The following is a 288,358-nucleotide window of genomic DNA, read 5'->3' as shown; positions in this document are numbered from 1 at the left end:
AATACATTCAAATAAGCAAACATGCAACAATACACCAGAAAAATTAGCAGGAGAGCTGCCAATTGTTGCCACAACCTGTTTGTTGCCCTTATCTCCTGCAGGGAAGAGATGTGCTCAGCACTGCCCAGTCTTGTCACCCTTGACTTCTGGTCTGCACCGACTGACTCTACCAGCTGTGCTGGGTGAACAAGCCACTGATTTGTTACGCCGGCCAAGAATAGACTGACTCACTCTCTCTTCCTCAGTCAGTATTTCCCTGTTACCTGCTGCCAATATTCTGCACTGGGTGCTCCTTCTGGTGTTGAGATGGCCAAATTTTGATGAGTTCACTATCAGAAGCCCCTGCCCCTCCTCCATCCCTTCCTCTCATCGACCACTCTCCTGTCCAATTGGATTCATTTGTCAGCCATTTGCCTTTTCCACCTATTACCTCCCAGCTTCTAATTTCACCCCTCCCTAACCCACTTAGTTTCCCCTCACATGGCTTCTCCTTTCAGCTTCTAACCCCCTGTCTTCTTATTCTCGCTCTCTCCCCTTTCATTCTGGTCCTGGAGGGTTAGCCAAACTATCCGAAGGTGTTGGGGAACTATCAGCGAAACAGTGAGGTAAGAGGGTGCCCACTTGCTATCTCAAAAGATGCCTCCACTCACTTGGCCGCACCACAGAGTCTAGGAGCGCAAATAAGGGATATTAACATCTAGTCCTACATAACATACCATATTTGGGCAGTGGCCAACCAGCATTCATAATTGATTGACCCAGGAACAGATTAGAATAAGGCAGTGGCTAGTGGATTGGCCATCATTGGAGTGGTCAGAGTTAGAGTGGATTTTGCTCTTTAAGGCTTTAGCTCTTCAAGGATTCATTGAGGGCAGGCTTCAGACAAAGAAGGCAAAAAATCTGTAGGTAGAGTTTTCTTCTGCACCCACATTTCATTGTTTTTCCTTCTTTATGGTTGCTCAGTTAGGAACAGTAGAGATGCCAGGCAGGATAGTGGAATGCTCCTCTTGTGAGATGTGGGAAGTCAGGGAGACCTCCAGTGTCCCTGACAACTACACCTGTGAGAAATGCTTCCAGCTACAGCTTCTCACATTCTGTGTTAAATATTTGGAGCTGGAACTGGAAGAACTCCAGATCATTTGGGAGGCTGAGGGGTTGATAGATAGGACATATCAAGAAATAGTTACACCCAAGCTGCAGGATGCAGGCTATTAGGAGACAGTCAGGACGAGGAAATGGATTAAACAGCCAATGCAGAGAACCCCTGTGGCCATTCCCATCAACAACAGGTACACCACTTGAAATCTGTTGGGCAGCATGACCTAGCAGAGGAAAGTCACTGTAGTCAGGTCTCTGGCACTGAGTCTGGCCCAGTAACTCAGAAAGGAAGGGGGAAGAAGGGGTGAGCTGTGGTAATAAGGAATTCATTTGTTAGGGAATAGATAAAAATGAAATTCTCGGATGGTATGTTACCTCCTGGTTGCCAGGATCCAGGACATCTTGGACTAAGTTCTCAGCATTCTTAAGTGGGAGTGTGAACTACCAGAAGTTGTGGTCCACATAGGTAGGAAGAGTGACGAGGTTCTGCAAAGTGATTTCAGGAGTTAGGTGCTAAATTGAAGGACAGAACTTCCAGGGTTTTGATCTCAGGATTGCTACCCATGCCACGTGCGAGTGAGGCCAGAAATAGGTAGATTATACATTTTAACATATGGCTAAGGAATTGGTGTATGCAGGAGGGAATCAGATTTGTGGAACAGTGAGCACTCTTTCAGGGAAGATAGAATTTGTACAGAAGCCGCATTTTGCACCTGATCTAGAGGGGGACTAACATTCTGGTGGGAAGGTTTGTGAATGCATGACAGGGTTGGGGAGGGGTGCTTAAACTGGAGTTGCAGCTGGATGGGAACCAGAGGGTCAGAACAGATAGTGCAGAGGTTGTGGGGACAGATGGAAAACAAAAGGTTGAACATGGTGCGACTGATGTCCTGAGCTGGGTATATTTCAATGCAGGAAGTATCATAGGAAAGGCAGATGAGCTCACACTTGGAATTATGATATTGTAGTTATTAGTGAGACTTGGTTGCAGAAGGGGCAGGACTGGCAGCTCAATATTCTAAGGTGCCATTGTTTTAGGAGGAGGGGAGGCACTGCTAGTCAAGGAAAATATCATGGCATTCCTCAGGTAGCCTAGACTGGAGAACTTACCAAGTGAGGTGTTATGGTGAAGCTGAGGAATTAGAAATGGATGACCATGTTAATGGGACTATATTACAGGTCATTGCAGAGTTAGAAGAACAAATTTGCAGAGATCACAGACTGTTGTCACAGACACGTTTCTTATAGTAGCTGATGTTAACTTTCAATATATTGACTTGGACTCCCATAATGTCAAAGGATCCTACTGGATAGAGTTTGTTAAATGTTTTCAGGAATCGTTCTTAATCAGTACTAGAAGTCCCAATGAAAGGGTGTGCGATACTTGATCTGCTGTTTGGGAATGAGATAGGAAAGTTGTGTAGGAGAACACTTTACATATCATGATCACAATGTCATCAGTTTTGAACAAAAATATGCATAAAGATAGGTCTGGTTTGCATGTTGAGATTCTAAATTGGAGTGTTATGTGTGCTGAACAAACCTGATGGAAATGGGGTTCAGAGCTGAACCCCCCCCCCCCTCACCCTTGGGAACTATGCTGCTAATAAGCGAGAGAGAGATGAAGAACAGTGTTAAAGGCATCTGCTATAGATAAGAGAGAGAGAGAGAGAGAGAGAGAGACAGACAGACAGACAGATTATTTATGTATTATGGCTTCTTCACTGATGGAAAGGTAAACAATCTTTTGCTGCAAGGACACTTCTTTGCTCGTTAACATTCTTGCTGAGACAGCAGGGAGTGGCCAGTTTGATGGACATGGACATGTTGAGCTGGTGGATGGCTAAAACCCCATCAAGGGGGAGATAAAAGACGGATCTGTGGAGACACCCTCAGATACACCAGTGGACACTGAAAGAGTGTTGTGCACCCACAGAAAGGTGGGGGCCTGGAGGATCGGTCCAGAGCACAGTGGATGAAGGCAGACTGGTGGGGTCTTATGTGTGTGTCTGCCCTTGCCTGGGTGATGAGTCCATCACTGAAGAACGGTCTAGCCTGGAACAGAAGGGTCATAACCGATGACCCCAACGGTACAACGGAACAAGAAGACGACGGAAGGTTTGCCTGCTGCAGCTGCTCATCTCTCGCTCTCTCCCTCTCTCTCTCTCTCTCTCCAACAATTGCGACACAACAACTACCTCAGCGTGAACTGAACTGAACTTTATGTTCTTCTATGACAATTCATTTACCCCTAGACTTTGATAGAGCTTGGTTCTTATTGTTTATTCTTATTCCTACACTTCTGTATTTCCCATTGCTAACCTGTTTTATATGTATATTTGCATTTTTGATACTGTTTTGCTTAGTTTACTAATAAACACCTTTATTTATAGTACCACCAGACTCCAATGTATCCTTCCATTTCTGCTGGTCTGTTAACCCAGTTACGGGGTATGTAACAGGAGAAATGTCAATTTTGATGGTATCAGAGAAGATCTAGAAATTGTGGATTGGGACAGGCTGTTTCCTGGCAAAGGTGAACTTCTCAAGTGGCAGGCCTTCAAAGTAATATTCTTTTATTTTTTCAATCATATAATAATAAAAATAAAAATAATAATAACAACAATAATAATAATAATAATTATTATTATTATTAATAATAATAATAATAATAATAATATCAACATAATAAGATTAATACATAGATAATTGGATTACAAACATACAAATTTCAACTGAACATGAAAGGATACATAAGCAATAGTTACAATATAAATGAGTCTTCCCAAATCATGGACGATACAAGTAACATATAAACAAAGCAAACCTAGGTATATCATAATATATATATTAATAAAAACAGAAAAGAGAAAAAGAAAAAGAAATTATGCAAGAAAAACTAATCTAACAATCTAATAACTAATAAGGAAAAAAATGAAAAAAGAAAAAAGGGAAAAAAAAGGAAAAAAAAAGGCTGTTTATAATATCTCACAAAAGTACAAAATCATCAGTGTCATCAACTCCAATCCTGTCAACATATGTAAAATCAAAACTGGAGAAACAAATAGGCTTGGAACAGGGTCACATTACATCATATGAAAATAGTGAATAAATGGTCTCCATATCTTTTCAAATTTTTTTATTAGTTTTTTTATACATTTTCTACATAACTACAGATAAAAAAAACCCAGATCAAAATGAAGAACATTGATACAGTGCAAAAATAAGCATACAATGACAATATGATACAAAGAAAGATAATTGAAAAAGCACCCAAATTGAAGACAAGTAAAATTAATATCCTCCCCAAGACCCACAACACAAAAAAACTCCAGACCAACCACAACACAATATAGAGAATATAAATCAGAACAATCAAACCCCCAAACTGTGAATACACTTAGCAACAGAGGATAATAATGCCTACTACCAAAAGAAAAAGGGGCTGAAAGCAAGGGACCGAAAAAAAAACCTTAGTTAAGAGGAAGGTTATGAAAGTACTCAATAAAAGGTCCCCAAACCTTATGGAACTTTAAATCCGAATTAAGAACTGAGTAATGAATTTTTTCGAGGTCCAAGCAGGCCATAATATCGTTAAGCCATTGAGCATGCGTGGGCGGGGCAACATCTCTCCATCTAAGGAGGATTAAACGTCTAGCCAGGAGAGAGGCAAAAGATAATATTCGACACTTAGTCGAACTCAGACGTAAATCTGTCTCACCCCAGAAACCGAACAAAGCAATTAAAAGGCTTGGTTCTAGGTGGCAATTCAGAATATACGATAATGTTATGAAGACATCTTTCCAAAATTTCTCCAAGCTAGGACAAAACCAGTACATATGGATGAGAGATGCCTCGCCCCTTTTGCATTTATCACAAAGCGGACTAGTGTTAGGGTAAAATCGAGATAATTTAGATTTAGACATATGGGCTCAATGAACAATCTTAAACTGTAAAAGGCAATGGCGAGCACAAAGAGAGGTTGAATTGACCGATTTGAGAATCGAGTCCCAAATCTCATCAGATAAGGAGGTATTTAAATCCTGCTCCCATGCCCTTTTAATTTTATCCATAGGGGCCCGTCGTAAGGCTGCTAATTTATCTCGAATAATTGATATTAAACCTTTACCTAGTGGATTAATGGAAAGAAATAAGTCCATAGCATTTTTCTCAGGCACTTCAGGAAAGTTAGGAATTAAAGGAACAATAAAGTGTCTAATTTGGAGATATTTAAAAAAATGAGTATTGGGCAAACTGAACTTAGCAGAGAGCTGTTGAAAAGAAGCGAAGTGATTATCAATGAAAAGATCTTCAAAATGTCTAATGCCCTTCCTATACCAATCATGGAATGCTGAGTCATACGTAGTAGGTAAAAAAAGGTGATTATGTACGACAGGGCTGGAAACGGAAAAACCATGGAAACCATAGAATTTCCTAAACTGAACCCATATATGCAAAGTGTGCCTAACAAGAGGATTAGCTATTAATCTGAACAAACTACTAGGGAGTGCAGAGCCAAGAAGTGCAGAGATAGATAATTCTTTAGTGGGGCTCAACTCCATTGCCACCCAATTAGGGCACTCGGGTTGGCCATGTAAGAAAGACCAAAAGGTAGCTCAACGTATATTAGCTGCCCAATAATATAAACTAAAGTTAGGTAAAGCCATGCCACCCTCTTTTTTAGGTTTTTGGAGATAGATTTTATTAATTCTAGAGCGCTTATTCTTCCACAGATATGACAAAATAATAGAGTCTAAGGAATCAAAAAAAGATTTAGGAATAAAAATTGGGATTGACTGAAATAAGTATAAAAGTTTAGGGAGAACATACATTTTAACAACATTAATACGACCTGCCAAAGACATAGATAGAGGTGACCATTGTACCAGACTCTGTTTTATAGTATATGAAAGATTGGCAAAATTTTCATGAAAGAGATCTTTAAACTTCCTTGTGACTGTAATCCCAAGATAGGTAAATTGATTATGGACTGCTTTAAAAGGGAGATCACGAAATGTTAATTCTTGTGCTTCTTATTAATTGGGAAAAGTTCGCTCTTATGTAAATTAAGTTTATAGCCAGAGATCTGGCTAAACTTGTCAAGAAGTGAAAACATTGGAGGTAAGGATGTAGACGGATTTGAGAGAAAGAGTAATAAGTCATCAGCATAAAGAGAAACTTTATGCTTAACACCCCCTCTCCAAATCCCGGTCAATTCAGGACAATTTCAAAATGCTATCGCCAAAGGTTCTATAGCCAAATCAAAGAGAAAGGGACTTAAATGGCATCCCTGACGGGTGCCACGTTTAAGGTTAAATAACTGGGATTTCTGAAAATTAGTTAAAACAGAGGCAGTAGAAAACAAATACAGCAATTTGATCCAAGAGATAAAACTTTGACCGAAGTCAAAGTTTTCTAAGACTGCAAAAAGGTAGTTCTACTCTATACGATCAAATGCTTTCTCCGCATCGAGGGAGATAACACATTCAGGAATCCAAGTTGGAGGTGAATATAAAATATTAAATAAGCGCCAGATGTTAAAAAAGGAAGACGGTTTTAACATCAGAAATAATAGAGGGAATAATAGTTTCTAATCTATAAGCCAAAACTTTAGCCAAGATTTTAACATCAACATTAAGCAAAGAAATCAGCCTATATCAGGGGTCGGCAACCCGCAGCTCCGGAGCCGCATGCAGCTCTTTCATCTCTGTGCTGCGGCTCCCCATGGTTTGTTAGTTTTTAAAATGTAATTCGAAATTTGAAGATTATGGTGATCTCGTACAATCAAAATAAAACGTTGTGGCGACCCCACTTCCTGGCACATCCAAACCGGCTCACAATTAGCCACCGTTCCGGCTAAGGCAGATAGCCTACGGGGGTTTGTGAGTACGTGTCTTTTGGAGCATCCGCGCCCACAGGAGGGGGGGGGGGTTGAGGGAGGCTTTAAAGCAAGGCTGTTTAGTTCGAATAAAGTTATCTTTGACTGCAGTGTCATTATTTTAGCGCTGCGTGTAGCACACCGCTACAACGTGTTTTTTATCGCTATTAATATACATCACCACTGCCAATCCCTGACACCCGCCAGTGAGGGATTTCTTTTAATTTTTCGATAGACGGTAGGCTAACTATGGAGTAACCTTCAACCCAACGTCTTTTTTTCAGAGTTCAAAATGTTTTTGTTGCATGCAGAAATGTAATTTCGTTTTCTCTGCAGGAGTTCATCAATTTCATAAATGCAACACATTATAGTTTGTTTATACATAGCATAAAGGCAAAAAAAACATTGTATGCAGTGTTATTTCATTTTAAATGTCAAATGGGTTTTGTGGCTCCCAGTGTTTTCTTTTCTGTGGGAAATGGGTCCATATGGCTCTTTCAGTGGTAATGGTTGCCGACCCCTGGCCTATACGAAGAACACTCTGTTGGGTCTTTACCCTTTTTTAATAAAAGAATAATAGATGCCTCATTAAAAGAGGGTGGCAATTTGCCGTAATTAAATGAGTCAGATAATACTGAGAGTAACTGAGGAGAAAGAAGTGAAGAGAATGATTTATAAAATTCTACGGGGAACCCATCAGGTCCAGGAGATTTCCCTGAGGACAGTGCAGAAATTGAAAAGATATTTCTTCTGATGATATAGGCACATTAAGTTTGGCTTTAAAATCAGATGAAAGCAAAGGAATATTCAGATTATTTAAAAAATGATCAACAGAGATATTGTCATTCAAAGATTCAGAGGAATAAAGTCGAGAATAGAAATTTTTAAATGCGTCATTAATTTCTAAGTGATCCGGTGTAAAGTCTCTGTTCTCCTTCCGGATCTTTGTAATATGTTGTTTGGCTTTGGAACGCCTCAGCTGATTAGCTAGAAATTTACCAGATTTATCACCATGAATGTAAAAGCGACTCTTACTTTCGAGAAGTTGGCGTTCAACAGGTTGAGTAGACAGAAGATTAAATTTAGTTTGAAGTTCTACACACTTCTTGTATAGTTCAGGATTCTTAGTTTGAGCATACAGTTGATCCAATTCTTTAATCTGGTTAATGAGGTCTAATCAATCTGCACAGGACTTTCTATTAAGATTTGCTGTATAGGAGATTATTTGACCCCTCAGATATGCTTTCATGGCATCCCAGACAATCTGGGATGACACTTCATGGGATGTATTGGTGTTAAGATAAAAGGTTATCTGATCCTTAATAAATTTTAGAAAATCATCATCCAATAATAAAGTCGAATCAAACCGCCAGTGTTTATTCCTCTGAGGGAGACCAGGAAAGTTTAAAGAAAGAGTAATTGGGGCATGGTCAGAAATCAGTATACTCTGATAATCACAAGAATAGACAAATGGAATGAGTTGGTTATCAAGTAAGAAGTAGTCAATTCTAGTAAAGGTATGGTGAACATGTGAAAAAAAAGAATAATCTCTCTCAGTAGGATGAAGGAAACGCCATATATCAGAGATACCAAAATTAGAGAGAAACGATTGGATAGCTAAGGCAGATTTAGTAGGTGATCTGGTAACAGAGTACGATCGATCTAAATTAGGATCTAACCAACAATTGAAGTCACCACCCAGTATAAGAGAGTATGAGTTTAAGTCTGGTAGTGAGGAAAAAAAACGTTCAAAAAATTAACATCATCAAAGTTGGGGGCATACAGGTTTGCTAGTACAACTTTAGTATTATATAGTTTACCAGAAACAGTAATAAAACAGCCATTTATATCAAATATCTTATTATGGAGTTCAAAAGGAATACTTGAGTTAATAAGGATGGAGACCCCCCGAGCTTTAGCGGCAAGGGATGAATGAAAATGCTGACCCGCCCACTTTGACAAAAGTCGGGAGTTATCAAAACAACGAATATGAGTTTCTTGAAGGAAAGCAATGTCAGCTTTGAGTTGTTTAATATGTGAGAATACCTTCCTTCTTTTAACAGGATGATCAAATCCCTTTACATTCCAGCTCACAAATTTAAGTGCACTAGCCATTATCAATTATTAATGCATAGAAGGCAGCAGGCATATAAAAAGTCAAGCAGTACAATAACAGTCTGGGGGCAGAAATGTAAACATAGATTCGTAGAATCAAAACATGAACATGTCCTGAGTAACAAAGGAAAGCAATAAAAACATTGAGTGATGTTAGAACTGGAAAACCTACCCCACCCACGCAACCCAAAACTAGACGGCTACCAAAAAAAAGCAGCTAGCTCTACCAAAAGAATTAACCCAAATATGACTTCCAGATCTGTGTCATTAACAACAGTTCCGTATAAATACTATAGCAAATGGTAACTAGTTTATGCACTAGAAAACATAATTACAACTAGGAACAGCTTCTGCAGAAGTATAATACAAAGAAAACCAGAAGAAAACCAAAACTAACCTACCCCCGAAAAATTAAAGAAGATTAAAAGAAGAAAAAAAAAGGGAGGGAGAAAAGGGGAAAATTATAGATTCGAGGAGAGTACTTATCAACCATTTATAGAAAAAAAAAGCAGCAAAACTTAAAAAGTGAATCAACCAACAGGGAGACCTTCAATAAAAACTCCAAACCTCCAAAACAATTTAGAGTCAATTGTAGAACTCTATAGATAAAGTTATACAAGAATAAAATAGATTACACAAGTACAATTTAAACGTCCACAGGGAAACATTAAGCACAGATTATCTATTTAGAAAAAAATGCACCAAGTCCAGGGAGAGATTGTCTACAGTCCTTAGAGTTTCAATAGATAATGTCTCAGTTATTCAAGTAAAATCTGAGTCCGGAAAAAGTAATTTTACTACGAGAGGTACTTATCCACCATTTTAGGAGGTCCGACCGGGTTCCAAAGAAGACTGGATAGCCGGAAGACTTCCAACAAATGCCTCAGCCTCCTTCACTGACTTAAACCACTTATATTCTCCAGTAGCAAGCGTAATTCGGAGGTCTACTGGGTTACGAAGGGGGGGGTCTAAGTCCACGATCAAAAAGGACTTTCATTACATCTTTAAACTCAGCACACATCTTCAGAACCTGGGGGGCAAAATCCTCCACAAAACAAATGACTGAATTTTGAAAAGCAAAAGTACCTCTACGGCGTGCCTCCATAATCAAACGGTTTTTCACCTGGTATTGATGAAAGCACAAAATTACCAGTTGTGGTTGGGAGCCCAGAATTATGCAGGGAATGTGGACCCTGTGTGCCCTTTCAAGCTCAGGTGGATTCGAAAGAAATTTTTTCCCAAAAATCTCACAGAGAAAGTCGGAAAAAAACTTCACGAGGGAACCCTGTTCGGTGGCCTCTGGCTAACCAAGAATTCGTAAATTGCAACGCTTGCTCCGGTTTTCAAGATCCACCATTTTGGAAAAGAGTTTACTATTCTTCTCCTCTAGGCTGGAACAGAGGGTCTCGAGGTATTGGACACGGGGTTTTAGATCTTCTGAGGTTGAGTCGATGTGAGATAAATGCTCAGCATGTTCATCCACTCTAGCGTTGATCCGATCCAATTTGGCATCCAGCTGGTTGAACAAAGTTCTAAATTCCTTTAAAATATCTTCTCGATGTTGTTCCAGAACAGCGAGAATCTCAGTCGGCAGAGCCGTAGCTTCCTTTTTCCCGGATTTAGAACTTTTGGTAGACATTATAAGATAGATGTGTTCACAGGCAAGTAAAAGAGACCTAATAAAATTCCTAACTAAGTTTTAAAAATTGAGACATATAGTGCAATGATAGGGAAAATGACGGAGCAAAAGTTCAGAACAGCTAAGCAATCGCCATCTTACCGGAAGTCCCTTCAAATTTAGTAGAAGTATCAAATACAACACTTCTATTTTTTTCTAAATTTAGACATAACATAGTTTGAGAAAACCAATGAAACACGGTAGGAGGATTAATTTCTTTCCAATTCAACAAAATAGATCTTCGAGCCATTAATGTAAGAAATGCAATCATTCAACAAGCAGAAGAGGATAAATGTACTGAGTCCATCATTGGTAAACCAAAAATTGCAGTAATAGGATGAGGTTGTAAATCAATGTTCAATACCATGGAAATAATATCAAAAATGTCTTTCCAATATTTTCTCAAATGTGGACAAGACCAAAACATCTGAGTTAAAGACCCTATCTCAGAATGACATCTGTCACAAATAGGATTTATATAGGAATAAAAATGAGCCAATTTATCCTTGGACATATGAGCCCTATGCACAACTTTAAACTGTATTAATGAATGTTTAGCACAAATAGATGATGAACTAACTAATTGTAGAATTTTATCCCAATTCTCAATAGGGATAGTAAGGTTAAGTTCTCTCTCCCAATCATTTTTAATCTTATAGAAGGGCTCTGAATGTATCTTCATAATTATATTGTAGAGTTTTGATATTATCCCTTTCTGAGAAGGATTTAGTTCAAACAAATTCTCCAAAATACCTGAAAACACAAGATTTGGAAAAGTAGGAAGTACAGTATTTAAGAAATTCCTAATCTGTAAATATCTAAAAAAATGAAATCTAGGCAAATTATATTTATTAGATAATTGCTCAAAAGACATAAAACAATTATCCAAAAATAAATCGGAAAATCATTGTAATCCTTTAGTCTTCCAAGCAGAATAAGCTTGGTCTAAAATAGAAGGATAAAAAAAGCAATTGGATACAATAGGAATATTTAAAACAAACCGAGTCAACCCAAAAAATTTCCAAACATGAAACCATATACGTAAATTATGTTTAACTATCGGATTGTCAATTCGTTTCTGCAATTTAGAAAGAGCAAAGGGAAGAGAAGACCCTAAAATAGAACCCAATGAAAATCCTTGTACAGATTTAAGTTCTAGGTTCACCCAATGAGGGTTAAAAGATAAATCCCAATCCTTTAACCAACATATCAAATATAGGATATCGACTGCGCAATAATAAAATCTAAAATTAGGCAATGCCAATCCACCTTCCTTCCTTGCCTTCTGTAAATATTTTTTACCTAATCTAGGATTTTTATTTTGCCATATATATGAGGAAATTTTTGAATCAACATTAGCAAAAAAAGGTTTCGGAATAAAAATTGGTACCGCTTCAACTATGTATAAAAACCTGGGTAAAATAACCATCTTAATAGCATTAATCCGATCTGTCAGAGATAAAGATAATGGTGACCATTTAGTAAACAAACATTTAATCTGATCGATTAGGGGTAAAAAATTAACCTTAAATCAATCCTTATAATTTTTTGTGATTTTAATCCCTAAGTAAATAAAAGAGTCATTAACTAATTTAAAAGGTAAATTTCCATAAATTGGAACCTGTCTATTTAAAGGAAACAATTCACTCTTATTGAGATTTAATTTATACCCGGAAAAATTACTAAATTGAGACAACAATGATATAACTGCAGGAATGGATTTCTCAGGATCAGAAATAAATAATAATAAATCATCTGCATATAATGATAGCTTATGTATCTCCGTCCCACGAGTAATGCCAAAAATGTTCTGTGATTCTCTGATAGCAATTGCCAAGGGTCCTAAAGCAATATCAAATAATAATGGACTAAGAGGACAGCCTTGTCTAGTACCCCGAAATAAACGAAAAAAAGGAGATCTTTGATTGTTAATAAACACCGAGGCTACTGGAGTATGATATATCAGTTTAATCCAGGTAATGAATGTCGGACTAAAATTAAACTTCTCAAGCACAGTAAATAAGTATGGCCATTCAACTCTATCAAATGCTTTCTCCGCATCTAATGAAATGACACATTCTGAAGTGCTATGTGAAGGAGTATAAACAATATTCAATATACTCCTAACATTGAAAAAAGAATAGCAATTTTTAATAAAACCAGTTTGATCTTCCGAAATAATTTGAGGTAATACCTTCTCTAGCCTGGATGCCAGTAACTTGGAAAAGATCTTGGAATCTGCATTCAATAAGGATATTGGTCTATAGGATGCACAGTCAGTAGGGTCTTTATCTTTCTTCAATATTAAAGAAATGGAAGCTCTATAAGAAGATTGTGGCAGATTACCCAATCTAATTGCTTCTTCAAAAACCCTGCATAATGAAGGAGAAAGAGTAGAGGGAAAAAATTTAAAAAATTCTACTGTATACCCATCTGGACCTGGTGCTTTCCCAGAATTCATGAAGGAAATAACCCCTTTAATTTCTGCATCCATAATAGGAGTTTCTAATATTGAAGGATCATCTGATGATAATTTTGGAAAATTCGATTTCCCAAGAAAATCATACATGGTATTATAATCATGAAGGAATTCAGAATAATACAGGGAGGTATAAAAATCTTGAAAAGATTTGTTTATCACATCATGGTTAACTGCAAGATCCCCATTCTGCTGATGAATCTTAATAATTTGGCATTTAACCAAAGCATTCTTCAATTGACTAGCTAACAGTTTACCCGATTTATCACTATGTGTATATAAATCAGTTCTGGTTTTCATTAATTGATTTTCAATCGAAGATGTAGGTAATAAATTATGTTCCATTTGAAGTTCAACCCTTTGTTTGTAAAGCTCCTTACTAGGAGCAGTCGAATATTTCTTGTCAATCTCTTTAATTTTATCAACCAATAAAGGAGTCTCCTTCTTAATGCGTTTTCTCAAACCAATGGAATAGGAGATAATCTGTCCACGTATATATGCGTTAAAAGTGTCCCAAAGTGTTCCACAAGAAATATCATCCATGGAATTAGTTGAAAAGAAGAAATCAATCTGTTCCTTCATAAATTTAATAAAATCCGGATCTTGCGGTAAGGTAGAATCAAATCACAATTGTCTAGCACTAGAAGCTGTATCCGTAAATTTAATAGAAAGTTTTAATGGAGCTTGGTCAGAGATGGCTATAATATCATAATTACAACCAATTACAGATCGAATAAAACAAGAGTCAATAAAAATAATTAATTCTCGAGTAGGAATGATAAACATGTGAGAAAAATGAAAGCTCTTTGTCCTTAGAATGCCGAAATCTCCAAATATCAAAAATTCCATTATCAGTCAAAAAAGAGTTAATATAAGTGGCTGACTTATTAGATAAATTCTGAGTAGATATAGATCTGTCCAACAAAGGATTTAAACAACGTTTAAAGTCACCACCCATTATTAACCTATATTCATTTAGATTAGGTAGAGAAGTAAATAAGGACTTAAAAAATCGGGATAATCCACATTTGGAGCATAAGCTTTAACCATAGCCACCTTTTTGTTAAAAGTAAGCCAGTAATCAACAAAAATCTACCATTCAGATCCAAAAAAATCGTGTTGGACAAATGAAATAGAGGAGTCAATAAAAATTGAAACTCCCTTTACTTTAGCATTCAAATTCGAATGGTACTGTTTACCCCTCCAAAACCTAAAAAGAGATAATTCTCCTCTTTCTTCACCTGAGTTTCTTGTACAAAAATAATATGTGCACTCAGTCTTTGGAATACTTTCAATATCGTTTTCCGTTTAATTGGATGATTTAAGCCATTAGTATTCCAAGAAACAAAATTAATGGTCTGACCCATATTTCTGAAATCAACCCTTTGGTGTATAAAGGGTTAACCAAATTATGAACTCATGTACCTGGAAGAGGAACAAAGACCAGGGGCGGACCCGGAAGTGATGACATCACGGACATTTTAGTAGTTTAAAATCAGCCCAAATGAAAAAACTAAAAAAAACTGATAAAAAGAACATTAGATTTAGAAAAAAAAAACCACCCCCCACCCAACAGGAGAAAGCATCTCCCCTGCCAGGAGAAGGTTGGGAAGAAAGAGAAATGAAACTAAATCTACCCCCATACCAGCAGAAGGCAACTCCTTTTATAAAGGAAAAAAAAGATCCACCCAAACTCTAAAGAAGTTTACTATACTAAAACCAAACTTCTTAATATAATTGCTAGTAAAAAAAACAAAAAGAATATAATCGCTAGTAACTTATAAATCAGGTAAAAACCCAAACAAACCAAAAAAAATTTAAGCTGTGATAAGAAATGCATTATAGAAAAAAAATGGCAAAATCAAAAAAAACAAAATTATTTTAGAGAAGAAACCGCCATCTTAGTGAAAAAAAATTCACCTTTGAAGGATTAATAATAATGACCAAGGATAAGGTACAGTGGTTGAAGTAAGTAAAATAAAAAGCTTAGTACGTCGACAAAAAAATTTAATTAGAGTATAAAATATAGAGTAAACCTACACCAATAGCCAGAAACAAAATCCGGTTTTGGAAACAAAAACTATCTTGTAATGACCAAAATCACTCATTTATTAGAGACGAGAATCCGCAGCAGTAGGGTAGTTCTCATTCAGAAAGCTTCAAGCTTCAGATGTAGAAAGGACAACACGCCGTGATGCATTGGGAGGCGAGATTCTGAGCTTCGCAGGGTATAAGAGCGCAGGTTTTATATTTTTCTCATAACATTCAGATATCAGAGGTTTGAAAAGAAGCCTTGCCTTCATTAGCTCTGGACTAAAATCGTCCACTAATCGAAAATTGAATTCTTGGAAATTGACCATCCCTACACGCCGAGCCACACGAATAAGTTGCTCTTTAACATGCATATAGTGAAATTGGACAATTACAACCGGTGGTTTAACTGAAGCACTTGGTGATCGACGCATAATTCTGTGAGCGCGATCAAGTAACGGATGACTGTCTGGGAATACAGAAGGGAATGCAACCTTTAAAAGTTGAGCAAAATACTTCGAGGGGTCCCCTTGTTCAATACCTTCCGGGAGACCAAGTATGAGTAAGTTCTGTCTTCTGGACCGATTCTCAAAGTCGACACTCTTGGCTTTAAGTGTTTCCACCTGTTTAATCGTCGAAGATAATTTCTGCTCCAGTTTTTCGATTATCAAGTCTCGCTTCCAAGCGTCCTCTTGCAAAGTTGCGATTAGAGCTTGCTGCTGGTTAACTTCTGAATCAGTCTTATCCATATAATCCTGAAAAGCCTTTATACCTTGTTTGAAAATTTGTCGTTTTTCTTCAAATTTTTCATTTAAAAGCTCCAATAACATTTCATAAGTCAATTCAGTGTGCTTAGGATCAGTCTTTTTTTTCTTTCCATTCCCGTTAGAATCTTTCCCAGGGTCTCAACCTTTAGATCTCAAAGCTATTTCTGTACTCATTTCTTCAAAATTCACAATAGACTCTTAAAGATAAGTCCAAAAAAGTAGCAAGAATCTTTTGGTGTAGGTAAAAGTAAGTTAAATAGGCTTGATCATAGGTTAAAAAAAGTAAAGGTTATGGAGTGAATCTGAAACAGTGCTCACTCCACGAGCGTCTCCTGCTGACTCCCTCAAAGTGAAATTCTGACATTACAGTCCCTGTATATGCCCATCTGAATAAAAGGTAAATGTAGCAGGTGTGGGGAACCTTGATTTTCAAGAGATACTGAGGCCTTGTTTAAGAAAAAGAAAGAGGCACATTGCAGGTACAGGCGGGTAAGAACAAACGAGGTGCGCATGGAGAGTACAGTTAAGAAAGATCAAAAGGATTTCAAGGGAGAAAATTTGTTCCCTGGAAGATCAGAATAGTAATCCATCTGCGGTGCCAAAAGTGATAGATCTTAAATGCATTTTTTTTGCATCTGTATTTATTCAGGAGACAGACACAGAGGCTATAGAAGCAAGGCAAAATGGCATCAACTTCATTGACTCTGTACAGATGATAGAGGAGGAGGTGTTTGCTGTCTTCAGGCAAATTAAGATGGATAAATCCCCAGGGCATGACAAGGCTGTCCCTTGGTCCCAGTGGGAGGCAAGTGTAGAAATCACCAGAGCCCTAGCAGAGACATGCAATTCATCCTTGATAGGTGAGGTACGGGAGGACTGGGGAATAACCAGTGTTGTTCCACTGTTCAATGAAGGCTCTAAAAATAAAGGAGGAAATTATAGGCTGGTCAACTTGACATCAGTAGTGGGTAAGTTATTGGAAGGTATTGAAAGGGACCAAATATATAAATATTTGGATAGACATGGACTGATTCAGGATATCAGTATAGCTTTGTGTGGGATACATCAGGTCTGACCAATATTGAAGAGTTCTTTGAGGAAGTTACCAGAAAACTAATGAAGGCAAGTCAGTGGATGTTGTCTATGTGGACTTTATCAGAAAAGCATTTGACAAGGTTGCACATGGCAGGATGGTCAAGAAGGTTCAGTGGCTCACCATTGAAGATGAGGTAGTAAATTGGATTTGAGATTGGCTTTGAGGGAGAAGCCAGAGAATGGTTGTAGATACAAAGTACACTGCAGATGCTGTGGTCAAACCAACATGTACAACATGCTGGAGGAAGTCAGCAGGTCAGACTGCATCTGTGGAAACGAGCAGTCAACGTTTCGGGCCGAAACTGCTTCGGTCCTGGCGAAGGGTCTCGGCCCGAAACGTTGACTGCTCATTTCCACGGATGCTGTCTGACCTGCTGAGTTCCTCCAGCATGCCATACGTGTTGAATGGTTCTTGACGGTTGCGTGTCTGACGAGAAGCCTGTGACCAGTGGAGTGCCACTGGGCTTGGTACTGTGTCTGGTGTTGTTTGTCATTAATATCAATTATCTGGATGATAATGTGGCTAACTGAATTAGCAACTTTGTGGATGACAGCAATATTGGGAGTGCAGTGAACAGTGAGGAAGACCATCATGGCTTGCAGTGGGATTGGGACCAGCTGGGAAAATGGACCGAAAAATGGCAGATGCAATTTAATGCAGACAAGTGTGAGGTATTCCACTATGATAAGACCAACACAGTGAATCGTTGGACACTGAGGATGTTTGGTAGATGAAAGGGATCCAGGAATACAAGTCCATAATTCATTGAAAGTGGTGTCACTGATTGATAGGGTTACAAAGAAAGCTTTTGGCACATTGGCCTTCATAAATCGAAGTATTCAGTGCAGGAAATGGGATGATATGTTGAAGTTGTATAAGACGTTGGTGAGGACTAATTTGGAGTATTGTGTGTAGTTTTGGTCACCTACCTACAGGAAAGTTGTAAATAAGCTTGAGAGAGTACAGAAAAAATTTATAAGCATGTTGCTGAGATTAGAGAACCTGAGTTATATGGAAAGATTGCCAAAGTTTGGACTTTAGTCCTTGGAACCAAGAAGATTGAGAGGAGAGTGTGATTCACGTAAATGCAAACAGGCTTTTTCACGAGGTTAGATGGAATTTCAACTAGAGGTCTTGGGTTAATGGTGAAAAGTGAAAGGAGACTTCTTCTCTCAAAGGATCGCGAGAGTGTGGAATGATCTGCCAGAGCAATTGATGTAAGCAAGCTTGATTTCAGCCTTTAAGGGAAATTTGGAGAGGTACATGGATAGTAGGGGTATTGAGGTCTATGGACCCAGTGCAGGTGAATGGAGGTAGGCAGTTTAAATGGCTCAGTATGGACTAGATGGACCAAAAGGCCTGTTTCTGTGCTGTACTTTTCTATGTCTCTATGATTCTATAACAGAGAAGGTGCAGAAGGAATGGGTGGATCAAAGGGAATATCTCTGATACGCTGAGTTATTGCTACAATTAGAAGCACGTAAAGATTCTTTTTCAGTGTCTGCAGGACATGCCTTGTTAATAGAAAGAGAAAAACATGAGGCAATGTCAGATGGATGACTGGTAGAAATGGCTGGTTCTGACAAAGATAAACAGAGAAAGCAAGTAACCTAATGTTACTGAATTCAATACCGAGTCCAGAAAGGAATGACATGCCCTGAGATTATGTTCAGAAATACAATCTGACTTTGCAAAATTTGTCTATAATTGTCTGAAAATCTGTGTAGCCAGCTATTCTGAACAGAGATTGATAATAAAATGGACATTAAAATATTTTAAACCTCCAGCAGGTTTCCCAGTCCTCACCTGTGGGTCCAAGGACTGTATGTGTTTGTGGTCCAGATGAAGCAGCTCACAATGTTCTGACAGAGACACTTCATTCTATCCCTCTGCTCAGTACCAAGTACATCATTTCATGTAAATACAGAATTATGTTCGAGCACTTACCTGGAATTGAATTGCTGACAGAAATGCCAAGTAAGAAAACTAGGTTAAAGAAACCAGTTTGGAAGAACACCAAATCTAAAAAAAAGAAATTAAATCCATTTGAAATCCTCAGAATCAGAATTCAGACTCAGGGTTATTATCACTGACACATGTTGCGAAATTTGTTGTTTTGTGGCAACAGTAAAGCGCAAAAAATAAAATATATTATAAATCACAATAAGATACATAGTTGTGAAAGAGAGAGCAAAAATAGTGAGGTCGTTTTCATGGGTTCACGGACCATTCAGAAATCTGATGGCAGAGGGGATGAAGCTGTTCCTAAATCATTGAATGTGTGTCTTCAGGCTCCAGTGCCTCCTCCCTGATGGATATCCTGCTGAGTTACAATCTACACAACTTATTCAAAACTTGCATCAATGAAGTGCTGCAGTGAACAGAGATGAACCCGGGCTTGGTCAGGTTCATTGTGATATTCAGTGTCCTAACATGAGGCAATCAACCAGCTCAGAACGGTTCCCTTTTGCTGACTAACTGGGAACTGCCGTTGAATATAAAACTATTGCAAATATCCAGGAAAGATCGGTGTGTGGCCTCCCAACACTGAATTCTATCGAGGATCAGAGGGATACCTATCATGCAAACACCTCACCATCACTGGGATAAAGGGGATTCTGTCCCTCATTCCTCAGCTGATTTCATTTTGAAGTTGAACAACACCACGTGTCAAACACCAGACAGCTGAGATAGCCTCCTCTCAACCCGACGTCTTCTAGAGATCCCTCTGGAGTCAGGTAAGAGATGGTATCTCTGTGAAGCAACACTTCACAACTGGGTGAAAAATAATGCCAGTTTCATCCCACAGGTCACAGTGAGTCAGGGGGGGGGGGGGTGGTTCTGTGGGGGAAGGGGGATGACTTTTCAAGTTTTCATTTCATTAACGTCTTTGTTAAAACTGGTCACAAATTGCTTGGAGAGATGACAGGAGCCAAAACAGACACATAAATTACATGAAGTCACATACCTTTATTAAAAATCTTGCAGATCAAGTACAACACAAATATAATATTAATGAATGGCAACATCAGGCCAACGAACCACAAGGCAGCAATTAAAGCATCCTTGATGGAATCACCTGCATGTGAAAATAAATGTCAATAATGTCTCATCCAAAAGTGGAGATCTCTCAAAGTGCAACATTTCCTCAGCACTGATTCCGAGAATGTGGGTGATGTTGGTAAAGCCACAGATATTCCCTGTCCATTTACCCTGACAGCGGGATGGTGAGCCTCCCACGGGAACCTCTGTTTTTCTCATGGTGATGCTGGCTCAGGATTCCAAGATACTAACCCAATGACAATAAGCTGTTGGCATATCCATGAGCAGATACTGTGATGTCACAGATGTCACTGTTACAGAGGCTACAATTACCAGCTGTGCTTTGACCAACACCCAAGTATTCTTTTGATCCCCACTTATCACATTCTTTCCTCTTGTTCCCTTAGTTCCTCTCACCTTCTTCTGCTATGAAAACATTTTCTTATCTTTAAAATTTCAAGTCCAACTGAAGCTTATGAATTAGAAACACCGCCCTCCACAGATGCTGCCTGAACTGGAGAACATTCCCAGCTCAGTCAGTTTTTATTACAACGATGCAGAACGTTGGCATGGGAGTTGGCATTTAGCTCCTCAGGACATTCAATGGGACATGTCTAACCCATGTCCGATCTCCATATGCCCGATCGTACTGTTGGAAATTGGGACCAGAACATCCTGGGGTCCACGTACAGGTCTGGGAAATCTACACCACACTCACTTAAATGACAAAACTAAAACGGAGGATCAGTTGATTCAATGGAGGGTGTGAGGGGAGTGGGGAAAGAAAAATCAGCACCAGCAGAATCAATGGTTGCTGTTGGGGTAGTTGAGATCCCTGAGAGATGAGGGTCAGTAATTGTTTGTGATGCTATCCAAGTCCAGAGCTCTGACAGTAAAACTCAATGGTCCTGGGACTGACCCAACATCAGGAACTCCCTGAAAAACATGACCATATTACCTCTGCAGTTCTTCTATCAGAAGGTTAAACAGCCTTCCATTTGTTACCTCAGATCTGACCATTTAAATTCTCTCCTGGCCTGCCTTGTATTTAATGCCCTCACCTGCTCCTCCCAAACATTACCTACATTAACTCACTCCAGGTCTTGCTGATTCACACATATGAACTGACAGCAGGTTGAAGCCCATCGAGCCTGAAGCACAATTCAATAAGATCAAGCTAATTTGACTGTAACCTAAGCACAAAACCATCCTACGTCCAATAAACTTTCATCTCCTTGCTCATCATGAATCTGTCTACTTCAGCTTTAAATCTATTTAGGGAAGTGCCAGGGACTGACCAAATGCATCTTCGAACTTTGTGGGAGGCTAGAGAAGAAGGTCCTTATGGAGATAATTATTTCATCATTCACCAGCAGTGAAGTTCTTGAAGGCTGGAAGGAGGCTAACGTTGGTCTATTGTTTAAGAAGGGTGGCAAGGACAAGCCAGGGAACTACATCCTGGTCAGCCTGACATCAGTGGTGGGGAACTTACAGGAGGGAATTCTGAGGGATAGGATTTGATTAGGCAAAATCTGATTAGGAGACACCATAGCTTTATGTCATGTCATGTTTGATGAATTACTCAGATTTTTATTTTTGAAGAGATAACCAAAAGGGTAGATAGTACAATGAACATAATCAATTTTGACATGATTGTGACATGTATCCAAGGGCTTCTAGGGGGATTCAAAATTGGCTCCGAGGTAGAAGGTTGAAAAATGTTTCTCATAATGGAAGCTGGTGACTCGTAATGTGATGCAGGTATTGGAGTTATTTGATATTTTTATCAGTGATTTGGATGCAGTACATAAGGTTTGATCATTAAATTTGTGGATGACACAGAATTAGATGTTGTTGATAGTGAAGGTGGTTATCGTGGACTGCAGGTGAATTTTGACCAATTAGGGAAGAGGGCTGAGGAGTGGCAAACGGATTTCAAATCTAATGGAACCTTCTCCCAATCAAGAGAACTTGAGAAAATTAATACTGATCATAAAATATATCCCTAGCTCATTCTTTTAGACCCCAGGATGAAGTTCATCTTGACCTGGGACTCCGCAGATGGAAGCTCTGACAATGTGCTCAGTACCTCTTCCCTGGTGATGGTAATATACCCAGTTTACTGTCCCACATGGTTCTCCCTCAGACAATGGCTCAATATTAAAATGCTGATCTGTTCTTTCAGACCCCTCTGACTTTACATTTCACTCCCCGTCTCTCTCAGTCTACAAGTTTCTGTATTTCTGCATCCCTTTCCTCCCGTCCACCTGAGACAACCTGATCGTCATCACTTTGTGCTTTGAGCTGTCTTGTTCCTTATCTTGAATTTACCCCCAATAAAGCTCTCTATCCCTCCCTGATCCATTAAACTCTTCTTTAATACACAACTCCCTGAACAAACCTGGGGTCATCTGCCCTTTTCCGGAATCCTGTCTCTCGGTGACAGACTTCATTTGGTAATTAGTCTGTGAATCAGCAGAGAACATTTACACTACAAACACCAGTAGCTACTGGTACTGTTCTTGGAGAACTATAATCTGCGTGGTTCAGTTATTCTCAAAGTGAACTTAGCCAGGACTTGCAAAAGTTAGGCCATGAGGAAGGAATGTTAATATTTTGAACTTTGGATGGTTTATAACTTGAGGAGGAAGAGGGATACCCAACTGTATCAAGGATGAGAAAGGCCCCAAACACTCATTCACTCTCCTCACCATCGTTGGGATCCTTTACACCAACCTGATATGATGCTGAAATTTGACAACACCATCCATGAAACATCTGTGAGCTGAGATACATTCCACACCAGACTACTTTTTCTAAAGACCCTCTGAAGTCAGATCAGACGTGACTCTAGAATCATTCCAGCTGTGGTGACACTGTAACTAAGAATTTCCTAACTGGGAAAAATCTCAGACTATTTCATCTCATAGCTTACATGAATCCAGATGGGTTGGGGGAGGTGATGATTATTTAGTGTTTTTTTTCTATTTTGTTTTTGCTAAAATGAATCAAAAATTACTTGCAGATGTGACTGGAGTTGGTACAGAAGTGTAAAAATACAATGACAGATACCTTTGTTCAAATCCTCTTTTATGAACCGGCACGTCAGAATTAAAATGAACACAATTGGCAGTACGATTGACAAGGCAAGAATTACAGTTCCCATGGAGGAAATGCCTGTAGTTAAAAATAAATTCAATTCAGTAAACATGTAGTAATTCATCAGAGAAATGACCATTACAGCTGTCTATTGTTACAAACACCCAGGCTATTCCACTTATCGCCACAGGGCAGGAAATTTACCAACCTCTGCCCAGAATTGCTAACTTTGTCTACATGATTGAACCAACTGACTCTGCATGGCCGCCGATGTGGGATAACAACATGCTGACCTGTTATTCCAGACCTGAATTATTCCCTGCAGTCTAGTCTATCCTGGTCAATTGCTGTCAATATTCTGCACTGGCTGCATCTTCTGGTGTTCCAATGGCCACACCTTGAGGAGTGCACGACACTGCAGCCAGACATCCCACATGGTCCATGGCTTGACTCTCCTGACATCCACAACAATTGGTTATGGAGCTGTCCCAAAATTTCACTGGAATTTCACTGACTCACCCAGTTCAATCTCAAATCATTAATTTCTGATTCATCTACCACCAATAACCGCGGCCAGACATTAACCCTGTGAGGGGTGGGTGGGAGCAATTCCTTACTGGCTCCATTCCACACTTCGTCAACTAATTTTGCCCTTTACATTTGCAAGAGGAAGTTCTGGCTGAAATCACTGATGTAGTAGGGCTACTTTCAAGGAAACAATGCTATTTTTTTGGAGGGAACATTGACATTCATCTGACACATACATAATGCTCATTGTCACCAGCTGCTTTTTATCTGATATCAGTGACTAATGTTGCAAATTGCTGGGAATAGGATTGTGTTTTAGGCTGTTTCTCTTGTTCTCAATATCTGTTCAATGATGCCCCACAATTTTTTTTAAATCAGCCAGTTTCTGTGGGGGTGGGCATAGTGATTTTTTTCCCCCAACTAAAAAAAAACCTCCAATATCACTGCACCTTTCACCCCTCTCTGGTCCAGGGGCAAGTCTCAGCCAATGAAGTACTTTCAGTACAGTCCTTGCTACCAGGAGGTATCCAGTCTGAGAAACACTGAATAAATGGTGTGGGATAGAACCATGGATGATGAAACTGATGACTTTATTACAAAGTTTGCAGATGATACAAAGATAGGCGGAGGGGCAAGTAGGTTTGAGAAAATAGAGATGCTACTGAAGGAATTAGGAGAATGGGCAAAGAAGTTGCAGATGGATTATTATGTTGGGAAGTGTATGGTTATACACTTTGTCAGATGAAATGAAAGGGTTGGCTATCTTTTAAATGAAGGGAAAATACAAAAAACTGAGGTGAAAAGGGACTTGGGAGTCCTTGTGCAGGATTCCCTAAAAGTTAATTTGCAGGTTGAGCCTGGGGTGAGGAAGGAAAAAGCAATGTCAACACTCATTTCAAGAGGACTAGAATATAAAAGTAAGGATGTAACGTTGAGACTTGATAAATCACTGGTGAGGCCTCACTTGGAGTACTGTGAGCAGGTTTGGGCTCTTTATCTTTGAAAGAATGTGCTGAAACTGGAGAGTGTTCAAACGAGTTTCGTAAAATGATTCCAGGATTGAATAGCTTGTCATACGAAGAGCGTTTGATGGCTCTGGACCAGTATTCACTAGACTTCAGAAGAATGAGGGGTAACCTCATTGAAGCCTATTGAATGGTGAAAGGCCTTGATTGAGTGGATGTGGAGAAAATGTTTCCTATGGTGGGAGAGTCTAAGACTAGATGACACAGCCTCAGAGTAGAGGAGCGTCCTTTTAGAATGGAGATGAGAAGGATTATTTTTAGCCTGAGGGTGATGAATCTGCGGAATTCTTTGCCACAGGCAGCTGTGGAAACCAAATCTTCATGTATATTAAAGGCAGAGGTCAGGGCATGAAGGGATATGGGGAGAAGGCAAATGATCGGGGCTGCGAGGAACATTAGATCAACCATGATGAAATGGTGGAGTAGACTCGATGGGCCAAATGGCCTAATTCTGCTCCTATATCTTATGGCCTTATCAACAAGTGGAGGTCTCTGAGAGTGAGAATTCAGAGTTCCTCCACACAAGATTCTAATAAAGACACATTATTCCTCAACTGTCTGCCCTCTCACTGAAACCCCTCCTAATCTCATGATGATGCTGGGTTGGGACTTGAGGATGTGAACCCAGTAAAAATAAACTTCTGTCATGAGCTGACACTGTGTTGTCATTGTGATGTCAATGTATGTGAGTCATTATAACACAGTCATTAAATGATGGAACTGAGAGTCACAGAGATCACTGTGTTACTGGGGCTACAATTACCAAGCAGGTTTAGACCAACTTCCAAATGTTCCCTTGATCTCTCAACTATCACACACTTTCCTTTGCTCTACTCCTTTAAGCTTTCTCAACACTGAAGTGATTTTCGCATTAAAATTCTCCCAGTCTGATTAAAGCTCATCAATTTAAAACATTTACTCTCTTTCTCCCCAGATGCTGCCTGACCTGCTGAGCATTCTCAGCTTATTCAGCTTTTACTGAAGACACTCAGAGCACTGGAACTGGAGTTGACAATTCACCCCCTCAAGCTCTTCAGTGGAATCATGTCCCAACTCTACATCCAAACTTACTGGGGTTTCGTGGGTTAGATCCGAATCCACCCGGATCCAGACACACATCTGGAAACCTGCACCTCACTCACTCAAACAGTCAAACTGAAAGAGAAGGCATCCGCAGAGTCATTGAGGAGTCTGGGGTGTTGGAGGGGAGAGAAAACAGAAATCAGCACCAGTGATAAAGTATTAAGGGAATTGTGGGATTCTCAGATTCCTTTACCTCTCTGACGGTGATGTCTGAAAAGAGGATGTTGTCCAAGTTGCATGCACAGAGTACGTTCAGCCAGAGACTCATTCCACTGAGATGTAACATTGAGCGTCATAGGAAGTCATTCCTACCTGTGGCCATCAAACTTTACAACTCCTCCCTCGGAGTGTCAGACACCCTGAGTCAATAGGCTGGTCTTGGACTTATTTCCACTGGGCATGATTAACATATTATTATTTAATTATTTATGGTTTTATATTGCCATATTTCTTCACTATTCTTGGTTGGTGTGGCTGTAACGAAACCCAATTTCCCTCGGGATCAATAAAGTATGTCTGTCTGTCTGTCTGTCTATCAGAATGGGTTAAGGTTGAATACTGTCTGTGCCTGTGTATTCTGGTTTGAAAATGGCTGTAGTGTGTTTGAGCAGCTGCTTCTTTTGAGTGAAGATAATAACTAAAAAGCTCACACAGACCCCGGATGTCTCCCAACCTTTCACACCTTTTTGGTTTCAACAAAAGGTGGAGAAAAGGCAGGGCATTCCTTCCATTCTTTTCCTAATTTCGGTAGAATCTCTTATCTAAATTATTAAATTCTGCTCTATTTGAGCAGCTGGAATATCCATTGATTTGACTGTTCTTTTGTACTGAGATATTAAAAGATCAATCTGTCCTGTAACATGTAAATGTTGAGTGTCCAGACAAGGACATGCAGGATGTGAGAATTAATTATACTCTGCTCTCTGTTTACCTCTGCCTGATATGTACTTTGTCAAGTACGTTTACCTTTGTTTTAGGCTATTAAGTGGCCTTTGTCTCAGACTATCATTATTGCCCGGCTTTCGTGACATAGATGGCATAAAAATCTCTGTGTCTCTGGATTTCGAGAGAGAGGCTTCCGTATCTGATTCTCTGTGAATGCAAAAGGAAGATTCTCACTCGTAGCATGCTACTAATAAAGGTGGAAAAGAATCAACTGTGGTACTTGCTTCATTATGTCGGGTTGATCACTGTTAACAACAGCAGAATCTACAGTTGTTGTCAAGGTATTTGGGAGCCCTGAGGATGAAGATCTGTAATTAACAGCTGCAGGAACAGTGATGGTAAAACCCACTGGTTTGGGGACTGCCCAGTGTGGTACAATTACCATGCAGTTCCCCTGTAGGAGGATCTCACAAAGGGAACGATTTTGCCACACACCCCCAACATGGAAACTTGTCCAAGTACAAGGGTGATCAGTGCTCAACACATTGAGTCCTATTTCCTCAGTGAACATTACAGGTTTTGCAAGTTTAAGTTCAAGTTTATACAAAGGGACAGCATGGTCAGGTTGATGAACACAGTGGGGCTGAAGGACTGGAGCTTGTCTAATGAGTCCAGCAGTAGAACTTAGAGCCTGGATCAGTATATGGAATTATGGTGTTAAGTCTGTGACAGGATTTGATTATAAGAGAGACAGGACTGGTAGCTCAACATTCCTTAGTTTTGATGTTTGAGATGAAATAAAGAGGAATGTAAAAGTGGTGGAGGTTTTGCATTAATACTCTGGGAGAGGGTCACAGCTGCACTCAGAGAGGACATATTGGAGGGCATAACCACTGAGACAGTATGGGTGGAGCTCAGATGAGGTTCAAAGTACATCGATTATCAAAGTGTGTTTACTGTAGACAACTTTGAGATTTGTCTTCTTACAGGCAGCCACAAAACAAAAAACACAATGGAACCCATTAGGAAAAAACCCACACAACAAAGACCAACAGACATGAAATGTGTGATAAAAATGAACAAGTTGTTCAAACAATAAAAAGTGAACAAGTAACACAGAACATGAACTGCAGAGTCTTTGAAAGTGCGTGCACAGCCACCGAGCCAGTTCAGGGAAATTCCAGGCTGTTGATTGCAATGATTGTAGTTCAGAAAAAGTGTAATTAGTAGAATAGTTAGCAGCTTTGTTTGCTGCCTGTCTCCCAAGCACCATCTTTACTTATACTATGGGTCCTCCAATAGCTACTGACAGATAGAAGAACAAATACATAGACAGATTATCAAAAGATGTGAAAGCATCAGGGTTGTCTCAATGAGTGACTTTAACTTCTCTAACACTGATTAAATTTCCTTCATGCAAGAGGCTTGAATGTGGCAGAATTTCTTCAGTATGTTCAAAGGGTTTCTTGAAACATTACTTGTCCACGAGACAAGGAACGATACTGAACCTTGTCTTGGGAAATGTACAGACTGAGTTACCTGTTATTCCAGACCTGAATTATTCCCTGCAGTCTAATCTATCCTGGTCACTTGCTGTCAATATTCTGCACTGGCTGCATCTTCGGGTATTCCAATGGCCACACCTTGAGGAGTGCACGACACTGCAGCCAGACATCCCACATGGTCCATGGTTTGACTCTCCTGACATCCACAACAGATTATTAAGGAGCTGTCCCAAAATTTTACTGGAAACTCACTGAATCTCCTAAATTCAATCTCAACTCATCAGTTTCTGATAACCGGGCCCAGTCGTTAACCCTTTCAGGGGTGGGCGGGTGCAATTGCATACCGGTTCCATTCCACAATTTGTCAACTAATTTTGCCCATTACTTTTGCAAGAGGGAGTTCTTGCTGATATCAATGATGTGGTCGGGGTACATTCGAGGAGAGAATGCTGTTTTTTGGAGGGAACATTGACGTGCATGTGGTTATTTGACCCATGCAAAATGCTCATTGTCACCCAGTTGTGGGGCTGAGGACTGCAGATGCTGGTGGTCCTGATAAAGCATCTTACAATGTACTGACTGAGATACTCAATGCATTCCCACCACCCTGCAGAGAACTGAGTTCATCACTTTCATACAAGTTTATTTGACCACATACCAGAACTCGTAATGTTGTTGATCCAGGCAATGATGAAGCAATTGGTGAGAACAAGATTAAAAACGGCTTTGAACTTCCACCAAATTCTGATCATCTGAAAACCTTTTCAAAGTAAAGAGAAATTTACAACATTTGTTAAACAAACAATTAATTGATTTAACACATGCGTCAATGGACAAATGTCCCGGTAACAGAGCTTGACTCAGGTTGTTTCGATTGGTGATGATATTGCATGTCCTAAACATCAAGCAACCCAAACAACTCTGAAATGGATCAGATGTCAGAGCTTTGGATTGAAGGAGGTTCAGGAGTTCACTCACCACTGCAGCAAATGGGGAGCTCAGAGAGACACAAAACACAGTTTGTGGCTGCTACCAGGATTTGTTTTGCATTCGATAACTTAGATAAACCCTCAGCCAGTGACTGTGCATGTGGAAACAGATAGACTGCAGCTTCCCTCTGGACATGTCCAGCAGATAAGGCAACAGCCACTGTCGATATTCTCTGCTGTATTCCCTCATGATCTCAAGGGCTGAGACTGACATCAAGTTGCCAGTGTTAACAAAAACCAACCCCAGCTGTAACACTGAGGTTCCACTGTTTGACTGTGAATCCTGTTCTGATGCCGAGGACTGGAACAGCTGCTCACAGCATCAGGCAGTGGCTTATTCCAACATTGAAACTAAACAGCTCGAGGGTACAGGCTGAACTGTCCAAATGCTGGGATATTTCATACAGATAAGGGGAGAGGTTGTCCAGGACATCCAGTGGTGAGCAGTGCACACGATCCAAGGACACCTCTCTTGTAGTGGTTTCTGTTCATTTCCAATTGCTCTCAAGAAAGGGGGGGGGGGGAAGAGAGCTGGTTTCTTATTTTGCACCCACCACCTAAATTCCCACCCTCTTCAGACCCCACATTACTGAAAAAGAATTTCTCTCAATTTCCTCATAAATGCTCTTTCACATTCCCAACCCTATCGTCCACATCGCAGGAGTTACTGAGGAGTTGAATCAAACCCTCTTTATATCACCAAATCCCCTCTCCCCATTATAACTATAACTCAATCACATGAGACTCTGCCTGTTGGCACAACTTCCATCATTATGCACTCAAGATTAACAGGTCTGAACAGCTTGTCTGATAAACTGGTTTAACTAATCACAAAAAGATTCAGCTCTTGCCCACTGAACTGTTTGAAAATAAACTAGAATCCAAAGTTATCCCCAGGTCATCACCTTGATGTTTTTCAATGATGTGAACCAAACCGTGAATGCTTGTGTAAAAATAAAACAAGCTGCATCAGGTCTCAACCTGAAATGTTCACAACCCCTTTACCTCAGACAAGAGAAAATCTGCAGATGCTGGAAATCCGAGGAATACACACAAGATGCTGTAGGAACTCGGAGGCCAGGCAGGAAAAAGTAGAGTCGATGTTTCGGGCCGACACCCTTCGGCAGGACCATTTTGTGTGTGCAACCCCTTTACCTTCACATGCTGCTGACCCACCGAGATTCTCCAGCAACTTGTTTTCAGTTCCTGATCCCAGTGTCATCAGTCTCCTGTCTCCATGGAGACTTGTGGGTCAGAATATTCATCAGCCTCTCTCCGTTCTCTTTGTCCTTGTTGCCCATCATGGAATTTTATCCCACTACCTCCGCACATCAAACTTACCCATGAACCATACATTCCACTCATTACCAATTTCCCTTCACGCACTGAATGTTAACAAATTTGACAGGACTGATCTTCCACCTAGTAAACCTCCAACATTACCCCTCTCGTAGACCAACCACTAACCACCCCCCCACCCCACACCCAACTTCAAGATTCCCAATGTCATTGTAATTGAGTTTCTCCATCATCAGCCTACCTTTCCTTGTTACAAATCCTTGTTGGCATCTCCTAAATCAGTGGGAAATTTGATGTTTGCATGTCTGGGTTCCCAGTCCTGTTACAATAGTGAAGCAGTTTTGGTCACCCTCCTACAGGAGAGATGCCATCGGCTGGAAAGTGTGCACAGGAGACTTGTGTAAGGATGTTGCCAGGACCTATAGAGTCACAGGAAAGTACAGCACAGAAACAGGCCCTTTGGCCCATCTAGTCTATGCTGAACCATTTAAACTCCCTACTCCCACTGACTTGCACCCGGACCATAGCCCTCATACCCTCCCACGCATGTACCTATCCAAACTTCCCTCAAACATTGAAATTGACCTCTCATGCACCACTTGTGCTGGCACTTTGTTACACACTCTCACGACCCTCTAGACGACCAAGGTTCCTCTCAAACCTTCACCTTAAAGTTTCCACCTTTCACCTTTCCAGTTTACGATGGCACTACCTAAGGTATGTGACAGCTCACTGCTAGTTCAAAAGCAAAGGAATTTGATTAAAATCATTATTAATAACATTTTATTTTAAATGAATTGTGGTAAACTACCACCACAAGCAATGAAGAAGCGAGTGAAGGCAAAGTGAATTCACGGGATGTGCCCTGCTGGTCCGCTGCAAGATCAACTCACTTGGAGTTGGAGTCATGCTGGTTGGAGTGAACGATTCGGAGAGGAGAAGGTGAGACAGAGGATTTCCAATGCCCATCCGACTAACTGGGTATGAGCAAACACAAGGAAATCTGCAGACGCTGGAAATTCAAACAACACACACAAAATGCTTGTGGAACACAGCAGGCCAGGCAACATCTATCAGGAGAAACACTGTCGACGCTTCAGGCTGAGACCCTTCTTCAGGACTAACTGGTATGAGGATGGATTGCCCTGGGTGCCAAGCTGAATTGGAGAAGACAAAAACGGCTTCTTCTGCAGTGAAATTCAGGTCTAAAGTGAATCCCTGGGTGGTGTGTTCAAGGCCTGCAACAACACGCCACAGTGAGGTCCGGGTTTTAATATGAGATACAATCCGATATTTGGACCATCTAAAAGACTGACTGTCAACCCTATCTATTCCTCTCAAAATTTTATAAACTTCTGTCAGATATCCCCCCGCACCCCTCAGACTCTGACACTCCAGATAAAACAATCAGAATTTGCCCAACCTCTCTTTGTAGCTCATACCCTCTAATCCAGGCAGCATCTTGGTAAAGCTTTTCTGCACCCTCTCCAAAGCCTCCACATCCTTCCTACAACTGGGCAAACAGAACTGCACACAATATCTGTACAATGTCTGCAACTCTGCCAATATTCTTTTTTGTCATCAGGAAAGTTACCATCTAAATTTCCACCCAAGTCACTTCTGCATTACAGACAACAGAGGTCCCAGCACAGATACCTACAAAACACCACGAGTCAGAGACCCCCACCCAGAATAACAACCATGCTGAAGAGCGTGGCCTCACTCTTCCCGTGGTCGACCCTGGCCCCCGATGCCAACTCAGACTGGTTGCAGAAGCTCATCAATCTGTAATCTGATCGTGAGTCAGAGCAGAAGATGGCAACATCCTCCTTGTAGATAAATGTCTCCAATGCCTGGCAAAATCACCCCTGTTACACTCTTCTTCCTCACCATCCTAATGGGTTCATCAAAGCTTTTTTATGCAGCGCACAGACAGGAGAGTTGGTGACTCAGCTTGACTTCTGATGGGGAAGCTAATTGTTTCCCAATGTTGATTTGGACTGCATTACGATATCTGTGTGGAACAGACTGGATAACATTTCTGATTCCCTTCCCAAAACCCGCTTTGAAGCAGCACAAGACGTTTGTGCCAGGTTCAGCACAGGTTAGTCTGGGTGGATCACCTGTCCCAAGCTGACTTGACCCAGTTAGTGATGGCCTTGAAGAGGACCTTATATTCAATGGAGAAAGTGATCTCCAATTCCTGATGTCCTCCCTCTCCCCCTCCTAAGGGTAATGATGCTCTTCCTCATGTATTCTGACCTGCTGCCAGCCAGAACCATTGCATTATGCACTTCCAGGAGGTCCAGACCCATCCAGTCCCGCAGAGCCGAGTACAACTGAGATGGGAACCTGTCACTTCTGGGACTTTTATTTCAGCAAAGGAAGAGAAGGAGCCAGTCAGTTCCTCCAGGGACATCAGCTCATCCAGACTTTCCTGCCTGCTGTTGTCTAAAGAGTGATTTATACCTCTGCGTCAAAGGAACGCTGTAGGTACGGCATAGACACATAACCTACGCTGTATCCTATGCCCTACCCTACGCCATAGCCTGATGTGCACCTCTCCATAAATGAAACTGAGCATCGCGGTGATGCAGACCGCAACATCTGTGATTGGTCCACTTGGCAGCATTGCATTTCTTCCTGTCTATAGGCATAGGTACACTGATGTGAAATAAATGGTTGGAGAGGAACCAAATTGTCAAATCTACCTGCTGACATCCGAAAATATTTGAAATGCATTTTCTCATCCAATGTCTCTCAGTGGCCGGACAAGCACAGAAAATTCACCCTCCTTCTGCCTCAATCCGTTCGATGGTCATACACACCATCTCCTCCGACATCTTCTCTCTTTTCTGTGTTGCAGTAATTTCAATAAAAGTAACACTTGTTCAACACTTATTAGCTCCAACTCCAACATGATGCGCTCAGTCGCCATTGTTTGAAGTACACGAAGAAACTCTACACAGTGGCGTAGAAACCCCACTGCCAACTAGCATTTTGGCGGTGCAATGCAGAGCAACGCAGACACACCAACGCACAGGTATGAATACTCACAACGGCGCAGGCCACATACGAAGACTACAGCGTAGGCTACTATGTGGAAGTATAAATCAACCTTTAGACCACTGTTCTAAAGGACAAGGCAATCTGGGAGGCTATGCACTCTGTGCCCAGTCTGTCAGACAATTGAACCACTAATTATTATATTAAAGCATTAATGTATCAGGATGCATTAATATACCTCCTTAAATAAGGAGTCCATTGTAGATTGCAGTGATCCAGATGTGGCTTCACAGGCAATCCAGATGTGGTTTCTCATGACCCAGGGAAAGCTGCAGGGCCGGACAACAGAGCTTAGGGGGTGTCGACAGATTGTCTGGCACAGTTAACACAGGTCTTAACAGACATCTTTAACATCTCTCTGAAACAGTTCACTGACCCTGCAGGTTTCCAGGCAACCACCACCTTGTAAATTGGTGTATATTTGTATATATATAAATACAGTCTACAAGAGAGACAGTAATTGGCTGAATTGATTACCACTCAGTGGCATTGACCTCAACAATCATGAAGTGCTTTGAACAGCTGGTAATGGATCGTATGAAATCCCACCTTCCAGCTACATTGGACCCTTCCCAGATCACCCACCACTCAAACCTGTCCACTGATAATGCCCTGACCTCAGCCCTCCGCTCAATCCTGTCCCAACTAGAAAACGATGCCTCACACTGACTCATCTGCCAGATGTTGTTCATCGACTTCAGCTGGGTGTTTAACATGAGCATCGCTCAGAAACCAGTGGGTAAATTGTCCTCATTGGGGCTTATCACCCTTCTCTGTAATGGGAGCTTGGACTCCTCCATGGAAATAACCCAGTGGCTTCATCAGCAACAACAATGAGGCAGCAGAGAGGAGGTAGATAGGCTTGTCAAAAGGTGTGAAAACAACACCTGAGTCTCAACATCAACATAACAAATGAGATGATTGTAGACTTCAGAATGTTGCAGGTTGACCACTGTCCACTGCACATCAATGGCTCTGCCATGGAGAGAGTGAAGACACAAGGATCCTTGGTGTGCACATAACGGGCAATCTAACCTGGACCCACAACTACTCACTAGTCAAGAAGGCACAGCAGCAATTACACTTCCTGAGGAGACTGAGGCATGCAAGGCTCCCTGCCCCCATTCTAGCAACTTTCTACAGGAGCACCATCGAGACTGTGGCATTGTTGTGTTGCACAGAAGCTGCAAGGCATTGGATCGCAAGACCTACAGAGGATAATAAAAACCACCAAGAGGATCACTGGGGTCTGAATCCCCCTATTTGTGACATTTATCAACGGCCATTGAATACGAAGGGCCAGAAGCATTTTTGAGGTTTGCTACCACCCATCCCAGATTCTTGTTGACCCACTACCATCAGGAATGAAGTACAGGATCATCAGCATGAGGACTGTCAGACTGTGTAACAGCTTCTTCCCACAGACTGTGAGACTAATGAATAACCTGCCTCCACAGAGGTCTCATCACTAGCAATCAGAATCAGAATTGGGTTTAATATCACTGGCACACTGTTTGGCATGAAATTTGTTGTTTTGTGACAGCAGTACATGGTAGTAAAAATTGAAAATTACAATATATATAAAAATTAATTCATTATGTAGTGCAAAAAATGTACTGAGCAAGTGTTCATGGGTCCATTGTCCACTCAGATATCTCAGGGCAGAGGACAAGAAGCAGTTACTGAAACATTGAGTGTGTGTCTTCAGGTCCTCTACCTCATCTTTGATGGCAGAAATGAGAAGAGGGAATGTCCTGGGTGATGGGACTCCTTAATGATCAATGCTGCTTTTCTGAGGCATCACCTTTAAAAGATGTCCTAGATGCTGGGGAGGCTGGTGCCCATGATGGAGCTGACTGAGTTTACAACTTTCTGCAGCTTATTCCGATCCTGTGCAGTGACCCTCATACCAGACGGTGATGCAACCAGTTAGAAAGCTCTTCACAGTACATCTGTAGAAAGTTGTTAGTGTCTTTGGTGACATCCCAGTTGTCCTCAGATACCTCAGGGAATATAGCCACTGTCATGCCTTCTTTGTAATTGTATCAGTATGCTGGTCCAAGCATAGATCCCTGGAGATATTCACACCCAGAAGCTTGAAGCCTCTCACCCTCAGAAAGCTGTTTCCTGTTTACCCATGCTGCACACTGCATGCACTCTGAATTATATTTTTAGGTATTTGTGGCAATATTTTGTTTTCTGTGCTGTCAATGATACGTGTTTTGTGGGTGCACTGTGGTCAGGAGAAATGTTGTTTGGTTGTATTATGTACAAGTTAGATGACAATAAACTTGAACTTGGAGATGTGTCCTATTTAACTGAAGATATTTTTAATACTTGTATAGAATAAATGTGACAGTCATAGAAACCTAGAAAACCCACACACAATACAGGCCATTCTTTAGAAATTACTTTAGAAATTACAAGGGTTACCCATAGCCCTCTATTTTTCTAAGCTCCATGTACCTATCCAGGAGTCTCTTAAAAGACCCTATCATTTCCACCTCCAGCTCCATCACCGGCAGCCCATTCCACACATTCACCTTAAATCTGTGTCCTCTGCTTGCCTAGCCTAATTATTAATCCTCTTATTAGACATTCTCTGAGAATATGGGCTCAGTTTAGAAAATTTAATGGCCTTCATGGCTTCTCTCTCTCTAGTCCTATCTTGCATAATCACCTTTTCCTACCTTCTATGCCAGACTCAACACTTCACGATTGGTATAGAAAGTGCATTAGGCGCTTTGAAGATCTTTTCATAGATAATCGTTTTGCAACTTTTCAACAACTGTATGAAAAGTTTAATCTACCTAATACCCATTTCTTTAGGTACCTTCAAATTAGACATTTCATTAACCCTTTATTATCTGATTTTCCTGAGATGCCTGAAAAAAACATTGTGGACCTGTTTCTTTGTATTAATCCATTGGGTAAAGGCTTAATATCATTTATTCATGATAAGTTAGTGACCTTGAGGTGTGTCCACTTTGATAAAATTGGAAGTGCTTGGGAGCATGCTTTAAATATTTCTTTACCTGATGGGGTCTGGGATTCAATTCTTAAGTCAGTGAATTCATCCTCTTTATGTGCTCGCCACTGTCTTTTACAGTTTTGGGTTGTACACAGGGCTCACCTGTCTAAAACTAAATTGTCATGGTTTTATCCTGACATTAGTCCTGCTTGTGACAAGTGTAAAGGTGGCAAGGCTTCACTTATCCATATGTACTGGGCTTGTCATAGTCTAGAAAAATTCTGGAGAGAAACTTTTTTTATCTTTATCCCATATTCTTAATTGCCACTTGGAACCTCATCCTCTGATTGCCCTTTCTGGTACCTTGTGTGAGGCAGACATGCATTTGAGTCTGACACAACATTTGAGTCGATCATTATCTTTTGCCTTTCTTTTGGATAGACGCTTAGTTCTCCTTAGATGGAGAGATGTTGCCCCACCCACTCATGTTCAATGGTTTAATGATATTATGTCCTGTTTAGACCTTGAAAAAAATCATTACTCACTTCTCAATTCAGACATAAAATTTCAAACGGTGTGGGGAACTTTTCTTGAATATTTTCAGAACTCCCGTTTAGATTGTTTATTCTTTTTAATCCCTTACTTTCATTTTATTTTTCTCTCTGTAAGTTTTATGGTTTCTTTTTGATGGAAATTACATTATAGTTCTGGTAGTAGGCATTATTGTTCTTTATTTATATTTACAGTTTTATTGGGTCAAACGCTCCAATTAATATTTTTTTTACGTATTGTAATGGTTGGCCTGGAGTTTCATAGTGGGGGGAGGGTGGGGAGGATACTAACTTTATATGATTTTATTCTGGGTGCTGTTTCCTTATTGTTATGTTTTATATAATTGATATGCTTATTTTGCACTGTATTAATCTTCACTTGGGTATATTGTTTGTAGCTGATTTGTAGAAATGCATTAAAAAATTAATTAAAGAAAGCCTGCGTCCTCTTGTGACAACCATTTCAGCCCTGGGAAAAAGCCTCTGACTATCCATATATTCAATGCCTCTCATCATCTTATACACTTCTATCAGGTCACCTCTCATCTTCTGTGACTCCAAGGAGAAAAGACCGAGTTCACTCAACCTATTCTCATAAGGCACGCACCCCAATCCAGGCAACATCCTTGTAAATCTCCTCTGCCTTTCATATCCTTGTAGTGAGGTGACCAGAACTGAAGTGGGGTCTGAACAGGGTCCTACATAGCTGCAACATTACCTCTTGGCTCTTAAACTCAAACCCACGATTGATGAAGGCCAATGCACTCGATGCCTTTTTAACCAGAGTCAAACTGCTTTGAGTGTCCTATGGACTTGGATCCCAAGATCCCTCTGAACCTCCACACTGCCAAGAGTCTTGCCATTAATACTATATTCTGCCATTATATTTGACCTACCAAAATGAACCACTTCACACTTAACTGGGTTGAACTCCATCTGCCACTTCTCAGCCCAGTTTTGCATCCTATCAATGTCCTGCTGTAAACTCTGACAGCCCTCCACACATATACAACACTTCCAACCTTTGTGTCATCAGCAAACTTAATAATCCATCCCTCCCTTTCCTCAACCAGGTCATTTATAAAAATCACAAAGAGTAAGGTTCCTAGAACAGATCCTTGAGGCACATCACTGGTGACCGAACTCCATGCAGACTATGACCCATCTACAACCACTCTTTGCCTTCTGTGGGAAAGCCATTTCTGGATCCACAAAGCTATGTCCCCTTGGATCCCATGCCTCCTTACTTTCTCCTTACTTTACCCTTAGTTGCATGGGGTAACCTATAAAATGCCTTGCTGAAATCCATATACACTACATCTACTGCTGTTCATTCATCAATGTGTTTAGTCATATCCTCAAAAAATTTGATCAAGCTCCTCAGGCACGACCTGCCCTTAACAAAGCCATGCTGACACCTCCTAATCATATTATACCTCTCCAAATGTTCATAAATCCTGCCTCTCAGGATCTTCTCCATCAACCTACTAACCACTGAGGTAAGACTCACTTGTGTATAATTTCCTGTGCTATACCTACTCCCTTTCTTGAATAAAGGAACAACATCCGCAACCCTCCAATCCTCCAGAACATCTCCCGTCCCCATTGATGATGCAAAGATCATCGGCAAAGGCTCAGCAATCTCTTCCCTCACCTCACACAGTAGCCTGGTACATCTTATCTAATTTCTGTGACTTATCCAACTTGATGCTTTCCAAATCCTCCAGCACATCCTCTTTCTTAATATCTGAATGCTTGAGCTTTTCAGTCTACTGCAAGTCATCACTACAATCACCGAGATCCTTTTCTGCCATCATATTTGACCTACCAAAATGAACTACCTCGTGCTTTTCTGGATAGAGCTCCATTTGCCACTTTTCAGCCCAGCTTTGCATCCTATTGATGTCCCGTTGTAACTTCTGACAGCCCTCTACACTACCCACAACACCCCCAACCTTTCTTTTACCTTTTCTAATTACTTCCTGAACCTGAAATTGAGCCAGTTTCTAATGACACCCAGTGAAACTAACTCATTCTGCATCTATAGCCTCTCCCCATGTCAAAAATACATTCCTTTGTTTTCCTTGGAAAAATGAACAATTCCACATCCGGCCACCTTACAGTCCATTTGTCAGATGATTTGCCCATTTTCGTAACTCTGTCCATTTGGAACCTCAATATGCCTTATCAGAATTTACTTTCCTTCTCATGCTGGTGTCAAATTTAATCACCATATCATTGGTATCTTCATCTCCCACAGCAAGAGCATTGCAGAAAATTATAAAAATCTGCTTTCCCAGAACCAAACACAGGGGCATCCACTCTTATGTCCTGACAACCAGAAAAGACCCATTTATGTCAACTGTCTTCTTCCTGTTTGACAGACAACCTTCTTCACCATAATTTTACATTTTCCACAATAACCTTTCATATGACATCATAGTAAATGTTGACTGGAAATCTAAACACAGTCGATCCGCCTTTATCCGCAGCACGTTATCACTGCAACAAAAGACCGATAAATAGATCAAACATGATATCTCTCTCACAAAACCATGCTGATCTTCGCTGACTCAGGGATGTTTGTTTCAGATGTCCTGTTATAATGCCTAATGAGTAAAATCTCATCTGTGCTGTCAGGACCTGCTAAATCTTTATACTTCACATTCCCTGACCCAGTTCTACAATGGGTTAGTCCAGATGCATTCAAAATGTTTGCATTTCTCCAATTCTCTTTTCCTGTGAACTCTTGATCTTCATCGCTCTACCACTGATGTTTGTGCTTTGATTTACCACAAAGACCAAACTCTGAATTTCTGTCTGAAAAACTGCAATTGTGCTCCTTCTTTCAAACCAAACTCTATGTTCAGTCCAGGGTAACCTGTATCATTAGGGGCCCTGCAGCAATTTTGCAATTTGCCTCTGAAGCGTCACAGTACTTTTTATTATATTACTGCCAGGAGCTGGAGGTTTTGCTACTAATCTTGAACTATAAGCTGTGTTGCACATTTATTTCTGAAGTAGACTTGCCTAGGAAGTTCCTGAATGAGGATATAAGGAAGGAATAACAATATTTTGACTTCGATGTTTTATAAGCTGGTAAGGATCTTGGGTGTAAAAGCCACAGAGCTGAAAGCTGCTGTTGAATGAAAATGTTGTTGTTAAGTATCCAAGTGAGACACAAGAGAGACAGTCCTACTCCTTCCTAAACTTGCCACTATCAGAATCAGGGGGCAAACCTTTCCCTCAGTCCTCGGCTCCAAACTGATTTGGTATTACATTGAAGTTCAACACAATGTGAAACACAAATGGAGTGAGTCAGCTCCTCTCAGGGCCCCTTCTATTGAAGACCCTTCAATAGAAGACCCTTCTGCCAGGTCAGAGACAATTCCCAAATATTTCCAGAATTCCATGGACCTCGAGAGAGAATTTGTAGAATGTCTAAGGGTTGGTTTTCTTTTTAACAGCTTGTTGCTGAGCACACTAGTGGATCATCTGGGCTGGATTGGGTGTTGTGCAATGATCTGGAGGTCATAAGAGAGCTTAAGGTTAAGGAACCATGAGGGAACAGTGTTCACAATATGATCGAGTTCACTTTGAAATTTGAGGAGAAACTAACTTCCAATGTGTCAGTATTTCAGTGGAATGAAGGAAATTACAATGGCATGAGAGAAGAACTCACCAAGGTTGACTGGAAAGAGACACTGACAGGAAGGATAGCAGAGCAGCAATGGCTGGAGTTTCTGCAAAATATGAGGGAAGTGCAAGAGAGATATATTCCAAATAAGAAGAAAGTTTCAAATGGAAGAGGGAAACTACCGTTGCTGACAAGTGAAGTCAGAGACAAAATAAAAGCAAAAGAGAGGACATACAGAGAAACTAAAGCCAGTGGGAGGATGGAGGATTGGAAAGATTTTACAAACTTGCAGAAGGAAACTAAGAACGTCATTAGGAAGAAAAAGCTGAATTATGAAAGGAATCTGGTGACTAATACCAAAGAAGGTACTAAAAACTTTTTTAAGTATATAAAGGGTAAAAGAGTGTTGAGGGTAGGTATAGGACCAATATAAATTGACACTGGAGATATTGTAATGAGAGACACAGAGATGGCCATGGAACTGAATGCGTATTTTGCATCAGTCTTTACAGTGGAAGATGTTTGCAGTATACTGGACATTCAAGAGTGTCAGGGAAGTGAAGTATGTGCAGAGAAAATTATGACTGAGGAGGTGCTGAGAAAGCTTAATGGTCTGAGGGTGGATAAATCTTCTGGATCTGATGGAATGCACCCTCGGGTTCTGAGGGAAGTAGCTGGAGAGATTGTAAAGGCATTAACAATGATCTTTCAAGAATCGATAGACTCTGGCATTGTACCAGATGACTGGAAAATTGCAAATATTACTCCGCTATTTAAACAGGGTGGGAGGCAGCAGAAAAGAAACGATAGACCTATTAGCCTGACATCAGTGGTTGGGAAGTTGTTGGAATCAATTGTTATGGATGAGATTACAGAGTATCTGGAGACAAGCCGAAGCCAGCATGGTTTCCTGAAAGGAAAATCCTGCCTGACCAACCAAATGCAAACTTTTCAGGAAATTACCAGCAGGTTAGACAAAGGAGATGCAGTAGATGTGGTGTACTTGGATTTTCAGAAGGCCTTTGACAAGGTGCTGCATATGAGGCTGCTTAGCAAGTTAAGATCCCCTGGAATTACAGGGGAGTTACTAGCATGGGTTTTGGGTAGATGGAGCTCATCATCCTGGGAAGACAGTCCATCGAAGAGAAGGAAAACTCTGATTTCAAACTCCACTGCCTTGCTGCCATACCAGCTCATGGGAAAAGCTTCACAAGTAAACCGTGAGGACAAATCCGGAGCTGGAGTCCCTAAGGCAGTCCAACGTTGCCTTCAACCTCGTTCTGGCAACTCCTGCGATGACACTGGTGCCAAGCTGTATCGGCCCCCGTCTTTCCTTTGGATTACATTAATGTTGTAGAGGGGGAGGACTCACCGCATGGCAACTGCCGGTCTTCCATACAACCTTGCCCTGGCCTGCACCCTGGAGAGGACACTCCGACTGAAGCAAGACTTTCCAGGCCCAAGGTCTTGCAAAACTAACAAATGTCACACACGCACTAGCATGGGTGGAGCATTGGCTGATCAGCATAAAACAGAGTAGAAATAAAGGGATCCTATTCTGGCTGGCTGCCAGTTACCAGTGGAGTGCCACAGGGGTCAGTGCTGGGATCACTGCTTTTTATCATGTATGTCAATGCTTTAGACTATGGGATTATTGGACTTGTGGCAAAATTTGCTGATGATACAAAGATAGGTGGAGGAGCGGGTAGTGTTGAGGAAACAGAGAGCCCTCAGAAAGACTTAGATAGTTTCAGGGAATGGGCAAAGAAGTGGCAAATGAAATACAATGTTGGAATGTGCATGGTCATGCACTTTGGTGGAAGAAATAAATGGGCAGACTATTATTTAGATGGGGAGAGAATTCAATATGGGAGTTCTTGTGCAGGATACCCTAAAGATTTACCTCCAGGTTGAGTGTTGGTGAAGAAGACAAGTGTAATGTTGGCATTCATTTCTGGAGGTATAGAATATAAGAGCAGGGATGTGATTGTGAGGCTCTATGAGGCATTAGTGAGACCACACAGAGTATTGTGTGCAGTTTCGGTTTCCTTATTTTAGAAAGGATATACTGACATTGGAGAGGGTTCAGAGAAGATTCACTAGAATGATTCCAGGAATGAAAGGTTTACCATATGAGGAATTACTGGCAGCTCTTGGGCTGTATTCCCTGGAGTTCAGGAGAATGAGGGGGTATCTCATAGAAACATTCCGAATGTTAAAAAGGCCTGAACAGATTAGATATGGCAAAGTTATTTCCCATGGTAGGGGATTCTTGGACAAGAGGGCACAACTTCAGGACTGAAGGACGTCTGTTTAGAATGCAGATGTGCAGTAATTACTTTAGTCAGAGGGTGGTAAATCTGTGGAACTTGGTGCCATGAGTGGCTGTGGAGACCAAGCCACTTGGTGCATTTAAGGCAGAGATAGAGAGGTTCTTGGTTAACAAGGGCATCAAATGGTATGGGGAGAAGTCAGGAGAGTGGGGATGAATGGAAGAATTGTATCAGCCCATGACTGAATGGTGGAGCAGACTCAATGGGCTGAATGGCCTACTTCTGCTCCTACATCTTATGGTCTTATGGTGTTCTGGTGTTAACTCACTGTAAAGCATCTGCTCATAACTGTAATGAACAGGACAACTTCACCCAAATGTAAAGGACTGGACAGGACAGGAGTTGGCACAGGATGTTGGTAATTCAGACAAGATTTCATTTGATATCTTTTTCTTTTTGAAAATATGTCACATTTCAGTTGCTTGCAAATTTATATCCAAGTGTGTGTTAAATAATGCAGATACCTTGAAGTAATTCCTGGATCTGTGTCACAAACTTAAGTGCTGTGATATAAAATGAAGAAAGCTGCAGTTCTACGATCATCACAGCAATCACAACAAAGTCCAACGGTGAAAGGCCTGCAATTAAAATTAAATCAAATAAGCAAACATGTAACAAAGCTCCAGAGAAATGTCAATGAAAACTTCCAGTGGCTGCAACAACCAAACTCTTACACTGATGTCCCAGTGAAGGGAAGATGCCAATTCCCACCCAGTGTGCCAACCTGTGACCCAGACCTGCACCAGCAGACCCTGTAGTAGATTAACAAGACAATGAACTGCAATGCCAGGCAAGAAAGAATAATTCATGGTACCCACTCTATTTTCCATGTGGGTCTCCAGCCCAGTCTTTACATGTCACCTGCTGCCAATTTCTACACTGTTTGTTCCTTCTAGTTCCAATGGCCAGACCTTGAGAAGTTTGTTAATGTCCATAGTTTCTTTCTCCCAACTTCCACAACTTTTGATTATGGAGAATCCCATAAGTTTCATGGTAAGTTGCTGAAATTTGCAATCCAATTTTATTGTTTCTGTAGCATTTGTTGCTCATGTCTGGAGTTCGATGCCAAGTCTTCACTGATGTAAATTCCTCAATGGCTGAATTCAATGTGATTGCAACCTAATTTCTCTCATTTCATGATGTGGTCACCAGTCCATCAGAGAAGAGAAAGCCATACATGGCATTCATCGAACACTCAGACATGTCAGTCACTGTCACTGGTGATGTCATTTCCTGTGCAACATCCTCCTGTCGGGAAACTGCAGTGTCATTAGACTGGAACTTGGAGATGCTCCTGACTACCTGCCATGGTCTCCTCTCAGTGAGTAAATGTAGCCTCAGTAACACCGTCTGAGGTCCCCATCAATTGTTTAAATGGCCAAGACCAGACTTCTGAAAATGCAACACTTCCCTCGCACTGGTTTGGGGGATGTGGGTCCTGTAGTTACTCCCCTCAGCTTGTCCTGAGAGGCTGATATTGAGCATCCCACTGGAATCTCTCATGATGGGAACTGGGTAGAGACTCCAGGAAACTAACCCAGAGACAATAAACTACTGGTCTCTGTGTGCTGACACTGTGATATCATTGTATGAACACAATGAAACCTCAGTCAAATCCGGCACATCAGCAGCCCCTCAGGATTAGGGTTGATCTGTTTCCACCTCAGTACCATGGGTTCAAAAGTGAATATTATTTTGTTCTCCTTTACATTTGTGTACAAGGAAAGATTCAGCATGATGTTAGTTGGATAGCTTTCCCTGGAGCACAGGAGGCTGAGCAGTAACCTTACAGAGGTTTATAAAATATTGATGGGCAAAGCAACAGGTTTTCAGTCCTTTTCTCAGATTAAGGGAGTCTAAAACAAGAGGTTATGGCTTCAAAGGGTTAAGGGAGAGATTTAAATGAGGTCCTAAGGGGCTAGTTTCTCCCATACAAGATAGTGGGAATGTAGATTGAACTCAGAGGAAGCGGTAGCTATTTGCTTATTATTATAATTATTATTGTTAATGTTATAAATATTGTTATTACAATATTATTATTTAGCTGCTTCAGATCAAGAATAATTACTTTCTTAATATTGGTGAACAAGGAAACTACATTAAACAATTGTGAATGATAAGAGTATTGGTCACGTACCTTCAATCACAAACCAATAAATTAACACAATGTACGCAGCTGTAAGTGACAAAGTATTACAGATCCACAGGATTAGAAAATAAAATCTGTATGCTGGTCGTCCTGTGGAGAAATTTAAAAAAAAGCATATGAAAGCCGTTAACAATCTATGCAGGCTGATTATGACTCTGGAGGCCATTCTGGACATCAATCAATTCTAGCTCCTCAGGGAGCAATCATAATCCCACCCTGTTACTCTCTCACCCCTGTTTTTACCAAAGGCAAACCCTCCATTTCATCTCCCCCCAAATGTAAAAGACGTAACAGCAACTGTCCTTGAGAACTGTTTTAAACCATCAGATCCAGCTGCACCTGACTCAGCATCATTGGTCTTCCTCCCCATCACTAGATTATTTGTTGAAAGATTAACCTGAAGTGCAAGAATAATCCCTGATTTGTTCTTGTCTCTGTAATTTTGCTCCAACAACATGTTCAATGCCCATCGATGGGTGTGACTGAGACTGTCCACTTGTCTCTGTGGTTCCCTCCCATCCCTTTGCCCCCTGGATCAATGTTCCCAAATGTTTCTGTTGCCCTGGTGTTGAAATTGCATCCCTCTCTCACTGGACCTGGTTTACATAAACAATCCTCGACGCGTACCAGGCAGAGCCCTGCCCCCACCTCAGTTACTCAGACCACATCTCTGTTATGCTAATCCCAGCATACAGACCGCTCGTCAGGCGCTCCAGACCAGTTCAGAAGCAGGTGAAAACCTGGCCAGCAGGAGCCACCTCTGCTCTTCAAGACTGCTTTGAGCACACTGACTGGCACATGTTCAGGGAGGCTGCAACTGATGGCGACTCTACCACCTTAGCGGAGTACATGGTATCAGTGACTAGCTACTTCAGCAAGTGCATCGATGACATCACTGTGTCCAAGACCATCACTACACTCGCTCACCTAAAGCCATAGATAACCGCGGAGCTGCGTGCGCTGTTGAGGACCGGTGACTCCGCCTTCAGAGCAGGCGACAAGGCAGCTCTAACAACAGCGAGGGCCAAACTGTCCTGAGCCATCAGAGAGGCAAAACTTGCACACGCCCAGCGAATCCACAGCCACTTCCAGGATAGTGGCTACACGCGGCATGTGTCCCTGACGACTATGTGTGCAGGAAGTGTGTCCAACTGCAGCTTCTGGCAGACCGCATTGAGTGTCTGGAGCTGCCATTGGATTCATACTGGAGCATCTGCAATGCTGAGAAAGTTGTGAATAGCAAGTTCAGTGAGTTGGCCACACCGCAGGTAAAGGCTACACAGGCAGAAAGGGAAGGGTTGGCCACTAGACAGCGTAGCAGTAGACAGGTAGTGCAGGAGTCCCCTGAGGTCATCTCCCTCCTAAACAGATATACTGTTTTGGATACTGTTGGGGGAGATGTCTCATCGGGGAAGGCAACAACAGCTGAGTTCATTGAACCATGGGTGGCTCTGCGGCATAGGAGGGAAGGAAAAGGAGTCGGAGAGCTTTAGTGATAAGGGATTTGATTGTAAGGGGAATAGATAGGTGTTTCTGTGGCCGCCAACGAGACTTCAGGATGGTATGTTGCCTCCCTGGTGCAAGGGAAAAGGATGTCTCTGAGGGGCTGCAGGACATTCTGGAGTGGGAGGGTGAACAGCCAGTGGTCGGGGTGCACATAGGTACCAGCGAAATAGGTAAAAAACAGGATGGGGTCCTACAATGTGAATTTAGGGAGTTAGGAGATAAACTAAAAAGTAGGACCACAAAGGTAATAATCTCTGGATAACTACCAGTGCCATGCGCTAGTCAGAGTAGAAATAGAAGGATATTTCAGATGAATACGTGGCTTGAAAAATGGTGCAAAAGGGAGGGATTCAAATTTCTGGGGCATTGGAACCAGTCCTGGGGGAGGTGGGACCGGTACAAACAGGACGTTCTGCACCTGGGCTGGACTGGAACCAATGTTCTAGGGGGAGCATTTGCTACGGCTGTTCAGGAGGATTTAAACTAATGTGGCGGGGGATGGGAACAAGTGCAGAGAGACAGAGGGGTGTAAGATGAGGGTAGAAGCAAAAAGTAGTAAGGTGAAAAGTAAAAGTGGCAGGCAGGCAAATCCAGGGTAAAAATCAAAAAGGGCCACTTTTCAACATAATTGAATAAGTGCTAAGAGTGTTGTAAAAACAAGCCTGAAGGCTTTGTGTGTCAATGCGAGGAGCATTCGTAACAAGGTGGATGAATTGAATGTGCAGATAGTTATAACTGAATATGATATAGTTAGGATCACAGAGACATGGCTCCAGGGTGACCAAGAATGGGAGCTCAACATCCAGGGATATTCAATATTCAGGAGGGATAGACAGGAAAGAAAAGGAGGTGGGGTAGCATTGCTGGTTAGAGAGGAGATTAACACAATAGAAAGGAAAGACATTAGCCTGGAGGATGTGGAATTGATATGGGTAGAGCTGCATAACACTAAGGGGCAAAAAACGCTGATGGGAGTTGTATACAGGCCAACTAACAGTAGTGGTGAGGTTGGGAGTGGCATTAAACAGGAAATTAGAAATGCGTGCAATAAAGGAACAGTAGTCATAATGGGTGACTTCAATCTAAGTATAGATTGGGTGAACCAAATTGGTAAGGGTGCTGAGGAAAAGGATTTCTTGGAATGTATGCGGGATGGTTTTCTGAATCAACATGTCGAGAAAACAACTGGAGAGCAGGCCATCCTAGATTGGGTATTGAGCAAAGAGGAAGGGTTAGTTAGCAATCTTGACATGCGAGGCCCCTTGGTAAGAGTGACCATAATATGGTGGGATTCTTCATTAAGATGGAGAGTGACATAATTAATTCAGAAACAAAGGTTCTGAACTTAACAAAGGGTAACTTTGAAGGTATGAGATGTGAATTAGCTAAGATAGGCTGGCAAATTATACTTAAAGGGTTGACGGTGGATATGCAATGGCAAGCATTTAAAGATCGCATGGATGAACTACAACAAGTGTTCATCCCAGTTTGGCAAAATAATAAACCAGGGAGGGTAGTGCACCTGTGGCTGACAGTGAAATTAGGGATATCATCAATTCCAAGGAAGCAACATACAAATTAGCCAGAAAAAGCGGCACACCTGAGGACTGGGAGAAATTCAGAGACCAGCAGAGGAGGACAAAGGGCTTAATTAGGAAAGGGAAAAAAGATTATGAGAGAAAGCTGGCAAAGAACATAAAAACTGACTAAACTCTTTTATGGATATGTGAAAAGAAAAAGATTGGTTAAGACCAATGTAGGTCTCTTACAGTCAGAAACAGGTGAATTGATCATAGGGAACAAGGACATGGCAGACCAATTGAATAACTATTTTGATTCTGTCTTCACTAAGGAGGACATAAATAATCTTCTGGAAATAGTAAGGGACCGAGGGTCTCATGAGATGGAGGAACTGAGGGAAATACATGTTAGTAGGGAAGTGGTGTTAGGAAAATTGAAGGGATTAAAGGCAGATAAATCCCCAGAGCCAGATGGTTTGCATCTCAGAGAGTTTAAGGAAGTAGCCCAAGAAATAATGGATGCATTAGTGATAATTTTTCAAAACTCCTTAGATTCTGGATTAGTTCCTGAGGATTGGAGGGTGGCTAATGTAACCCCACTTTTTAAAGAAGGAGGGAGAGAGAAACCAGGGAATTATAGACCAGTTAGCCTGACATCAGTGGTGGGGAAAATGCTAGAGTCGGTTATCAAAGATGTGATAACAGCACATTTGGAAAGAGGTGAAATCATTGGACAAAGTCAGCATGGATTTGTGAAAGGAGAATCACGACTGATGAATCTTATAGAATTTTTTGAGGATATAACTAGTAGAGTGGATAGGGGAGAACCAGTGGATGTGGTATATTTGGATTTTCAAAAGGCTTTTGACAAGGTCCCACACAGGAGATTAGTGTGTAAACTTAAAGCACACGGTATTGGGGGTATGGTATTGATGTGGATAGAGAATTGGTTGGCAAACCGGAAGCAGAGAGTGGGAATAAACAGGACTTTTTCGGATTGGCAGGCAGTAAATAGTGGGGTACCGCAAGGCTCAGTGCTGGGACCCCAGTTGTTTACAATATTTATTAATGATTTAGACGAGGGAATTAAATGCAGCGTCTCCAAGTTTGCAGATCACATGAAGCTGGGCGGCGGTGTTAGCTATGAGGAGGATGCTAAGAGGATGCAGGATGACTTGGATAGGTTAGGTGAGTGGGCAAATTCATGCCAGATGCAATTTAATGTGGATAAATGTGAGGTTATCCACTTTGGTTTCTAGAATAGGAAAACAGATTATTATCTGAATGGGAGCCGACTAGGAAAAGGAGAGGTGCAATGAGACCTGGGTGTCATTGTACACCAGTCATTGAAAGTGGGCATGCAGGTACAGCAGGCGGTGAAAAAGGCAAATGGTATGTTGGCATTCATAGCAAGAGGATTCGAGTACAGTAGCAGGGAGGTTCTACTGCAGTTGTACAAGGCCTTGGTGAGACCACACCTAGAGTGTTGTGTGCAGTTTTGGTCCCCTAATCTGAGGAAAGACATTCTTGCCATAGAGGGGGTACAAAGAAGGTTCACCAGATTGATTCCTGGGATGGCAGGACTTTCATATGAAGAAAGACTGGATCGACTAGGCTTATACTCCCTGGTATTTAGAGGATTGAGGGGGGGATCTTATTGAAACATATAAAATTCTAAAGGGGTTGGACAGGCTAAATGCAGGAAGATTATTTCTGATGTTGGGGGAGTCCAAAATGAGGGGTCACAATTTAAGAATAAAGGGGAAGCATTTTAGGACCAAGATGAGGAAAAACTTCTTCACACAGAGATTGGTGAATCCGTGGAATTCTCTGCCACAGGAAACAGTTGAGGCCGGTTCATTGGCTATATTTAAGAGGGAGTTAGATATGGCCCTTGTGGCTAAAGGGATCAGGGGGTATGGGGAGAAAGCAGGTACAGGGTTCTGAGTTGGATGATCAGCCATGAGCATACTGAATGGCGGTGCAGGCTCGAAGGGCCGAATAGCCTACTCCTGCACCTGTTTTCTATGTTTCTATGTGGAAGGGCATTCAGGACATCACCAACTATAGGACAACATCATCTACTGTGCAGAGGTGACTCGTTCCCAGATGTGCTGAACAACTTCTCCACCTGTTTTGAGGCAGAAAATGATGTGGAGGCGAGAAAGTCCACCCCTCCTCCAAAATACCAGGTGCCCTGTCTCACCATGGCCGATGTGAGAAGAACCCTGTGCAGGGTCAACCCATGGAAGGCTGCTGGACCAGATTCCTGGTAGAGTGCTTAGACGATGTGCAGACCAGCTAGCAGATGTTCTCACTGACATCTTCAACATCTCCCTGAGTAACACCACCATTCCAACGTGCTTCAAGGCCGCCACCATCGTCCCCATGCCGAAGAATTCTTCAGTGTCCTGCCTCAATGACTACCATCCCATTGCAGTCACATCCATCATCATGAAGTGTTTTGAGAGGCTCATCATGAGGCATATCAAGATCCTGCTGCCCCCTCCACTGGACCCCCTGCAGTTTGCATACCGTCCCAATCGCTCAACAGGCAACACCACCCTCCACCTGGCCCTAACCCACCTGGACAAAAAAGACACATACGTTCAAATGCTGTTCATAGACTTCAGTTCAGCATTCCACACAATCATCCCTCAGAAACTGATCGGAAAGCTGAGCCTATTGGGCCTGTACACCTCCCTCTGCAACTGGATCCTAGACTTCCTGACTGGGAGACCTCAGTCAGTCCGGATCGGGAGCAGCATCTCCAACACCATCACACTGAGCACGGGGGCCCCCCAGGGATGCATACTCAGTCCACTGCTGTTCACTCTGCTGACCCACGACTGCGCTGCAACACACAGCTCGAACCACATCATCAAGTTCACTGATGACACGACCGTGGTGGGTCTCATCAGCGAGAACAATGAGTCAGCATACAGAGAGAAGGTGCAGCGGCTAACAGACTGGTGCAAAACCAACAACCTGTCTCTTAATGTGAACAAAACAAAAGAGATGGTTGTTGACTTCAGGAGGGCATGGAGCAACCACTCCCCGCTGAACATCGATGGCTCCTCAGTTAAGATCGTTAAGAGCACCAAATTTCATGGTGTTCACCTGGCAGAGAACCTCACCTGGTCCATCAACACCAGCTTCATAGCAAAGAAAGCCCAGCAGCATCTCTACTTTCTGTGAAGGCTGAGGAAAGTCCATCTCCCACCCCCCCATCCTCATCACATTCTACAGGGGTTGTATTGAGAACTGCTGAGCAGCTGCATCACTGCCTGGTTTTGAAATTGCACCATCTCGGATCGCAAGTCCCTGTATCAGATAGTAAGGTCAGCTGAGAAGATCATCGGGGTCTCTCTTCCTGCCATTACGGGCATTTACACTACAAGCTGCATCTGCAAAGGAAACAGCATTATGAAGGACCCCACGCACCCCTCATACAATCTCTTCTCCCTCCTGCTGTCTGGGAAAAGGCACCAAAGCATTTGGGCTCTCACCACCAGACTATGTAACAGTTTCTTTTCCCCATGCTATCAGACTCACCAGTACCCAGAGACTGGACTGACACCTTGCCCTATTGTCCTGTTTATTATTTATTGTAACAGCTGCACTGCATTTGTGTACTTTACGCAGTCCTGGGTAGGTCTGTAGTCTAGTGCAGTTTTTTTCTGTGTTGTTTTTTACATAGTTCAGTCTAGTTTTTGTACTGTGTCATGTAACACCATGGTCCTGAAAGACGTTGTCTCATTTTTACTATGTACTGTACCAGCAGTTATGGTCGAAATGTCAATAAAAAGTGACCTGACCTGACTTGACTTGACGACTTGACTTGAAATTGTATCTCTCTCTCTCTCACTGGATTCTATCCAATCTCAGTTCTAATTTCAGTTTATCTATTCACTGCCAACTTCTCTTCCAGGGCAAATGTTAACTGACATTGTTAATGGTTCCTTCTCCTCAGATATTGATCCTCCTACTTTGAAATCTCCCATCGTCACCTCTCTGTATTTAAATAAAAGCAAAATCCTGCAGCTCAGCCATGGCAACATCACTGTCTGGTCATTCAAATCCATCCGGTTGCCTGGTGACTGGAGCTGAACACAATGTGTCCAAAACAATACAGTGACTAGAAAACCCCACGTGTTGAGAATCTGAAATACACTCAGTGGCCACTTTATTAGGTACACCTGTACACCTGCTCGTTAATGTGACTATCCAATCAGCCAATCATGTGGCAGCAACTCAATGCATAATAATATTCAGACATTGTCATGAGGTTCAATTGTAGTTCAGACCAAACACTAGAATGGGGCTGAAATGTGATCTCAGTGACTTTGACTGTGGAATGATTGTTGGTGCCAGATGTGGTGGTTTGAGGATCTCAGAAACTGCTGATCTACTGAGATTGTCATGCACAACAGTCTCTAGAGTTCACAGAGAATGGTCCAAAAAGCAAAATAAAACATCCAGTGAGTGACAGTTCTGTGGCTGAAAATGTTTTGTCAGAGAATGGCCAGACTGTATCAAGCTGACAGGAAGGTGACAGTAATTCAAATAACCACGTGTTACAACAGTGGTGTGCAGCAGAACATCTTTGACAGACAACATATTGAACCTTGAAGTGGATGGACTACAGCAGCAGAAGACCGTGAACACACACTCAGTGGCCACTTTATTAGGTACAGGAGGCAGCTGATAAAGTGGTCACTGAGTGTATCAGAGAAAATGCTGGAGATACACTGCAGTAGAAGCAGCATTTGACCAGAGATTTGATGTTTTTAGTCACAGAGAAGAGTGAGAGAAATCCTGAGAAATAAAAGAGAGAAAGAAAAACAACGGAGTACGATACACTTCCGTTGCTGGAAATCTGGAATAAGAAATAATTCTAGATTTCCATTTCTGCATCTGTGGAGAGTGAAAACAGAGTTTTGGTCACACACTCTGATCTTGTATCAGAAGTGGTCAGTTCGAACATAAACTGTAATGTGGAATAAGGGATGCTGCTCCTCAATGGGCTTTGCTGGAACTGGAGAAGACGTTAAAGACAAGAAACAGGGAGAAAACTAAAGTGATAGCAAATGGAAGCTCACTGTTACACTCGGTGTTCTGCAAAGTGGTCACACAACCTGTAATGGTTTCTCCAATGTGCAGGAAACTGCTGTGAGGACACAGAATTGGAAGTACAAGTCACTCACTGCTTTCCCTGGAGGGGTTATATGTGTGCCAGGAATGGGGAAAGGGAAGAGGTAATAAAGCAGGTGTTGCATCTTCTTTCGTTCTGGGAGACAGAGGTGTCCCATGTGGAAAACTGCATTGGAAAGAGAGGTTCTTTCAAGATTAACTTTTGCAAACACCCAAGAGAAATTGCCACCAAGTCTGAAAGAAAGACGTTCGTGTACTGTACACTCACCAGCAGGTCTGAGAGACAACTGCTCAATCCCCTGACACTAGATGGGGAGTAGAACTCCCTTCACAACTCTGCCCTCTATGTGAATGAGGCCCCTGTTTCCAAAGGCACAGCCACCATCAGGATGAAAGGGCATCTTTCCCTCAGTCCCACCTCTAAACAGACTTGGTGACACAGTGAGATGAGACAACACAACGCAGCAAACACGAGTGAATGAAGACGGCTCCTCTCATGGCCACTTCTCCCAAATATCTTCTGCAGTTTGGTCAGAGGTGACTCCAGGACTGTTTCAGGTATTCCGTGTCACTGCAAAGTACATCAAAACCGGGAAAAAATGGGCAATTGCATCCCACAGGTCACAGGGTCAGAGGGGAAGTGAGGGGAAGGGTCAGTGGTGAATTGATTTCCCACATTTTCTCTTGTTTATGTTAAAGTTCATTCAGGTTTACTGGATGGTGTCTGAAAGTTCATGCAAGAGCAAATTAATCAATGACAGATACCTCCGAGGGTTTTCCACCTCCACTGGTCCGGTAACACGGCTGAATGAAGAGATACTGCAGAAATCACCTGTCCTGCAGTCAATACAGCAATCAGTATAAAATCATTGAGGGAAAACCCTGAAATTAAAATTAAATTCAAATCATTAAACATCTCACGGGCAGTGGATGACAAATGATGCAACAACCATAATGTTCCATAATTTCCTGCCGAGAAGGGAATGTTCCAACCCCCGTCTAATCTCACCAATCTGTGACCCAGGCCGACACCAACTGACTCTACTCTGAGGATCATTAATCACAACGTACCGTTATACGAGTCAAGAATGGTTTATTCAGATTCATTTATTTATCAGATATACATCACAACATCCAATGAAATGTATTGTTTGCATTAACAACCAACACAACCTGAGGATGTGCTGAGGGCAGGGCAGCCTGCAAGTGTCACCACACACTCTGGCGCTACTTTCCACCTGATGTCAGGGGCTGCTACACAAATGCACATGTGGGCAGTTTGTTCTCATTGATCGGTGAAGTGCATTATCTGCCGATTGATCCATCCCAAGAGCAGGAAGAATGAGAAGAGCATACAAACTCAAGGAACCAATTCTAAAAGGGTTACACCAACAAGACATTTGTGGAAAGGGTTCAGAAAGTAGCTTAACAAAAATTGGATCTTTCCCTTCATGAATAGAGGCATAAAGTGGAAGAAAATCAGAGTGAAACTTTCTAAAACCAGTCATGAGTGGGAATGAAGGTGATTGGGAGAGGAACAGAAAATATCTTGGGGATTTTCTTTATGCACAGTAGTGGACAGGGTCTAGAATTCATAGTCAGGAATATTGAAGGGATATTAAACTGTAATTTCATATGAGGGCTGGATAATTATCTGAAAGAAAGAATTTACAGAGCTGTGGGGAGAGGACAGAACAATAGGATTCTGTTGTTTGCTCAGTGATAGAACCAATCCATTCTTAAAGGGCTGAATGGCTTCCTTCTCTGCGATAACTGTTCTGGGATTCTGTGAACCCAATTAATTCAGCTTTTGCCTCTCTCTGCTGTAGCACTGATTTGCATCGACTGCATTCAATAGCCCACCAATATGGTCTAAATGTTAACTGCAATATGTCATTCATAAATGAAGCTCACCTCGCAACATTAAGGTGTAGTTTGTCTGGATGGAGCTGACAGGATTGGTTGTGATGCAGGTGTACACTCCACAGTCTTCAAATGAAGCACTTGGGATAACAAGTGTTCTGTTTTCATCTGTTAGTTGGTGACGCTGGGAGATTTCCCCTCCATCCTTTTGCCACTGATACACATTCGGATCTCCAAAGACATCACAGGTGAGCTGGACCGTGAAACCCAGTGATTCGATGTTGGTAAATATGGAAGCTTCTGACAGCTCATCTAAAGGAGAGAATATGAAACCATGATCTTCCTATCTTGATGTAGAAAGTAATCTTACCATGTGACATTGCACCAGATATGCACGAAGGTATGAAAGTGCAGTCAGTTCTACACATCAAATGGAAATAAAAGTCTTTTAAACTTCAACACTGCTCTGTCATTGCACAAGATCACAGCTAATACAACGGTAGATATCCCCATCTCCCACGATAACAGTTCACCTCTCTGCTTATCCAGAATCTATCTACCTCTGCCTCAAAAATATTCAAAAATTCCAAACAATCTTCTTCAGAGCTGTGGAAGCAAAAACTCAGAACTGTTTCATCTCTGTTTTGGACGTTCATTTGCAAGTTCATAGACGTGCCAGTCAGAGCAGGAATAGGATGATGGTACAGATGAATGAGTGGCTCAGGAAGTGATGTTTGAAACTTTTCCCCGTTCACATAATAGTCCGCACTATTGTTCCTTTTACCAAAATGCATTATCATACATTTCACAACACTGTATTCCATCTGCCACTTTTTTGCCTGTTCTTCCAATCTGTCAAAGTCTTGCTGCAATCACATTGCTTCGTCAGCACTACGTCCCTTCTAACTCTCTTTGTATCATCTGCAAGCTTTGTCACAAAGCCATCAATTCCATTATTTAAATCACTGACAAACAATGTGAAAAGTAGCTGTCTTAATACCAACAACCCTGCCCCCCCCCCCCCAGGAACACCACTCATCACTGGCAGCCAACCAGAAAAGGCCCCTTTTTCCCCACTCACTGCCTCCTGCCTGCCAGCCATTCTGCTATCCGTTGCTGAATCTTTCCTGTAACACCATGGGATTTAATCTTATTATACAGCCTCATTTGTGGTACCCTCTCAAATGACTTCTGAAAATTCAAGCAAGTGACATTCACTGTCTCTCCTTTGTCCACATTGCATGATACTTCCTTGAAGAACTCCAACAAAATTGTCAGGGAAGGTTTCAATTCACAGAAACAATGCTGACTTTGACCTATTTTGCCATTAGTCTCCAAATACCTTGAAACCTCTTCCTTAATAATACACTCCCACACGTTCCCGACCACTGAGGTTAGGCAAACTGCACTCTAATATCCTTTCTTTTGCTTTCCTCCCTTCTTAAGGGGAACTGGCCAAAGTTGACGGAAAAGAGACACTAACAGGAAGGACAGCAGAGCAGCAACAGCTGGAGTTTCTGTGAAAAAAGAGTGAAGTGTTAGATAGATATATTCCAAATAAGAAGAAAGTTTTGAATGGAAGAAGGATACTACCACTACTACAGTAGCTACACCACTGTAGCTGACAGGGGAAGTCAGATCCAAAGTAAAAGTAAAAGAGAAGGCATATGAGGAAGGCAATGCTTGTGGGAAGATAGAGGATTGGGAAGTTTTTAGAAACTTGCAGAAGGAAACTAAGAAGGTCATTAGGAAGGAAAAGATGAATTATGAAAGGAAACTGGTGACTAATATCAAAGAAGATACTAAAAGCTTTTTGAAATATATAAAGAGTATAAGGGAGTTGAGGGTAGATATTGGACCAATACAAAATGATGCTGGAGCCATTTCAATAAGATTCTGGTCTTGCTTCAGAGAACACCCTCAGGTTTGTTGCCTTTTTATCAGTCAGGCTCAAAATATTTCTCATTGATCACCTTCTCCTTGGGCTGAAAATTTATGTGAGAAGCAGGGTTTAAACAAGAAAATTAATTGCATGGATTTCAAAACCATAAACAGAGATACCTATCTTAATTCTTTTTATATCCTCCATCTTCCTCCCTGATCAGTGTCCCAAAATTATAGTCCATATCTCAGTATCTGGAAATACCGAACACAATGGGGAAGTTTATTTCAATACATTGCTGAATTGTCAGCGCAGAGAAAGGTTATATCACACATAAACATACGAACAAGAATTTGGTGGGCTGGAATTTGGCAGCTCTAGGAGCTTACTGTATATTTTAAAATTAATATTAATCTTGCCTTCCCCTTTTTTTAAACTCTTAATGGTTTCTGACCGGAATACATCACAGAATCACTTTCCTTTCATAATCCTGCTCAGGCTCTCAGGTTTTCTTCCACTGGTCTCTTAAAATGAAATAAAAAACCTCCCTCAGAGAAAAATAACAAGGTCAGCTGAGGAACTCGATACCTAAAACTATAAGTGAATCAGACTTAGCTGACACATTTAAATGACAGCTTAAAATCTATTTACTTAACCTTGCTTTAAACAAATGTCATTTTCTCTTTTATTTCCATGTTTATTTTTTTAATTTTATTTTTCATATTTGTATTTTATACCATTGCAAAGCACTTTGAACTACATTATCTGTGTGAAAAGTGCTCAATAAATAAAGTTCTTATTATAATTAATATCATTGTTATTGAAATTTCTTCTATCATCATGTCACACCACTTTCCCCATTTCCCACACTAATCTAATGCATTTTGTACCTCCCTCCCCTCCCATCCCTTCTCTTGCTACTTTTTCCATTTCTCCACCTTTTCCATCCATCCACGCTTTCACTTCACAACCATTTCCTTCTGTTCTCTCCAACAGAAAACCCAAGCCTCAGGTTTGACAAACAGTTCTTCTTCTCTCATCCCACCAGTGCAGCAATGAGTGTTGGCTCAAATCCCGAACGGACTCCTCCTCGGGATGGCAGGTACATCACAGAGATGGGGGGTGAATGACGGCTACATTCAATATCTGCTAATTCAGAGTTTATTCTATCAGGTGAGGTGCACAACTTGGCCTCAACTGGAAAGTACAACCTCAAAAACTATGGTGAATTCTGCAACCAATCACATCCTGAATCATGCAATGGGTGAAGGAAAACTGAATGTCTATGCGAGAGGGAAGGTTTAGAAATAGGATAAAAGGTTGGCATAGCACTGTGGGCCAAATGACCTGAACTGTGTTGTACTGTTCTATGTTCTATGAAACATAAAGCTACCTACCAAGGAGACGTAGTTGTATTATTCTCAGCTCTTGTCCATCCACAATGAAGGTGTAATCTCCTTGGTCACCATGTTCTGCTCCATTCACAGTCAGAGCACCATTAGAAGTATTAAAGTGCAGACGAAACTCGAACTGGTCACTCAGTTCTACTGAGCTGTGACCTGGGACATGATGCAAAATGCTCCTGTTGATGAAGGTCCAAATTATTTCACTCTTGCTGGGATCAACTTTGAGTTCAGGATCCAGTAAAACTGATGAGCCTAGGAGACCAAATTCTTCTTTAACTTTATCTGTTAATAAAAATATTTGTACTCATTTAAAATGTGGTGGCTGTGAAACACTTAAACAGAGAACTTTGTGAAACTACAGCAAATGAGAACATACTACTGAATAGATATTGAGCCACTCTTTACTGGGGTTACAGGAACTTGTCTTTCAGACAAGAATGTTGTGGCAATTCTTTCTGGCCCAGCCTCCCACCTCAAACCCCTCATCAACTTTGGCTGATCCGACACTCTCACACTATACCTGTTCAAGCCAGACCCCAGTGCTTCTGATCTACACTGGCTCCAAAACTGGCAATTCACTGGCTTCAAATTTCTCTATTCTCCATCTCTCAGAAAGTTGAATTGCCTCAACTTCAGATTCCTCTGGGGTTCATTCATCCCCTTTTCAGAAACATTCCTCAGTTTCAACACCTTGGCAACACAGGGGACAGGTAGAACCTCAGCATGTAGTGCTACCTGGTGCCCATGTATTTAGGTTCCACACACAGCCTGAGGCAGCAGCACATGAAATTGGTCATAAGGGTGATGGTTATATTGGGTACATTTTTGCACGTGTTATACAGGGACTTGTACTTTGTGATCACCAAACCCAGAACAGACTTGCCCTCATTGGTGATGGCCTTGGACAGGATCTTATAGTTTACATTCAATAGTAAAATGGGTCTCCCATTTCTGATGTCACCACTTTTCCCGTTTTGCTTGTATGAGGGGAATGATGCCCTTCTTCATGGAGTCTGACATGCTGCCGGCTGGAAGTATTGCATTGTACACTCCCAGCAGGTTTGGGCCCATCAGTCCCACGTAGCCGAGTACAACTCAGTCAGTAAACCATCACCATCCTTCTGAAGGGGTGCTGAAGACATTGTGCAGCTTGTCTGTTTTAACTGTTTCCATCAGGAATCTGGAGGTGCTGTCCAGCCTGTTGTCGGCACTACCAGCTGCATCGATGATGTCACCAACCAGAATGACCAGCTGTGACGTCACTGGCAGTGGTGGGAGCGGTAACATCTAAGGCAAGATGTCTAAGTGTCTTGTCGTGCTCTTAGCGCTCCACAAATGCCTACTGGCCTGCCTTCTTGACCGTTGGACTATTAATCGATCTCCTCCACTCAATCCACCAGGGCCAGACTTCACACGCTGAGACAGACAAATCCCCTACCTCACCGAAGGTTGAAGACCCATCGGCTACCCTCACCTGGATTAGCCCATCTACCGAAATGGTGTGGCCGCTGCGTGTGCTACAGCTACTTGGAGCCACAAGTGAGAACTGAGCACACGGTGGGGACCAAAGGTGGACAAGCTGCTCTGAAAAATGGCACGGCAGGCCCCCCACCAGAGGTGCTACCCGTCCCTGGACTCCTCATACTTACTCACTTAGAACCTCCCAACATGATTGCGCAAGACTGTTGAGCTAAATCTGGACCATTAACGCTGGTCCACTCCGACAATGGCCACTGTGCTTACACCTCCTTTCTTTTTATTGATCCAGAGCTGACTTCAGCCAGCAGAAAGAAAACTGACTCTCCTGAGCCCTTTTGAAACTTTGTGTTGCATCACAAACAGATGCAACGGAGGCGAAGAAACAGAGAAAAGGGAATAACATTTTTACAAGAGATAGGGAAGAAGTTAATCGGCATAATCATAGAAATCAGAGTTTTATAAAAGATGCTGCTTGACAGTTTATCTCCAGAGATGGAGACAGGGAGATCAAGAAAGGGGAGGGAGATGCCAGATATGGAACAACTGAATTTAAGGGAAGGGTGGAAGTTAGAGCAAAGTTGATAAAATTGAGGAGCTCAGCATGGGTGCATGAAGTAGCACCAATGCAGTTGTCATTGTAGCAGAGGAAGAGTTGGGGAGTATAACTGGGGAAGGCTAAACTTGGACTGTTCTACATAGTCAATGAAGTGGCAGGTGTAGCTAGGGCCATTTGAGTTCCTATGGCTACACCCTGAGTTTGGAGAAAGAGGGAGGAGCCGAATTTTGAAAAATTTTGAATGTGAGGACCAGTTCTGCAAGACAGAGGAGGATGGTGGTGGAGGAGGATTGGTTGGTTCTTAGTCAAGAAAGAAGTAAAGAGCTCTGAGGCCTCATTGATGGGGGAATAGGAGAAAGAAGAATGGATTATCAGCACAAGGTGTGAAATCCTGGGCAAAGACATGGGCTTGGAGATAAAGGGGATGGAAGAAGAGAATGCTGTGGCGGGCATGGAACCCATGGAGGTGCGCGTGAAGGGGTACAAAGGTGAGGCCCACACTGAGGACTGAACATTCAGCCTTAGAGAGGGGAAGCTCAGAAGAAATTGAGAAGACATGGCAAGGATCAGAGGTGGGATCAGAGAGGGGAAGAGAGCAGATGGTGTCACAGGAGAGACGAGGTTTGGGGTGTTCAGGGAAGGTTGAGAGGTGAGAGACACGGGGTCGCGGAGTGGTCTGCAGGTGGACAAACTTCCAACAGTTGCTGGACATGTGGAAGGTGAAGATCTGGCAGGTGAAGGCATGGATCTAGTGGAGGATAAAACTTCAGAGAGGTCCTTGACAGGCTGGAGAGAGAAAGGCCCAGAGCTGTGGCAGGTACTGAGACAGAGTCACCAGGTATCTCTGCATGGCAGAAATTGTGACGTGAGGAATGTGGAAGGAGAAGCAGCCAATTAAACACGAGTACCAGACATTCCTCATACTGTAACCCTTTCATTCCTGGAATCATTCTCATATGTCTTCTTTGAACCCTCTCTAATGTCAGTATACTCAAAATAAAAAGCCAGATTTAACACCAGAGCAATTCCTCACAACAGTACGTCAAGTAGTTCAAAGGAAAACAATAGCAATGCAGAACAAATTGTTACTGTGACGAAGTGAAGAGCAGACTCAGAATCAGGTTAAATATCACTGGCATTTGTTGTGAAATTTGTTGTTATGCAGCAGTAGCACATTGCAATAAATAACAAAAACTGTAAATTACAGTATATATATATGTAAAACAGTTAAATTAAAGAAATTGTGCTAAAAGAGAGAAAAATAAGTAGTAGTAAGGTCGCGTTTGGTGGATCAATGTCCATTCAGAGTTCTGATGACAGAGGGGAAGAAGCTGTTCCTGAATCATTGAGTGTGAGCCTTCAGTTTCCTGTACCTTCTCCCTGATGGTAGCAATGAGAAGTGGACATGTCCTGGGTGATGCAGACAGTAAGGAGCAAGGCCATAGGTTAAGGGTGAAAGGTGAAATATTTAAGTGGAACCTGAAAGGGAACTTCTTCACTCAGTGGGTGGTGTGAGCATGGGACGAGCTGTCAGCAGAAGTGGTGGATAAGAGTTTGACTGGAACGTTTAAGACAGGTTTGGATACGAGGGGTATGGATTGGATTGGAGGGGTATGGAGGGCTGTGTTCTAGGTGCAGGTCAATGGGACTGGACAGAATACCAGTTCAGCACAGAGTAGATGTGCTGGAGATCCTGTTTCTGTGGTGTAGTGCTCAATGATTCTATAACTCTCCAATTATCCTGAATCACTAACTGCCCATGTCACAGTCACTAATTCAGTGTGTTGTGCACTCGTGGTTTCTGATGGTTTAAGAGCTGCTGTCATAACCTCTTGTCTGCTGTCACCCTCAAGAGAAACACTGAACCCCATTTTTCTCAGCTTCCACCATGGGTGATCCATAGAACAGCAAACAGTACAGTACAGGAACAGGCCCTTTGGCCCACAATGTTGTGCTGAACCAATTCAATTAGTGATCAAATGGCTAATGAATTTAATCTCTTTTGGCTCCACATTAGCAGCTGATCAATCAATTCGAAAAGTGAGAGAGCTTCTCAGTTCAAGGAAGAAAGTTTAAAAAAGGAATCCTATTCTGACTAGCTGCCGGTTACCAGTGGAGTTCCACAGGGGTCAGTGTCAGACCACTGCTTTTTACGATGTATGTCAATGATTTAGACTATGGTTTTAATGGAATTGTGACTAAATTTGCCGATGATATAAAGAAGTGGAGGAGTGGATAGTGTTGAGTAAACAGAGAGACTTAGATAGTTTAGGGGAATGGGCAAAGAAGTGGAAAATGATATACAATATCGGAAAGTGTATGGTAATGCACTTTGGTGAAGAAATAAACGGGCAGACTATTATTTAGATGGGGAGAGAAGTCAAAATGTAGTGATGCAAAGGGACTTGGGAGTCCTTGTGCAAGACACACTAAAGGTTAATCTCCAAGTTGAATCAGTTGTGAATGTAGCAAATGCAATGTTGGCATTCATTTCTAGAGGTATAGAATATAAGAGCAGAGATGAAACATTGAGGCTCCATAAGGCACTAGTGATACCACACGGGGTACGGTGTGCAGCTTTGGGCTTTTTATTTTGAGTAAACTGACATTAGAGAGGGTTCAAAGAAGTCATATGAGAATGATTCCAGGAATGAAAGGGTTACAGTATGAGGAATGTCTGGCAGCCCTTGGGCTGTATTCCCTAGAGTTCAGGAGAATGGGGGAGGATCTCGTAGAAACATTTCGAATGTTAGAAGGCCTGAATAGATTAGATATGGCAAAGTTATTTCCCATGGTTGGGGATTCAAGGGCAAGAGGCCACAACTTCAGGATTGAGGGATATCCTTTTAGAACTGAGATGCAGAGAAAGTACTTTAGTTAGAGGGTGGTAAATCTGTGGAATTTGTTGCTATGAGCATCTGTGGAGGCCAAGTCATTGGGTGTATTTAAGGCAAAGATAGATAAGTTCTTTATTAGCCATGGCATCAAAGGGGATGGGGTGGAGTGGGTATGACTGGAAGAATTGGATCAGCCCATGATTCAATGGCAGAGCAGACTCAACAGGCTGAATGTCCTACTCTGCTCCTATATCTTATGGTCTTATGGTTTCTGCCTGTCCCACCACTCCAAGCAGCCAGCACTCTGTGTAGAAATCTTGCCCTTTCATAATCTTTTCATCTTAAATGCATGCCTTCTAGTATTAGACATTGCAACCCTGGGAAAAATATGCTGACTGTTTACTCTATCTGTGCCTCTCATATTCTTATAAAGTTCTATCAGATTTCCCTTCAGCCTCCATTGTTCCGGAGAAAACAACCCATGTTTAACCAACCGTTCATTACAGCATATGCCCTCAAATCCAAGCAACGTCCTGTTAAAGCTCTTCTGTACCTTCTCCAAAGCCTTCCTATAATGGGGTGACCAGAACTCTCTGCAATACTCCAAATGCAGCTGAACTGGAATTTTTTAAAGCTGGAACATAACTTCTGACTTTTGAACTCAATGCCTCGACTAATACAAGCAAGCATGCCATATGCCTTCTTAACCACCCCATCAACCTGTGTCTCCATTTTCAATGAGCTATGAACTTGAACTCCGAGATCTCTGCTCATCAAAACTGTTAAGGACCTCTTGTCCTTAACAGTATTCCATCTTTTTACATTTGATCTACCAAGGTACCATTCTTCACATTTGCTGGGTTAAACTCCATCTGCCAGTTCTCTGCCCATGTCTGCTACTGATCTATGTCCCATTGTAATCTCTGCCAGTCTTCTACACTACTACATCACTACTAGTCTTTGTATCATCAGCAAGCTTACTAACCCACCCATCTACACTTCCATCCAGGTCACATCCATTTCACAGAAAATACATCTGTGGCAATTTTAAAAGGGGTCTGTTTTCCTGACTCTGAACATCCGCCATATAAGTTTGGTGCAAATGATACCTTTAAACATTCATTACTCATACTATGGCATTTGTGTATTTCTACAGTTGTTTAACAACCAGTACATCATGCTTCAAATTCAGGGGCATCACCCCCTCTCCAGCCCCACCTCGCCCCACATAGGAATGCTGTGGAGAATGTGAGATCAGATAAGGGAGACAATTTGTTTTCTTTCCATGCCGGTGAAAAGCAGTGGATCTGCATGTTTTCATTGACTGGAGATGGTGTTGGTTAGATAAGCTCCTGAATTTGGAAACATTTATTTAGCATGTATCTATTTTCACAAACTTTTAGTACAGTGCCTTTTCCCAGATGGCAGGAGGGAGAAGAGTTTGTATGGGGGTGTGTGAGGTCCTTCATAATGCTGTTTGCTTTGCGGATGCAGCATGTAGTGTAAATATCCGTAATGGCGATAAGAGTGATCAGTGATCTTCTCAACTGACCTCACTATCCACTGCCGAATCTTCCGATCTGAGATGGTGAAATCTCTGAACCAGGCAGAGATGCAGCTGCTCAGGATGCTCTCAATACAACCTCTGTAGAATTTGATGAGGTTGTGGGGTGGGAGATGGACTTTCTTCAGCCTTCACAGAAAGTAAGAGACGCTGCTGGGCTTTCTTTGCTAAGGAGCTGGTGTTGAGGGACCAGGTGGGATTCTCCACCAGGAGAACACCAAGACACCATCATTCCCACAATCCTGACTGAGAAATTACAGAATGTGGGCCTCTGTACCTCCCTCTGCAATTGGATCCTCAGCTTCCAAACCAGAAGACCACAATCTGTGTGGATTGGCGATAATATCTTCTCCTCGTTGATCATCAACACCGGTGTACCTCAGGTGTGTGGCTAGGCATAGCACAAATACCATTTATAAATTTGCTGATGATACAACCATTGTTGGTAGAATCTCAGATGGAGACAAAAAGGTGTACAAGAGCAAGATATACCAACCAGTGGAGTGGTTTTGCAGTAACAACCTTGCATTCAATGTCAGTAAGATGGAAGAGCTGATTGTGAACTTCAGGAAGGGTAAGATGAAGAAACACATACCAATCCCCAGTGGGATCAGAAGTGGAAAGAGTGAGCAGCTTTAAGTTTCTGGGTGTTATGATCTGAGGGTCTAAGTTGGTCCCAACTGATTGATGCAATTACAAAGAAGGCAAGACAGCATCTATACTTCATTAGGAGTTTGAAGAGATTTGTTATATCAACAAAAAAACACTCAAATATCTCTATAGATGTACCATGATGAGGTCTCTGACAGGCTGTATCACTGTTCTGGTATGGGGGAGGGTGGGGGAGCTACTGCAGAGGACTGAAAGAAGCCGCAGGTGGCTATAAATTTAGCCTGCTCCATCTTAGATACTAGCATAGCTGTGTCTCAGAAGGGCAGTGACCATTATTAATGACCTCCAGCCCACAGGCCATGCTCTTCTCTCACTGTTACCATCAGGTAGGAAGTACAGAAGCCTGAAGTCACACACTCAACGATTCAGGAACAGCTTCTTCCCCTCTGCTTTCTGATTCCTAAATGGACTTTGAACTCTGAACACCACCTCACTTTTTTAACATATATTATTTCTGCTTTTGCACAGTATTTAATCTATTCAATATACAAATACTGTAACTGATTTATTTAGAACATACAACATAGAATAGTTACAGGCCCTGCAGCCCACAATATTGTGCCGACCCTCAAACACTGCCTCCATATAACACCCACCTTAAGTTCTTCCATATACTGTCCAGTAGTCTCTTAAACTTCACCAGTGTGTCTGCCTCCACCACTGTCTCAGGCATTGCAATTCATGCACCAATCTCTCTCTGAGTGAAAAGTCTTCCTCTAATATCACCCTTGAACTTCCCTCCCCTTACCTTAAAGCCATGTCCTCTTGTACTGAGTAGTGGTGCCCTGGGGAAGAGGCGATGGCTGTCCACTCTGTCTATTCCTCTTAATATCTTGTACACCTCTATCATGTCTCCTCTCATACTCCTTCTCTCCAAAGAGTAAAGCCCTAGCTCCCTTCATCTCTGATCATAATCCATACTCTCTAAACCAGGCAGCATCCTGGTAAATCTCCTCTGTACCCTTTCCAATGCTTCCACATCCTTCCTATAGCGAGGTGACCAGAACTGGACACAGTACTCCAAGTGTGGCCTAACCAGAGTTTTATTGAGCTGCATCATTACATCAGGTCTCTTAAACTCTATCCCTCAATTTATGAAACCTAACACCCAATAAGCATTCTTAAATACCCCATCTACCTGTGTGGCAACTTTCAGGGATCTGTGGACATGTACCCCCAGATTCCTCTGCTTCTCCAGACTACCAAGTATACTGCCATTTACTTTGTACTCTGCCTTGGAGTTTGTCCTTCTAAAATGTACCACCTTACACTTCTCCGGGTTGAACTCCATCTGCCACTTCTCAGCCCACTTCTGCATCCTGTCAATGTCTCTCTGCAATCTTCGAGAACCCTTTACATCATCTACAACACCACCAACCTTTGTGTCATCTGCAAACTTGCCAACCCACCCTTCTAACCCCACATCCAGGTCGTTAATAAAAATCACGAAAAGTAGAGGTCCCAGAACAGATCCTTGTCGGACACCACTAGTCACAACCCTCCAATCTGAATGTACTCCCTCCACCATGACCCTCTGCCTTCTGCAGGCAAGCTAATTCTGTATCAACCTGGCCAAGCTTTCCTGGATCCCATGCCTTCTGACTTTCTGAATAAGCCTACCGTGTGGAACCTTGTCAAATGCCTTACTAAAATCCATGTAGATCACATCCACTGCACTACCCTCATCTATATGCCTGGTCACCTCCTCAAAGAACTCTATCAGGCTTGTTAGACACGATCTGCCCTTCAAAACGCCATGCTGACTGTCCCTGATCAGACCATGATTCTCTAAATGCCCATAGATCCTATCTCTAAGAATCTTTTCCAACAGCCTTCCCACCACAGACGTAAGGCTCACTGGTCTATAATTAAGCGGACTGTCCCTACTACATTTTTTGAACAAGGGGACAACACTCGCCTCCCTCCAATCCACCGGTACCATTCCCGTGGACAACAAGGACATAAAGATCCTAGCCAGAGTTTCAGCAATCTCTTCTCACCTTGTGGAACAGCCTGGGGAATATTCCATCAGGCCTCAGGGACTTATTGTCCTAATGTATTTTAACAACTCCAACACCTCCTCTCCCTTAAAATCAACATGCTCCAGAACATCAACCTCACTCGTATTGTCCTCACAGTTATCAAGTTCCCTCTCAGTGGTGAATACCGAAGAGAAGTATTCATTGAGGACCTCGCTCACTTCCACAGCCTCCAGACACATCTTCCAACCTTTATCTCTAATTGTTTCTACCTTCACTCCTGTCATCCTTTTGTACTTCACATAATTGAAGAATGCGTTGGGGTTTTCCTTTACCCTACTCGCCAAGGCCTCCTCATGCCCCCTTCTTGCTCTTCTCAGCCCTTTCTTAAGCTCCTTTCTTGCTACCTTATATTCCTCAATAGACCCATCTGATCCTTGCTTCCTGAACCTCATGTATGCTGCCTTCCTCCACCTGACTGGATTTTCTACTTCACTTGTCACCCATGGTTCCTTCACCCTTCATCATTCTTTATCTTCCTCACGGGGACAAATTTATCCCTAACATCCTGCAAGAGATCCTTAAATATCGACCACATGCCCATAGTACATTTCCCTGCAAAAACATCATCCCAATTCACACCCACAAGTTCAAGCTTTATAGCCTCATAATTTGCCCTTCCCCAATTAAAAATTTTCCTGTCCTCTCTGATTCTATCCTTTTCCATGATAATGCTAAAGGCCAGGGAGCTGTGATCACTGTCCCTCAGATGCTCACCCACTGACAGATCTGTGTCCTGACCCAGTTTGTTACCTAATACTAGATCTAGTATGGCATTCCCCCTAGTCGGTCTGTCAACATACTATGACAGGAATCCATCTTGGACACACTTAACAAACTCCGCTCCATCTAAACCCTTGGAACTAATCAAATGCCAATTAAGATTAGGGAAGTTAAAGTCACCCATGATAACAACCCTGTTATTTTTGCACCTTTCCAAAATCTGCGCACCAATCTGCTTCTCGATATCTCTGCTGCTACTAGGCAGACTGTGGAATACCCCCAGTAGAGTAACTGCTCCTTTCCTGTTCCTGACTTGCACCCATACTGACTCAAAAGAGGATCCTGCTACATTACCCACCCTTTCTGCAGCTGTAATAGTATCCCTGACTAATAATGCCATCCCTCCTCCCCCTTTCTCCCCCCTCACTATCCCTTTTAAAGCACTGAAATCCAGGAATATTGAGAATCCATTCCTGCCCTGGTGCCAGCCAAGTCTCCATAATGGTCACTACATCATAATTCCATGTATGTGTCCAAGCTCGCAGTTCATCATCTTTGTTCCTGATGCTCCTTCTATTGAAGTACATACATTTTAGCCCTTCTACCGTACTAGGTTTATACCCTTTATTCTGCTTCTCTTTCCTCAATGTCTCCCTATATGTTAGATCTGGCTTTACCCCAGGCATTTCTTTCACTGCTCTATCGCTCCGGGTCCCATCCCCCTTGCAAATTAGTTTAAACCCTCCTGAACCATGCTAGCAAACCTACCTGCAAAGATATTGCTCCCCCTCAAGTTCAGGTGCAACCAATCCAATCTGTACAGGAACACCTTCCCCAGAACAGATCCCAGTGATCCAAAAATCTAAAAACCTGCCCTCTGCACCAACTCCTCAGCCACGCATTCAATTGCCATCTCCTCCAATTCTTACCATCACTATCACGTAGTACTGGCAGCAATCCTGAGAACGCCACCCTTGAGGTCCTGTTCTTCAGCCTTCTGCCTAGTTCCCGGAGCTCACACTTCAGGACCTCATCCCTCTTCCTGCCTATGTCGTTGGTCCCAACATGTATCATGACTTCTATCACGAGCGATAGAGCAGTGAAAGAAGTGCATGGAGTAAAGCCAGATCTAACATATAGGGAGACTTTGAGGAAAGAGCAGCAGAATAAAGGGTGTAAAGGTAGTAAGGTAGAAGGGCTAAAGTGGGTGTACTTCAATGCAAGAAGCATCAGGAACAAAGGTGATGAACTGAGAGCTTGGATACATACATGGAATTATGATGTAGTGGCCATTACGGAGACTTGGCTGGCACCAGGGCAGGAATGGATTCTCAATATTCCTGGATTTCAGTGCTTTAAAAGGGATAGAGAGGGGGGAGAAAGGGGAGGAGGGGTGGCATAACTGGTCAGGGAAACTATAACAGCTGCAGAAAGGGTGGGTAATGTAGCAGGATCCTCTTTTGAGTCAGTATGGGTGGAAGTCAGGAAGAGGAAGGGAGCAGTTACTCTATTGGGAGTGTTCTATAGGCGTTCTAGTAGTAGCAGAGATACCGAGGAGCAGATTGGGAGGCAGATTTTGGAAATGTGCAAAAATAACAGGGTTGTTATCATGGGTGAATTTAACTTCCCTAACATTGTCTGGCTCTTGATTAGTTCCAAGGGTTTAGATGGGGCAGAGTTTGTTAAGTGTGTCCAGGATGGATTCGTGTCACAGTATGTTGACAGGCCGACTAGGGGGAATGCCAAACTAGATCTAGTATTAGGTAACGAACCGGGTCAGGTCACAGATCTGTCAGTGTGTGAGCATCTGGGGGACAGGGATCACCGCTCCCTGGCCTTTAGCATTACATGGAAAAGGATAGAATCAGAGAGGACAGGAAAATTTTTAATTGGGGAAGGGCAAATTATGAGGCTATAAGGCTAGAAGTTGCAGGTATGAATTGGGACGACGTTTTTGCGGGGAAATGTACTATGGGCATGTGGTCAATGTTTGATCTCTTGCAGGATGTTGGGGATAAATTTGTCCCCGTGAGGAAGATAAAGAATGATAAAGGGTGAAGGAACCATGGGTGACAAGTGAAGTGGAAAATCCAGTCAGGTGGAAGAAGGCAGCATACATGAGGTTTAGGAAGCAAGGATCAGATGGGTCTATTGAGGAATATAAGGTAGCAAGAAAGAAGCTTAAGAAGAGGTTAGAAGAGCAAGAAGGGGGCATGAGGAGGCCTTGGCGAGTAGGGTAAAGGAAAACCCCAAGGCATTCTTCAATTATTTGATGAACAAAAGGATGACAGGAGTGAAGGTAGGACCGATTAGAGATAAAAGTGGGAAGATGTGTCTGGAGGCTGTGGAAGTGAGCGAGGTCCTCAATGAATACTTCTCTTCAGCATTCACCACTGAGGGGGATTTTTATGACTGTGAGGACAATATGAGTAAGGTTGATGTTCTGGAGCATGTTGATATTAAGGGAGAGGAGGTGTTGGAGTTGTTAAAATACATTAGGACGGATAAATCCCTGGGGTCTGACGGAATATTCCCCAGGCTGCTCCACGATGCAAGGGAAGAGATTGCTGAACCTCTGGCTAGGATCTTTATGTCCCCGTTGTCCACAGGAATGGTACCGGAGGATTGGAGGGAGGCAAATGTTGTCCCCTTGTTCAAAAAAGTTAGTAGGGATAGTCCAGGTAATTATAGACCAGTGAGCCTTATGTCTGTGGTGGGAAAGCTGTTGGAAATGATTCTTAGAGATAGGATCTATGGGGATTTAGAGAATCATAGTCTGATCAAGGACAGTCAGCATGGGTTTGTGAAGGGCAAGTTGTGACTAACAAGCCTGATAGAGTTCTTTGAGGAGGTGACCAGGCATATAGATGAGGGTAGTGCAGTGGATGTGATCTACATGGATTTTAGTAAGGCATTTGACAAGGTTCCACACAGTAGACTTACTTAGAAAGTCAGAAGGCATGGGATCCAGGGAAGTTTGGCAAGGTGGATTCAGAATTGGCTTGCCTGCAGAAGGCAGAGGGTCATGGTGGAGGGAGTACATTCAGATTGGAGGGTTGTGACTAGTGGTGTCCCACAAGAATCTGTTCTGGGAACTCTACTTTTCATGATTTTTATTAACGACCTGGATGTGGGGGTAGAAGGGTGGGCTGGCAAGTTTGCAGACGACACAAAGATTGGTGGTGTTGTAGATAGTGCAGAGTATTGTCGAAGATTGCAGAGAGACATTGATAGGATGCAGAAGTGGGCCGAGAAGTGGCAGATGGAGTTCAACCCGGAGAAGTGTAAGGTGGTACACTTTGGAAGGACAAACTCCAAGGCAGAGTACAAAGTAAATGGCTGAATACTTGTTAGTGTGGAGGAGCAGAGGGATCTGGGGGTACATGTCCACAGATCCCTGAAAGTTGCCACACAGGTAGATAGGGTAGTTAAGAAAGCTTATGTGGTGTTAACTTTCATAAGTCAAGGGATAGAGTTTAAGAGACGTGATGTAATGATGCAGCTCTATAAAACTCTGGTTAGGCCATACTTGGAGTACTGTGTCCAGTTCTGGTCACCTCACTATAGGAAGGATGTGGAAGCAACGGAAAGGGTGCAGAAGAGATTTACCAGGATGCTGCCTGGTTTAGAGAGTATGGATTATGATCAGAGATTAAGGGAGCTAGGGCTTTATTCTTTGGAGAGAAGGAGTATGAGAGGAGACATGATAGAGGTGTACAAGATATTAAGAGGAATAGACAGAGTGGGCAGCCAGAGCCTCTTCCCCAAGGCACCACTGCTTGGTACAAGAGTACATGGCTTTAAGGTAAGGGGAGGGAAGTTCAAGGGAGATATTAGAGGAAGGCTTTTCACTCAGAGAGTGATTGGTGTATGGAATGCACTGCCTGAGTCAGTGGTGGAGGCAGATACACTAGTGAAGTTTAAGAGACTACTAGACAGATATATAGAGGAATTTAAGTTGGGGGGTTATATGTGAGGCACGGTTTGAGGGTCAGCACAACATTGTGGGCTGAAGGGCCTGTAATGTGTTTTACTATTCTATGTTCTATGTTCTATGTTCTGGTTGCTTTCCCTCTTGTACCAGGATGTCATGCACCCGGTCAGAGACATCCCGGACCCTGGCACCCGGGAGGCAACAAATCATGCAGGGGTCCTTCTCACGTCCACAATATCTTCTGTCTGATTTATTATAAAAGGGATTTATCATAAATAAGTCCCCTTTATTTATATTTACTTTTTTAAAAATTATGTATTGCATTGAATTGCAGCTGTTAAATTAACAAATTTCACAATGCATTCTCATGATAATAAACTTGATATATTCATTTGTGAATAGATCTTCTCCAAGTCCCTGGCCAAAAACTGATAGAGATACCTTCTGGAGTTTGTATCGAATGAGTTTAACCTTAACATCTCCACACCATGGTCCTTTTACTCTATTAAAAATGTACTGCAACATTGGCACTGGTCGTAAACGTTTTACAGCAACTAACATCAAGCCTCCAGCTTTTCCCATTTCTGGGAATTCTGCCAAGCTATTGCACGCACGTGTGTCAGTATGTATATGCAGTTGGTGTGAACACCAGATCAGTTCATTACATCAGTACATCAAGCTAATACAAGGGAAAGCAATATCAAACGATACCTTTTAAATATTTGTTACTCATATTATGGCATTTGTGTATTTCTACACTTGTTTTACAACCAGTATATCCTGCTCCACACTCAGGGGTACCACCCCTCCCCACCTCGCCCCAGGTGGGAATGCTCTGGAGAATGTGAAATCAGATAGGGAAGATGATTCCTTTCCTTACTGCTGAGAAACAGTGGATCAACAGGTTTTCTTTTTCTGGAGGTGGGGCTGGTTAGATAAGCTCCTGAATTCGGAAACATTTCTTTAGCATGCATCTAGTTTCAGAGAGTTTTTAATAGTGTAATTTCAGCTGCTGTTTTTCTATCATTGCTATCCCTCCCTGAAGGATTTTCTGCTTTATGTTCACGTATATTTCTTCAAAAGCTCGGCTTGTGATACAGATGCTTCTTTTAAAATATTTTATTTCTACCTTTCTTTCATCATTTTGTTTTCACTCCATCTTTTCATCCCTATTATCTGCCTTCCCTGACCAAGTACAGTAATGAGAATACTTCTGAAGAACAAATTGTCAAGAATATCTTCAAGTATTTTACTGTTTACTGACTGTTGTCTTGTCTAATACACCCAGTGGGCAGATAGTTCAAACCAAAAAAGTATTTTCAGGTATTTCTTTTTCATCTCTTAATACACATGTATTCTCAGTAATAATGCTGAAGATCACTAAGTCAAATTAGTTGGAACCTTACCTATACATTATGAGATATATATATATATATAAAATGTTTAACTATCCAGATCCGATCTCCTCATCCCTAACACAGGGGCTTTCTATCAACCATTGACAGTGGGTCCCTCTCACACTGCAGATGCACATGATCATGAGACCATAAGATGTAGGAGCAGGTAAGCCATCCGGTCAATTAAGTCATCTCTGTCATTTTATTATTTTATCAGATTGTCCTCTCAGCCCCATTCTCCTGCCTTCCCCCTGTATTCCTTCATGCCCTACCAATCAAGAGTCTATCAAATTCTGCCTTAAATATATCTAAAGACTTGGTTTCCACAGCTTCCTGTAGCTAGGAGTTCCAAAGATTCACCACTCTCTGGCTGAATGAATTCCTCCTCATCTGTTCTAAAAGGATGCTGGTTTATTCTGAGGCTGTGTCTACTGGTCTTTACTACTCCACCATTGGAAACACTCTCTTCACATCCCATCCACTCTATCAAGGCCTCTTGCCATTTGATAGGTTTCACTGAGATCACCCCACATTCTTCTGAATTCTAGTGAGTACAGACCTAGAGCTATCGAACGTTCTTCATATGACCAGCCATTCAATCCAGGAATCATTTTCGTGAATCTCCTTTGAACTCTCTCCAGCTTCAGAACATCCTTTCTAAGATAAATAACCCACAGCAGTTCATAATACTTCAACTGAAGCCTGACCAGTGTTTTATAAATTTTCAACAGCCACTGCTTTATCTATGCAACAACCTTTTCAGTAATACCATAGGCTCGTAGCTTATTAAGCAGCCTTATGTGGCATTTTGTCAAAGGCTGCAATTCCATCAGCCAACATTGACATATAACATAAAATAAATTAGTACCTACACAGACCCCAGTGGAACACTACTATAACTGGCAGCCAACCAGAAAAGCTGTCTTTAGTGGAGAGTGAGATGCCAAATGTACCACTTCTCCAAGTAGAACCAGAGTAATGCGCCAATCATGATTCTCCATTGGAAGCACCTTCTACCTCTGGGACGAGGTGTGTGTTGACCCAAAGCCTGACCTGGACCACACACCTAGTAAGGGGACTCTGCAGCAATGTGGAGACTGAAGGAGCAGCAAGGTTTGGGTTGGGATCAAGCATGTCTCAATCTCACAGGTTCGGTGGGGCTGGAGATGGTCTTCCCTAGACTTACGCAGCCAAGGAAACCAGGGTGTTAAAACTGCATAGTGCACAGTGAAAGGCAAGCAACTAGCAAAGTTAAAGTGAAAATAACATAGTGATGTCTTCAGTTGGGAAAGTTAATAAATTTGATCATGCTAATGAAGGATGGGAGTCATATGTTGAGAGGGTTGAACTGTATTGCAAGGTGAATGACATGGATGAGTAAAAGAAAGTCCCCATGCTTCTTAGCTTGGTGGGTGCGAGGACAGGCAGCCTCTTACACAAGATGGTATCTCCTGATAAACCAGCAAGGTGTTCTATGAAATTGTTACAATCTTACAAAATCACTTGAGCCCTAAACCGTTGGTAATAGCTGAGAGATTTAGATTTTACAAAAAGAACTAAAGGATGAAAGAATATCTGAATACATTGCAGAACTGCGCAAACTTTCCTAGTACTGTTACTTCAGCAATAGACTTTCTGTTGCATTAAGGACTGGCTTGTATGTGGCATGCGTAGTCAAAGCACTCTAAAGGGGCTATGGTCAGAAAGAGTCCTAACCTTAGAATAGGCATTGGCCATTGCAATACCATTGGAGACAGCAGCAAAAGATACAGCAGAGCTACAGAAAAAGTTAAAGTGCGAAATGCAGAAAATATCCCTGAATGTTGCAAAAAGCCAAAAATTTTATTGATGTGGCAGATCCTCCCATGACCCAAATGACTGCTGGTTCAAGGATAAAGTTTGCAGCAAGTGTCACAGACAAGGTCACACAGAGAGAGTGTGCAAGGTTGACAAAATGCACAACCAAAAAAAAACAAACAAGTGAAAAGTTTCAAAACACAAAAATAAGCAAATGCATAGAGTGCCTGAATGGGAAACAGAATCAGACAACACAGAATCTGACAAAGGAGAGCTGTCACGCTTAGAACTGAACAGTATAACTGAAGCAGATCACAAAATCATATGGATCTCAACAGGTGTGACTGGTGTAAAAGTGAAAATAGAGCTGGATATAGGGTCAGCTTTGTCTATAATTTCAGATGCTGACTGAAGCAGACTGGTTTCTAAGATATCATTAGAGAAGACCTCAGTGATGCTAAAGTCCTACATAGGTAAAAGCATCTCCCAAAAGCAAACTGAAAGTGAATGTGATGTATGGAGGCCAAACACAGCAGTTCGAGCTTTATGTATTGAAAAGTGGAGGGCCTGCATTTTTCAAACGTGATTGGTTGAGAAAAATCGAAATAGACTGGCACTCAATCAAAACTCTCAATGTGTCATCAACAGGCAACTGCAGCAAAAACAGTACCACTAACAAGAGACTGCCCCAGCTGTTTAATGCTAATGAGAAGGTGTTTGAGAAGGGTATTTGTAAACTATTGAATTGAATGAAGCAGCAAACCTAAGATTTCATAAAATACATCCAGTGCCTTACCCACTACGTCCTAAAGTGGATGCTGAACTTCAGAGCTTAGAGGCCTCTTAAATTCTCTTCAAGTATGAATGGAGCAATTGGGCCATGCCCATTGTCCCGGTGATCATGGAAGGGAAGGCTGGAGCCACTCGCACGTGTGGAGATTTCAAGGTGAGCATCAACCCAGTGCTGTGTTCTGTGCAGTATCCCCTGCCACAAATCGAAGACATTTTTCTGTCTTTGGTAATGGGGAGAAGTTATCAAAGATTGACTTGTCACAAGCCTATCTGCAAATGGAGATTGAGGTGAAAAGCAAGAAGTTCCTCACCATCAACACTCACAAGGGACTGATCCAGTACAATCATCTCTTCTTTGACATCGCATCAGCCCATTGGCAAAGAGCAATGCCCCAAGATATCTGAGGAACATAATATAAACCTTGATAACTTAATCATAACCAGCAAGACTGATGACGAGCACTTCCAGAACATTGGTAAAAGGCTTACAGGCTGAGTGGGTTTCGTCTGCATGCAAAGATAGAAATGTATGTTTTCAAGAATGAAATTTCTTATTGTGCACGTTATTGACAAACATGGCTTACATAAGTCACAAGAGAAGATTGAAGCAGTGTTGCAGGCACTCAATCTGGAAATGTGTCCCAATTCAGGTCATATTTGGGCCTTGAAAACTACTACAACCAGTCTCTCCCCAACATTCCTACATTGCTGCACCCAGTGTATGCACTGTTGTAAACAGGAGCAAAAGGGGAATGGTCAGAAGGATGTGAAAGAGCATTTAAGTAAACACAGACTATCAACATCCAATGAACTGCTCACACATTATGACCCATCTCTGCCCATTATACTGGCATGTGATGCATCCCATTAAGGCATTGGAGCCATTTTGTCACACACTTTGAAAAGTGGACCTGAAAGTCTGATTGCATTTGCTTCAAGATCACTGACGAGTGCAGAATATAACAAATCTCAGATTGATCAAGTCAGAGTTCAAGGATACGAAACAACACAGCAATGCAGATGGCTTGTCACAATCTGTTGTCACCCTCAAAAGAAACACTGAACCCTGTTTTCCTCTCAACTTCCACCATGGATGATCCACAGAACATGCACATCCACAGTACAGTACAGGAAGAGGCCCTTTAGCCCACAATGTTGTGCTGAACCAATTTAATTATAATCAAATAGCTAACAAAGCTAATCTCTTGTCTACACATTGTCCATATCCTTCCATTTTCCCTCACATTCATGTGCTGATCTAAAGGTCTCTTAAAAGTCTCTAATGTTTCTGCCAGTCCCATCACCCCAGGTGGCCATCCAGATTTGTGTAAAAAAACTTGCCCTTTCATCTCCTTCGAAATTACCTGCTCTCATCTTAAATGCATGCAATAACATACAGCACAAGGTTCTCATGCACCTTCCCTGCAGCTAGTTTACCTGTGGTGACGCTCGCAGTAAGTGTTATGGTGGTGTAGCGGTTAGCGTGACGCCATTACAGCATGAGGCATTTCTGCATTTGGAGTTCAATTCCTGCGTCGTTCTGTGAGGAGTCTCTGTACATCCTCCTCGTGGAATGTGTGAATTTCTCCCACAGTCCTAAGACAAACCGGGTAAGTTAACTGGTCATTGTAAATTGTCCAGTGATTAAGTGAAGATTAATTGGGCGTGTTTGGGGTTGATGGAGTGACACGGCTCAAAGGACCAGAAGGGCTGACTCTGTGCTATATCACTAAATAAACAAAATAACCTGAAACTTTAAAACTGACAGATAAACTGACTGGGAACATAGAATTGTCAATATTCTGTAAAAATTCAAAGGTCAAAGTATCTTTTTTACTTTGCTGATGCTCAGTTCATATTATCTTCACCATAGATATGCAGACAATCTATATTGTTACCTCATATCAGGAGGGTCCGAAGGTCAGATTCATCCTAACATTGAACACTTTCTCCTTCGGCTGCATTCTCCATACCAAAGGCCTCATTATGGACACTTACTTGGGCCAAAACTTTGTTCGTCCTCTTATGTAATGTTTGGAACATCAGTATCTCACTCCCACAACACCTTCTCTGGTACGTTGACAAATCTGTTGGTGCTGCTTCCTGCACTTAGTCAAATCAGAAGTTCCATCACTTTTGCTGCCAGTTTCCTCCTTCCCTTCACCTTCAGTTGGTCCTTTTCTGTCTCTTCTCTTCCTTTTCTGGATCTCTCCATCATAGTTCAGAGGATACACTGACCACAGGTATACACTACGAGCCAAGATTCGAACCGCTATCTTATCTATACATCCCTAGCCCCTTCTTGTTGAGAGGGGACTCCATTCCATTCTCCCAGTTCCCCCGAGACATTGCATTTGCTATAGTGATGATCATTCTACAGTTGCCTCAGAAATGCCTTCCTTCTTCCCAAACAGTGGCTTCCCCTCAGCAGGCAAAGGTTTTTACAGAATCACACACATTTGTTTTCACACTGGAGCATGAGCTGTCAGGATGCTGGAGCAGGGATCCAATCGCAGACCCAGTACCGTGCGCACAGTGATATTAATTAATTAACAAATCCCGAGGTGCAAACAAAGTCAGTGTCAAAGTTCAGACAGAGATCAAAACATCCAGAGAAATCCAGAAACCAGAATCGGGAAACAGGCTGAGTCGATATTCAGATGGACAGAGTTCAGAAACAAATGTTGGAAAGGCTCAGGAAATCTCACTGGCACAATCTGGCACCAGACAGCTGAAAACACAGGACTAAAATACACTGAGAAATAAACAGAGAGGCAGTTGTTAGTTGGAGCACAATGAGACAGAAGTGGCAGCAAAACAGATAATAATGAGAAACAGATGAGAGACAGAGTACTCAGTGAGACAGGGACCGGAGTAGAGCAGGAGCGGGGACAGGAGCACATGGCAATACAAAACCACAGACTGACAGGTGGGGGGAAAGCACACGAAAAGACTAAGTTCAACTGGAGGTACTGACAGTACCATCCGCCCCCACTAAAGATGCATCCTGGAGTCATGGCAGGCAAAGCTGAGTGCTGGCAATGAAAGTCCCTGATGAGAGAGGGGTCCAGGATGTTACGGGTGAAGACCCAGCACCTCTCCTCATGACCATAGCCCTCCCAGTCCACAAAGTGCTGGAGGCCACGGCTCCGGTGATGAATGGCCAGCTGTTAACGCAACATGAAGGCCTCTGACCCACTGATGCGCTGTGGGGGAGGGGGAAGGTTTGGGGACAGGACACTGGGGATGGCTCATGAAAGGTTTGATGCGGGACACATGGAAGTTAGGATGAATGCGGCTGAGAGTGGAGGGGAGCTTGATACAGACGCCAGCAGGGCTGATGAATTTAGCGATGGGAAAGGGGCCGATGACGCGGGGTGAAGAGCTGTGGGGGGCAGGTCTCGGGTTGAAATCCACACAGGTGTCCCTGGTGGTAAAGTGGGGCCTTAGAATCATGGCGGTCAGCTTGACGCTTGATCCTAGCAGAGGCACGGAGAAGGGCAGAGCGAGTGCGCCTCCACATCCGCTGACAACGGTGGATGAATGCCTTGGCTGATGGAAAGCCAACTTCTTCCTCCTGGGCAGGAAACAGTGGAGGTCAGTAGCCAAGGCAGCACTCAAGAGGGGACAGACCGATGGATGAGGACCGATGAGAGTTTATGGCGTACTCGACCCAGGGTAGCTGCTGACTCTGTGCAGAGGGGTTCTGGAAGACCAGACACCGTAATACTGTCTCTAGCTGTTGGTTGGCCCACTCGGTCTGGCCATTGGTCTGTGGGTGGAATCCTGAAGACAGACTCACGGAGGCACCCAGAAGATCGCAGAATGCCCTCCAGAAGTTGGATGTGAATTGAGAGCCCCTGTCTGACACAACATCTACAGGTAAACCATGTCATTTAAAAACATGGCTGTTTCTTTGGCAGAGGGTAGTTTTGGAAAAGGAGAAACAATCAACTACTGTGAGAATGATGGTGTTACCATCTGATGGGAGAAGACTGGTGACAAAATCCAGGGAAATATGGGACCAGGGTCTCTTGGAGATAGACAGGGATTGTAATAGTCCAGCAGATGACTGGTTAGAGTTCTTGCCTTGAGCACAGACCGAGCAGGCTGAGACAAAGTTGTGGATGTCACCTACCACAGGGGTCCACCAGAACCACTGACTGATGAAGGCCTGAGTACTCTTGGTTCCAGGGTGACAGGATAACCAGGAATAATGACTCCACTGTAATACCTGTGAGTGGACAGAGCTGGGAACATAAACATGGTTAGTGGGGCATTGACTGGGGGCGCATCACTCTGTTGAGCAACTTGCACAATGGCTTCAATGTCCCATTGCGCTGCATCCACAAGACAGTGAGCAGGGAGGATGATATTGGGTACCTCAGGGGACTCAGAGGAAGGAACTCCTCGGGGGGGCATCAGGTTTTCCATTCCTGAAATCGGGGCAGAAAGACAGTAAAATTGTATCTTGAGAAAAACAGGGACCAACAAACTTGACGGGAGTTGAGATGCTTGGCCATAAGGATATATTCCAGATTCTTGTGATCAGTCCAGACTAAGAATAGCACCTTGGCTCCCTCCAGCCAATACCTCCACTCCTCCAGAGCTAGCTTCACAGCCAGCAGCTCCCGGTTTCCGACATCATAAATTCCACGCTGTGGGAGTGAGGTGGTGAGAGAAGGTGGTGCAGGGGTGTACCTTCTCATCCATGGCCGAGCACTGAGAGAGAACAGCTGCTACACCAATATCAGGCGTGTCCACCTCCACAATGAACTGCCGGTCAGTGTCAGGTTGAATCAGGATGGGGCAGAAGTGAAACTTTTCTTCAGGTCAGAGAATGCTTTTTCAGCAGCAGGGGACCAGGAGAATCTGACAGTGGATGAGGTAAGAGCAGTGAGTGGAGCAGCCAGTGTACTGTGATTTCTGATGAAGAGTCGATTGAAGTTAGCAAGGCCCAAGAAATTTGCCCTGGGGTCCTTGAATGGTTCTCTAGTACAATAACATGGACCCCAGAGCAAATTTATTAATATGTATTCAGAATTTGCTGTAAACTCAAAAGATCCCGATGAAGGGTCTCAGCCCAAAATGTCTATTGCTCATTAATTTCCGGAGCTGCTGCCTGACCTGCTGAGTTCCTCCACCATTTTGTGTGTGTTGCTGTGAATTTGCTGTTTCTGTGCTGGCGAGACATGAACATTGGCCTTCAGAGATCAAAGTATTGAGTACAAGAATTGGGATGTTATGTTGAAGTTGTATAAGATTTAATTGTCAGGCCCAATTTGGTGAATTGTGTGCAAGTTTTTGTCACCTACCTACAGGAAGGATGTAAAAGATTGAAAGAGAAAATTTACAAGGATGTTGCTGGGACTCAAGGGCCTGCGTTATAAGGGAAGTTTGAATAGGTTAGAACTTTATTCCCTAGAACTTGGAAGATTGGGAGGAGATTTGATAAAGGTATACACAATTATGAGGGGTATAGATAGGGTAAATGCAAGCAGGCTTTTTCAGCTGAGGTTGGGTGAGACTGCACCTGAAGGTCGTGGGATAGGGGTGAAAGGTGAAATGTTTAAGTGGAACGTGAGGGAATCTTCTTCACTCAGGAGGGGTGAGAGTGTGGAATGAGCGGTCAGTACAAGTGGTGAATGTGGTTTCGATTTCAAAGTTCAAGAGAAGTTTGGATAAGTACATGGATGGGCGTGGTATGCAGAACTAGGATTGACTGAGGCTGGGCCACAAGATCGGCTACATTGGTAGAAAGTGACTCCACTGCCCTGAACATGGAATCCAGCTGGTGTCTCCCGAGCACCATGCCCTGTTGTTCCAGGATAGCTCTCAGATGACAGCTGTCTGCTGGATCCATTCTGGCCAGATTGTACTGTCAGAACCCTGGAGCAGGGATCCAATCACAGACCCACTACTCTGTGCACAGTCATATTAATTGAGTAATAAATCCCAAGGTGCAAACAAAGTCAGCATCCAAGTTCAGGTGGAGATCAAAAATTCCAGAGAAATCCAAAACCCAGAATCAGGAAACAGGCAGGGTCAATATTCAGATGGACAAAATTCAGATATATGTGTGCTGGAAAGGCTCAAGAAAACTCATTGGCACAATCTGACAACAAAAGGTGAAAACACAGGACTGAAATACACGGAGCAATAAACAGAGAGGCAGATGATAGGTGGAGCACAACGAGACAGAAGTGGCAGCAAAACAGGTAATAATGAGAACCAGGTGAGAGGCAGAGTACTCAGTAATACAGGGGCTGGAGTAGAGCAGGTGCAGGGACAGGAGCACGTGGGGTAGGAAAACAAACAAGAGCACAGGGCAATGCAAAACCACTGACTGATGGTAAGGGGGAAAACACACAAAAAGACAAAGTTAAAAAAGAAGATTTTCTGGTTCTCACCTTCTCTTCCATCAGCCTTTATGAGTCTATCCTTCACAATTAATGCCAGGATTTTGGCAGACCCATACTCCTGTCCCATTTCCTTTCAGGTTTTCAAACCGATCATTCCCTTTGTGATTCTCTGGTCCACTCTTCCATTCCCATCAACACTTTCATATCTTAAAGTGCTTTTCCATAAATCCACAGGAGATGCAATGCGCAAAATGAAACACAGAAAATGCTGGAAACACTGAACAGTTACTAACGATGGTTTGCAGACAGAATACAGTAACTGTTTCTCTTTCATCGGATACTACCTGAACTTTGGAGCTTTTTTAAAAATTTCCTGTGAATCTTTCAGAATTTCAGCATCTGCAGTTTTCAGATGCAACATCTGTCCTTTAAACTCTGGCCTTCCCACCAACCATGTAACCAAACTGTCTTTCCAGTTGAAGCAGTGACTAACTTGCATTTCCTGCAAATTCATGTCCTTCATTCAGAGCTCACAATGTGATCACAGTTATTGTCAGAGAGAGACACAGCATTGACCTTCAGCAAGTCTCCACCAACAACCCACCACCCATTTACACCAATTCCACACTCATCTCATTGGTTATTAGAAGATAGAAACATAGAAAATCGAAAATAGATAGCTCATTGCAGGCCCTTCGGACCACAATGTTGTGCCAACTGTGTAATCTGCTCTATAAGCTGCCTAGAATTTCCCTATCTCATACCCCTCTATTTTTCTAAGCTCCATGTACCTATGTAAGAGACTCTTAAAAGACCCTATTGTATCTGCCTCAGTAGCAGTGCATTCCATGCACCCAGCACACTTTTTGTAAAAAACTTACCCCTGACATCCCACTTGTACCTACTTTCAAGCACCTTAAATCAATGCCCTCTCATGTTAGCCATTTTAGCCCTGGGAAAAAACCCTCTGGCTAGCTACACATCTATTAGGTGCAAACAGGTCCGGCAATGATCGGTTGGGAAGAGACGTGGATCGGTTAAGCGTCAGACCCAAGAATCGTTATCATAATCCATGTTATTGTACTAGAGAACCATTCAAGGACCACAGAGCAAATTTATTTGCCATAAATATTAATATATATTCAGAATTTGCTGTAAACTCAAAAGATCCCGATGAAGGGTCTCAGCCCAAAATGTCTATTGCTCATTAATTTCCGGAGCTGCTGCCTGACCTGCTGAGTTCCTCCACCATTTTGTGTGTGTTGTTGCGAATTTGCTGTTTTAGTGCTGGCGAGACATGAACATTGGCCTTCAGAGATCAAAGTATTGAGTACAAGAATTGGGATGTTATGTTGAAGTTGTGTAAGACTTAATTGTCAGGCCTAAGTTGGTGAATAGTGTGCAAGTTTTTGTCACCTACCTACAGGAAGGATGTAAAAGATTGAAAGAGAAAATTTACAAGGATGTTGCTGGGACTCAAGGATCTGTGTTATAAGGAAAGATTGAATAGGTTAGAACTTTATTCCCTAGAATTTGGAAGATTGGGAGGAGATTTGATAAAGGTATACACAACTATGAGGGGTATAGATAGGGTATAGATAGCAGGATTTTTCTGCTGACTTTGGGTGAGACTGCAACTGAAGGTCGTGGGATAAGGTGAAAGGTGAAATATTTAAGGGGAACATGGGGGAATCTTCTTCACCCAGGGGGTGGTGAGAGTGTGGAATGAGCGGCCAGTACAAGAAGTGAATGTGGTTTCGATTTCAATGTTCAAGAGAAGTTTGGATAGTTACATGGAGCAGAGTGGTATGGAGAGCTATGGTTTGTGTTCAGGTTGATGAAACATGGAGTTTTAAATGGTTCAGTATGGACTGGATGGGCCAAAGGGCCTGTTTCTGTGCTGTTGTTTTCCAGGACTAGGACTTCTAATAAAGAGCATTCAATAATTATAAAGAATAATAAATGATATAAAATAAATTTAGATTTTAAAGTACAGATATGAAACATAAATACTGGCCTCAATGCACAATGTAAACAGCTTTATTAAAAGTGGTTTATATTGCAGTCCAGTGACTGAGGTAATAGATGGAGGTGGGTCTAACTCAAATGATTAATCAGATTAACTACCTGGTGAAGAAACTTATCAGATAAGAAATTTTTGTTTCAATTGTCTCATAATAGGTGAGTAGAAGTTGTCCTTGAGCCTGATGGGATGTGCTTTCAGGCTTTTGTATCTACTGTCCAAAGGGAGAGTGAAGAGAGAACGTCCAGGGTAGATGGGTCTTTGATTGTACTGACTGCTTTCTCGAGGCAGTGAAGAGTGTAACTTAGAGTCCAGAAACTGTTTTTGAACTTCTGAGGTGCAGGTCTCTGAGCTCCTATACCTCTTGCCTGATGCCAGCATCAAAAAGAGGGCATGGCTGGGTCAGTCAGGGTCCTTAGAATTCATTGAAGTTTTATTTTGACTTTTTACACATGTGGAAATAAGATGCTAAGACCATGAGATAAAGGGGCAGAATTAGCCTATTTGGCTCACAATTGACCTCATCATGCCCTTTCACCTCACAGTCTGCTTGCACTGAGCTTTCTGGGGGAACTGTAACACTTCATACCTCATTCCGTTGTTGTACATATTCCTTTGTACCACCTCAATGTACTGATGTCGCGGGAGTTCAGTATGACATGCAAAAGAAAAGTCTTACATCTCCCTCCAATTTACCATTACAGTCAGGGTCTGGAATTGATCTGTAAATCCCGAACACAACCTCCTTCTCTCTCTCAGGTGGCACCGGTGTGTTGTGTTTATTTGTTCATGTAAATTGTGTATAATTCCAGTCACGTGAACAAATGATCTTTGTCATGTTTGTAATGTACTGTGCTGTTAAAAAAGCGAATGGCCGTGTCATTTATTTATACTCTGTATACTTATGCCTCGGACAACAGACTTCAGCTTGCAAAGCTGCAGTTCCCCGAAAGAAAAAGCTTGCTCAGTCAGCAATCTGTTGTGGTGACACCACAGTCTCCGAGCGCGGAAATGGAGACTGTGGCTCTCGAATTCACACCTGAAGTCATCCCCTTACCTTCGGCACCGACCACACCAAGCTGGAGCAGAAGCGAGAAAAGGTGAACGAGTGAAAATATCCGGAGACTGAGAAGCGACATAAACTTCTCAACCCGGGGTTGACGATTCTTGGGTCCGACGCTCATCCGACTTCCCGACTGATCGGTGCCGGACCTGCTCCGGGATACTGACCCCGTTCGTTGGCGGACAGAGAGCAGAGGAGGGTCCGCACACCGGGTCACGGAGCTCCCCAGCGGAAAGTGGAGGAGAGTGATGTGGAGTGAACTCATAACGATTGGTAAACAGTGAAGATGAACACGGACAGAATTGTCTCAGGTCAATATTTAACAACAGTTAACTTGTCTGCTCCGAAGATACACGTTCGTTAGTTTCAATTTCAATCTCTTGTGTTAAACAAGGAGGAGCGAGAGATTGTAGGAACAAATAAGAACGCGTTTTTGTCAGGAGTTCCTTTAAAACTTCACAAATAATCTTTATACATATTAATATAGACACGAAAAGTAAAACACAAAGCGAAAATAATTTACATCCTCGTTATCACATGCTCAATATTTTGAGCAAGGTTAACGCTAAAAAAGCAATTGCCAGTCATGTGATCCCCTGAGGTGACACACTATGACATTGTCTGAGGGGCTACCCCAGCTGACTCAGGTCTTTCCTGTCCGGAAGCAGAAGGATCCTAGAAGCCTTCGCATTGGCTGCACTGAGCTCCAGTGGGTCCGTCACGCGTCCTCATACAACCTGAATGTGTCAGTTAGCAGCGGGCATTACAGACACCTCACTGTGCTGGAAGAGCAACACGTTTCAGATGCACCAACGGAAGCCCTTCACCGAACTGATCTCCCAGCAGCTCCTGATGCCTGTCTCGGTGTGTGAGTTGCTGGGAACAGGAGAGACCCATCCTCCAAAACGCCAGTGACGAATGGTGCCTAAGCCTATTGTGACTCTTGATCCACACACAAGCTGAAGGTACTTAGGATTCATTAGGAATCTCCGAGAATATAAATTGATCAGGGGGAAGGGGATAACGGGAACACTTCGCGATCAAGTGGCAGCTTCTTGTGAGTTTGACCTGCTGACATAGGGTTAGATCTTAATACTGATTTGGATAGAATATCATATACATACACAAAAGACATGCTCTCCAAAATAAGTTCTGGGCTAGAGTCAGGATTTGCATCAAACACAGACATCTGTAGTGCAGTCCAAATCAATCGTACGGAAACAGAGAGATTCCCCATCAATTCTGGTATCCGGATGGTTGTCCACTCTCCCCTGTTTATGTGCTGTATAGAAATCTATGCCAAATCCCTCAGGTGGAAAAAATGCAAAAGACGGATGTTGATGCCAGGCAATGGAGTAACCAGGGTCGAAACCTCATTCAAAATGGATGTTGTTACTGTATTGTTATCAGATCCAGGGTCAGTTCACAAGCTCTTCGACATCTATAACCCTTTGAAATGGCATCAGGTGCCAGAGTTAACCATGGTAAGAGTGAGGTCATTGCACTGATCCAATGTTTCCTTCACTGACAGGTCTGACTACTTGAATTGGAGGTATGATTGGAGGTAAATGTAAAACTGTTCTTCTACATGTCATACAGAACTACTGCGACGTCAGTACGTTGAGGTGGTACAAAGGAATATGTACAACAACGGAATGAGGTATGAAGTGTTACAGTTCCCCAGAAAGCTCAGTGCAAGCAGACTGTGAGGTGAACAGGCACGATTAGCTCAATTGTGAGATCAAGACACCATTTTATCATACTAGGGGACATTCAAGGAGCTCTGGCAAATGCATTAGCCATATATATGCACAAGCAGATTAGGGGATTGCTATGAATACAAAAACATCCCAATCAAGGGTCTTTGCCTGAAACATCGATTCATTTCCACAGATGCGACCTGACCTTCAGAGTTCCTCAAGCATTTTGTGTACATTGCTTGGAATTTGCTATTGGTGTGCTGGTGTGACATGCACCAAAAACCAACAATATTCAATAATTATAAAGGATGAAGAACTATATAAAATACATCTTGAGGTTAAAGTACAGATATGGAGTAAAATGTGCAGAAATACATAAATATCAGCGTCCAAAATACATAAATATTAACATCTATTCACAATTCATCATTCTAAAATGTGGCTTGAAGTTTTTACAGTTTAATGCTAGGGCTGAGGTGATGATCATATGATTAATCAGATTAAGTGCTGGGGAAAGAAACTTTTAAAGTGGTGTGAAGTTTTTGTTTCAATGAGCCCATAACGTTGCACCTCAAAAGAGTGTATCTGTTAAGATAGGGATGAAGGGAGACTCCACCTACTGTTTAATGGAGTGACACACAGTTTATGTGGCTGCAATTAATTCTTCCTTTTCCCCAGTTTAAACTTCAAATTTTTAATTTTTCTTTTTTTTTTCTTTTTGTTGAAATAAATGTATTGTTTCACATACATCCAGTCAAAAAATAGCACCGTTGTAACAAGAGCACCCTACTCTATACTCCTTCCTTCGTATGATAAAGGTGTCACAATTATGGAATCAGCAGTGCAGTAGACACGGCAATTGCACTTGTGAATATGCACGTGTCAGCTAATATTATTTTGTTGTGATAGTATTTATCTCCATACTTGTCATCATAGTGCTTGTTGAGTCTTGGATATAGCACAGCAATTCTTTGCTGGCTGTTTGCATTTAGCCTTGCCAGAGAAATTAGACTGTCGAATCTACTGACTCTGAAGATTAGACTGATATTCATTTCATTCTTAATTGTTCTTTTCAGCCACAATGTATGCTTCGTTTTTCATTTGAGAGTTTTAGTTAATGACCCTGTTTGGCTTAGCATTTATTGTTTTCATTTTCCTTTAACACTGCTTGCATTAAAGTCTGTGAACTGTTGACCCACTTCATTGTCTCTTGCTCCACATTTTGGTCATATCCGAACCGGGGTGACAAATGGTGGCAATATTTTTGCTTTTCTAGTTGTGGTATTTAAAAATTCACTTTGTGTTTTGTTTCTGAGTGTACCTGATCTCCATAGTCCTGAATATTCATTAGCCTCACTCTATTTTAAATTCCAATGTGGCTGTCCTTTGATCATATTCCAATTACTATATTGTTCTCACTCTGTAACCATTCTTTATCCTGCCTTAGGATTCTTATGTCATCTTTCAATTTATATTCCAACCTAAGTACCTTCATTGTGGTTATTCATGCAATTCTAACCAAGACTAACTGTAAACATGAGAAAATCTGAAGATGCTGGAAATCCAGAACAACACACAAAAAATACTGGAGGAACTCAGCAGGTCAGCCAGCATCTACAAACATAAACAGTCAATGTTGAGCCGAGACCTTTCTTCAGGACTAACTGTGTCCCTTTACTCTTTCTACATACAGCAAAAGTGAAAATGGTTCCCCCGTTTTAACATCGCGGCAAATCTTCTGTTCATGGTAAAATGTTTTTCGCAATTGGATAAATTTTTTTAATGGGGTCTCCATCCCTCTGGAGATAATGAGAAGAGGACATGTTACAGCTGGTGAGGATCCATAATGATGGGTGTCACTTTCTTCAGACACTGCCTTTGGAAGTTGTCCTCGACGGTGGGGAGGGCTGTGTCCGTGATGGATCTGATTGAGTCTACAACTCTCTGCAATCTCTTCCCCCTCATTCCCACTCACTCTTCCCATGTCTACCCTGACATTCATCATTCATGGCTGCCATTTTACCTTCGTACTACTCTCCTGCACTCACCCCATGATTCTCTTCACATTAAAAATTTTTCTCTTTCTTTTTTGAATAGATTATACTCAATGATGAAGCCCTTGTGTGAAGAAACTTGTCATTTCTGTACTTAGTAACATCTTATTTTGAAATTATGGACACCACAGAAAACTTAACTCTACAGCTACCTTATAAATATTCCTTTTTCAGAATTTAGTAGATGTTTTTGGGATTATATTTTGATATTCAACCCATTCTTTTCAGCCTCTCCTCATTAAACAAGTTTGCACAGACTTTCAAAAGAACCCACTCCAAAACTCAAGCCAATGGTCTTAGTTTCACTACTGCTTTTTTAAACTTAAAAATAAATATTCAGAATAGAACATATATACAAAAAGAATGTTTTCAAAAAGAAAACTGCAATCTTACATTTTAGTGTCATCTATAGTTTTAATTTATTTTTAAACAATAGCACTGTTACCAATGATGTGACCCCCTTAGGTGATGGTCAATGTTCGAGGGGTTTCCCCACCCAACTCTGCCCCTCCACATGTGGTGGCAGAAGGAGCTTAGACTGTGATCTTTCCCCACAGAGCCTTTGCATTGTCTGCACTGAGCCTCAGCACAAACTCCCACAGCCTGGAATGTGAGAGACAGGAGCATTCCCACACGGAAGCATTGCTGAGAATCCATCCCACCCATCCCACAATCTCTTTGTGTCAGGAAGGAGGGACAGAGGCATCAGGACTAGGATGCCAGATTGGGTAACATCTTCTTCCCTCAGAATGTGAGACTAATGAATACCCTGCCACCACCAAACACTCGTTACTAAGGCAATGAGCTGCGTGTGACATGCATTTTAAATTGTATTTTATTAATTTATTTATAGTAATGCTTTGTTTTATATATTACAGCCAGATGGTAATATACTTGAACTTAACATCTCGTTGTGCTGGAAGACCAACAAGATTTCGTTAGACCAAAGACAAGGATCCTTGCATCTGCCTCCACAATACAGTCATTAAAGAGGTGGGAGTCCATTACTTCCCCTCCGCAGCTGTTCTGAGGTCAGTGTGCAATGAGCATTATCCCAGAACAATCAGGCTGGCAGGTCCCCTGCTGCCAGCGAAGCGAAGTCTTGCACCTGTTGGTCATTCTGGTGATAAGGCATTTTGTGAAATGGTTTGGAGAGCTTCTTCGGGAAACAACCCCATAAGTCCCTGTCCTGCAGTGTCCGCTGGACACTGCCTGATGGACTTGTGCTCAGAGTTATTTGCTTGGAAGAACTCCTTCACGAAGGACAGGTAGTGCAGCCGCATCTAGTTGACTGTGACATTCTATGTCAATGAGGCCAGACCTGTTCTCTGCTGCATCAGGGACAGATAAAACCATAGCACATAGTGACTCCTGATGTCCACGTACACACCCTGACACAGCCACAGATGAAATTGGGTGCACCTTTGCCCCCATTCTCTTGTGATTTGTACATGCTGACCTATTGGATTTGTTCCATTTTAGATCCCCAGATGAACTGGAAGATGTCTCAGGTGATTTCTGAGCAGAGGAGAAAGGAACAGGCTACACCTGCACCAAATACAACAGCCCTGAGAGATCATCACATATGATAACCAGCTTCTCTCCAGTCATTGGTAGAAAACACACTTTCTACAGAGCCAATTTTTATTGCATGTTTTACACCTCCAAACCAGATGCCCGGCACCTTCATGTACTCAGACCTGATGGTAAAGGGGACGTTGGATTGGACCACTGACTTGAGTCGTACTGTGGTTAACTGTGGCCCCTGACACCAATTCAAATGGTAATAGATGCCGATGAGTTTGGGAACTGACCATGGATATGGGTACAAGCTGGTCATCCTCCTCCTCAACAATATTGTGTTCACAGAGATCGTTCATGAATTTTGGCCTCTGTCATTCCTGTCTGATTCACTCCGCAAAACCCATTTTGGAGAGCATGTCTATGATATACCGGTATGATACCCCATCCCAATCAGAACCACTCCTACTTCAGGATGTCAACCTCACAGGAAGCGGCCATTCAATTGCGAAGAGTTCTCATTATCTCTTTGTGTGTGGGAGGGGGGAGCTGAAGGGGGGAATCTGTGTGGTTCTAATATTTTACTGTCATTCATTCTTTGAGGCACTCCACTGTTTTTGTGGATGTTCACAAAGAAAATAGATCAAGATGTATATTGTATACATTTGACTGGCATTAAATGTACCTATTGAGACCTATTATCCCCCTCCTCCATAAAAATTTGTATTCTCAGAGACTTAATCAATCAACATCGTATTTCTTGCTCTGTGATTCCCATACTGGGGGATTGGCAGCAGAGGTCACAGACCTTTTGATCACAATTGCTCCTTTATCTTAGTAAACACATGGGACACCTTCATGTTCATCTGGATGTCCAAGATGGAGCGAGTCCATTGAGTCATGGTTGACAATTCTCCAACAAATGGGGCAGAATGGAACCACATGTTGTCTTCAATCTGATAACAACTACCATGTGTGGCTGCATCCGGTTGACAATGGAAAATAAGAACATCGACACCAAGTGTCACAATATGCTGAGTATCTACTGGTCACTGGTGTGTTGGAGGATGGATTTGTCCTGTTCCCAGGGACACACACACACCATCAACTCAGTGAAAGGCTCCCATTGGTTCCAGCACAGTGAGGTGTCTGTAATAATAGCTTCTGACTGGCACATTCAGGTTGTATGAGGATCAACTGAAGCTCAGTGTAGCCAAAGCAAAGGCTCAGTGAAGAAGGACCAGAGTCTCAGGTCCTTGTGCTTCTGGACAGGGAGGCCCTGAGTCAACTGGGCTATTGCTCAAACAATTTCACCTCATGGGAACACAGGAATGGCAATTTTTTTCACAGAGATAACATTGCTGAATATATTGAACACATGATAATGAAGGTGTAAGATGCTTTTGCATTTTTTCCTATATATTATTATGAATAATGATTATTTGTGAAAATAAAAAGGAATTCCTGGCAGAAACAAGTTCTTACTTGTTCCTGCAACCTCCTTGTCAAACACAATGAAGGAAATTGAAATTGAAATTAACTGCTTCCTCACCCAATGCTCACTAATGTTTGAACTCCAGTCATCATGTTTCCTTCCAGATCACAGAAAGATAGTCTTCATTATCTCTCTTCTGACTAGAAGAACCCTGGTCTGGGCCAACCCACATTTGAAACAAAGGTTGATTTGCTCAATTTTGGAGAAAATCATCGTTGCCATGAGGAAAGTGTTCCATCTTCCCAGGGGTCAGTGTGGACATGGTGGAGGATTACATATACCTGGGGATATAAATCGACAATAAACTGGACTGGTCAAAGAACACTGAAGGTGTCTACAAGAAGGGTCAGAGCCGTCTCTATTTCCTGATGAGACTGAGGTATTTTAACATTGGCCGGACGATGCTGAGGATGTTCTACGAGTCTGTGGTGGCCAGTGTTACCATGTTTGCTGTTGTGTGCTGGGGCAGCTGGCTGAGGGTAGCAGACACCAACAGAATCAACAAACTCATTCGTAAGGCCAGTGATGTTGTGGGGGTGGAACTGGACCCTCTGACGGTGGTGTCTGAAAAGAGGATGCTGTCCAAGTTGCATGCCATCTTGGACAACAACTCCCATCCACTCCATAATGTACTGGTTAGGCACAGGAGTACATTCATCCAGAGACTCATTCCACCGAGATGTAACACTGAGCATCATAGGAAGTCGTTCCTGCCTGTGGCCATCAAACTTTACAACTCCTCCCTCAGAGTGTCAGACACCCTGAGCCAATAGGCTGGTCCTGGACTTATTTTTCCACGTCATGATTAACTTATTATTATTTAATTATTTATGGTTTATATTGCTATATTTCTTCACTATTCTTGGTGGTACGGCTGTAACAAAACCCAATTGCCCTCAGGATCAATAAAGTATGTCTGTTTGTCTGTCAATAAATAATAAACAGGACAATAGGGCAGTAAGGTGTCAGTCCAGACTCTGGCAATTGAGGTGTCTGATAGCTTGGGGGAAGAAACTGTTAGAAAGTCTGGTTCTGAGAGCCTGAATGCTTCGGTGCCTTTTCCCAGGTGGCAGGAGAGAGAAGAGTTTGTATGAGGGGTGCCTGGGGTCCTTCAAAATGCCATTCGTTTTGTGGATACAGCGTGTAGTGTAATCGTCCGTGATGGCGGGAAGAGAGACTTGAATGATCTTCTCAGCTGACCTCACGATCCGCTGCAGGGTCTTGCGATCCGAGGTGGTGCAATTTCTGAACCAGGCAGTGATGCAGCTGCTCAGGATGCTCTGAATACAACCCCTGTAAAATGTGATGAGGATGGGGGGTGGGAGATGGACTTTCCTCGGACTTCGCAGGAAGTAGAGACACTGCTGGGCTTTCTTTGCTATGGAGCTGGTGTTGAGGGACCAGGTGAGATTCTCTGTCAGGTGAACACCAAGAAATCTGGTGCTCTTTACGATCTCTACCGAGGAGCCGTCGATGTTCAGTAGGGAGTGGTCACTCTGTGCCCTCCTGAAGTCAACAACCATCTCTTTTGTTTTGCTCACATTCAGAGACGGGTTTTTGGCTCTGCACCAGTCCGTTAGCCGCTGCACCTCCTCTCTGTAAGCTGACTCATTGTTCTTGCTGATGAGACCCACCATGGTCGTGTCATTGACAAACTTGATGATGTAGTTCGAGCTGTGTGTTGCAGTAAGTCATGGGTCAGCAGAGTGAACAGCAGTGGACTCAGCACACAACCCTGGGGAGCCCCCGTGCTCAGTGTGATGGTGTTGAAGATGCTGCCTCTGATCCGGACTGACTGAGGTCTCCCAGTCAGGAAGTCTAGGATCCAGTTGCAGAGGGAGGTGTTCAGGCCCAGTAGGCTCAGCTTTCCAATCAGTTTCTGAGGGATGATTGTGTTGAATGCTGTACTGAAGTCTATGAACAGCATCTGAACATGTGTCTTTTTTGTCCAGGTGGGTTAGGGCCAGGTGGAGGGTGGTGGCAATGGCATCATCTGTTGAGCGGTTAGGACGGTAAGCAAACTGCAGGGGGTCCGTGAGGGGGGACAGCAGTGTCTTGATATGCCTCATGACGAGCCTCTCGAAACACTTCATGATGATGGATGTCATTGAGGCAGGACACTGAAGACTTCTTTGGTACTGGGATGATGGATGAAAAAACAAATTATCAATCATTACAAATATTTAAACCAATCTCATTTGGTCAATTCCTCCCTGTTCAAACACAACAGATTATCTTCCGCTTGCACTGACACACTGTATGTGTTACCATCTCCGTTTGCTGAAATCTTTCCCTTACAAACCAGAGAAAGTGGAAGGTGCACCCTAACTTTCCCTCCCACTGTGGGAGCCCTTTCTTCAGTGCCTGCTTCCTCCTCCAGTTCTGGGGATCATCCTGGTTCGTGATAATCCTTTGGGTAATGGTCTATTGTTTAGATTCTACAAGACTTGTATAATACAGTCAGCCAGCCTTGTAAGGTGACTAAATGAATCTGTTGTTTTAAAGGTCCTTTCATTCTTTCAATCAATCAGCCTTGATGTTTGGGAGTGTTATAAACCCCTAGGGTTCATATTTTTCTGTGGACTGTCACTTTAAAACACCAGGAGAATGAGACTGACTTTTGGACAATGCTTGAGCTGGTTCAGAGGGAGAGGGAGGGAGGGAGGGAGGGAGGGGGGGGGGGAGGAGAGAGAGAGAGAGAGAGAGAGAGAGAGAGAGAGAGAGAGAGAGAGAGAGAGAGAGAGAGAGGGAGAGAGAGAGAGTGTTATTTGATGGGCAATCAATGTTATGGTTTCTCTGCAGCTTGTTTTGAATATACAAGGACACACAGTTAGAGTCAAGATGGATTCAGTCAATGAAAGACACCAGTGAGTCAGTCGCTGGTTTAAACTCTCAGTGGCCCAAAAGGGGTGAGGTGAGATCGATCCAGAGTATCGATTACTGATTCTTACAAGTTTCTCCAACTACAAGAAGTTTGTAGAGAAGAGAAGAGGGGAGAGGAAGGTTTGAAACAGAAGAAGCCTAGTGACAAAGAGATCACTGTTTGGACTCTCTCTCTAAGTAGCCCGTGAGGGTGAGCTTGTTTTTATTTGGATATGAAAGTGTGATTGTCACTTAGTTAATCCACAGGAGTGGGTTCTCTGGTGAGGGGAAAACCTTTGTGAATACCACCTGTGTGTTTACCCTTTGTCTGGGTGTGGTGGTTCATTGAAGACAGTCACCCCTGTGGCAAATCACTGTTGGAGTTATTTCGTATCTCATGGAACTGGATAAGTGGCTTTCACATTGTGTGTTTGGGGTGACCCTGTGTGTCGACCCTTGCCTGGGTGGTGGTTCCCTTGAAGATGGTCCTCTTCGTGATAAGCTGCTGTTGGTGATAATCCATACATGGATTCTATTTGAGTATCCTGTGGCCACCACTTTGAGATGTCTCGTAGCTGAATTTGGGTATGGTACTACAGGCAGTCTCCGGGTTATGAACGAGTTCCATTCTTGAGTCTGCCTTTAAGTCAGATTTGTACGTAAGTCGGAACAAATACAAACTGTACATCTGGTATTATTTAGCGTCAGTTAGTCAAACGTTTGTCTTAGTATATAGTATATATTTTACCTTTCTATGCATATAAAACACTTAAGAAACTATGGTATTCCAATAATTAAACCACTGAGTTGCTTAATAATATTTGTAGCTTTCATCGGGGCAGCGCCTTTCACATGTTCCATTATTCTCACTTTATCCTTTATCCTTTAAAATTGTTCCAATCATTGACCTAACGCTTTTCCAATAAACATCAGCATTTCACCTCTTTCTATTATTTCCACATTATTTTCAATCACGATCGCTTCCTGTCAATGGAACAGAAACAGTGACGGGTCCCGAGCTCCACCGGCAACCAAGGTCCGCTGGGTCCTAAGGACTACCGTACTGAGGCAGGTTAAATGGGACAAGTGGGAGCTGTGCTGGGTTTGGATATTTGATCCTCCACAATATTCTGTGTGGGAATTTAAACTGGAGGTGGCAGTGTTTAATTTAACGAGGTCGAGTTGCGAGCTCGACATCAACCCAGCACGGGAGTGGTCGAACTCAGGAACCTCCATTCTCCAGCCCGGCGCTGATCTCAGTGCGCCACCAGCTGACCGGAACTGGTGGGGGGTGGGGTGGTCAGGGTGAATGTTGCTAAGAAAAACTTAAGCCAAATACAATGTTAAACACTCAACACAGTGTCAATGGCAACAACTTAAAATGGCGGACGGCATCGCGATCCGACTTAAAATGGCGGACAGCATCGTCCTTCCTCGGTTCGTAAGTACATTTGTCCATAAGTCGGATGTTCATAACTAAGGGACTACCTGTACAGTCAGCCCTCCTTATCCGCGGGTTCCAAGTGCACGGATTCAACCAACCGCGGATCGGGAAAACCCGGAAGTTCTCTCTCCAGCACTCATTGTTTGAGCATGTACAGACTACTTTTTCTTGTCACTATTCCCTAAACAATACGGTATAACAACTATTTACATAGCATTTACAATGCATTAGGTATTATAAGTAATCTAGAAATGACTTAAAAGTGCAGGCAGCCCCCGGGTTGTAAATGAACTCCGTTCCTGAGTCTGTCTTTAAGTCGGATTTGAAGTCGGAACAGGTACATCCGGTATTATTTAGCGTCAGTTAGTCAAACATTTTTCTTAGTATATCATACATATTTTACCTTTCTATGCATATAAAACACTTAAACATACATATTTCTATAATTAAACCACTGCATTGCTTAGTAATAATTGTAGCTCTCATTGGGGCAGGGCCTTTCACATGCTCCATTAAAATTATTCGGATCGTTGACCGACTGTAGCCTAACGCTTTTTGAATGACCGATGGCGTTTCACCTCTTTCCGATCGCTTTATTACTTCCACCTTATTTTCAATCGTGATCATGATTATTTTTGTGAACAGAAACACTGCAGATTCAGAGCTTCACTGCCGGGTCCTAACGTCCACCACATTGAATCATGTTAAATAAAGTCTGGGGTTCCACTGGGTCCTAAAGACCACCACACTGAAACAGGTTAAATCAGGGACTTGAGCATCTGTGTTTTTTGGTATCCGCGGGGGGGGGGTGGTGTCTCGGAATCAATCCCCCGCGGATAAGGAGAGCCAACTGTACTTGTGTTGAAAGGATATTTGTTGAAGGACACTGTCGGTGATACTTCGTGTGTGGAGTGGAACAACTTTGCAGATAAAACCTACTGCTGTTGTTATTTTGTATTGCTGTCGTGGAATCTGTGAATATCGATGTAATTGCCTTCTCACACCATTCACCTTTGGATTACAAATATCTCGCATTAATTACCCTGACGATTGACCTGAACTTTTCTTGCATACCATCGTAAGACTCTAACTCTTGCTTCCTGAGCTTGAATAAGTTTGGGAACTTTATTTACACACCTATATATGCATAACAAAGTTAACTTTTGATTTACCTGGTTTTAGTTACTATATTACATAGTTACTAAAAAAATAATTTTGTTAACAGCAAAACCAGACTCCAGGTGTATTCTCTTGCTGTTGATGCTTTTACAGGTTGTGTGTGCGTGACAGGGAGTAATAGGGACTGTGGTATAACTGACGAATTCCTTTACTGGCAGTGTCTTTCACGGCTTGCCCCAAGAACTGAGACTAGGGTTGCAAACTTTCTCACTTCCAAATAAGGGACAAAGGGTGGCGAGCCGTGGCAGTGTGGGTATGGTGCAGGCCCGGGGTGAAGTGACTGAGGGGGCTGGCAGCTAGCAGATGGTAACAGGGACCTTTTTCAGCAGAGAGAGAGAGAGAGAGAGAAAGAGAGAAAGAGAGAGAGAGACAGAGCAGAGAAGAACAGCAACCCCGAATAGGTAAACAATTCCAATATATGAACCATGTATACATATCTTCAGTGATATATATGAAATGTAACACCAAATTATAACAAAGCATAATCTGACTACCAGTCAGGCATGAAATAACACCAAATAACCCTGCCTGTATGTGCTATAGAGTAGACATATAATCACTGCAAAAGAGGAAAAGGGGGGACTCATCAAGTCTACTTTTTCCATGGATATTTCTTGCTGCTCTTGACTGATTTGAGCAGTCCTTTGTCCTTTTGCACATCCAGAGAGAAGTCCTCACATGACAAGTCACAGATCACAGATATTTGAAGTTCATTTTTGATCAGTTTATTGATCATCTGCATCTGTTTATTGAGTCTGACCATTTAATGGTCATCAGAGAGAAGATCCTCTCTACACAGCATCAGTGACCAGGTACATCAGCAAGTGCATTGATGATGTTACTCTGTCCAAGACCATCACTATACGTGCTAACCAGAAGCCGTGGTTGACCGCAGAGGTGCGTGCGCTGCTGAGGACCTGTGACTCCGCCTTCAGAGCAGACAACAAGGCAGCTCTAACAACAGCGAGGGCCAAACTGTCCCAGGCCATCAGAGGGGCAAAGCGTGCACACACCCAGTGAACCCACAGCCACTTCCAGGACAGCGGCGACATGCGGCGCATGTGGAAGGGAATCCAGGACATCACCAATTACGGGACAACATCACCTGATTGTGCAGGTGATGCCTCCCTCCCAGATGCGCTGAATAACTTCCATGCCCAGTTTGAGGAGGAAAATGACGTGGTGGCGAGTAAGTCCACCCCTCCTACAAATGACCAGGTGCTGTATATTACCGTGGCTGATGTGAGAAGAACCCTGTGCAGGGTCAACCCACGGAAGGCTGCTGGACCGGACAACATCCCTGGTAGAGTGCTCAGAGGATGTGCAGACCAGCTAGCAGATGTTCTCACTGACATCTTCAACCTCTCCCTGAGCAGCGCCACCATTCCAACGTGCTTCAAGGCCGCCACCATCATCCCCGTGCCGAAGAAGTCTTCAGTGTCCTGCCTGAATGACTACTGTCCCGTTGCACTCACATCCATCATCATGAAGTGTTTTGAGAAGCTTGTCATGAGGCATATCAAGACCCTGCTGCCCCCCTCACTGGAGCTCCTGCAGTTTGCCTACCGTCCCAACTGCTCAACAGATGACGCCATTGCCACCACCCTCTACCTGGCCCTAACCCACCTGGACAAAAATGACACATAAGTTTGGATGCTGTTCATAGACTTCAGTTCAGCACTCAACACAATCATCCCTCAGAAACTGATTGGAAAGCTGAGCCTGCTGGGCCTGAACACCTCCCTCTGCAACTGGATCCTAGTCTTCCTGACTGGGAGACCTCAGTCAGTCTGGATCAGGAGCAGCATCTCCAACACCATCACACTGAGCACGGGGGCTCCCCAGGGTTGCGTGCTCAGTCCACTGCTGTTCACTCTGCTGACCCATGACTGTGCTGCAACACACAGCTCGAACCACATCATCAAGTTTGTCGATGACACGACCGTGGTGGGTCTCATCAGCAAGAACGACGAGTCAGCTTACAGAGAGGTGCAGTGGCTAACAGACTGGTGCAGAGCCAACAACCTGTCTCTTAATATGAACAAAATTTCAGGAGGGCACGAAGCGACCACTCCCCGCAGAACATCGACGGCTCCTCAGTAGAGATCACTAAGAGCACCAAATTCTTTGGTGTTCACCTGGCGGAGAATCTCACCTGGTCCCTCAACACCAGCTTCATAGCAAAGAAAGCCCTGCAGCATCTCTACTTTCTGTGAAGGCTGAGGAAAGTCCATCACCCACCCCCATTCCTCATCACATTCTACAGGGGTTATATTGAGAGCATCCTGAGCAGCTGCATCACTGCCTGGTTTGGAAATTGCACCATCTTGGACTGCAAGACCCTCCAGCAGATAGTGAGGTCAGCTGAGAAGATCATCGGGGTCTCTCTTCCTGCCATCACGGACATTAATACTACATGCTGCATCCGCAAAGGAAACAGCATTATGAAAGACCTCACACACCCCTCATACAAACTCTTCTCCCTGCTGCCGTCTGGGAAAAGGCACCGAAGCATTCAGGCTCTCACAACCAGACTATGTAACAGTTTCTTCCCCCAAGCTATCAGACTCCTCAATACCCAGAGCCTGGACTGACACCTTACTGCCCTGTTGTCCTGTTTATTATTTATCATAATGCCAGCACTGTTTTTGTGCACTTTACATAGTCCTGTGTAGGCTTTTAGTCGAGTGTAGCTTTCTCTGTGTTGTTCTTTTAGGTAGTTCAGTCTAGTTTGTGTACTGTGTCATGTAACACCATGGCCCTGAAAAATGTTGATTCATTTTTAATATGTACTGTACCAGCAGTTATGGTCGAAATGACCATAAAAGTGACTTGCCTTTTCCCAGGAGAAATTACAGCCCTGAATATCTGCAAACTTGGGTTTGAAAAACAGGGCATCGCTGAGGGCAAACGGCATGACCAGGTATTTAAGGTGGCCTAGAGGCATATTAAATGCTGTCTTCCACTTCTCTCCCTCCCTTATTGTGACCCGATGGTAGGAACTTTGTAGGTCCAACTTTGAGAAGATGGTGGCTCGGTGAAGTGGTTCAAATGCTGAATTTAGGAGGGGCAGTGGGTACTTGTTTTTAATGGTTATGTTGTTGAGGCCTCGGTAATCAATTCAGGGGCGTAATGACCCATCCTTCTTCCCAATAAAAAATAACCCTGCGACCACTAGGAAGGATGAGGGCCAAACAATGCCCACCACGAGCGAGTCACTGACGTACTTCTCCATGGCTTCACTCTCAGGCCGGGACAAGTTAGACAACCAACTTGCAACGAGGCCCCGGGGAGGAGGTTAATAGCACAATCGTATGGTCGGTGTACATATTTTACATATGCCCGCTGGTGTTTGCATGTCTCTGCTGAAGCAAGTTCATTTGGAACTTTTGGACTTCCTGGTAAACACCTGTGATGCAGAGTTTTGTTTCCTCCAGCTTTTTTACGAGTTGGTCAGAAACACACCCCACATTGCGGAAAAAACACAGATAAATTTCAATAGCTCCAGTTTTTTTCTTCATCCTCAAAAATCTTCTTCAGTGCCACAGGGCAGGTCTCAAGGTACCTGAAATATGAAGTCAGAGCTGGCCAGCTTTGCAGGAGCCATCGTGTGCAAACATGACACAGAATTTCACACCACTCGATGTCAACAAAGGCAAAAAATTGTCTAAGTTCCTCTCTTCGTGAGGCCTTCGTTTCCACCAACGCCCTGGCCAGTGGTTGTTTTTCAAAGGGTCTGTATAGGCCAGCTGCACCAGGTAGGGTGCGGGGCCAGAACCCTAGGGGAATGTTCACCCATTCTGTCCTCGTTATTTACTCCATAAATTCTGAAGTAGGGACACCTGTAACTCCAGGGGGATCCGGGTAAACGAGGAGACAGAGGCAGGGCCTGAAACACAGTTTCCCCGAGCAGCCTCGATCACCTGTTGTTGCTCTGGACCCCACTCAATATTGCTTTCTTCCTGGTTAGATAAGGGTCGCAACAGGGCAGTTGGATGTGCAGTCGACATTTTGAGCCGAGACCCTTTGGCAGGACTGCATCTCTGGGTCCCTGTAGAAGGATGCCATTGATATAGTGGGCTTCCTGTTTATCAGGCGAGAGAGCCCAGGCATCGAGGAGTAGCGCTCTCAGCTCTGCACAGACCCTGAGGCAATCGGGTAAACGTCTGCCTTCCCATTGATCACGTCACCCTGGTGACAGGGGAATGGGGAAGAATGCGTTTCCCCGATCTATGACCGCGTACTATCCCTTCTCTCCTGTAACATGTCCGGGACAGCTGCAGTTAACGGAGCGGCGTGTTTAACTGGCGATAATCACTGTCATCCCCCCAGCTACCGTCCGGTTTCTTCCCTGGCCAGACAGGACTGTGAACTCAGACGTTGTACGTTTGATCACACCCTGTTTGAACAAACCTGCTTCGGTGTCTGAGACTTCCGAATGTCCTCCCGATATTCGGTACAGTTTCACACAAACCACGGTACTTGGTGGCCGGATTGTAAGTGGCTCCCATCCCGTTAGCCCCACTTAATCACTTGCTATTAAATAGCAAATGTAAACTCCCACAATTTAGCCCGCTCTGTCTGTCCCTCCAACACATTCATTCCGATGACATTTTTAGGTAACATGGCTACTCAGCAATGTTCCCTCGGAGGTGTGCAGGGTGGGGAGCGGCTACTGCATGCGTTAGTTTTCATGTTTCCCATCCCCTCCTTTGATTTAAAAACTCCAACTTTCGTTTTCCCCTCAGCAACCTGCCTTTAATACCTCTGTCTTCTTTAGTGCCTCACCCACGGGGTGTCTCCCTTGTATCCACAAGAGGCACCACAGATTTCCCCATAAATATGGACCGATAATGACCCATCCTGTTCACATGCTCCTGATTCAATATCTCCTCGTCCGGGCCATCCCACCCAGTCTGCGGTAAACACCTGCATGTGTAACTATTGTGCGAAGTATCGCGATCCCCTCGTCGACAGTGTGCTAAAGCGCTCCCTGCTGTCCCCAGTCATTGTCATTCTGCATCTGATATTAAAAATGTTTTGTGTAGAGGGAACAAGTCATTAACTTAAGCAACACTCACAAAATGCTGGTGGAACGCAGCAGGCCAGGCAGCATCTATAGGGAGAAGCACGTTTCAGGCCGAGACCCTTCGTCAGGAGTAACCGAAAGGAAACATAGTAAGAGATTTGAAAGTAGTGCGGGGGAGGGGGAAATGCAAAATGATAGGAGAAGACCGGAGGGGGTGGGATGAAGCTAAGAGCTGGAAAGATGATTGGCAAAAGGGATACAGAGCTGGAGAAGGGAAAGGATCATTGGACGGGAGGCCCAGGGAGAAAGAAAGGGGGAAGGGAGTACCAGAGGGAGATGGAGAACAGGCAGAGTGATGGGCAGAGAGAGAAAAAAAAGGGAGGGGGGAATCTAAATATATCAGGGATAGGGTAAGAAGGGGAGGAGGGGCATTAATGGAAGTTAGAGATGTCAATGTTCATGCTATCATTAACTTCCTCCATGGTCAAATGCACCGAGGCAGCCCCTGTATCCCACAACTGAGCTAACCATACAGTGATACATTCTCCGCTCCTCTGCACATATTTATCTTTTCCTGGATCTTCCATGTCCTGGTCACTCTGTACTCCTGTGTTGTCTGACCACACCCCACTCCACCCGTGTCCTTGTAATCTTATGAAAGTTCTCCTTTTTTATGTCCTTCAAAACTCCTTACACTGGTTCTTTTCCATCCCTTGGTGGTAGCAGCACCCAGCCCCTTATCCCTGGGTCTCATCAGCAAGAACGACGAGTCAGCTTACAGAGAGGAGGTGCAGCAGCTAACGGACTGGTGCAGAGTCAACAACCTGTCTCAGAATGGGAACAAAACAAAAGAGATGGTTGTTCCTTCCCCCAAGCTATCAGACTCCTCAATACTCAGAGTTTAAATTGACACCTTACTGCCCTTATGGTCTTGTTTATTATTTATTGTAATGCTTGCACTGTCTTGTGCACTTTATGCAGTCCTGGATAGGTCCGCAGTCTAGGGTAGTTTTTTTTTGTGTTGCTTTTTACATAGGCCAGCCTAGTTTTTGTACTGTGTCATGTAACACCATGGTCCTGAGAAACGTTGTCTCAGTTTTACTATGTACTGTACCAGCAGTTATGGTTGAAATGACAATAAAAGTTACTTGACTTGACTTGATTTACAGCCTTGATCCCAGACAAGCATGTTATTTACCATTGTTCTCTGTTGTGACTGTAGACTTGCACTCCCTTAACTTTCCCAAAGCATTGCTGGGACCGGTTCTGTTGTACTTTCTCAAAACAAACCCACTCCAAGCGAACACCATTCTGTCTTACAGGCTTCCGTTTTATTTTAGCATGTACCAAGGAGGAATCATATTGAACTTTTTCCTTTCAGTCCCACAGAACAAATTATATTTGCAAATACACCTATTCTGTGGCTAATTCTTTCCAGTAGCGTTGAGGGCCATCTACATACCTGGTGAAACATTCACATCCTTCATCACCAGTCACTAGCCCAGGTTGGAAATGGCAGGAAAAAATATGCAGTGAGAAAACTAACACTATATCAGCAATCAGATAAGACATCTGGAAAAGGGTTGATCAAGAGTTTTGAGCTAACTTAGTAAGTGTTACATCAAAAGGACCTGCAACAAGCCATGTGCAAATTAGGAGAAACTGGTTAAGGAAGAAATCCATATTTGAAGGAATGGTTACAGAAGGAAAGGTTTGGCCTCAGCAAATACTGATGCTAGTGCTGGGTCAAGAAGGTATTGTACTTCTGGGCAAAATGAACTTATACCAGGACCAGGACTGAGATCCTAATAGAGAAGTTAACTGCTGCACTAAGTGGGATGTTAATACCATGGGGCAGAGCTTGGATGGAATCCACATCAATTTAATATGATCCAAGAAAGTAAGGCTAAGGATAAATTGCACTTACCTGATGATCCTTCTTCGCTTTGTTCCTGAGAACCTTTACAAACGAAGCAGAGGGAAAAATAAAGAAAATATCATTATTCTTCCTGCAAAAATGAGCAACTTTGTTATGACACTCATACATTTTGGATTAAAATCAAATAAAAAGAAATTGGGAACAGTGGAGATTTACTGCTGTTACACTTCATAGAAAACATACAGTACAATACCGGCCCTTCGGCCCACAAAGCTGTGCCAAACACGACCCTACCTTAGAACTACCTAGGCTTTACCCATAACCCTCTATTTTTCTAAGCTCCATTTAGAAACCATTTAGGACCAGATGGCTTGCATCCTAGGGTCTTAAGGGAAGTGGCGGTCGGGATTGTGGATGCATTAGTGATAATTTTTCAAAACTTGCTGGACTCGGCAATGGTCCTGGCAGATTGGAAAAATGCGAATGTAACTCCTTTATTTTTAAAAAGGGCAATAGACAGAAGGCTGGGAATTATAGGCCAGTTAGCCTAACATCTGTGGATGGCAAAATGTTGGAATTGATAATTAAGGAAACAGTAACAGGGCATTTGGATAAACATAGCTTAATAGGACAAAGTCAGCATGGCTTTACAAAAGGGAAGTCATGTTTGACAAATTTGTTGGAGTTATTTGAGGACATGACATATAGGGTAGATAAAAGGGAACCAGTGGATATGGTGTATTTGGACTTCCAAAAGGCATTTGACAAGGTGCCACACCAAAGATTATTACTTAAAGTAAAAAATCATGGGATTGGGAATAATATTCTGGCATGGGTGGAGGATTGGCTTTCTAACAGAAAACAGAGAGTTGGGATAAATGGTTTATTCTCAGACTGGCAGTTGGTGACTAGTGGTGTTCCGCAGGGGTCGGTGTTGGGACCCCAACTCTTTACAATCTATATTAATGATTTGGAGAAAGGGACTAAGTGCAACGTATCGAAGTTTGCTGATGACACAAAGATGGGAGGGAGTGTAATGAGTGCGGAGGACATTGAAACCCTGCAGGGGGACATAGATAGGCTGAGTGATTGGGCAGACATTTGGCAGATGAAATATAATACTGACAAGTGTGAGGTCTTGCACTTTGGCAGGAAAAATAATAGAGCAAGTTATTATCTAAATGGAGAGAAACTGGAAAGTGCTTCTGTGCAAAGGGATCTGGGGGTCCTGGTGCAGAAAACACAAAAAGTTGGTATGCAAGTGCAGCAGGTGGTCAAGAAGTCCAATGGAATGCTGGCTTTTATTGCTAGGGGGATGGAGTTTAAGAACAGGGAGGTCTTACTGCAGTTGTATCGGGTATTGGTGAGACCACACCTGGAGTACTGCGTGCAGTTCTGGTGTCCATATTTAAGAAAGGACATACTGGCTCTTGACGCAGTGCAGAGAAGTTTCACTAGGTTAATTCCGGGGATGGGTGGGTTGATGTATGATGAGAGGTTGAGTAGATTGGGACTCCACTCATTGGAGTTCTGAAGAATGAGAGGCGATCTTATTGAAACATATAAGATTGTGAAGGGGCTTGATCGGGTGGATGCGGGGAGAATGTTCCCAATGATGGGTGAAACTAGGAATAGGGGCATAATCTTAAAATAAGGGGATGCCATTCCAGGACTGAGATGCGGAGAAATTTCTTCACTCAGAGGGTAGTGGGGCTATGGAATTTACTGCCCCAGAGAGCTGCGGAAGCTACTACACTCAATAAATTCAAAACGGAGATAGACATTTTCCTGGATAAAAATGGCATTAGGGGATATGGTGAGTGAGCAGGTAAGTGGACATGAGGCTAGGTTTAGATCAGCCATGTGATCTCCTGGACCAGTTTTCGATAGAATGGATGGGTCGGAGAGGAATTTTCCAGATTTTTTCTCCTCAATTGGCAAATCAGTTTTTTTTCCCCCCAGTGATCACATGGGTTTGGGCGGGATGAATAATAAAATAAAATGGGTGGCATGGTGCCCTGTTGGTTGGCACCGTTGCCTTGTGGGATTCGGTGAAAACTAGAGTTAAGATTGGATCAGCCATGATCTTGTTGAATGGCGGAGCAGGCTTGAAAGGCCGATTGGCCTACTCCAGCTCCTATCTCTTATGTTCTTATGTTAGACATCCAGGAGTCTCTTAAATGACCCTACTGTATCTGCCTCCACCACTGTCCTCAGCAGCCCATTCCACGCACTCATGACTCTCTGCGTAAAACCTTACCCCTGACATCTCCTCTGTACCTACTTCCAAGCACCTTAAAACTATGCCCTCTTGTGCTAGACATTTCAGCCCTGGGGAAAAGAACTTCAGTGTCCTGTGAGCTGACTTTGACAGTGTTGGTTAATAAGGTCTGGGTTCAGCATGCCCCACGGATGAGAGCTGGTTATCCTCCTGGTCGGTGAGTCATCCCCTGGTCGGCAAGTCCTGGGGTTGTAGATCTGTGCAGGTAGGAGGGATGGGCCAGTGACCCCTCCACGGTGGGTGAGTCCTACAGTCCAAGATCCAAGCAAGTCCATAGTTGGAGGCTTGAAGTTCAAAGTCCAATGATCGGCAAGTCACGGTATTGATTCCGAAATCAGCAAGGCTGGAGGTCGAGGCCCAATGGTAGAATCTCCTGTTGCAAAGGCTCAATATCTTGTTGTCTATGTGTTTGTGAGTCCAGACCAGGGTCAGGGGGTTGGAAATCCAGACGCAGCCTGTCCGGTGAGTGTGAGTGGGTGGGAAGGGGGAACGGGCTTGTTTTATTGTTGTAGTTTTGTTTTGATGCTGTTGCTGTTGTTGTTGCTTGTGTTGTTCTGCTGGACATCGTGGACCTGCTGTGTTGGCTCCGGAATGTGTGGTGACCCTTGTGGGCTGCCCCAGCACATCCTGAGGTTGTGTTGGCTGTGAACGCAGCCAACACATTTCACTGTGTGTATTGGTGTACATCTGAGAAATAAACATATCTGAATCTGAATACTGCCGGTCAACAGCTTCGAGCCTTTCTCCACGTGATGACAGAACTACAGCCTTGTGAGGAGAGATTGTCTCCTTTGTTCCATCACAAGCAAACAACAAATATTTATTCTTCAATAAACATCCTGTTTACTGAAACAACTAGAAACTTAGATTTAACCAGAAGTGTACCAACTTCTCCCCAAGTTGCTCCTGAAAATATGAATTCTGCATGGTCATGAATGGAAAATAAAACAGATACAATGGTATTTTCAATGTTATGTTCAGGTTAAGAGACAGATATCAAATGAGACTTCAGGTGATGGAATCTGGAGCAATGCAAAGATACTGGAGGAACTGAGCAGGCCAGGGAACATCTGCGGCAGGAAATGGACAAATGAGATTACAAGTCAGAACACTAATCTGGATAAAATACTTGGAATATTGTGACCTGTTAATGATTGGGTCCAGTGGAACATAAAAACAGTGGTTCAGAAATGTAGAAACCAACATTGAAGTAAAATGGAGACAAATCAATGGAAGGAATTAACAAAGGTTGGACAAAGGTGATGTACAAAGAGCAGTGTAACACAGTACACACCCTTTGACCCAGAATGTTGTGCTGACCTTTTAACCTCCTCCAAGACTAACCTAATTCTTCCCTCCTACATTGCCCTACATTGCTATATCATCCATGTGCTTGTCTAACAGTTTTTAACCCAATAATGAATCTGTCTGTATCACCACCCCTGCCAGGGTGTTCCAGACACTCAACACACTTTGTGTAAAAAAATAAATCTCCTCTGACATTCCCCTATAATTTCCTCAATCACCTTAAAATTATACTCCCTCCTACTAACCATTTCTGCCATAGGCAACTGACTCTGGCTATCCACTTGATCTATGCCTCTTACCATCTTATACATCTCTATCAAGTTACTGCTCATCCTGTTCTCCAGAGAGAAAAACCGAGCTCGTTCAATCTATCCTCATAAGACATGCATTCAAATCCAGACGGCAGTCTGGCAAATCTCTTCAGCATTCTATCTATATCATGGTCCAGTCAGTGAGATCTGTACTCTGGTTCATGGTCTGGCCCGTGGACTCCAGACTCCGGGTCTTCTGGCTGTCCCTTGTTTCAGTTGGGCTTAATCATAAGCACCTGATTCTCATCTTGGCGCTGGGAATATAAGTGGCCTTAGGTTTGAGTGTAGATGCTGGTTTGTCTTGTTATTGTTCTGCCCTTGCCTCTGTGGAGTAAGTCAGGCTGTCTTTGCTGTCACTCTGTGGTTGGATTTGTCCCTTCCTGTCCTTGCCTCTGATGGGTAAGCCAGGCTGTCTTTGATGTAACCCTGAAGCTGAACTGTTCCCTTCCATTCCCCTTTCTTCTGTAGCCCTTTGCCTGGAGCCTCGCCTGCTACCCTTTGCCTATTCTTGCTGTCAAGTTCTACTGCTGGAGCAAGACTGGAGCCTTGCTGTGCCTTGATAAGGAACCATCACTTGTTGTTGGAACTGTTTCTGTATCCATACCTTCTCTAGGTAGGTCTGGCTGTTTGCTGCTACCAACAGTTGGGAATTGTCTTGTTGTTTTCAGCTTTCTGTGTATGAGTCCTGTTCCCAAGGAGGGGTCCTGGCTCTGTGTTCTACGTTCCTGTCTCCCAAGACCAAGTCTGAGCTTTGTGTCCTCATCCAGCCCAGGAATCCTGCGTCCTGCTCCCATGTTCAGTCCTGTTGCCTTACCATGTTTTGTCCTCGCCTAGATCTGGAGTCTGACATGGAGTCAAGACACAGGTTCTGGGTCCCTTCCAAGTCTCTGGTGTGGAGTCCTTGTTCAGGTTCCAAGTTCCTTGTCCAGGTCCCACTTTCCTAGTCTAGTCCTAGCCCAGGCCCTGTATCCTAGTCTTGTCCAGGGCCTGTGTCTTGTCCAGTGTCATTTCCCTTGCTTTCTTGACACACCTTATCTTGGTCCTAGTACTTCAGTATCTGTGTTTTGCATTTGGGTCTGCTCTCTATGTCCACCGTATGACAACATAAAGCTTCCACATCTTTCCTATAATGAGAACAGAATTGAAAACACTACCCCAAGTCTGGTCTAACCAGGGTTTTATCTGCAAAATTATTTCACACTCTTGAACTCAATCCCCAGCTAATGAAGGTCCACACACCAAACGCCTCTTTAACAACCTTATCAATGAGCACAACAACTTTGAGGCATCAATGGAAGTGGACCCCAAGAGCCTTCTGTCGCTCCATATTGCTGAGAATCTTGCCATTAGCTCTGTATTTTGACTTAAAATTTCTACCTCCAAAGTGTATCAATTCACATATGATCAAATACTGTGGTAGGTAATAGAAATGGCTGCTTCTATTTCTTTTGAGCATTGCATTGTGGGTAAGTGGCAGGTGTGGGGTGAGTGAGATCAGAATGTTGCACAAGGCCGGGGGAAATATCTTTAAAATTCAAGCTTGAGAATTTTAAGATGAAGCCAGAAAACTCACCCTCACGTGTTAGAGAGGGAAATACTGAACTCTCCCCCAAGTGCTACAGATATTTGGAGGTCAACTGAAATGTCACCAACAATAAAAGCACTTAGATGACATTCAAATATAGATTAGTCAATATAGAGGACTTCCCACCTCTCCAATCCCTGTGCTGGAAGCCACACCCACACAATGTTCTCACTCTGTACTTACACAGTGATGCCCAGTTTCAGGGTGAATGACATTGGGTGACAAATAATGGAGGTTGTTGATTAAATGTGGCCATCATAAAGATGAACAGTCATCAGAAAAGTTTAAATATTATTTTCAAAGATGTAATAACTTATTTGATGCAAAAAATTAAGATTAACACCCAGATCTTATTATATTATAAATATATTCACAAAAATCAATCCAAAGACAGACATATCATGTTTCGAGTTACCAGAGACTACATTGTTAAGCACAATGGCATGCAAAAGTTTGGGCACCCCTGGTCAAAATTTCTGTTACTGTGAATAGTTAAATGAGTAGAAGATAAACTGATCTCTAAAAGTCAGAAGGTTAAAGATGAAACGTTCTTTTCAATCTTTTGAGCAAAATTAGTGTATTATTTTTGTTTTGTACAATTTTAGAGTGAAAAAAAAGAAAGAAGCACCATGTAGTCACGTGCAACGCGCTACTAAAGAAGCACACGGAGGCAGAGAAAACATTTCCTATGTACTCGGCACAGAATTCAGCATAAGAAGTTTTCAAAGGAATACCTAAACAAGCCTGATGAATTTTAGAAATAAGTCCTGTGGACTGATGAAGTTAAAATTGAACTTTTTGGCTGCAAAGAGCAAAGGTATGTTTGCAGAAAAAATGGTGCAGAATTTCATGAAAAGAACACCTCTCCAACTGTTAAGTACAGGGGTGGGTCGATCATGCTTTGGGCTTGTGTTGCAGACAGTGTCACAGGGAACATTTCACTGGTAGAGGGAAGAATGAATTCAATTAAATACCAGCAAATTCTGGAAGCAAACATCACACTGTCTGTAAAAAAAAATCTGAAGATGAAAAGGGGATGGCTTATACAACAGGATACTGATCCTAAACACATCTTAAAATCCACCATGGACCACCTCAAGAGGCACAAACTGAAGGTTTTGCCATGGCCCCCACAGTCCCCCGACCTAAGCATCATCAAAAATATGTGGATAGACCTCAAAAGAGCAGTGCATGCAAGACAGCCCAACAATCTCACAGAACTAGAAGCCTTTTCAAAGGAAGAATAGGTGAAAATCCCCCAAACAAGAATTGAAAGATTCGTAGTTGGCTACAGAAAGTGTCCACAAGCATGCCAAAGGGGGTGTTACTAAGGACTGACCATGCGGGGGCCCAAACCTTTGTTTCTCCTTTCACTTTCTTGTTATTTTCGAACTGTAAAAGATGGAATTAAAAAAGTAATCTTGCTTAAGATATTAAACAAATGTGCCATCTTTAACTTTATGCCTTTTGCAAGTCAGGTCATCTTTTACTCACTTAGCTATTCACAGTAACAGAAATTTTGACCAGGGGTGCCCAAACTTTTGCATGCTATTGTATTAACCTGCACCTTGTGAACTATTCTCAGAGACTTCAGCCATCTCTGATCTGCCATGATCCCCACCTGTATCATCACACAATCCAACTGGGCAAGCTCTTCTGTCATGCCTCTGTACCTTTTCACATTTTCAGAACGAGGCACAAGATGATGACAGTAGCAGCGAACACAATAGGTCGCATAATAACTTCATTCTGTCTCACTGGGATCCTGTCTGTAGCTGTGCACAAGAGCAGAAGGAACTGTCACAGCAGGTGTTTCACCATGCCCTGAACAATCACGTCCAGTTAATATCTTGACTGATGACCCACCTTAACTCACTCACTCCTCTACCCCATATCTCTTACTCCTGGTTTTCAATGAGTCTAACTCCTGCAACTCCCTCCCCAGCAGCTCTGCGAGATACCTTCACCACAAGGACCGCAGGCATTCAGGAAGATGGGTCTTTTTTTTAAAGAACAGTAAAGGTTCTACCACAGGATAAAAGAGCAGAAATGTGTGTGTGTGTGTGTGTGTGTGTGTGTGTGTGTGTGTGTGTGTGTGTGTGTGTGTGTGTGTGTGTGTGTGTGTGTGTGTGTGTGTGTGTGTGTGTGTGTGTGCGCGCGCACACGCACTGTGTTTCACACCTGGGTCCCAGAGGAATGATGTTTCATTTCACTGTGTATGTGTGTGGTTGAATGGAAAAAAACCTAAACTTGAACTTGAACTATTTTAAAAGGAGAAACTTGAGCTTCAGCAACAAAGTTTCTGCATTTAGTTTCACCATCCTTTCCCTTTTGCATGACTGAATAAAGCTTCCAATTCATTATTTATGCCCATTTGTTATCGGCAGAAGTATAAGTAGAAATGCTCACATTGACCTGTAAACTACTCTAATCATTTAACATGACCATCAGCCAGTGGAGCTCAAGGAAAATCATATTTATTTATTCACTGTAAGTGACTGCCATTGGAAACATGTCCATTCAATGTCTATTCCACCCTGAACCGAGGAGACAATCGGGAATTAATCAGACCAGTGAAGCAGAGTTACACTGAGTGAGAAAGGTGGGATTACTTCCATGAAAACCATCAGATTTTCTTTCGATGACAATCCATTCATTTCATAATTACCATTACTACAATTAATTGTAGATGTTTAAATTTAAATTTCCAGCTTTCATGCTGAATTCAAGCTCATGTCTGGATTGCTGGCCCAAAACTTTGACTGTTTGCCCAGTCATTTAATCATTACACTGCCACTGGATCAATCAAACATGAAATCACCATGGAACTCATGCATTCCTTGTACAGACCAGAAGACCAGAAGACATCAGAGCAGAATTAGGCAATTTGGCACATCGAGTCTGCTCTCACCATTTAATCATGGCTGATCCTTTTATACCCTCCTCAGCCACATTCCCCACCTTCAACCTGCAACACTTGATGTCATGTCCAATCAAGAACCTACCACACTTGGCCTTAAATACACCCGACAACGTGGCCTCCATAGCTGCCTGTCACAACAGCTTCCACAAATTCACCACCATCAGGCTAAAGAAATGTCTCCTCATCTCTGTTTTAAAAGGATGCTCTTTTATCCTGAGGCTGTGCCATCTTGTCCTGGACTCTCCCACCATGGGAAACATCCTTTCTACATCTGCTCTGTCTAGGACTTTCAACTTTCAAAAGGTTTCAATGAGATTCCCCCTCTTCCTTCCAATTCCAGAGAATACAGACCCAGAGTTGTACAGTTATGGTAATCGGGCTGTTTTCTACACAACACAATGAGAACACAGCAATGGATGAAGCTTTGGACAGTGAAGAACACTTAGAAAGAAAATGCAATATGAATACACTGTCTCCATACCTTTTGCTGTTTCCTAGCAATATATCAACAACACTCATAAATTCATTAAAATGCTCTTAAAATGACACAAACATGAGGTTAACAAATGAATTATAAAGCACAATAATAAGAATATCGGTGTGAATCTTTATCCATGCTTGCTGGGTCCAACTGGATTTTGTATCTGGTTCTGGACACCTCACACTAAGATGGATGTCTGGGCTTTGGACGGGATGGTGAGGGATTTACTGGAACGGTGCTAAGAATTAAAGACACCAGTAATGTGGAATATTTTTGTATTCTCCGCAGAGCAGGAAGCTGGGAGAGTGAAGTGTGTTCATATTGTCTCCTGTGGCGAGAGTGTCCATAATTCCTGGGGACAATATAGGGGGTGTGTCAGTAGAACTGTCAGGAAGTAAAACTCAGAGAACCTTGTCTTATTCTGGGATTCACGGATGAAGATCCGGTGGAAACAGATTCAGAAATCACTTCCAATGTGGTTTAATGTACACTCAGCATCTACAGAACTCTGAAGAAAGAACAAGGCCAAGAGACTAATTTAATATCAATAATAAACGACTATCACTATAGCGATGGCTCAGTGGCCTCTTGTATTTAATCACACTGTGATTCTATCCCATTAGAATTGGGATATTGACTGAGTGGAATGGCTCGGGGAGACATGGCTTTGCGAAGAGTCGCTGTTGACTAAAATGTTCACCCTGAACATTTACCATCTCGTTCAGTACTTGTAGGGAGCAATGCTTACAATATTTCAGCCATGTTTTACAAACCTTAACATAATACTACCGATTGCAAAATACAATGACCAAAGCATTATTGCAGGCGAGGACGGGCCCAGCGCAATCTTAACCAATAATCCCCCCCCCCTCACTTAATGTCCCCTCTGTCGGGCATTCCTGACAGTGCATTCTGCGTGAATTTTTCTCAGCAACTGAAAAAAATTCGCCCAGAACTGGGCAGAGCAGCTGTAAATCTTTCGCCTCGATATTCGCTCAGATTTTATCCCTTTGTCTGTACAGCCTGGGCTGCTGGACACGTGCTACACCATTTTTCACAACATTTTTTAAATTTTCTACTCTCAATCTCCAACTGCATGCCCCCGCAACCCCCACCCAATTTCAAAATATTTTGGTTACAGTTTCCCTGAGTGTAATTGATTCTACCTACGGAGGGCTTTGTGGTAAACTATGTATACCTGTCTGGACATGCCCCTCTGCTGACTGCTCCTGGGGCTCCTCCCACAGACCCCTGCATAAAGGTGGTTGGAGTCACTGCTCCTCCCTCAGTCTCCAGGATGTCTCTTGCTGCTAATAAAAGCCTATTGTTTGCCTCCCGTCTCTGAGAGTTTTTGCTGGTGCATCAGGCTTCCAAACTTATCCCCATGGACACCTTGACCTCACATTATCAGAGATACTCCATTCTGTCCTATCCACCCCTACCCCTCCACTCTCTCTGCAGCTAAATACCAATGTAACACATACAAATTGGTGGAGGAACTCGGCGGATCTGGCAGTATCTATGGAGAGGAATAACGAGTCCTGAAGAAGGGTCTTGGCCTGAAACATAGGGTGTTTCTTCCACTCCATAGATGCTGCCTGATCTGCTGAATTCCTCCAGCATTTTGTGTATGTTACTTTGAATTTCCAGTATCTGTAGAATCTCTTGTGTTTATGATTAGATACCAAAGTATTTTCTCTCCCAGTTTTGCTGAAGGGTCTTCAACCTGAAATATCAACACTGCTCCTTTTTCAACGGATGCTGCCTGACGTTCAGAGTGATTCTAAAATTTTCTCTTCTTCTCTGGACATCCAGTATAAGCAGTTTATTTTAAATTCACTGTTGAGTTCACTGTCTCTTCTCTTCCAGTAATGTGGAATTGAAGACTTCCCCTTCACTCTCCGATGGGTTTTACTGTATCCACCCGCGGTGATTGGTCTTTCCTTTTTTGTCTTTGACCAAAGCCATGTGTCTTCACTCGGTAACACTTCTACTCTTTGCAAATGCGTTGAGCTCCTACTGATCCCACGTGAATTCCAACTGAATATCCACCCTTTACATTTCAGAACCACCCTGGATCACGGGTGGGTTCCGACTACCCAGCGACCTGCGGACTCAATTTCAAGGACTCTACAACTCATGGTCTCAGTATTTTTGTTTGTTTATTTTTTATCTATTTAATTCTATGTTTATATATATATTAGTTATTTGCGCAGTTTTCCTTTGTTTGTAATTGGCTTTGTGCGCAGTTTATCATTCGAGACTGATCTTCCCCCTCCTTTCCTGAGTGATCAGTCCTGAGCTTCTGACCTCCCTCACATCTTTTTCCATCATTTTAATTTCATAATTCCAGCCCAATAAGCTGCTGAACTCCTCATCTGCTGCCAGTGTCTCGGTGTCCATTTCTTTCTCAGAGAGCGGACTGTTGGAACTCTAGAACGGCCTTTGTCCCATCCAACCCACCCTCACCTCCTCTGTGGCTCAATATTGACTTCTGGCGAAGGGTCTTTGACCAGAAACATCGTCTGTTTCTCTTTCCACTGACTATGCCTAACCTGCCAAGCGTTTCCAACATTTTGTTTTTAAAACTCAATCTTACCCTGAGTTTTAAAAACCTGAGGGTGGCGGGGTGGAGATACGTCTCTACCAGAGGGGGTGTAAGGCGCTCCTTACCCCGGCTCGCCTGCAGATCACCCTCGGGCAAAGTGTAGCACCTGCTTCACCCCGGATCAGGGACATGTGGAGCCACGGGAGCAGGTGGTGGGTGGCCGTACGAGCAGACGGTGCATATCACAAGCCCTGGTTACGCGACCACTGACACCAGGCAGACAATCTCTGAAGAGTACTGATAATGGCTGGGGTCACCCTCTTGTAAAGACACTGCCCAGAAGGTGGCAATGGCAAACCCCTTCTGTTGAAAAAAATTGCCAAGAACAATCATGGTCATGGAAAGACCGTGATCTCCCGCGTCATACAGCACGGCACATAAAGAACGAACGATCTTACCCTGGGAAGTTGTTCCGTCACCAAGCTTCCCTTCTCCGCCCCCGTAGAGTCGCTGATGGATCATTCATAAATCCCACTGTCGTTGATCTGCAGGTCTCTCAGTAACAGTGAAGCGTTCTCCGGGAAAAGCAGCGCCCGGTGTTTATACGGTTCAGAGACAGTGATGAGCGATCTACCGTCATTGAGGTGACATTCTTGCCCCGAGAAGCAGGTATATTCCACACATACACTAGCGTTCCCGCCTCTGGTCCATGTGATCCGCAGATACCCGTGTGGGTCCGGGACTTTGTAAGAGACGGGCAGGAGCACGGACTGGCCGGCGGTTCCATTCACTCTGTCCTGATGCACCCTCACTGTTAGAGCGGCTGAAGGTGGAGATGGGAATTGTTGTAATATAAAGTGGCGACACTTATAAACAATATACACAAGTACAGTATTGTTTGGGCTACAGAGTGTAGCTAATTGAAATAAACTCAATCCGTGTTTCACACATTCAACACCGCGCTGTAATGTTGTTGGGCCCGTTGTGTACAATGGGAGATATTACCGTTCTGCGGGCCACTGAGTGAATCGTCCCCCAACCACAGTCCCACAGACATCCACTGCCACAATCCACCTATCCCCGGGGAAGGGCCAACCAGCGCGATAATTCTGTACCTTCCCGTCACCGTTATACACTGACAGGTGGACAGCGCCGGGGTTGGGAGGTTGTGGAACAGGTGCGGGTCCATCCCGGGGAGAATCGGCTGCATTCATGCCCCGGGATTACCCGGACTGTTCTGATTCAGCCAAAAACGATTCCGATTCGAATCAGACAGCGAGGGAAGCCGATCGGCCCACGGAGCCTATTTAGAAAAGCTTTCTGGTCGGGATCACCAATCACTCGTTCTCCGTACTCCTGCCATTATCGACACAAACCTGATTTCCAATCAGAAGACGTGGGAGTTACAGATCAGATTCAATGAATGGCGTGAACTGACCGATTATCCCAGATAATTCCTCTGACATGCCTACGTCCCAAATAAACGCTATAAGGCAGAATTGCGATAGTCAACCTTGGAGACTCACCGGTAACAGCGGAGAGGTAAGCGAAAATAGCGAGACCGCACACTCCTGGAGCCTGTGTAAACCGCATGGTGCTGCGGGCTGTGTTAAACTGTTGAGGGACGTTGAGTTCACGAGGCGAATGTTCGGCCACTGTCAGTGAGTTTCACAACTCCGCAGTGATACTCACCCAGTCTCGGGTCCCGGGAGCGGGTGGGGTTCCGGCCTCAACAACCCAACATTAACCCTTTGATGGTTATTGGTTGAACCTGTGGAGAGTGTCGGGACCAAAAATGGCAGCAGGACGATGTTCACGTTCCTCAATCAGCGAACGGTGGAATAGTGGAAATGACTATTCGCCGCGAGTAGCTGAGCTTCCAGGTCTCGGAGCGGATATTGCCAGCCGGGATTGGGGATGCCTTAGGATGGCTGATACTATGGTCCCCGATTGATGTCCCGCGGTGGGTCAACTTCACAGATCCACGGCTAAATAAATTCTTCCTCATCTCTGTTCTAAAAGGATGTCCATGTATTCTGAGGCTGTGCTCTCTGGTCCTAGACCCCCCACTGTTGAAAACTTTCTCTCCACATCAACAATATCTATGCTTTTCAATATTCCTTCGATTTCAATTAATTCTCCGCTCATTCTTCTAAACTCCAGTGAGTGCAGGCCCGGAGCCACCAAGATAAAGGGTCTGTCCGAAACGTCGACTCTTTATTCCTCCATAGATGCTGCCTGGCCTGAAGAGTCCCTCCGGCATTTTGTCTGCGTTACTCTGGATTTCCAGCATCTGCACAATCTCTCGTGTTTACCCTTGGCCCCGTCTACTATGATCCGGCATCGTTTGAAAAGGCTGAGACTCTGCAGTGTCCCTTGTTCCCGTCATTCACTGAATAGGTGCCGAGAGAACAGCTGACGGGGTCAGTGTGGGACAGACGTGCTCAGGTTTGTTGAAACTAAAAAAAAAACTCTTGCTTTTCCTAAGAGTAATATTTACGGAGCTTCGCAACTCCGCCTGTCGCCGGAAAGCAGATTCCATCAACAAGGTCAAAAGCTCTTCTTGCTGCTGCTATTAGGAGAGAGGTACAGGAGCTTCAAGTTCCACACCACCGGGAAGACGAACAGTTATTACCCCTCAACCATCAGGCTCTGAAGTAGTGGGGGTAACTTCACTCACCCCAACACTGATCCCCAAACCTATAGAGTCACTTGTAAGGGCTCTTCAACTCATGATCCCAATATTTATTGCTTTTTAAATTTTTTGTATTTGCACAATTAGTTGTCTTTTGCACACTGCTTGTTTGTCAGTCTTTGCCGTGCGCGATTTTTCATCGATTCTATTGTGTTTTGCTCTATTCACTGTCAGTGCCCGCAATAAAATGCATCTCAGGGTTATTTATGGTGAGATATGTACGTAGTTCGATAATTAATTTACTTTGAACATTGAACATGATGTTCTTCTAAGAGGTTGTCTCCAGGATGTTAGGGTTAATTCCCAATCAACAGAACGCCTGTGCGTAACTTTGTTTAAAGTGGGGAGGCCCATCCACTGGTAACTGCTATACGGTCCTTGACAAGTCAGGGTCAGGGTCCAGTGACTGGGACCCTTCACTGCTGCGGCCTTCCACCGCTTTCACTGTCGCTGTGGTGTGTCATCATCTTCCGGCAGCTCCACCGTTGCAGTCTTGGTTGGATCGTTCTTTATGTGGAACCTCCCCCTTGACACTGTCGCTATGGTGTTCATATCAGAGCTAGACTCCAGACGGCACCGCTCTCGGAAGATCAGGAACTCACAAACCTTTCCACGACAAGGTGATGATCACTTGCCTCTCCCTCACAGGTGGGTCTTGCAAATATCTCACGTCTCTGTCTGAGAAAAAGGGAGAGGTGTGAATTTCCCAGCGGCTTGACCCTCAACGCTCCTCCGGCTCTACTAAATGGGCTGCATTTAACTGACATTCGCTTGTGGCTCGTTATACATGAACAATGAAATATCGACCTAGAGATAAAAATTCTAGATAGAAACGTGACCTTTACATTCTTGTCGACAGGAAAATGAAACTAAGCAATGCTTTCCCTCTTTTTTTTTAAATTTGGCTTTCAACGACTAAATTTAAAAGTCAAAGTCAAGTAAATTTTATTTATGAAGCACATTTAAAAACAACCCATGATAAGTTGTAAAATTGCAGACTGCACATTCAGTAACCGCCGACATTCTAATCCGAGTGTCAGTAAACAGGAATAAACCGGAGCAGCAGGCGGGTGGACCGGAATGATTCGAAAACGTCAGTGTCCATTCCATTTCAGGGAGATGGCTAAACCCCCTCGCTGATACACTGACACGGGCTGGAGCGAAAGTTCGATATGTTAGACTTGTTATTTTCTTGTGTTCCATCAGACAAATGGAACCAATTGCGAGACGGCCGTGAGGACTGCTCTTTCCACATTCAAGTGTTTTGTGAACATTTACGAGTTCGTAAAACTGCAGGTATGCAGATTTCTGTTCAAAGTGAGCTCAGTCCAGCCCCGTGAAGATGATGTTAATATTTTCAGTGATAATTGTTCGTATTTGTAAAATGGTGCTCTTATTGGTCCCCACAAGCGAAACTTTCAACTCAATGCCGAATGGAACCTTTGAGATAGAGGCAGAGATAGAGACCGACTTTAAAATCGCTTAACATTTTCCTTCATCTGTCCAAGAGATTCTGCAGATGTTGGAAATCCAGAGAAACACATAAAACGCTGCAGGAACTCCATAGGCCAGACAGCATCTCACATGGAGGGCCGAGACCGTTCATCAGAACCTTACCCAGCAACGTTGCCGGTTTACTTCTCTCATTAGATCGGGGGTTCCCAACCTTTTTTAGAACAGAGATGAGTACAGCACAGGAACAGGCTATGCTGTGCCAAACCAGCTAAAAAGCAAATGATGAACACCCAAACACGAATCCCTCCTACCTCCAAATTGCCAACATCCCTCCATCTTCCTTAAATCCATCTATCTAAACGGCTCATTAAAGCCTCCAATGTATTTGCCTCTACCCCCATACCAGGTAGGCATTCCAGGCATCCACCACCCTCTGAGTTAAAACCTACCTCTCAAACCCTATTTGAACGTATACCCTCTCATCTTCAATGAATGCACTTCGATATTAGACATTTCTGCCCTGTGAAACTGAACTGGTCTAGCCATTTAAATGCCCTGACTATCAGAACAGGTCAAAGACTAGGAATCTTGTGGTGTTCAACTCACCTCCTGACCCCCCAAAGCCTGTCCACCATCTACAAGATTCAGGTAACGGAATACTCACCACTCTATCAACACTGAAGCAAACTTGACACCATCCAATACACAGCAGCCCACTTGATTGGTACCCCTTTCACAAGCACTTGATCCCTTCACCATCGAGGAACAGTAGCAGCAGTGTGTACTATCTACACGATGCAGTGCAACAACACACCAAAGTTCCTAAAGCAGCACCTTCCAGACCCACGACCACCACCATCTAGAAGGACGAGAGTGGGAGATACCTGGAACACCCGTCACATGGAAATTCCCCTCCAAGGTACTCAACATCCTGACTTGGAAACATGTCGCTGTTCCTTCAATATCACTGGGTGAAAATCATGGAATTCTCTTCCTAGCAGCACTGTGGGTGTACCTACACCTCAGGGACTGCAGCGATTCAAGAAGGCAGCTCATCAGCACCTTCTCAAGGGCAATAAATGCTGGCTTAGCTGGCGACGCCCACATCCTGTAAATTTAAAACACAGATACTCTCTGTCTCCTCTACTTATGCCTTTCATAATCTTATAAACCTCTATTTGAGTTTCCCTCAGCTTCCGCCGCTTCAGAGAGAAAACAATCCAGGTTTATCCTTTTTAATTCTTTTTAACCACCTTATCGATTTATGTAGTCACATTCGAGGAGATGTGAACTTGGATCCTGCAAAGGGGGGGGGGGGGGAATTAAATTTGAGGTTTAACAGAATCTTGGGAACAGCAAGATAAGAAACAGAATGGGTCCAACTTCCTTGTACTAACAATAGATCATGTTGTCAAAGAGGAACCGATTGTATATGTGCTGATGGTCTGTGATTAACAGCTTGTTTGGTACTTTGAGCAATGAGGAACCGATTGTGTAGGTGGAAATTTTGTGTAGATAACAGTTTTCTGGAGATCGGCTGACAATTTGATTAGATTTGCTGTATAACCCTGTGTTGGCGGAAACGTTGTGATGAACTGCTCCCCATAATTTCACAAAATATGGTATGGGATCCCAACAAAACCAAAAGAGAAATTTGCTTATTGTCAAGAGCGGACCCTGGTACCCACCCCTGAGACGTGCTTGAAAGATAAAAGCCAAGACTAGGGTATGGAAAGGAGATGCCCCATAAAGGCCTGATACCACGCCTGAGTTCAGACTCCGAAGATGGGAGTTGGAAGAAAGGGCTTGGAAGCTCTGATTAAAAGAGGGATTAAAACTAAGCCAATTAAGACCTCAAAATTAGAAACTGCCTCATTTAGTCAATGGAAAAGGATATGGACATTATATAGAGTATAAGTTTGAATGTTTCTTTCAGTGTACGTTTTTGTATATCTTAAGTGTTTACGATCTTTGCAGAGAACAATTATTGAGCAGGTAAAATAGGTAACAGATTCCCAGAGAGGGAATCGGAAAGGCAATTCTGGATCAACACCGCATGCCAGGATTCTCCCTACTGATCCCCTCAGAACAGCCATGAACAAGAAGACCCTGAAGAAGATTGAAAGACGAAACAGCACTTAGGGAACCCCGATGTCCCTGGTGGTCAAGGTTTGGCTGGAAATGGGAGATAGCAGGTACTTTGTAAATTGTTCTCAGGATCTTTATGGGAGCAATTGTTGGGATTGGCTTTATGGTGGATCCTTTGATCTAAAAATGATTCACTATTGGCAAATTGAAACAAAATCTGGTTTACAGAGATCCTACTTGGGATTTAAAGTATATGATGTGGAGTTTTAACAACTGAGAAGAGGTGGCAAAACAACGCCAGTTTCTAAAGGTTAAACCTAAAGAACAGGAAGATTCGGCTTCTTTCAGCTTCAGGCACCTGACTATACCCTCGAATAGCATGCTCTCCTCCTTAACTGGAATGTCTGGATGATAGGGAAACAATTGAAATGGCTGTTGGGGTGTCCCGGCATCATTTCCGCCAACAGCAGCGGCAAGAACAATGGCAACAAAAACAAAGCCGAGGGAACTGGTGGTCCAGTGGGGGAGCAGGGTTCAGAACAACAAGACCCAAGCACTGACTGTGTAGAACCAGATTCACAGACCAGGTCAGGAGACAGACCAGTGACAAGATCACAAACATGTGGGGCAGGAGGGGGCCAAGCCGAGGAGAAGCCAGTGAATAGCTCAATCTTTTTGCTCCAGGCTCCTCTCATAATGATAGGGAAGGTCCCGGTAATGAAACTCTGAACCCCAGCTGAGGTATGCAACTTGATTAGCAAAGCTCCCAGTCCACTACGCAAACCAACAGCCTTTCATAAATGGTTGGACCAGATTTAAGCATAGAAACATAGAAATCTATAGCACATTACGGGCCCATCAGCCCACAATGTTGTTTCGACCATGTAGCCTTCTCTAGAAATTGCATAGAATCTCTTTAATGCATAGCCCTCTATTTTGCAAAGGGCCATGTACCTTTCAAAAAGCCTCTTAAAAGACTGCATTGAATCTGCCTCTACCATCTTTATTGGCAGAACATTTCAGGCACCCATCACTCTGTGTGTGAAAACAATTACCTCTGACATTACCCTTGTACCTACTTCCAAGTACCTTAAAACTGTGCCCCCTCGTGTTCGCCATTTCAGCCCTGGGAAAGAGCCTCTGTTTGTCCACACAAGCAATGTCTCTCATCATTTTATACACCTCGATCAGGTCACCTTTCATCCTCTGTCACTCCAAAGGAGAAAAGGCCAAGTTCACTCAACCTATTCTCATAAGGAATGCTCCCCAATCTAGGCAACATCCTTATAAATCTCCAATGCTCTCTCTCTATAGTATCTACATCCTTCCTGCAATGTGGGGACTAGAACTGAGAGCAGCACTCCAAGTGGGATCTGGCTGAGATCTTAGATAGCTGTAACTTTACTTCATGGCTCTTGAACTCAACCCCATATGCCTTCTTAACAACACTGTCAACCTGCACAGCAGCTTTGAGTGTCCTATGGTATGGGCACAAGATCTTGCTGGTCCTGCACACTGCCAAGAGTCTTACCATTAATATTATATTCTGTCTTCAAATATGACCTACCGAAATGAACCACTTCACACTTATCTGGGTTGAACTCAATCTGCCACTTCTCAGCCCAGTTATGCATCCTATCAACATCCCGCTGTAACCTCTGACAATCCTCCAGGCTATCCAGAAGACTGCCGACTTTTGTGTCATCAGCAGACTTACTAACACACCCTTCTACTTTCTCATCCAGGTCATTTATAACATTCACAAAGAGGAGTGGTCCCAGAACAGACCTCTGTGGAACACAACTGGTCACCGTCCTCCATGCGGAATATAAACCATCCACAACCACCCTGTGCCTTCTGTGGGCAAGCCAATTCTGGATCCACAATGCAAGGTCTCCTTGGACTCCATACCTCATTACTTTCTGAATAAGGCTTGCATGGGGAACTTTATCAAAAGCCTTACTGAAATCCATATACACTATATCCACTGCTCTACCTTCATCAATAGGTTTTGTTAAATCTTCAAAGAATTCAATCAGGTTTAAAAGGCAGGACCTGCCCTTGACAAAGCCATGCTGTCTATCCCTAAGCAGATTACATCTCTCCAAATGTTCATACAACCTACCTCTCAGGATCTTCTCCAACAACTTGCCCACCACTGAAGTAAGACTTAATGGTCTATAATTTTCTGGGGGAGCTCTACTCCCTTCCTTGAACAAGGGAGCAACAATTCCAACTTTCCAATCCTCTGGTACTTTTCCCATCCATATTAATGATGCAAAGATCATCACCAGTGACTCAGCAATCTCCTCCCTCACTTCCCACAGTAGCCTGGGTATATCTCATCCTTTCCTGGTGAGTTATCTAACAATACCTTTCAAAAACTCCAGCATATCTTCTTTCTTAATGTTTATACACTCAAGCATTTCAGTCCATTTTAAGTCATCCCCACAATTGCCAATGTCCTTTTCACTGGTGAATACTGAGGCAGAGTATTCATTAAGTACCTCCGCTACCTCCTCCGGTTCCATACACATATTTGCACTCTCACTCCTGATTGGTCCTATTCTCACACGGCTAATCATCTTGTTCCTCATGTACCTGTAGAAAGCCTTGGGTTCTACAAGCAGGATTTTCCTTAATCCTGCTTGGCAAGGCCCTTTTATGTCCCTTCTAGTTCTCCTAATGCTATTTTTGAGCTCTTTCCTGGAACCCTTGTAATTTTCTAGATCTCTAACAGTACCTAGTTTCTTCATCCTTTCATAAGTGTTTCTTTTCTTCTTGACTAGATTTTCTAAGTTCTTTGTACATCATGGTTCCTTTGTTGTACCAAACTTTCCCTATCTCAGTGGAACACACCTATGCAGAACACCATGCAAATGTTCCCTGGAACATTTACCACATTTATGCAATGTATTTCCTTAGAACATGTGCTCCCAATTTATGTTTCCAAGTTCCTGCCTAATAGCATCATATTTGCCCCTATCCTATTAAATGTTTTCCAATTTTTTTTCTATCCGTCACCAGTGCTATGGTAAATGATACTGTTATGGGTGATGAACAGACCTGATTGAAAATGGGGTGCAGAGTTAACCATTCCTCCACCCCCCCGAGAAATATGATCTATTGCTATTGCTATGCTGCTAATGAGAGAGAGAGAGATGAAGCACAGAGGCAGGAACATCTGCTACAGATATGAGGGAAAGAGAGACTGTTGATTTATTGTATTTTGACTTTTCCTGGATTATTTACCTTTCACTACAAGGACTTTACTTTGCTCGTTAACATTCCTCAGGAGACAGCAGGAGTGGCCTGATTTGATGGACACAATCATTCAGATTTGGTGGATAGCTGAGACTCTGTTAGTAGAGATAAAAGACAGGACTGGGGAGACACCACTCAGACACACCAGTGGACACTGACTGAGTGTTGTGAACCCACAGGAAGGTGGGGGCTTCGAAGACCGAATCAGGAGATCCGTCAATAAAGCTCTCATTGTGACAGCAGGGCCTGTGGGGACTCGTGTGTGTGTCCACTCATGTGAGAGTGACGAGTCCACCACAGAAGAATGGTCTAGCTGAAGAACAGAGGGGTCATAACTGAATGACCACAATGGTACAATGGAGTAAGAAAGCAACAGAAGGTTTGCCTGCTGCAGCTGTTACATCTCTCTCTCACTCTCTCTCTCTCCAATGATTACAACACGACAACCATAACCACCTCTGCTTGCATGAACTGAACTTTATACTCTTCTATGACAATTCATTTACCCGTAGACATCGATAGAGCTTGTTTATTATTGCTTATTATTGTCCCTACACTTTTAGGTTTATTACTGCTAACTTGTTTTATATGTTTATTTGCATTTTTGATACTGTATTGTGTAGTTTACTAATAAGCACCTTTAGTTTTCGTACCACCAGACTCCAACGGATTCTTCTATCTCTGTTGGTCTGTAAACCCAGTTACGGGGTACGTTACAAATTGAGGGGCCGGTGAATCGTGATAGAAGTCCCTTACTTGATCTGGTTGTGTGGATAACCAGATGGAAAACCTTGCAGAGATGGAGTTTGACAAATTTTTTAAAGACTTGACTTCAGGGGCATTAGAGGTTGCCTGAAAGGCGGAACTGGTGAGTGTTGCGAAATGATTAAATCTCTCGGCAGTGAAATCCACGATGTGAAAGGTAAATATACAGAGAGCAATAGCTATGCATTATGTATCTGAGGGTGTGTTCCCCTCGGATGTATTGGACCTGTTCCCTGAGAGGAAACTAGCCGAGGGTAAGGTTCAGTTAAGTTTGGCTGAAGAGGAGAAGAAGATGGAGCAAGAGCTTCGAGTAAGGAAGCTGGAGTGGGAGGAGGCAGAAAAACAGCAGCAGTTCGAGAGGGAGAAATGGCAACTTGTAAATAGTGGGGCAGACAGTGGGGAAAAGTTTAATATTAGTAAGGAGATTAGATTGGTACCTCCGTTCGAGGAGACGGACATTGATCGGTACTTCTTGCATTTTGAAAAAGTGGCCGCGAACCAGAAGTGGCCTAGAGATAAATGGGTGGTGTTGTTACAATGTGTACTTAAAGGGAAGGCCCAACAAGCATATGCTGCGTTCTCTGCGGAGGTTGCGGAGGATTATGAGGAAGCAAAACAGGCTATCCTTTGGGCCTATGAGTTGGTACCCAAAGTGTATAGACAAAAGTTCAGGGACTTAAGGAAACAGTGGAATCAGAGGTTCACAGAGTTTGCATACGAGAATGGTGTGTACTTTGACCGTTGGTGCACTGCAGAAGGGGTGGAGGAGGATTTCTATCACCTAAGAGAGTTGATTCTGATCGAAGAATTTAAAGGTTGTGTTTTGGATGGTATCTGGACATACCTGAATGAGAAGAAAAATACATCAATATCAGAATCTGCCAAGCTAGCAGATGAATATGCCTTAACCCATAAGATAAATTTTCTCCCAAACAAGAGTTACCAGAGAGGTAATAGGGATGGTAGAGAGAGCCCACCAGCGAAGTCAAAGAATAAGCTGGGAACTAGTGGAAAATGCAGGGAGGAGGAAAAGCAGACTGACAGGAAGGTTCCCAACTTTACGTGTAATAATTGTGGGAAAGCAGGCTACATAACATCTAAGTGCTTTGCTCCGAAGAAGGAGACAGGAAAAGGGAAAACAGCAATCCCAACTGGTTGCATTGAGCCAGTCAACAGATCAATGAGGAAGATGAAGCTAGATAGAGCGCAAGAGGGGCGTGAGAAGTTTATCTCGGAAGGGATGGTGTCTGTGAAGGAGGGTGAAACCCCAGTTCCAGTGCGGATCTGGAGGGATACTGGGGCTGGTCAGTCATTGATTCTAAGGAAGGTGTTAGATTTTGGTCCTGAGACTGAGACTGGGGAGGTTGTTTTAAGAGGTATCGGAAAAGGTACCTTTGCACAGAATATTTTTGAAATGTGACCTAGTATTTGGACCAGTCGAAATAGGGGTGTGGTCAAAACTACCGATGGACGGTGTGGACATCCTACTTGCTAACAATCTGGCAGGTGGTGACGTGTATTCAGCAGTGAAGCTTTCAAGCAAGCCTGTAAATGCTGAGGACCTGCCCATAGATTCCAAGATTTATCCCACATGCGCAACAACTTGCAGCATGTCTAGAAAGGTGGCTGAGACAGGAACCAGTTTAAATGAGTCCAGTGTTGATTTAGCAGAGATGTTTTTACCAGCCCTGTACCAGGAGAGGTTAGAGGATGGTAAAGTAGAGAATAGTGAGGCTAAGGAAAGTAAGGGAGACAATCAGATTTAGTGTTGTCAAGGAACGAAATCTTAAACCTTGCCCATAAGATACCCTTAGGTGGACAATTAGGAGTGAGGAAGGAGGTTAGGGAGGCACAGAGCCAAGATGAAAAACAGATGTGGCAGTTAGAAGGTTCAGGGTTGGACATGGATGATCTGTCTGGTTTGACAGAGCTGTTTTCAGTTGAGGAGGTTAAGTGTGTTCCCGATGATATAAGGGCAGTCCTAGATGAAAAGGATGTCGCTACTTTGAGGGAGTTTGCTGGGTTAGCAGACAAGGTTGTTTTAACCCACAAGATTGAGTTTACTCTGGAGGGGAGTTGCCCAGAGAGTAAGTGGGAGGATCAGGGGAACTTGGAATTTGAAAAAGGGACTGGTATTGAAAGTCTAGAAGAGGTAGATGTCCCGTTTGCTTGTGTTCAGGATGTGAAGGATGTGGAGTCACAGGGTACTGAGCCTTGTGTTAAAACTCAGAAAAAGACTGAGGTATCTGATTTAGTTAAAAAGGACTGCAGACTTTTTGGGTCAGATGGACTGGGTTCAGTGAAGAAAGGGGTAACCTTGGCACCAGTGGAGGTGCCAGGTAAAGTGAGGATTCTCAGTCACTTGTGTTAAAAGTTAGTGATGAGATGAAAGCTGGTGAGATGGATGTTATTGAAGATATTGAGGGGAAAGGTGTTACTAAACTTTTGAATAAAGAAAATTTAAAGTCGGGTTTGGTTACAGCACTGCTAATAAAAGGGAAAGGACCGTTAACTGAACAATGGCTTGTTAACAAGGTGCCTGTGAATCAATTACAGTTTGTTTTGAAATTTAAGGATAAACAACTTGGAGATGTTGTTCAAGTATGTGATTTGGAGAGACAGAACTTGAAGTGTTGTTTTGACCTAGAGGGATCAACTGTTGATGGTAAACTGGAAACTAACAGAATTAAAGATCCTGAAGATAACATTAATGACCTGCTTAAAATTAATGAGTGGTTTGGAAATTCAGCAAATGGGCTTTGTTTGGAAAACATTAGTGATGAGGTAGCACATGTGAAAGGAATCTGTGAAGGCCTATTCCACACTGGTGAGCAAGCCAACCACGTGAGAGTTAAGTGGAAAAGAGGCAAAGGTTGACCAAATGCCACTTTGAATAACAGGATCTGGTTTTGCGGGAATTTGATTTTTTTTAGACAAAGCATGTGAAAGATAAAAACAACATGGAAGATTGACTGAATGTTAAGTTTAAAAGTAAAATATAGATTAGTATTTGCACAAACTTCTGTAAAGTACTACATTATAATCACACTTGTATTTGCTCACCCTTTGTAATATACATCTAAGCTAAGAACACATTGGTATTTTTGGCTAACATGAAGAATAAAAATAAACAGTTATTAAGTTGGAGTCTGTTGTTACAGGAATTCGATATTAAAATATAACATGTAAAGGGGAGTGACAATGTAATTGCTGATTGTTTATCCAGATGTTAATCTGAAAGTGTATCTGTATTATTCTTGTAATTAAGACCACTTCTGTGTTTTACTGAACTCTGTAATTCAGTAATGTGCTTTATTGTTAATTTTCACCCAGGTGAAAATTCCCGGAAGGATGGGGGTGTTATGAGTGATGAACAGACCTGATGGAAAATGGGGTGCAGAGTTAACCATTCCCCCCACCGAGAACTATGAACTATTGCTGTTGCTATGCTGCTAATGAGAGAGAGGGAGATGAAGCACAGAGGCAGGAACATCTGCTACAGATAAGAGAGAGAGAGAGAGAGAGAGAGAGAGAGAGAGAGAGAGAGAGAGAGAGAGAGAGAGAGAGACTGTTGATTTATTGTATTTTGACTCTTCCTGGATTATTTACCTTTCACTACAAGGACTTTACTTTGCTCATTAACAGTTCTCAGGAGACAGCAGGAGTGGCCTGATTTGATGGACACAGTCATTTAGAGTTGATGGATAGCTGAGACCCCGTTAGTGGGGATAAAAGACAGGACTGGGGAGACACCCTCAGATACACCAGTGGACACTGACTGAGTGTTGTAAACCCACAGGAAGGTGGGGGCTTCGGAGATCGAATCAGGAGATCGGTCAATAAAGCTCACAGTGTTACAGCAGGGCTGGTGGGGACTTGTGTGTGTGTCCACTCATGCCAGAGTGATGAGTGCACCATGGAAGAATGGTCTAGCTGAAGACCAGAGGGGTCATAACTGAATGACCACAACGGTACAACGGAGTAAAAAAGCAACAGAAGGTTTGCCTGCTGCAGCTGTTACATCTTGCTCGCTCTCTCTCTCCAACGACTAAAACACAACAACCATAACTACCTCAGCACACATTAACTGAAATTTATACTCTTCTATGACAATTCATTCACCCCTAGACATCGATAGAACTTGTCTATTATTGCTTATTATTGTCCCTACACTTTTAGGTTTATTACTGCTAACTTGTTTTATATTTATATTTGCATTTCTCATACTGTATTTTGTAGTTTACTAATAAACACCTTTAGTTTTTGTACCACCAGACGCCAACGGATTCTTCTATTTCTACTGGTCTGTAAACCCAGTTATGGGGTACGTAACAATACAGAGTTGTGCTCTTTCACCAAGAGATATGACACCTGACCAGGTTTATTTTCCAATACCAGATCAAATAAAGCTTCTCCTCTGGTTGGCCTTTTTATATATTGCATCAGTAAATATTCCTAAACACACTTAACATATTCCACCCCATCTAAACTCCTTGCTCTAAGGAGATGCCAGTCAATATTAGGAAAGTTAAAATCACCCACCTACAACAACCCAATTATTATTATTGCACTGTTCCAGAATCTGCCTCCCTATCTGCTCCTTGATGTTTCTGTTACTATTGGAAGGTCTATAAAAAACACCCAGTAGAGTTATTACCCACTTCCTGTTTCTGACTTACACCCACAATGACTCAGTAGACAATCCCTCCTTGAAGTGCTCATTTTCTACAGTTGTGATACTATTCTTGATTGGCAGTGCCACTCCTCCACCTTTTTTACCTCCCTTCCTGTCCTTTTTGAAACATCTACAGCCTGGTACATCCTGCTGCCGAGTCTTTCAAGTCTCAGTAATGAACATAACATGCCAATTTTTTAATCCATTACCTAGAGACATCCAGGCATTGCTTAAAGTAGCCTGCAGAATTTCTGGGCCAGGAGTTAGAATGGGATTTCCCAATGTGCGCCAAGGACCACAAGGGGACTGGGCCCCTCCACTGGAGAAGGAGGGGAATGAATGATTGGCTGAACAGAGCAAAAGATGCCATTCTTGCAGCAGCCAGGAAATGTAGTGTCTTTGGAGAAATAAAGATGTCAGTGAAAGAATGGGGTTGATTTTATTGCCCTATTTAAAGATATATATGGGAATCTAGCATGGGGATACCCCAGACAGTAAATGACCCACTGGCAGTGCAATCATTTATAAATTGTCTCCAACCAGAGGTAGCATATTCTTTTAAATTGACCAATCTGGAATGGCAAAACAAAATTTGGGAGGATGTCATAATATTCCTCATTAATATGGATAGGAATGAGCAATTTAAGAACGAGGGAGAAAAAGGAGAGTGTGTGCAACAAAAAAAGACGATTTGAGAGAGAAGAGCTGAAACACAGGCATAAGAGTATGCAGGTGGTGGGGGAAGAAAGGTACATTAGTCTAAGGAGTGTAGAACCAGATGGAGTGAAAAGGCAAGAGACCCTGATAAAGACAAGAGAGGGGAATTAGGAGAAGCCTCCTTTACCATGTGTGAACCCTTTAATGGTAACCCCTTTAACCAACAATGGTGGGCATGAACGGTGGGTGATACAGGCAGCAATTATCAGTCTTTTGAGGAACCACCTAGAGGACCCCATGTTAGACATACAGACAGATAATAGAATACAAGTCCTGATGAACTCGGGCTCTATAGATTCATCCATACACCCTTCTTTGTCATTACCGAAATGCAGTAGAAGTATTAAGACCATAGGAGTAGCCAGAATTCCTTTAATAGAACCCCTGGCTGAGCTGGTTGAGCTAAAGATAGGGAACTATGTGAATGAGGAAACATTTGTTATAGCTGAGAGCTCACCTGTTAAATTGATTTGACAACAAGCACTCTGTAAATTAAAAGCCATTACTCATTGTTTCTCTGAAGGATTGTATCCTGAAATCCCCAAAAGCAGACAGCCTGAGCTCCACACTACAGTGCTACAAAAAACTAAACAAATAGAGGACCCAGCTGCGCTCTATAGCTGCCATATTGAGGAGATTCCCTGGGACAATTGACTATGGAAGCAATTTGAATTTGACAACAAAGCAGGGGAATTTCTGGATGGTTCAATTGGAAACTGTAAGTTGGTAACTACATTACATTGTACTGTGGTTTTCTGAGATCCAGATACCAATGATGATCACAGAAACCAAGCAAATCAACATCAATATTCTCATTGGGTAGGGTAATTTTTGGCACTGAGGGAATAGCAGCTGAGGTTCAGCTCAAAAGAAAACAGGATGAACTTCTTCCTCGGGGACACACATGCACTGCCCATTTCTCAATAGCAGTGAAATCCCCTTCTATGCATAAACATTTGGGAACTATGGTGAGACCAGTGTTGGAATACAGAACGCCACCTAACCAAAGAGGGCTGATTTATATGGGGTAATGGTAGTGCCGACTATGAATCTCATAGATAGAGCTCCTGCTCCTGAACCTCCATTGAGTAATCCATAAAACATTCGTAGGGTGGATCCTGAATTGTGGGCACAGCATAAGAATCACTTAGGATTAGTGAAATTCGTAGCTCTCCATCAGGTGACTCTTAAACAAAATGCCCGATGATCCTCTGTCAGACAAAGTCGCCTATCTCCAGAGGCCGTCAATGGTACGAAACCCATCATGGAGGTGCTACTGCAACAGGGGGCTCTGTGGCTAACTCACAGCCATTGCAATACACTGATATTACCCATGCCCAAGCCAGGGAGACTGGAGGAGTGTTGGTTTGTTCAGGATTTGCAAGCTGTAAATCAGATAGTGCTGCCCATTTCACCGGTGGTTCAGGGCATGAATGTGATACTGGACTCCATCCCTTCGGACTGCTATTGGTGTACAGTGATTGATTTGTGTTCTGTCATTTACTCTATACCACTGCATGAGAACAGTCAGTAACTACTCACATTTACATATAATGGACAGCAATATACATGGACAAGATTACTGCAGGACTCTACAGAAAGTCTGGCTGTTTATGCAGCCGCCGTCTGGGATGGTCTGGCAAATTTACTACTGCCCAAAGGTGACTTATTGTTGGCCCCACAGACACTGACTGAATGTGAAGGTCTCTGTGACATTGTTGCTCCCAGAAGATATAGAGTCTCCTGATCAAAATTACAACTCTGCCAGCCTACAGTAATATATCTGGGGCATGTACTGCATAAAGGAACCAGCCGATTGGGGCCAGAGCATGTGACTGCCATTGTGCAGGCTCCCAAACCTGTTACCAAGAAACAGATGATACCTTTCCTAGCAATGATAAATTACTGCCAGGATTGGGAACATTAATACCACATCTATGAATGCTGCCTCACGAGTCACAGTTGTTACGTACTCGTGACACATGACAGTGGTACCCTTGTCACGTGACTGGGGTTGAAGCTGTACTGGACTTGAGATAATGGTCTTGTGATGGTGGAGTGATGTCGTTTTCCCACCAGTAGAGATCATGTAACAGGTTTTTTTTACAGGTTATAAAAGGAAGACCCCACCCTGTGAGGAGGGGCAGTTCGTGGCTGGATTTGCCAAGTTGACTTCATGCCGCTGCGTGATTTAATGTGATGATGCAGTTTAGTTGAAAGATGAAGTTTTATCTAATGCCTAAAGTTTAAAAAGTCATTGCCAACAGTTTCTTTACAATACTGCTAGTTGAGAAATCAGTGGAGAGTGAGGATCAGTGTTCGGGAGTTAAAGATCGAGGAGAATCTATTTCGGTGGTGAAACGGGTTCGACCTTATTTAATCCTTATTTGGAAGGAATTCGTTGACTGTTCTCGTGTTAATCTCTGCGGGATAGCAGAAGATTGAGGACAGTGTGATAAAGGAAAGGTCAGCGCCTTTAAGCCATTTTGTTTTGTTTTGTAAATTCTTCGTGGGAAAAGTTCGACGTCGGGGATCGAAGCAAAATGACGTGAAAGAGAATTTAAATCATTTTAAAAAGTCTCTCCTTTTAAATGGACTGTGAGCATTTTTGAACTTTTGGCAATACTAGTTTAAAGAACTGTTTTTGCAACATCGCTTTAAGAACTGTTTAAGCTGCCACACAGCAGCTGATTTCCGGTTACGTTAGTGCTTGTTTACTTTTGGGGGGGTTTGTTTTCAGTGTTTAATAAACGTGTTATTTGTTATATAAACCCTTGCCGTACTCATGTATTTATTGTTGCCTGAATACGTAACACAGTAACCCAAGATACACCTGATACAATTAATGGATTGAGGATATGGAGCAGGCTTACAAGGCACTAAAAGGTTCCCCAATACAGGCTCCTGCCTTGGGATTGCCCGATTACACCAAGCCTTTCCAACTGTATGTGAATGAAAAGCAGGGTTTCACAAGTGCAAAACTAACCCAAGAACATGGTGGCTTATGAAGACCAATGACATATTATTCCACACTACTGCCTCTAGTGGTTGGAAGAATGCCAGGATGTTTAAGGGCGGTGGCAGCAACAGCAGTAATGATCGAGAAGGCTACACCGTTAATAATACTATACCATGCCTGTATTGTACTGATACTTCATGCCGCAATGTTGCTCAACCCAGCTGCTGCGTAACATTTCACTACTGCCCCCTCACAGGATACGAGATCACATTTCTTAGCAAGTTGAATTTAACTGTTAAAAGAGCACCTGCAATCAGTCTGGTTACCCTGGTCCCGATGACAGAGTCTTCAAAGCCCCATGACTATGTGAAGTAGTAGAGACAGTTACATCTCCACACCCTGACCTATCCACTATACCCCTTGACAACATGGAAACATAGAACATAGAAATCAACAGCCCATTACAGGCCCTTCTGCCACAATGTGGTGTTGACCATGAACCTACTCACAAAACTGCATAGGATTTCCCTACTGCATAGCCCTCTGTTTTTTTTCTAAGCTCCTAGCTAAGAGTATCTTAAAAGACCCTATTATACTCACATCTGCCACCATTGCAGACAGTGCATTCCACGCACCCACCACTCCTTGTGTGAAAAACTTACTCCTGACATCCCCTTTGTACCTACTTCCAAACACCTTAAATCTATGACCCCTCATGTTAGCCATTTCAGCCTTGAGAAAAAGTTTCAGCCTATCCACATGATCAATGCTCCTCATCATCTCATACACCTCTATCAGGTCACCTCTCATCCTCTGTCACTCAAGGCGAAAAGGCCAAGTACACTCAACCTATTCCCATAAGGCACAATCTCCAATCTAGGCAACAGACTTATAAATCTCCTCAGCACTCTCTCTATAGTGTCCACATCCTTCCTGTAGTGAGGTGACTAGAAATGAACACAGTACTCCAAGTGGGGTCTAACCAAGATCTTATATAACCTCATGGCTCTTGAACTCAATCCCACAGTTGATGAAGGCCAACACACCATATGCCTTCTTAAAAACACTGTCAACTTGCGCAGCAGCTTTGTGTGTCCTATCAACACGGACCCCAAGATCTCTCAGATCCTCCACACTGCCAAGAGTCTTACCATTAATACTATATTTTGTCTTGAAATTTGACCTCCCAAAATGATCCACCAGACTTATCTGGGTTGAAGTCCACCTGTCACTCCTCAGCCCAGCTCTACATCCTATCGATGTCCCACTGTAACATCTGACGACTCTTCAGACTATCCACAACACCCCCGACCTTGGTGTCATCAGCAAACTTACTACACCACCCATTTACTTCTTCATCCAGGCCATTTATAAAAATCACAAAGAGGAGAGTTCCCAGAACAGATCCCTGCGGAACAGCGCTGGTCACCATCTGCAACCGCCTTCTGTGGGCAAGCCAATTCTGGATCCACAAAACAAGGTCTCCTTGGATCCTATGTGCCTTGCATAGGAAACCTTCTCAAATGCCTTACTGAAATCCATTTACACTACATCCACGGCTCTACCTTTGTCAATGTGCTTTGTAACATCCTCAAGGAATTCAATCAGGTTCGTAAGGCATGACCTGCTCTTGACAAAGCCATGCTGACTACCCCTAATCAGATTATGTCTCTCCAAATGCTCATAAAACCTACCAGTCAGGATCTTCTCCATCAACTTACCCACCGCTGAATTAAGACTCACTGGTCTATAATTTCCTGGATTATCTCTGCTCCCTTTCTTGAACAAGGGAACAATGTTTGCAAACCTTCAATCTTCCGGTACTTCTCCTTTCCCTATTAATGATGCAAAGACCATCATCAAAGGCTCAGCAATCTCTTCCTTTACTTTCCACAGTAGCCTGGGGTATACCTTGTCTGGTCCCGGTGACTTATCTAACTTACTGCTTTTCAAAAGCTTCAGCACATAACATAACCCAGATATAACTCTCTTTCTCAACCACACCATACTGGCAGGCTATGTGATAGTGACTCCCTTTGATACTTTACAGGTACGAACCCTTCCCTAAGGGACTTCTGCACAGGCAGCAGAGCTTTTTGCTCCAACACGAGCTTGCATTTTAGCTGAAGGATACACAGGCTCTAGGTATGCCCTCAGGGTGGTACGTGATTTTGGGTCACTTTGGGAACCTCGGGGGTTCATTATATCAGAGGCTAAATCCATTCAGCGTGCCTATCCCATTCAAAATCTGCACAACAAACAGCACAGTTGCCCAAACAAATTGCTGTCATTAAGTGCAAAGCTGACACTAATGCCTTAGACCCCATAGCTAAAGGAAATGCTGCTGTGGATGTAGCTGCTAGAAAAGCTGCTCATGCAGGAAAAGCTAAGTTAGTCTGTACGCAGGTATAATGTACCCCTGTAACTGTCATGGTCCAGTCTGTGAAGTCTGTATTCAGGTTCACAGTCCAGTCCATGGACTCTGGACTCTGGGTCTTCCGGCTGTCCCTTGTTTCAGTTGGGCTTAATCCTAAGCACTTGATGCTCGTCTTGGGGCTGGGAACATAAGTGGCCCTAGGTTTAAATGTTGCTGCTGGTTTGTCTTGTCAGTATACTGTCCTCAGTTCTGTAGGGTAGGTTACCCTGTTGCTGTTACCCTACGGTTGGATCTGCCCTTTCCTGTTCTTGCCTCCGTTGGGTAAGCCAGGCTGTCTTTGCTGTTACTCTGAGGCTGCACTGTTCCCTTCCCTTCCCTTCCTTCTGCAGCCTTTGGCTGAAGCCTCGCCTGCCTCCTCACCTATTCTCGCCGTCAAGTTCTACCACCGGAGCAAGACCAGAGCCTTGCTGTGTCTAGATAAGGAACCATCTTTCATTGTTTGGAACTGTCTTTTTGTGTCCTTGCCTTTGCTAGGTAGGTCTGGCCGTTTGCCGCTTGTGTTGGGAACCGTCTCATCGTGTTTAACATTCTGTGCTTGAGTCCCAGCCCTACGTTCTGTTCCCAAGGATTGGACCCGGCTCTCTGTTCCATGTTCCTGTCTCTCAAGTCCAAGGCTCTGTGTACCTATACTCTAGACCAAGGCTCCGAGTGTCCAGTCATCGTCCAAGGCTCCAAGCATCCAGTCCTCGTCTAAGGAACCTCGTCCGAGATTCTTGTCTCCCAAGGCCACATCATGTCTTCACCTAGTTCTGGAGTCCAAACCCGAGTCCAGACCCAGGTTCTGGGTCCTTGCCCAGTCTCTGGCTCAGAGTCCAAGCCCAGGCTCCAAGTTCCAAGTTCCTTGTCCTGATCCCACTTTCCTAGGCAGAGTCCTAGCCCAAGTCTGTGTTACTGTCCCAGCTCCTAGTCTGTGTCCTGTCCTGTCCCAACTCTAGTCCAGTCCAGTTCCTAGTACTTCAGTGTCTGTGTGTTGCATTTGGTTCCGCCTTCAGCGTCCCACTTATGATATTAACCCCCACTCCAAACCTGCAAGATTTAATGTTTGTCCAAGCTGGGACCCCAGAAAAGAAGAAAGGAGTATGGAAGGAAAAGCAAAGTTTTAGGGACTGCTCTGAGGGTTTGGAGACATTCCGATAATTGCCTGCATGTCCCAGGGATCTCCTACATGCCTTTATTTGACCAGTACGTGGTTAAAGACCTGTAGGTAAGGCGGGTATTATACATCAAATACAACAACAATCATTGCACCCAGAAGAACAGTAATTGTGAGACAGGTTATGCGAAACTGTGAGATTTGCCAGCGAAATAGTAGGGGTGAGCCACCTGCTAAATTTGATCATTTGCCACCTGTGAAGGCACCATTTGCCAGTTTACAGATTCACTTTGTGCACAGGCCTGCCAGTGGGGGTTATTAGTATCTATTAGTAATAGTGGACATGTTCTCCAAATGGGTGGAGGCATTTCCCACCAGAAAAAAAAAATTATACTCGAACTCTGGGTAAGACATTAATAAAGTGAACTATTCCCAGATTTGGGGTTCTATACAAATTTAACTGCAATAGGGGGACACATTCTACAAGTAAATTAATTAAGCATTTGGGTCAGGCATTAGGATTTACTTGGGAATATCACCTTCTGTATTAGCCCCTGTCCTCAGGACTAGTAGAAAGAATGAATGGAGTATTAAAAGATACGTTGGATAAGGTATGTCAGGAAACTGTATTGAAATGGCCAGAGACTTCCCATGCCATTATACACTCTCAGAAATCAGGTGAGCAGGACAACTAAATTGACCCCCTTTGAGGTGTTAATCAGAAGGCCGCCAGCAGGGTCTTGAGCCCCTTTGACTAGTGCACAGATGTCCCTGGTCTGGACTGATGAGAAAACCATAGAAACTGTTAAAGTCCAAAGCAAAGCAATAAAAGCAAACCAAGGACAGGTTGTTACTGCATTACATCAGCTGGGAAAGAAAACACTTATCCTGTTAAACTGGAGACTCTATCTATGTCAAGATGCTTAAGCAAGACTCTCTTTCACAGAGGTGGAAAGGGCCCTATCCCCAAGGTGATTCTGGTGACAAGGACTGCTGTGAAAGTGCAAAGAAAGCTTGATTGGATACGAAGAACCAAGTGCAAGTGAAGAAAGAGAGACTGAAAACTGGATTATGAAGAATTACTTGCTGTGTGGACTGGACTAATGGGGTTTATTATGCTGAGGGAAGCCAATAATACTTAATTGGACTTAGCTTATGAATATACTACATGGACTAATGTAGTTAGTTGTTGGGCGTGTATGGGGATTCCTATGCATGGAGCATGTGCTGCACCCTTTTGGCCTAATCCCTTCAATGCAAGGAGTGAGAATGCTTTAATAAAATAACTAGCAGTGTTCAAAGCTAGGACGGGCCAGACAAAAGTGAGGAATGGATACAGGAGGGAATAGATAATCAACAGAAGAACAAAGGACAAACTACACGGATGACAATTGTGTCAATATTCTTTAAGTGATGGTATATGCTAAACTATAACTTAAATCATAATGTGCCTGGATTGCATGTGGCTACTCAGAGCTAAAGTGTGCTGGTGCCGGGAAAACAAGACAGGTCAGTTAATGGGAAGAAGTAGCTGCAGGGAAAAGACTGATTTATGGTGGGATAACCTCTGAAAGGTCCAGCGATTATTTAATGGCATACTGGTTATGGGGATCGAGCCTACCCCTGCTTACCGCTTAATGGGACTAGATGGTGTTACCCCAGATTTGTAGTACCGGTGGTTCATCACTTTCATTACTCATACCCCCTTGCCTATCCATGAAAAAAGGGCATGATTACAGATACAGAAATGTTCTGGATGGGGCAGGTAGAGCAGCTCAAGAATTGACGTGGTTGGGTTAAGCCCTCAAAGTTAGCTATTGACACTGCCTTCAATCTGAAGGGTACAGAATTGCAGATTTTTAAAAAATAACCACTGGAATAGTAGATACCAAAACAGTGCTTTGGCCCTAGCTTCTGTGTTAGCTGAAAGAGGAAGCTCTTGTGCCATCATAGGATAGGAATGCTGTACTGTACTTATGTTCCTGATGAGTCTGAGAATATAACTAATCTGGCAGGCACATTAAGGAGAAAGTGGAAAAGAATAAGAAGGAGTCAGCAGGAGACGCTCATGGAGTGAGCATTGTTTCAGATTCGCTCCATAACCTTTACTTTTTTTAACCTATGATCACCCTTATTTAACTTACTTTTACCTACACAAAAAGATTCTTGCTACTTTTTTGGACTTATCTTTAAGAGTTTATTGTGAATTTTGAAGAAATTAATACAGAAATGGCTCTTAGATCTAAAGGGGGCAAACCTGGGAAGAATCCTAACGGGAACGGGAAGAAGAAAAAGACCAATCCTAAGCACACTGAATTGACTTATAAAATATTATTGGAGGTTTTAAATGAAAAATTTGAAGAACAACAACAAATTTTCAAACAAGATATAAAGGCTTTTCAAGATTATATGGATAAGGCGGATTCAGTAGTTAACCAGCAGCAAGTTCTACTCCAACTTTGCAAGAGGACGCTCGGAAGCGAGACTTGATAATTGAAAAACTGGAGCAGAAATTACTTCCGACGATTAAGCAGGTGGAAACACTTAAAGCCAAGAGTGTCGGTCCAGAAGACAGAACTTACGCATACTTGATCTCCCGGAAGGTATTGAACAAGGGGACACCTCGAAGTATTTTGCTCAACTTTTAAAGATGCGTTCCCTTCTGTAATCCCAGACATGCCTCCGTTACTTGATTGCGCTCACAGAATTATGCATCAATCACCAAGTGCTTCAGCTAAACCACCGGTTGTAATTGTCCGATTTCTTTACGTGCATGTTAAAGAGCAACTTATTCGTGTGGCTCGGCGTGTAGGGATGGTCAAATTTCAAAAATTCAATTTTCGATTAGTGGAAGATTTTAGTCCTGAAGTAATGAAAGCAAGGCTTCTTTTTAAACCTCTGATGTCCGAATGTTATGAGAAAAATCTAAAACCTGTGCTCTTATACCCTGCGAAGCTCAGAATATCGCCTCCCAATGCTTCTCGGCGTGTTTTCTTTTCTACATCTGAAGCGAGAAGCTTTCTGAATGAGAACTTCCCTACTGCTACGGATTCTCATCTCTAATAAATGAGTGATTTTGATCGTTGCAAGATGGTTTTTGTTTCCAAAACCAGATTTTGATTCTGGCTATTGGTGTTGGTTTACTCTATATTTTATACTCTTGTTAAAGTTTTTTTTTGATGTACTAATCTTTCTATTTTACTTACTTCAATCACTGTACTTTAGGTTTGGTCATTTTTATTAATCCTTCAAAGGTGAATTTTTTTTACTAAGATGGCGGTTTCTTCTCTAAAATATTTTTGGCTTTTTTTTGATTTCGCCATTTTTTTTCTCTCGTCTTCTTCCTATAATGCATTTCTTATCACAGTTTAAATTTTTGTTTGGTTTGTTTGGGTTTTAACCCGATTTATAAGTTACTAGTGATTATATTCTTTTTGTTCTTTTTTATTACCAATTATATTAAGAAGTTTGGTTTTAGTATAGTGATTATTATTTCTTTAGAGTTTGGGTGGGTCTTGTTTATCCTTTATATACGGAGTTGCTTTCTGCTGATGTGGGGGTAGATTTAGTTCCATTTCTCCTTTTCCCCAGCCTTTTCCTGGCTGGGGCAATCTTTTCTCCTCTTGGGTGGGGGATGGGGATCTTTTTTTTCTAAATCTTATGTTCTTTACACCAGTTTTTTTTTAGTTTCTTCATTTGAGCTGATTTTAATCTACTAAAATGTCCGTGATGCCGTCACTTCCGGGTCTGCCCATTATTTTTGTTCCTCTTCCATGTGCATGAGTTCATAATTTGGTTAACCCTTTATATACCAAAGGGTTGATTTCAGAAATATGGTTCAGACCATTAATTTTGTCTCTTGGAATACTAATGACTTAAACCATCCGATTAAATGGAAAAAGATCTTCAAAGTATTCCAAAGACTTAATTCACATATTATTTTTGTACAAGAAACTCATGTGAGGAAAGAGGATAATTATCGCTTTTTTAGGTTTTGGAGGGATCAACAGAACCATTTGAATTCGAATGCTAAAGTAAGGGAGTTTCAATTTTTATTGACTCCTCTATTGCATTTGTCCAGCACAATATCTTTTCGGATCCGAATGGTAGATTTTTGTTAATTACTGGCTTACATTTTAACAAAACGGTTGCTATGGTTAATGTTTATGCTCCAAATGTGGATTATCCTGATTTTTTTAAGTCCTTATTTACTTCTCTACCTAATCTAAATGAATATAAGTTAATAATGTGTGGTGACTTTAATTGTTGTTTAAATCCTTTGTTGGACAAATCCAAATCTACTCAGACTTTACCTAATAAGTCGGCCACTTGTATTAACTCTTTTTTGACTGATAATGGAATTTTTGATATTTGGAGATTTCGGCATTCTAAGGACAAAGAGTTTTCATTTTTCTCACATGTTTATCATTACTACTCGAGAATGGATTTTTTTTATTGACTCTTGTTTTATTCCATCTGTAATTGGTTGTAATTATGATATTATAGCCATCTCTGACCATGCTCCATTAAAACTTTCTATTAAATTTACGGATACAGCTTCTAGTGCTAGACAATGGCGATTTGATTCTACCTTACTGCAAGAACCGGATTTTATTAAATTTATGAAGGAACAGATCGATTTCTTCCTTTCAACTAATTCCACGGATGATATTTCTTGCGGAACACTTTGGGACACTTTTAAAGCATATATACGTGGACAGATTATCTCCTACTCTGTTGGTCTGAGAAAACGCATTAAGAAGGAATCTCTTTTATTGGTTGCTAAAATTAAAGAGATTGACAAGAAATATTCAACTACTCCTAGTAAGGAGCTTTACAAACAAAGGGTTGAACTTCAAATGGAACATAGTTTATTACTTACATCTTCGATTGAAAATCAATTAATGAACAGCAGATCAGATTTTTATATATATAGTGATAAATTGGGTAAACTGTTAGCTAGTCAATTGAAGAATGCTTTGGTTAAACATCAAATTACTAAGATTCGTCAGCAGAATGGGGATCTGACAGTTAACCATGCTGAGATAAACAAATCATTTCAAGATTTTTATACCTCCCTGTATCATTCTGAATTCCCTTATGATTATAATACCATGTGTGATTTTCTTGGGAAATTGAATTTTCCAAAATTATCATCAGATGATCTTTCAATATTAGAAACTCCTATTATGGATGCAGAAATTAAAGGGGTTATTTCCTCTATGAATTCTGGGAATGCACCAGGTCCAGCTGGGTATACAGTAGAATTTTTTAAATGTTTTCCCGCTACTCTTTCTCCTTGGTTATGCAGGGTTTTTGAAGAAACGATTAGATTGGGTAATCTGCCACAATCTTCTTATAGAGCTTCCATTTCTTTAATATTGAAGAAAGATAAAGACCCTACTGACTGTGCATCCTATAGACCAATATCCTTATTGAATGTAGGTTCCAAGATCTTTTCCAAGTTACTGGCATCTAGGCTGGAGAAGGTATTACCCCAAATTATTTTGGAAAATCAAACTGATTTTATTAAAAATCGCTATTCTTTCTTCAATGTTAGGAAATTATTGAATATTGTTTATACTCCTTCACATAGCACTTCAGAATGTGCCATTTCACTAGATGCGGAGAAAGCATTTGATAGAGCTGAATGGCCATACTTATTTGCTGTGCTTGAGAAGTTTAATTTTAGTCCGACATTCATTTCCTGGATTAAACTGATATATCATACTCCAGTAGCCTCATTGCTTACTAACAATCAAAGATGTCCCTTTTTTTGTTTATTTTGGGGTACTAGACAAGGCTGTCCTCTTATTCCATTATTATTTCATATTGCTTTAGAACCCTTGGCAATTGCTATCAGAGAATCACAGAACATTTTTGGCATTAATCGTCGGATGGATATACATAAGCTATCATTATATGCAGATGATTTATTATTATTTATTTCTGATCCTGAGAAATCCACTCCTGCAGTTATATCATTGTTGGCTCAACTTAGTAAATTTTCCGGGTATAAATTAGATCTTATTAAGAGTGAGTTGTTTCCTTTAAATAGACAGTTTCCATTTTATGGAAATTTACCTTTTAAATTAGTTAATGACTCTTTTATTTACTTAGGGATTAAAATCACAAAAAATTATAAGGACTTATTTAAGGTTACTAAATGGTCACCACTATCTTTATCTCTGATTGGTCAGATTAATGCTATTAAGGTGGTTATTTTACCCAAGTGTTTATATATATCTCAAGCGGTACCTATTTTTATTCCGAAATCTTTTTTTGCTAATGTTGATACAAAAATTTCCTCATATATATGGCAGAATAAAAATCCTAGATTAGGTAAAAAATATTTACAGAAGGCAAGGAAGGAAGGTGGATTGGCATTGCCTAATTTTAGATTTTATTATTGGGCAGTTAATATCCAATATTTTATATGTTGGTTAAAGGATTGGGATTTAACTTTTAGCCCTCATTGGGTGAACCTGGAAATTAAATCTGTACAAGGATTTTCATTGGTTTCTATTTTAGGGTCTTCTCTTTCCTTTGCTCTTTCTAAATTGCCAAAACGAATTGACAATCCGATAGTTAAACATACTTTATGTATATGGTTTCAATTTCGGAAATGTTTTGGGTTGACTCAGTTTGTTTTAAATATTCCTATTGTATCTAATTTCTTTTTTTATCCTTCTATTATAGACCAAGCTTATTCAGCTTGGAAGACTAAAGGATTACTATGATTTTCCGATTTATTTTTGGATAATTGTTTTATGTCTTTTGAACAATTATCTAATAAATATAATTTGCCTAGATTTCATTTTTTAAGATATTTACAGATTAGGAATTTCTTAAATACTGTTCTGCCTACTTTTTCAAAATTTTGTGTCTTCAAGTATTTTGGAGAATTTGTTTGAACTAAATCCTTCTCAGAAAGGGCTAATATCAAAACTTTATAATATAATTATGAAGATACGTTCAGAGCCCTTCTATAAGATTAAAAATGATTGGGAAAGGGAACTTAACCTTACTATCCCTATTGAGAATTGGGATAAAATTCTTCAATTAGTTAATACATCATCTATATGTGCTAAACATTCATTAATACAGTTTAAGGTTGTGCAAAGGGCTCATATGTCCAAGGATAAATTGGCTCATTTTTATTCCTATATAAATCCTATTTGTGACAGATGTCATTCTGAGATAGCATCTTTAACTCATATGTTCTGGTCGTGTCCGCTTTTGAAAAAATATTGGAAAGACATTTTTGATATTATTTCTACGGTATTGACCATTGCTTTACAACCTCATCCTATTACTGCAATTTTTGGTTTACCAATGATGGACTCACTCCATTTATCCTCTTCTGCTTGTCGAATGATTGCATTTCTTACATTAGTGGCTAGAATGTGGCGACCCACTTCCTAGCGCACTCGAACTGGCTCACAAATAGCCAGCGCGCCGGCACCAAGGCCAGGTCTGCAACAAAGGGAAAAAGCCTGCGGGGGTTTTGAGTATGTGTCCCTTACAGCATCTGCGCCCGGGGAGGGCGGGATGAGGGAGGCTTTAAAGCAAGGCTGTGAAATTCGAATAATATCATCTTTAATTGCAGTTTACCGACTCCGTGTCATTATTTTAGCGCTGCGTGTAGCACACCGCTACAATTGGTGAACCCGATGGTCCAAACAATTTTTGGACCGGAGGTGACCGACGCCGCATCTGTTCATGCGGTTTCGTTGATACTGCCAAGCTTCTGGACGCTGCGACCTCACCTACGGTTCCAGCAAGCAGAAGCCCAATTCTACATTCGGCAGATAACCTCAGAGGACACACGTTACTACTACATGGTGAGCTCCCTCGACCAGGACACAGCGGCCCAGGTTGCGGAGTTCGTACAGTCTCCTCCGGCGGACGGCAAGTACACGGAATTCAAAGCCCTGCTCCTAAGGTCTTTTGGACTCTCACGGCGTGAGCGAGCTGCCCGTTTACTGCACCTGGATGGCTTGGGAGACAGACCACCATCGGCTTTAATGAATGAGATGTTGTCTCTGGCCGGAGGTCTCAAGCCCTGCCTCATGTTTGAGCAGGCATTCCTGGAGCAGCTGCCCGAGGACATACACCTGCTGCCGTCCGACGCAGATTTCAGCGACCCCCAGAAGGTGGCGGCCCGGGCGGATATGCTGTGGAACGCCAAGAAGGTGAGTGGGGCGTCCATTGCACAGATCACCAGGCCATGCTCCCAGCAGCAAACCAGTCCAGGCCCGGCCGCAGAGCCCGCTAACCCCAGAGGAAGGGGTGGGGAGCCCAACGCACAATGGTGTTTCTACCACCAGTGGTGGGGTGCAGAAGCCCGCCGTTGACGCCTGCCCTGCCAGTTCCCGGGAAACGCCAGGGCCAGCCGACGCTGATGGCTACGGCGGCTGGCCATCGGGATAGCCTCCTGTATGTGTGGGATAGAAGGTCGGGACGCCGTTTTTTGGTCGACACCGGTGCCGAGATCAGCTTCTTACCTCCGACGAGTTACGACACCCACAACAGGGCACCGGGTCCCCCCCTGAGGGTCGTGAACGGCAGCACAGTAAGAAGCTATGGCACCCGTACGGTGCGGATACAGTTCGGCTCCAGCCAGTTCATGTGGGACTTCACTCTGGCCGCAGTAGCCTAACCGCGTCTGGGTGCGGATTTTTTGCGGCCTCACAGCCTACTGGTCGACCTGCTCAGGAATAGACTGGTCCACGCCGAAACCTTTCAAACGTTCTCCCTGGGTGCAGCCCATTTGCCTGCCCCTCACCTCGACTCCATTATGCTGTCCAACAACGACTTCACCAGGGTCCTGGCGGATTTCCCATCGGTTCTGGCACCGCAGTTCACAGCGGCCATGCCCCGACACGGCGTACAGCACCACATCCCGACCCAGGGACCACTCCTCCACGCCGGTGCTCGGCGGCTTCCCCCGGACAAGCTCCCACTGGCGAAGGAGGAGTTCAAGAGGATGGAGGAATTGGGGATCATCCAGCGGTCCGACAGCCCATGGGCTTCCTCCCTGCACATGGTGCCCAAAGCAACAGGGGGCTGGAGACCGTGCGGCGACTACCGCAGGCTGAACGAGGCTACCACACCGGACCGCTACCCTGTGCCGCACATTCAGGACTTTGCAGCAAACCTGCACGGCGCACAGATCTTCTCCAAGGTAGACCTCGTCCGAGGGTACCATCAAATCCCGATGCATCCGGACGACGTCCCCAAAACGGCTCTCATCGCCCCATTCGGCCTTTTCGAGTTTCTCCGCATGCTGTTCGGCCTGAAGAATGCCGCACAGACGTTCCAGCGGTTAATGGACGCAACCTGGACTTCGCATTTGGACGACATCCTCATAGCCAGCAGCAGTCGTCAGGAGCATCAGTCCCATCTCCGTCAACTCTATGCCCGATTGAGTGAATACCGTCTAACAATCAACCCAGCCAAATGCCAGTTCGGGCTCGACACCATTGACTTCCTGGGCCACAGGATTACGAAAGACGGGGCAACCCCTCTGCCTGCTAAGGTAAATGCGGTCCGCCATTTCCCCCGACCCACCACGATCAAAGGCCTTCAGGAGTTCGTAGGTATGGTCAATTTCTACCACCGCTTCCTCCTTTCAGCTGCCCGAATCATGCGCTCCCTTTTCGCCCTGCTGTCGGGTCTGGGCAAGGATATTACCTGGGACGAGGAGTCCGCCGCCGCTTTCAGTCAAACTAAGAAAGACTTGGCGAACGCCGCGATGCTAATGCACCCCAGAATGGACGTCCCTACTGCCCTCACAGTGGACGCATCTAACACGGCAGTCGGTGGGATACTGGAGCAGCTCATCGCGGGTCGCTGGCATCCCCTGGCGATTTTCAGCAAACATCTGCGGCCACCCGAGCTCAAATACAGTGCTTTCGACCGGGAACTGTTGGCGTTCTACTTGGCAATCCGGCATTTCAGGTACTTCTTGGAAGGTAGGCCCTTCACCGCGTTCACGGACCACAAACCGCTTACCTTTACGTTCACGAAGGTGTCTGATCCCTGGTCGTCCCGCCAGCAGCGCCACCTGTCCTACATCTCTGAATACATTACAGATGTCCGGCACGTCTCGGGTAAGGACAATGTTGTGGCGGACGCGCTCTCTCGCCCTAACATTCATGCCCTTTCCAAAGGGGTAGTCTTTGAGGCGCTGGCAGAGGCGCAGCAGGCAGACGAGGAGATCCCGAGTTACAAAACCGCAGTCTCCGGTTTGCAGCTCCAGGACCTCCCCGTAGGCCCAGGTGAGAGGACCCTACTCTGTCACCACCAGCCAGCCCCGTCCCGTCGTCCCGACACCTTGGCGGCGACGCGTTTTCGACACCTCATAACATAGCGCACCCCTCCATCAGGACAACCGTCCGGATAGTCTCCAGCAGGTTTGTTTGGCACGGACTCCGCAAGCAAGTCAGTGAATGGGCCAAAATGTGCATGCACTGCCAGACGGCCAAGGTGCAGCGGCATACCGAAGCTCTGCCGCAGCAGTTCCACCCCACTCACTGGCGTTTTGACCACATTCGTGTGGATATCGTGGGCCCCCTGCCAGTGTCACGCGGAGCGCGGCACGTCCTGACTATCGTGGACCGGTTCACAAGATGGCCAGAGGCGATCCCGCTCACCGACACCACTTCCGAATCTTGTGCCCGGGCACTGATCGCCACCTGGGTGTCCCGCTTTGGTGTACCGGCCCACATTACCTCCGACAGAGGCGCCCAGTTCACATCCAGCCTGTGGTCAGCTATGGACAGCCTTTTGGGAACTCAGCTGCACCACACCACTGCCTACCACCCACAGTCGAACGGGCTAGTGGAGCGTTTCCACCGTCACCTGAAGTCGGCCCTCATGGCCCGCCTGCGAGGAGCCAACTGGGCGGACGAGCTTCCCTGAGTCCTACTTGGAATCAGCACGGCGTCCAAAGACGATCTGCACACCTCTTCGGCCGAGTTGGTGTACGGCGCACCCCTGGTTGTCCCCGGGGAGTTCATACCAGCCCCAAGGGGGCAAGAGGAAGAACCCGCAGCAGTCCTGGGCAGACTACACGAGAGGCTCGGTGACCTGGCCCCCATACCCACTTCGCAGCATATGCAGTGCCTGACCTGCGTACTCAAAGACCTGCAGAACTGTAAGTTTGTGTTTGTACGAAGGGGCAGGCATCGGCCACCGCTGCAACGGCCCTACGAGGGGCCGTTTACGGTGCTCAGGAACAACGGGTCCACGTTCGTGCTGGACGTTGGTGGGGAGAGAGGAAGTTTTCACGGTGGACCGACTCAAACCAGCCCATGTGGACCTGGCGCAACCGGTCGAGTTTCCGGCACCGCGGCGCAGAGGCTGACCTCCCAAACCGGGTCCGGCCCAGACTGTGGACAATGCGGGGTGTATCGCGGGTTCTGCGGGGGGGGGGGTGTTATGTGGCGACCCACTTCCTAGCACGCTGGAACCGGCTCACAAATAGCCAGCGCGCCGGAACAAAGGCCAGGTCCGCAACTAAGGGAAAAAGCCTGCGGGGGTTTGTGAGTACATGTTCCTTAAAGCATCCGCTCCCGGGGAGGACGGGATGAGGGAGGCTTTAAAGCAAGGCCGTGAAGTTCGAATAAAATCATCTTTAATTGCAGTTTACCGACACTGTGTCGTTATTTTAGCGTTGCGTGTAGCACACCGCTACAAGAAGATCTATTTTGTTGAATTGGAAAGAAATTAATCCTCCTACCATATTTCATTGGTTTTCTCAAACTATGTATACATTTAGAAAAAAAAGAAGTGTTGTATTTGATACTTCTATTAAATTTGAAAAGACATGGAGACCATTTATTCAATATTTTCATATGATGTAATATGGCCCTGTTCCGAGCCTATTTGTTTTTCCAGTTTCAATTTTATATATGTTGAGAGGATCGGAGTTGACGACACTGCTGACTTTGTATTTTAGTGAGATATTATAAACAGCCCTTTTTGTTCCATTTTTTCTTTTTCTCTTTTTTCTTTTTTTGTTTTTTTTCCTTATTAGTTATTAGATAATTAGATTTGTTATGTTTTGCATTATTTTTTTTCTTTTTCTTTTTTCTGTTTTTTTTAAATATATATTATGATATACCTAGGTTTGCCTTGTTTAATTGTTTCTTGTATTGTCCATGATTTGGGAATACTCATTTATACTGTAACTATTGCTTATGTATTCTTTCATGTTCAGTTGTAATGTGTATGTTTGTAATCCCATTATCTATGTATCAATTTTATTTTGTTGATTTTAATAATAATAATAAAAAGATTGAAAAAGAAAGAATAAGAAGGTACAAGTGGTTCATGATTATAATTGCCCAGGGAGTTGGTAGTCAATGGGGAATATTTTTGGGGGCGAGTGGGGATAGTGGGCTGATATTGGTGTTATTACATACCCGTGGGTATCTTGTGCCTGTCAGATGACCATGATGTAATTGAGGCTCTGCTGGGCATGAAGGGAATTAGTCTTGTGATGGTGGAATGATGTAATTTTTCCGCTAGTGAGAAATCATGTGATAGTTTTTTTCAACAGGGGATAAAAGGAGCACCCCTCCCTGTGACACAGGGCAGTTTGTGGTTGAATTCGCCATTCCGTTTTGCTGCGTATTCGATGGTATGATGCAGTTTTGTTTTAAAGTGGAGTTTTACTTTCTGCCTTAAGTCTCAAAAGTTATTGCCGGCAGTTTTGCTACAATATTGCCAGTTAAAGTCCAGTCAGAGAGTGAAGATTTATAGAAGTTCGGGAAGCTGGAGGATCGAGGAAAGTTAATGACGATGGTGAAACAGATTCGGCCTTTATTTAATCTTCGTATGAGGAATTAGTAACTCGTGTCCACGATAACTTCTGCTTTGTCAAAAGAGCAGACAGTTGGATGCAGAGTTTCGCCAAAGAAAGGTCAGTGCCTTTAAACGGTTTTATTTCCTTCAATCATAAATCCCTCGGCAAAGCATACTTTGGCTTGGATCAGCAGTAACGTCACGAAAGAGGATTTAATTACTCCAAGGAAAGTCTCTCCTAACTGACTGTAAATCATTCTGGACTTTTTATTGCAATGCCACTTTAAAGAACTGAGTTCACATTTCTCGCTTTAAGAACTGTTCGAGCTGCCATATCGCAGCTGTCTTCCTGTTGAGTTATACATTTGTTTACTTCTGTGTTTTTTTTAACAGTGTTTAATAAATGTTTTATTTGTTATAAAAAAACCTGTCTCAACTATATATTCATTGTTGCTGGATTGTAACAATTGGGGGCTCGTGGCATGAACAATTTTTGAGTTTAAATGCTTGTTTGATTTTTGATCAGTGTTTTGGAAAAGGGGAATACCCAATTCTTTTATTTAATTGGCTTGTGAGTGGTATTCAGCAACAATGAATATTGACAACTTCCTGGAAGCGCCAGACGCAAAGTTATTAGCGAAGGTGAGAAAGAGTAATGTAACTGAAAATGTTAGTAGGTTGGAACTTAAAGTTATTTCGAGAACTACAATGAAGCCTGTAATTCAGAGAAAAGTCGTGTTACACTATGTAGATTCAGGTGATTTTGATGAGTCAATTTTAGATATGTTTCTAATAAGTACTCTAGAGATGCAGCTACAAATCAAACAAATGAAGTTAGAACAAAGTAAAGCAGACTTGGAGAATTGTAGGTTAGAAGCTGAAAATAAAATGAGGGAATTTGAATTTGCGATGGTGGAATTAAGGTCTGAGAATCAGTCTCCTGGTCCTAAGAAAACATTTGTTGTTAGTCAGGAAATTAAATTGGTCCCTCCATTTAGTGAAACAGAAGTAGAGAAAGATTTTCAGCATTTTGAAACTATTGCTCTGATTTCAGAGTGGCCAAAAGACAAATGGCCGGTGTTGTTACAGAGTGTAATGAAGGGCAAAGCACAATGGTTTATAAATCTTTAACTGCTGAACAAGCACTTGATTATGATATTGTGAAACTGCACATATTAAAGGTGTATGAGTTAGTCCCAGAGGCATATAGAGAAAGATTCAGAAATTTGAAGAAATCTATGGAGAAAACTTATGTGGAATTTGCCTATGATAAAGCTGTGTGCTTTGAGAGATGGGTTTCCTCTAAAAATGTAAATGTGGACTATAACAAATTGATAGAGCTGATTTTAATGGAAGAATTTAAAAGGAGCATCTCTGTTTAAGGAAGGACATACTTAAATGAGAGAGACACTGTTACATTGCAGGACTCTGCTAAATTAACTGATGAGTATGCTTTAATCCATAAGAATAAATTTCCACAGGGGCAGCACTTTTAAATTGAAAAATAACACAGAAACTCAAGGTAAATCAGAAATTAAATCAGAAGTTAGTGAGAAAGGTAAGGAGGAAGGAAAACCTGTGAAGGAAAGACAGTTTGGTCCCATTTGTAATTATTGTAAGAAACCTGGTTATGTAATAGCTGTTTCCGATTGAAGAGGAAGGAGAAGGAAGCAGTCCCAGATGCTTGTGTGCAACGTACTGAAACACCTGTAAATCCACAGGGTTTGATAAACAAAAATGATGTTTTGTTAGAGTCTGACCAAGTTAAGAAGGGATATGATCATTTTATAACTGAAGGATTTGTATCCTTGAAGGAAGGATCTACTCTAGTGTCAATAAAAATCCTTAGGGATAGTGGAGCTTCTTAATCACTGATGTTAGACAGTGTGTTGAAGTTTAATGGTGAGTCTGACACTGGTGAGGTAAATAATATACGAGGTGTTGGGAGTGCCCTTATGCCTGTACATCTGCATAAAGTAAATTTAAAGTCAGGGTTAGTTACAGGACTTGTTAAAGTAGGACTAAAACCTAGCTTACCTGTGATGGAGATTTCTTATTGTTAGGAAATGTTTTGGCAGGTGGACACGTTTTTCCTGAGAAGCATTTGACAATAGAGTTAGAGGAACCACAGATGGATTCTAACACAGATTCTTCCTGTGTTGTAACTTGAGCTATGGCTAAAAAGATTGATATGCAGAATGAGGTTGTTACCCATGACTGGTCAACTCAGGATTCGAGTTTTAAGGATGTGTCAGAAACTTTCTTACATTCATTGTTTGAACAAGATTCTTGTAGTAAGTCTGACCATGAAGATTTGTCACTGTCTCGGAAGGAGATAATAGCAGAGCAGAGTAGTGACCCTGAGATTATCAAATTAAAAGAACAAGCTCTTCCAGAAAGTGAAATTGATAACGTGCCAGTAGGATATTATTTCGAGAAAGAAGTATTGATGAGGAAGTGGAGACTGCCGATAATTCCTGCAAGTGATGAATGGAATATTGTTCACCAGGTAGTTGTTCCAAAGTTTATTGAAATGAGATTTTAACTTTAGCCCATAGTGTGCCCATAGGTGGACATCAAGGGGCAAGGAAAACTATGGACAAGATTTTAAAACATTTTTACTGGCCTGCTTTGAGAAAAGATGTGGCAACTTTGCAGAACATGTCATACTTGTCAAACTGTGGGTAAACCTAATCAAGTTACTCCAGTGGCCCCACTTCAACCTATTCCAGCATTAGGTGAACTGTTTTCTAAAATTATTATAGATAGTGTTGGTCCATTACCAAAAATAAAAACTAGTTATCAGTACTTGCTAACTATCATGTGCACTGTGTATAGGTTTCCAGAGGCAGTACCACTTAGGAATATAACAAATAACTGTAACAAAGGCTCTTATGAAATTCTTTACTTATTTTGGGTTGCCTAAGGAAATACAATCTGATCAAGGCAGTAATTTTATGTCTGGATTGTTTCAACAGATAGTTTATAAATTGGGAGCTAAGCAAATCACTTTGTCTGCATACCATCCAGAATCTCAAGATGCCTTGGAGAGGTTTCATTCTACCTTCAAGAGTATGATTAGGATGTATTGTGTGGAAAATGAAAATGATTGGAATGAGAGTATACACTTACTTCTATTTGCATTGAGGGAGATGGTACAGGAATCATTAGGTTTAAGTCCATTTGAACTTGTATTTGGGCATAGAGTTAGAGGATGTTTGGCTTTATTAAAAGAACAATTGATTAATAAAGAGGTACACACAAATTTGATAGACTATGTTTTAAAATTTAAGGACAGATTACATAAGGCTTGTAGTTTAGCCAGGGAAAATTTAAAGTTGGCTCAGGAGAAAATGAAAACCTTGAATGATATAGAAGCTAGGATGAGGACATTTAAGCCTGGAGATAAGGTGCTGGTTCTTTTCCCAGTGCAAGCGAATCCTTTGCAAGCTGCATTTCATTGTCCTTATGAAATTGTGTCTAAAATTAATGAAGATCATTACGTGATAAAAACTCCAGATTGTAGAAAGCCAACTCAACTTTGTCATATAAATATGATAAAACCATATTATGAGAAACAGTCTGATACTGTGACTGTTGTGGTCAATAATAATGAGTCTGATCTCACTAGGAACATAATATGTGATTCATCTGAAACTCATTCTAAATCCAACATTGTTTCTGTCAGATGACCAAACTCAACCATTCCAGAAAATATTGATGAAAAATGAGCACATTTACAGCCAGAGCAGAAGCAACATATGAAGCAATTAATTTTTAAATATGAGGATTTATTTCCAGACATTCCTAGAAGAACCTGTAGCTTCACATGATGTAGATGTTGGAGATGCCAAAACTGTAAAGCACTATCCATATAGGATGAACATGGAAAAATGTGAACTTGCTGAGAAAGGATTTAAATATATGTTAGAGAATAATATTATTCAACATTCTAACTCAAATTGGTGTTCTACTTGTGTTATGTTGCTTAAGTCAGACGGTAGTATTAGGTTTTGTACGGACTATGGAAAGGTGATTGCTGTGACGAAAACAGATGCATATCCAATTTCTAGAGTAGATGATTGTGCAGATAAAGTTGGAAAAGCAAAATTCCTTACAAAGATTGATTTATTGAAAGGGTATTGGTGTGTTCCACTAACAGACAGAGGTAGAGAGATTTCTGCATTTGTAACTCCATCTGGACTATATGAATATAATGTTCTTCCATTTGGGATGAAGCCTACCCTAGGTACTTTCCAGTGGATGATTAAATCTGTGATTCAGGGACTGAAAGATACAGATGCTTATATTGACGATTTAGTGACAGGAAATGATACTTGGGAAGCACACATTACTGCTGTGAAGCAATTATTTGAAAGGCTTTCAAAAGCGAACTTAACTATTAACTTAGCTGAAAGTGAATTTGGAAATGCCACTGTGACTTACCTTAGTTCTGTTGTATGTCCTGGCTTGGTTAAAGAAAATGGTTAAGGAAATATGTTAAACTCCAATTTAGTAACAAAAGGTTTAATGTTACAGGAGTACAATATTTTGATAACTCATATTGAAGGCAAAGATAATGTGATTGCTGATTGTCTATCTCGATGTTGAATGTACAATGCAATTTTCTTTTTCATGGAGTGACATTGTAACATTTGTAATACTCCTACTGTATAGTAAGTTGTCAGGTGCTGTATGATAATACTATGTATACTGTGTATGTTGTAAATTTTATACATTTGTATTTCTTCTCTTGTAAATAATAATTGTTAAAATTTTGTTCATGACAGACCAAATTTTATTTTTGGAGGGAGGTGTTACATACTCGTCGGTATCTTGTGCCTGTCATATGACCATGATGTAATTGAGGCTCTGCTGGGCATGATGTAATGGTCTTGTGATGGTGGAGTGACATAATTTTCCCACCTGTGAGAGATCATGTGATAGTTTATTTCAACAGAGTATGAAAGGAGAAACCCTCGCTGTGACACGGGGCAGTTTGTAGTTGAATTCACCAGTGACTCCATTTTGCTGCGTATTCAATGTTATGACACAGTTTCGTTTTAAAGTGGAGTTTTACTTTCTGCCTTAAGTCTCAAAAGTTATTGCCGGCAGTTTTGCTACAATACTGCCCATTAAAGTCCAGTTGGAGAGTGAAGGTTTATTGAAGTTCAGGAAGCTGGAGGATCGAGGAAGGTTAATGTCGATGGTGAAACAGATTCAACATCTTTGTATGAGGAATTAGTAACTTGTGTCCACGATAACTCCTGCTTTGTCAAAACAGCAGAGATTTTCACCAAGGACAAGTCAGTGTCTTTAAATGGTTTTATTTCCTTCAATCTTAAATCCCTTGGCAAAGCATGTTTTAAGCCAAGATCCTTCTTCAAGGTGGTTCATTCATTTGCATAGATGCTGCCTGATCTGTTGAGTTCCTCTGACATTTTGTATGTGTTGTTCTGCATTACAGCATCTGCAGAATCTCTTGTGTTATAATTAAAGCCACGGACAGTGCAAATGTAAAACAGAAATGGTGTAAATACTCATCAGATGTAGAGTCTTTGACCTGAAACATAACTCTGCCCCGATCGTTCGAGCTGCCTCAGCCTCTCACTCACCAACAGATCAGCTCTGTAAAGCAAGTGGTCTGGAACCAGGATTACACCCATTCCCTGATCCCTGGGACACAAAACACTATCCCTTTCTTTCTTTTTCAATCTTTTTATTAATTTTTATTAAAAAACATAACATAATATTATATTAAATAGGTTATGAATACATTAGATTTAGAATTAAATTAGTAACAAGATAACAATATCTTATTAAGCTATCAGCAAAAAAATGATCGTGCAATAATCAATCCAATCTATATTGATTATACATGAAAAAGATTAAAAATAATCATCAAAAGAAAAAAAAGTATAAAATACAAGAAAAAATGTATATTTAAAGAAATAAAAAAATAAACCTAAACTAACATGGACAATAATAATAGTTTATATGTATATGATAGTGTCAAAAACTCCAGAACTCCATACTAGAACAAGAATAAAAAGAGTAAAGGTCTGGAAGAAGACAAATTAATTCATATGAAAGTGTCGAATGAACGGTCCCCAAGTTTCTTCAAATTTAATTGATGAATCAAAAATTGTACTTCTAATTTTCTAGTACTTCTAATCCCCTTCAATTAGACGAATGATTGCCTTTGTAACATTAATGGCCAGGAGATCTATATTACAAAATTGGAAAGAAGTAAATCCTCCTACCACATTTCAGTGGTTCTCTCAAACTATTTCTTGTTTAAGTTTAGAAAAAATTAGAAGTACTATTTTTGATTCATCGAAAAACATTATCCCAGTGGGGGTTCACTCTCACTGAGGGACACATTATCTCACCATCAGAGTGGTTTTACATCATCAAGATTACCTCCCATCACAAATGCTCCATCAAACTGCCACTAGCAGTGAATTCTCCCAACCGGCCTTCTCCCTCTTGCCCTGAATAAGCTTGTTAACCCTTCAGTGGTTCAACAAATCGCCAGAGGCTACACTCTCACACTCCAATCTCATGAGGCTTCACAGCAAGTGTCACAGATTCACTTCATCCTCTGCAGCTTCAGCACCTGACATTCACTGTAATTATCTCACATTGTGACCCAGCGCACAATGTTCTCAGTGTTCTACATTTCACTTTACAGAGGTCTATTATTTTCCCTCTTGCCCTGAATAAGCTTGTTAACCCTTCAGTGGTTCAACAAATCGCCAGAGGCTACACTCTCACACTCCAATCTCATGAGGCTTCACAGCAAGTGTCACAGATTCACTTCATCCTCTGCAGCTTCAGCACCTGACATTCACTGTAATTATCTCACATTGTGACCCAGCGCACAATGTTCTCAGTGTTCTACATTTCACTTTACAGAGGTCTATTATTTTCTCATCACATTGGTTTCCTGACAAACAGACATTCCACCAATCAATCCCTCATGGCTCCCTCCAACAGCACTTGCTACTTATCACCCCTGGTCTCAGCATGGTCCAAGTTTCTGTATGCATGGGCATAAATGTCTCATTGCCCGACAGAACTGACCTTATGACTGTGTGAAGGTCATTGACAGAGCAGCTAAAGATGGCCAGGTGTAGAACACTGCCCTGAGGGACTCCTGTTGCAACGTCCTGGGACTGGGATGATTAAACTCCAACAACCACACCCACCTTCCTTTATGTAAACAGTGGTTCCAGCCAGTGGGTTCAATTCACTTTGTCTCAACTGTAAATGAAAATCTTCCTCTGACCACACTGCAGCCTCTCAGACTCGATATTCAACATCAGACAGCCTGTTGTCTCTAATTCTCTCAGAACCATCAGTTCTGCTGCAGCTCATCCACTTGTAACATTGACTCAGTTCTTCTCTGTCCATTAACAGGCCTGCTGGGCATTTCCTACAGCTCTGCATTTCACAACTTTTACATCCCTTTGTGTGTGCTCCTCTCCCTCACTGTAGAGTTTTATGTTCCTTTGTTCATGTTCCACCTCCCTAATAACTTCATTCATTACACACCCGATGACCTCATCTACAACGTACCCCACGAGAACTCTGACCCTTTGTTTCACCGACCCCCTCCATCCTCCGTGTAATTTAAAACCAACCTGTTTTCAATCTTTCCCAGTTCTGACATCCTCAACCTGAAACATTAATTCTGTTTCTCTTTCCACAGATGCTGCCTAAACAGCTGAGTGTTTCCAGCATTTTCTGTAGTTATATCCCTCTGACTTACGTTTTGTATGGCTCTTCAATTCCACTCAGTGAAATGTTGCTTTGATAACAAGGGCCGTCACTCTCGTCTCCCGTCTCAAATTCAGCTCTTTGGACTGAATTTGGAGCAAGTCTGTGATGTGGTCTGGAGCTGATGAAGCCAGAGCAGCCTCTGTCAGGAGGTTACTGAGGTGTGAGGGGTGGCGTGGTGGTGTAGAGGTTAGCACAATGATTTGCAGTACCAGTGACCTAGGTTCAATTCCCACCACAGTGTGTACGGAGTTCATACCCACTCCCTGTGACTGCGGGTTTCCGTGGATGCTCCACTGTTCTCCCACAGTCTAGAGATGAGAGGTTAATTGAACATTGTAAATTATCCCATAGTTAGACTGATCCTATTAGAGAATTATCACCAACAGTGAAACAGAAGTGTTTTATTGGATCAGCAATGATCATAAAGAGGCATCAGGTAACCTGTCTAAAATGCCAATATACACATGTACATACAACATAGGATTAAAATTTCCCCAAATTACCCTCCAATACAAAAATTCAAACTCATAGAGTTTTATTTCAGTTTCACTGCTCACTGTACAGAAATGGGAGGGACTTTGTGAGGAAATGCTGTATCTGGTATTGGTACTGGGGAAAATCACAATCTTTACGGGATTTCTGATGACAGCATTAGTGTAACAGCCAGAGCAATTTTAATACTTGTACAAAATGGAAAGGATTTCTGGGCTTGGATTCACTGGTTTAGTCTGATACAACAACACAAAGGTGGGGTGGAGTCTACACACTGTCCTCAGTATGACTAACAGCAGACAATCTGGGCAGGAAAATGACAAATTTGATGCCGATCCCACAATGATTGCAAATGGGATCAGTGGAGAGTGGTAACAAGGTCAGCATGGACTTGGTGGGCCAAAGGGCCTGTTTCTGTGCTGTGTGACTCTGTGACCCTTCTCAGGATGGCCCAGGAGTAATAGTTGGATATTTGTAGATTGATGAAGAAAATGCTCATCACTGATGTCTCACTCCGAGTTGGATGATGCCGGCCTCATTATTATGCTCAGGGTTAACAATGCGTGAATGAATGGGGATTATTGTCCTGAAACTGTAGCCGGGTGATTTCATTGCACAGATTCCAGTAAACTGGTGAACAGGGGAACTCCAGTTCCAACTGACTCCTGCGAGGGTACAAAGGGTAACTCCTGTAACACCGACGTGATGGAAGAGCAATGCCATGGCCGAGAGTGAAAATGGTGACATCGGGATGTTCAGTTTGATCTCTCTCAGCTGCCAGCACTTCACCTCTCTGCTACGACAGGGGAAGTCAGCCTCGATGGCACAAACAAATACAAGCAATAGGAAGTGCTGCTGCTTCACAAACAGATTGGAAATGATGGGAAACGAGAGGAACTCAGAGAGACCTTGTCGTTCTGGTGGGGAACATTAACCACAAGAGGTGCTTGTTGTACAAGGGGCCTTGGTGACCCTCCAGGGCTCCAGCCAGGCAGCATCAAGGAGTAAAGTGTGAGATGTGGTAGAGATCAGCAATGAATGATCCCGAGGCGAGGAATCTGAAAGGCAGTGATCTTGTCACAAAACAACAAATTTCATCTCATAACACAGTGACAATAAACCTGATTGTGGTTGTCGTCATCAGGCAAAGCAGTTCAACTGTGTGTGGGAGCCTGATTTTGATGTCCCAGATTGCAGTCAGGACTGTCTTCTGAAGCACATATTATGTAGTTATTGCACCTTCCAGAGATCTAAATCAGTGACAAACCCATAAGGTCTTGTGGACTGAGCCCCTCTGGGCTCCTCTTTCATGGTTCCTTTAGATGATTCCGGTGCCAATGACAATTTTGCCAGATTATCAAGGATTGAATTTCTCACCGGAAGCTGAGAGCTGAAATGAATGCAGTGGTGTTCTCACTCAGGGTGAGACAAGTTACAGCTGCAGAGCACCATGTTCCCCAGTGTTGGAGGGAAGGATTTTCCAGGCTCCAGTCTACAGCAGGGACACAGAACCTGCCCTCACAGTAACCTCTGGAACTGAAGGCTGTCGTGCCTCTTCTAACTGACCGGATGATTTTCAGGTTCAGCTTCATGACCTGGGCTGAGAGTTTGTAATTCCTGAACTTCTCCACGATCCTAAAATGGACAGAATGTGTTACAAAGGCATCAGAAAGAGACAACCACTTTCTGCTGAACCAGACATAGACTGGGAGAAATGGTAAATATCCATAATAGTGTCCAAAGAAGAATGTAATGAAACAATAAGGGATACTGTAAATTAAATTAAATTTAACCAGGTATCATCGACAGTAACAGAGGTCATGATTCCCACTAACCCCGTGTCAATAATTGAGAGAGAGTGGTGTCATAAATACAGCAGGAAGATTCCAATGAGCTTATTCATGTGTGATTTGAGAGAGGGAGAAATAACAGTGAATTTACAAACTATTTAAATACAAGAAAACTGCAGGAATTTATATGAACAAAATACCTGTTCTACTTCAGCATGGCTGTTCTCATTAGTTCCTTTGTTTCTGCCTGTAATGAATGAAATAATCCCTTATAAATTCTACGCGAATGATATACATTGTTGAAGATTATTTGTTGCTATTTTAACGTACCATTTATTCACAGCTGAATCACAGTTTTGCACAGCACAGTGACAGGCCCTTTGGCCCATTTCATCATGCTGTGCATTTTCTCCATCGACACCAATCCCATTTGTCCACATGAGGTCCATACCCTTCTAAACCATGTCTGCTTAAGTGCCTTTCTAAATCCTTCTTGTAATATTAAACTTTACATGCCCTCCTCTGTCAGTGTGCTCCAGATGACAATCATCCTCTGTTTGAAAAAATAATCCCACACATCTCTTTCAAAATCTTTCCTCTCAGCTTAAACCCAAAAGTAGTTATTGATACCCCTACCTTACCATGGGAAATGATTTTCACTCTCTACCCCATCTATGCCTTTCACAACCTTGTATACTTATAAAGGTCACTCCTCAGCTGCCTTCACTCCAGGGAAATCAAGCCCAGCTGATGCAATCTCTCCCCAGAACCAAACTCCTCCAATCCAGCAACATCCTGGCAAATCTCCTCTGCACTCTCTCCAGTACAACCACATGCTTCCTATAGTGTTGTGACCAGAACTACACACAGTACTCCCAGTGTGGCCTATCCAGTGTTTTGTTAAGTTGCAATGTAGAATCATAGAGAATACAGCATGGGTACAGGCCCTTCAGCCCAACCAGTCCATGCTGACCACATTGTTCTCCCAGCTCGTAACAATTTACTGTATTTGTCCCATATCCCTCCAAGCACTGCTCCTGAATGTACCAATCCAAGTATTTCCCACATGAAAAGATTGTACTTCCCACAACCACTTCCTCTGGCAGTTCATTCCATCTACTCAGCAACCTCTGTGTGAAAAAGTTGTTCCTCAGATCCCTGGTATATCTTTCCCCTCTCACCTGAAATCTCCGTCTCCTAGTTTTGGGCTCCCTTCCCTGGGGAAGGCTGATTCCATCCACCTTATCCATGTTTCTCATTATTTTAAACATTTCTACAAGGCCTCACTCCCCCATGTTCCAATCCATAAAGAATTAGCCTGGCCAACCTCTCCCTATAACTCTAGTCTTGGCAATATCCTCGTAAATCTTTCCTACACTTGTTTAATCACATCTTTCCTATAACAGGCTGAACAAAACTGTACACAGTACTCCAAGTGTAGCCTTACCAATGACTTATACAACTGCAGCATAATGTCCCAACTCCTCTACCCAATGTCCTGACTGAAGATGGTCAGCATGCTAAATGCCCCTTTCACCACCCTGTCTACCTGTGACACCACTTTCAGTGAACGATGTACTTGTACTCCGAGGTCTCTCTGTTCCATTACACTCCCTGGTGCACGACCATTCAGAGTACCAATACCACACTGTTTTGACTTTCCAAAATGCATCCAATGCCTTGTAATTATCAGTATTGAGATCTATTTGCCACTTCTTGGCCCTCTTCCATAAATGATCAGGGTCACTGTGTAATTGATGATAATCTTCTTCACTATCATCAACATCTCCTCAATTTATGTCATCTGCATATTTGCTGACCAGCCTTGTGTATTCACATCCAAATCATTCTATAAATAACAAATAACAAGAGTCCCAACACTGAACCATAGAGCACACCACTAATCCCTGGTCTCCATCTGAAAAAAAACTACTTCTTAATGCCCTCTGATTCCTACCTCTGAACTAATTTTGAATTCACCCAGATAGCTCTCTTTGTATTCCATGGGACCTAAACTTTCAGATGTCTCTTTGATGTGGAACTTTGGAGGCTTTGGAAAGGTCAAAGCAAACAGTATCCATTGTTGTACTCTCATCTACACTTTCAGTTTCTTCTTCAGGGAATACTAAAAAATTTGTCCAATATGACTTCCCAAAACACAAAGCCATGTAGACCATTTAATTGCCCAATTGGACCCTATCCACCGAAATTACTTTCCATGGTAGGGTAGTCTTGGACAAGAGGGCAAGACTTCAGGATTGAAGGATGTTCATTTAGAACAGAGATACAGAGAAATTACTTTAGTAAGAATGTGGTGGTAAACCTGTGGAATTTGTTGCCACGAGAGGCTGGGGAGGCCAAGTCATTGGGTGTATTTAAGACAGATATAGATAGGTTCTTAATTAGCCAGGGCATTAAAGGATATGGGGAGAAAGCACGGGAGTGGGGATGATGGAAGAACTGGATCAGCCCATGATTGAATGGCAGAGCAGACTTCATAGGCCAAATTACATACTTCTGCTACTATATATTTTATGGTCTTATTGTCTAAATCCTGGGAGACCCTGTCCCTCAGAATCCACTCCACCATTGATGTCAAGTTGACCAGCCTGTAATTCCGCAGCTTCTCGTGGTTACTCTTCTTAAACAACAGAATTGTATTAGCCAACTCCTAGTCCTTTTGGAATTTCACTGGTGGATAATAATCAAGCTAACATCTCTGTAAGGGCCTCCAAAATTTCTTCTCTCACCTCCCATAAAGTCTGAGGATATACTCAGGGAGACTCTGGGAATTGTTATAATTGTTACTCTTGTTCCAATGCAGCACAAAAAAGTACAAAATATGAACACATTATTAATAATAAAAATAATTACATAAATATAAATACATAAGACAGCTTGTATGCATAGCTTGATTGCATGTCCATAAAGGGACACTAGGCGAAATAGCCTCCTCCCTGATTGGAGTAGGACAAACAGTCCACGAGCAGGGTGTGTGGGATCCTTCATAATGTTACTGGCATTTTGCCGACATCTTACTCTATGTCCTTGAAAGCAGGTAGTCTGGTGCCACTGATGCATTGGACAGTTTTAAGTACTGATCATAGAGCATTCCTGTTTGCCGCAGTGCAATTTCCGTACCAAGCAGTGATACAGTTTGTTAGGATGCCCTCTACTGTGCATCTGTGGAATGACATGAATATGGATATGAAAAGTCCAGCTCACTTCAGCCTCCTTGGAGAGGGGAGATGTTGATGGAGCTTTCTTGACTGTGTAGGATGTGTTCTGGGACCAGGAGAGGTTGTGTGTGATGTGCAGTCCCAGGAGTTTGAAAGTGTTTGCAGTTTCCACTGCTGTGCTGTTGGTGTAAATGAGTGAGTGAGAGGTGCGAGTTCTTTTGAAGTTAAAAACCATCTCCTTTCCTGGACATATTTCACAAATTCCACCGTGTTCATATTCTTAATGCTCTTGATGACACCATCAAAGATGTGAAAATTAAGATCTCCTACCAATACAACCCTGTCATTCATACAACTGTATGAAACCTACTCCTTGAGTCTTCACTGAATATCAAAGGGTCCCTAATCCAACCCCATTAAAATGACAATCCCCCCTTTTCCACAAGTTCTACCCATATGGCCTCACTGGATGATCCTCCAAGGATGCCATCTCTAATCACTGATTTTATGCCCTCCTTATCAAAAGGCAGCATCCCCTCATCATTTAACTGTATCTCTCTCATGGCTGTAGCATCTGTATTCTGGAGCATTGAGCTGCCAGTCCTGCCCTTCTCTCAGACAAGTTTCTGTCATGGCTGTAACATCCCAGTCCACAGAGCTAATCTACTCGCTTTACCTTCACATACTTTACCTGTTAATCCTCATGCTTTGAATTAAATGTAGTTTGACTGAGCATTATTTTCCTTCCTTTATTCTGATACCCTGGCTATCCTGATTACTAAACTTGCTCTTGCAATCTATTGCTTTATCCCCATATCTTGTTCCTGCTCAGCATCCCATCCCACTCCTAAACATTTTTGGAAGGGTATTGGCCTCTCTCTGGTTCAAACTGTCCCTCTAATAAACTGTCCCTCTTCTAGAGGTTTCTTCCATCCCCCAAAGAGATCCCAATGACCCAAGAACTTGAACCTCTGCTCCCTGCTCCAGCTCCTTACCCATGAATTCATCCACCCTTTTCATATTCTATGGCCCAAATTATGAATACAAGCATGCCATGTACGGTCTTCTCCACACTATTACCCAATGTTCCCTCTTGAAGAGAAATATGAAGTTGGTTCCAATTTCCACCCTGTCCTTAAATTCACTTGGTCCATTTCTGACACTTTTCTCTATCTCCATCTCCAAGATAATCTGTTTCCTGATGTTCTTTATAAACCTACCGACTCCCACAGCTATATTGACTACTCCATCTCCTGTAAAACTGCCATTCCCGTTTCTCGGTTCCTTTGTCTCCAGGACGAGGCTTTCCTTTCTAGGACATCAGAGATGTTTGACTTCTTCAAGGGACAGGGCACAATTGATGCTGCCTTCACCCACATTACCTTCATTTCCTGAACATCCACTTTCACCCTATCATCCCGATGCCCTAACAGGGAAATATTTCTCCTTGTCCTCAATTGCCACACATGAGCCATTGAATTCAGCATATCATTCTCTGCAACTCGATTCTTGAGCTCGAGAATCTCCGAATAAGCAGCATCATGTAACATTGTAACATTGTAACAGCGACTTTTCATCTCCCCTTTCGGGGTGTGGGGATAGAGAAAGGGGAGGGGGGTTGGGGTATGGGGGAGGGGTGTTGGGCCATGGCAGGGGATTTGGGGTGTTGGGTTGGGGGCAGGGGGCTAGGGCTGGGGAGAGGGGAAGGGACATCTTGAACAGTTGGGCAAACAACAGATTCTGTTGACTGCAGATTATGGTCTCTCTGGGTGCTTTGCTGTCGCTTGGGAGGTGGAGAGTGCTGACACTTCTTGCTGAAATGGGTGGGGGAGAGGGGGCGGTTGATGCATTGATGCTGCTTAAATGGGGGAGGGGACAGGGGGTTTTGGGGTTTTAACATTTTTCTGTTGTTCATTCTTTCAGGATTTTGTTTTTTTTATGTCAGTGAAGACAAGTATTTCAGGTTGTATACTGTATACATTCCCTGATAATATATGGAACCATATGAACTTCCACCAACTTCAGTGGGACCCTACCACCAACCAATATCTTAACCTCCACCCCCACCCCAACTCTCCACATTCCACAGGGCTCACTTCCTCTGTGACTCTCTTGTCCACTCATCCCTCCCCACCAGTCTCCTTCCTGGCACATTCCTGCAAGCAGAAATGATACTACATCTGCCCATTCACCTCCTCCCTCACCTCCACCCAAGGCACTAAGGTGTTGCCAGGTGAAGCAACAGTGGCCCTGCAAATCTATTGGGCTTGTCTACTGTAACTTGTGCTCCTAATGCAGCCTCCTCTACATTGCTGAGTCGCGTTATAGATTGAGGGACCACTTTGCTGAGTACCTTCCCTTCATCTGCAAAAAAGCAGGATTTCCCTGTGGCCAACCATTTAAGTTTCAATCCATTTTCTAACATGTTGGCCCAGGGCCTCCTCTATTGCAAGATGAGGCCACTCTCAGGCTGAAGAAGTATCACCTCATATTCTGCCTGAGTACCCTCCAACCTGAAGGCATGAATATTAATTTCTACAACTTCTGATAATTTTACTTCTCCCCCTTCCCTCTTCTACTATTCCTCACTCTGATGCTCTTACCTCCTCACATCTGCCTATCACCTCCCCCGGTGCCCCTCCTCCCTCTCTTTCTCCCACAGTCCACTCTCTTATCCTGTCAGATTTCCCTTTGCCTTTTCCACCTATTAACTCCCAGCTTCTTACTTCATCCCACTCCACACCCACCTGGCTTCACATATCACACTGCAGCTTGTACTCCTTCCTCTCCTCCAACACCTTATTCTGACTTCCTCCCCCTTCCTTTCCAGTCCTGATGAAGGGTCTAGGTCTGAAATGTCAACTATTTATTCAGTTCTATAGTTGTTCCTGAACTGCTGTGTTTCTCCATTATTTCAAAGTGGAATCCTCAGTCACTCTGTTCAACATTTCTAATATGTACTGCAGATGTCCAAGCCCTGTTTCAACTCATAAAATATGCTTGACCTTCTATTCGTCAGGTTTAAGTTCCATTTGTTAATGCTGTACCCAAATTTCCATCTGGTCCATATCCTACTGCAGACTTGGAGAGCTTTCCTCACCATGCACACCACCACCAATTCCTCCCACACTCAGAACTAAGTCATTGATATATATCATAAAGTGCAGAAGTCCTAAGAAGCAATCACTACTGTACGCAATTAGGTGAAGACTTCAGATCAGAGAAAACATTCTCCCAACACTACCTCTGCCTTTGGTCACCTTGGATCCCAGGTGTGTTTGCCTTCTGGATCAGACTCTCATGTGGGTCCATGTCAAATGAATTACTAAAGTCCACATAGGGAACATCTTTCACATTGCCTTCATCAATCTTCTTTGCTATCTCCTCAGCTTAGAGAGAGAGAGAGTTTCCCTGTCTCTGGGCCTTACTGACAATCCACAATCAGATTTCCACATTTCCAATTATACACAACTCCAATGACTTAGAATTCCCTCCAATAATTTCCCAGCAGGTACAGAAGGAAATCTCCTGAACTCAACCCAAAAGTTCCAGACTTCCACACTCCAGCTGGAGTTCCAAATTGCATCAGCTACCTACTTTTTAACCTCTCACTGCGATGGACAAAAGCTCCCACTTGCTTCAAAAAGGAAATTATACCAGTGCCTAAGCAGAATAACGTGAGCTGCCTTAATGATTGTCACCTGGTAGCACTCACATCGACAATGATGAAATGCTGTGAGAGATTGTACATGAGTGAACTCCTGCCTCAGAAAGGACCTGGAAACATTGCAATTTGCCTTTCGCCACAATAGATCAATGGCAATGGCCCTTCACACTGCCTTAGACTACCTGGACAAATCAAACACTTATGTAAGGATACTGTTCATTGACTATAGCTCAGCATTTAATACCATCATTCCTACAATCCTGGGCCTCTGCAATTGAAACCTTGATTTCCTAACTGGAAGACCACAATCTGTGCGGATTGGTGATAATATCTCCTCCTCGCTGATGATCAACAATGGTGCACCTCAGGGGTGTGTGCTTAGCACAACTGCTCTACTCTCTCTATTTCCATGATGGAGTGGTTAGGCATACCTCAAATGCCATCTGTAAATTTGCTTCTGATCCAACCATTGTTGGTAGAATCTCAGATGGAGATGAAAGGGTGTACAGGAGTGAGATTTGCCAACTAGTGGATTGATGTTGCAGCAACAACCTGGCACTCAACGTCAGAAAGATGAAAGAGCTGATTGTGGACTTCAGGAAGGGTAAGGTGAAGGAACACATACCAATTCTCATAGAGGGATCAGAAGTGGAGAGAGTGAGCAGCTTCAAGGTCCTGGTTGTCAAGATCTCTGAGGACCTAACCTGGTCCCAACATATTGATGCAAATGTAAAGAAGGCAAGACAGCGACTATACTTCAATAGGAGTTTAAAGAGTATTGGTATGTCAACAGATACACTCAAAGACCTCTTCTGATGTACAGTGGAGAGCATTCTGACAGGCTGCAGCACTGTCAGGTAAGGGTGGGGGGGGGGGGTGGTCTACTGCAGAGGACTGAAAGAAGCTGCAGAGGGTTGTAAGTTTAGTTGGCTCCATCTTGGGTACTAGACTACAGTATTCCCAGGACATTTTCAAGGAGCACTGTCTCAGAAAGGCAGTCTCCATTATTAAGGACCTCCATTACCCTTTCCTCACTGACATGATCAGTGTTACCATCACTGTTACAGAAGCCTGAAGGCATGCACTCAGTGATTCAGAAACAGCTTCTTCCCCTCTGCCATCTCATTCCTAAATGAAATCGAAGCAAGAGGCGGAGAGGGAAGAAGTAAAGGCATCTTTTAGAGAAGCCGTTCTTTTAACTGATTGGGGAAAAGAGGCTAGACTGCGCAGGCGCGTGACATAGCACACCAAAAGTTTAAGAAAAAGACCAACATAAACAGCAGCCATCATCATAGAGGCCATCGTTGGAGTGGACTGAGGCAGAGTGGGACAGCTTTGGCTCAACAGGCTTTAGCGAGAAGAGGCAGAGGCGAGGTTGAACAGGGAACGACTGCACAAGCGTGTGAAAGTTGGCCTCTGAGATCAGCGAGAGAATTTTAACAGGGAGCAGAGGCTGAGGAAGAGCTTCACTCCAAGTGAGGTAAGGTGGGGTAAGCTCCTTTAATTAATCTAATTAGATTAGGAGTAGGTAATGGAGGCAGCAATTAGGGCAGTTGAGTGCTCTGTTTGCAGTATGTGGGAAGTCAGGGTGAGCACAGCTGTCCCTGATGACTACACCTGTAAACGGTGCCTCCGGCTGCAGCTCCTGACAAACCGTGTTTAGGGAACTGAAGCTGGAGCTGGATGAACTTCGGATCATTCGGGAGGCAGAGCCAGAAATAACAGGAGTTACAGGGAGATTGTCACCCCTAAGAGTCAGGAGACAGGTAGCTGGATGACTGTCAGGAGAGGGAAGGGGATTAGACAGAATGAACAGAGCACCCCTGGGGCCATTCCCATCAACAATAAGAATACCGTTTTGGATACTGTTGGTGGGGTCGACCTACCAGGGACAAGTTGCAGTGGTTGTGTCTCTGGCACCGAGACTGAACCCTCAGCTCAGAAGGGAAGGAGGGAAAAGAGGAGAGCAGTAGTGATAGGGGATTCGATAGTTAGGGGGGGCAGAAGGAGGTTCTGTGGAAGAGATCGAGAATCCCGGATGGTCTGTTGCCTCCCTGGTACCAGGGTCCGCAATATTTCTGATCGAGTTCTCAGTATTCTCAAGAGGGAGGATGAGCAGCTGAATGTTGTGGTCCATGTAGGGACCAATGACGTGGATAGGAAGAGTGAGGAGGTCCTGAAATGTGAGTTAAGGGAGCTAGGTGCCAAGTTAAAGGACAGGATCTCCAGGATAGCAATCTCAGGATTGCTACCAATGCCACGTGCAGGTGAGTTTAGAAATAGTAAGATAGTGCAGATCAACACATGGCTGAAGCCATGGTGCAAGAGGGAGGACTTCAGATTTATAGATAATTGGGCAGTTTTCCAGGGAAGGTGGGAACTGTTCCAGTGGGATGGTTTACATATGAACTGGAGGAGGACAAATATTGTTGCAGTTAGGTCTGCTAGAGAGGGTCCAACAGATTTAAACTAGGTACAAGGGGGGAGGGGCACCAGAGGGTAGGAACAGATGTATGGGAGAAGGAAGAAAAAGAAGATAGTAAAGTTGTTTTCACCATGAGAGATAAACAGAGTGGAAGCGATGGAGAATTTCTTAAATGCATTTATTTTAATTAATTTATTTATTTGTAAGAAAGATGGATGAGCTTAGAGCATGGATTGATACCTGGAAATAAGATATGTTGCTATTAGTGAAACATGGTTGGAGGAGGGGTGTGATTGGCAACTAAATATTCCTGGATTTCATTGCTTCAGGTATGATAGTATCGGAGGCTCAAGAGGGGGAGGTGTTGCATTGCTTATCAGAGAGAATATTACAGCGGTGCTCTGGCAGGATAGATTAGAGGGCTCGTCTAGGGAGTCTATTTGGGTGGCATTAAGGAACGGGAAAGGTGTAGTAACGCTTATAGGGGTGTATTATAGACCACCTAATGGGGAGCGAAAATTGGAGGAGCAAATTTTTAAGGAGATAGCAGATATTTGTAGTAAGCACAGGGTTGTGATTGTGGGAGATTTAGATTTTTCACACATAGACTGGAAAGCCCATACTGTAAAAGGGCAGGATGGTTTAGAGTTTGTAAAATGCGTGCAGGATAGTTTTTTGTAGCGACACATACAGGTACCAACTAGAGAAGGGGTAGTGTTGGATCTCCTGCTAGGAAATGAGATAGGTCAGGTGACGGAGGTATGTGTTGGGGAACACTTCAGGTCCAGTGATCACAAGGCCATTACTTTCAATATAATTATGGAGAAGGATAGGACTGGACCAAGGGTTGAGATTTTTGATTGGAGAAAGGCTAACTTTGAGGAGATGTGAAAGGATTTAGAAAGAGTGGATTGGGACAATTTGTTTTATCGGAAGGATGTAATAGAAAAATGGAGGTCATTTAGAGGTGACATTTTGAGGCTACAGAATCTTTATGCTCCTGTTTGGTTGAAAGGAAAGGTTAAAAGTTGAAAGGTGAGAGAGCCATGGTTTTCAAGGGATATTGGAAACTTGGTTTGGAAAAAGAGGGAGATCTACAATAAATATAGGCAGCGTGGAGTAAATGAGGTGCTCGAGGAATATAAAGAATGTAAAAATGATGTTAAGAAAGAAATTAGAAAAGCTAAAAGAAGATAGGAGGTTGCTTTGGCAAGTAAGGTGAAGCTAAATCCAAAGGGTTTCTGCAGTTATATTAATAGCAAAAGGATAGTGAGGGATAAAATTGTTTCCTTAGAGAATCAGAGTGGACAGCTAAGTGTGGAGCCAAAAGAGATGGGGGAGATTTTGAACAATTTCTTTTCTTCAGTATTCACTAAGGAGAAGGATATTGAATTGTGTAAGATAAGGGAAACAAGTAGGGAAGTTATGGAAACTATGATGATTAAAGAGGAGGAAGTACTGGCACATTTAAGGAATATAAAAGTGGATAAATCTCCAGGTCCTGACAAGATATTCCCTAGGACCTTGAGGGAAATTAGTGTAGAAATAGCAGGGGCTGTGACAGAAATATTTCAAATGTCATTAGAAATAGGGATGCTGCTGGAGGATTGGCATATTGCTCATGTGGTTCCATTGTTTGAAAAGGGTTCTAAGAGTAAACCTAGCAATTATAGGCCTGTAAGTTTGACATCAGTGATGGATAAATTAATGGAAAGTATTCTTAGAGATGGTATATATAATTATCTGGATAGACAGGGTCTGATTAGGAACTGTCAACATGGATTTGTGCCTGGAAGGTAATCTTTGACATATCTTATTGAATTTTTTGAAGAGGTTACTAGGAAAGTTGATGAGGGTAAAGCAGTGGATGTTGTCTATATGGACATCAGTAAGGCATTTGACAAGGTTCCGCACAGAAGGTTAGTTAGGAAGGTTCAATCTTTAGGTGTTAATATTGAAGTAGTAAAACGGATTCAATAGTGGCTGGATGGGAGAGGCCAGAGATTAGTGGCGGATAACTGGTTGTCAGGTTGGAGACCAGTGACTAGTGGTGTGCCTCATGGATCTGTATTGGATCCAATATTGTTTGTCATATACATTAATGATCTGGATGATGGGGTGGTAAATTGGATTAGCGAATATGCAGATGATACTAAGATACGTGATGTTGTGGATAATGAAGTAGGTTTTCAAAGATTGCAGAGAGATTTAGGCCAGTTAGAAGAGTGGGCTGACAGATGGCAGATGGAGTTTAATGCTGATAAGAGTGAGGTGCTATGTTTTGTAGGAATAATGAAAATAGGACATACATGCTAAATGGTAGGGCATTGAAGAATGCAGTAGAACAGAGTGATCTAGGTGTAATGGGGCATAGTTCCCTGAGGTGGAATCTCATGTGGAAAGGGTGGTGAAGGAAGCTTTTGGTCTGTAGGCCTTCATAAATCAGAGCACTGAGTATAGGAGTTGGGATGTAATGTTAAAATTGTACAAGGCATTGGTGAGGCCAAATTTGGAGTATTGTGTACAGCTCTGGTCACAGAATTATAGGAAAGATGTCAACAAAATAGAGAGAGTACAGAGAAGATTTACTAGACTGTTACCTGGGTTTCAGCACCTAAGTTGCAGAGAAAGGTTGAACAAGTTAGGTCTTTATTCTTTGGAGCATAGAAGGTTGAGGGGGGACTTGATAGAGGTACTTAAAATTATAAAGGGGATAGATAGAGATGACGTGGATAGGCTTTTTTCCATTGAGAGTAGGGGAGATTCAAACAAGAGGACATGCATTGAGAGTTATGAGGGAAAAGTTTAGGGGTAACTCGAGGGGGAATTTCTTTACTCAGAGAGTGGCAGTTGTGTGGAACGAGCTTCCAATTGAAGTGGTAGAGGAGGTTTGATATTGTAATTTAAAGTAAAATTGGATAGGTATATGGACAGGAAAGGAATGGAAGGTTATGGGCTGAGTGCAGGTCGGTGGGATTAGGTGAGAGTAAGCATTCAGCACGGACTAGAAGGGCCGAGATGGCCTGTTTCCATGCTGTAATTGTTATATGGTTATATAGTTATATGGACATTGAACCCATAAACACTTCTTCACGTTTCAAATATACATTATTTCTGTTTTTTTGCATGATTTTTAATCTACTCTCTCTCTCTGTACATACACACACACACACACACACACACACACACACACAGACACACACACACGCGCACATGCTCTCTCTAATTTGTTTATTTATTTATAATTTTTTTCTTCTTCATTATGTGTTGCAGTGATCTGTGGCTGCCAAGTTAACAAATTTCCTGACACTTGCCGGTGATAATAAACCTGGCTCTGCTTCTGGCTATGAGATTCCAGCATCTCTGTGCAGAACTTCCAACAGAATCCAGAAAAATCTGGGTGAGAGCTGTTCCTGAATGACATCAGCCACTAGGGACAGAGTTGATAACATGCTGGAAATTTCCTCACAACTGCTCCCTTTAGAAGCTGAAGTGATGGTGAGATCAGGGGTAAGTTTTCACATTGATTAAGTTCTTTAGAAAATGCTTTAATTGTGATACTTACTGCAAACTGGGAATGATCTGGATAGCATTAACACAACAGTGACTGCTGATAGAGTCAGTATGATCCAGATTGGAACATTGATCGTGCAGCTTTGATCTGAAATGTATAGACAAGAACACACTGAATAAATTTGCACTGCTTCTCCAACCCCTCCCAGTTTCAAATTTCATTTAACACTGTCATATATCCAATGGCACTTATGAGACAAAGCAACAAGTTAATCATAGTTCAAAGTAAATTTATTATCAAAGTGTGTTTATGTCATTATTTACTAACTTAAGATTCACATTCTTGCAGGCATTCACAGCAAAACAGGGAAATACAGTAGAATCAAAGAGTAACTGCACACAAACAAAGACAAACAAACAGCCAATTCAAATGAAGACAAAATGTGCAACTAAAATGAAAATGAGTTGCACAGTTCTTGTAATTAAGTCCTTTGTTTGTGGAATCATTTCAGATCTGAGGTGAGTGAAGTTACCTATGCTGGTTCAGGAGCCTGATGGTTGAAGAGTAATAACTGTTCCTGAAGCTGGTGGTGTGGGGCTTGGGTCTCCTGTACATCCTACACAATGGCAGCAGCGAGATGTTGGCAGTTCTTGGTGATGGATGCTGTTTACTTGTGGTAGTGCTCCCAGATGTGCTCAGTGGTGGGGAGGGCTTTGCCTGTGATGGACTGGGCTGAGTCCATGGCTTTTTACAGACTTTTCCATTTGTGGGCATGAGTGTTTCCATATCAGGACATTATGCAGCCAGTCAGGATACTCTACAATTGCATCTACAGAAGTTTGTCAAAGTTTTAGATGACGTGCTGAATCTGCGCAAACTTTTGTGAAAATGAAGATGCTGTCATGACTTCTTTGTAATGGCACTTAAATGCTGATCCTAGGACAGATACATTGATGTGATAAATCCAATGAATTTAAAGTTATTCACCCTCTCCACCTGCAATCCATTAAGGAGGACTGGCTCATGGACCTCTGGATTCTTCCTCCTGTAGTCAATAATCAGCTTTTTTGGTTTGCAGACGCTGAGTGAGAGGTTCTTGTTGTGGCACCATTCAACATTGGTTTTCAATCTCCCTCCTACTCTCATATATGCTGATTCATTACCACCTTTGATTTGGTCAATGACAAAATCAAAATGACAAAAATGACAAAAGGTCATCAACAAAAGTAAAACTGGCATTGGAACTGTGCTTAGCCTCAGTCATAACTGTAAAGCAAGTAGAGCAATGGACTGAGTACGCGGCCTTGTGGGGCACCTGCACTGATGGAGTTTGTGGCGGAGATGTTGCTCCAAATCTGTACTGACTGGGATCAGCAATAGAGGAAATCAAGGATGCAGTACAAGAAGTATTGAGGCCTACGTCTTAGAGCTTAGTGATTATCTTCAAGAGGATAATTGTATTGAATGCTGAGTTGTAGTCAATGAAGAGCATCCAGATGTTTGCATCTTCATTGTCCAGATGTTCCAGGGCTGAGTGGAGAGCCAATGAAAAGGAAACTGCTGTTGACCTGTTGTAACTGTCAGCAAATTGAAGTGATTCCAGGTCACTTCTCAGGCAGGAATTGATATCCTTCATAACCAACCTCTCACAGCAGTTCATCACTGTGGATATGAGTGCTACTGGACTATAGTCATTGAGGCAGATCACCATGATCTTGTTGGACACCTGTGTGAATTAAGCCTGATTGAAGCAGTATCTCTGATGGCCAAAGCGGGAGGTTAAAAATGTCAGTAAACACTCCTGCCTGTTCATCAGAACAGGTCTTCTGCACTCAAACAGATACACAGTCTGGGCCAGATGTTTTCCGTGGGTTCACCTTCCTAAAGGTGCTCTTACATTGGCCACAGAGACTAACGTCACAGTGTCGTCAGAGGCTGTGGGAGCTCATGAAGTTGCCTACCTGTCCTGTCACTCAAAGTAAACCTTCACAACATTGAGCTCATCAACAACCTTGTGGTGATTGATGTTGCTTGGTTTTGCTTTGTAGGAGGTGATGGCATTTAAGCCCAGTCCCAACTTTCAAGCATCCTGGCTAGGCAGCATCTATGGAAAACAGTAAACAGTTGATGAGACCTGATAAAGGGCTGGGCTTGAAATGTCGACTATTTACTCTTTTCCTGATGCTGCTTGACCTACTGAGCTTCTCCAGCATTTTGTGTGTTTTGCTTTGGATGACCAGCATCTGCAGATACTCTCCTATTTGTCAAGCATCCTTCTGTGATTCAAGTTTGGTCTGGAATTAACACTTGTAATGTGAGAATACACTTCAGGCTCTCAACTTATCACCAATAAAATCATGTTATTTATTGCAGAGCCAATTACCATATAATTTAGGTTCTTATTAACTTAGCTTGGCTACTTGCAACCTGGCACAATGTGACATTGTATGGAAACACTCCCCATGCCATCAGACCTCTCCCCCTAATCCTTCATACCACCAGACAGCGATCAATGGGCAGAAACAGGGAAAGCACCAGCTGGGCCCAGACTTCTTCCAATATCCACCTCTGCAGGAGCTGGAGACATCCCATCCTGCTCCAGTCCAAACTACTGTTGAGGGGAGGGTATGGTGGGGAGGGAGGAACTGGACTTATCACCAACACTAGCATCATTTTTTCATCTTCCCTTCATACTGTTTCCGATAAACAACATCACTCTGCCTGTTCACGTTTTCTACCCTTGCTATACTCTGCAAAGTTCAATTTTCTGTCCCCTTTCCTTTACTACCATGTCTGGTTATCCCCAGTGCAGAATTTCCCTGAGCACTGCGGCTGAAGAAAATGCTTGACTCAGTTTGAACAGGATTGCCTCTCATTTCATTGATAATAATTTTTTAAACTCTAGTAATCCTATCACTGTCTATATTTAGAATTCTTAGTTTAGAAACATAGAAAACTTACAGCACAATTCAAGCCCTTAGGCCCATAAAGTTGTGCCGAACATGTCCCTAACTCAGAAATTACTAGGCTTATCCATAGCCCTCTATTTTCCTAAGCTCCATGTACCTATCCAAAAGTCTCTTAAAAGACCCTATCACCTCTACCACCATTGCCGTTCCACACACTCACCACTCTCAGAGTAAAAAACTTACCCCTGACATTTCCTCTATACCTACTCCCCAGCACCTTAAACCTGTGTCCTCTCGTGGCAACCATTTCAGCCCTGGGAAAAAGTCTCTGACTATCCACACGATCAATGCCTCTCATCATCTTATACATCTCTATCAGGTCACCTCTCATCCTCTGTCGCTCCAAAAGGCCGAGTTCACTCAACCTATCCTCATAAGACATGCTCCCCGAATCAGGTAACATCCTTGTAAATCTCCTCTGCACCCTTTCTATCATTTCCACATCTTTCCTGTACTGAGGCGACCAGAACTGAGCACAGTACCCCAAGTGGGGTCTGACCAGGGTCCTAATTGCTGCAACATTACCTCTTGGCTTCTAAATTCAATTCCACGGTTGATGAAAGCCAATACACCGTATGCCTTCTTAACCAGAGAGTCAACCTGTACAGCTGCTTTGAGAGTCCTATGGACTCAGACCCCAAGAATCCTCAGATCCTCCACACTGCCAAGAGTCTTACCATTAATACTATATTCTGCCATCATATTTGACCTATCAAAATGAACCACTTCACACTTATCTGGGCTGAACTCCATCTGCCACTTCTCAGACCAGTTTTGCATTCTATCAATGTCCCGTTGTAAACTCTGACAGTCCTCCACACTATCCACAACACCCCAGCCTTTGTGTCATCAGCAAACTTACTAACCCATACCTCCACTTCGTCATCCAGGTCATTTATAAAAATCACGAAGTGAAAGGGTCCCAGAACAGATCCCTGAGGCACACCACTGGTCACCAACCTCCATGCAGAATATGACCCTTCTACAACCACTCTTTGCCTTCTGTGGGCAAGCCAGTTTTGGATCCACAAATTAATGTCCCCTTACTTTCTCAATAAGCCTTGCATGGGGTACATTATTTAATGGCTTGCTGAAATCCATATACACTGCTGCTGTTCTTTCATCAATGTGTTTATTCACATCCTCAAAAAATTCAATCAGGCTCGTAAGGCACGACCTGCCCTTGACAGAGCCATGCTGATTATTCCTAATCATATTATACCTCTCCAATTGTTCATAAATCCTGCCTCTCAGGGTCTTCTCCATCAACCTACCGACCACTGAAGTAAGTCTCACTGGTCTGTAATTTCCTGGGCTATCTCTGTTCCCTTTCTTGAATAAGGGAACAATATATACAACCTTCCAATCCTCTGGAACCTCTCCTGTCCCCATAGATGATGCAAAGCTCATTGCCAGAGGCTCAGAAATCTCCTCCCTTGCCTCCCACAGTAGCCTGGGATACATCTCATCCGGTCCTGGTGATTTATCAACTTGATGTTTTCTGAAAGCTCCAGCACATCCTCTTTCTTCATATCTACATATTCAAGCTTTTCAGTCTGCTGCAAGTCATCAATACAATCACAAAGATCCTTTTCCGTAGTGAATAATGAAGTAAAGTATTCATTAAGTACCTCTGCTATTTCCTCCAGTTCCATACACACTTACCCACTGCCACACTTGATAGGTCTTATCCTCTTGCTCTTCACCTATTTGTAGAATGCCTTGGGGTTTTCCATAATCCTGCCCGCCAAGACCGTCTCATGACCCCTTCTGGCTCTCCTAATTTCCTTTTTAAGCTCCTTTCTGTTACCCTTATAATCTTCTAGATCTCTAACATTACCTAGCTCTCTGAAACTTTTGTAACCATTTCTTTTCTTCTTGAATAGATTTACTACAGCCTTTGTACACCACGGTTCCTGTACCTGACCATAACTTCCCTGACTTTTTGGAACGCACCTATGCAGAACTCCACACAAATATCCCCTGAACATTTGCCAAATGTTCTTTTGTATTTTTTCCTGAGAACATCTGTTCCAAATTTAAACATCCAATTTCCTACCTGATAGCTTCATAATCCCCCTTATTCAATTAAATGCTGGTCATCTCTCTCCAATGCTATTGTAAAAGAGATAGAATTATGATCACTATCTCCAAAATGCTCTCCCACTGAGAGATCTGACACCTGACCAGGTTCATTTCCCAATACCAGATCAAGTACAGCCTCTCCTCTTGTAGGCTTACTGCATGTTGTGTCAAGAAACCTTCCTGAAGACACATAACAAACTCCATCCCATCTAAACCCCTCGCACTAGGGAGATGCCAATCGATATTTGGGAAATTAAAATCTCTCACCACGACAACTCTATTATTATTACTCCTTTCCAGAATCTGACTCCCTATCTACTCCTCGGTATCCCTGTTACTATTGGGCAGCCTATAAAAAACACCTAGTAAAGTTATTGACCCCTTCCTGTTCCTAACCTCCATCCACAGAGACTCCGTAGACAATCCTTCCATGACGTCCACCTTTTCTGCAGCCATGACACTATCTCTGATCAATAGTGCCATGCACCCACCTCTTTTGCCTCCCTCCCTGTCCTTTCTGAAACATCTAAAACCCAGCACTTGAAGTAACCATTCCTGTCCCTAAGCCATCCACGTCTCTGTAATGGCCACCACATCATAGCTCCAAGTATTGATCCACACACTAAGCTCATTTGCTTTGTTCACAATACTCCTAGTGTTAAAATAGTCTGAGCATTGTTCTGAACATGTCCCTTCTCTATCTCCTTCCTCAAACCCTATCCCCTATTTGTGAGCTTTCTCTATTTGTGAGCCAGTCTCTTCAGCTTGGTTCCCCCCCCCACAACAATTCTAATTTAAACTCACCCCATTACCCTCAGCAAACCTCCCTGCCAGGATATTGGTCCCCCTGGGATTCGAGTGCAACCAGTCCTTTTTGTACAGGTCACACCTGCCCCAATACAGGTCCCAATGATCCAGAAATCTGAATCCCTGCCTCCCTGCTCCAATCCCTCAGCCATGCATTTATCCTCCACCTTATTCTATTCCAATACTCACTGTTGCGTGGCACAGGCAGTAATCATGAGATTACTACCTCTGCGGTCCTGCTTCTCAACTTCCTTCCTAACTCCCTGTAGTCTTTTTTCAGGACCTCTTCCCTTTCCTACTATATCATTGGTACCAATATGTACCACAACCTCTGACTGTTCTGCTTCCTACTGCAGGATATCTTGGACACGATCTGAAACATCCCGAACCCTGGCACCTGGGAGGCAAACTACCATCCAAGTTTCTTTCCTGCGTCCACAGAATCGCCTGTCTGAACCCCTGACTATCAAGTCCCCTATTACTACTGCCTTCCTCTTCCTTTTCCTACCCTTCTGAGCGACAGGGCCAGACTCTGTCCCAGAGGCACAGCCACTGTTGCGTCCCACAGATAGGCTGTACCCCCCCAACAGTACTCAAATAGCAGTATTTATTATCAAGTGGTACGGCCACATGGTAGTCTCTAGTAGCTGACTCTTCCCCTTTCCCCTCCTGACTGTGACACACTTGTCTGAGTCCCGTGGTCCCGGTGTGACCACCTGCATATAACTCCTCTCTATCACCTCCTTGCTCTCCTTGACCAGGTGAAGGTCATCGAGCTGCATCTCCAGTTCCCAAATGCAGTCCCTTAGGAGCTGCAACTTGACACACCAGGTGCAGATGTGGCCATCTAGGAGGCTGGTAGACTCCAGGACCTCCCACACCTGACACTGCACAGAAAACAGGCCTCACATACATACTTCCTTTCTGCAATAAACACAGGTAAACTTACCTCGCCTCGTTACTGCCTAAACCCGTTGAGCCAAAGCCCTATCATTCTGCTACCTCTCACTCTGCTGCCCGCTCCGAATACTGCCCGCTGGATATGGTGGTCTTCTTTTTAACCATTTCCTGCTCTACTGGGATCTACTCTTGTTGTTCTCTTCCCTTCTTCTCTTGCCACCTGTTGAAAAGTTGCAGTCACAATTGATTTGCCAGCATCAATTCTCTACTCTGGTCAGTAGTATGCTTTCAGTTCCATCAGGTTCACCTTGGGGAATTTATCAAGCAGCTTCTAGAAGTCCGGACACAGCCTGTATTACCTACAGTGTCTATACTGGGTCAGACCTCCAGCAAGTCTCCCAGTCCCCAGCTGTAGACTGTGGGGCTGAGGACTGCAGGTGTTGGTGTTCGGTATAAAGCAGTTCACAATGTACTGACTGAGATACTCATTCCATTACTGCACTGAGTATCATAGTGACCATTTTAATGTAATTTAAGAATATTTGTGCACATACCTTTAGACACAATGCTGCAAATGAGGGCAATGAGGATGGAGACAAGAGCCACAATGTTACAAATATTCAGGCGCCACCACCACTGCTTGTCGTCTAGAGTCCACAGGGAGAAATGAACAGCAACATTAGAACTGTTTCAAACTGTTTCAAAACTGATCAACACAAACAGTTCTACATATGTTTCAGTGGACTAGTGTTCCAGATAACAGACGTGGACAGGGCTTGGTCAGGTTGGCTGTGATAATGAACGTCCTAAACATGAGACAATCCCACCAGGTTGGAAAAGGACCAGGTGTCAGAGCAATGCAGTGAGAGAGGGTCAGAGAGTTCACTCCACTGTCAGTGTGTGCTGATCCCCAGAGAGACTAAAGACCTTGTCGTTAGTTCTGGAAACATATCGTAAAACCTGGATATCCATTATCCTCAACCCAATGGAAATGGCAGGGAGACTGCAGACTCTCTGTGTACACACTGAGCAAATGAGACAAGACCCCACTGTAAATAAGTTCAGTGATCAAGTGCAGCAATTCACATTGTACTACCAGTCAGCCAATCAGGATGGTGGAATTGGGAGGAGGTTCTGGAGAAAACTGGGTGGAGAGACATTTGTGATGGACACTGTCTTCAGTCTTTTGGCGGGAGATGGAGGGAGGAGAGGATCGGAGAGGCAGCCACAGGATTTGATCCGACGGGAAGGAGTGATTCAAAGTGGTCCAGGATGGGATGTTCTACTGGAGATCGGAAATGAGGAGTTGGTGCCATGAGAAAGAAACACACCCAGATTTTGGAAGATATGATCTCCAAAATTGCACATTTCAACATCTGCTGAAACTGAAGGAAGCTGGAATTATCAAGGAGTCCTCATGTGTCAAGGTACAAATGTGTTGACTATTGGACACTGAACTGACGTACAGTCCCTGACCGATATACCGTTCCATGGATCGAGGATGCTCTGGCTGCCTGAGTGGAGCAAATTGGTTCAGTGTGCTGGACCTAAGGAGTGGGTATTATCAGATACCCATTAGTGAAGCTGAGCAGGAGAAGACAACATTCATATCTCCACTTATATTCTTTCAGCTTAAGATAATGCCCCAGGGCATATCAAGAGCACAGCTACCTTCCAACATGCCATGGAGAAGACTGTTGGGACATGAACTTGCTTGAGGTACTGGTGTACATGAATGATCTCATAGTGTTCGAGTCCACACTGGAGGAGCACAAGATGAGACTAATGAAGGTGCTGGACCGCCTGAAACTAAAAGGTTAAAACCATCACTGGACAAATGCCAGTTCTGCAAGATGTCAGTCAATTACGTCAGGCACATTGTCTCTCAGGATGGAATATCTATGTATCTGTCCAAGGTCGAGGCGGCGAGCACACGGCCAAGGCCCAAGAATGTGAGAGCTCTACGCTCATCCCTTGGATTCTGTGGGTTCTATCAGAGATTTGTGAAGGATTACTCCAAAGTAAGCCACCCTTTGATTCAGCTTCTGTGTGGTTACCCTCCCTCGGGGAATAAAGGGAGGAGAACAAAAGGAGAAGAAGGTAATGTTTATCTTCACCCTTTGGAGCCTCTCGGAGAAAGATGGGATGCAAAATGTGAAGAGCCCTTTCAGCTGCTGACTAAAGCACCTGTGTTGGCCTTTGTAAACCCTCAGTTGCCGTATGTTCTGCACACCGATGCCAGCCCGAGGGTTTAGGGGGTGTTCTGCATCAGGATCAGTGTAAAGGGTTGAGACCCGTTGTTTTCATCAGCTGGAGTCTGTCACCCTCTGAATGAAACTACCCTACACATAAATTGGGTTGTGGTGGATAAGTTAGGTGACTATCTACATGGTGCCAAGTTTGAGGTGAGGACAGACAACAATCCTGACCTTGGTGAACTTGGATGCCACGGGTCACCGTTGGTCAGCAGCATTGTCTGTTTATGATTTCAGCCTGAAATATCAGCTGGGGAGTCAGAACACTGATGTGGATTCATTGTCCTGACGGTCACAGTGGGGGGGGGGGGGTGTGCTAGAAATGGACTGGAGCGTGAGAGTACTCCTGCCTCTGGTGTTAAAGCAATGTGCCAGCTTTCTACCACAGGGAAATCAGCAGCAAGGCTGTGGCAGGATAGAGCTGTGGATCATTTGGGAGCTTCGGGTTGTGCCATTCCACAAGTTTATTGCAACTTGACAGCTCTGGATACAAAGCAGGTGCCTGCCTTGAGTCCTGTGGGATTGGCAGTAGCCCAGTGAGACAACCCTTGTATAGGTGCCATTTGGTCATCTGTGCAGAAGGGGATATGGCCCAAGTTGAAAAGATGAAACACCCTACCCTACCCCTACTGATGAGGGAGTGGAACAAACTGGAGTTGAGGAACCAGGTTTTATACAGGGTCATGTCTCCTCCAGGGTTTCTCAGTTCCCAGTTTGTTTTCCCTGAGATGCATCAGAGGATTACGTTGAAGTCACTTCATGATGCTTCTGGTTATTTGGGGTTTGACAAGACTGTTGGTCAGAAAGAACGACAATCTACAAATCAGTCAATTCAAATGAATCAAGGACAGTGGAAGCAGACAGACTATTTGACTTTGTTCTTGCCACATGCTTGGGGATGGAGGCTGCCATTTTGTGAAGACACTCTGTTCCCCATTTTGTGAGCTTGACATGCTGGACTTGATCAATGCTTTAAAGAAGACACAATGATACTTCAAGTAACCTGTTGGACTGGAGGACAGACATTCTTTGATTGGATATAAATTGCAGGTTTGTAAATGTTAGGGTTGATGCCTACCTGAATTGATTTGAGCTCATTGCTGATTGAGAACAAAGAGCTATAAATTATCGACTGTCACTTGATGGGAAGAGGGCAATAAATGGATGCTGGATTTGACCAGAGCCAATAACAAGGTGTGAGAGGACAGATACATGGCCTGATTCTCCATTGGAGTCACCTTTTACCCTGAGTGCAGGAGGTAAGTGTTGACCGAAAGCCTGACGTGGACCATACACTTAGTTGGAGAAGAGAGGCAATCAGCGGAAAGAGCTGAAAAGGACCTAACTACTAAATGCTGTATGGACTCAGGGGATGAGGAAATGGGGGTTTAGTAAATGTTACCGTATGCAAATTCTGGAACTTTGTTTAGAGGAACAAAGTTCCAGAGAGATCATTGACTTTTGCAAAGAAGGTGATTTTAACTTTGCACATATTGACAGAGACTCCCATAGTATAAAAGGACCAGATGGGATAGAGTTTGCCATATGTCTTTAGGAAAATTTCCTTAGTCAGTACGTAAAAGTCCCAGTGAGGGAATGTGTGATACTTATTCTGTTCTTAGGGAATGAGACAGGGAAGGTGACAGGAGTTTGTGTAGGTGAACACTTTGCATCTAGTGATTACAATGCCATTCAATTCAAAGCAAATTTGAAAAGGAATGGGACTGGTCCATAGGTTGTGATTCTAAATTGGAGGAAGTCCGATTTTGATGGTATCAGAAAGGATCTGGCAAGTACGGACTGGACAGGCTTTTTTCTGGCAAAAGCAAACTTGGTAAGTGGGAGACTTCAGAAATGAAACTTTGAAAGTGCTAACCTTCTATAAGACTGTCGGAATTAAAAGGTAAAGTTAACAGGTGTAGGAAACCTTGGTTTTCCAGAGATACTGAGGCTTGGTTACACAAAAAAGGAGGTTCATTGCCAGTGCAAACAAGAGAGAAGCTGCAGATGCTGGAAGTCCAAGCAACACACAAAAAGCAGCCAGGCAGCATCTATGGAAAAAGTACAGTCCACTTTTCATGCTGAGCCCCTTAGGCAGTTACTGGAGAAAAAAGCTGAGGAGTAGATTTAAAAGGTGTGGGGGAGGGAGATAGAAACACAAGGTGACAGGTGAAACCAGGAGGGGGAGAGATGATATGAGCACCAGTGGGAGCTGATGGGCAGGCAGGGAGATAAGGTGAGAGAGGGAAAGGGGGATGGGGAATGGTGAAGGAGAGTGGAGGACATTACCGTAAGTTTGAGAAATCAATGTTCATGACATCAGGTTGGAGGCTACCCAGATGGAATATAAGGTGTTGTTCTTCCAACCTCTGTGTGGCCTCAGGGCGACTGGAAGAGGCCATGGATTGACATATCAGAATGGGAATAGGAAGTGGAATTAAATGGGTGGCCACTGGGAGATCGCGTATCTTCTGGCAGGTGGAGCGTAGATGCTCAGTGAAACAGGCTCCCAATCCACATCAGGTCTCACCAATATAAAGGAGGCCACACCGGGAGCACCGGATACAGTATATGACCCCAACAGACTCACTGGTGAAGTGTCGACTCACCTGGAAAGACTCTTTGGGGCCCTGAATAGTAGTGAGGGAAGAGGGGTAGGGGTAGGAGAAGCACTTGTTCCACTTGCAAGGATAAGTGCCAAGAGGGAGATCAGTGGGGAGGGATCAATGGACAAGGGAGTGCATAGGGACTGATCCCTATGAAAAGCAGAAAATGGGCAGGGGGAAGGGAAACATGTACTTGGTGGTGGGATCCCATTGGAGCTGGCAGAAGATCCAAAGAATTATGTGCTGGTCATGGAGGCTGCTGAGGTGGTAGGTGAGGACAAGAGGGACCCTATCCCTGGAAGGGTGGCATGAGGAAGGGGTAAGATGGGCTGAAGAGTGGCAGATGGAATTTGATGCAGACAAGTGTGAGGTATTACACTTTGGTTGGACCATCCAGGGTAGGTCTTACGTAGTGAACGGTCGGGCACTGAGAAGTGTGGGAGAACAAAGGGATCTGGGAATACAGGTCCATAATTCTTTGAAAGTGGAGTCACAGGTAGATAGAGTCATAAAAACAGCTTTTGGCACTTTGGCCTTCATAAATCAAAGTGCTCAGTACTGGAGATGGGGTGCTATGTTGAAGTTGTATAAGACATTAGCGAGGCCTAATTTGGAGTATTAGGTGCAGTTTTGGTCAGCTATCTACAGGAAAGATGTAAGCAAGTTTGAAAGAGCGCAAAGGAAATTTATAAGGATGTTGTTGGGTCTGGAAGACCTGGGTTATATGAAAATATTGAATGGGTCAGGATTATATTCTCTGGAATGGGGGTGTGTGTGTGTATGAGGAGTTCATTTTGTTAACATCATCCACTTGGTATTTCTGCTGAAATGCAAATTAGACAATAACAGGTACCTGGAGATCCTTTCCTTGACCAGCACATAAATATAATAGCATATGCTGTAGAAAACACCAGTCCCACAATCGATGTAATGGCAACTCCTACATCCTCTATTCTGAGGCCTGCAATTAAAAACAGTTGAATAACTGTATCTGTGACCAAATCAAGGTGATAAGAGGAGAGAATGCTGCCCCTTGAACAGAAGGCTGATGCCCACATGAACTGAAAAACTCAGCTAATTTCCTGTGAAGAGGGACAGCAGTGACCTTCTCCAATTTCACACACCTTTCATCACACTCTGTTCAAGAGCAGATCTCTGCCAATGATCTCGTGCAGTCAGTGTGGGAGGGGATGTGGAACGTGGTTTATACAGAGCAAGGCTGAACAAAAAGCAGTGTGACAGAAACCGACAAGCTGATGAGTGATGCTGGTTTCATATTTCCTCATGATACAGAGCGACGTCACTGACACTTTGTCAGTTCTCAGAACAAATCTCATCAACCCCATTCCCAACCACCCCCCTATTTCCCTGCAACCTATTTCTTGTCCGTGCTTCACCTGCTACTTGCTGAGGATTCCCAGCAGATTCAGTTTTTAATTCCAGGAGCAGGTGATTTAGTCCCTTGAACTGTTCATGGCTGACAAATGACCCAGCTCCACACAGCCGGTGTTACGGAGGCTTTGTGGGGACGGGGATTGAGACCAGAACCCCCGGGATCCAGATACAGATCTGGGAAATCTACACCACACTGACTCAAATGGTAAAACTAAAACAGAGAGAATCAGCAGAGTCACAGGAAGGAATGGAGGGAGGGGTAAGGAAAATCAGCCCAGCAGAATAAATGGAAACATAGAAAACCTACAGCACAATACAGTCGATTCAGCCCACAAAGCTGTGCCAAACAAGTCCTTACTATAGAAATTACCTAGGGTTACCCATAGCCCTCTCTTTTTTTAAGCTCTATGTACCTACCCAGGTGACTCTTGAAAGACCCTATCATATCCGTCTCCACCACTGTCGCCGGAGCCTATTCCATGCACTCATCACTTTCTGTGTAAAAAAACTTACCCCTGACATCTCCACTGTTCCTACTTCCAATCACCTTAAAACTGTGCCCTCTTGTGCTAGCCATTTCAGCCCTGGGGAAAAGCCTCTGACTATCCACACAATCAATGCCTCTCATCATCTTATACACCTCTATCAGATCACCCCTCATTTGTTGCTCCACGGAGAAAAGGCCGAGTTCACTCAATTTATTCTCATAAGACATGCTCCCCAATCCAGGCAACATCCTCAGCAAGCCTTTATATGGTTTTCACATCTTTCCTGCAGTGAGGTGAACAGGACTGAGCGCAGTACCCCAAGTGGGGTTTGACCAAGGTCCTATTTAGCTGCAACATTACCTCTCGTCTCCTAAACTCAGTCCCAAGATTGATGAAGACCAATACACCATACGCCTTCTTAACCACAGAGTCAACCTGCGTTGCAGCTTTGAGTGTTGTATGGACTCAGACCTCAAGATCCCTCTGATCCTCCACACTGTCAAGAGTCTTACCATTAATGCTATATTCTGCCATCATATTTGACCTACCAAAATGAACCACCTCATACTTTTCTGGGCTGAACTGCATCTGCAACTTCTCAGTTCAGTTTTGCATCCTATCAATGTCCCATTGTAACCTCTGACAGCCCTCCACATTATTCACAACATCCCCAACCTTTGTGTCATCAGCAACCTTACTAACCCATCCCTCCACTTCCTCATCCAGGTCATTTATAACAATCATGAAGGGAATGGGTCCCAGCAATTGGGATTGGAATCTATTACCCCTGAGGCACACCACTGGTCACCAACCTCCATGCAGAATATGACCCATGTACAACCACTCTTTGCCTTCTGTGGGCAAGCCATTTCTGGATCCACAAAGCAATGACCCTTTGGATCTAATGCCTCCTTACTTTCTCAATATGCCTTGCATGAGGTATTTTATCAAATGCCTTGCTGAAATCCATATACACTGCATCAACTGCTGTCCCTTCATCAATGTGTTTAGTCACATCCTCAAAGCATTCAATCCGGCTCGTAAGATCCGACCTGCCTTTGACAAAGCCATGCTGATGATTCCTAATCATATTATGCCTCTCCAAATGTTCATAAATCCTGCCTCTCAGGATTGGTTCCAACAACTTACCAACCACTCAAGTAAGACTCACTGATCTATAATTTCCTGGGCTATCTCTATTCACTTTTTTGAATAAGGGAACAACATCTGCAACCCTCCAATCCTCCGAGACATCTCCTGTCCCCATTGATGATGCAAAGATCATTGCCAGAGGCTCAGCAATCTCCACCCTCACCTCCCACAGCAGCCTGGGGTACATCTTGTCTGGTCCCGGTGACTTATCCAACTTGATGCTTTCCAAAAGCTCAGCACATCCTCTTTCTTAATATCTACATACTCAAGCTTCTCAGTCTGCTGTAAAACATCCCTACAATTGACAAGATCCTTTCCTGTAGTGAATACTGAAGCAAAGTATTCATTAAGTACCTCTGCTATCTCCTCTGTTTCCATACACACTTCTCAACTGTCACACTTGATTGATCCTATTCTCTCACATCTTATCCTTTTGCTCTTCACATACTTGTAGAATGACTTGGGGTTTTCCTTAATTCTGCCTGCCAAGGCCTTCTCATGGTCCCTTCTGGCTCTCCTAATTTCATTCTTAAGCTCCTTCCTGCTAGCCTTATAATCTTTTAGATCTCTATCATTACCTAGTTTTTTGAACTTTTGTAAGCTTTTCTTTTCTTCTTGACTAGATTTACCATGGTTCCTGTACCCTACTATCCTTTCCATGTCTCATTGGAGTGTACCTCTGCAGAACTCCACACAAACATCCCCCAAACATTTGCCACATTTCTGCCATACATTCCCCTGAGAACATCTGTTCCCAATTTATGCTTCCACGTTCCTGCCTGATAGCCTCATATTTCCTCTTACACCAATTAAACGCTTTCCTAACTTGTGTGTTCCTATCCCTCTCCAATGCTATAGTAAAGGAGATAGACCTGCAATCATTATCTCCAAAATGCTCTCCCTCTGAGAGATCTGACACCTGACCAGGTTAATTTTCCAATACCAAATTAAGTACAGTCTCTCCTCTTGTAGGCTTATCTATGTATTGTGTCAAGTATATCTAAACCCCTTGCTCTACGGAGATGGCAATCAACATTTTGGAAATTAAAATCTCCCACCATGACAACTCTGTTATTATTACACCTTTCCAGAATCTGTCTCTCTTTCTGTTCCTGGATGTCCCCGTTATTATTGGGTGGTCTATAAAAACACACACAGAAGAGTTATTGACTCCTTCCTGATCCTAACTTCCACCTATGGGTACACCATTGACAATCCCTTCATGACTTCCTCCTTTTCTGCAGCCACGACACTACTTCTGATCTCCAGTGCCTCGCCCCCACCTCTTTTGCCACCCTCTCTGTCTTTTCTGAAACATCTATAGCCTGGCACTTGAAGTAACCATTCCTGCCCCTGCACCTTCCAACTCTCTGTAATGGCCACAACATCATAGCTCCAACATTGATGCACATTCTATGCTCATCCTCTTTGTTCATAATACTCCTTACATTAAAGTAGACACATCTTGAAACATCGGTCTGAGCACGTCCCTTCTCTATCACGTGCCTGTCCTGCCTCTCACATTGTCTACAAGCTCTCTCTATTTGCGAGTGAACCGCCTCTTCCTCCTTCTCTTCAGTTCTGTTCCCACCCCCCAGCAATTCTATTTTAAACTCTTCCCAATAGCTGTATCAAACCTCCCTGCCAAGATATTGGTCCCAGTCGGACTCACGTGCAACCCATCCTTTTCGTACAGGTCACACCTGCCCCACAAAAGGTCCCAATGATCCAGAAATCTGTAACTGTGCCCCATGCTCCAATCCCTCTGCCACGCATTTATCCTCCACCTCATTCTATTCCTCTACTCACTGTAATGTGACTCAGGCAATAATCCTGAGATTACTATCTTTGAGGTCCTGCTTCTCAATTTCCTTCCTCAGTCCCTGTCGACTGTTTTCAGGACCTCTTCCCTTTTCCTACCTATGTTGTTGGTACCAATATGTACCACAACCACAACAAATGGTTGTTGTCAGGGTGTTTGGGAGCCCTGAGGGATGAAGGTCAGTAATTAATAGCTGCAGGTGTCCAAGTTCAGAGCTGCCATAGTAAAACCAATAGTACAGGGGAGGCCAAAATCACACAGTGCAGCTACCCAGCGGTTGCACTAGATGGGAGTGTTGCACAGGGAATGACATCATGTGTCTCATGACTTGGAAATAATGGGGCATGAGGGTGACCACAGTGCCCAGTTACATTTGTATTGTGTGTGTTATTCCTTTTTCACCCCAGGAAAAAGGGATTCCCAGTTGTAAAACACTGGAACAAACCAGTTGTGCAATTAAATTTCCTGCCCCAAGTTTCTTAGTCCCAGATGCCCTCAAGAACAGCAGGACTCTCTGTCTCCCCGTGACATTTTATTAAGACCAAAAGACCATAAGATATAGTAGAATTAGGCATATGGCCCATTGAGTCTGCTCTGCCATTTTATCATGGCTGATTCAATTTTCCCCTCAGCCCCAGTCTCTGCCTTCTCACTGTATCCTTTCATGCCCTGACCAATCAAGAATCTATCAACCTCTTCCTTAATTACACCATACACAAAGACTTGGACTCCACAGCTGCATGTGGCAAAGAATTCCACAGATTCTCTACTGTCTGTCTGAAGAAATTCCTTCTCATCGCCGTTCTAAAAGGACACCCCTCTAATCTGACACTGTGTCCTTTGGACTTCAACTCTCCCACCATAGAAAAGATCCTCTCTATATCCACTACATCAACGTCTTTCACCATTGATAGGTTTCAATGAGGTCACCCCTCATCCTTCTTAATTCTAGTGAATGAAGGTCCAGAACCATTTCAAATGTTCTTCATGTGACAAGTCAGTCAATCCTGGAAATATTTTTCTCAATCTACTTTGAACCTTCTTCAGTTTCAGTGCATCCTTTCTAAGATAACGGGCCCAAACTTGCTCACAATACTCACCAGTATTTCATAAAGTTTCAACATAACATCCTTGTTTTTCTATTCTAGTCCCCTTGAAATAAATGCTAACATTGCATTTGCCTTCCTCATCGTAGACTCAACCTGTTAATTAACATTCAGGGAATCCTGCACAAGGACTCTCAAGCCCCATTGCACCTCATTGTTTTGTATTTTCTCTCCATTTAGAAAATAGTCACCCCTTTCACTTCTTCCAGCAAAGAGCATGACAATGCACTTACCAACACTGTACTCCATCTGTCATTTCTTTGCCCATTCACTTAATCTCACTAAGTCCTTCTGTAGCCTCTCTACTTCATCAAAATGATCCGCTAATCCATCTATCATCATATCGTCTACAAATGTTTTCCATCATCCAAGTTATTGACATATAACATAAAAAGGATTGGTCCCAACACAGATCCCTGTGGAACACTACCAGTCATCACTGTTACTGCCTTTCCTACAATACTTCTTGCATTGAAATATATGTAACTCAGGACACAAGTCATACCATGCACAATCTTTTTATCTTCATCTGTGATCTTACCAACATCTGCTCCACAACCTCCCCACTAACTGTTCTGGCACTCTGGTTCCCATCTCACTGCTACTCCAGTTTAAATCCCACCATGAAGCATTAACAAACCTTCTCTCTCCAGTTCAGGGATAAATCTTCCCTTCTGTATTGGTCTCACCAAAGCGATTCTTGAAGGGGATGGCCACAGGGGTACTCTGCACAGGTTCCTTAACCTCTTTCCCCTTTCTGACGGTCATGGAGTTTACTGTGTTCTGCACCTTGGGTGTGACTACCACTTGATATGTCCTATCACCCCCTCTGCCTCATGAATAATCTGCAATTCAACCAGTTCCAGCTCCAGTTCCTTAATGCTGTTTGTTAGAAGTAGCAGCTGGGTGCACTTCCGACAGTTGTGGTCTTCAGAGACACTGGAGGTCTTCCTGCCTTCCCACATCATGCAAGGGGAGCATTTCACTATCCTGCCTGGCAACTCTACCATTCTAATTGGGCATATATAAAGAAGAGAAGGGAAAAAAAAACACTTAAGCTTTTCGTTCCTTTGCTTTCTCTAAGTGAAGCCTCCTTTGTGGAAGCCTCCAAGATCAGCATTCTGACTATGTCCACTGAGACGATGGCCACTGTGCTTGTCCCTGACTTCCTTTCACTTGCTCTTACCAATCAATGCCAAACACTGATTGGTGGTTGCTCACTAAACCGTGACTCGCTGTTGCCTTTTATCCTCGAGAAATGAACCAGATTGATGTCCCTTCCTCTCCAAGCTTCTGATGTCTGGATTTTGATGCTGGTCAAAGCTCTTTTTCTGGTAAAATTTGACTTCTTGTAAAAATTAATTACTTCACCCTTAACTGTCTCAGATCCATTCGGCACAGCCCTAGTTTCTGCAGATTCTGCTCAGTAAATGTACACCAGAATCCTCAAAGACCAATTTCTCCTTCCTGTGATTTGGGACACAAAATTCCTCTCTATCGCCAAGACCTATTAAGGAATTCTCAGTATCCTGATGCCCACATGAATTTGTCTGGCTGCAGAGTGGCATTTATCCTTGGTTTTGCTCATTCCCATCTATTAATACCTGTTGACCAAAAAGCTTCTCCCACTTCTCCTTGCTTCTTTGGAAAATGTGGTCATGCAACCTATCACCCCTCAGTCAATCTGAGACAAGTTGTAATGCAAACACAAATCCTTGCAGGACACCATTCGTCACATTCTCCCAACTTGGGTCACATAATCTCCTGCAAATTATCCCCAAACTCTGCCTTGTCCCATTGAGGCAACTGTCTGCTCAAGTCAACATTTTGCCTTCATTTCCATGAGCTTCAGTGAAATGCCATTAAAGTCTAAACCTCCAGCAGATCCCCCTGTGGGAAAGGACTTCAGCTGTGGGATTGAGGACTTCAGGTGCTGGTGGTCCTGGTAAAGCAGTTCACAACATCCTGACTGAGATACTCTCTTTATTCCAAATAAACTCCAGAGAATTGAGTTCATCATTTACATGAAAATACAGAATAATATTTCAGCACATACCTTTAAACACCATCCAGGAAATTGTAACAATGATGATGACAATGAGAAAACCAGCATTATAGACAGATATCCATCTTCTCAATTTATCACCATCTTTGGATAAATGAAAATTAATCAGTTTGAAAGTCATAGTAACAGATGTATACAAATTATTTCACATAAGCATCAATTTACAATGTGTTCTTGGTAATGAAGATGAACCCTGAGTCGGTCAGGCATCTTAAACACAGGGAAACCCAACCAGTTCAGAAATGGAGCAGAAATCAGAACACCAGGGATCTCTCTCACACTGGCAGCAAGCAGAGAATCCAGGAAACAACAAATAAACACAAACACATATTTGATAACTTCAGTAATCCCTTACCAAGTGACTGCACATGCAGAATTGGCAGATACACTGCAGTCTCCCTGTGTACATATCCAGCGGATGAAGTAACAATCCACTGCAAATCAGCTTTGTATTATTCTAGAGACCGTGAAGGTTTCAGTTGATATGGTCCTGCCTGTGGTGACAATAACAAGCCACAGCTACAACACTGAAGTTCCACTGTGAAGCCTTTTCTGTTGAGGACTGAACCATCGTCACACACAGATGCCCGAGGTTACAAACAGTGATCCAAGAAAACAATGAACTTGATGTAATTGCAAACTAAACTGTCCAAATGCTGTGATATTTTACATGGATAAGGAGAGCGGTTGCCTAGGAAGCCCATTGGTAACCAGTGATACATGTCTGAGGAATTGTCCACCATAAGATCCAAGGGACACTTTTACTTCACCCAATTCTTTAAATTAATTTAGACTGATAGGTTCAGTAATTATTGCTCAGAAGGTTACAAGACCATACGACTTAGGAACAGAATTAGTCCCATCACGTCTGCTCTGTTGTTCGACTATGGCTAACCTTTGTTTACTCCTCCTCAGTCCCACTCCCTGGCCTTCTCCTCGCAACCTTTAATGCCATGGCCAATCAACAACCTATCAATTTCTGCCTCTAATACAACCAATGACCTGGTCCTCACAGTTGCCTGTGTTAAAAAATTCCACAAACTTACCATCTTCTGACCGAAGAAATTTTTCCGTATCTATGTTACAAATGGATGACCCTCTATCCTGGGGTTGTGCCCACTTCTTCAAGACTTCCTCACCATGGGAAACATCCTTTCCACATCTACTCTGTCTAGGCTTTTCAAAATTTGAAATCCTTCTAAATTCCAGTGAGTACAGGCCCAGAGCCATCAAACGTTCCTCATATGACAACCCTTTCATTCCCAGAATCATCCTTGTGAACCTCCTCTGAACCCTCTCAAACGCCAGCACATCTTTTCTGAGATGAGGAGCCCAAAACTGTTCACAATACTCAAGGTGAGGACTCACCAGTGCCTTATAAAGCATCAGCATCACATCCCTGCTCTTATATTCTAGTCCTCCTGAAATGAATGTTAACATTGCATTTGTCTTCCTCACCACCAACTCAACCTGCAAGGTAAACTTTCGGATGTTCTGCACAAGGATTCCCAAGTGCATTTGCATCTCAGATTTTTGGATTTTCTTTGTGTTTAGGAAACATTCTGCACATTTATTTCTACTACCCAAGTGCTTGACCATGCATTTTCCAACATCGTACTTCATTTGCCATGCTCTTGCCCATTCTCCTCATCTATTTAAGTCCTTTTGCAGCCTCCCTTTTTCCTCAACACTACCAGCCCCTCCACCAATCTTTGTATCATCTGTAAACTTGGCAGCAAAGCCATCTATACCAGCCTTTCTCTACTGGGGTTCCATGAGAGTTTGTGAATGAAAGAATAAACTTTTTTTTTTGAACTTCATGCAATGTGTGATGTTAGCACTCACAGTGGTTGGCAGTGACTGAGCAGACCCATTAGCAATCTCATTAGAGGTCTCTCAGCCCAGTACGGCAGTCCAGAGTAGGGCCGTGTTTATTTGGCCATTGACAGTTGTTGAGAACTGTATTGCATGGAGGACAGGATGGTAGGCTTATAATTGGTGAGCGCTGTATTGCACGGAGGAGAGGGTGGTTGGCTGATAATTGGTGAGTGTTGTACTGCATGGAGGGGAGGACAGTAGGTTGAAGACGAGCATGAAGTTTGTTTTCAGAACATTGAATTGGCTCACCAGTTTTTATATTTTACTAACCCCCATGGTTTACAGACATGTCTGATGTTCCAGTGTGCCGATTTTTGAATTACAATCTTTTGAGTCATTTCACTGCAGTAGTGCAACAATGGACACAAAAAAGCCCATCTCTACAAAGAAAGCTATTTATCAATGGGTTTTACATGGACAGATGTTCCAGGTTTTCCTATTCCATTAAGCCCAGTCTGTGGCAAACAAGTTACTGTAGCCTTCCTTCATTGAGCCTTCTCAAGGGCACCTTTGTTGGAGAAATGATCTGGTCAGCTGATACACACGATGGAGCAGAGGCAGCACTGATGGACGTACTTGAGCAACTGGATTTGCTTGTGGTACAAGACCCAGGCTTCGGAGCCGTATAGCAGTGTTGTGATGACGGCAGCCCTGAACACCTGGATTTTTGTGGACAGACTCAGCTGGTGTTCTTCCACATGTTTCTGGAGGCATCAGAAGGCACCGCTACCTCTGGCAAGTCGATTGTCAATGTCCCTTACTACCATAGCATCATTGGATCTGACACTGCTCAGGTAGGTGAACTGCTCAAACGTGGCCAGCGGGTGGTTGTTAATGATTATACAAGATAGGTTGTAAACCCCACGAGGGGGGTCTGATGGAGGATCATTGTTTTCTTCAGACTGACCGTTAACTCCAAAGCCCTTGCAGCCTTGTTCAACTGAGTGACTGCAGCCTGTAGCATGTCCTCTGTGTGCATGTGACAGGCACAGTTGTCCATAAATAGTAGCTCGAGAATGGGCTCTAGCATGGAATTTGTTTGGGCGAGAAGGCGGCTACCCTCAAACAGCATGATAAGTCGATGTGTTGATAACATGTCATATGATGCTGAAGAGGGTCTGTGTGACAAAGTGAAAACCAACAGCTTCTCTATCCGGTTGATAAGTCAACAGATTTGATCAATAAATGTCATGTTGCAGCTTTTGTAAAACTTGCAACTGATGGTGAAATTCAAGAGAACTTTTTCTGTTGCAAAGAGCTGCCCAAAACAAGCAAAGGCCAAGATATATTTAATGTTTTGTTCTCATATCTGGAAACAAAAGGCCTGTCTTGGAGGAACCGTGTTGGCATCTGTACTGATGGTGCCCCTCGATGGCTCCATGAGAGGTTTCATTTCTCTTGTCAAAAAGAAAATCCTGATGGTATCACAACACACTGCTTTCTTCACTGAGAGGTGCTGATGTCAAAAACTCTTGGATACGAAATGAAAAATTCCTGGATAATGCTTCAAAAATGGTTGCCTTTATTAAACAAAGACCAGTTCAATTGAGAATGTTTAAAAAAAACTGTGAATACCTGGACAAGCAGCATACCAATCTCTACATACAGAAATCCGGGGACTGAGCAGAGGAAGAGTTCTCAACAGGATGTCTGAGCTGGAAGGTGAATTACAGGAGCACTTGCAAGAAAATAGTAGGCCAGGGTTTGCTGAGTGCTTTGACAATGAAGAATATCTGCAGAAACTAGCCTACTTAGCAGACACTTTTCATCATATGAACCAGCTGAACAAGTCTCTGCAAGGTGCTGGAGAAAATATTTTGACTTGAACTGAGAGCAATCTTGGATTTAAAAGGAAACTGAATCATTGGAAAAATCATGTTGCAAAAGGAAATCTTGAAATGTTTCCAAAGCTGCTTGGGCTTGAGAGTGAGTAAGTAACCCATACTGTTAAAGGTCTAGATGGGTTAGAGTTTGTGGAATGTGTTCAGGAAAGTTTTCTAAATCAATATATAGATGTACCAACTAGGGAGGATGCAATATTAGATCTCCTATTAGGAAATGAGTTAAGACAGGTGACGGAAGTGCATGTAGGGGAACACTTTGGTTCCAGTGATCATAACACCATTAGCTTCAACTTGATCATGGATAAAGACTGATCTGGTTCTCGGGTTGAAGCACTAAACTGGAAAAAGGCCAAATTTGAAGAAATGAGAAAAGATCTAAAAAACGTAGATTGGGACAGGTTGTTCTCTGACAAGGATGTGATTGGTAAGTGGGAGGCCTTCAAAGGAGACATTTTGAGAGTGCAGAGTTTGTATGTTCCTGGCAGGGTTAAAGGCAAAACAAATAAGAATAAGGAACCTTGGTTCTCGAGGGATATTGGAACTCTGATAAGAAGAGAGAGATGTATAACATGTATAGGCAACAGGGAGGAAGTAAGATGCTTGAGGAGTATAAAAAGAGTAAGAAAATACTTAAGAAAGAAATCAGGAAACATAAAAGAAGACATGAGGTTGCTTTGGCAGTCAGGGTGAAGGATAATCCTAAGAGCTTCTACAGGTATGTTGAGAGCAAAAGGATAGTAGGGGATAAAATTGGTCCTCTGGAAGATCAGAGTGGTCAGCTATGTATGGAGCCAAAAGAAATGGGAGAGATATTAAATGGGTTTTTTCATCTGTATTTACTAAGGAAACTGGAATGGAGTCTATGGAAACAAGGCAAACAAGCAGGGAGGTCATGGAACTTATACAGATTAAAGAGGAGGAGGTGCTTGCTGTCATGAAGCAAATCAGAGTAGATAAATCCAAAGGACCTGTCAGGGTATTCCCTTGGACCTTGAAGGAGATTAGTGTTGAAATTGCAGGGGCCCTGGCAGAAATATTTAAAATGTCGATATTCATGGGTCAGGTGCCGGAGGATTGGAGGATAGCTCATGTAGTTCTGTTGTTTAAGAAAGTCTCAAAATGTAAGCTGGAAAATTATAGGCCGGTAAGTTTGACATCGGTAGTAGGTAAATTATTGGAAGGAATACTAAGAGATAGGATCTACAAGTATTTGGATGGACAGGGATTTATTAGAAAAAGTCAGCATTGCTTTGTGCATGTTAGGTCACGTTTACCAAATCTATTAGAGTTTTCGAGGAAGTTACCAGGAAAGTGAATTAAGGGAAGGCAGTGGATGTTGTATACATGGACTATAGTAAGGCCTTTGACAAGGTCCCGCATGGGAGGTTAGTTAGGAAAATTCAGTCGCTAGGTATACATGGAGAGGTAGTAGATTGGATTAGACATTGACTCAATGGAAGAAGCCAGAGAATGGTAGTGGAGGATTGCTACTCTGAGTGGAGGCCTGTGACTAGTGGTGTGCCACAGGGATCAGTGCTAGGTCCATTGTTATTTGTCATCTATATCAATGGTCTGGATGATAATGTGACAAATTCGATCAGCAAATTTGTTGATGATACAAAGATTGGAGGCATAGTGGACAGTGATGAAGGTTTTCAAAGTTTGCAGAAGGATTTGGTCCAGCTGGAGAAATGGGCTAAAAAATGGCAGATGGAGTTTAATGCGGACAAGTGTGAGGTATATGCATTTTGGAAGGTCAAACCAAGGTAGAACATACAAGGTAAATGGTAGGACATTGAGGAATGCAGTAGAACAGAGGGATCTGGGAGTACAGATACATAATTCCCTAAAAGTGGCATCACAAGTGGATAGGGTTGTAAAGAGAGCTTTTGGTACATTGGCCTTTATAAATCAAAGTATTGAGTATAAGAGTTGGCATGTAATGGCGAGGTTGCATAAGGCATTGGTGAGACCGAATTTGGAGTATTGTGTGCAGTTTTGGTCACCTAATTACAAGGATATTAATGTTGAAAGAGTGCAGAGAAGATTTACAAGGATGTTACCAGGACTTGAGAAACTGAGTTACAGAGAAAGGTTGAATAGGTTAGGATTTTATTCCCTGGAGCGTAGGAGAATGAGGGGTGATTTGATAGAGGTTTATAAAATTATGATGGGTATAGATAGAGTGAATGCAAGCAGGCTTTTTCCACTGAGGCTAGGGGAGAAAAAAAAAACAGAGGTCACGGGTTAACGGTGAAGGGGGAAAAGATTAAAGGGAACATTGGGGGGAGCTTCTTCACGCAGAGAGTGTTGGGAGTGTGGAATGAGCTGCCAGATGAAGTGGTGAATGCGAGCTCACTTTTGACATTTAAGAAAAACTTGGACAGGTACATGGATGAGAGGGGTTTGGAAGGACATGGCTCGGATGCAAGTCAGTGGGACTAGGCAGAAAATGGTTCGACACAACCAAGAAGGGCCAAAAGGTCTGTTTCTGTGCTGTAATGCTCTATGGTTCTATGGTTCTAAGGATCAGAAAGTCTCCAGTTGTATTGAAAATCCCCTGGAATAACTGCAGAACAAAATTGAACAGTAATTTTCCTCTTTCAACACAAGTGTATGACCAGGTGTGGGATCATTTCTCTGAATCTCCTGCTCAGCCTGAGAACTTGACTTTGAGAGAAGAGGAGAATCTTTGTGAGATGCCGTCTGATCGTGCACTCAAGTTGGGATTTACTGACCTGCCCCTGGACAAGTTCTGGATTTCTGTAAAAGAAGAGTATCCTGACATTCATTGGAAAGCAATGAACATTTTGCTGCAGTTTTCAACCTTTGACATGTGTGAGCAAGCTTTTTCTTGTTTAACAAGCAACATGAGCAAGAATAGAGATCGTTTCATTTCAGTTGAAATGAAATCTGTGTGTGCGTATCTCAAGTTTGACGCAGAATTGAGTATTTGTGCAGCAAAAAAACAAGCACAGGTTTCACCTGCTAGGCCTATATTTGAGCCTGATCATGTCACTTAGTAAGAAAATGCTTTTTCAAAGTCTTGTATAAAATTGTGTCTTAGGCTATATTTTCATTCATATTGCATTGGCTTACAGTTTTTAGTAACTTTAATAGAAATGTATTCAATAAATTTTCATGTTGTAAATAGCATTAATTAAAATCAATTCACAAACTTTATTTCAATTAAATTTACCAAGCCTTAAGTCAGTTTACTAAATCAGGTCGGTTATTTAACAGAAATTTGTTATGTTTGTTTAATGAATTTTTAAAATTTATGAAAGGGAAAGAAAAAGATTAATTGCTTGTTTTTTTTTCAAGAAAGGTTGGCTAAAAATTCATTCTCTACTCAAAAAAGCATTGACAATTATTTTTGGACTACTATATCTACAACTTACTGAACACACTAACATATCGTGAGCTGTAGATATAATATTTTTTTATCAGGAGATCACTGAGAGCTGAAAATTAATTCAAGGGGTCCTCTAGAGATAAAAGTTTGAGAAAGGCTGGTCTAGCCTATGTATGTTTGGAAGTTAAGCACTTGTGTGCCAAAGTGAATATACCTCTTAGTTAAGGTGAGATAGATTTATTCATATACTTGATGTTGTGTACAAGGTACAGGGTTGGTGGGATTCTAATACTGTTTGTATCTTTTTAGAATTGCCACTACCATATTGGTTTTATATATTTTGTTTTATTTATTTTCATACTGCATAATTATCTAGTTGATAAACAAGTGTGTGGACCAAAGTTAAGCTTTTGATAGTTGCTTTCTGCATTAAAATATCTCAAACAGATAAAGGAATTAAACACTTGAAAAAGTATTTGTTGTTCTGAGTATGTTCTTCCCAGGCTACAAAATTTGGTAGCAGCAGTGGCATAATTCCAAGGCAGCTTAGAGGGTTTTGATCTTTGTATGCAGTACAATATACAATACATAATAGGGTAGTGGTGAAGGACAGGACAGTCGTTCCTGTGAGACGGTGTCACATGGAGACCATGGAAGAGTCTTGATGCCGGGTTGGGACATCAGGGACTGACGCCAGGATGTGGAACTGTGACGGTGATCCAGAGCAACTGCAGCCGTGAAGTCATCGTGTTTTCTGCAGGAGATGTCAGCAACCCCTTTTCCAGGCTTGTTGTAGAGACTTTTTAAGGACTTGAGTTTTCATAATGTTACATTCAGATGATGAGCAAACTGAACCTGATTTGAATGAACAAATTAGAGTGATGCGTGGTTGGCATAAGGAAGCCATGGCAACTGTTGATCAATTAAGCTAAAGGTCCTATGTATACATTCCAAGGGAAAGACACATCGCTCCATTTACCGGGGATGCTGAGAAAGATGGGAGGTCTGTTGATGACTTTATTGAAGAAGTCGATCGTGTACTTCATGCTGGAAATTAGACTGAGCAGGATCAGTATGATTTTGTTATGTCACTGCTCAGGGGTGCAAAACTAGAAAAAGCACACCTATACAGTGATGCTGAGGAAGACCAGGCTGATGACTTGTTCAGCTGTCTCAGGGCAGCTTTCAGAGACAAGCAGAGTGCACCCCAGCTTTTACATAGCTTCTATAGTCACAAACAGTGTGAGGGTAAAGACATAGAGAGTTTTCACATGCCCCAGCCCAAGCTCTTAACTTTCAACAGAAGTGTTCCCCTGATGCTCTTCCCAATGAAAGGGTGGTGTTTGGAGATCAATTTACAGATGGGATCAGAGATCCTTTCCTGGAAGGGAGCTCCACTGATTTGTGCAGAATAACCCTGGGTCCACGCAGTTAGAAGTGCGAGAAGAGGCTCATCTGTGGTTTTCAAGTGTCCTCAGGAAATGCAAAGACTGTAAAGTCAAAGTGTGTCGGTAGCCAAGCACAGTGCTCACCTCCGAAAGCTCAGGAATCCAATCTGTCACTCTAGACGATGTCCTTAAAGTAATCGCAGAGCAGGGCAAAGCCATTAGTGAGTTGACTCAAGCAGGGAAAGATCTTACTGTAAAGAGAAGTGTTGCATATGTTATTAGCAGTAGACCCAAGTTGCAGCCTAGATTCACAGAGGAAACCAATATGTTTCAAGTGTCGGGGGCAGGGGTATGTGGTCAAGAATTGCCCACAAGAGCGAAGTGCAAGGTACATAGAGCCCTTATCTTCCAGAACTTGGAGTGTTGGGAGTCAGCAATTTGGAGCAACCTCATAGATAATGTACAGCCATTCCGAGACCAGTTGCTGCAACGTTCCATAGGACCATGTACTGTCATTGAGGTTAAGATATCAGGTGTCACTGCCAATTGTCTGTTGGACACAGGTAGCCAAATGAGCACCGTGATTGAGCAGTTCCTTCAAGAAGACTTGAATGGAGAGGATGAGGATATGCTGTCCACTGCTGGCTGGCTTAGGTTAACAGCCACTGACAGTCTTGATATTCCTTACCTTGGGCATCTAGAGCTGGAGGTTCAAGCGATGAGCATGAAGATGCCCACTTGTGGCTATCTATTCATCAGGAATCCTGTAGCACTGAACAACCCGTCCCATGCATTATAGGCATAAATATTATAAGCCAATACAGACAACTTCTCTATGCTGGATTTGACGCAACTCTAGAAGGAAAGTTGGATTCTGACTGGAGAGACATTTTCCAGAAAGTGCAGATGTGAACTACTGAAAAGAAAGCCGTAGTCCGAGTATCAGGAAAAGATACTGAGCACATGCCTGCTGAATCTGTAGTTACTATTGTGGCTAGGAAGGCCACTGGAGATGTTGGTTGTGACCAAAAGATGTTACCTGAGCCACTTCACGCTCCTCTATGGGTTGTCTTGTAGTTATTCCCATGCTCGTTGACTCTCGTAGTTGTACAGTACCAGTCCAGGTTTTAGACCTCTCTCAAGACGAGGTATGGCTGTCACAAAGACCCTCCTGGGTATACTGTTAAAGCTACAGTGCGTGGATAGTGATCAGCAATGTGCTGTAAGATTTCAGTGGATCTCAGCTGGCATTGAACAAGTGACTGTTGGTGTAAAGGAGGAGGGTAGTAACCACAAGTTAAAGTCAATTCTAGACAAGCTCGACATTGGGGTAGTGAAGAACAACCTCAGCTCAGAGCTTTACTGGCTAAGTACCTGAATATCTTTGCAATTGAAGATGAGGACCTTGGGTACACTGACAAGGTCAAGCATGAAATTCAGTTAATTGATGATGAGCCCATTTTACAACCACACTGTCACGTTCTGCCCAATCAGCACAGGGAAGTGAAAGAGCACATCTCAAAGTTATTGAAGAAGAGTATGATTCAGGATAGTAATATGCCTATGCCTCACCTGTAGTGTTGGTATAGAAGGCTGATGGTAGTGTGTAGATTATTGGAGACTGAATCTCAAGACCAAAAAGGATGTGTTTCTGCACTTGCTTATTGATGAGAGTCTTGATGCTCTGTGGAGAGCACAATCTTTCTGAACAACAGACCGCACGAGTGGTTAATACGAAGTAGTGGTAGAGGAGTTTGATTGGCATAAGACTGCTTTCCCAACCATGTTTGCTCTATATGAATATCCTCACATGTCATTTGGGTCTGCAATGGGCTGACAACTTTTCAAGGACTCGTGCAGGCAACCACGAATGACTTAGTTTTCCGAATGATGCTTGTGTACCTGGATGATATTCTGATGCATTCACAGACTTTCCAGGGACACTTGGAGAGGCTTGACACGGAGCTTCAGCACCTCAAGGAAACTGGTTTGAAGGTGAAATTGGAAAAATGTCATTTTTTGCAGTTAGAGGTCAAGTTCTCAGGACACCAGATATCAACCAAGGGGATAGGCACAGATCCTGAGAAGGTCTCAGCTGTTCAACAGTGGCCAGTACCATCTAGAGTCTTACTTAAGATCATTTATCAGATTTGCAGTTCTAATGGACAGCTCATTCAGGCATTTTGAAACATTGCAGGTCTACTGCATGATGTAATAAATTTGTGTTTTAATACTGGGAGTCTGAGTAAAACAAACCAGCTGTTAAAACAGTCTTGGACAGAAGAATGTCAAACTGCCTTTGAATTGCTCAAAGAAAAACCAGCCATTTCACCCATCCTCAGCTCTGCCGATCTCACACACCCTTTCATAGTGGAGGCTGATGGCAGCATAAGACTGTGTAGATTATTGGAGACTGAATCTTAAGACCAATAACGATGCATTCCCACTCCCGTGTATTGATCAGGGTGCACAAGTGGTTACTGTATCATGTTTTTGAGGATGAAAAGCATGGAGAGTGTTATCAGCTTCTGTTACCTACCAGCTTGAGGAGAAAAGTGTTTGGGTATGTACATGACTCTATGGGCCATCAAGGCATAGAGCCTGCTCCGCACTTGTTGAGAAGCAGATGTTTTTGGGTGGGCATGCACGAGGATCTGGGATGGTGAATCAAAAACTGCATTCTGTGTTAACTAAGATGCATCATCGTAAGATCCATCCCCTTCATTAAATAATTTCTTGCTTCTAGGCTGTTCGAAGTTGTTGCTGTAAATTTCATTGTGTTTGAGCCCGGAACTGACAGGTGTGAGAATGTCTTAGTAGTCACGGACAATTTACAAAATTCACCCAAGCATTCCCAGCTCAGGATCAAAAGGCGGATACCACAGCAAAGGTGCTCTTGAGCGAATGGTTTATGAAGTACGGTGTTCCTGAGAGGATACATTCTGACCAGGGCTGTGACTTCGAAAGTGAGGTCATAGCTGAGCTCTGAAAACTGTATGGGGTAACAAAAAGCCGTACTACACCCCATCGTCCTACTGGCAACGCTCAGTGTGAGCACTTCAACAGGACGATGTGTGATTTGTTGTGTACGTTGTCTTCAGAAAAGAAATGCAGGTGGCCAGAGCATCTACCCGAGTTAGTGTATGTCTATAATATGATGCCTCACGCTACCACCGGATATTCCCCTTATTACTGGCTGTTTGGTGTTAATCCCAATTTGACAGTGGATGCCCTGCTGGGGTGAGAACAGGCTGTGCACAGGAAATATGACCGGTTAGCCACACACCAGAAACAACTGAGTGATGCTCATGCCAGAGTGAAAGAATACTCTGAACAGAAGGCTGCAGAATGCATTGTCTTACAGGAGGATAAAATACATTGTCCCAAAATTGACATAAATACACTGGTTTACCTCAAGAACAGGCCATTAGGCCATAATAAGGTCCAGGATGCTTGGAAATCAACTGTCTACAGGCTGGTGTAGGTACTAGATAACACATACACTGTGAAACCTTTGGAGGGAGGGCCTATCAAGAGGATGAACAAGTAGACATCAGGCCCTGTGAGAACCTTCCCACCCCAGCTCTTCCAAGGAGACTACAAACTCCTGTAATTCAGGCTAGCACTCTCCTGGGACATGAATCAGATTCTGAGGAATTGAAGAATGACATATTATTGGTAGAAGATGTGTCAGAACAGGGTGTACAGAATCTTGACTCCAGCCTTGACAGCATATCTTCTGGAACTGTAAGAATGTCTGGAACTGAGACTGTAGCGCCTGTGACTGATGATACAGGGTCAGATGTGGGTGGTCCTCCTGTTGTAGTATCCCACAGGAATAAAAGAGAAAATGCTGGACAGCACTCTAACCCACATCACGAACCAAGGTCAGTCCGAGATGTGGCCTCCATAAGTCCTGCAGCAGTGTCACAGATACCGGCCGGTCGAGGTTCAGTTCCATTCAGAGAAGCAGTTAAAGAGGTTAAAAATACCTTTGCACTGAGCGAGTAATTGAGGATGCTTACCAGTATGCAGGGAGGAACCAGGTGATTATTAAGTATTTTTTATTGCTAAAGTGCACCCTGGTAACATTAAAATAGCTGCCTGTGCCTTTAAGAGAAAACAGTGATGTCATTATGCACATTGTGGAATGAAAAGAAGTGTTACAATATTCTGCAAAGACAAACATCAGGTGCTGGGAGCAACTTTTCCCAGATCTTCGTGAGTAAAGTATTGGCACAGGAAGGCATGCTTGTGCTAAGTTCCTTCTTGGATGAGTAGTGTGAGTGAGGAGAATTTGTTTCAGGGTCCAGCCTGTACGTGTTTGGAAGGTAAGCACGTTTGTCTCAAAGTGAGTGTGCATCTTAGTTCAAATGAGATGTAATTATTGATATTTTTGATGTTGTGTACAAGGTACAGGGTTGGTGGGATTCTAATGTTGTTTGTATTGTTTTTTTTAGAATTGCCACTACTGTATTGCTTTTGTATATTTTGTTTAACTTATTTTCATACTGCATCTGTAACTAGTTGACACTCAAGTGTGTGGACCAAAGTTAAGCTGTGATTTTAACAGCAGGAACTGTGCTTCTTTTTTAAATTCAATTTGTTTTTAACTTGATACCCTCTCTTTGCAATAAAACATCTAAAACAGAAAAAGGAATTAAAGACCTGAAAAAGTATTCATTGTCATGAGTGAATATTTTTTCCCAGGCTACAAAATAAATCACTCTTGGGTTCCTGTTGCCCTACATTCCACCTTGTTTCTTTTCGTCTGCCATGATGCACACCAACATCCCCTTAGTCTGCCTTACGATGGCCCATTCTGCATTTTGGAACGGAAAGAAAAGACTTTTATCATAGATAAGAGAGATCAACCTGAACATATTTCCGTAGATCACCTTAACCAACCCCCCCCCCCCAAAGATTTGGAGCATTCTGCTGCCATGCTCCTGGTGTCACAATATGACCACGAACATGCCAACACACCTCTGGGTGAGCCAGAGGAAACTGCTGTTCCTCTACCCGTGGCACAGTGGACTCAAGCTGGGTGGCTCATTCATGCACCAGACAGGTTTTAGTGAATTCTGCGGTGGGGGGCTTGTGTGGGGAAACATAATTAGGGGAAATGTACATAATACACAACCACCAACATTGAGTTGGTTTTTCACTTTAAGAGGCTAATCTTACATGATAACATTATTATGTAAAGAGTTTACTGCATTTCTGTGTGTTGGTTTGGGAGGTTAATAAAATGTGTTACAGGTTTCATTAAACATAAAATGCCCCACTTAATTTTACTTACAAAAACCTGCATTAATCCCTCATCTGTGTGCCTGCTGTGGTTATTCCCTCCACCTGCACTCCCTCACAGGAGAGATGCAAGTGTGGGTGCATCATTAGTGAAAAATAACTTTAAACGTCCATCGTCAGATCTGACTGTATCATCAGGTCCTGCTCTCCTTCACCAATTGTTTATTCAAAGACTATGCAGAAATACAAAGAGAACCCCTAATTCACCACAGTTTCCACAATTCACCATGCTGAAATATTCTAACAATGTGCACTGAACCCATGAATGGCTGGGATTCAGACTGTGCATCTGCCCCTGTAGTTTCCCTACTTCCCTTTGTCCACTGGACCAACCCTCCCAAATGTCCCTCGATGCTCCGGTGTTGAAATTGGATTGAGTCTGGATTTGATCCATTTCTTTTTAATGCTCAACCCTCCTTCTGTTAGATCCTGTTCATCACCAACCTCCTCTCCTGGTTCCAGTGTTAATGCCATTGCTAATAGTTCCCTCGCCTCAGGTATTGTTCCTCACACTTTCACATCTCCCATCACTAGCTCTGTGCACAAGACAAAATGCAAGACCCCACTTTCCTTACCACATGGAAGGAGGCTATTCAGCCCATCTAGTCCAGTTCACTCAACTGTCCATTCCTGATTACTTCCCCTTGAAACCATTTTTCTCCACATCCTCATCAAGTCTACCACACTTATGCTACTGCAATTGACAGAAAACAGGTAACCTAGCAACCCATCTTTCTGGGATCTGTGCCCATGAACATTGAGAGTTGTCAGTTCCTCTCCATGCCTTAGTCTTCTGATTACTGTTTGTTCCTTTGGCTAGTTTTCTCTCTCTAAAAGCTTTGCTGTAAACATTTCCAGACTGAATTCCATTTCCTATTTTGTGTATCCAAGGAGACCGGTGATATCTTCCTGTGACCCAGACCTTTCTTCTTCACTGTCAGATAAACTGCTACTATTGTGATCAACAGGAAACTTCCTCATCATGTTCGTCAATTGAAGTTCAAATCATTGACATGCACCTTAAACAACAAGGGACCTGTTACTGAGCCCTGCTTAACTCACCACATATGGCCCTCCAGACACTGAAACTCCCATTGTTCATCACTGTTAGCGTCCTCCCTCTGAACCAATTTTTATTCCAAACCATCTTTTCCTGGATCCCATAGACATTTAATTTCTTGAGTACGCCATCAGGAGCTTTAACAAAACTTTGCTAAATTCCATGTCATGAGGAGGGGTTTTACCACTCTCTCACCTCCCCTTCATCAGGATTAATGAGCAACTTTCAAGTTCAAGATCAACTTTCAAGATCAAGATAACATAAGGCAATACACCACAGATAAATTAACAAATAACAAGGTGCATATCTGTTACAACTGAAAATTAAACAGTGTAACACAACTAGTGCTCCATACATGATGAGCCCTGGGTGCTGTCAGGAAGTTCAATAATCTAATGACATCAGCAAAAAATCAGTTTCTCATCCTAACAGTTTAATGCTACTGTACCTCCTGCCTGACGGTAGGGGATCAAATAGATTACTGGACGGATGGGAGGGATCACTGACAATGCTAAGTGCCCCTTGTATGTAACACTCCTGATAAATATATCTACTGGGTGAGAGAGAGACCCCAGTGATCCTCTCAGCAAAACTTGTCATCCTTTGTTGGGTTTGTGGTCAGATGCCTTGCAATTCCCATACCAGAGAGTGATGCAGCCAGTCAGGACACTCTCGATTAGGTCCTGTAAAAACTGGTTATCATGGGGGTTGGGGGTGGGGGTTTGCCACAATCTCCTCATTGAATGGAGATGCTGCTCTGCTTTCTTAACCAAAGAGGTGGTGTTGGGACCAGGTAAGATCATCAATTTTGAGCTCTTAACTCCCTCCATGGAGAAGCCATGTGTGTGCAGTGAGGAGTGGTCCCTCACTCCTCAGCTCTACATCACGAGTCACAGCACCTTTGACAACATGATGTGTGTAACACAATGGAGTTGAGACAACTTACCCTCAAGTACCATCTCTGACGCCAGGTCAGAGGTGACTCCAGAATCGTTCCAGCAGTGGTGTCATTGCGAAACACCACTCCACAACTGGGCAAAAATACAGGGTAATTTCAATCCTCGTGTCTAAGGACCCAGAGAGGTGACGCTAATTTTTCTTTTAAAATTAACTGCAATTTCCTTGGAAAAATGCCTGAAAGTTAAACACAAGTGTAGATAATAACACTTACCTTTGTACCAAAATATTTTCCACCAAAGAATCACAAATGAAATAAAAGCCACTGCAAACAACACCACCGTTGTGATTGACACGGCAAATGTGACAGTGTCCTCGCTGTGAAGACCTGCAATTACAAATAAATTTAAATAAGCAAACATGCAACAATACACCAGAAATATGAGCAGGAGAGCTGCCAATTGTTGCCACAACCAATTTGTTCCTGTTATCTCCTGCAGGGAAGAGATGAGCTAATCACTGCCTAGTCTTGCCAACCTTGACTTCTGATCTGCACCGACTGACTCTACCGGCTGTGCTGGGTGAACAAGCCTCTGAATTATTACGCTGGACAAGAATAGACTGACTCACTCTTCCTCAGACAGTATTTCCCTGTTACCTGCTGCACTGTGTGCCCCTTCTGGTGTTGAGATGGCTAAATTTTGATGAGTACATGATCAAAAGTTGGAGAAACTGATGTTCATACTGTCTCCAACCTGATGACATGAACATCAGTTTCTCTAGCTTCTGGTAATTCCTCTCCCGCCCGCCCCCCCGCCCTCTTATTTTTTCCTTTTCCATTCTCTGCCATTCTGGCTCACCTCTCATCTCTTCTCTTTAACTGCCTATCACTTCCCTCTGGTGCCTCTCCTCCTTCCCTTCCTCTCATGGATCACTCTCCCCTCCGATTGGATTTCTTCTTCAGCCATATGCCTTTTCCACCTATCAACTTTCAGCTTCTCACTTTACCCCTCCCCCAATCATCTACCTTCTCCCTCACATGGATTCACCTATCATCGTCTAACCTGTACTCCTTTCCCTCACCCCCTTCCTATTCTGGCAATTTCCCCTTTCTATCTGGTACTGATGAAGGGTTAGCCAAAACATCAACTCTTTATTCTTTTCCATAGATGCTGCCAGACCTGCTGAGCTCCTCCAGCATTTTGTGTGTGTTTCTATGGATTTCCAGTATCTGCAGAATCTCTTGTGTTAAGGACCACAATCCATTGTTCTTTTGCAATAAATTAATAAACACAAGAAAATAAGAGGGGAGTCGGTCACTCAGCTCCTTAAACCTGCCCCACCATACAATACAATTGGAGTTGATCTGCCCCAGGCCCCATCGCCCACCTTCTGTCCCTGTCCCACACAATCCTGAATTCCCCAATCTTTCAAATATTTATCCATCTCCTCTTCTGTCCCAGTCCCACACCCTCCTGAATTCCCTAATCTTTCAAATATTTATCCATCTCCTCTTCTGTTCCAGTCCCACACAATCCTGAATTCCCCAATCTTTCAAATATTTATCCATCTCCTCTTCTGTCCCAGTCCCACACAATCCTGAATTCCCCAATCTTTCAAATATTTATCCATTTCCTCTTCTATTCCAGTCCCACACAATCCTGAATTCCCCAATCTTTCAAATAGCTATCCATCTCTCTTTAAATACTTCCCAATGGTTTGTGGTGGGAAAATCCAATCATCCCAGGAATTACTCATATGGATCACTTTTGGACTGCCTGTAGTGTCAGTGCAATTGTACTTAAAGAAGGGGAGCAGAACTGTGCACAGTATCAAGCAGGTCTCCAACACTCTGCGCAACTGTAAAAGTACTTCCCAATTTCTAAACTCCAAATCCATTGCAATTAAGGCTAATGTGTCACTCCTGTTCCTATTTACTTGATGCTCTGGATCTTTTGTGATTTCTTTACAAGATCATCTTGATCCCTCTGCAATTCACTCATTTACAATTCCTCTCCATTGACATTACAGTCTGATTTCTCTTACTCAAGGGCTTCACTTCACATTTTCCCATATTAAACTTCATGTGCTGGGTTGTCACCCACTCATTCAATCTATCGATATCCTATTTTACAGTCTGAATTTCCTCATTGGAATTCATTTTTCCTCCAGTTTTGCCAACTTTCAATATGTTCATGACATTATATTAATAAATAATTAGAAACTCTGCTCCACCACTGGTATTGGATCACTGGTGCTTATAGATAGTTACTACTTGGAATCTATCAGCTCTATGTTGAATAGAAAATGAAAATGTTGGAAACACACAGCAGTTTGTGTAGCATCTGTGGAAGGTGAAACAGATTTAATATTGCACGTCCTAGACACTCTCAGAATAGGAAGAATGACTTTTTGATATTAGCTTGAACAGCGCCCTATCAAAAGCCTGAGAAGACATAATTCATGGCTGTTCACCCATTGTGCAGAAAAAGCTGTGTCTCATGGCAGTTTGGTGCTTTGGACAGCGTCCAACCAGAATTCAAGATCAATTGGCATGAACAAATTAGAGTGAGGCAGTGGCTAGTGGAGCGGCCATCATTGGAGTGGTCAGAGTTAGAGTGGAGATTTTGAGGCTTTAGCTCTTTGATGCTTCTGTGAACGAAGGCAAAAAAAAAAGCTGTAGATAGAGTTTTCTTTACTCACAACGCTTTATTATTTTTTGTTCTTTATCATTGCTCAGTTAGGAACAGGAGAGATGTCAGGCAGGATAATCGAATGCTCCTCTTGAGGGATGTAGGAAGGCAAGAGAGCTCCAGTGTCCCTGACAACTACACCTGTGAGAAATGCTTCCAGCTACAGCTTCTAACACTCTGTGTTAAGGAGTTGGAGCTGGAACTAGAAGAACTCCAGATCATTGGGAGGCTGAGTGGGTTATAGATTGGACACAGAGAGAAGTAGTTACACCTAAGGTGCAGGTGACAGAAAATTGGGTGACAGTCACAAAGGGGAAAGGGATTAAACAGCCAGTGCAGAGAACCCCTGTGACTATCCCCATCAACAACAGCTACAGCACTTTGGATACTGTTGGGGGTGATGACATAGCAGAGGAAAGTCACAGCGGTCAGGTCTTTGGCACTGAGTCTGACTCTGTAACTCAGGAGGGAAGGAGGGAGAAGGGGTGAGTTGTGGTGGTTGGGGATTCATTAGTTAGGGAACAGAAAGGAGGTTCTGTGGACAGAAAAGAGATTCATGTTCTAAAATATAATCTCACTTTCCATGACTTGTCTATACTTGTCTGAAATTTTGTGTGGCCAGTTATTCTGAACAGAGAGGACAATTGGATATTGTAAACATCCAGCAGGTTTTCCAGCCCTCAGCTGTGGGGCCAAGGACTGTATGTGTTTGTGGTCCAGATGAAGCAGCTCACAATGTTATGACAGAGACACTTCATTCTATCCCTCTGCTCAGTACCAAGTACATCATTTCATGTAAATACAGAATAATGTTTGAGCACTTACCTTCTGTCGAAGTGCTGACAGCCATGCCAAGTAAGAATACTAGGTTATAGATAACCATTTGGAAGAGCATCAATTCTACAAAAAAAAAGGAAATTAAAACTAATTGAAATCCTCAGAATTAGAATTCAGAATCAGGTTTATTGTCAATGACATATGTTGTAAAATTTATTGTTTTGTGGCAACAGTACAGTGTAATAAATAAAATATACTATGAATTACAATGAGATATATAGTTGTGAAAAAGAGAGCAAAAATAGTGAGGTCATCTTTATGGGTTCATGGATCATTTAGAAATCTGATGGCACGTGGGAAGAAGCTGTCCCTAAATCATTGAATATGTGACTTCAGGTTCCTGTGCCTCCTCCCTGATGGTAGTAATCTCCCTGAGTTACAATCTACACAACTTATTCAAAACTTGCTTCAATGAAGTGCTGCAGTGAACAGAGATGAACCCGGGCTTGGTCAGGTTCATTGTGATATTCAGTGTCCTAACATGAGGCAATCAACCAGCTCAGAACTGGACCAGACATTCAAGCATTGGACTGAAGGAGGTTCAGAGAGCTCTCACACACTGGCAACAAGTGGAGAGACCAGGGAGGGACCAAAAGCATCTTCTGGTTCCCTCTGGAAACACTACATTTGATAACTTACTGACCCACAGGCATCACATGTGGAAATGACAGGTACTCTGTAGTTTGTCCGTGTGTACATCCAGTGGATGGGATATCAGGCCACTGTAAATCAGTTCTGCTGAATTATCCCAGTGACCTGAAGGACGGCAATTAAACATTTTGCCAGTGACTGAGTTCCATGTCTGACAGTACAGCCTGTTCTGATGCAGAGAATCACAAAATCACTGTTTCCAGCTGTTCAATGGCATCGGACAGTGTTCTGGTTCAAATTGAAAACTGAACTCCACGAGGGTGCAGGCTGAACAGTCCACATGCTGGAACATTTTATGTAGGCGTGGGCAGAGGATGCCAGGGAGATTCACTGTGAATTGGTGACTTAGATCCTCGGGATTCCTCTCCTTCATCTGTGTCTCCTTTAGTTCAGTTTCCTCTGTTTATTTATTTTTGTAACTCAGAGCAATTTTTATCTTTTGCCCTGTACTGCTGCCACAAATTTACAAATTTCACTTGAAATGTCAGTGATAATAAACATAATAGTGATTCATTCAGGTGTTGCTGGTGGGTCCAGTATTTATTGTCCATGTTCAGTTGCTCTTGAGAAAGTGGTGCTGAATTGACCTCTTGTTTTGCTCCCTACCCATATTCCCACCCTGTCCAAATCTCTCTCACCCAAGTCATTCCCAATTGCCACATCTTCCGGCTCTATTCACTCAAGGTTGAGAGATCTAGTCTTGCCTGAAAAATTGACAGAACCAACAGTCAACAGATCTGGCTGTTACCCACAGAATATCACACCTGGTTCTAATCTCGACCAAATTGCACATTGAAAGATTATCCTGAATATAAAAATAACGCCTTACTTCTATCCTTTAACTTCAGCAGCAACTTATCATGATGCCATGATGGTTGTGATAGAGATCATACATCAGTCTCTGCAGCTTCCCTCCTTCAATCAGCCCACTGGATCAACCCTTCGATATGTTGCCCATCACTCCAGTACCTAAAATTCTATCTGTCTCCAGCTCCTAGGGCATACACTTTTCTCTTTGTTATCAGGTAGGAGATACAAAAGCCTGAATCACACTCAGTGATTCAGGAATGAAATGGTTTATTTTGGTAGGTCAAATATGGTGGCAGAATATAGTATTAAAGGCAAGACATTTAGCAGTGTGGAGGATCAGAAGGATCTTGGGGTCTGAGTTCACAGGATGCACAAAGCAGCTGCGCAGGTTGTCTCCATGCTTAAGAAGGCGTACGGTGTATTGGCCTTCATCAATCATGGAACTGAATTTAGGAAGCAAGAGGTAATGTTGCAACTATATAGGACCCTGGTCAGACACCAGTTGGTTTACTGAGCTCAGTTCTGGTCACCTCACTACAGGAAGGATTTGGAAGCCATAGAAAGCATGCAGAGGAGATTTTGAAGGACATTGCCTGGATTGGGGAACATGCCTTATGAGAATAGGTTGAGTGAACTCGGCCTTTTCTCCTTGGAGCGACGGAGGATGAGAGATGACCTGATAGAGGTGTATAAGATGATGAGAGGCATTAATCGTCTGGATAATCAGAGGCTTTTTCCCGGGGCTGAAATGGTTCTGTGGAATGGGCTGCCAGAAACGGTGGTGGAGGCGGATATGATAGGGACTTTTAAGAGACATTTAGATTGCTACATAGAACATAGTAAAATAGAGGGCTATAGGTAAGCCAAGTATTTCCTAAGGTAGGGACATGTTTGCACAGCTTTTGGCCGAAGGGCCTGTATTGTGCTATAGGCTTTCCATGTTTCTATGTAACAGCGACTTCCCCACTGCCATCTGTTTCCTAAATGGACTTTGAAGCTTTGGACACTACCTCACTCATTTGATATACGGTATTTCTGTGTTTGCACATTTTAATAATCTATTCAATATTTGTAATTGATTTACTTGTTTATTTATTATGTTTTATTTTATTTATTATTATTATTTCTCTCTCTGCTAGATTGTTTTGCATTGAGCTGCTGCTGTTAAGTTAACAAATTTCCTGTCACATGCCGATGATAATAAACCTGATTCTGATTCATCTGTCTCTGTATTCTACCCCATCTCCTTGCCAAGTCTGACATCCACAGATGCTCCCACATATCACCCTCACCCATGCTTTTCACTGGGGACTCATCAGACTTTCCAAATCTGAACACTCCTTCGCCTCACAGCTCAGAAATGAGAGAACACTGTCTAAAGTCTCCGCCCCCATCTACGGGAGACTCAACTTCGATTCAGCCCACTGCCCTACACTCTCCTCCCCCCAGAAAGTATGGGCAATTCATGGCCCATAACTCCCGGGGCCCCAATAGTACTAGGCAGTTCCATTGTCACTACGTCAGTGCTAGTCTGAACTAAAACAAAGTCTGTGCCTGCCATTTTATCAAATCTCCGTCCCACAATCGTAACTTTCTCTACAGCATTAACAGTACTTAAGAGTCAAATTATCAATTCATCAGGAGACCAAATATCTACCCCACTCAATACGCACGCATTTGTTACCAAACCTCTGTGGATGTACACCACCACTCAACCCTGGCAGAATCCTTACCCACATACCATAATCACTTTACCCGACAATAGTTAAGAACAGACTTAAACAAACAACCCACTGGTTCAGTCCTCAGGGCAATCACATAGCATCTAATGAAATCAATCCCGGACGATACCCCCACAATTGTAACACTCAGGTTCTGTCGCTGCTTAGGTCTAGGGAAGACAATCTCTGCCCCCACCAAACATGTGAAAGTAAGGTGCAAACCTCCTGTTTGTGTGGATGCTGTGTGATTTGATACCCTGTTACAAATCCGTACCATGAATTAACAGACAGCTTACCATACGCAATTCAACTATTTAGCTTTATTATTCTTAATTTGACTAAAGGGTTAGTAAAGAAAAACTAAAAGAAAAGGGCCCATTTTAATGAAACAGTCTAATGTGCACAAGTTGGAGCTCACGGTTTCCATTTTGCTGATCCTCCATCGATTTCTCTAGGCTTTGGCGATTTCCAGTCCTACTTCAAGTCCACTCTTTTCTGGCATCTGTGACCTCCCCTTTCTGGCATCTTCTCACTCCATCTCCCACCAAACAAAAGACCAAGATCACCCCGGTGTCACAGAAACACACTCCCTTCATTGGGCTGCTCACATTCCATAGCACCCGTTATCTCTAACCATAACCCAAACACTGCTTCTATACAAAGACCATTACGTTAGCAGTGAAACCATTCCCAGGCTGTTACATTTGTAGAAAGCATTCATGTTTGCTAATGTCCAATTTAATGGAAACGTTTCAGAATAGGGAGAACATTTAAATTGCTGCATCAAGTATGTCATTAGCTGCCTCTTTTAGACCCCAGGATGAAGTCCATCTGGATATCCAACTTGCCATATGTCAGCTCCAACAACTGACTCAGTATTTCTTCCCTGGTGATTGTCATTTTCTCAGATTTGTTGCCCGACACTGGTTCTCACTCAGATTACAGCTTAATGCTCATCAATACTTTCAGAATCCTCTTTGACTCTCCAACTCGCTTCCCCTTCCTCTCTGCAGTCTATAAACCTTTATATTTCTGTTCTAATCCTCTCCTTCTCAGCAAGCTTGATCTTTGTGCTGTCAGCAAATTATTATTTATCTCTGAATTTATCTCGCTAAAGCTCACCACCTTTCCTTAATCCTTCAAGCTTTTCTTTGACACCCCACTGTCTGACCGAGCCTGGGGTCATCTGCCCTCATCTTGCTTTCCTTAGCTTGGTGACAGACTTCATTTGGTCATTTGGCTGTGAAACAGCCGGGGGTGTTTACTGTACAAACATTAATTCTATTCTGGGACAACTTTAGTCTGTATGGTGAAGTAGATCTCAAAGTGAACTTAGCCAGGACTTGCTTGAATTCAGCCATGAGGAAGGACTGTCAATATTTTGAACCCTGGATAGTTTACAACTTGGAGAGGAAGAGGGGGAATGTATTCCCTTGTGCTGACTAAATGGAAGATGCTGTTGAAAACAAAGCTATTGTAAATATCCAGTAAAGGTCGGTGAGGGGCCTCCCAACACTGAATTCTATCGAGGATCAGAGGGATACCTGTCATGCAAACACCTCACCATCACTGGGATAAAGGGGATTCTGTCCCTCATTCCTCAGCTGATTTCATTTTGAAGTTGAACAACACCACGTGTCAAACACCAGACAGCTGAGATAGCTTCCTCTCAACCCGACGTCTTCTAAAGATCCCTCTGGAGTCAGGTAAGAGATGGTATCACCGTGACCACCATTTCACAACTGGGTGAAAAATGATGCTGTTTCATCCCACAGGTCACAGTGTGTCGGGGGGTGGGGTTCTGTTGAGGAAGGGGGGGTGATTTTCATTCAATTAATGTCTTTGTTAAAATTAGTTGCAAATTACTCAGAGAGATGACTGGAGCTTATACACAAAGGTAAATTACACAAAGTCAGTTACCTTTATCAAAAATCTTCTTGTAGATCAAGTAAAACAGAAGCAGAACATTCACCAATGGCAGCATCAGGCCAACGAACTGCAAAGCATCAATTAAAGTGAACTTGATGGAATAACCTGCAAGTGAAAATAAATTTGAATAAGAAAACATGTAACAATTCACCAGAGAAATGACCGTAACAGCTGCCCAATGTTGCAAACAACCAAACTGTTCCACTTTCATCCTGCAGGGTTGGGCAAGTACTAATCTCTGCCCGGTCTTATTGACTCTAAGTCAATTAACTGCATATCCTCGAAGATGGGAGATCAAGACACTTAACTGTTGTTCCAACCTAGAACAGACAATCCTCAATCCTGATTAGTTGTCCAAACTTGCCAATATTCTGCATCAGCTACTCCTACTGGTGTTGCAATGGCCACTCCTTTAGGAGTTCACTACACTGACCAGCACCCACATGATCCAGGATTTGATTCTACCAACATCTGCTACAATTGGTTATGGAGTTCTCCCCACAATTTCACTGGAAAATCACTGAAACTCTCAACCTCAATCACATCAGCCTCTGTCTCATTTACGAATGATAACTGGGATCAGACATTAACCCATTCGAGGAGAGAAAGTCTCCTTGTGAAGGGCAGGTTGATGCCCAGACAGCTGACTGACACCTGCACATCAGACTTATTGTCACCAGCGACTTTATTTCAGATGTCAGGGTCTGATATTGCATCATGCCAGGAACAGGAGTGTGTCTGACAGCTCTTTACATTCTTCATATCATTTCAATGATGTCACACAGGAACTGAAAAACTCAGCCAACTCCTGTGAGCGGGGTCAGAGTGACCTTCTCCACGTGAGAAACAGAACCTGTAATCTCTCAGCATCTTTTACCAGTCTCTGGTCCAGACAGTGAAATACTTTAAGTGCAGTCACTGTTGAGGGAATGAGACTCAGAGTTTGCACTGAGTAAGACTGAACAAACAGTCATGTAAAGGAGTCTAGACAAGCTGGATTTATGACACTGGTTGACAGAAATATTTCCTTTTCCAATACAAGGGAGAAATCCTTTGCTCTTTTGGAAATAACACTAAAGGATCATTTACATCTTCCCGAAGAAGGCAGATGGGACTCTGGCTTAATGTCTCATCCAAAAGTGGAGATCTCTCAACGTACAACACTTCCTCCACACTGGTTCTGAGAATGTGGGTGATGCTGGTAAAGCCACAGATATTCCCTGTCCATTTACCCTGACAGGGGGATGGTGAGCCTCCCACTCCCACTCCCACTCTGCTGTTCTCATGGTGATGCTGGGCGTTGGTCTGTTGTTTAAGAGGGGCAGCAAGGACAAGCCCGGGAACTACAGCCCAGTCAGCATGACATCAGTGGTGGGGAAGTTACTGGAAGGAATTCTGAGGGACAGGATCCACCAGGATTTCATTAGACAGAATCTGATTAGGAGGAGACATCATAGCTTTATGTGCAGGATTTCACGGTTGATGAATCATTCAGAGTATTTTTTTGAAGAGATAACCAAAAGGGTAGATAGGACAATGAACGTTACCTATTTTGACATGATCCTGACATGAATCCAGGGGCTTCCAGGGGGATTCAAAATTAGTTCAGAGGAAGAAAGCAGAGGGCAGTGGTTGAAAATTGTTTTCCATTATAGAAGCTGGTGACGAGTGGTGTGATGCAGATATCAGTGTTGAGATCTTTGTTATTTGTTATTTTTAACAGTGATTGTATACAAATGCACAAGTCTTGATCATTAAATTTGTGAATAACATAAAATTAGGTGTTGTTTATAGTGAAGTAGGTTATCGTGGCATGCAGGTGGATTTCGACCAATTAGGGAAGAGAGCTGGGGAGTGTCAAATGGATATCAAATCTAATGGAACTTTCTCCCAATCAAGAGAACTTGAGAAAATTAATACTGATTCATAAATTGTATCTGTAGTTTGTTCTTTTAGACCCCAGGATGAAGTCCATCTTGACCTGGGACTCCGCAGATGGAAGCTCTGACAATGTTCTCAGTACCTCTTCCCTGGTGATGGTAATGTACCCAGTTCATTGTCCCACATGGTTCTCCCTCAGACAATGGCTCAATATTAAAATGCTGATCTGTTCTTTCAGACCCCTCTGACTTTACATTTCACTCCCCGTCTCTCTCAGTCTACAAGTTTCTGTATTTCTGCATCCCTTTCCTCCCGTCGACCTGAGACAACCTGATCGTCATCACTTTGTGCTTTGATCTGTCTTGTTCCTTATCTTGAATTTACCCCCAATAAAGCTCTCTATCCCTCCCTGATCCATTAAACTCTTCTTTAATACACAACTCCCCGACCAAACCTGGGGTCATCGGCCCTTTTCCTGATTCCTGTCTCTCGGTGACAGACTTCATTTGGTAATTTGTCAGTGAATCAGCAGAGAACATTTACACTACAAACACCAGTAGATACTGGTACTGTTTTTGCATTACTATAGTCTGTGTGGGTAAGTTATTCTCAAAGTGAACTTAGCCAGGAGTGGCAACAATTAGGCCATGAGGAAGGAATGTCCATATTTGTAACTTTGAATGGTTTATAACTTGAGGAGGAAGAGGGAGAAGGTGGTGTTCCCTTGCATTAATTGATTAGAAGATGCTGTTGAAAACAAAATTGATGCAAATTTCCTAGCAAGAGAGGTGTTCCCACACCCAACTGTATCAGGGATGAGAAAGGCCCCAAAAACTCACTCACTCACCTCCCCATCATCAGGATTCTTTACACCAACCTGATATGATGCTGAAATTTGACAACACCATGATCAAACACCAGTGAGCTGAGACACGTTCCTCTCCAGACTACTTTTTCTAAAGACCCTCTGGAGTCAGATCAGAGGCGACTCCAGAATCATTCCAGTGTGGTGACACTGTAAATCAGAATTTCATAACTGGGAACGATGTCAGACAATTTCATCCCACAGGTCACAGGAATCCAAAGGGGATCAGTGGGGGTGAGGATTATTCTTTTTTTTCTTTTCCATTGTTTTTATAAAGATTAGTCTAAATTTAATTGTAGATATTACCGGAGTTGATACACAAGTGTAAAAACACAATGGCCCATACCTTTATCCAAATCCTTTTTTATGGACTGACACATCAGAAGTAAAATGAACACAATTGGCAGTACGAATAACAGGACAATACTGACAATTCCCGTGGTGGAAAGGCCTGTAACTAAAAAATAAATTCAAATCAGTAAATATGTACCAATTCACCAGAGAAATAACAGTATCTGCTACCTATTGTTACAAACAACTAAACTATTAAACTTATCTCCACAGGGTAGGAAATATACCAATCTCTTCCCAGACTTGCTAACTCTGTCTATGTGACTGAACCAACTGACTCTGCATGGCCTGCAATGTGGGATAATTGAATTGAATTGACTTTATTACTTACATCCTTCATGAGGAGTAAAAATCGTTGTTATATCTCCATTGAAATGTTTAATGTGCAATTATGGTAATTTATAATAAATATTATATAGAATATAGAATATAACAGTTGTGTCAGCATGAGTTAAGCAGTTTGATGACCTGGTGGAAGAAGCTGTCCTGGAGCCTGCTGGACCTGGCTTTTATGCTGTGGTACCATTTTCCAGATGGTAGCAGCTGGAACAGTTTGTGGTTGGGGTGACTTGGGTTCCCAATGATCCTTTGGGCCCTTTTTACACACCTGTCTTTGTAAATGTCCTGAATAGTGGGAAGTTCACATCTACAGATGCACTGGGCTGTCCACAGCACTCTCTGCAGAGTCCTACAATTGAGGGATGTACAGGATGTTCTCAATTGTGCCCCTGTAGAAGGTTCTTAGAATTTGGGGGCCCATACCAAACTTCTTCAACGGTCTGAGGTGATAGAGGCACTGTTGCACCTTTCTAAAAACACAGCCAGTATGTGCAGACCATGTGAGATCCTCAGTGATGTTTGTGCCGAGGAACTTAAAGTTGGTCTCCCTCTCAACCTCAGATGCATTGATGTCTATAGTGGTTAGAAGTTGACTGGCTGCATCACTGCCTAGTATGGGAATTATACTTTAATGTACTCTATTAGTACAGCTGCTCCCACTGTACAGTGCTCCCTCAGTACTACAGTGCGGTACTCTATTGGTATTGGCCTTCTCACTGTTCAGTGCTCCCGCAGTGCTACAGTACAACACTATTGGTACTGCCACTCCCTTAGTACTTCAGTGCACTCTAACGGTACAGCCGCTCTCACTGTGCAGTGCTCCCTCAGTACTACAGTGCGGTACTCTATTGGTATTGGCCTTCTCACTGTGCAGTGCTCCCTCAGTACTACAGTGTTGTACTCTATTGGTATTGCCCTTCTCACTGTGCAGTGCTCCCTCAGTACTACAGTGCTGTACTCTATTGGTACTGCTGCTCCCACCACCCAACCCTCCCTCAAAGCCTATATTCACTAAATTTCAGAAGAATGAGGGATGACCCCATTAAAATCTATTAAATGGTGAAAGGCCTTGATGGAGTGGATGTGGAGAGGATGTTTCCTGTGGTGGGAGAGTCGAAAACCAGATGACACAGCCTCAGAATTGAAGGGTGTCCTTTTAGAACAGAGATGAGGAACAATATTTTTAGCCAGAGGGTGGTGAATTTGTGCAATTCTTTGCCACAAGCAGCTGTGGAGTCTTTATGCATATTAAAGGCAGAGGTTAATAGATTCTTGATTGGTCAGGGCATGAAGGGATATGGGAAGAGGGAAGAGGACTGGGGCTGTGAGGAAAATTGGATTAACCATGATGAAATAATGATGCAGCCTTGATGGGCCAAATGGCCTAATTCTGCTCCTATATCTTATGGTCTTATCCAAAGATGGAGGTCTCTGAGAATGAGCTTTCAGAGTTGCTCAGCACTAAAGACACAGTTATTCCTCATCTGTCTGCCCTCACAGGGTGATGGTGAGCCTCTCACTGAAACCCCTCCTATTCCCATGATGATGCTGGGTTGGGACTTGAGAATGTGACCCCAGAAACAATAAACTTCTGCCTCATACATCAGCTGACACTGTGACGTCATTGTGATGTCAATGTACATGAGCCACTGTAACACTGTTATTAAGTGATGGACATTGAGACTCACAGAGATCACTGTGTTACTGGGGCCATAATTACCAGCCAGGCTGAGACCAACTTCCAAATGTTCCCTTGATCTCTCAACTATCACACACTTTCCTTTGCTCTGCTCCTTTAAAATTTCTCAGCACTGAAGTGATTTTCACATTTTAAATTTTCCCAGTCTGATTAAAGCTCATCAATTTAAAACATTTACTCGCTTTCTCCCCAGATGCTGCCTGACCTGCTGAGCTTTCTCAGCTTATTCAGCTTTTACTGAAGACACTCAGAGCACTGGAACTGGAGTTGACAATTCACCCCCTCAAGCTCTTCAGTGGAATCATGTCCCAACTCTACATCCAAACTTAATGGGGTTTTGTGGGGGTCAGACCCAGATCCACCAGGATCCAGACACATATCTGGGAAATCTGCATCCCACTCACTCAAATAGTCAAACTGAAAGAGAAGGCATCAGCAGAGTCAATGAGGAGTCTGGGAGGTTGGAGGGAAGAGGAAACAGAAATCACCACCATAAGAATCTACAGTTGCTGTCAGTGTGTTTGGGAGCCTTGAAGATGAAGGTCAGTAATTAACAGCTGCAGGAACAGTGATGGTAAAACCCACTGGTTCTGGGACCGCCCAGTGTGATACAATTACCATGTAGGAACCCTATAGGAGGGTCTCATATAGGGAATGATAGGGAATGATATACCCCCAACATGGAAATCCTGTCCAAATACAAGGGTGACCAGTGCTCACAGCACCAGGTCCAATTTCCTCAGCAAGCAGTTTTTCCAAGTTCGTTTCTTGTCATTCGACCATGTACATGTAAACCACCAAACGAAACAATGTTCCTCCAGAGCAAGCGGCACAACACAGTACGTATAACTCACACACAACACAGAAAGTAACATTATCACAACTAAATTAACAAATAATAACACGCATTTCCTTCCGGAAAAGCAATTCCCAATAGTCAAACGAAATACCAGTCTGAAACAGAATTTGGTTTAAATTAGAGCGTGAAAGGTTGAGAGGAAACAGTATAGCAGGGCATTAAGTGGAGGGTTTGAGGGGAAGGTAGATCCTATGATGAGCAAATCTATACAAAGGGACAGACATGGCCAGGAATGTGAACACAGAGGGTTTGATGGACTGAAGTTTCTCTTATGTGTACAGCTGAAGAACTTAAAGCCTGGATCAGTACATGGAATTATGGTGTTGTGTCCATTACAGGACTTGATTGTAAGAGGGACAGGACTGGTAGCTGAACAGTCCTGAGTTTTGATGTTTGAGATGAAATAGAAAGGGATGCAAAAGTAGTGGAGGGTTTGCATTGATACTCAGGGAGAGGGTCACAGCTGCACTCAGAGAGGAAACATTGGAGGGCTTATCCACTGAACCTTGTGGAAATGTATGAACTTGAGTGAAGTCAAATTATGACATCATTGGAGAGGAGCTTGGGGAAATTAATAGATAGTTAGTAGTTCTGTTTGCTTCATTGCTGTGTCTCACTGGTATCACCTTTATGTACGCCACCAAGAGACAGAAGAACAAATACTGAGACAGATTATAAAAAGATGTGAAAGCAACAGGGTTGTTATAGTGAGTGACTTTAACTTCCTTATTATTGACTAAATTTCCTTCCTGCAGGAGGTTTAAGTGGGGCAGAATTTCTTCAGTACATTCAGGAATGTTTCTTGAATCAGTACACAATTTACCCAGTAGAGGAGGGACCATACTGACCCTTGTTATGGGAAATGAGTCTGGACATGTGACTGTTTTTTTAATAGGAGACCATTTGGCATTCGTGATCACAACTACTAACATTTTAAGTTGTAAATAATTATGTCTGGATCTTGTGGGAAAGTATCAACTTGGGTGAAGGCAAAGCGTGACATTTTCAGAGAGGAGCTAGGGGAAGTTAATTGTGAGTAGCTGTTATTGGACAAGTCCACAACTGACGTGGGAGTTGTTTAAGGACCAAATGATCAGAGCTCAGGACTGGCACGTTCAGGTCAGAAGAAAGAACAAGGATGGCAGGGTAATGGAACCCTGGATGACAGAGGGTTTTGAATTCAGTCAAAAAGAAAATAAGCTAATTCTAAGATTTCAAAAAATCAATGTTCAAAATACATTTGTTATCTAAGTATGTATACTACATAGAACTTTGAGATTGTCTCCTAACAGACAGCCACAAAGCAAAGAAACCCATTGGAACCTATTAGAAACAAAACACCATCAAACACCTAATGTGCAAAATAAGCAACAAATTTCCAGTCTGGAAAGGTCCAATTTAGGAAACAGAGATCAAATGGGGCCCTTGAAGATGGAAGTTGCAGGAGAGAACTCAGCAGAGCATAAGGTCGGCTAAATGAGGTCATGAAATGTCATTAGCAAGTAGGAGTAAAGAGAAATCTAACGCACTTAATACATACTTCAGACACAAGAGGAAAAGTAGGGAGTGTGTAGGACCACTCAAGATTAAAGGAGTGTATTTGTGCTTGGAGTCAGAGAATGTGGATGAGTACTTTGCATCGTACTCACCAGGGAGAAGGACATGGAGCATAGTGAGAACAGTTTGGACATGCCAATGTATAAGGACATTTTGAGATCAGGAGATCACTCAGCACTAATATCTTCAAAGCTCCAATCATATCTCTCCTTAGCTGTCTAATCTCCAAGGCACAAGCTCCAGTTTCTATAAAAGTTGCAGCCTCCACACAGACCCTGTGAATGCAATTGGTCACCTCCTGCAAATTCCAGCATCCACAAATTGTTGCCATAACTTCCCTTCCTTGGGATTTTATGATATCAGGGATTGCTATGATATGATATATCAGGGATTTTATGAAATGTTTTTCAGAAGTTCCATCACTCCGTCCGGTTTACCTATGTGCCCTCCAGTGACTTATAACCATATAACCATATAACAATCACAATCACAGCACGGAAACAGGCCATCTTGGCCCTCCTAGTCCGTGCCGAACCCTTAATCTCACCTAGTTCCACCTACCCGCACTCAGCCCATAACACTCCACTCCTTTCCTGTCCATATACCTATCCAATTTTACCTTAAATGACACAACTGAACTGGCCTCTACTACTTCTACAGGAAGCTCATTCCACACAGCTATCACTCTTTGAGTAAAGAAATACCCCCTCATGTTTCCCTTAAACTTCTGCCCCCTAACTCTCAAATCATGTCCTCTAGTTTGAATCTCCCCTACTCTCAATGGAAACAGCCTGTTCACGTCAACTCTATCTATCCCTCTCAAAATTTTAAATACCTCGATCAAATCCCCCCTCAACCTTCTACGCTCCAATGAATAGAGACCTAACTTGTTCAACCTTTCTCTGTAACTTAATTGCTGAAACCCAGGTAACATCCTAGTAAATCGTCTCTGCACTCTCTCTAATTGATGATATCTTTCCTATAATTCGGTGACCAGAACTGCACACAATATTCCAAATTTGGCCTTACCAATGCCTTGTACAACTTTAGCATTACATCCCAACTTCTGTACTCAATGCTTTGATTTATAAAGGCCAGCGTTCCAAAAGCCCTCTTCACCACCCTATCTGCATGAGACTCCACTTTCAGGGAACTATGCACAGTTATTCCTAGACCTCTCTGTTCCTCTGCATTCCTCAATGCCCTACCATTTACTCTGTATGTTCTATTTGGATTATTCCTGCCAAAATGTAGAACCTCACACTTCTCAGCATTAAACTCCATCTGCCAACGTTCAGCCCATTCTTCTAACTGGCATAAATCTCCCTGCAAGCTTTGAAAATCCACCTCATTATCCACAACACCTCCTACCTTAGTATCATCGGCATACTTACTAATCCAATTTACCACCCCATCATCCAGATCATTTATGTATATTTCAAACAACATTGGGCCCAAAACAGATCCCTGAGGCACCCCGCTAGTCACCGGCCTCCATCCCGATAAACAATTATCCACCACTACTCTCTGGCATCTCCCATCTAGCCACTGTTGAATCCATTTTATTACTCCAGCATTAATACCTAACGACTGAACCTTCTTAACTAACCTTCCATGTGGAACTTTGTCATAGGCTTTGCTGAAGTCCATATAGACTACATCCACTGCCTTACCCTCGTCAACATTCCTCGTAACTTCTTCAAAAAATTCAATAAGGTTTGTCAAACATGACCTTCCACGCACAAATCCATGCTGGCTACTTCTAATCAGATCCCGTCTATCCAGATAATTATAAATACTATCTCTAAGAATACTTTCCATTAATTTACCCACCACTGATGTCAAACTGACAGGTCTATAATTGCTAGGCTTCCTTCTAGAACCCTTTTTAAACAATGGAACCACATGAGCAATACGCCAATCCTCCAGCACAATCCCCATTTCTAATGACATATGAAAGATCTCCGTCAGAGCTCCTGCTATTTCTACACAAACTTCCCTCAAGGTCCTGGGGAATATCCTGTCAGGACCCGGAGATTTATCCACTTTTAAATTTCTTAAAAGCGCCAGTACCTCCACCTCTTTAATTGTCATAGGTTCCATAACTTCCTTACTTGTTTCCCACACCTTAGACAATTCAATATCCTTCTCCTTAGTGAATACCGAAGAGAAGAAATCATTCAAAATCTCTCCCATCTCCTTCGGTTCCACACATAGCTGACCACTCTGATTCTCTAAGGGGCCAATTTTATCCCTCACTATCCTCTTGCTTTTAATATAACTGTAGAAACCTTTCGGATTTACTTTCACCTTATTTGCCAAACCAACCTCGTATCTTCTTTTCGCTTTTCTTATCTCTTTCTTAAGATTCCTTTTACATTCTTTATATTCCTCGAGCAATTCCTTTACTCCATGCTGCCTATATCTATTGTAGACATCCCTCTTTTTCTGAACCAAATTTCTAATATCCCTTGAAAATCATGGTGCTCTCAAACCTTTAACCTTTCCTTTCACCCTAACAGGAACATAAAGATTCTGTACCCTCATAATTTCACCCTTAAATGACCTCCATTTCTCTATTACATCCTTCCCATAAAACAACTTGACCCAATCCACTCTCTCTAAATCCCTTCGCATCCCCTCAAAGTTAGCCTTTCTCCAATCAAAAATCTCAACTCTAGGTCCAGTCCTGTCCTTCTCCATAATTATATTGAAGCTAATGCTATTGTGATCACTGGACCCGAAGTGCTCCCCAACACATACATCTGTCAGCTGACCTATCGCATTCCCTAACAGGAGATCCAACGCTGCCCCATCTCTAGTCGGTACTTCTATGTATTGTTGCAAAAAACTCTCCTGCACACATTTCACAAACTCTAAACCATCCAGCCCTTTTACAGAATGAGCTTCCCAGTCTACGTGTGGAAAATTAAAATTTCCCACAATCACCACCTTGTGTTTACTACAAATATCTGCTATCTCCTTACACATTTGCTCTTCCAACTCACGCGCCCCATTAGGTGGCCTATAATACACTCCTATCAGTGTTACTGCACCTTTCCCATTCTTCAATTCCACCCAAATGGCCTCCCTAGAGGAGCTCTCTAATCTATCCTTCCAAAGCACCGCCATAAGATTTTCTCGGACAAGCAATGCAACACCTCCTCCTCTGGCCCCTCCTACTCTATCACACCTGAAGCAACTAAATCCAGGAATATTTAGTTGCCAATCACACCCTTCCTGCAACCATGTTTCACTAATAGCTACAACATCATAATTCCAGGTATCAATCCACGCTTTAAGCTCATCCACCTTTCTCACAATGTTCCTAGCATTAAAATAGATACATTTAAGATACTCTCCATCTCCTCCTCTCTTTCCATCCCTAACAATGCATTCAAATTTATTATCCTTTTCTTTCTTCTCCCCTACATCTTCGGGCTGAGCGCATCCCTTCTCCATCACCTGCCTATTTCACACACACTGTCTATTTACTCACACACTGTCTATTTACTTGCTCCACTGGTGAACTAACCTCCTCTCCCATAGTCTCCTCAAATTGTCTCCTGCCCCCCCATCTTACTAGTTTAAAGTCCGCCCTGTAGCCCTAGCAAACCTCCCCGCTAGGATATTGGTCCCCCCACGATTCAAGTGTAACCCGTCCTTCTTGAACAGGTCACTCCTGCCCCAGAAGAGGTCCCAATGATCCAGAAACTTGAATCCCTGCCCCCTGCTCCAATCCCACAGCCACGCATTCATCCTCCACCTAATTCTATTCCTACTCTCACTGTCGCGTGGCACAGGCAGTAATCCCGAGATTACTACCTTTGCAGTCCTTCTTCTTAACTGCCTTCCTAACTCTCTATACTCTCGTTTCAGGACCTCTTCCCCTTTCCTTCCTATGTCATTGGTACCTACATGTACCACGACCTCTGGCTCTTCACCCTCCCACTTCAGGATATCTTGGACGCGATCAGAAACGTCCCGAACCCTGGCATCAGGGAGGCAAATTACCATCCGGGACTCCCGGTCTGACCTGCATGTGTTCAACTGACCTGTGCTATGTTTCTGAACTGTTGATGTTTGGCCATTACTGTCTAAACCTCCAGCAGGTTTCCCTGCACCCAGTTGTGGGGCTGAGGACTGCAGGTGCTGGTGGTCCTGATAAAGCGTCTTACAATGTACTGACTGAGATACTCAATGCATTCCAACCACCCTGTAGAGAACTGAGTTCATTATTTTCATACAAGTTTATTTGACCACATACCTAAAATCGCAGTGCTGATGATCCAGGCAATGATGAAACAATTGAAGCGGACGATATCACAGATGGCTTTGAACTTCAACCAAATTCTGAATGTGTGAGAAACTTTTCAAAAATAAAAAGAAATGTACAGCATTAGATAACCACACAATATGAACGATTTAACACATGCATCAATGAACAAATGTCCCGGTAACAGAGCTTGACTCAGGTTGTTTCAATTGGTGATGATATTGCATGTCCTAAACATCAAGCAACCCAAACAACTCTGAAATGGATCAGATGTCAGAGCTTTGGATTGAAGGAGGTTCAGGAGTTCACTCACCACTGCAGCAAATGGGGAGCTCAGAGAGACACAAAACACAGTTTGTGGCTGCTACCAGGATTTGTTTTACATTCGATAACTTAGATAAACCCTCAGCCAGTGACTGTGCATGTGGAAACAGATAGACTGCAGCTTCTCTCTGGACATGTCCAGCAGATAAGGCAACAGCCACTGTCAATATTCTCTGCTATATTCCCTCATGATCTCAAGGGCTGAGACTGACATCAAGTTGCCAGTGTTAACAAAAACCAACCCCAGCTGTAACACTGAGGTTCCTCTGTTTGACTGTGAATCCTGTTCTGATGCCGAGGACTGGAACAGCTGCTCACAGCATCAGGCAGTGGCTTATTCCAACATTGAAACTAAACAGCTCGAGGGTACAGGCTGAACTGTCCAAATGCTGGGATATTTCATACAGATAAGGAGAGAGGTTGTCCAGGACATCCAGTGGTGAGCAGTGCACACGATCCAAGGACACCTCTCTTGTAGTGGTTTTGTTTACTTCCAATTGCTCTAATTGTGATAGAGGTGGAGAGCTGGTTTCTTATTTTGCAGCTATCAAAGTTCCCACCCTCTTCAGACCTCCACATTAGTGAAAAAGATTTTTATTCTCAAATAACTCACAAACGCACTTTCAAATTCCCAACCTTATAACCATATAACCACATCACAATCACAGCACGGAAACAGGCCATCTCGGCCCTCCTAGTCCATTCCGAACTCTTAATCTCACCTAGTTCCACCTACCCGCACTCCACCCATAACCCTCCACTCCTTTCCTGTCCATATACCTATCCAATTTTACCTTAAATGACACAACTGAACTGGCCTCCAGTACTTCTACAGGAAGCTCATTCCACACAGCTATCACTCTCTGAGTAAAGAAATGCCCCCTCGTGTTTCCACATTGTCCACATTGCAGGAATTACTGAGGTCTTTAATCAAACCCTCTTCATATCACCAAATCCCCTTTCCCCATTATAACTATAACTCATTCACCTGAGACTCTGCCCTTTAGCACAACTTCCATCACTATACACTCAAGATTAACAGGCCTGAACATTCTGCCTGATTAACAGGTTAAACCAATCATCAAAACATTCAGCTCTTGCCCACTGAACTGTTTGAAGATGAACTAGAATCCAAAGTTACCTTCCAGGTCATCACCTTGATGTTTTCCAACGATATGAACCAAACAGTGAATGCTTGTGTAAAAATAAAACAAGCTGCATCAGGTCTCAACCTGAAATGTTCACAACCCTTTTATCTCAGACATGAGAAAATCTGCAGATTCTGGAAATCGGAGGAATACACACAAAATGCTGGAGGAACTCGGCAGGCCAGGCAGAACAAAGCAGAGTCAATGTTTCAGGTCAAAACCCTTCAGCAGGATCATTTTGTGTGTGCGACCCCTTTACCTTCACAGATGATGCTGTCCCACCAAGTTTCTCCAGCAACTTATTTTCTGTTCCTGATCCCAGTGTCATCAGTCTCCCGTCTCCATGGAAACTTGTGGGTCAGAATATTCATCAGCTTCTCACCTTTCTCTTTGTCCTTGTTGCCCCATCATGAAATTTTATCTCAGTCTAGATTTTATCCCACGCCCTCTCCACATTAAAATTACCCATGAAGCATACCTTCCATTCATTACTAATTTCCCTTCCAGCACTGAATGTTAACAAATTTGACAGGACTGACCTTCCACCTATTAAACCTCTAACATTACCCCTCTCGTAGACCAACCACTAACCATTACCAACCCCCCAGACCCAACTTCAAGATCCCCACTGTCACTGTAATTGAGTTTCTCCATCAGCAGCCTACCTTTCCTAGTTACTAATCCTTGTTGGCATCTCCTAAATCTGTGGGAAATTTGATGTTTGAATGTTTGTGTTCCTAATCCTGTTACAGTAGTTACAGTCCTGTTTTGGTCACCCTCCTACAGGAGAGATGCCATCAGCACAAGAGTGCACAAGAGACTCATGAGGATGTTGCAAGACTTATAGAGTCATAGAAAAGTGCAGCACAGAAACAGGCCCGTTGTCCCAACTAGTCTATGCCAAACCATTTAAACTGCCTACTCCCATTAACGTACATCAGACCAGTGCCCTCATACCCCTAACATCCGTGTATCTATCCAAACTTCCCTTAAACATTGAAATCAAGCTTGCATGCACACCTTGTGCTGGCATATCATTGCAGACTCTGACAACCCTCTGAATGAACAAATTTCCTCTTAAACTTTCACCTTACACTTTCCAACTTTCACCCTTCCAGTTTAAGATGGCATTACTGAATGAATGTGACAGCTTACTGCTAGATCGAAAGCAAAGGAATTTGATTAAAACCATTATTAATAACAATTTACTACCACCACAAGCAAATGACGAAGCGAGTGAAGGCAAAAGAATTCACAGGATGTGCCCTGCTGGTGTGCTGCAAGATCAATGCACTTGGGGTTGAAGCTGTGCTGGATACAGTGAATGATACAGAGGGGAGAAGACAGGACAGAGGAGTCCAATATCCATCCAACCAACCCGGGTATGAGGATGGATCACTCTAAGTGCTGAGCAAATTGGAGAGGTCGAGAACGGCTCCTTCGGCAGTGAAATCCGGTTCTGAATCTAGGCCCACAGTGATTCACTGGCGGCGGGGCCCAGGTACTGGGTGAGACGTTCCGACAACTTCAACAACCAAGGTTCGGACATATGATGGCCTTTTTGGTGGGTTAATTTATTCTTTTACTTTCTTGTGGACATGTGTTTTTTTTATTCTTTGCACATTGGGTGTTAGATTTTTTTCAGATATCTGGGGTTAGTGCTTGTGTTCCTTTGTTTAATGGCTGCCTGATAGGGACAAATCTCAAGGTTGTATAATGTATACATAATTTGATAATAAAATGTACTTTGAATTTAAACACCAGCTCAGATAGTCTGGGGGTTTCTCTCTCCATGATGCTAATGCTGTGAGACTGCCCCTGGTTGCTGTGCTTTGTGTCTGTAAACTTTGCAGCTGTTTACGCTGCTAAAATAATGAAGTAAATACCGAGGATTTTGGGCCTACTCCGGCCTGTTCCAGGGATTTGGATCTAAAGACACAATTTGGTTTGGAATGCTGTTGTTGTTGCTCACTTCTCTTGTTTATATGATTTGTTTTGGTGTTTCTTCTTCTCTTTCACTGTGACACTGGGATCTCATTTTTTTCAATTGGGTTCTTTCGACTTCCTTGCTTTCTGATTGCCTGTAAGCAAACAAATCTCAATGTTGTATAATTTATGCATTCTTTGGTAATAAATGCACTTTGAAATATTAATCTTTGAAACTTAACCCATGACCTCTAATTGTAGATCCACCCAGCCTCAGTGGAAAAAATCTACTTACATTCACCCTATCTATACCCTTCATAATTTTGTATTCCTCTGTAATGCTCTGGTTCACATCTTTAATGGTATGTTGTAGGTATTCCATTTAGCTGCTCTGTAAGAGCTGCTGTTCTGCTTTCAGCCTGTTTGGGTCATTGTTGAAGATAAGGGATGATGTGGAATGTGTGCCTTCCAATTAGCAGGAGGTTTTTCTTGGTCAGAAACAATAAGGTGGGTCTTGGGCTTTTGTTCGAGAGAACTTGAAGAGAGAAGACGCTGGGGAGAACCTGTCAGAGCACACGATCCGGTGGGAGATCTGTTTGTTCAAGATGGATTCCGAGCGACGTTCGGAAGGTAGTGTATGCATTCACACTGACAGAGAGCCCAGCATGTGAGTGACAGAGAAGTACAAGATGAGCTCCAACTTGTGCACATTTGACTGTTTAATTAGAATGGGCCCTTTTCTTTTTGTTATTCTTTACTAACCCTTCAGTTAAAATTCATAAATATAATTCCTTTAATTGTATGCAGTGTACTGTCTGTTATTTCATGGCGTAGCAAATGACACAGCATCCACACAAACAAGGGGTTGGGGGGGGGGGATGGGCTCACACCTCAATCTCACACATTTGGCAGGGCCGGGGACTGTCTTCCCCAGACTTATGCAGCTGAGGAAACCAGAGTGTTTCATCTCTATCAAATCTCCCCACAAACTTCTATGCTTCAAGGAATAGTCCGAACTTATTCAACCTTTCCTTCTAACACAGGTCCTCCAATATCCTTGCAAGTTTTCTCTGCATTTTCAAACTTATTTATATCTTTCCTGTTGACAGTTGCACACAATATTCCAAATTAGGCCTCACCAATTTTTATACAACTTCAACATAACATCCCACTCCTGTACCGAATACATTGATTTAAGAAGACCAATGTGCCAAAAGGTATCTTTATGACCCAGCCGTACTGTGATGCCACTTACAACGTATTATGGACCTGTATTCTCAGATTCTTTTGGTCTGCCATGCTCCTGAGTGCCCTATGACCTACCCTGATCGGTTCTCCCGTAGTGCAATATCTCACACATGTCTGCATGAAATTCCATCTGCCATTTTCTCGGTTGGTCTAGATCCCACTGCAAGCCATGATAGCCTTCCTCGCTGTCCACAATACCCATAATCTTGGTGTCATCCACAAATTTAATGATTCTGTCAACCACATTATCATCCAGATTGTTGACATAGATGACAAACAACAACAGACCCAGCACCGATCCCTGTGAAAGTAAATTTTCAACACAAGTTATAGTTCAAGAATAGTAGCAAAACCTTCAGCTCCTGGCATTAATATAATGAAAAGTACTCTTTCAAAATTATTTACATCTTTCCTGTAGGTAGGTGACCAAAACTGATACTCCAAATTAGACCTTAACAAATTCTTATACAACTTCAAATTAACATTCCATCTCCTGTACTCATTACTTTAATTTATGAAGGTCAATATGCCAAAAGCTTTCTTCACGACCCTATTTAATTGTGCTGCAACTTTCAATGAATTATGAACGTGTATTCCCAGATCCCTTTGTTCTACCGCATTCCAGTACCCTCCCATGAACCCAATCGGTGTCACCTGCATACTTACTGATCCCGTTAACCTACTATCATCCAGATCAGAGATATTGATGACAAACAGCAGATCCAGTGTTGATCTTGCAACACTCCACTATTCACAGGCCTCCAGTCAGAGGCAACCACTGTCTGGCTTCTCCCACAAAGCCAATGTCTAATCAATTTACTATCTCATCCTGAAAGGCAAGTGTCTGAACCTTTCTAACCAACCTCCCATGTGGGACCATGCCACATGCCTTACTAAAGTCCATGTAGACAACATCCACCACCTTGCCTTCATCAGTTCTCCGGGTAACTTCCTCAAAGAACTCTTAAAAAATTAGTTACACATGAACTATCATGCACAAAGCCAAGCTGACTATCTCAAATGATAAAGCATCTTCTGATCACGAAGGAGCAGAGAGATTCAGCGATAAGTTTGCAAAGATCGTCATTGATGAATATCTAAAACCAAAACAAGTTAACAATGCTGATTGTTTTAAATAAAAATAAAACCGTAAAAAAATTAAAATAAAAATATACTGTAAAAGTGTACTGTAACGTTTTAATGAAAACATGGCACTGGATGTGGAGACTGAAATCCTGCTGTTGTTTGCTGTTCAGCAGCTGATTCAGGTATTCTCTGATGCTGCTGGGCTGCTTTTATTACCCTGCACACATTATATTTTCATTATATTAGTGTTATGTAATAATTTTTACTGTGACGTACAGATTGTGATGAACAAGTCTAAGACATAGTCTGCTTACTGATAGCACATAAATTCAGAGTCGGAAATGATGGCGATCCTAAACTGTCTCATTATATATTCCAAAATCTGACCAACCTTCTGGCCCCGAGCATTTCAGAGAAGGTTTACTCAACCTGTATATTGTGTTTGAGGCAGCAACATCAATAACACTTAAAAGGTCCCGGACCAGTCAGGTGTGGGGCCTTTAAGGCTCATCGCCATGTCTGAAAGTGAGGCTGGAGAGGGGAATCCAAGCCAGGCTGAAACACAGGGGGATGAGGCCTCCTCTACCCGGCTTCCTGTGGCAAATGTACCGTCACTGGAGAACAAAATCACAGATCAGAGGGCAAGACTGCGACATCAGAGGCAGCTGAGAGTCTGCTTAATTGTATGCTTTATGGAAACGTGGCTTTCTCCAGACACGCCGGATGCAGCAGACAGACCAGAGGGATTCACGATTCACAGAATGGACCGAACTGCTGACTCAGGGAAGGCAAAAGGAGAAGGTGTGTGTTTTATGGTTAACTCTCTGACGTGAGTGGTTTGAGCGGTGGGTGATCTGGGAAGGGTCCAATGTAGCTGGAAGGTGGGATTTCATACGATCCATTACCAGCTGCTCAAAGCACTTCATGATTGTTGAGGTCAGTGCCACTGAGTGGTAATCAATTCGGCCAATTATTGTCCCTCTCGGACACTAAAATGATGGTGGCTGCCTGGAAACCTGCAGGGACAGTGAACTGTTTCAGAGAGATGGTAAAGATGTCTGTTAAGACCTGTGTTAGCTGGGTTGGACAATCCCTCTGCATCCCACCAGGTCTGTTGTCTGGCCCTGCACCTTTACATGGGTCATGAGAAACCACATTTGGTCAGATTACAGATTGATGAGCATCTGCAACCAGTCTGAGTTGGCATCGGGGACCAGGGTCGACCACGGGAAGAGTGAGGCCACTCTCTTCAGCATGGTTGTTATTCTGGGTGGGGTCTGTGACTCGTGGTGTTTTGTAGGTATCTGTGCTGGGACCTCTGTTGTTTGTAATGCAGAAGTGACTTGGGTGGAAATTTAGATGGAAACTTTTCTGATGACAAAAAAGAATATTGGCAGAGTTGCAGACATCATACAGATATTGTGTGCAGTTTTGTTTGCCCAGTTGTTGGAAGGCTGTGGAGGCTTTGGAGAGGGTGCAGAAAAGCTTTACCAAGATGCTGCCTGGATTAGAGGGTATAAACTATAGAAAGGTTGAGAAAATTCGGATTGTTTTATCTGGTGTGTCAGAGGCTGAGGGAGGTAACAGACAGAAGTTTATAAAGTTATGAGAGGAATAGGTAGGGTAGACAGTCAGTCTTCTTCCCGGGGTGAACATGTCGAATACCAGAGTCTGTAGCTTGAAGATCAATGGGTAAAAGTTTAAAGGAGATGTGCAGGGCAAATTATTTTACAGAGTGCCAAGTGTCTGGAGTGGGCTGCCAAAGATGGAGGAGCCATTTAAAAGGCATTCAGACAGACAGAAAAATCTGCAGGGGATGGAGGGATATGGATCGTGTTCAGACAGAAAAATCTGCAGGGGATGGAGCGATATGGATCGTGTTCAAGCAGAAGAATCTGCAGGGGATGGAGGGATATGGATCGTGTTCAGGCAGAAGAATCTGCAGGGGATGGAGGGATATGGATCGTGTTCAGGCAGAAGAATCTGCAGGGGATGGAGGGATATGGATCGTGTTCAGGCAGAAGAAACTGCAGGGGATGGAGGGATATGGATCGTGTTCAGACAGAAGAAACTGCAGGGGATGGAGGGATATGGATCGTGTTCAGACAGAAGAATCTGCAGGGGATGGAGGGATATGGATCGTGTTCAGGCAGAAGAATCTGCAGGGGATGGAGGGATATGGATCGTGTTCAGACAGAAGAATCTGCAGGGGATGGAGGGATATGGATCGTGTTCAGACAGAGGAATCTGCAGGGGATGGAGGGATATGGATCGTGTTCAAACAGAAGAATCTGCAGGGGATGGAGGAATTTGGATCATGTTCAGCACAGACACTCTGCCTCAGGGCCGGTTCCTGTGCTGTACTGTTCCCCGTGAAAATCCTGAGGGTCTTGACAGAGTGTCAATTGTTCAAAGTTCAAAGGGAATTTTATTATCAAAGTACATAAATATCACCATATCCAACCCTGAGATTCATTTCCTTGTGTGCTGCCCTGCAAATCTCTAGAATAGTAACTATAACAGGATCAATGAAAGATCAACCAGAGTGCAGAAGCCAACAACTGCACAAATGCAAATAAATAACAAGTGCATGAGATAATGAGACAGAGTCCTTGAAAGTGAGATCATTGGTTGTGGGAACATTTCAATGATGGGCCAATGAAGTTGAGTGTAATTACCCCCTTTTGTTCAAGAGCCTGCTGGTTGAGGGGTAGTAACTGGTCTTGATCCTGGTAGTGTATGTTTCATGTAGATGCTCTCAATGGTTGGGAGGGCTTTACCCGTGATGTACTGGGATTAATCTATTACTTTGTGTCGGATTTTCTGTTCAAAGACAGTGGTATTTCCATATCAGGCTCTGATGCAGCCAATCAATATGCTCTCACTACACATGGATTACCTCTTCTGAAGGCTGTCATCAGTTCACTGGTCTTTCTGACACTGAGTGAGAGGTTGTTGTTGTGACACCACTCAGCCAGATTTTCAATCTCCCTCCTGTATACTGATTCATCAACACTTTGATTTGGCCTGTGACAGTGGTGTTGTCAAGAAACCTGAATGTGGCATTTGAACTGTGCTCAGCCACAGTCATAAGTGTAAAGCAAGTAGAGCAGGGTCTAAGCTCACAGCCCTGTGGTCACCTGTGCTGATGGAGATCGTGGAGGAGATGTTGTTGCCAATCCGAACTGACTGAGGTTTACAAGTGAGGAAATTCAGGATCCAATTTCACAGGGTGAGGCCAAGGTCTTGTAGCTTATTGATTAAATTTGAGAGAATGATGGTATTGAATTCTGAGCTGTAGTTAATAACGAATATCCTGAAGTTTGCATCTTTGCTGTCCAGATGTTCCAGGATTAAGTGAGGGGCCAATGAGATGGCTTCTGCTCTGGACCTGGTACTCCATTAAAGGAAATTGGAGAGGATCCAAGTCACCTCTCAGGCAGGATCTGATACTTTTTATCACCCACCTCTCAAAACATGTCATCACTGTCAATGTACCTCAGAGCAACTGGGCGATTATCATTGAAGCAGGTCACCACACTCTTCTTGAGCACCAATATAACTGAAGCCTGCTTGATGTAGATGGATACCACCCACTGTCGAAGCAAGAGGTTAAAAATCTGAGTGAACACTCAGTCTGAATTGATCAACTCAATCTGAGTTGATCAGCACAGGCCTTTAGCTGTTGGTGATCCCATTGTTGAATGAAGTTTGGTTTGGACCTTCAACTTAGCCTGTGAAATGATTTTCCAGAGATCACATCTGTCCCTTGTATTGTTTTCTTGGTTTCCAGACTTGAATGCCTCTGATATGGCCTTCAGCAAATTTTGGATCTCATGGTTCATCCAGAACTTGTGATTGGGGAAAACGCTGAATGATTTTGTGGGGACACACTCGTCTACAGCTGATTCAGAAAAGTCCATTATAACCATGGTGTATTCATTCAGATCTCTAGATGGGCATTTGAACAGTCTACTGCTTCAGAGCAATTGCATAAACACTCCTCAGTCTCCCATGACAATCTCTTTGCTGTTCTAATCTCTGTAGCTTTGCTTTTGTAGCTGCTGTCTGTATGCAGATGGGAGAAGTATAGCCAAGCGATATGATTATCAAATAATGGTCTGGGCAAGGAACAGTAGGCATTCCTTATCTCAGTGCAGCAGTGGTCTAGTATGTTGGGACCGCTAGTGCTACAGGTGGTATGCTGGTGGTAACTGAGCAGGGTTTTCTTCAAACAAGCCTCGTTGAAATCTCTATCATTTGAAATGATTTGGGATGGGCTGTTTCTAGTTTGCAGGAGACATCATGCAGTGTCATGAGTGCTTGATTATAGTTGGCTGCTGCTGGTCTATAAGCTGTGTTGGTTAGGGTTACAGAGGAGAACTCCTGAGGTAAAAAGAAGGGACAACATTTGATTGCTAGGTATTCCAAATCAGGGGAACACAAGGCCAATAGAATTGTTATGTCAGAGCTGAAACATTGAGTGTGTGTTAATAAGGTTCCTCTACCTCTTCCTTGATCTCATCAATGAGAAGAGGGCATATCCTGAATGATGGGGGGTGGGGCCTTAATGATTGATGGCGCCTTTCTGCGGCATTGTCTTTTGAAGATGTCCTGGATACCAGGGAGGCTGGTGACCATGATGGACCTGACTGAGTTCACAACTTTCTGCAACTTCTTTCGATCCTGTACAGTGACCCCTCGTACCAGAGGGTGATGCAACCAGTTAGAAAGCTCTTCACAGTACATTTGTAGAAAGTTCTTAGTCTTTGCCGACATACCAGTTGTCCTCAAATTCCTTATGAAATATAGCCACCATTGTGCCTTCTTTGTAATTGCATCAAGATATTGGGCTCAAGATAGATCCTCAGAGATGTTGACACCCAGCAACTTGAAACTGCTCCCCCTCAGCAAGCTGTTTACTGTTTACCTATGCTGCACACTACATGCACTCTGAATTATGTTTTATTAATGTATTTGTGGTAATAATTTGTTTTCCGTGCTGTGAGTGATCTGTGTTTTGTGGGTGCACCGTGGTCTGGAGGAATATTTGTTTCATTTGCTTATATTATGTATAGTCAGATGACAATAAACTTGCACTTGTGTCATATTTAACTGAAGATAATTTTAATACATGTGTAGTCAGTTCACTCTACAATAAATGTGACATTCTGATACCTTCTCTGATTACTTGCTGAAGCTGACCTTGTCCCAGTTGCTAATGATACCCAATGAACCCAGCTCCCTCTGCATCTGCAGCCTCTCCCCATTTCAGTAATACACTCCTTCGTTTTGCCTGACAAAATGAACAATTCCACATTCTGCCACCTTACACTCCATTTGTCAGATGATTTGCTCATTCTCATTACTCTATCCCTTTGGAAACTCCATATGTCCTTATCACAATTTACTTTCCTCTTCATGGTGGTGCCAAAATTAACCACCATATCATTGGTAATTTCATTTCCCTCAGCAAGAACGTTACAGAACATTATAAAAATCTGCATTCCCAGATCTAAACACAATGGCATCCACTTTTACATCTTGACAACGGGATATTAGATACAGAGGAGATGTCAGGGTTAAGTTTTTTTTTACACAGAGAGTGATGAGTGTGTGCAATAGGCTGCCGGCAGCGGTGGTGCAGGTGGAAATGATAGGGTCTTTTAAGAGACTCCAGGATAGGTAAATGGAGCTTAGAAAAATATAGGGCTATGGGTAAACCTAGGTAATTTCTAAGGTAAGGGCATGTTCAGCACAGCTTTGTGGGCTGAAGGGTCTGTATTGTGCTGTGGGTTTTCTATATTTCTATGTTCCTAACCAAAAATGACCCACTTATGCTGACTGCCTTCTTTTTGTTTGTCAACCAACATTTGTGACCATAATTTACATTTTCTACAATAACCTTTGATATTACACCATAGGAAATTGGAAATCTAAACACAGTTGATCCACCTTTACCCACAGTGTGTTATCACTGCAAAAATAGATCAAACATGATATCCCTCTCACAAAACCATGTTGATCTTCACTGATTCGGAGATGTTTGTTTTAGGTGCCCTGTTATAATGCTTAATGATTAAAATCTCATCTGTGCTCTCAGAACCCATTAAATCTTTATACCTCACATTCCCTGAACCAGTTCTGCAACAGTTTAGTCCAGATGCATTTGAGATTTCTGCACTTCTCTAACTCTCTCCTCCTGTGAACTCCTGACCTTCATCATTCCACCACTGGTGTGTGTGCTTTGATTTACCACAAAGACAAAACTCTGAATTTCCCTGTCTGAAACTCTGCACTTGTGTTCCTCCTTTCAAACCGAACTCTATGTTCAGTCCAGGGTCACCTGCATCATTATTGTTCCCTCTGACTTGCTGACATATTATTGTGCAATTTGCCTCTGAAGCTTCACAGTACTTTTCATCATATTAATGCCAGGAGCTGGAGTTTTTGCTGCTAATCTTGAACTATAATCTGTGTTGAAAGTTTATTTGTGAAGTTCCTCAATGAGAACATGAGCAAGGAATAACAATATTTTGATGTTTTATAAGCTGAAAAACAACTTGGGGGTAAAAGCCACAGAGTTGAAAGCTGCTGTTGAATGAAAATGTTCTTGTAAGTATCCAAGTGAGACACAAGTGTCCTACCCATTCCCAACATTGCCATTGTCTGGTTCATGGGAGGAAGCTTTCCCTCCATCCTCAGTACCAAACTGATTTTGTGTTACATTGAAGTTCAACACAATGTGAAACACAAATGAAATGAGTCAGCTCCTCTCAGGGTCCTTTCTATTAAAAACTCTCTGGAGTCAGTTCAGAGACAATTCCCAAATATTTCCAGGCATTCTGTGTCACTACAAAATATCAGCTCCTAACTGGGATGACATCACCCAAATGTAGTAGACTGGATAGGACAGGAGATGGCACAGGGTGTTGATAAAACTATTTTCTTTTTGAAAATATGCCACATTTCACATGCTTGCAAATTTATACCCATGTGTGTTAAACAATGATAGATACCTGTCAGTGATCCCCTTATCTTAGTCACATACAGAAGTGCTCTAATATAAAGTGAAGAAAGCTGCTGTCCAATGATCATCACACCAATCACTACAAAGTCCATTGGGGAAAGGCCTGCAATTAAAAATAAATCAAATAAACAAACATGTTACAAAGCTCCAGAGAAATGTCAATGAAAACTTCCAGTGGTTGCAACAACCAAACTCTTACACTGATTTTCTATTGAAGGGAAGATGACAATTCCCACCCAATGTGCCAACCTGTGACCCAGTCCTGCACCAACAGACCCTGAGATTAACAAGACTCTGAACTACAATGCCAGGCAAGAATGAATAATTCACGGTGCCCACTCTAATTCCCACATGGGTCTTCAGCCCATTCTTCAATGTCACCTGCTGCCAATTTCTGCACTGGTTACTCCTTCTGGTTCCAATGGCCAGATCTTAAGGAGTTCATTAAGGTCAATAGCTTCTTTCTCCCAACATCAACATAAATTTCATGGAAAGTTGCTGAAATATCCATTCCAAATCTGGCCAGTTTCCATAGCATCCTCTGCTCGTAACTGGAGGTTCAATGCCAATTCTTCACTGGTAGTAATTCCTCACCAGATGCATTCTACATGATTGCAACCTAATTTCCCTCATTTCCTGATGTGGTAACAGTCCATCGGAGAAGAGAAAGCTGTACACGGCATTCATCGATCACTCAGACATGTCAGTCACTGTCACCAGCTCCGTCACTCCAGATGTTTGTGTTGGAATGTCAGATGGTGAACAGTGGAAGGAAACAGGAGTGTTTCTGACAGCTGCTTTGACCCTGCATATCTATTGACTGATGTACATAGATTGAAAAATTCAGACAAATTCTGTGAATGGGGTCAGTGGAAATCTACATTAACTCTGCCCACCATCTTGATGAATCTTTTCTGCATTTGTTCTATTCTAATCACACCATTTTTAAAGTGTGGCTACATGATTAGAACAGACTACTCTAGGCGTGGCCTAATTAAAGATTGTACAGTTGTAATGTGACGTCCCAACCTTGTACTCAATGCCCTACTGATGAAGGCAAGCACACCACCCACCTTCTTTACAATTCTGTCTGTCTATGTCACCATTTCCAGGTGACTATGTACTTGTCCTAAGTTATTTACCATCTGCCATTCCTGTACCCACTTATGCAGTTGATCTAGGTCTTGTTCTATACTTGGGTAACTTTCTTCACTGTCCACTATGACATCAATTTTGCTGTTGTCCATGGATTTACTGATCATGTCACCTATATTTTTGTCCAAATCATTAACGTCAATGACAAAAAAACAGGGCACCAAGCACTAATTACTACACTACACTATTTGTCATCCATTGCCACCTCTGCATCAGACAACCAAGCTAAATCTGTTTTGGTGATATTGGCTGGAGAATTATTTTCTTGGATACTGGTGAGAACTTTATTGCTCTTTAGGAAATATCACCAGGTGATCCATTACATTCTCCCAGGGAACATAAATGGTTCCTTGGTTTCATGTCTCATCCAAAGGCAGAGGTGTACTGGAGTGTTAAATTATCAGACCAGGACTGCATTCTGTGCTGTTTACTCAGGCATAATTGGAGTTTTCAAGATGTTAATGATAGATGGAAGCTATTTCCATATGTTGGGACTGAGAAACATTACCACAGAAATTCCCTTACAAAGCACCATTTTGATTCAATGTATTACAGTTGTGATTTTCTTTTTCCAGAGTGGAAATGCTCTCCACAGAAATTCAATAGTGTACTGTGTACAGTGGTCATCCTCACACCCTAATGGGGTTTCCACATCCGGAACACTGGTGATGTCATTTCCTGTGCAACATCCTCCTGTCGGGAAACTGCAGTGTCATTAGACTGGAACTTGGAGATGCTCCTGACTACCTGCCATGGTCTCCTCTCAATGAGTAAATGTAGCCTCAGTAACACCATCTGAAGTCCCCATCACTTGTTTAAATGGCCAAGACCAGACTTCTGAAAATGCAACACTTCCCTCGCACTGGTTTGGGGGATGTGGGTCCTGTAGTTACTCCCCTCAGCTTGTCCTGAGAGGCTGATATTGAGCATCCCACTGGAATGTCTCATGATGGGAACTGGGTAGAGACTCCAGGAAACTAACCCAGAGACAATAAACTACTGGTCTCTGTGTGCTGACAATGTGATATCATTGTATAAAAACAATAAAACCTCAATCAAATCCGGCTCTTTAGCAGCCTCTCAGGATTAGGAATACCATGGTTCTAAAGTAAATATTATTATTATTATTCAAATTGTATTATTTAGCTGCATATTCCCAGAATTATTTTGTTCTCCTTAACATTTGTGCAAACTATATTAAACAATTGTGAATGATGAGAGTATTGGTCACGTACCTTCAACCGCTATCCAATAAATTAATGCAATGTATATGGCGGTAAGTGACAAAGTATTACAGATCCACAGGCTTAGAAAATAAAATCTGTATCCCAGATGCCCTGTGGAGAAATAAAAAAAGAATATGAAAGCCGTTAACAATCGATGCAGACTGATTATGACACTGGAAGCCATTCTGGACATCAATCAATGCTAGCTCCCCAGGGAGAAATCACAATCCCACCCTTGTCACCACTTTAACTGTTACTCTCTCACCCCAGTTGCTACCAATGGCAAACCCTCCATCTCATCTCCCCCAAATGTAAAATATTTAACAGTAAATGTCCTTGCTGAGAACTGTTTTAAACCATCAGATCCAGCTGCACCTGATTCAGCATCATCAGTCTTCCTCCCCATCACTAAATTATCTGTTCAAAGATTAACCTGAGGTGCAAGAATAATCCCTGATTTGCTCTTGTCTCTGTAATTTTGCTTCCAACAACATGTTAGATGCCCATCGATGGGTGTGACTGAGACTGACCACCTGTCTCTGTGGTTCCCTCCCATCCCTTTGCCCCCCGGATCAATGTTCCCAAATGTTCCTGTTGCCCTGGTGTTGAAATTGCATCTCTCTCTCACTGGATTCTATCCCATCTCAGTTCTAATTTCAGTTTATCTACAAAGCCACCATGTGTCTGTGTCAGGCTTCGTGTCTGTGGGCTCACTTCCATCAACTTCAGTTCAGAATGTTATCTGTTTAATTTTATTGTTTGTATTTTTTTTTGCACATCAGGTGTTTGACGATCTTCTTTTTAATGGTTTCTATTGTGTGTCTTTGTTTTGTAGCTGCCTGTAAGGGGACGGATCTCAATGTTGTATATCGTACACATACTTTGATAAGTATGTTCGTTAATGTGAATATCTAATCAGTCAATCATGTGGCAGCAACTCAATGCATAAAAGCATTCAAATATTGTCATGAGGTTCAATTGTTGTTCAGACCAAACACTAGAGTGGGGAAGAAATGTGATGTGAGTGACTTTGACAGTGGAATGATTGTTGGTGACAGATGTGGTGGTTTGAACCTGCAGAAACTGCTGATCGACTGAGATTTTCATGCATAACAGTCTGTAGAGTTTACAGAGGATGGTCCAAAATGCAAACAAAAATTAGAGCAACAGCTCTGTGAGCAAAAACATTTTGTTAATGAGAGAGATTGGAGGTGGATGGCCAGACTGTATCAAGCTGACAATAACTCAAATAACCACATGTTACAACAGTTGTGAGCAGAAGAACATCTTTGACAAACAACATATTGAACCTTGAAGTGGATGGGCTACAGCAGCAGAAGACCATGAACACACACTCAGTGGCCACTTTATTAGGTACAGGAGGGAGCTGATAAAGTGGTCACTGAGTGTATCAGATAAAATGCTGGAGGTACTCAATAGTACAAACAGCATTTTTGCAGAGATTTGGTGTTTCTAGTCACAGAGAAGAGTGACAGGAATCCTGAGAAATAAAAGAGAGAAAGAAAAACAATAGTGTACGATACACTGCAGTTGCTGGAAATTTGTAATAAAAAAGAATCCTAGATTTCCATTTGTGCATCTGTGGAGAGTGGAAAACAGAGCTTTGGTTACACACTCTGATCGTGTATCAGAAGTGGTCAGTTCTAACATAAACTGGGATGGCCGGTTATCTGAAATTGATGAATTCATTATTGCAGCTCTTGGGACTCAATCTGAAATAAGAAATGCTGCTCCTCAGTAGGCTTTGCTGAAACTGGAGAAAGCATTAGCGGTGGACCAATCAATTCGAAGAGAGAGAGGAGTGCTCAGACACAGTAGCTCAACAACTTGCAAGGATGCTCAGAAAGCCCCGAAATGAAAGAAAGACACTGTCTAGCCGAGCAGTCATTGAAGGAGTGGTCATCAGAGTAGTACAAGTCAGAGTAGAAGTGCTTTGGCTCATCAGAGCTGTGGCGAGGATGGGCCTGGACGAGGTAGGTTACTTTTTTCCCCTCTAACTAGAATAGTGGGCATGACTGTGAGGCCAATTTTCTGTTCTCGTGTCAAATATGGGATAACCAGGAGATTTCCAGCCTCCCTGATGGCCACATCTGTGCGAGGTATTGAGCTGCAGCTCCTTAGAGACCGAGTTAGGGAACTGGAGCTGGAGCTCGATGACATTCAGCTTGTTAGGGAGAGTGAGGAGTTGATGAGCAGGAGCGAGAGGCAGGTATTTACCCAGGGCCACAGGAGACAGATAAGTGGGTGACCATCAGGAGAGGGGAGGGAGGGATTCAGGTAGTGGGGTATCTCCTTTAAGAATAAGTACTCCATTTTGGGTGCTGTTGTTGGGGGGCAACTTACCTGTGGTAAGCAATAGTGGCCATGCCTCTGGCACTGTGTCTGAACTTGTGGCTCAGAAGGGTAGGGAAAGGAAGAGAATGACAGCAGAAATAGGGGACTCCATAGTTAGGGGGACAGACAGGCAATTCTGTGGGTGCAAAAAAGAAACAAGGATGGTAGATTGCCTCCCAGGTGCCAGGGTTCATGATGTTTCTGAATGCATCCACAATATGCTAAAGGGAGGGTGAGCAGCCAGATGTTGTGATACATATTGGTACCAACAACATCGGGTAGAAAAAGGGTGGAGGTCTTGAAAGCAGAATACAGGAAGTTAGGAAAGAAGCTGAGAAGCAGGACCGCAGAGGTAGTAATCTCATGATTACTACCTGTGCCATGCAACAGTGAGTATAGGAATAAAATGAGGTGGAGGATAGATGAAGGATTAGAGCAGGGGGTAGGGATTCAGATTTTTGGATCATTGGCACCTCTTCTGGGGCAGGTGTGACAAAAAAGACGGGTTGCACTTGAATCAAAGGGGGACCAATATCCTATTAGCGATGTTTGCTAATGCCATTGGGGAGGGTTTAAATTAGATTTGCAGGGGCGTAGGAGGATGGGGATGTTGAAATACAAGGAGAAACAGCTTGTAGGGAAGTTGTGAGGAAGCATAGGCAGATGTTAGAACAAAGATGCACTCAGCCTGGTGGTTTGAGATGTGTCTCTTTTTTTTGCAAGGAGTTTCACAAACAAGGCGGATGAACCTACAGCATGGATCATTAAGTGGAAATATGACATTGTGGCCTTTACAGAGACTTGGATGTCTCAGGACCAGGAATGGCTGCTGAGTGTCCCAGGCTTTGGATGTTTTAGAAAGAACAGGGAAGGAGACAAAAAAAGTGGGGGTGTGCCATTGCTAATCAGGGATAGTATTGCAGCTGCAGAAAAAGTGGAAGTCATGGAGGGATGGTCTACTGAGCCAGCGTGGGTGGAAGTCAGAAACAGGAAAGGGGTAATAATTCTACTGGGTGTTTTTTTTATAGATCCCCAATAGTAACAGGGATATCAAGGAGCAGATACGAAGGCAGATTCTGGAACAGTGAAATAATAATATGGTTGTTGTGATGGGAGATTTTAACTTTCCTAATATTGATTGGCATCTCCTTAGCACAAGGGGTTTAGATGGAGAGGAATTTGTTAGGTGGGTTCAGGAACATTTCCTGACACAATACATAGATATGCCAACTAGAGGAGGGACTGTGCTTGATCTGGTTTTGGAAAATGAACCTGGTCAGGTGTCAGATCTCTCGATGGGATGAGCATTTTGGAGGTAGTGACCACAATTCTATCTCTTTCATTGTAGTGTTGGAGAGGGATAGGAGCAGACAATTTGGGAAAACATTTAATTGAGGTAGGGGGATATATGATGCTATTAGGCAGAAACTTGGGAGCATAAATTGGGAGCAGATGTTCTCAGGGAAATGCACGGCAGAAACATGGCAAATGTTCATGGACATTTGCATGGTGTTCTGCATGGGTATGCTCCATTGAGGTAGGTAAAGGATGGTAGGGTTCAGGAACCATGATGTACAAAGGATATATAATAAAATCTAGTTAAGTAGAAAAGAAAAGCTTACGAAAGGTTCAAGAAACTAGGTACTGTTAGAGGTCTAGAAAATGATAAGGTTGCCAGGAAGGAACTTAAGAATGGAACTAGGAGAGCCAGAAGGGAGCATGAGAAGGCCCTGGTGAGCAGGATTAAGGAAATCCTCAAGGCATTCTACAAGTATGTGAAGAGCAAGAGGATGAGTCATGTGAGAATAGGACCAATCAGGTATGATAGTGGAAACATGTGGAGCTGGAAGAGGTAGTGGAGGTACTTTACTTCTGTATTCCAGGGAAAAAGACCTTGGCAATTGTGGGGATGATCAACAGCAGACTGAAACGCTTGAGCATATAAACATTAAGGAAGAAGGGGATGTGCTGGAGCTTTTGGAAGGCATCAAGTTGGATAAGTCACTGGGACCAGATAAGACATACCCGAGACTACTGTGGGAAGCGAGAGAGGAGATTGCTGAGCCTCTGGCGATGATCTTTGCATCATCAATGGGGACGGGAGAGATTCCGGAGGATTGGGGGATTACAAATTTTGTTCAATTGTTAATGGGAGTAGAGATGGAGTATGGGGATATGAGCTTTGTATTTTCCAAATACAATTTGTATGTTCCATATTTTAATGATGGGGAAATCAGAGAAGAAACTAAAGTGATGGGCAACTGGAAGCTCACTGTTAGCCTCGGAGTTCTGCAAAGTGGTCACACAACCTGTAATGGCTTCTCCAATGTGCAGGAAACTGCTGTGAGGACACAGAATTGGAAGTACAAGTCACTCACTGCTTTACCTGGAGGGGTTATATGTGTGCCAGGAATGGGGAAAGGGAAGAGGTAATAAAGAAGGTGTTGCATCTTCTTTGGTTCTGGGAGACAGAGGTGTCCCTTGTGGAAAACGGCATTGGAATGAAAGGTTTTTTTCAAAACAAACTTTTGCAAACACCCAAGAGAAACTGACACGGAGTCTGAAAGAAAGAGTCACATGTACTGTACGCTCACCCGCAGGCCTGAGTCACAACTGCTCAAACCCCCCCGACACTAGATGGGGAGTAGAACTCCCTTCACAACTCTGCCCTCTATGTGAATGAGGCCCCCGTTTCCAAAGGCACAGCCACCATCAGGATGAAAGGGCATCTTTCCCTCAGTCCCACCTCTAAACAGACTTGGTGACACAGTGAGATGAGACAACACAATGCAGCAAACACGAGTGAATGAAGACGGCTCCTCTCATGGCCACTTGTCCCAAATATCTTCTGCAGTTTGGTCAGAGGTGACTCCAGGACTGTTTCAGGTATTCCGTGTCACTGCAAAGCACCTCAAAATGGGGGGAAATTGGCAATTTCACCCCATAGGTCACAGAGACAAGGGGAAGTGTGGGGGGGGAGGAATGGGAGTTATCGATGATGAAATGATAACCCGCATTTTCCCTTGTTAATGTTAAAGTTCATTCATGTTTACTGGGTGGTGTCTGAATGTACATGAAAGAGCAACTTAATCAATGATAGATACCTCCGAGGGTTTTCCACCCCCACTGGCCCGGCAACATCGCTGAATGAAGAGCTGGTACTGAAATCACCTGTCCTGCAGTCAATGCAGCAAGCATTACAACGTCCTTGAGGGAAAATCCTGAAATTAAAATTAAATTCAAATCATTAAACATCTAATGGGCTGTGGATAATGAATGATGCAACAACCATAATGTTCCATCATTTCCTGCTGAGAAGGGAATGTTCCAACCCCGGTCTAATCTCACCAATCTGTGACCCAGGCTGACACCAACTGACTATACTCTGAGAATCATTAATCACAATGCATCGTTATACCCATCAAGAATGGATTATTCAGATTCATTTATTTATCAGATGTACATCACGACATACAATGAAATGTATGGTTTGCATTAACAACCAACACAATATGAGGATGCAAGTTTCACCACACACTCTGGTGCTACTTTCCACCTGATATTAGGGGCTGCGACACAAAGGCACATGTGGGCGGTTTGTTGGAATTGATCGGTGAAGTGCATTATCTGCTCTTGATCCATCCCAAGGGTCGGAAGAATGAGAACAGCATACAAACTCAAGGAATCAATTCTAAATGGTTACAACAACAAGAGATTTGTAGAAAGGGTTAAGAAAGTAGTTGAATAAAGTTAGGATCTTTGCCTTCATGAATAGAGATATAAAAAGGAAGAAAATCATTGTGAAACTTTCTAAAACCAGTCAAGAATGGGAGATGAACAAAAAATGTCGGGGATTTTTTTTATGAACAGTAGTTGGACAGGATCTAGAATTCATTGTCAGGAATTGTGAAGGGATATTCAACAATAACTTCAGAAGTGTGCTGGATAATTAGCTGAAAGAGAGAATTTACAGAGCTGTGGGAATTGGACAGAACAGTAAGACTCAATAATTGGTCTCTGAGAGAAACAATCCATTCATAACAGCCGAGTGGGTTCCGCCTCTACTATAACTATTCCGTGATTCTGTGCACTCAATTAATTCATCTATTGCCTCTTTGCTACAGCACAATTTTTTATCGGCTACATTCAATAGACCACCAATAGTAGGTAGTTACAAATGTTAACTGCAAAATGTCATTCATAAATGAAGCTCACCTCGCAACAGTAAGGTGTAGTTTGTCTGGATGGAGCTGACAGGATTGGTTGTGATGCAGGTGTACACTCCACAGTCTTCAAATGAAGCGCTTGGGATAACAAGTCTTCTGTTTTCATCTGTTAGTTGGTGACGCTGGGAGATTTCCCCTCCATTCTTTTTCCAGTGATACACATTCGAATCTCCAAAGACATCACAGGTGAGCTCGACCGTGACTCCCAGTGATTTGCTGTTAGTAAATATGGAACCTTCTGAGAGCTCAGCTAAAGGAGAGAATATGAATCCATGATATTCCTATCTTGATGTAGAATGCAATCTTACCATGTAACTTTGCACCAGATAGGTACAAAGTTATGAAAGTACAGTCAGTTCTACACACCAAATAGATACACAACAATGGAAATAAAAGCCATTTAACTCCTCAACCCTGCTCTGCAATTGCACAAGATCACAGCTAACATGATGGTAGATGTTCCCACCTACCCACACTAACCTTTCACCTTGTTGCATATCCAGGATCGGTCTACCTCTGCCTCAAAAATATTCAAAGATTCCAAACCACCTTCAGAGCTGTGGAAGCAAAGACTCAAAACTGTTTCATCTCTGTTTTAGATCTTCATTTGCTAGTTCATAGACGTGCCAGTCAGACACAGGAATAGGATGATGGTACAGATGAATGAGTGGCTCAGGAAGTAGTACAGGGGTCAAGGTTTCAGATTTCTGGGTCATTGGGATCTCTTCCGGGGCAGTTATGACCTGTAGAAAAATGTCAGTGTTCACCTGAACCCAAGAGGGACCAATATCCTTGTGGTTAGTTTTGCTCGAACAGTTGGGGAGGATTTAGACTCAGGGTAAGTTGGTATTCAACTGGATGCAGTGTGCATTGAAACTGTCAAGAAAGACAGGCAGATGATGGGGCAAAATTCCAGTCAGTGAGATGAGGTGCAGTGTACCATAGGGGAAAATTCAAAAAGGGTGAAGAATACAAGACTGATGATGATATATTTCAATACACACAATATACGGAATAAGGCAGATAATCTTGTCATGCATTTAGAGACTGGTAGATACAAGTTTGTGTTCATCACTGAGATGTGGCTGAAAGAAGATCATTGTGAGCTGAACATCCAAGGATAAACATTGCATTGAAGGGACAGGCAGGTAGGCAGAGCGAGTGGGGTGGCTTTTGATAAAAAAAATGAAATCAAATCATCAGAAAAAGGTGTCATAGGATTTAAAGATGTAGAATCTTTGTAGGATTCTACAAGAGTGAAAAGAATGCAAGGGTAAAAAGACCCAGATGGGAGTTATGTGCATTCCTGCAAACAATAAACAAACAAGAAGTGGCATTTAAATTTCAAGGGGAAAACGGAAAAATTCTGTAATAAGGGCAATGTTACAATCATAATGGGGGATTGCAATATGTAGGTAAATTGGAAAAATCTGGTTTGTGCTGGATCCCAAGAGAGGAAATCTGTAGAATTCATATCAGATAGCTTTTTAGAACAACTAAGATAACTTTCCCCACTAGGGGAAAGGTAATTCTAGAATGGGTGTTGTGTCATGAAGAAAATGTGATTAGTGAGCTTAAGTTAAAGGAACATTTGGGAGGCAGTGATCATACTATGACAGAATTCACTCTGCAGTTTGAGAGGGTGAAAATATATCACAATTGCAGTGGAATAAACGGAATTACAGAGAAAAACAGGCCAAAGTTGGTTGGAACAGGACACCATCTGGGACGGCAGCAGAACATCAAAAGCTGGAGCTTCTGCATGCAATTTGCAAGGTGTTGGACAGGTATATCCCATAGATGAAGAAGTACGCTTAACAGGAGATGAGGCCTCCATGGGTGACGAGGGAATTTAAAGACAGGGTAAAAGACAAAGAAAGCATAACGGCGCCTCTAATTTCTTAGTAGCTTGTGAAGTTTCATCTGAAACTTTGACAAATTTCTGGAGATGTGTGCTGGAGAGCAAATTGACTGACTACACAACAGCAAATGGAAGCACCAATGACCTTGTATGGAAACTCCTACAAAAAGCCATTGATACGACCTAGTCCAAAATGAGTGAAGCCCTCCCCATTACTGAACAAATCTACAATGTGTGCTATTGCAGGAAAGCAGCATCCATGCTCTCTTCTCGCTGTTGCCATCAGGAAGGTGGTACAGGTGCCTCAGGACTCACACCACCGAGTTCAGGGAGTCAAAGACTCAAAGTGCATTTACTATTGAAGTGTGTATACAGTGTACAACTCTGAGATTCATCATCCTGCAGGCCATCACACAACAAGGAAACATCATGGAACCCGTTCAAGAAAACATCAAGCACCCAATGTGCAAAAAAAGAACAGATTGTGCAAACAGATAAAAGCAAGCAGATGAGACAATATCGAACATCAAACCAGGAGTCCAGTAGTCTTCAGTTGAGTTCAGATCAGTGTCAGACCACGAGCCCACTGAAGACTGCAGGGTGAAGCATTCTTCACGAGAGTACCCCACACTGCATCCATAAGACCACAAGACATAGGAGCAGAGTTAGGCCATTCAGCCCATCGAGTATGCTCTGCCATTCCATCATGGCTGATTCCGCATCCCACTCAACCCCATACACATGCCTTCTTGCCATATCCTTTGACACTCTGACCAATCAGAAAACAATCAACTTCTGCCTTAAATATACCCATGGACTTGGCCTTCACTGCAGTCTGTGGCAGAGCATTCCACAGACTTAATATTCTCTGGCTAAAAACATCCTCTCTACATCCACCCTATCTTGCCCTTTTAACATTCAATAGGTTTTAATGAGAACCCCCCCACCCCAATGCTCTTCAAAATTCCAGTGGGTACAGGACCAAAGCTGCCAAATGCTCCTCATATGTTAACCCCTTCATTCCCAGAATCATCCTCAGAAACCTCCTTTGGACTCTATCTAAGGACAACACATCTCTTCTGAGATATGGGGCCTAAAACTGTTGACAATATTCCAAATGCAGCCTAACTAGTGTCTTATAATGGCTCAGCATTAACTCCTCACTTTTATATTCTATTCCTCCTGAAATAAATGTCAACAATGCATTTGACTTCTTTACCCAACTCAACCTGTAAATTAACCTTCTGGAACTCTTGCACAAGAACTTTGCACCTCTAACGTTTGAACTTTTCCCCCATTTAAATAATAGTCTGCACTATTGTTCCTTTTACCAAAATGCATCATCATACATTTCACAACACTGTATTCCATCTGCCACTTTTTTGCCCATTCTTCCTGTAACTCTCAGGTTCAGCCAGTGGCATTAGTCTAGGGGAAGACAGCCTCCAGCCCAGCCAAACTTGTGAAATCTTGTTTGTGTGGATGCTGTGTGATGTGTTCCTGTTACAAATCAGTACCACAAAATAACAAACAGTACACAGTATACAGTTAAACAATTGAAATATATAATTCTTAATTTGACTATAGGGTTAATAAAGAAAACAAAAAGATAAAGGGTCCATCTTAATGAAACAATGCACACGTTGGAGCTCAGTTTTCCCCATCCGTTCATTCTCCATCGATTTCCCCCAGGCGTCGTCGACTCCGCCTTGCAGTCTACAGCTTCCCTGTCCTGGCATCTTCTCTCTCCAACTACTGCCAAACAAAAACCTGCAAATCCTTCACTCTCAGACACACAAGAAAGAAAAAACACTCCTCTCATTGGATGCTGCACATTCCAAAGCCCCCATTATCTCTAGTCATAACTCAAACACTGCTGCTAAAGAGAAACCATCGCATTAGCAGTGAAACCTTTCCCAGGGTGTTACACTTTCCCCATCAAATTTAGTCATGTCCTCATGACATTGAGATTATTCACCAACCCTTCCTGCAAAACAGAAAGTTCAACCCATGTGTAAAAGGCAGGGACATTGCTCCCCAAAGTAGTAGGGGCCACACTCTGTTTCCCCAGTGCTACATAGGCCAACCTATCCGGTTGTCTCCTGACTCTGTGAGACCTCATCTACCTCTTCACGTTCCAACACTACTCGGGATACTTCTGGTCTACCTGGCGAGGCCTCCCCAGTCTATCAATTGTGCCCACCTGCAACTCGGAGCCCTCCGTCCCTTGGCTAAGCCCCGCTTCATCCCTCGCAGGGTCCTGCTGCAACGGAGGCAATCCACAGATAGTGCCCCCCCCCCCAATATCACTTGACTCAGCAGGAGAAGGGTTGGGCGTCTCTTCCTCAATCAGTGGGGAGTTAGCAAAAGGCAACATATATCAGGTCCTCATCCTCCGAATCAATATTTGTCTCAGTGGCAGGGGCCGGCCTAACCTCGCCTGCTGTTGGTCCTGCAGTCACCCCGTGTCACCGCAGTGCCCTCTTACTAGGTGTAAGCTCCAGGTCGGGCTCTGGGTCAACCTGAACCTCTTGTCACAGAGGCTGAAGTTGCTTCTGATGGAGAAACTTAACAGGCCCATTCTCATCCTCTGGTTTCACATCTGACTCTCCACCGCATAGGGCGTAGCCACCCAGTGGTCAGCCAAATTATGCTTCCTAGGTAGCCCGAAATTCCTTATGAGGACTCGGTCTCCTGGCAGGAGTTGGGAGAACCTCACCTTTTGATCATACCTCCTCTTATTTTCTTGATTTTGCTTGGCAGCCGTGACCCCATAAACCCTTTTCAGCTCGCTTGCAATATCAGACACATACTTCAGATGGTCGTTGTCACTCCAAAAGCAAAGGGCAATGGTCAACCTTGCCTCACGTGCCAACATCAGATAGTTTGGCAAGTACCCAGTAGCTTCATTTCAGGCACAGATGTAACTGTGCACCAGATGTCCAATACATTGACTCTACCTGCTCCTCCCGCTGATCTCCAAGCCTGTCTAGCAAGGTCTGATTAAACCTCCACGCTGAGGATCACCCTACGGGTGAGAGGGTGTAGTCCTCAACTCCTTGACTCCAAGAACTCATGGATGAGCCTGCTGAAGAAATCCCATCCCTGATCACCATGTACTGGCCTGGGGAGGCTATAATGAATGAAATACTTCTCCCATCACCCTTTGGTCACTGTGGACACTCTCTGGTCTTTGGTAGGGAAAGCTTGAGCATATCTGGTGTAATGATCCGTGATGACTAAGACATTCGCTGTGTAGCTGCCATTGGGTTCTATTGACAAGAAATCCAGGCACACCAGGTCCAGGGACCCCGCACTCTGCAAGTGGGACAAGTGAGCTGCCTGTGTAGGAAGCATCTTCAGTGGTATGCATCGAATGCACGACTTACAGTATTCTTCAACCTCCAGCTTCTCTTGGGGTCTTCTCAAGCCCCAAATGTCCAGAATCATCATGAAGTGACTTTTCATCATCATGAAGCACAATTCTCTAACATTGCTTTGGCAGAACCAGCTGGGAACGCGGAGGTCGGTCTGGAGGTGACATGATCCAGTATAGGATCTAGTTCCGCAACTCTAACTGGGGCCATTCTCTCAGCAATGGAGGCACCACGGCGTGTTTCTTCTTCTCCGCCTGAGCCACGTCTCCCTTTTCGACCGCTGACCAAATGGTACTGAAGCCCGGGTCATCTCACTGAGCAGCTGCCACTTCCCCCAGAACTCAATTCTGGCAACTGATTTGTCTTCAGAGCAGTCAGGTTACAGTAGACTTGTGGATTGGCATCATCAGATGCTCCCAATTGATCCACCACTTGATCCTGCCCCTTCTTTCCCTCTGCCTTCACGGTGATGGCAAACTTACACATGGCTGTCCCACTCTTCATCCCTGTCCAGCCCTTCATGTAGACATCAGGACAAAGCATCAGCATTAATGTTCCTGCCTCCCAGCTGGTATTTCAGGCTGAAATCATAGGCAGACAATGCAGCTAACCACCGATGGCCTGTGGCACCCAGTTTTGCTGAGGTCAGGATACAAGTTAGGGAATTATTTTCCGTTCTCGCCTCAAACTTGGCACCATAGAGGTAGTCACTCAGCTTATCCATCACAGCCCATTTCAACGCCAGATACTCCAACTTATGCGTGGGGTAGATTTTCTTGGAGGGTGACAGACTCTGGCTGAACATGTCTCAACCCAGTGCCCTTATCCTGATACAGGATGCCCCTCCACCCTGCTCAGCTGGCATCCTTATGCAGTACACATAGCAATCGGGGGTCTGCAAAAGCCAGCACAGGCACTTGGGTCAGCATCTCCTTCAGTGACTGAAAGGCCTCTTCATATTTTGCATCCCACCTCAGTCCAAAGGGCTAAGAAACTCTCCACCCTCCTCTCCTTTCTTCCCCAAGGCAGGGTAACCACACAGAAGCTGATTCAAAGGGTGACTCACTTTCACATAGCCCTTCACAAACCTCCGATAGTAACCACGAACCCGAGGTCAGCAGAGCAATCACAGTTGGAGGCCTTGGCCAGGTGGTCACTGCCTCTATCTTAGGTGGATTTGTAGCTACTCCGTCCCGGGAGACTCAGAAACATAGCTAACAGACATCTTGCAGAACTGGCACTTGTCCAGGGAAAGTTTTAACCCTTCAGATTTCAGGCAGCCCAGTACCTTCAGTTGCCTCGCTTCATGTTCTTCCAAGGTGGATGCAAACACTATGAGGTCATCCAGATTCACTAATACCTGAAGCAAGTTCATATCCCCCACTGTCTTCTCCATGACCCACTGGAAGGTTACAGGGGCTCCCGATATGCCCTGGGGTATCCTTTCAAGCTGGAAGAATCCCAGGGACATATAAATGCCATCTTCTCTTTGTCGGCCTCACTCATGTGGATCCACTCCTCAAGTCCAGGACACAGAACCATTTTGCACCACTCGGACAGGCCAGCATGTCTTTGATCCTCAGGACTGTATACTGGTCAGGGACGGTGGGCCTGTTCAGAGTCCTACAGTCCACACACATCCGTACTTCCCTATTCTCCTTTCAGGCCACTACTACTGGGGACGCAGAGGGGCTTTAGGACTTGGTGATGACCCCAGCTTCCTTCAACTTACAGAAAATGCTGCCAAACGTCCTCCACCACTGCAGGGGCCAGTCGCCACAACCTCTCTCTGAACAGGGTGTCCTCGGTCACCCTGATAGTGTGATGAGTGTTCTTGGAACAACCCACATCAAACTCGTCAGTGGAAAAGACACCTTCCAGCTTCAACATCTTCTCCACCAACCTCCTCTTCCAACATGCAGGCACCAGGGAGTCCCCAAATTTGAATAACTCAGTGGTCAATTTTCTCCCTTTTTCCACTAGTTCCTCCCCAGCTTGTCTCACAGGGACACTAGACATTACCATCACCAGGAAAAGATGCACCAGGGGCATCCTCCACTTGAAGGTGACCTTCCAGCTTCAACATCTCATCGCTGCTACCCTCCTGGATCTCCTTTTTCTCTCTGTCCCCTTCACCTTCCCATGAGCTCAGATGGGGCAGAGGTTCCTGATATCCCGACTTCGTGATGGTTGGATTATCTCGATTTCCCACAATCCCTCACTGAATCCTTTCCATTTGTACGGCTTGCCCAACTTTTCCTTGGTCTCCTCATAGGGGAGCAGGTCCTTTGTTCCCAGGAAGACTGTTGCATGGGTGCCAAAGAAGGAGATGGGGTATTTATTCGATGGCAATTTGACAGCTCCTTCCATCAATCCGGGCCGACCAGAGTGGGTAGCCCTTGATCTTGGTGAACACCAAATCCCCGGCCTTGTAGTCCTGCTAGTGGTTAATCTTCGACTTGTCACGGCCGCTTGGGGCCTCCCCATTCTCCCAATCGCGGTACCATGCTCGTACTCAGGCCCGGCTTCGCATTGACCCGCCATTTTATCAAACCTCCACCCAGCAATTTTAACAGTACTTAACAGGTGAAGTAACAATTCATCTGGTGTATGAATATCTACCTCACTCAACATGTACGCATTAGTTACTGATAAACACCCGTGGATGAACATTAGCAGTGAATCCCTTCCCAGGTCATTACATTCCAATTTGTCTATGTCCTGCTGCAAAAACATTGCTTCTTTAGCACTACCTACCCCTCCACCTATCTTCGTATCATCCGGAAACTTTGTCAGAAGGACATCAATTCCATTATCTAAATCATTGACTAATAATGTGAAAAGCAGTGGTCCCAGTACTAATCTCTGAGGGATGCCACTAGTCACTGGCAACCAACCAAAAAGCCCCCTTTTATTCCCACTAACTGCCTTCTGCCTGTCAGCCAATCTGCTATCCATGCTATAATCTTTCCTGTAATGCCATAGGATTTTATCTTGTTAAACAGCCTCATGTGTGACATCTTATCAAACTCCTTCTCAAAGTCTAAGTAAATAATATCCACTGCCTCACCTTTGTCCACCCTATTTGTTACCTCTTCAAAGAATTGTTAATAAATTTGATATATCCACCTTAAGACTTTTCACTTTGCCTAGCATTTTTTTCCTTTGTAATAGCACTGACACTCACTCCTGCTCCCTGACACTCACTCCTGCTCCCTGACACTCACAGTCCTCTGGCACAGCGGTCCAATATCAACTCTCATCTCCCTTTTATTCTTTATATAACTGAAAAAACTTTTGGTATCCTGATTTATGTTATTGGCTGGTCTGCCCTCATATTTCATCTTTTCCCTTTTTATAGTTTTTTAGTAGATTTTTGTTAGATTTTAAAAGCTTCCCAATCATCCATCTTCCCAGTCACTCTGCTTTGATTCAACAGTCTGATGGTTGAGGGGTAAAAACTGTTTCTGAATGTGGCGGTGTGTGTCCTAAGGCTCCCATACCATCATCCTGATAGCAGCAATGAGAGGAGAGCATAACCTGGGTGGTGGGGTCCCTGATGATGGAGGCTGCTTTCCTGCAACAACTCTCCATGTAGATGTGCTCAATGGTGGGGAGGGCTTTACCCGTTATGGACTGGGCCGTATCCACTACTCCTTGTAGGATTTTCTGTTGAAGGGCATTGGTGGTTCCAATGATGCAGCCAGTCAATATACTCTCCACCACACATCTACAGAAGTCTGTCAGATTTTCAGGTGTCACGCTGAATCTCTACAAATTTCGAAGGGAGTAGAGGCACTGCTGCACCTTCTTCATTTTGTTCTTAACTGCTGACCCAGCACAAGTCCTCTGTAATGATAACACCAAGGAATTTAAAGTTGCCGACCCTCTCCGACTCTGATGGGAATGGCTCACGGACCTCTGGTTTCCTCCTGAACTCAGTAATCAGGTCCTTGGTCTTGCTGACATTGGGGAAGAGGTTATTGCTGTGACACCACTCAGACAGATATTCAGTCTCCCTCCTATATGTTGATTCATCACCACCTTTCATCCCGGAATTACCACCAGCTCCAAGAACTCTTGCTGTTTTCCCAGTGGGACTGAGCAGCCTCACACATGGAAGTGCTTTACTGACTTTTGTCATGAGGAACAGACATTGAAATCAATGAAACGGGCACTGACCATGGAAACCATCAGGCACGACACCTCAGGAGGAAGGGGAAGGTGTACATTTAATAGTCTGTGGAATTACCCCCTCCCTCAGACTCCATTAGTGCATTTTGACCCAAGAGTGACCCATCTGCACAGGGAACATCGATACCCTGACATCTCAGCCTTTTCAATAAGATTCTAGTCTTGTTATTTCAGAGAATATTCTCAGGTTTGTTGCCTTTTTATCATCTAGGCACAAAATATTTTTCATTGATCACCTTCTCCAGGGACTGAATCATTATGTCAGAAGCAGGGTTTAAACAACAAAGTTAATATGATCATTTTGGGCATGTTATGGATTTCAAAAACATAAACAGAAACACCAATCTTAATTCTTTTTATATCCTCCATCTTCCTCCCTGGTCAGATTCCCAAAATTCTAGTCCTTAACTTTGTACCTGGAATTATCAAGCAGAATCAAAAAGTTTATTTCAATACATTACTGACTTCACAATGTAGACAATGGTTTTATCACACTTAAACACACCACTAAGAATTAGGGGAGGCAGAATTTGGCTGGTCCAGGAGCTTTCTGTATCTTTTTAAATTAATATTAATCTTGTCTTCCCTGTTTTTAAAACTCCTAATGGTTTGTGACCAGAGTAAATCACAGAATCACTTTCCTTTCATAATCCTGCTCAGGCTCTCACGTTTTCTTCCATCAGTCTCTTAAAATGTGAAAAAAACTCTGCCTCATCAGAAAATAGGCAGGTCAGCATTCTTGAACTATGTTCCTAAACGGTGGAATTCAATACCTAAATCTGTAAGGGATTCAGATTCAGCTGACTTTTAAAAGAATAGCTTAAAATCTATTTATTTAATCTTGCTTTTTACAGACATCATTTTGTCTTTTATTTGTATGCTTATTTTATTTTATTGTTCATGTTTGTACTTTTATCCTATTACAAAGCACTTTGAACTGCATCATCTGTGTGAAAAGTGCTCGACAAATGAAGTTCTTATAATCATTATCATTCTTATTGAAATTCATGCCATCAACATGTCATGCCCCTTTCCCCATTTCCCACACTAATCTGATGTATTTCGTATCTCCCTCCCCTCCCACCCCTTCTCTTGCTATGTTTTCCATTTCTCCACCTTTTCCATCCATCCACCCTTTCACTTCACAACCATTTCCTTCTGTTCTCTCCAACAAAAAACCCAAGCCTCAGATTTGACAAACAATTCTTTTTCTCTCATCCCACCAGTGCAGCAATGAGTGTTAGATCAAATCCCGAACGGGCTCCTCCTTGGGATGACAGGGACATCACAGAGATGGGGGCTGAATGACGGCTGCATTCAATACCTGCTACCTCAGTGTTTACTCTATCAGGTGAGGTGCCCAACTTAGGCTCAACTGGAAAATACAACCACAAAAACTATGGTGAATTCTGTACCAATCACTTCCTGAATAAACACACGGATGAAAGAAAAATGGATGTCTACATGGGAGGGAAGGGTTAGATTTATCTGGGAATAGGTTAAAAGGTCAGCATAACATTGTGGGCCAAATGGGCAGAGATGTGCTGTACTGTTCTATGCTCTATGAAACATGAAGCTACCTACAAAAGAGGCGCAGTTGTATTTTCAGCAGTTCTTGTCCATCCACAATGAAGGTGTAATCTCCTTGGTCAAGACGTTCTGCTCCATTCACAGTCAGAGCACCATTAGAAGTATTAAAGTGCAGACGAAACTTGAACTGGTCACTCGGTTCCACTAAGCTGTGACCTGGGACATGACGCAAAATGTTCTGGCTGATGAAGGTCCAAACTATTTCACTCTTGCTGGGATCAACTTTGAGTTCAGGATCCAGTAAAACTGATGAGCCAAGGAGACCAACCTTTTCTTTCACTTTATCTGTTGATAAAAATAATTGTACTCATTTAAAATGTGGTGACTGTGAAACATTTAAACAGAGAACTTTGTGAAACTACAGCAAATGAGAACATACTACTGAATAGATATTGTGCCACTCTTTACTGGTGTTACAGGAACTTGTCTTTCGGACAAGAATGTTGCAGAAATTCTTTCTGGCCCAGCCTCCCACCTCAAACCCCTCATCAACTTTGGCTGATCCAAGATTTTCACACTATACCTGTTCAAGCCAGACCCCAGTGCTTCTGATCTACACTGGCTCCAAAACTGACAATTCACTGGCTTCAGATTTCTCTATTCTCCATCTCTCAGAAAGTTGAATTGCCTCACCCTCAGATTTCTCAGGGGTTCATTCATCCCCTTTTCAGGAACATCCCTCAGTTTCAACACCTTGGCAACACAGGGGACAGGCAGAACCTCAGCACATGGTGGTACCTGGTGCCCATGTATTTAGGTTCCACACACAGCCTGATGCAGCCACACATGAAGTTGGTCATCAGGGTGAGGGACACATTGGGTACTCTTTTGCTCCCATTATACAGGGGTTTGTGCGTTGTGATCTGCATCTGACCCACTTCATCTCAGACCCCCAGATAAACCAGAAAACAGCTCGGGTGATTCTCAAGCTGGAGGAGCGGGGCATGGGCAACACTTGCACCAACTATGGCTGCTCTGAGAGCACCTCACACTTGTTGACCAGGTTCTTCCCAGATATCGATAGGGAGCATCGTCCCCAGGTCCCAATTTTTATTTTTTACCATGTCAGTCCATTCCAAACAATTATTCAAAGTTCAAAATACTACGTAAATTTATTATCAAAGTACACATATAGAACTATATACAACAATAAGATTTATTTTCTTGTGGGCATTGACAGTAACTACAAGAAACACAAATGAATCAAAGTATGACCACCTCCATCCAATGTGCAAAAGACAACATGCAAATACAAAAAGAAGTAATAATAGTAATAAATAAGCAATAAATATCAAGAACGTGAGATAAACAGTCTTTGAAAGCAAGTCCATTGTTTGTGGGAACATTACAACGATGGGGCAAGTGAAGGTGAGTGAAGTCATCCCCTTTGGTTCAAGAGCCTGATGATGATTGAGGGGTAATAACTGTTCCTGAACCTGGTGATGTGAGTCCTGAGGCTCCTGTAATTTTTCCTGATGACAGCAGTGAGAAGAGGGCACAACCTGGGTGGTGGGAGTCCCTGATGATGAATGCTGCTTTCCTGTACAGCACTCAGTGTAGATATGCTCAATGGCTGGGAGGGCTTTATCAGTGACGATGGACTGGACCATGTCCGATAATTTTTGGAGGGTTTTCCATTCAAAGCCTTTGGTGTTTCCATACCAGACTGTGACACAACCAGTCAATATACCCTCCACCACACATCTACAGTGGTTTGTCAAAGTTTTAGATGTGATGCTGAATCTTTGCCAACTCCTGAGGAAGGTTCTGATGCCATCCCTTTGCCCCTTTTGCCTGTGTATGAGAGGAATGATGCCCTTCCTCATGGAGTCTGACATGCTGCCGGCTGGAAGTATTGCATTGTACACTCCCAGCAGGTTTGGGCCCATCAGTCCCACGTAGCCGAGTACAACTCAGTCAGTGACCCATCACCATCCTTCTGAAGGGGTGCTGAAGGCATTGTGCAGCTTGTCTGTTTTAACTGTTTCCATCAGGAATCTGGAGGTGCTGTCCAGCCTGTTGTCGGCACTATCAGCTGCATCGATGATGTCACCAACCAGAATGACCAGCTGTGTCGTCACCGGCAGTGGTGGGAGCGGCTCGAGGATGGCCAGCCGCTCGCTCCGCACGGGTGAGGTGTACGTGTTCATTAACCAGAGCAGAGTGTTTCAGTACATTATGTATGCCACAAGGAGCCACCCCCCAACCACCTCTCTGACTTGGGTGATTGAGAAGTTGTCACCATGTAACTGAATTCCCGGCCAGAAGGATGACAATCGTTGCCCCCAACCACACAAACCATGGGGCCACCATCACAACCAACTCTGGTAGTTGCAGAATGTGTTAGCCCACACTCCTGTAAAAAAAGTCATATCGGCCTTGAACTTAACCAGTTATTGTAAGGTGTTGATGCATCACATGATTCTCTTTACATTGATCACATTCAATGATGCCAATTTTACATCTATGATTAGTTCTTGAATCACATTTCATGTCCAGGTCACTCAGCCTGAGCTGTCATGCCCATGGACTTGGTGAGTTGCCACACTGTGGGCTCAGGAACTGAGGATGATCCTCCTACCAGTGTGACAATGCTGGTGATGTACCTGAGGGTAAGTCGGTCACTGCTCACCTTTCACCATCCTACACCGGTCAACCCACACCCTCTACCTCTCTGAGCTGTGGTGTGCTGGACATTGGTCTGCTCCTGGACTCCTGGAGCTGGAGGGGAGGGGTGATGGCTCCAAATCTGCTGAGCCTGGGAGTCAGAGGTTGATGTACAACTCCCAGAGCTGGTGTTGCCAAGGCACTGTGTTACTCCCACTCTCTTGGAGCCAGGGGCTTATGGTCTGTCTGCTGCCCTCAGTGTCCCGGGTCTGGTGAGCGGTCAGCAGAATTCCTTCCTTATCCTCAAAGTTCCACTTTCTGCCTTTTCCTCTCCTGTTTGGTGCTTCCTCTGCCTGGTCACTGATTTCCTGCACTTATTTCATCCTGCGTCAGAGAGATCATTGGTATCCGTTTGCTTCCCTGCCCTTTCCATCCCATTCTTTTTATTGTCAGCAACCCATTGCCTTTTGGATGAAGTCTTCTGAGATTTCTTCCTCTTCACATCTGCTATTCTTCTTCTTGTCCCTCTGCTCTCCTCTCCTCCATGGACTCCTCATTCGTCTGTGCTGGTGGTGGGCACAATGAAATTTGTCTGGGCATTCGCAGTGACAGCTCCCAGTTTTATTACCTGTGCCTCAGTACCAGCATGTTTTGGTCTGACTTCATTGAGGTGGCCTGTCTCTCCACACAGATTATAGCATTTTACCTCCTGGCAGACCTTAGTCTGGTGGCCTTCTTGTCTGGTGACCTTCCAGAGCACTGCACTGCATTGGGCTGTGACATGACCAGGCTTGCTACTGTTACAGCACAGCCTTGGTTGACCAGCATCACTATTTAACTCTGGTTCCCTCCAATGGTGAAGACTGAGAGAGAGTGGATGATGGAGCCATTCACATCCATCCTAATCTTGACCTTCACCTGTCAGTTGCTTGTCCAGATCCCAAACACATCTTTCACGTCCACACAGTTTCCTGGCCCTCGACATAACGGGCAAGGAAGGTGAAAACTTTCACAACTGAAGTTCAGTGACAGCGGTGCCTCATTCCCCTTCTCTCGGAAACCCTGCAGCAGCTTTTGCCATCCCACTGTGGACTTGAATGTGATGACAAGAAAATCATTACCAGTGAAGTCTTGGACACAACAGATATCCTTTGCCTCAAGGCCCTGGTAGGTGCAGACATTCTAACTGGGCGTTGATTGCTGGAAAGAGGTGTTAAGATGGTTTTCAAATCAGGATGACAATCCACCTCTACTCAGCAAGATAAACTCTTATTGGTTCCAAAATAAATTAAATAAATAGTGCAAAAAGAGAGCAAAATAAAGTGAGGAAGATTTCATAGGTTCATTGTGCATTGAGAAATGTAATGCCAAGGGGGAAGAAGCTGTTCCTGAAATGCTGAGTGTGTGTCTTCAGACTCCTGTACCTCCTCCTTGATGGTAGCAATGAGAAGAGGGCATGACTTGGATGATGCGTATCCTTAATGATGGATACCATTATTAAGGCTGTGAGATGATATCATCAGTAAATGAATTAAAGTATGATTTGATGAACTGTGGGGAGGGCATCAGGGGCTCTCCATTCTTATACTTTTCTTTAGCTTTCTCCTTTTGAAGGTGTCGTTGATACTGGGTTGGTGCCCATGGTGAAGCTGGCTGAGTTTCCAACATTCTGCTGCTTTTTCTGATCCTGGGCCCATTCCTACCAGAAGGTGATGCAACCATTTAAAATGCTCTCCACATACATTTGTAGAAATTTGCGTCAGTCTTTGATGACATACCAAGACTCCACAAACTCGTAAAGAAAGATAGCTGCTGTTGTGCCCCTTTGTAATTGCATCAATATGTAGGGCCAGGACAGATCTTCAGTGGTGTTGACACACAGGAACTTGAAACTGCTTACCCATTCCACAGCTGATCCCTTGATGAGGACTGGGCTTGATCTCCCTTGATTTTGCCTTCCTGAAGTCCACAATCAATTCCTTGGTCGGTCTTATGTTGACTGTAAGGTTGTTGTTGTCACACCATTCAACCAGTTGACCTATCTCAATCTTGTACACCTCCTAGTCTGCATCTGAAATTCTGCCAACATTAGTTGTGTCACCTGCAAATTTACAGATGGAGCTTGAGCTGTGCCTAGCCAAACAGAGGTGCTTTCGAGAGAGTAGAGCAGTGGGCTGAGCACGCAGTCCTCGAAGGGTGCCGGTATTGATTGTCAGTAAGGTGGAGATGTTACCTCTGATCCACGATGACTGGTCTCCCAGTGAGAAAGTCAAGAATCCAGTTGCAGAGATAGGTTCTGATGCCAAGGTTTTGGAGCTTTTGGGACATTCTGATACTGCACCAGGGGAAGATAATACATGAATGTTCATGTTGATTTGTGGTCATTTAAATCCTCAGAGTGTGATCAGGGAAGTTGTTTAGAAACCATTGTCTGCATTACCACAATGTTAAAGTGTATCCCTGTCATGATGCATTGCTCAGGACAGGTCTGTTTTGTCAGTTAATATTCTCGCCAGTTCTGTATTCAGAGAACCTTCCTTCAGCACTTTAACAAAAGAGATGTATTTTGGGAGTTTGGAGTTTGTGCTCTGAAGTTTTTCACCCAGGCACCAGAGTCTGAAAAGGATTCTATTGGCTGGGATATATACTATTGTAAATATGTAACTCTACCAATTCTTCAAGTATTCAAAATGTTAGAGGTTGGTATGTAATTATAGCAATTGAAATTGTGGTTATTCATCTAAAGTTGCATTTCTGTTTAAAAAATGTAAGACTATGTGTGATGACTCAGTTGATGAGTCACAGCACAGATTATCTTACTTAGACTTTGATGGACATGAAAATCACAGATCATTGTTTCTATGGCAGATTGTCATTAATAAATCACACTAGATCACAAATATCTGAAACTTCTTACCAATAACAAGCAATTCTATTATTTTCAACTCTTTCCCATCAACAGCGAAGGTGTAATCTCCTTGGTCACTAGCATTTAATCTGCTTATCGTCAATGCACCAGTCAAAGCGTTGAATTGTAAACGGTCCTTGAACTGTTCACTTGGTTCCGATGTGGCGACACCTGGGATGTGATCCAAAATACCATCATGGCTTTTGTTGCTGGCTTTGAAAGTCCAAAGGAGTTCATTCTTGCTGGAATCAATGGTGATTTCAGGATCCAGTAAAACGGATGAACCAAGGACACCAACCACTTTTTCCCTTTCAGCTGAAATAAATGAGTAGAGAGAAAATCATTTAAAATGTAGAGTGGGCGAAAGTCTGACAACTACAGCTCAGGAGAAATATTACGTGAACAGATTTTACTAGACAATTTACTACAGTTTCAAGACCAAGCTGTGTAGGGCAAATGGATCTGCAGCCTTGATCACCTGGACAATATTAATACTTATGTCAGGATGTTGTTTCTTGACTACAGTGCCTAGCAGACTGCTCAACTCAGTCGTTAAGGACCCCCATCATCCAGGACATGCCTTCTTGTTATTGATACAATCAGGAGAGGGGTACAGGAGCTTAAAGGCACACACTCAACAATTCAGGAACAGTTTCTTCTCCTCTGCCATCAGATATCTGAATGGACATTGAACCCATGAACACTACCTCACTCATTCTTTTGCCTGACTGATGTAGTTAAATGCTAGTGCTGTGGTTCAGACAATCTTTACAGTACCAGCGATCCAGGTTCAATTCTGGCCACTGTCTGTCAGAGGGTTTGTACATTCTTCCTGTGACTGCGTGGAATTCTTCCGGGTGCTCTGGTTTCCTCCCACAGTCCAGAGACCATAGAACCATAGAACACTACAGCACAGTACAGGCCCTTCAGCCCTCCATGTTGTGCCGACCCATATAGTCCTTAAAAAAGGTACTGAACCCACACTACCCCATAACTCTCCATTTTTCTTTCATCCATGTGCATGTCCAAGAGGCTCTTAAATACCCCTAATGTTTTAGCCTCCACCACCATCCCTGGCAAGTCATTCCAGGCACTCACAACCCTCTGTGTAAAAAACTTACCCCTGATGTCTCCCCTAAACTTCCCTCCCTTAATTTTGTACATATGCCCTCTGGTGTTTACTATTGGTGCCCTGGGAAACAGGTAACCCTATCTATGCCTCTCATAATCTTGTAGACCTCTATCAAGTCCCCCCTCATTCTTCTGCACTCCAAAGAGAAAAGTCCCAGCTCTGCTAACCTTGCTTCATATGACTTGTTCTCCAAACCAGGCAACATCCTGGTAAATCTCGTCTGCACCCTCTCCAAATCTTTCACATCCTTCCTATAATGAGGTGACCAGAATTGAACACAAACCTCTAAGTGCGGTCTCACTAGAGATTTGTAGAGTTGCAACATGACCTCTCTACTGTTGAACTCAATCCCCCTGTTTAATGAAGCCGAGCAACCCATAGGCCATCTTAACTACTTTATCAACCTGCGCAGCAACCTTGAGGGATGTGTGGATTTGAACCCCAAGGTTTCTTTGTTCATCCACACTCTTAAGTAACTGACCATTATTCCTGTACTCAGTCTTCTGGTTAGTCCTTCCAAAATGCATCACCTCACACTTGTCCGGATTGAATTCCATCAGCCATTTATCTGCCCAACTCTGCAGCCTTTCTATATCCTCTTCTAACCTTCGACAACCTACAGTTCCATCCACAACTCCTCCAATCTTCGTGTCACCTGCAAACTTACTCACCCATTCTTCCGCCTCTACATCCAGGTCATTTATAAAAATCACAAATAGCAGGGGTCCCAGGACAGATCCCTGAGACACTCCACTAGTCACCGACCTCCAGGCAGAATACTTTCCTTTCACAACTACCTCTGCTTTCTTCCTTTAAGCCAATTTTTTATCCAAACAGCCAAGGAGGTCTGTCACCTGACCAGGTTGATTACCCAGAACTAGATCCAGTATAGCCTCTCCTCTCATCAGCCAGTCCACATACTGTGTCCAGAATCCTTCTTGAACACACCTGACACATTCAGCCCCATCTATCCCCCTTGCACTCAGGAGGTGCCAGTCAATATGAGGGAGGATGAAATCACCCATAACTAGAACCCTGTATTTCCTGCACCATTCTGAAATCTGCCTGCTTATTTGCTCCTCGGTGTCTCGAGGGCTATTTGGGGGCCTATAGACGACTCCCAGCACAGTGATTGACCCTCTCCTATTTCTGACTTCCACCCAGACTGACTCCGTGAACACTCCTTCTGCAGCATCCTCCCTTTCTATAGCCGTGATACTACTCCTGACCAGCAATGCCACTCCCCCCCTTTTCTACCTCCCATCCTATTCCTTTTAAAACACCTGAACCCCAGGATCTGCATCATCCAATCCTGCCGTTCCTCCAACCGAGTTTCAGTAACGGCCACAACATCATAGTTCCACGTACTAATTCATGCTCTAAGTTTATCCTCCTTGTTCCTAATACTCCTAGCATTGAAATAGACATATTTCAACCCCTTTAACGGGCTACAATTATGTTCTGTCCCCTGCCTGTCCTTCCTCATCAGCTCAGAACTCATAGCATCATGCCCTTGTCCTTCCACCTTAATCCCTGCACTCACATTTTGATTCCCACCCCCCTGCCAAACTAGTTTAAACCCTCCCCAACAGCTCTATCAAACCTGCCTGCCAGGATATTGGTCCCCCTGGGATTCAAGTGCAACCCGTCCTTTTTGTACAGGTCACACCTGCCCCAAAAGAGATCCAAACGATTCAGAAGTCTGAATGCCTGCCCCCTGCTCCAATACCTCAACCACACATTTATCCTCCAGCTCATTCTATTCCTATTCTCACTGTCGCGTGGCACAGGCAGTAATCCTGAGATTACTACTTCTGCGGTCCTGCTTCTCAATGTCTTTCCTAACTCCCTGTAGTCTTCTTTCAGGACCTCTTCCCTTTTCCTACCTATGTCATTGGTACCAATATGTACCATGACCTCTGGCTGTTCTCCCTCCCACCGCAGGATATCTTGGACATGATCAGAAACATCCCGGACCCTGGCACCTGGGAGGCAAACTACCATCCGAGTTTCTTTCATGAGTCCACAGAATCGAGTGTCTGAACCCCTGACTATAGAGTCCCATATCACTGCTGCCTTCCTCTTCCTTTCCCTACCCTTCTGAGCCATAGGGCCAGACTCTGTGCCAGAGGCACAGCCACTGTTGCTTCCCCCAGTTAGGCTGATCCCCCAACCGTACTCAAACAGGAGTACTTGTTGTCAAGGAGTACAGCCACAGGGGTACTCTCTAGTACATGACTCTTCCTCTTCCCTCTCCTGACTGTGACCTATTTCTCTGTCCCCTGTGGCCCCAGAGTAACCACCTGTCTGTAACTCCTCTCTACCACCTTCTTGCTCTCCCTGACCAGACGAAGGTCATCGAGTTGCAGCTCCCGTTCCCTAAAACAGTCCCTTAGGAGTTGCATCTCGATGCAGCAGGTGCAGATGTGGCCGTACGGGTCGCTGGGAGACTCCAGGACCTCCCACATCTGACACCGACCACAGAAAACTGGCTTCACACACATGCTACCTTCTTTTGCAATCAACATTTGCCTCACCTCATCCCGTTACCACCGAAGCCCGCGGAGCCAAAACCCTCTCACTCTGCTGCCTCCCACTCCACTGCCTGCTGTCAACGCTGCCCGCTCGATATGGCTGCCTTCTTTTTAAACCATTCATGCTCAACTGGCTGACGTCATGCGCCTGCGCAGTCTGGCCTCTCTCTTCCCCTGAGAACTCAAAATGTCTTCTCGCTGGAAATCCTTAGGTGCTCTCCCGCTGCCTTCTTGTTCCGAATCAAAAACTTCTGCAGATTCCTTGTCCTTTTTAAACTGTTCACGCTCAACTGGCTGACGTCAACTGGCTGGGCAGTCTGGCCTCTCTCTTCCCCCAAGACCCCAAAATGTCTTCCCGCTGGAAATCCTTAGGGGCTCTCCCACTGCCTTCTTGTTCTGAATCTTGTTCCAACATACTAGTTGATAGGTTAATTGGTGACTGTAAATTGTCCTGTGATTGGCTTTGGTTAAATCGAGGGTTGCTGGTGATGGGCTGGAACGGCCGACAACGCAATGTATCTCAGTAAAGGAAATAAATAAGTAGGCTGTTTAGTAAATTCATGTATTTACAGTAATTCATAGCTGTGTTTTTATTATGTACAGTCGTGCTGCTGCTGCAAAAACAACAAATTTCATGACAAATGTCAGTGATGTTAAACCTGATTTTGATTCTATGTAAGATCCACTATTTACCTGTCATCTGAGGGAGATGGAAAGGACAGGGAGTCAATAACACTAAAAACTACATGTTCATGCTCTCTTTCATTCTTCAATAGTCTCAGACCCAATTTGTCCCAACATGCACATACTGAATTTGAACAGCTTTGCCAAATCTTCTCTACACCATATTACCAATCTCAGATTTGCTAGTCTGCTCCATAGAACCATTCTGATAAATTCTTGTGCACCGTCTCCGAAGCCTTGCTACAAGTGTGAAAACTGATGAATAATGTTTGTGGAATAAGAAATCTGACAGGAAATCAATCAATTTGGGTAAGGAACGTGCAAAAGAAAGAATGTTATTTTACAGTGACCAAGTTTGAGGTCTTGGAGAATGGCCCTCTGCTCCTCAACTGTTCACTTACTCAGTTGGCTTTGCAACCCACTTACAATCACCAACCTTAATTTCCCAACATCTCTTGGAAAGTCAGCTGAGTAAGCAAGCAGTTGAGGAGAAGAGGGCCATTCTCCAAGATCTCAAACTTGGTGTCTGTAAAATATCCTTCTTTCTTTTGCACATTCCTTACCCAGATCGATTGATTTCCTGTCAGATTTCTTATTCCACAAACATTATTCATCAGTTTTCACACTTGTAGCAAGGCTTTGGAGGCAGTGCATGAGGGTTTAGGCTAAATTCTTCACAAAGCTCTTCTTCATTTCAGCCAAGTCAACTCAGAATCCTTTCCAAACACTGAAAAAGTGATTACACTACAAGATAAAGATTCTGTTTGAAATTTCTCTGTGGCAACTGGCAACAGACACAAGTGTTTTTTGTGCAAGTGCTGGTTCCCTGAGAACTTCCTGGAATAACACAGAGGAGCAGAATGAGGCCATTCATCCCATCAAGTCTGCCCCACCATTCCATCATGTTTACCGGGAATGTTTGCTGCCCTTTGATGTCTCTTACCTTTATCCACAATCTTTACTCCCACCCATTCTATTGTCACGTACACAGGTGAATGTATGGACATATGTAATGAACAACAGAATTATGTACAGAAGCATCACAGATCATCTCAGAAGCATTCACAACATAAACATCAATTAAACTAAACTACTTTTACCAGAAAAAAAACAACCATTAAAACAAAAAAAAATTACAAAACAAAAAAGCAAAGTCAGCTCTTCAAACAAGCCCTGTCATTCAATTAAACCACAGCTGATATGCCCCAGGACTCATCTGCCATTTTCTTATATTCCTCAATCTCCCGGATCATTCAGAAAATTATCTACTTCCTTTTCTAAGTACCATAAATGATACAGTCTCCAGCACTCTGTGGGATAGTGCATTCCAGAGCTTAACCCCCTGCTCTACTCACTTTACACCTATGACTGTGTGGCTAAGTACAGCTCCACGTTTGCTGATGACACCACAAACCATATCAAAGGTGGTGATGAATCCGTATACAGGAGGTAGATAGAAAATTTAGCTGAGTGGTGTAATAACAACAACCTCTTACTCGATGTCAATAAGACCAAGGAACTGATTGGTAAGTTCAGGAGAGAGAAACCAGAGTTCCATGAGCCAGTAATCATTGGAGGATCAGAGGTGGAAAATGTCAGTAACTTTATATTCCTGGGTGTCACTATCTCAGAGGACCTGTCCTGGATGAATCATATAAACATGATTGGGAAGAAAGCACAACACTTGTACTTTCTCAAGAGTCTATGCAGATTTTGCATGTCATCAAAAACCTTGGCAAATTTCTATAGATGTGTGATGAGAAGGGTTGCTGACTGGCTGACTGGCCTGTTATGGGAATACCAATGCCATTGACTGGAAAATCCTACAGAAACAGTGGATTCAATCCAGGATGTCATGAGTAATACCCTCCCAACCACTAAGCACATCTACATGAAACATTGCCACAGAAAAACAGCATCCATAATCAAAGATTCTCACCACTCAGGCCATGCTCTTTTCTTGCTACTGCCATCAGGACGAAGGTACAAGGGCCTCAGGACTCACACCACCTGGTTCAAGAACAGTTACTGCTCCCCAAGCATCAGACTCTTGAACAGGTGTTAACTACACTCATTTTACTTCTGGTGTTCCCTCAGCCAGCATCTCAATTTAAGGACTTAATCTTGTTACTTCATGCTCATTATTGATTGTTATCTATTTATATCATTTGCACAGTTTGTTGTTTATTGATCCTGTTTCCAGTTACCATTTTATAGATTTGTTAGGTATGCTCACAGTAAAAGAATCTCAGGGTTGTATGTGGTGACATGTATGTACTCTGAAAGTTAATTTTATTTTGAACTTTGAACAAGTTGTTTCTCCAGCAGCAGTTATGCTCTTGAGGTGCTAAAGGAGCTCTCTCTAACTGTCTGATTCTGTAGGAGTTGATTATGAGTGTTTTTGGCCAGAAAGAGTGACAATCAGTGATCAGGAATGGAGGCAGCCACTTTGAGAGACTGTCCTTGCAGCCTCCATTTTGTGAATTGTTTGAACTAATTTCTTGCTCTGGGATAATTTAATCAGAGCAATGAAATGTGGACGCGAGGCACTTTCTGCTAATGACCAGCTAAATCTGACGCCATTCACAGACAAGCAGCTATTTATCATGTAAGGTGGTGGCTTGCAGAAGGAGCAGGAGGAGGCTCAGTGCCTGGGTCACTTGGTTTGAACCAGTCAAGAGTTATATAGATGAAATGCCACAAGGCTCAGAGCAATAGCCACAGATCAATGCTGGTTGTAGCCCTGGATTAGAGGCAATAAGGAGGTGGGTCAGGTGGGTCAGATGACCTTGAGCCAACAAGATGGAAAGAGAACATTTGAACTGATAAGAATTGTCTAAAAGTAAGGAGCTTTGACTGCAAAGCAGCGACAGTTCTCCAGAGACCAACCAGCACGGACATGGAGTACTTCTGGGGTGCCTAGGTGTGACTCGAATAGCAGCAGTACTCTCAATGAAATAAATATTCCCATTTCAGCCTGTTACAGCTAAAACAACAACCCACAACTGCTTCCAAGGTCAGAACATTCAACAAAGATGTCTTAATACACTTAAACATACTAATGCTTAAAACTGATGGAAACAACACAGTCTGTGGTCGGAAGAGCCCATGGAGAAAACCGTGGAGAAAGGATAGTCGAAGATCAGGATTACAATTGTGTTTAAGGAAACTGGTTTTTAAACTCCCGAAACCAATGTTCTTGCTGGTGAATGTGCAGTCTCTGGTGAATAAAATTGATCTCAGAGCCAGGGTGCTGAATCAGAGGGACATTAGGACTGCATGTGTCCTTTGTTTCACGGAATCCTGGTTAACCCTTTCCGTACTGGATGCAGCCATTCAGATTGACGGGTTTACTATACACCATCAGGATAGATCTATAAAGCCTCTCAAAAGCAGAGGTGGAGGAGTATGCCTTATGATCAGCTCTTTTTGGTGCACAAATATATCAGTGCTGTCCTAATTCTGCTCACCAGATCTGGAATATCTAGCAATAAAGTGCCGGCCTGTTTATCTACCACGGGAGTTCTCTAGGGTTGTTTTGGTAGCAGTTTACATTCCACCTCAGGCCAATGTCAATCAGCCTTTAGATGATCTGAGCAATGGGATCAACATGCATGAAAAAGCACACCCTAACGCATACACCATCATTTTAGGAGAATTTAACAAGGGCAGTCTGAAAAAATCACTATGCAATTACCATCAACAGATCACTTCCAGAGGAAACAACACATTGGAGCACTGTTCCACCACCATCAAGGATGCCTACCGTGCTATTCCATGCCCTCACTTCAGGAAGTCTGATCACCTGGTTGTACTTCTACTCCCTGAGCATAGGCAGAGACTGAAAACTGCAGCACCAGTAGTGAAGACCTAGAAGGTTTGGACAAGGGAGCACAAGAGCACCTACAGGACTGCTTTGAATCAGTGGACTGGGCTGTGTTCAGGGATTCATCTTTGAATCTGGATGAGTATGCTGCAGTTGTTACCAGCTTCATTAAAACCTGTGTGGATGAGTATGTGCCTACAAAGACTTACTGTACATTCCCAAACCAAAAGCCTTGGATGAACCAGGAGGTACATCATCTGCTGAAGGCTAGATCTGTGGTATTCAAGTCTGGCAGCCCAGGCTTGTACCAGAAAACCAGGTATGATACATGGCGGGCTATTTCAATGGCAAAAGGACAATTTTGAACAAGGTTGGAGGCAATATCAGATGCACGGCAAATCTGGCAGGGACTGCAAGACATTTCTTCCTACAAAGCAAAACCCAGTAGTATGACTGGCAGCGATGCTTCATTACCAGATGAACTCAACGCCTTCTATGCCCGATTTGAAAGGGAGAACACAACTACAGCTGTAAAGATCCATGCTGCACCTGATGTCCCTCTGATCTCTGTCTCAGAGGCCAACATTAAACTATCTTTAAAGAAACCCTCATGCAAGGCAGTAGGTCCCGATGGAGTACCTGGTAAGGCTTTGAAAACCCGTGCCAACCGACTAGTGGTATTATTCAAGGACGTTTTCAACCTCTCACTGCTATGGGCAGAAGTTCCCACTTGCTTCAAAAGGGCAACAATTATACCAGTGACAAAAAAAATATTGTGGGCTGCCTTAACGACCATCACCCGGTAACACTCACATCTACAGTGATGAAATGCTTTGAGAGGTTGGTTATGACTAGACTGAACTCCTGCAGCAGCACGGACCTGGACCCATTGCAATTTGCCTATCATCACAATAGGTCAACGGCAGACACAATCTCCATGGCTCTTCACACAGCTTTAGACCAGCTAGTCAACACAAACACTTATGTCAGGATGCTGTTCAGGATTTAATACCATTATTCCCACAATCCTGATGCAAAAGTTGCACAACCTGGGCCTCTGTACCTCCCTCTGCAATTGGAACCTTGATTTCCAAACCGGAAGACCGGTTGGTGATAACTTATCTTCTTTGCTGACAATCAATACTGGTGCACCTCAGGGGTATGTGCTTAGCCCACTGCTCTATTTTCTTTTCTTTTTCAATCTTTTTATTGAATTTTTCTAGACAAGTATATAATGGTCATAAAAGTACAAAGGAAGTGGGATTACATTGTTGGCAATTAATACTTTTGAGTAGAAACTATAGGTAATACCTATATAATTGACCTCACAAACTCTTAATATAGACAAGATACAAGGAAATAATAAGATAGAGAAAGATCCCAAATTGAAAAATTAAAAACAAAGTAAACTAAACAAAACAGAAGTAAAACTAAACTAAACAAAGCTGGACTATTCTGTTATATCAGATAAAATCATTAATGTCGTCAACTCCGCTCCTCTACTCAAATTGATAAATAATATAAAGGAATTGAAAAAGGTCAAATTAAGTTCTATGAAAGTATTGGATAAATGGCCTCCAAGTTTCTTCAAATTTAACTGAGGGGTCAAAGGTACCACTTCTAATTTTTTTCTAAGTTTAAACATTTCAATAGAATAGATCTTCTAACCATGAAAGCAGGAAATGCAATCATCCGCCGAGCTGAAGAGGGCACATCAGTCATTGGTAAACCAAAAACTGCAGTGATAGGGTGAGGTTGTAAATCAATGTCAAAAACTGTAGAGAATGTATCAAACATACGTTTCCAATACTTTTCCAAAATAGGGCAAGACCAAAACATAGGAGTCAAAGAGGCTACCTCAGAATGACATCTATCGCAGATCAGATTTACACGACAGTAAAAACGAGCTAATTTATCTTTAGACATTTGAGCCCCATGCACCACTTTAAATTGAATCAACGTATGTTTCGCACAAATAGAAGAAACATTAACTAATTGAAAAATTTTCTCCCTTTTCTCCATAGGTAAAGGAAGTTGAGTTCCTTCTCCCATTCATTTTTAATTTTATCAGATATATCTGACTGCATTTTCATAATCATATCATAAATGATTGCTATTAAACCCAGTTGATAAGGGTTTAAGCCTAAATTTTTTTCTGTGATATTGGTTGGAAATGAAATCAGAAAAGTAGGTAACATCGTATTCAAAAAATCTGATCTGTAAGTACCTAAAAAAATGGGATCTGGGCAAATTATATTTGTAAGACAACTGTTCAAAAGAATTGTGTACAATTTTAGTCTCCATATACTGTGAGGAATGTGAAGGCACAGGAGAGAGTTTATAGATGGGCAACAAGACTCGTTCCAGATCTGCAGGGTGTGAGCTATGAAGAAAGAATGAAGGAACTGAATCTTTTTAGCCTAAGATGACATAGAATGAGAGAAGACATGACAGAAGTGTACAAAATCATTAAGGGTATTAGTAAGGTGGATGCCAGCTACAACTTCAAAATTAATACATCTGTGAGGACTAGGTGGGGACTGGTTAAAGGAAGGTTTCAGACTGACATCAGGAAGCATTTCATTATACAGCGAGTTGTAGACACATGGAGTTGTGTAGTTGACAGTAGTGCCTTAGAGACAGTCAAATCTAAACTCGATGGTTAGTTAAACACACAGTGTGAATAGGAATTTGGCAAGTAGGCCAAAAGGCCTGTTCTTGTGAAAAACTTTCTAATGCTCTAATAATAAGAGGAGCTGTACCTCTGATCTGTGTCTAGCCTCCACATGACAGTACAGGAGGAGGCTGCCTGGATAGTCTGTTGAGGAGATGATGGGCGGGTGCCATTTTGTCCCTGGGTGGTTCTGTGGTTTTGAGTGCCGGAGTGGGGATGTCCCACCTGGATGTCTGTGTAAACCATTCCTGTTTCCTGACTGAGTGTCTGTGTAAGATATCTCCTTACCTTTCGTGAGAAACACTCCCAGAGTGAAGAGAAGAGCGAGCAGCAACATGTCCGATCACCGAGCGGGAGCCAAATTTCCAGTCAATTCTGGAAAGTTTCCAGTCTCACATTCCTTGACTTTGGACTCTGAGCACTGAGACTGAGGGATGTGTGGAGAGTAAAACTAACAGCAGTCATCAACCATGAGCATTGAACATTGAACCAGGGAGTGGTTCAGCTACCTGTGAAAATGAAAGGACTCTCAAACAAGAGAAAATTTGCAGTTCGAGCCAAACACACAAAATGCTGGGGGAACTCAGCAGGCCAGACAGCATCTATGGAAAAGAATAAAGGCAAGATTTCCGGCTGAGACCCTTCACCAGGACTGGAAAAATAAAGCTGAGGAGTAAAAAGGTGGGGGGAGGAGAGGGAGAAACACAAGATAATAGGTGAAACCAGAAGGGGGAGGGGTGAAGAGCTGGGAAGTTGATTGGTGAAAGAGATACAGGGCTGGAGAAGGGGGAATCTAATAGTAGAGGACAGAAGACCATGGAAGAAATAAAGGGGAGAGGAGCAACAGAGGGAGGCAATGGGCAGGCATGGAGATAAGGAGAGAGAGGGAAAAGGGCATGGGGAATAGTGAAACTGGTAAATTCGTTTATTATTGTCACAAATAAAGTGAAGAACTTGTTACATGTAATGTTCATACAGATCAATTCATTACACTGTGCACTGAAATGTTACAATAACAGTGTCAGAATAACGTGTTACAGAGAAAGCACAATGCAGTTAATAAGGTGAAAGGTCACAGCAAGGTACGCTAAGAGTTCAAAATTCCATCTTGTTGTCCTTGGGAAATATCTTATGTTTTAGTATTCACAATTTCTAATGCAATAAATATCTTGGACAGAGAATTCCAAATGTTTCCTGTCCTCTGAGTGAAGAAAAATTCCATTCTTATATGAAACAGTGTGCTGATTTTTACTGGAATGAAAAGTGCTTGATGAACAGAAAAGTAACAACGTTAACCTGTGAATCTTCACTGGTATAGACCACTCCACTATTCCAAGTGGTACAATCTTGTTCACTCACCTATTGTGGAACTTTTTACACCACAGCATTTATTTCCCCTTCAGGAATCTTATGTCAATTGTGATTGTTTTCTAAGCAATCTACTATAGTATAATATTCTAGGATTTCTCCTAAATGCTGATTTCAGGTTAACAGATGTAGGAGTTCCATATTTTCGATCTTGCTTCATTCTGAAATGGAACACATTTGCCTGCATTCATTTACAGAAGGCATATTAGAATATGTTGTTTTTTTAAAAGATGATCCCCAGAGGATCAACTATCTCAGTTATCCAGCTCTTTCAAACCTTTGATTGTAGTTCATGTACCCAATGGGTTTTGATTCATTGACTTCTTGAATATTGATACCTATTTCTCTATCAGTCATACGACTGTTACTTGTTATTAAAGCTGGAGCTTTAGGAAGCAGATGTTGGAGTAACTGAAACTATTGACACACCCGTATTGGTCAGCCCGGATCTGATCAAAAGAGGTGGAGCTTCCATTCTTGTGGGAACAAATACTGCCATTGTGAGAAGTCCCCTAGAAGGTTGCAAGGAGAGGAATGGAGAGAACTGTTTGAAAACTTTGCCCATTTACCCTGTGTAGAGCTGCTTTTGAGAAGGTACAAGTTTCTCTTAAGCAGGATGATAAGCAGAAATGAATAAGTGTGTGGAACACCGGGTCTAAATCAGCCACATGAACTCCTGGAGGAGTAGCTAGAGTGACAGGAACCCCAGAATCGTTGGAATGTCTGAGGAATGGAAAAAAAGATTAACTGAGAAATGTTGGGACATGAAGATGCATTTTCTACCGACACAGCTGATGTTGACACTCCAGGAGTACTTGCCACACTACTGGACTGACCAATGACACACCTTTCTGACAGAGGTCTCACTGGAGATTGAAGATGTTTGATAGCACTGCCATGAACTGATAGAAGTTAAATTCAGTCATGGAGCAGGGACCTGAGCCGCTGGAACACACAGGTGACAGAAAGGGAGAGGCACCCTCTGGTAGACAGGAAGGGTCACAAGGGGTGGTTGAAACTGGATGTGCCAAAAATGGGATAAGGAGGGCTCAAAGAGTCAGGAAACCCCCAGATGGGCTGGCCTGTGATTCACTGTGGGAACAGAGCCTTGTGTCTATCCCCTGGTGAGATATGTGGCTACCCCTCACAAATAATTCAGAGGTCCTGACATCAAGAAATTCTTTTGAAAACTGTTATTAATGATGGTTTGATAAGTTTCAAAGTTATGACTACATGACTATTTTTGTTGGGGGGGGGGGTGGAGAGTGTAACACCCTGCTTAAGATTTTTACTGCTATGCTGTTGGTATTTCATTTTAGCAGTCCTGTAAGTGTAGTTTGTTCTGCTTTCAGCCTGTTTAGGTTTGAGCATATATAAGAGGCTGTCTTGTTCAACGTAGGAATGTGGTGTCAGTCAATCAGGATGGTGGAATTGGGAGAAGGTTCTGGGCAGAGAAGTTTTGTGAGGGTTGGGATCTTTTTTAGTTGGAGCTGGGAAAAGACAGGAGGTAAAATGGCTAAGGATGCCATTCCTTCTGATCCAAATACCACGAGAGATACACTAAAGCTGAACAAAGTTCAAAGTAAGTTAACTATCAAGGTAAATATTTGCCACCATATACAAACCTGAGATTCCCTTTCTTGCAGGTGTTCACAGCAAATACAGGAAACAGAATTGAATCAGTGAAAGACAACACCTAACAAGATGGACATCAACTAATTGCAAAAAAAAATCGAAGACTGAACTGTGCAAATACAAAAAGAACGAGAAAATCAGAAACAACTAAATCAGAAACTACTAAATAAATAAGCAACAAATATCATGAACATCAGATGGAAGAGTCCTTGAAAGAGAGTCCAGTTGAGTGGTAACAGTTCAGTGATTGGGCAAGTGAAGGTGTCTCCTCTGGTTCAATGGCCTGATGTTTGGTGGGGGGGGGGGGTGGTTAATAACTGCCCCTGATTCGGGTGGTGAGGGTCTTGAAGCTTCCAAATCCTCATCCAGATGGCAGGAGCAAGAAGAGTGCCTGAACCAGATGGTGGTGGTCCTTAATGATGGATGCTGCTTTCCTGTGACAGTGTTCCATATCGATGTGCTCAATGGTGGAGAGGGAATTACACAATTACACATGTTATAGTGGTCCACAATGATGGATACTGCTTTTTGAGGCAACACTTCTTGAAATTATCCTGCATGCTAAGGAAGTCGATGCCCATAATGCTGGCTGAGTTTACAACTCTCTTCAGCTTTTTCTGTTCCTGTGCAGAGGCCACTCTATACCAGACGGTGATGCCACCAGTTTAAATTCTCTCCAGGGTACATCTGTGTAAATTTGCAAATGCCACTATGACATACCAATTCTCCTCCATCTCCTAATGAAATATAGCTGCTGTTGGGCCTTCTTTGTAATTGCATCAAGATGTTGGGCCCAGGATAGATATTCGGAGATGTTGACACACATGAACTTGAAACTGCTCATCCTTTCCACCTCCAATCCCTTCAGGAGGACTGAAGTGTGTTTCCTTACCCTTACTGATGTCCATAATCAATTCCTTGACCTTACTGACAACATTGCAACACCGCTCAATCACTTCAGTACGGCTCACTCCAGTACGGCTTCTTGTCATCAACTTAAATTTTGCTAACAATTGTTTTATCATCGTGAAAATTATAAATGGTTTTTAAGCTGTGCCTGGCCACACAGGCATGGGTGTAGTGTGAGTAGAGCAGTGGGCTGAAGTCTGTATCATTGAGGTGCACCAGTGTTGTTGCTAGCGAGGTGGAGATGTTATTCCTGATCCACACAGACTGCGGTCTCCTCTTGAGGATGTTAAGGATACAGTTGCAGAGGGAGGTACAGAGGCCCAGGTTTTGGAGTTTTTTGATTAGAGTTGAGGGTATGGTTGTGTTGAACACTGGTTGTGGTCAACAAACAGCAGCCTGACGTAAGCATTACTGTCCAGTGATCCAGGGCCGACTGGAGAGCCAGTGAGGTTGTATCTGCTGTAAACCTATTGTGGCGATAGGCAAATTGGAGTGGGCCCATGTCCCTGCTTGGGTATGAGCTGATTTTAGCCATGACCAGTTTCTCAAAGCACATCATCACAGCTGATTTGAGTGCAACTGGGCAAGTGTCATTGAGGTAGCTAGAGGTTTTGTTTCAAAAGTTCCGGCATCTGCAGATTTTCTCATGTTTTTAAAACACCACAGGTCTACCCCATCAGTGAGTTGCTTGTTGGCAGAAAAACTAAAGGAACTGGACTTGGCGTGGACAACAATGCTGCCTGCTACAGAGAGATGTTGGAGTTGATGTGTAAAGGAAGTGTGCAGTCTAATAGACAGTGATTGTCTAGTCACTTTCCTTGTGACCGTAGGACCTATTGGACATAGGTAATGTGGAATGCTGAAAGTTCGGTTCACTGGTTTATTAGTGGGACTGATGGCAGGGGAGCTGTTTTGCCTGTGTTGTAGCTGGGACTAGGCCTTAAGCCGTGGTGTTGCCTGTTTGCAGCCATCCAGAAGAGAGGCATTGGAGTTGGTTCCGAAGGTGGAATGGTGCAGCTCCAGTGTTCACCGGGTGAACACAAACTGTATTATCTTCAGCCGCAGACTGCTGCAATATTTACAGACTCAGGAACTTGGTATTGTATTTTTTTGTGTCACTGTATCTTACTGCAGTAATGTGTGTGCTATATGTGGCTTGTGCTGTGTGTGACAGTTTGCTTTGTGTTTTTAAAGTTTCTTTACTCAAGTACTCTACATTTTCTGATCCTACATCACCATTCAGTCTCTCTGATGCAATGTTACCGACCACCCTGTTGAATATCATCTTAGGAAAACTGGGTTATATGACTCTATCTAATCACCTGAGTCAGACCCAAAAGTTCTTGCAGGACATGACTGCTCACGTCCTGCCAACTTGTCATCCTGCAAGTAATCCTTGTCCTCTGCCTCCTGTGGTTGACCTATTTATTCATTCATTAATCCAATTATCAATGTCTTCCATTTTGTGAGTTTTATCAAATGCCTTCTACAAGTCTAGATACACAATCTGATCTTTCATGAACTATTTCATTGGACTAAAGCATGGAGTTGTCCCAGAAAAAAAGCAGCCTACAATGTACTGACTGAGATACCAAGTTTAGCATTTTCATGTAAATAAATAATATCTTTGCACGTACCTTTAAATACAATCCAGCAAATGAAGGTAATAAGAATGCAGACAAGAGACACAATGTTACAGATATTCATGCACCACCCCCAGCATTTGGCTGCTAGATTCCATGTGGGAAAATGAACAACATTAAAGCTGTATGGAAACTGAAATAACGATCGACCCAAATGATTCAACCCAGGATTAACAAACAAAGTGTTGCAAGTTATGGAAATGGACCTCAGTTGGTCAGGTTGGTATCGAGCCTCCTCAATGTGATGCAACCCAACCATCTCACAGATGGGTCAGACGTCAGGGCACGGGGATGAAGAAGCTACGGTGAGCTCAATGATACGGGCAGGTGTGGAGTCACTGGGAGGGATAAAACTAGCTTGTTGTTGTTTCTGGAAACACATTTGATAACCTGGGGTTTTCCCTGTCTGCAGTCCAGACTGATTTCCAGTCTGAAGCTATGGTGAGCTCAATGACATGGGCAGGTGTGGAGTCACTGGGAGGGATAAAACTAGCTTGTTGTTGTTTCTGGAAACACATTTGATAACCTGGGGTTTTCCCTGTCTGCAGTCCAGACTGATGTGCATGCCACTACACTGATGTATCTTCATGGGCACATCCAGCAAATGGAGTAAGAACCCATTATCAATGATCAATTGTTATTGTCTTGACAAAAAACCAATCCCAGCCTTGGGAGTGAAACTACATTGTTTGGCTGTGAATACTGTTCAGAAGCTGAATGTCACTACCCTAGGACGCTCACCAGCATGAGACAACTTGGTGATTCAAAGTTTAAATTATATATACGAGGAGCACGCTAAAATGGTTTAGCATTTAAAAGCACAAAAAAAGAGAGGCCAATTTTAAAATGGTCATTAAAAAAAAATTGGATAGGTATATGGACAGGAAAGGAATGGAGGGTTATTGGCTGAGTGCAGGTCGGTGGGACTAGGTGAGAATAAGCGTTTGGCATGGACTAGAAGGGCCGAGATGGCCTGTTTCAGTGCTGTAATTGTTATATGGTTATAGGGTTCACAGGAAGTCCATTGGTAACTGGTGAACCAAATCCAAAAAATCAATCATGACCAAATCAAAGAGACATCTCTCTTGAAAAGGAATAAACGACGTTTCTGGGCGAGACCCTTCATCAGGACTGGAAAAAGAGATGAGAAATCAGTGTGAAACACTCTGGTTTCCTTTGTTGCATAAGTCAAGGGAAGACAAGCTTCTGCCCCACCAAACATGTGAGATTGAGGTGTGCTTGATCCCACCTCAAACCTTGGTTTTGTGGGGGCTGTGTCATTTGCTACACTGTTATAAATTAATGCCACAAAATAATAGACAGTACAGTGATACAATTAAAGGAATTATATTTATGTATATTAACTGAAGGGTTAGTAAAGAATAACAAAAATGTGCACAAGTTGGAGCTCATCTTGAACTTCTCTGTTACTCAAGCTGTGCCCTCATTCAACATGAAAGCACACATCACCTTCCGAACATCGTTCGCAATCCATCTTGAAAAAATGGGTCTCCCTCCAGATCATATGCTATGACTGGTTCTCCCCAGCATCTTCTCTCTTCATCTGCTTTCAAACAAAAAAAAAAGCTCCAATCCCAACCTTATTGTTCCTCACCAAAAAAGCATCCTGCTAATTGGATGGCACACATTCCACATCATCCCTTATCTTCAACAATAACCCAGAAAGGCTGAAAGCAGAACAGCAGCTCTTACAGAAATGCCCATATAAATGAAATACAGCATTAAAAGTAAAGATGTGAACTAGGACATTACACTTGGAAGAGGTGGGGGGACGGGAGGAAGAAGGACCATGTGAGAAGGGGACAGTGTGAAGTAAAGATCGGAGATGTTGACTGGTGAAAGATAGAAACATAGAGAACCTACAGCACATAAAGTTCCTTTGGCCCACAAATTTGTGCAGACATGCCCCTACCTCAGAAATTAATAGGCTTACCCATAGCCCTCTATATTACCAAGCTCCATGTACCTATCTAAAACCTTCTTAAAAGACCCTACCGTTTCTGCCTCCACCACTGTTGCCAGCAGCCCATTCCATGCACTTACCACTCTGAGTAAAAAACTAACACCTGACATCTCGTCTGTACCTTCTCCCCAGCACCTTAAACCTGTGTCCTCTTGCGGCAACCATTTCAGCCCTGAGAAAACGCCCCTGACTATCCCCATGATCAATGCCTCTTGTCATCTTATACACCTCTATCAGGTCACCTCTCATCCTCCTTCATTCCAAGGAGAAAATGCCGAGTTCACTCAACCTATTCTCATAAGGCATGCTCCCCAATCCAGGCAACATCCTTGTAAATCTCCTTTTCACCCTTTCAATGGTTTCCACAACCTTCCTGTACTGAGGCGACCAGAACTGAGCACAGTACTCCAAGTGGGGTCTGACCAGGGTCCTATATAGCTACAATATTACCTCTCGGCTCCTAAATTAATTTCCATGATTGATGAACTCCAACACACCATATGCCTTCTTAACCACAGAGTCAACCTGCACAGCTGCTTTGAGTGTCCTACGGACTTGGACCAAGATCCCTCTGATCCTCCACACTGCCAAGAGTCTTACCATTGATACTATATACTGCCATCATATTTGACCTACCAAAATGAACCACTTCACACTTATCTGGGTTGAACTCCATCTGCCACTTCTCAGCCCAGTTTTGCATCCTATCAGTGTCCCACTGTAACCTCTGAAAGCCATCCCTCCACTTCCTCATCTAGGTCATTTATAAGAATTAGGAAGAGTAAGGGTGCCAGAACAGATCCCTGAGGCACACCACTGGTGACTGACCTCCATGCAGATTATGACCCGTCTACAACCACTCTTTGCCTTCTGTGCTCAAGCCAGTTCTGCATCCACAAAGCAATGTCTCAATAAGCCTTGCATTGGGTACCTTATCAAATGCCTTGCTGAAATCCATATACACTACATCCATTGCTCTTCCTTTATCAATGTGTTTAGTCACATCCTCAAAAAAATCAGTCAAGCTCATAAGGCACAACCTGCCCTTGCCAAAGCCAGATAAAGGGCTGGGAGAGGGGTAAGTTAGTAGGAGAAGGCAGAAGACCATGAAATAGAGGGAAGGAAGAGGTGTAGGGGCAGGTGCAGCACTTGTTCTGCTTGCAAGGATTATCACCAGGAGGGAGATTGGTGGGTAGGAACGTGTGGACAAGGAAGTCACACAGGGTGCAATCCTTGCAGAAAGTGGAAAGTGGGGAAGGGGGGAAAAGAAGATGTGCTTGGTGGTGGGATCCCTTTGGAAATGGTGGAAGTTACGGACAATTATGTGCTGGATGCAGAGGCTAATGGGGCGTAGATGAGGACAACAGGCCCTATCCCTGGTATTGTGCTGGGAGGATGGAGTGAGGGCAGACATGCACAAAATGAAAGTGACATGGGTGAGGGCAACATTGAAGGTGGAGGAAGGTAAGCCCTTTTCTTTTTGAAGGAGGACATCTCATTAGTTCTGAAATGAAAAGCCTCATCCTGAGCAGATGCAGTGGAGAAGGAGGAATTGAGAGAAGTAGATGGCAG

The 288,358-nt window shown here is 43.0% G+C and overlaps 1 protein-coding gene across 1 annotated transcript; it reads right to left on the bottom strand.

Moving 5' to 3' along the window:
- Positions 1-157,291: 157,291 nt before the first annotated feature.
- On the bottom strand, positions 157,292-279,893 carry LOC132394515 (uncharacterized). The gene is made up of 18 exons (XM_059970783.1): positions 279,536-279,893; positions 268,407-268,712; positions 262,877-263,167; positions 251,850-252,110; positions 250,739-250,855; positions 245,289-245,390; positions 242,888-243,001; positions 230,128-230,229; positions 221,402-221,512; positions 218,301-218,414; positions 213,187-213,261; positions 209,943-210,056; positions 193,928-194,020; positions 186,762-186,869; positions 181,602-181,694; positions 174,338-174,433; positions 161,702-161,748; positions 157,292-161,346 (listed from the first exon to the last, which is right to left on the bottom strand). The coding sequence occupies exons 1-18, from the start codon at positions 279,582-279,584 to the stop codon at positions 161,269-161,271; spliced, it is 2,271 nt and encodes a 756-aa protein (XP_059826766.1). The 5' UTR covers positions 279,585-279,893; the 3' UTR covers positions 157,292-161,268.
- Between the last annotated feature and the right edge of the window lie 8,465 nt (positions 279,894-288,358).

Source organism: Hypanus sabinus, chromosome 5, assembly GCF_030144855.1.
Source record: "Hypanus sabinus isolate sHypSab1 chromosome 5, sHypSab1.hap1, whole genome shotgun sequence".
Classification (NCBI taxonomy): domain Eukaryota; kingdom Metazoa; phylum Chordata; class Chondrichthyes; order Myliobatiformes; family Dasyatidae; genus Hypanus; species Hypanus sabinus.
The sequence above is the reverse complement of the archived record's forward strand: the minus strand, read 5'-3'. Positions and strand labels throughout refer to the sequence as shown.

Bases quoted from the DNA above. Each gene is read 5' to 3' on its own strand.
- LOC132394515 (XM_059970783.1), bottom strand. From the start codon at position 279,584: ATGTTGCTGCTCGCTCTTCTCTTCACTCTGGGAGTGTTTCTCACGAAA. The intron at 213,262-218,300 runs GTAACTGACTTT...TTTTTTTTGTAG, and splicing joins CAAGAAGATTTTTGATAAAG to AATTGATGCTCTTCCAAATG. The intron at 161,749-174,337 runs GTAAGTATCACA...CATTCATTACAG, and splicing joins CAGATCATTCCCAGTTTGCA to GCAGAAACAAAGGAACTAAT.